The 288358-nt window shown below is 46.3% G+C and overlaps 1 protein-coding gene and 2 long non-coding RNA genes across 8 annotated transcripts; 2 read left to right on the forward strand and 1 right to left on the reverse strand.

Annotated features, from left to right (window-relative positions):
• The first annotated feature begins 53034 nt into the window (after positions 1–53034).
• Positions 53035–137467, forward strand: LOC138848641 (uncharacterized). The gene is made up of 4 exons (XR_011386698.1): positions 53035–54441; positions 131969–132055; positions 135935–136064; positions 136452–137467. It is a non-coding gene; the product is annotated as an uncharacterized lncRNA (long non-coding RNA).
• On the reverse strand, positions 92664–105760 carry LOC127489882 (uncharacterized). Its single transcript, XR_011386699.1, has 3 exons — positions 105491–105760; positions 94504–94708; positions 92664–92719 (listed from the first exon to the last, which is right to left on the reverse strand). It is a non-coding gene; the product is annotated as an uncharacterized lncRNA (long non-coding RNA).
• A 3730-nt stretch (positions 137468–141197) lies between the features above and the next one.
• On the forward strand, positions 141198–238383 carry CDC42EP3 (CDC42 effector protein 3). Of its 6 annotated transcripts, XM_008254532.4 has the most exons (4): positions 214248–214543; positions 215249–215447; positions 217363–217455; positions 236409–238383. In XM_008254532.4, exon 4 carries the CDS (start codon positions 236607–236609, stop codon positions 237369–237371), a length of 765 nt encoding a protein of 254 aa, XP_008252754.1. In that variant the 5' UTR covers positions 214248–214543; positions 215249–215447; positions 217363–217455; positions 236409–236606; the 3' UTR covers positions 237372–238383. The 6 variants fall into 6 exon arrangements, with proteins under 6 accessions (XP_051695580.1, XP_008252754.1, XP_008252756.1 ...); XM_008254534.4 differs by lacking the exon at positions 217363–217455; XM_008254533.4 differs by lacking the exon at positions 215249–215447.
• Positions 238384–288358: the final 49975 nt, after the last annotated feature.

Consider the following 288358-nt stretch of genomic DNA (forward strand, 5'->3'; position numbering starts at 1 on the left):
TAAGTATCTGTCTATTTATCCCAATCAGAGTCACCTCAACTCCTCTCTCTGCTGCACACTCCACATATAACCCACAGCTCCACCTTCAAAATACCCCCTGCATCTTACTTCTCACAACCTGATCTCCAGCAGCCCAGCCCTAGATGAGGTTACTGGGGTTTGAGTTCAGTTTGCCTTCTTGAAACTCCTGTTGGAGGTTGATCTCCATTGTGAGAGCTTAATGAGACAGGGAGGTGGGGAGAAAGCCAGAGATCCTCCCGGAAATACTAGTGCTATCATCACGAGACCTGTAGGAGACGGGTTGGGTTCTCCCGGCTCTGAAGATAAACAGACTCCTGCCTGGAGCAGGCTTTCTCTGGCTTAGGGGGCCAAGCCTGACCTAGATTGATCTAAAGATCATTATAGGCCGGTGCCGCGGCTCAATAGGCTAATCCTCCACCTAGCGGCGCCAGCACAGCGGGTTCTAGTCCCGGTCGGGGCGCCGGATTCTGTCCCGGATGCCCCTCTTCCAGGCCAGCCCTCTGCTGTGGCCCGGGAGTGCAGTGGAGGATGGCCCAAGTGCTTGGGCCCTGCACCCCATGGGAGACCAGGAGAAGCACCTGGCTCCTGCCATCGGATCAGTGTGGTGCACCGGCCGCAGCGCGCCAGCCGTGGCGGCCATTGGAGGGTGAACCAACGGCAAAAGGAAGACCTTTCTCTCTGTCTCTCTCACTATCCACTCTGCCTGTCAAAAAAAAAAAAATCATTATACACTCACTGTAATACATAATGACACACCTACCAGCCACCATGTTAGGAAATATGGGACCATATACCAAGTAAAAGCGGCCGTAGCTAGATTCCAGGAAATCTCCTTTATTGTCAGTAGCAACAGGAAACAAATTCAGATGCATACCAATCCATGCTACCTCACTCCCAGCCCATTGCAAATCTCTGACCTTTTGCTTCCGTTCTCATCCCCGCTACAAGCAATTCTCCGCACAGCAGCCAGGGTGATCTTTTTAATCACCAGGTCATGGCCCCTTTGCTCAGACCCAGCTGGGGGCTTCCTTCACATGTGGGATGAAATTCAAACAAAGGTCTCACAGCCCTCACAGGCTCTGGCTTCTGTTTCCCTCTCTGATTTCTACATCTGTCTCTGCTTTAGCCACAGTGGTGTTTGTGGTATAGGGCAGACAGTTTTAAATGTAGTCCTTTCCCCCTCTAAAGTCTGGACGATTTTAATTTATGAAATGAATGGACAATAGACGTATTAACAGGAAAAAAAGTAACAATTGTTATTACATACCCAAATACAGTATTCAGACACATATAGAAGTAGGTGGAAAGGAGGCCTGGTAGTTGACATTTCTGTAGAGCTAAACAAAGATTGAGTCTTGAGTGCAGAGAAAGGGAAGTGGGTAGCCACAGAAGGAGGTGGAAGCCAGAGTGTTGTCTTGTTATGCAGATAAAGTCTCCCAGGCAACAGTCACCTGTGGTCCCCATGGGCCACCAACCTCTTCCTCCTGTGTTTCCTTGGCAGAAGGGGGGCGGGGCATCAGGTGGAGAAGCCTCTGCCTCCCCTCAGCTGTTCACTTCACTGATGTGGACATCAATTTGTTTTGCAAAGGGTAAGCCTTTTAGGACCTAACCTGTATGTGCAGTGTCTCAAAATTATCATCTCAAAAATAAATGCATGTATTTGGGGTGATGGATTCTGAGGTCCCACACTGGCATGCCTCAAACCCTCAGTTTGTTACCATCTCGCCTTTCCACCTCTGTCTTCTCTCCGGACTTCTCTTTCCCTAGGTCTTTGTGTGGCTTCACATTGTTGATTTCTGTCATATCCTTAAGGAGCTTGCCTCTGACGCCAGATTTAAAATAGCTTCTCTCCCCCCCCCCCCCCCCCCGATCGCATGCTGTCATCTGGCTTCACCTTTGACACAGCTCTTGCTCCTACCTCTGTTAAGTTCTTGGGTGGAAACCTTATGAGAAACCCTGGCTAGTTTAAGTAGAAGAATTCATCAATAGACTGTGGTTTAGTTGCATCCGTTTCTGTAATTATGTGAATTTATGAACTTCAGTGAGTCTTGAGTGAGGCTACTGATGCCTAAAATAAGTAAATGAATTTGTATGCTGGGATCGCCCCAAACTAAAAAGTATGGCGCTTGCAATTGTGTTCTTTATGGATGTGAGGGTGTTGGCAAAGCCTTAATGTGCAGAAAGTAAAGGAATTACAGAGTGAAAAGCAAACACAGAAATACTTGGGGGCATGGGGAATTTGGGGGAAGGCTCAGCTATTCATAATCAAGAACAATGCACAAATGGTAGCAGTTGGCAAGAACTCCGCTGCCCCTACTGGCCCTGATTATGTCGCTAATGCCCCTGTCATGGACACTGGCTCTCTGTACCTGCTGCCACAGGTCCCTGGCACCTCTGTCTCACTGCAGCTGCTGCCATCAGCAGTGAGAATTTGCCCTAGGTCTGCTGTCCTTAAATCACTGGCTCCTAATCTTGTAGGCAGGGGTGAGTTCTAACCTTTTCCTAGGTCTCTGTCTCACACAAAGAATTCTAGATGCAGACATTTATCAAGTGCACAAGTGGTAACAGTGCTTATTCAAAATCTAAGAAAGTGAACATAGATGCACACGTGAGGGCTGCCCTACATGGAGAAATATCCTTTATGAGTGGCCAGAAGATTGCCCGAAGGGAGATTGGCACGGAGGGAAGAGATAGAGCATCGGAGTAGCACCTCCAGCTGTGGTCCACTGTGAAAGAGAAAGACCGCCCCCCCATTTATTAGCATCTCTTATGAAGTAGATGGTGGTACCTACACATGCATGACACCACCTGGGGATTTTATAATACCGCCATCAATTCCACATGGAGCTTAATACCTATCTTTCAAGGAACTGGTTGAAAAAGGTACATGCTGGGAAAGGGGGTGTTTTGATTGACAAGCAGAGGGATAGCATTACACTGGGGGCTTACAGGGACCTCCAGCTCACAAAGACCTAAACTAGCTACCAACTTACACCACATAACTCCGTGTGAGTTAGTGTATGAGTAGTTAAGCTACAGGCCTTGACGGACAGAACCACTATCCATTATTTTCGGTTTCTACATAGTGCGCCATGGCTCTGCATCCCTGCAAGATTCCATGAGGTAGGTAAACTTTTAGACATAGGCTTCAGGGCAACCAAAAAATGACGATAAGCAGCCACCATACCAGCTGGTTTTCTGTGAATCAGTCATGTGCTTATTTGCCTGCTGCCTATTTCTTCCACTGGAACGGACGCTCCATGAAGTCAGGAGCTTTGTCCTTTCCCTGCTGTAGCCCAGCAGCCAGAACAGTGGCTGTGCAGAGGAAATCCTTGACACATACTTGCTGAACAACTGTCAGACTGTGTTGATAGTGTTGGCGATTGCAAAGACTAAACAGTGTACTTCTTGTGACCAGTTCTCTGTGTTGGTAGCTGATGCTCCTGGTCTCTCTTTTGGCTTATTCACTCCCTCTCCTGATCCCTAAGGCAAAAGCCAGCCAATGCAGATGATGTGGCTTGCTAGGAAGAAAGCAGGCAGGTTGATGGAAGCCAGGTGCTCTGTACTGCAGAGACAGAGGAGGATCCCAGGGAGTTTCGGGGGGGGGGGGCGGTGCAAGCTCTCAGAGGTAAGGGGCCAGAGTGTAAGCAACTGAGGTTGCTAAGCATGAGAATGCCCCATATTGTCAGTAACTTCTTCAACTGAGGCCCTGGACAGTGCCTTGGATGGGCTGCCAGCCACCATCAGGCCCTCATCTCCCAGTTTCCCTCCCCTTGCTAACAGTTTCTTTGTAAATCAACCTCTTACTAAATTTAGCTCAGCAAATTGAGGGAGTGATGCAACCAGCCCCAATGGGTCCCCGATTCCAAGATGCACAAGGTCATTTTCCTCTTCTTTACAATAACAACTTGATTTTGGTCTTGTCTTAGGGGTTTCCATGGAAACCCCAGGCCCTGAACAAAAGGTCACTACCACCTGACTGGCTGAGGTCCAATTTGCCATCATCAAACATTCTCAAAAGAACACAGTATCACAGACTAATCAAAGGAGGGCTACAAGCATTGTGGACCAACCAGAGACCTGCACCCTAGCTGAACATGCCCCTTTGAACCCCAACTTCAATTTACAAGATCCCTGATCCTTAGCCCCTCAGAGAGCCCTGGAATAAGGGAGAGCTCCCAGCATCCTTCCTCTGTACTTTGAAAATAAATACCTACTACCTTCTACCAGCCAACACCAGTGATCAACTTGCTGGGCACTGGGCGAGCAGACCCAGGATTTGGGGTTTTACAGGGCTTCCTTGAGGAGAGCATGTGCAGTCCCAGGAATCAGGGCTGCTTTTTACTTTTTCTTAAAGATTTAATTATTTATTTGAGAGGAAGAGTTACAGACAGTGAGAGGGAGAGTCAGAGAGAAAGGTCTTCCATCTGTTGGTTCACTCCCCAAATGGCCTCAATGGCTGGCACTGTGCCCATCCGAAGCTAGGAGCCAGGTGCTTCCTCCAGGTCTCCCACGTGGGTGCAGGGACCCAAGGATTTGGGCCATCTTCTACTGCTTTCCCAGGCCATAGAAGAGAGCTGGACTGGAAGAGGAGCAGCCAGGACTAGAACCAATGCCCATATGGGATGCTGGCACCACAGGTGGAGGATTAACCTAGTGCGCCATGGCACCAGTCCCAGGGCTGCTTTTAACTGCTCTGTGCTCGCAGACTCAGGGAGCCCAGTGAAGGCGAGAAAGGAGGAAGGAATTGCACTGGCTGGAGAGCTGAGAGCTAGAGTGCAGTCAACAGAACACTGGCTGGAAAAAAGTCCCCATTCTCCCTCCTTAGCTTCCAGAAACCTTGTATTTGTGTAGGGTTGGTGGGAAGAGCAGGTGGAAGGCGTAAAAGCAACTCACAGTGGGTGTCCTGCTCATCCCTGCTCCTCCCACCCCCCACCAGGCCATACTTCAAATGCTCAGGGACTTCAGCATCTTGTTCTAACATTTGACCTTCAAGCATTTTGAACGTGCATGTGATTGGGGGTGGAAAGGGCTGGTTCTGCTATCAGAGCACAGCTCTAGGTGAGCTCCGGGTGAAGCCAAGCGTGTCCTAAAGGCTCAGGGTCATCTGCCCCAGCCACAGCCTTACCGTCCCAGAACAGGGACTGGGGCCACAGGGTTAATGCTTTGATAGGATGTGGGCCTCCTGGCCAGCTGGTTTTTCCATCCATTTTCCACACACCTGTCCAGCCTCTTTCCCTCCTCATCCTTCCACCACTCCCATGGAGCCATCCTGATATAGACACATCAGGGATTCACCCATCCCCCCCCCTGGCTAGCTCTGGGCTTCTGGGACCCCTGAGCCCAGCTGACCCCAGCATGGTGGGGGAGCAGGGACAGCTGGGTGTCTTCTAGGGGGTCTTTAAGAATGAGGACTTGGGCATGTAGAACTCTAGCCACTGAATGGGCTGAGGGCAGGAAATCAAATGCAAGATCTTTCTCATGAGGAAGAGAGAATAAATGATGAGCCACGTCTGGGCAGGGAAAGAGGAAGAAGCAGGAAAGGAGTGGGAGCAAAGACAGCAAAACAGGGAAAGGGACGCTTGAGGGTGAAGTAGACCGAATGCGGCACTAGGGAAAGGCTTAAGATATTCTATCTACAGATCCTATAGAACTTCTGAGACGAGGCACTGTTAGTGGGTTTAGCTGTGCTAAAAGATGACTAATTACAGTCATCTGCGGGAACCGGCGCTTAGCGCTTAGCGTTTCCAGCTAATCAGCCTGCAGGTTGGGAGTCTGTCAGCGTTTTCATGAGAATTCTATTTGACTGCAACACCTGCTCAGGGAGGCACCCTTTATTCTCGTGCAGCAAAGCTGTCTATTCGGGATGAAAAATGGTCCAGAAGGAATGCTTTCTAATAAAGGAAAACAAAACAAATGCCTATAAGTATACCATATAATTATATTTTCTTAATTGGTGTGAAGGTTGATAGAAGGCTGTCAGTAAACACTAAGAATATATATTTTTTGCTTTTGCAGCTTCTTATATCCCCATCCCCTATCCTTTCTACCATCACACACACACACACACACACACACACACACACACACAGTTGTTTTTTTAAAAAGGATATATTTATTTATTTGAGAGTCAGAACTATAGAGAGAAGGAGAGACAGAAAGAGCTTCCATCTGCTGTTTTACTCCCCAGACGGCTGCAGTGGCCAGGGCAAACCGTGGAGCCAGGAGTTTTATCCAGGTCTCCCGTGTGGGTGTCAGGGCCCAAACACTTGGTTCATCTTCCTTTGCTATTCCCAGGCTATTAGTAGGGGGCAGCCAGCATGTGGACCGGCACTTACATGGGATGTTGACATCTTGGGGGTGGCTTTACCTGCTAATCACAACACTGCCACCCTCCCTACAGTTTTTTGAACATGAGACCCATGACAGTTTCAGAAATTATGGCATCTCATGTGCAAATCTATCCATTATGGTGTTTTTCAAATGAACAAAAGATGATTTTTCCCCATTTTACTCTCTCTCTCAAACACACACACACACACACATTCAGAGAGAGAGAGAGAGAGAGTAAAAGGGAGAGGGAGAGAGAGACATGGATCTAAGTAGCTGTTACTTATGATGATGCCTAGGTCATTCAGGAAATCTATATCCTATCAAGCCGTGTAGGATTTGGATGAGAACAAAGAAGGCTACATTAAATCCAAGCAAAAATCCCTCGACTTTTAGCTTAGAAATGCCTGTTGTTCCTTGCACTATATTCCCAAGTTTGAAAAGTCGCTCCCAAATGCAATCTGTGGGTGCCAGTAAATGTGTAACCCCTCAAGCAGTTTGGAAAGAAGTGGGTCAATAAGGGCCCAACTCTCAACTCCAGAGCCTGCTGCCCTTGACTCTGTGCAACGGTGCTATCGTAGGGCAGCAAACCCGGGAATAGCATGTATGGAAAAGGAAAATAGATTTGAGTCACTTAGCTGCTGGGTAAATTCGTCAGCTTCCATGCAGTTAGCACGTGGCACTGACACAAGGAGATAGATCTTCATAGACTGAATGCAGATGAAGACGTCACAGGACAGGAGAGCTTCCCAACACAGCAGCAGGCCCCAGATAAGAACCAGACTTAGGGGTCAGAGTAGGAACACGTTCTGTTTAAACATGTTACTTACTGTTAAAAAAAAATGAGCAAAAAATTTTAAAAATCAGAAAATAAAATATAGGGGAAGACAATTTTAAAAATCGAATGCTTTCTCCTTAAAAATTATTATTTTGATGTCAAATTGTGATTTGGCTGTTAATGCTCACAATGATTTGGTCATTGGAGAAGAACAAAATAACAAACTTGGGAACCATCTATTGCAACACACATTTGGTATTTTTATTTGTTTTTTAAATGGACATCCATTTTTTTAAAAAAAATTTATTAGTTGATTTTCAAATGCAGAGAGACAGACATTTTTCCATCTTCTGATTTATTCCCCAAATGACTGCAATAGCCATGGCTGAACCAGGCAGAAGCCAGGAGACAGGAACTTATTCAGGGACTCCCAAATGAGCCGTCACCTGCTGCCTCCCAGGGTGCACATTCGCAGGCAGCTGGACTTGGGAGTTGAACTGGTATTTGAAAACAAGTACTCCAAATGGGATGCAGGTGTCCCAAGTGGAGTTGTAACCTTTATGCCAAATGCCCAACACCCTCTTTATATTATTGAATTCCCTCTGTGTGCTCCATCATCCACTCCCTAATGGTGATTTTTAAAGTCCTGTCTCATAGCATGATCATGAAAATGAAATGACAAATGAATGAAAAACACACTTGGCCAAGTGCTTGGCATATAGTAGCCTTTTAATTATATGGGTGTGTATTTCACGAACTCCCTACACCACACCACCAAATACTACCCATATTGCTGCTGCATTTTCATGCTGATGCCCCTTTCACATTAAATTCCCTCCCTGCTTCTCCTTGGCCTGATAAACTCTTGTAAGTTCATGTACAGATGTCATCCCTTGGTGGAGTTTTCTTTGACTCCATGAGAGAGTCAGCCCCTCCTCTGGCTGCCTCTCTGGTGACAAGAACTTGACTCAGCTACAATGATTTGCTTACAAAGTCACCTCCTCCATGACAAAGCCAATGAAGCTCTTCCACTGAACGTCCTTTTTCGTTGAGGGTTCTGCAAAGTCAGACGTGGTAACCAGAGCATCTCAACAAACGTCAGATGAGCGGATAAATGAAGTCATGGTGAAAAGGGAGAAGGCGGGCTGCCACCTACTTCACTGGAAAGTAAGGTCTGGCAAGCAGGTTCAGGCAGGGTGGTCAAGCTCCTTCCATGTGTGTGAAGACTTTCTGGCAATCATCCTGTTGCCAATGATACATGGTAAGGTTTGGCTGAACACATTAAAGTTCAAACTTCAAGCATTAACTATTGGAAAGCAAGTCTATGGAGAAATTCTCTGTAGGCTTAAGGAAAAAGCCTTTAAGAAAGTTGAGGATTATATAGTGAATAAGAGTTTTGATTTCACTGGGAATTTTTTTTTAAACCAAAAAGTGTTTTCTTTAAAGAGGAAGTTGACCAGTTGCCACCAGCAATCACTAATTAAAAAAAAAGTCATTTCTCTCTGAAATTCAGACAAAGCACCTTAGAAATGAGGGCTAATGGGGAAAAGCAAATTGTCTCTGCATGCAACTCTTTATATTTTTCAGTACAACGATGTTGTTGTTTTTTCATATTTGGTTATTTTTTCACAAAAGCCAGGGAAAGTTTCAAACCATTTAATGACCTAAATTTTTACTGTCAAATAAAAAAATCAGTGACTAGAGTCTCCAAGGAAAGCATTATTTGGTGAGTTACCTGGACCTTCAAAGCAAATACACAAAAATAGAGCGCCACAAGTGCTCCTTTGGGAACCCATGAACTGGCTGTGCGAATGTAGTTCAAGGTTCTTCTGGCCTCTCGCTGACGAGAGGTCATCCTGGCTCCCTGGACAATTTTCCATAGGTGGAAGTTGCAACTAGAACCCTCGACTGGCTCTCACCTTTGCCCTGCTGATGTTAGCAGCAAAGCCGCATTCAGAAGTCCACATGCAACATGAAACTTGGCTGGGCTCACTAAGGCCATGGAACCTTTTCAAGAACACAAAACAGAAGGTTATGACCTCGGTTACATGTAAAGAAAGACCTTCCTGCTTTAGATTATAAACTGGTTTGGATAGAAACCAGCTGATGTGTGGGCAATGGATGGGTTCAATGGCCTTTTCAACCCTTGTAATTATCTCTTTGCTAAAGTAAATGTTAGCTTAACCATTGGCATTTGATAAGTCACTCTGTGATACCCAAGAGAAAAAAAGATAAACTTCTAACATTATTTGAGTAGTTAATATGCATTTCTTATCACAGTACAAAGTCCCATTTTGTTAGATTTGGTGTATAAAAATACATTCACAAACATGTGCCATTAAGTTAAAATGACTGTGCATGTGTGCCAGTTGTGTTTCTCCGGTACATATGCATGTGGCTTTTAAAACAGGGGACACGTAGAGAACAAACGGTGCCTTTCCTTTGCACGTCTGAAGCTCAGGCAGGGATAAGGACCTAACAGCGAAACCCATGACTTAGAGATGAAATGATTCTGTAGGTGCCACAGGCCTTTGTTAAGACATGCCCCCCTCTCCATTACCATCCACAGCACCGCTTCTCAGGCCAGCAAAAATGATCTATTTCCAAATATAAGAAACATAGCATGTTCAATAAGGAGACGATCTGTCAACATCGCACATAAGTAAAATAATAACCAGAAGGGCTTTGTCACTTATAGCATTTAACTTCTTCTATTCTGCTAGAAACAGCCAGAGAGGATGGGGCAAGTGACAAGCAGTTCACACACAGAGATATGGGGACCCTAGGGACTCCTGCCAACATTACAGGATCTAAAATGGTCTTTTGGCAACCGAAAAAGGACTGGGTTCTGGGCCCTGAGGCAGCTGTGCACATCAGAGGAATGGGCCTCCGTCTAGGGCTTCAGCTAATTGTCACTGACACAGCAGCTCTGTTTTGAGGACAGCCAAATAACACTTGACAAAGACAGCAAGGGGAACAGCTCAGCCAAGCCCATAGCCACACACCGCTACTGGAAAACCCCAGAACATCTTATTTAGTCTCCTTAGCAAGAGAAATTATCAGTGTCTTCCTACCTCCTCCTTTCCAAAGAGGCACTGTCCACCTCCCTTTAGAGATTCTTCAAAAGCCAAGTAATGGAACTCCCACTCCGGACACCATCAGCTTGTGGATGAGCTGATCAAGACCAATTTATTTAACATGCAACAACTATTTCCCAAACCCTCACTACATGCAAAGTCCTCTGCTAAGGCTTAGAGAAAGGTTCATGGAGGAGGAATAAGAATCATCTTAAGAAGAACAGCTCAGTGAGGAAAAATAAAAATAACGATACTAAGTACTTCCGTGTGTTATGGCTTCCTACTACCTGCGAGGCCCCGTGGGGTGCACTTTACATGATTTTCTCATTAGGTCCTCAGAAGCTATCTTGTAAGGTGGATATTGGCCTTCCTACTTTACAAATGAAGAAGCTCAGCTTCAAGAAATCAAGGGATTTGGTGAAGCTGAGAATATCAAGGTTATGAATTGACTCAGTGCTTGATGGGGAGCTGTGAGGACAGCTGAGCAGTGGAGAGATCCAAGTATTAAAGAAGCACATGGAATAATGGTGAGGTCGACTAAGAGGTGGGGCTATGAGCTGGGAGATCAACCAACATTTAGTGTAAAAAATGAGGAAGGTTGATAAGCAAATCTAACAATACTCATATACACACATAGGTTTTAAGAAACTGTAGAGAAAAGCAAAGGGTTTGTAAGCATAAAGATTCAGACTAGTAGTCTCTTATGGGAAGGATAGGCAGAAAGGCCATAATTAGGGATGAAATATCAGGGACCTTAACTAATCATGTAAGTGCTCTATTCTCAAGTTGTATTATAGGCACATGGGTGATTATTTTCTTCTTTTCAGTTCATGATGCCTTTAGTGTCAGCAAATTCTTCACCACCCCAAGACAAAACCAAATACCATCAGTTTTATTCATTAAGGAATTTGATCCAAATGATTTGAAGTAGTGCATTTTGTGCTGCCCCTTGAAAATGAAAATATTCTAATGCCCCCGTGATTTAATGGTGGTGTCCTGGGTTGTTGCAGTGGATTCGTTCTGAGAGGAGGAACGTGGTGGGGGCAAGAGGCGCGGGGTCACCACAGAGACCCCAGGAGTCGGGTGAAAGTGGGCCAGAGGCAAGCAGCCTGACTCATTTATTTCAGTTGGTACAGCAGCTTATATAGCCAAGGTAGCCAATCCGGTCAAGGGGCGGTTTATGCCCTAACCAATCACAGCCTGTTGCCAGGCAGGCTCTGTTGCCAGGTGGTTTCCCAAGGGGTTTCTGAAACCACTCCTGAGTAACTGATGCTCACTTGCCAGCAGCCATCTTGGCATGGCCTTCTCATTCCACCACACTGTGTGTCTTAGTACACAGCACCATTTATGTTCATTTTTAGGAAATGTTTATATATTTATGCACATATGTAAGCACATATGTATAGTATACACTACATAATGTATATTCAAATATAATCAGAGCTTTTCAGTAGTGAGGCCAATGGAAACAGAGAGTGACTGAATGTGAGGAGGGAGGAAACAAAGGCCTCATCAGAGTGCTGAGGCAGAGTGCTCAGAAAAGGGGAAAGTCATTGGTAGGATCTAGCTGGAGACTTCCAGGAAAGTATAAGGGTAGTTTGGGACATAAAGAGCGTGTGGCAGCAGAAGGTATTCAGACTTCTCGAGGTGAGCATGGGGGACAAGCTTGCAGTACAAGAGACTTGGCCAGGAGGAGAGATATGGAGACCACCTGTGTAGAGCAGTGGGATTGGGTGTGAGGGATGACTACAGGACAGGGCATGAAAGAGGGTGAGCCAGTGCCACGGCTCACTAGGCTAATCCTCCGCCTGCGGCACCAGCACCCCGGGTTCTAGTCCCGGTCAGGGCACCAGATTCTGTCCCGGTTGCTCCTCTTCCAGTCCAGCTCTCTGCTGTGGCCTGGGAAGGCAGTGGAGGATGGCCCAGGTCCTTGGGCCCTGCACCCACATGGGAGACCAGGAGGAAGCACCTGGCTCCTGGCTTCGGATCCGCGCAGCGTGCCGGCCATAGTGGCCATTAGGGTTATGAACCAACAGAAGGAAGACCTTTCTCTCTGTCTCTCTTTCTCTCACTAACTCTGCCTGTCAAAAAAAAAAAAAAAAAAAAAAAAACCTACAAGTCTGCACAGGAGCATTGAGAGGAACAAAAGGAACCCATGATGCAGCTGTCAGAGAGAGAGAGAGAGAGAGAAAGGGGGAGGGGCAAAGAGCAAAGTGAGGACGAACTCAGAGAAACCATAGGAGATGGGGTTCCAGATAGAGAGTGCAGACTGGAAAGATTGTCAATGGGGGCAACACTGGACAGCCACAGAGAAGAAAGGTGGACAGAAGCTACTGGGATGGACAGTCATAGAGCTGTGAAGAAAGGGTCATGGGTTATTCTTGTCCTTTCAATAAATGTGAAGGTAAGGAGAAAGAGGACTTGCTTGAAAGGATCCAAGTGGTCAAAAGACTTTGTTCTATTTTGTAAGCAATTGAACACCAGTACTCACTCGCGGTTAGAGAGAATGAGACCAAAGGAGAGGAAAAGTTTAGTTTTTAACTTGTTTGCTCTTTCAGCCACTTATTTCTTTGTATTTACAGTTTGTGTTCAATGCAAATCAATTCCATAACATGAGAAGTTACTATGAATCGAAGCATAAATATGCAAACACATGTACAATCCAAAATAAATGAGCAGCATTTAAGTATGAAGCAAAAAGGAGTGTTCATTCACATACACAATAGCTTCAGATCTGTTCAGCTGGGTTGATCCCAGGTAGATCCCTAAAGATGGTAAAAATAAATCAATAAATAAACCCTTGGTAGCAAGACTCCTGTGGTCAGAGTTAGATATTAAACACCTAAGCGTCAGTGTGTGACCACGTGAACAAAAGACTTCAGGGAGTGGCTGGTTTTGAAAAAGACTTTGTGTATCAAGGGAGTTGTGACAGATTTATTGCAAACTAAAGCCAACTTTAGGCTTAGATCTATCAGATTCTAACTGTCTAAAAGTTCTGACTGATAATGGGAAATGTTCCAAATGTGGCTATCCTGATCCATCGTGGTTGGATTTTTTTTTTTTTAAGTATTTACAGAAAGCGTATAAAAGTTTTTGTGAATTGAATGCAAGTTAGCTTCCAGTCTTCACTTCCCAAATACTTGATTTACAGTTTTGGCTCCTTCACATATTTGCCTTTCTATTTTTAATTTCAAAAGTTCTCACTCCACTTTCAAAACAGACCCTTTGTTAAACTGTAAAATGTACTCAATATAGGTAGAAATGAAGCAGCATTTTGAAATTAGTTGAAGTAAATGCAGTTCCACCACCACCACCACCACCACCACCACCCACTTTTTTTTTTTCTAAAGATTTTATTTATTTGAGAGGTAGAGTTACAGACAGAGAGGAAGAGGGCTGTGGCTCCTAGGGGGGTAGCACATCCGGGAGCCTCCTCACTCCCACTCCTCAGTCCTTAGCCTTGGGCCATCAGCCCTCCCAGACTGACCATCAGACCTCTGTGACGCCTCCTGGCTTCTGCCACGCCAGCCCAGACGATGCCCCGCGGGCCCTCTCTGCTCTCCCTCCTGAGCTGCTGACCACAGATGGAACTTTTTATCCGCTGGTTCACTCCAAATGGCTAAAACGGCTGGAGCTGAGCCAATCCAAAGCCAGGAGCCAGGAGCTTCTTCCAGTTCTCTCACGTGGGTGCAGGGGCCCAAGCCTTTATACCATCTTCCACTGCTTTCTCAGGCCATAGCAGAGAGCTGGATCGGAAGAGGAGCAGCCGGGACTAGAACTGGGGCCTGTATGGGATGGTGGCAGCAGGCAGTGGCTTTACCTACTACACCATTGCTCCAGGCCCTGGACTCAGTCTCTTAACAGTAGAGATGTAGAAGAGAGAGTGAGACCTTGCGGAGACCAGACTGGCTGTTGTTGACTGAAGGGCATTGCCAGCTGCCCTAGCAGTGACATTGGTTGGACTTGGGGCAGTCAAAGGATTCCGGGAGGAGTTACTTGACACTGTTACAACAGTTGTTTGATTTCAATAAATCCGCCTGTGTAGGAGCAGTGCCAGAAGCAAGGCCCCAGTCCAAGCCTGGCACCGTCGCTCTGCCCGTGTCATCTGCATCAGTGCACAGTGCATCGCCTGGGATGCGGGGTACATGGGACCAGCAGGCTCCTGGTCAGAGCAGCTGAGGAGGGGAGGAAGACTTTGAGAGTTGCCTGAAAATCCACAAAAGGTGTTCAAAGGATGCCCAGCACGGGGAGGGCAGGGCTGGACGGGCCGCGTCTGGGGGCTTCAGGGAACACAGCCCGAGTCTTCCATCTGTGGTCAGCAGCTCAGGAGAGAAGAGCAGAGAGGGCTCGCGGGGCACCGTCTGGGCTGGCGTGGCAGAAGCCAGGAGGCATCACAGAGGTCTGATGGTCAGTCTGGGAGGGCTGATGGCCCAAGGCTAAGGACTGAGGAGTGGGAGTGAGGAGGCTCCCGGATGTGCTACCCACCTAGGAGCCACAGCCCTCAGTCCATTCCCTTTCTTCCCAGGCTCCCGGGTACCCCAGCTGTCAGGCAGTGTCCACCAATGGAAAGCGCTGCGGGGTGGAAGAAAGGGAGAATCAAAGTCACTACACATCTTCCTTTCTTCCCTTGGCACCGAGGGCAGTGGGTGTTTCCTTCTTGGCTCTGGGTCCTCCAGGGACCCTCCCTCCAGGGTCCCAGCTTCCGTGAAACAGCGCCTGTGCTGTGGCCACTCCACTTCCTCCCAATGTTCTCACTGTCCCAGCAGCGGTTCCGGGTTTCCATAGATGCTAATCTCTTAATAACCCCAGAACCGATTCCCTGGGTAGAGTCTCTTGTGCAGTTTCTGTCTTCTTGGGTGGACTTTCACTGATACATTAGAATAGAGTGAAATAAAGCAAATGCTCCCTCCTGATCACCTCCCTCCTCATTTTTGTGCTCAGAACAGTGGGGAACAGTATACAAGCATAGCTCCAATGGAGCCTACTAGGGGAGAATGCAGGTGTGGACACATTTCTACTGACTGGGAGGAGGAAGGGCCTTTGTTTAATCGGAACAGCTGACCCAGGACACAAAGGCAATGTGGACACAGAGGTAGGGCTGAGTCTGCGGTAATCCACGTGGCCCCTTGACCTCAAAGTAGCCAAGGTCTTGGTGTCCGAAATTCCTCCGATGCTGGTTTATTCTTCCTCTTTGAGTCAAGTTACTCAGCATCTTCAGGCGGATTCTATTGACATAGTATAAGCAACACAGGGAAGCCTCTCTATTCCACTGGAGGTGTTGGAGCGATTTTAGGGTATGGAACCATACTAGAGTGTAAGGTTGAATGGACAGAGAGGAAGGAGGAAGGCCTTCTAGGGATAAGGCCTTCTAGGGTGGAGGGTGGGCCTGGGCTTGCTGGAACAGACAGGTGCACCTCTCCCTGACTGGCCCTGTGTGAAACGGAGGGAGAGAAGGTTGGCTGGGTGGGCTGGAACCCGAGGGACACAGGCTGCCAGACTGTGGATCTGGGCTTTCCCTGCTAGGCCATGGGAAACAGAGTTCTAAGCAGAGCTAGAACACGTCCAGAGTGGTATGCTGGGAAAAACAAGGCCCTGAGCTGGTGACCCTATGGAGACCAGAGACAGGCAGACCGCTGGAGGGGCCGTGGCAGCAATCCAGGTGTGACGGGACGAGGATCTGGACTAGAACAGTGGCTGGCGATCAAGCCAAAAATGGATGTAAGAGGTCTGAGGATGGACGATTCCGTGGGATTAGGCTGATTGGATAGGGGGGTTATAGGAGATGGGTGAGATTCCTGCAAGGTTGGTCTGTTAGAAGTACTTCCAAATTGTGCTCTTTATTACTTAGTCCCAGATATTTATGGCTTCCCCAGTTATTACCTAACTCATTTACAATCTGGAAACTCCTATCCACTTTATCCATCATTATAGACTCACTCCTACTTCGCAAATGGGTGAGCTTAACTCTTTACAAACAAGGCTTTATATCATGATACCATGGAATTAAGTTTTCATAACCAAGGCTTCTGGAATCCTAGGATTCCCAAATCTGTTCCCGATCAAGAAGTATTAGGGAAACTCAGAACTGGTAACTAAGCCTTAGCTTAACCCACCCAGCTGGGGGGACAGACAGCGCTGCTCCTATGGACCAACCCAAGCCAGACAAAGCAACAGCTTAATTTGCTGCCAAATAGAGTCCTGCCTACTTTCTTTTCAGGTTCAAGTGATAAAGTGTTCGAATTTCAAGTACGAATTTAATAGACTACACTGTGGTATACACGTGCAGATGTGTCTGACAATAGGCAATACTTGTGTGTATATGAGAATGGAAGAGAATCATAGTTTGCCGCAATCTGTATGAAAAAGCAGAAATTCGACTGCGTTTGATAGTTGAATTTCTTCTGTGACTTAGGTCAGACTGCTGTGGTTTCATTGGTTGCTGCTACTCCTATCCAGGGAATCATCTCCTCATTAGCAATGATGCCTACATCCTCCAGGGCGGGTTTTTCTACTTTCAGAACATAGAGCAGTTAAAGACCTATGAGCGCAAGTGAACACTCAGACTGCAAAGGCTCCTTTAGCCATACTTATCCTTCAGTTATGGATGCTGAGCCTCAAGTCTGTGGAATGCCCTGGCCGTCCCATTCACAGATCCAGTTCTCAGCCACCTGCCTCAGCCCGTTAGTTCCCCCTCTCCCTGGCCTGCATCTTGGCACACAGATCGTTAACCTCCCTCTCCCAGTGTTGTCTTTCCCTAACACAGGGCTCCAGGCACAGTGTTCCCTTCCAGCTTTGACCTTGGGGCTACTGGATGACATTCTGATGCTTGCCTCTGGCAGCTACTCTTTGTATTTTCGCAAGTGATTAAATTTATTCTATATTAAAATGATAATAAGTTGGCCTCACCGTGATTTCAATGTGTACTTCTGATGAGGTCCTTATTTGGCTGCAATTTGTTCATGTAACAAATGTTTAATGAGCAGCTACTAAATAATCAAGTAATTGCTAAATGCTGACATACTCAAGTGAGCTCTGGAGGAGGCAGAATATTACAACACACAAATACGCATTAGCCACAAGAATCCTTATGGATTTAGACAGGATCTTCTGCCCCTGGAAGTTAGTATCCAATCCCCAAAGAAAACACTTAGAATTAAGCCAATAAAAGGAGTAGGCAGGCGCAGGTGTTGTGGCGCAGCTGGTTAAGCCCCCACTTGGGATGCCCATGACCAATATCAGAGCGCCAGGAATCAAATGCCATCTCTGCTTCCAAGACAACGTTTTGCTGACGAGCACCCTGCGAAGCAGCAGATGATGGCTCAAATGCTTGGGTCCCTCCCACTCACACTGGAGACCTGGATGGAGTCCCTGGCTCCTGGCTTTGGCCTGGCCCAGAGCTTGCTGTTGTTGGCATTCAGGGAGTGAGCCAGTGGACGGAAAAATCTCTCTGTCTCTCTTCCTCTCTCCCTCTCTCTGTCCTTCTTTCTCTTACCACCTCCTTCCTTTTCTGCCACTGTCTTTCAAATAAATAAAAAAATGGGTTTTATTTTCTATTTATTGAATATTATGGCTGGTGGTAGGAAAAAAAACATTGAAGAAGCAACAGACAAAAATTAAATGTGCTCTTCTTATAAGAAAAATACATTTCTCATCAAAATACTGACTCAGAAACCTTTTCCCCCATCAGAAAATAATTTGACACAAAGTGAATCCTTACAGAAATCACAGTGAGTTGACAACCTGGCTTAAAAAACAGCTATGTGACTTTTCTTCGTTTCATTACTGTATAACATAATACAAATTTAATTTTACTTTTTAAATATGATTTGGATTTGTTTTATCATAAGGAGTTTAGTTTATCTGAACTTCTTAAATGTTTTATATTAGTTTAGCAAAAACATAAGCCAAGATAATTTCCATGAGATAAAGAAAAACATAAAAGTTGTGCATACCCTAAATTATGATTGTCACAAGCCTTTCTATATCAATAGCGATTATGTTCCTTGATGTGTCAGCTTCAACATAATTCCCCATATCTTTAAATTACACACTTCTGTCTTAAAGTGTCTGATTGTTCCAGAATGTGAAAGAGGACCAGAAAGGACAGAAGTTGATGGAAATAGATATTAAATGTTTGCAGAAAGGGTGCTTGATTATACATTAATGAAAATAGTTAAGTCTACAAGAAAGTAAGAAAATGTTCATTTTGATTTTAATTTTTAAGTGTTCATTTTTTAAAATTTTTAGTTACTCTTTAACAGATTCAATGTGATTTATAGATACAGTTCTAAGAAAATATGATAATATTGGCAATAAATAATGAGTGAATAAGCTCTTTAAAAGGGAACAGGCGGCCAGCGCCTCGGCTCACTAGGCTAATCCTCCGCCTAGCGGCGCCGGCACACCGGGTTCTAGTCCCGGTCGGGACGCCGGATTCTGTCCCGGTTGCCCCTCTTCCAGGCCAGCTCTCTGCTGTGGCCAGGGAGTGCTGTGGAGGATGGCCCAGGTGCTTGGGCCCTGCACCCCATGGGAGACCAGGAAAAGCACCTGGCTCCTGGCTCTAGCCATCGGATCAGCGCGGTGCGCCGGCCGCGGCGGCCATTGGAGGGTGAACCAACGGCAAAGGAAGACCTTTCTCTCTCTGTCTCTCTCTCACTGTCCACTCTGCCTGTCAAAAAAAAAAAAAAAAAAAAAAGGAAAAAAGGAAAAAGGAAACAGGCAAGGGTAGTGTCAGCCGTTTGCTTTGGGGAGCAGGAATGATGTGTTCTTGTTTAGGACGTCCCTGAGTGACGAAGCAGTATCTGCGCAGTACGTAAGTGGATAATGCATACGGTGATCCACAAGCTCACCACCGGCAGCTGGTGCGGACATCCGGCTGATGAGGCTGGGCTGAGAAGCCGGTGCAGGAGCTGGGGGCGTGGTCCATCACCCTTCTGTGGGCGCGCACCTGCCTGAGAGCCACTTCCCCAGCCCTCAGAAAGGGCTTCCTTTCCCACTGTCCCCTGCTTTCCCCTGCCTCCTGGGCTCACTCTCAGTCTTTGCACCATTGTGCTGTCTGCTTTGATGAGCCCAGCAGTGGGCTGGGCATCAGGGAAGCTGCACAGGAAATGAAGTCCTGGCCTTCCTGGGCGGCCAGAAGTGAGGTTCCGGGTTCCGTCACTGCTGCGAGAGGAGAGGGAAGGTGGGAAGAGCGGCAGAGGACACGATGGGCAGAGGCAGAGGATGTTTGTGCTAAATGAGCCCTGTCGCTGCTGTCACTGAGGACGGAGCGGATAAATGGCCAGGAAACACCTTCTCTGTCTCAAATGGTACCAGTCAGAGGGGCACCATACCAGATGAGGGGCACCCAGCACATCCCAGTGCTGCCTTTTTATAGAACTTCTCAAAGGACATCCCCCCGAGGGAGGCTGGTAGAGGCTATTAGCCCCAGGCTGGGGCCCTAACCTGCACAGCTCAGAGCCTGGTATCTTGCTCTTCTGGGGGAGGGGGGCAGGGCAGCCACTGGAGAGGTTAGCTGAGGTGCCTGCTGTGTAAGCAGGGCTAGAGGTGGCCTCTCAGGAAGTTCAGAGCAGGACAACTGCTTCTGTCAGGGTTTGCTCTGTGGTGACTTCCAAATTAGGAAGCCCAGCTAGCCTGGAAACGCAGGAATGCAGAAGGCAAAAAAAAAAAAAAAAAAAAAAAAACCCTCCTGCCCTACAGAAGTACAGAAGGTACTGAGTTGATCTCATCCCACAGACTGGGAAGGAAGGCTCTCTCTGCCCAGCCCCCTGCCCACCCCCTCCTCAACGGCAACTGCATTTCTGCGCCCTCACACTCGCGGAGCTGACTCTGACAATGAGTGTATTTCTCTTTATGAAAAGCGTCAGGAAACAGCGTTTGCTACTTCATGACTTCCAGCTCCATCCGGAGTCTGCCGTAGATGATGATGCTCTTTGGCTTCTTACCAATGCCAATAAACAAATCATCCTGGCTTTGATTTCCCTTTGGTGTCAGGGACACAGGCCCAGACCACGCTGGCCAAGGACTATCATCTACGGCGGAACTTAAAATAAATAAATCTCTGGCTTATGATTCTGTTATTATTTGTTTTGTCTTAAAATGTGCACCTAGATATTTTAATATGGAGGCTCAAAGACAAACAGGAGTTGGTGCCTTGGCTTCAGCTTTGTGGGGGCTTTCAGTTTGCGGGGGGGAGGGTAGAAGAACAGCAAGGCAGGCCAACATGCCAGCTGTCCCAAGGCCTGATGAGGAAAGATGCGCTTTGCTGTATCAGAGGCCGCCAGGAAAATGTCTCAGGCCTCTCAACTCATGTTCTCTGCCCTGGCCCCTAAGCACCGGGACGATGTTTGCATAAGGCAGCGTCCCTGCGTCTCCATTCTCTGTGTCCTTGGGTCCCTGAGAAATGATGAATTGCTCCCCAAGGTCAGAAGTACAACCCATCAGGGGATTCAAAGCTGAGGTCAAGGGCACTGGGGATCCCTGCAGGTATCAGAGCAGTCACCTGCTTGGATTTGTGCCTGCAGAACAGAGACTGGATTGGGGGAGAGCAGAAGCGGCGGCAGGCAGACCAGATCAGGCAGGTGTTCGGCGCTGCAGCCAGAGAGCAGGCGAGGGCAAGTGGGCTCCTGGCAGCTGCCATGGGCGCTGACTCCATCCTGCCTGCCTCCAGCTGGTCTCCCAGGTGATGCACCGACTGCCAGGCGTGACTCCCATTGCTGGGACCACAGACAAATTCTCTCCTCCCCGATCTGGGCCCAGAGAGGGCTGAGGGTTTGCACCCAAGGAGGGGACAGAGAAAACAGGGCTGAGAGACCCAGAGAGCAGAGCAGTTCAGAGCAGTGCCCTCCGCTGTGGCTCTGCCTGCCCTTTGTAAGTCATCTCCTGGGCCGGTGGGTGGGGAGGCTCTTGCCACTTGTTTCTGGTTTCCAGGATGCCTTAATACACGTCTCTCTCATCTCAGGAAATGAGTTTGAAAGTTCACAGACTCAACATCCCCATGATGGCAGAGCAGCTCTTGCCATGTCTGAGAGAGAGCTGTTCTCTGATCCTCATGGCCAAGGTCACTGGCAGGGTCTCCTGGTAGATCCAGGCACTTCCTTGGCTGTGGCACCTTAACCAAGTCATGGAATTTGGAGTCTTTATGTGCAGCAGGTCTGTTTTCCTGTCTCAGACTCTGAGGGAGGAAACCTTTTTGCTCCTGCTGGCTTTGTCATCTGCCTCCCTGGGCCCAAGCCCTCTGATTTCCGGTCTGTGGCTCCCGCCCTCAGATAGACTGCCTATTACCCCACCCTGCTGTCTGACTGTGCAGCAGGGATGGTGCGCACTGTATGCAGCAGGTCAGAGCTGAAATGCCAGGGCAGAGGCGGGAGGCAGCTTTCCTGGCCCTCAGCTCTGCTGAGCCAGCTTTGAGCCAACATTTTCCTTCCTTCCTGTTACAAATAGTCTGTTTATCTGCAAGACTTGGACAGAAGAGAATTCATTTCCTTAATGAAGAACTAACTGGGTGACACATGAGCTATCAGCCTAGGGATCGAAGTGACACATTGACTCCAGGAGTCCCTGCTACCTGTGGGAGGCTTCTAATGTGAGCCTCAGGGCACACTTGTTGGCTCCTGCCTGTGAGCTGCCAACCCAGTAGCTCCAACAATAGGCATTGCTCTTGCCAAGAAAAGCTGGCTGGACTCCTAGAGGACAGCACCTGGCTGTGCCCACCTCTGGCAGGAGCCACGGGCGGGAAAGAGTTCTGCAACCCACCACAAGCCAACAGGCCCATGAGCACCCTGGAGTGTTCTCTGAGGTCCTGGGGCTTTTCCCTACCTAGGCTTGTGTCTTACCTGCTGGCTGAAGTAGGAGAAGACACGAATCCAGGTTGTTACAGTCAGAAGAGTGTTGAGAATGGGAGGGCGACATGGGCTGGAAATCACGACCCACGGAGAGTCAGGGGAGCTGGGACACTTGACGTGTGTGCGTGGAGAGCTTAAGTCTGTGCCTTGGTTACATGCGATTCTCTTACCTCTTTGGATTCACCAGGTAGTGGGCCGTAAAGCGGGCAGTAATCATTGCTTGTTTCTGCCTATTCACTTGCTCACTGAGCAGACCTTTATAGCACATTAATTCCATGCCCTGCCTTGGCCAAATGGTGGGGAAATGTAAAGGGAGGGACCTAATGCTCTCCCTCCTGGAGCTCACCTTGAGGCTTGGTGCATCAGAGTCCTAGATGCTTGCTGAGCTTTGCCCACACCGCAAAGCTTCTAGGCAACAAATTTCATGCAGCTAGGTAAGCCCTACCGTAGTATTGTCCCTATGACCTTTAGCCAGAGAAGAAGGGCTTCCCATAAGGTTCAATACGCAAGATGTTCACAGCAAGCTGCTTCTGAAGTCTTTTCCATGCAAGGCTAAGGAAACCACTCTCGTCCCTGTCACCACCACCTGTTACCTGTCATTTGATGCAGGAGAATCAGAAGGCCTAGGCTTGAGCCCTGTCAGTCTTCCAACCCTGGGCAGATCACTAGTGCTCTGTGCCTCAGTTTCATCAATGGGATAGAAAACATAACAACAGCAATAACCAAGAGACTAAAAATAAAATTATACGTTATAAAGGCAAGGTATTCATTGTTACTCGTATCATCATCCAGGAGAATCTTGCATAAACTTAGTACAGTGCTATAGGCTATTAAATTGTATACACTTTCTAGCTCTCCAATAAATGCCTCAGAGAGAATTAGCTTCTGACTGTCCTCAACCCAGAAGCTGCTCCGTAAATTCCCACAAAAGCCCCTGGCTGCTCCCATGATGACTGTGTTTCCTCTAACGAGTGTCCTGGCTTTAGTCCCTGCTATGGCAGACTCGGAGATGGAGTTTAGCAAGCAGGGTATTTTTTTTGGGGGGGGGGAGTTAGCTTTCTTTAACCAACACCTGTTGAAGGGAGGGGAAAGAAGCAGGAGTGGCCAGAGCGGGAGGTTGAGCCGCAGTGCAGTCCAGGATGGCCCCAGCTGACTGCATGGGCTCCGCAGCTGGAGGAATGCCAAGATGTGGAAGCCCTGCCATTATCTACTCTTTTGTAGTAGTAGTCATTGCTGTTGTATTTTGCCTCCAACTGGAGAAACTGAGGCATGGAGCAGGGATGACCTGTCTAATATCCAAAGAGATGGAGCCAGAAGTCAAAACCTAGGTCTCCAACATCCTGGGTGAGTAGGAGGTAGTAGGTGGGATGAACGAATAAAGAGGAATCTGTGACTACCACCAAGTGTCTTAATCCCTCATTTTCTCCAATCGTTTAGTCAATGAAGATATCATATGCTTGTTTTTCTGCAAGCACTGGTCATTAAGAAATGAATAAGTCTCCATCCCTTGTCCTCCAAGAACTCACACTTTCCAGATGTATGTTTTTGGCCAAGTTTATTTGGAGGCTCTATAAAATCCTTGAGTGCTCCTCACCCTTTAACAGGCCTATGGCTCTTCTGGGATCCGGTTCCCATGCAGATTCTGAGTCAGTAGGTGTGGGTGGCTCTGAGGGTCTTCGTCAGGAATGTGGTGTTCTTGGTACTTTGAGTAGCAAAGGTCTACTCTTTAGGGGAAGTCTCTACTTTGACCCCTTTAAGCCAATGCCTCCACAAGCTCTCTCCTTGGGCATGTCTCATGAACGCTTCTAAAGGGACCAGTGCCACAAGAAATGACTCCATCTGGTGAATGACCTTCTGCTTTCAGTCCTTCTGTGAAGCCGTCACCCAGCGCTGAGTAGGGCTTTTCTGAGCCCTTCCGGTAGTTTCTACAACCTGCTGTATGTCACCCTCTCTACTTTGATTGTCAGGAGAGGTGGCCATGTGGTTTTCCATCTGTGAGTGGTGTTTAACTGTGGAGGGCTGTAGTTGCTCGTGTGAACCCTGACTAATGGCAGCAACTGGACATGAACTGACTATGAATTTGCATTGGCGGATTGGAGCCAGAGAACCTCCCAATGGAATCCATTCATTCTCCTGGGACAAGATTCATAGGAAAATTTCCCAGATTAGTGCACAGCTCTTTTCTGATGCTAATGAGGTAACTACCCACCATAATATTTAGAAGCAATTTCTTTGTTCTTTTTTTTTTTTCAGTTCAGTAGTTATTGCTGATGCTGCTAGTTATAGTTTGTGTACATGCAAGTTCTTTTCCACCCGTGTAGGTGTCCAATGTGTCGCTGCTCTCAGGTTTGCTGTATCTCCTGGCTCATTGAAGCTGATATCTGGGAGGAAACATGATGAAGGGGAATGGTTGATGCTAATTCATAGGTCGCTTTTGCTTTTGTCTCAATAAGGAAATGGACTGCTATAGTAACACATTTTTTGGGTTTTATCTCATGGGGAAAGCAGAAAATTGCCTTACGTGTACAGCTCCACCCAATAATTACTCACAGAGTGCCAGGTATTGAAGCTTACCATTTCTGTGGTTTATATTAATGGCTGCTGTAAGTTAAAAAAAAAGGTAAAATATATTTCACTTTCTCTGCCAAAGCAAGCAAACAGCAGCAGGAAGGACCAACCTAAGAAGATAATTTATCTCGGATTCTTTAAATAGAGGAAATGAGCTTTCACATTCATAGCCCAGAACCTTAAGAAATAAGACTTCATAAATGTAAGGAGCACAGATTTAAGGATTCTGGACACCAAAGGGGCCAAAGGAGAGAGGGGTCTGGCCTCAGGGAGTGCAGTGTGGGCAGGACATAGATAAGGAAAATCCAACAAATAAGTCAATTAAATAAGTTCATGTCCTGATTATGTCTATAAAGGAAATAACAGGAAATCTGCTGAAGAATAACATGGGCACCACCTACTTTGAACAGGATGGCTAGCATACACCTCCCTGAGAAAGTGACATTTAGGCTGAGACCCGTAGGATGATAAAGAACAAGAAGGGCATGTTCCTTCTCTTGCAACTTACTTAGTGTGCATGCAAAGGGTGGATTAGATAATTTACTACTTTCCTGGCCAAGCCAATTTTCCACCTACATCTCAGTGCCAGAGAACTAACATTTAAGGGCTTTGGGCTGGAGCTTTCTTAACCCTAAATGCTGTGAGAGGGGGTCACCTCATTTTCAGAGGAGGAAAACAGTTCAGGAGGTTAAGAAGCTTGACTAGCTTGTACAGACAGTGAGGAATGCCATGTCAGGAAAACTTAAGCATTGACTGCTTTTGTTTTTCCAAATAGCTAATTCCAGTCCTCCCCACCCACCCCAACCCCTTCACATTGGTCACCATGGACCCACCAGTTGGGGACGGTTGAATGTAAAATATCTCAATGTGGCTCAGCAATTCATAGTCTGATTTAGTTGTTACATTTTTGGTCTTCTCTCTCTTTCTTCTATTTGTAGGTCCTGCAGCACTGGTGTTGGTGCCTGGGGGTGGGAGATCAGGGAAGAAGTGACCTGTGGGTTTTCCTATTTATTAGCAGTGACCAGTTGTCTTAGTTCAGTCCCTTCTTCTTGTGGTTGAACCAAGAAAGATGTGCTGTCTTTGGGCTGTCCTCTGGGTTCACGAATTGATTCTTTGACCAGTGGCGGGAGAGAAGGGATCTGGCTGAAGAATATTTCCAACCTCATTGCATCTGTGAAGTCCACTCCTCAATCTATCCCACCATGATTTTTGGGTAAATCCGAGAGATCAAGATGGTCCAAGTCCCAGCTGCTCTCTGCTCTATCTTCTTGGCTGACCGATGTTGGGAAGGTTCCCACACTGGGTGGAAGTTGAGCTGTCTCTACAGCCATCCTCTCTCCCCTTCTCTCTTTCTCCTCCACTTTCTCCCACACACCTGCACCATCAGGTTCCTCTTCTGGTTCAATGGCTTAGTGCTAACCTAGACCAGTCCCAGACTATGATTGGAGGGTGAGAGGTGAGTGAATGAGTGAGCGTGTGTGTATGTATGTGTATGCATGTATGTGTGTGTGTGTGTGTGTGTGTTATGGGAGGCAAATAAGGAACCCCTGATTGCAAGGGAAGGAAGAGAGAGCCACCCAACATGAGCTTTCTATTCTTTCTCTAGCCTCCTTACTAAAGATGGAAGGGACATTATTATAAAGGTTCTGTTGACTCACTTCACCTTAGAAGCCCCGTGGTAAGGTATAGCACCTCTGTTTTCAGCTGTGAGCTCTCTGTCTAGTTTCACACTGGGTTGAGTTGGCTGGGGGTTCCCAACCTATCCCTCACAATCTCATGTTCCCCATAAGTAGATGGCCAAGCTAGAATTCAAACCCATACCCATGTAGCTCAAAAGTGCGTGCTCTCTTCTCTTCATGGTGCTACTTCCATTGTATATCATGTATGTATGGTTCTGTCTGCATGTCTGCGTACCTCCTGCAATTGGCATGTTAAATCCAATCACCAGCATGGTGATGTTAGAAGGCAGAGCTTTGGGGAAGGGACTAAGACGTGAGGGCTCTGCCTTCATAATTGAGATTAATGCCCCTATAAAAGAAGCCCTGGGGCAGGCATTTAGCTTAGCAATAAAGACACTGGTTAAGATGCCCATGTCCCACAACAGAGTACCTGGGTCTGATGCCCTTCTCTGACCTCTGACTTCTGACTGAGCTTCCTGCTAATGCAGACCCTGGAAGGCAGTAGTGACGGCTTAAGTGATTGGGTTCCTGCAACCCACATTGGAGACCTGGACTGTGGTGTTCCCTGCTCCAAGCTTTGGCCCCAGACCATCTTAGCCTGTTTCAGGCATTTGGGAGAGAACCAGTAAATGGAAGCGCTCTCTTTCTCTCCCCCCCCCCCCTCTCTCCTCCTTTGTTTATGTTAAATAAAAAAATTTAAAAGAAACCCTACAGAATTACTTTGTTTCTTCCACAATGTGAGGACACAAGGAGAAGGCATCAGTGAGCAAGGAAACACACTTTTCTGACACTAAATTTACTGGTGCCTTGATCTTGGTATTCTCCGTCTTTGGAAGAGAGAGAAATAAATTTCTGTTGTTTATAAGCTATCTAGTCTATGGTATTTTTAATAGCGGGCTGAATGAATCATATTTTATAGTTCAAGCATGTTTTGTTAAAAAATTCTTAAGCCAAGAGAGAATAAAAGTATGTGTGCTGTGGAGGCATAGGGTTAGGATATGTTCTTGAACAAAATCTAGCTGGAAGAAACAAAATGGAGCAGACTGGAAGAAGCTGAAATTAAAATCTCAACATTTCTAAGCCCCCTTCCCATCACGTGCTTTGCCTGGGGACTTTGTGCTGATCAGCACTTCCTCTTCCAGTGGGTGCATGTCCTGGCTGCAACCTGTTTGTCTTGGCCTCACCAGATGGGGGATGGCTCCAATGTACATGTTCTTCTCATGTGCCTATGAAGCTCATGCTTGCAGCAAGAGAACAGAGACCTATACCAGACTGCAGCAAGAATGGGTCTGTCAGGGTATTGAGCAGACTGTGTATAACATACAGCACTCAAACCACCATACCAGTCATAATGGAGAGCCTGATTTTAAGAGCAGGACTGGGAAGGAAAAGTGAGGAAGGATGGAGACAGTGGCTGGGTGCAGAGGCTACCAACAAGGGCGAGGCCATCTAAAGGGGCTTTTTCTGTCCTCTTTCCATTGAAGAGTCATTGGATTGCTCTCCGCATCTTGGCATTAACTATTTTTCCATTCAGGACACCCTATTCTCTATTATCTGCATCTGAATAATGCACCCAGATTGCTTATGAATTCTGCTTAAGACTGTTTAAACTGAGTGGCTGCCTATGACTAAACCAGTCGACTAATGAGAATAAGGTCTGTTATCTGAGTAAAGATATCTTTTTTTAATAAAGATATCTTGAATCCAGGTGTAATCTGAGGTTATATCTCATATTGCATTTTAAAGCATTCTGGCTTTAAATTGCCAGGAAGTTCCGAGGCCCACTTCATCCTTCTCGAATGAGATTGGGTTTTTAGTCCATGGTCATTTAACTCAATTAGTTCAAAGAATCTTTCCAAATTACATTGTTTTATTTCTGTTCTTTTCTCACTTATTCCTTATGGCCCTTCAGGGACAGTGGTGTATAACAGAACTTTTCTGTTGCCAAGGGCAAAGACAGCTTCATGTGACACCTCTGTGCTCAGAAGACAAGGAAATAAGGTTTTTTTTTTTTTTTTTTTTTTTTTTTTTTTTTTTTTTTTTGACAGGCAGAGTGGACAGTGAGAGAGAGAGACAGAGAGAAAGGTCTTCCTTTGCCGTTGGTTCACCCTCCAATGGCCGCCGCGGCCGCGCTGCGGCCGGCGCACCGCGCTGATCCGATGGCAGGAGCCAGGAGCTAGGTGCTTTTCCTGGTCTCCCATGGGGTGCAGGGCCCAAGCACCTGGGCCATCCTCCACTGCACTCCCTGGCCACAGCAGAGGGCTGGCCTGGAAGAGGGGCAACCGGGACAGAATCCGGCGCCCCGACCGGGACTAGAACCCGGTGTGCCGGCGCCGCAAGGCGGAGGATTAGCCTACTGAGCCACGGCGCCGGCAGATTGGGTTTTTAGTCCATGGTCATTTAACTCAATTAGTTCAAAGAATCTTTCCAAATTACATTGTTTTATTTCTGTTCTTTTCTCACTTATTCCTTATGGCCCTTCAGGGACAGTGGTGTATAACAGAACTTTTCTGTTGCCAAGGGCAAAGACAGCTTCATGTGACACCTCTGTGCTCAGAAGACAAGGAAATAAGGTTTTTTTTTTTTTTTTTTTTTTTTTTTTTTTTTTTTTTTTTTTTGGACAGGCAGAATGGACAGTGAGAGAGAGAGACAGAGAGAAAGGTCTTCCTTTGCCATTGGTTCACCTTCCAATGGCTGCCACCGCCTGCGCGCTGCGGCCGGTGCTCCGCGCTAATCCAATGGCAGGAGCTAGGTGCTTATCCTGGTCTCCCATGGGGTGCAGGGCCCAAGCACTTGGGCCATCCTCCACTGCACTCCCTGGCCACAGCAGAGAGCTGGCCTGGAAGAGGGGCAACCAGGACAGAATCCGGTGCCCCGACCGGGACTAGAACCTGGTGTGCCGGCGCCGCTAGGCGGAGGATCTGCCTAGTGAGCCACGGCGCCGGCCTGGAAATAAGGTCTTACCTGTCGCTCCCCCTCTTCATGGAGGAGCAACACAGGACCCTGCCTAGGTTTCCTTATCCGAGTCACGGCACCATTATGTCGCTCCCCCTCTTCATGGAGGAACGACACAAGACCCTGCGTTGTTCTTTCGTCTGCTCGGCCCTTCCCGGGTTTGCTGCTGGTTCTTCCCGGGTTGGCTACCGTCCCTTCCACCTCCGTGGAAGGGCGGTTCCCCCTGCCACTTTCCCCACTTCCACGGGGGAGCGGCACACTGCCGGCCGGCTCTCTCGGGGGCTGCTCAGGTGTTCCCCTTAGATGTTCCCCTTAGATGTTCCTGGTGCATGTTGTCTCTCTCCTCCTTTATAGTCCTCTTCCACCAATCCCAACTCTGCTACCCACACGCCGAGTACGCTGCTCTCCTCCAATCAGGAGCAGGTCCTGCTGCTTATTGGTTGAACTGGAGGCAGCTGTGTAGAAGCTGTTTCCTCCTCTCCCAGCGCCATATTGTGGGAGAGCAGATGCATAGAATAAGCCTTAATTCCAGTAACTTAGTCTAGTCCGAGTTGCTCCCAGTTGCTCCCCACATTACCAGGCCAGATCAGAGCACAAGTGACTCAAGAAAAGATCAAGATTTGTCATGATTGAGTTAACTTTTCTAGGATAACAATGATGCTAATGATGATGGTGATGATGAAGGTAAATGACAAGATTCAGAACTTATTAAGAGCGGGACACAATGCTAAGTGTTTTGTATGCTGAGTAAAATTTAAACATTTAAGGTTGAAGCAGTCATCATGAGACAGATGAACTAAGGGCAAAAGCATGGAAAAGGCAAGCCCAGGCCATGTGGGTAGAATGTAGAGTATTTTAAATAGAAGAGGAGGCAAAGAGGTGGAAAAGGTAGCTAAAACGTGTTGTAGATGATCTTTGTCCTGTAGGTGATAAGACAATGAGTCCCATGAAAGGGTTTTGAGTGATTTCCATAGTTATTCCCACTACCCTGGTAGAGTTTGCTGTTTCTCCTCTTGTGCCCATTGTACTCTGTACTGATCTTGCAGAAGCATCTGTAGCCTGTACATGTTTCCAAGGACTAAATGCTTTTTTGCTTGATTGTAAGCCTCCTTGAGAGCAAACTCAAGGAGAATAATACTTCTACGTGTATTGAAAGAGTCATCATGGATGTTAACACAAATTAAGCTATAGTGGATAAGATGGGCCAAGAGGGAGGCTGCCCAAAGACCAAGAGACCAGCAGTGAGGCAGCCTGTGGAAGTGGAAGCATGAACTGATTATGGGGATCAAAGAGTTAAATCTACAACCTGATGCAATCAAATTACTAGAGAACACTGGGGAAACTCTACAATACATTGGCATAGGCAAAGAATTCTTGGAAATGACCCCAGAAGCATGGGAAATCATTGCCAAAATTGACAAATGGGATTACACCTAGCTGAGAAACTTCTGCACTGCAAAAGAAACACTCAGCAAAGTGAAGAGGCAACCAATGGGAGAAAATATTTGCAAACTATGCAACTGATAAAGGGTTAGCACCCAGAATCTATAAAGAGCTCAAGAAGTTCAACAACAACAAAACAAACAACCCAATTAAGAAATGGGCAAAGGACCTGGACAGGGTATTTTTCAAGAGAGGAAATTCAAATGGCCAACTGACACTAGAGAAAATACTCAGGATCACTCGCCATCAGGGAAATGCAAATCAAAACCACAATGAGGTTTCACCTCACTCAGGTTAGAATGGCTCTCACACAGAAATCAACACACAACAAATGCTGGTGAGAATGTGGGGAAAATGGTACCCAATCCACTGTTGGTAGGAATATAAACTGGTGCAGCCACTGTGGAAGACAGTATGGAGGTATGTCAGAAAGCTGAATATATATCTACCATATGACCCAGCCATCCCACTCTTGGGAATTTACTGAAACCAAAAGAAATCAGTATATGAAAGAGTTATCTGGACCACCATGTTTGTTACAGCACAATTCACAATAGCTAAGATATGGAATCAACCCAGATGTCCATCAACTGTTGACTGGGTAAAGAAATTATGGTATATATAGGAGCCGGTGCTGTGGCTCACTAGGCCAATCCTCCGCCTTGTGGCGCCAGCACACCAGGTTCTAGTCCCGGTCGGGGCGCTGGATTCTGTCCCGGTTGCCCCTCTTCCAGGCCAGCTCTCTGCTGTGGCCAGGGAGTGCAGTGGAGGATGGCCCAGGTGCTTGGGCCCTGCACCCCATGGGAGACCAGGAAAAGCACCTGGCTCCTCCTGCCATCGGATCAGTGTGGTGCACCGGCCGCAGCATGCTGGCCGCGGTGGCCATTGGAGGGTGAACCAACGGCAAAGGAAGACCTTTCTCTCTGTCTCTCTCTCTCACTGTCCACTCTGCCTGTCAAAAAATAAAAAAAAAAAAGAAATTATGGTATATAGACACTGTGGAATATTACTCAATACTCATCTGTAAAAAAAAAATTAAATTAAATCTTGTCATTTGCAGCAAAATGGATACAACCAGAAAGCATTATACTTAGTGAAATAAGCCAGTCCCAAAAAGACAGATATGTTTTCCCTAATGTGAGGTAACTAATACAGTACTAAAATGTCACGCATTGGAGTGAAAACAGACATTTTGAAATTCAATGATTGTTTATAGTCCTTGTCTCTTCCATTGAGGAACAGTTGTTTTTTTTTTTTTTTCTCCTTTTTCTTCATACTATTTGTTGAACTTGTTTACTTAGTGTAGGGTTAATTTTTTGATCATTAAGTAAACTGAAAATTATGTCTTTGTGAAAATTAAGAGTGGGAATAGGAGAGGGAGGAGGAAGGATTGGAGCATTAGCCAGAGGGAGGTTAAGGTGGGAAGTATCACTACGTTTCCAAATCTGTATATATGAAATACATGAAACTTGTATAACTTAAATAAATTATTTTTTTAAAAAATGAGAGTGCAGCCTGTGAGAGACAACTTGGAAGCTAATGTTGGTAAACACATCAACTGTGAATTGATCCGTGTTGGGAGTGAGATGGGATGAGGTCAAACCATTATAAAGAAGCTCCTAGGAAAAGTATTGTCAAGGTAGGCAGGAGGAATCCTACTCAAGGGGGTAGACATAACTACCCGGGAAGATGTGTATCTTGCTCAGCTGTTTCCTTGGCCTGGAATCCCCACTGGCTTCCACCATATGTAATCAATCATCACTATCATTCAGGACTATCTCAAATGCCTCTGCCTTCTCGATGATCATCTAGTGTTCATCACTAGGCATGCTCTCACCCTCCTTCCAACCCCTACAACATTTTACATCTCTCATTTGGCATATTAAAAAAAGAAAGGGGGGAGGCCAGCGCTGCGGCTCACTAGGCTAATCCTCCACCTAGCGGCGCCGGCACACCGGGTTCTAGTCCCGGTTGGGGCGCCGGATTCTGTCCCGGTTGCCCCTCTTCCAGGCCAGCTCTCTGCTGTGGCCAGGGAGTGCAGTGGAGGATGGCCCAAGTGCTTGGGCCCTGCACCAGCATGTGAGACCAGGAGAAGCACCTGGCTCCTGCCATTGGATCAGCGTGGTGCGCCGGCTGTGGCGGCCATTGGAGGGCGAACCAACAGCAAAGGAAGACCTTTCTCTCTGTCTCTCTGTCTCTCACTGTCCACTCTGCCTGTCCAAAAAAAAAAAAAAAAAAAAAAGGAAAAAAAAAAGAAAGCGGGGAAACTGAAACTAGAACAGCGAGCCTCTATGTTGATGCTTTAGCCAGTGTGGAGATGGATGGGAGTTGGTCAGGTCCTTTCCTGGCTCAGACTTGAATAGCAATGCAGGGACAGACAGCATTATGGATTTACACAAAGTGTCAAAGTGTCTGCACAAAGCTTGCCCTCTCCAAGAGCACCATTGAAAATTTGGACTAGAAAATCTTTTGCCAGTGGCTTAGGATGGTCACAGAGAAATCAATCTAGTGCTGCCCAGGCTCTGAGTGAACTAATGTATACTGTAGAAGGAAAATCCCAGACCTATAAGTTCAAGAAAAATTAATGGTTTAAATATATTCTACCCTCAAGGTCCAAGATCCCCAAAGCTAGAGCCATTAATGCTCATGGGGCACCTGTAGAAACATCAAGGCTGAAGGGGATTCTTGCAGAAAAAAGTCTCTCTAAGGTCAAACTCATGGTAAAATGCTGTGGAGTCTATGAGGTTAAAAGAGTCCACCATGAGTGAAAATAGGGAAACAAGGGAAATAGAAATTCTAGAAATAAAAGAAAATAATTCAATGGCCAAGTAAAACAGGAGATTAGAAACAGACAAAGAATGAATCAGAAAATTAAAAGACTTGAGGAGTTAATCCGAATTAACTTAGAGAAATAATTTGCCTAATAGGGGTTTTGAAAAAAAGTGAAGGAAAAGAAATGGGGGGGGGGGTTAATGTTAAAATAAATTAATGACTGGAAATTTCCACAATAGATAACATGAGTCCTAAGACATGAAGTAAAATGAGTCCTAAAGAGGATAAATGAAAGCAAATTTTCACCTAGATGCATCAGTAAAGAAAGAAAAGAGCTTAAAAGTACTCCTAGGTGGAGCCAGCATTGTGGCATAGTGGGTAAAAGCAACCATCTGCGACACCAGCATTCCATATGGGTGTGGGTTCATATCCTGGATGCTCCACTGTCAATGGCGTGAGAAAAGCAGCAGCAGGTGGCCCAAGTGCTTGAACCCTTGCAGCCATGCTGAAGACCTGGAAGAAGCTCCTCGCTCCTGACTTCAGCTTGGCCCAATGCTGGCTATTGTGGCCTTCTGGGGAGTGAGCCAGTGGATGGAGGATTCCTCTCTCTCCATAACTCTGACTTTCAAATAAATGAATAGATCTTTAAAAAAAATTGAGAATGTTTAAGTGAGCATTGTTGAAAGAACTATTAAAGGATATACTCCAGAGAAAAAAGAATGGGGTAAATAATGCAATTTTCCTGTTTTATTGTTTTCTATGTATTTTGTCTTTTGATATGTTTCAAAAGTAAAATAAAATTTTTAAATGGTCTATGTGTTTCTATGTCTGTCTAAAGAAGTACAGCTTCTTGATGCTTCCTACATCAAAGATGTTTATCAAAGAACTATGTCTTAGACTTGGGTTAATTCTAAAGATAGGTTTCTTACTTCACAGGACTGGTCTCAATCAAAAGGACTTGAAGTATTTTTTTAAAGGAAACAAAAAGAAGAAAAATAGAACCTGACATTGGGTTCCTAGAGAATGATTTTCTGGTTAAAGTTTTTGAGTCTCAAAGTTTTAGAAAGCTATGTTTCCAGCGGCTATCCCTGGCTTAAAATCAAAGACCATTACCAAAAAAAATTATTGAAATGCTCCACAAGCAGGTGAATCATCCAGTTAGAAAGCAGTCAAAGACTCCAGAGACATTGCTAATGTAGATGAATGAGTTGAAAAGAATGCTGAGCCTCTGGTTCATGTATTTTATTTCTCTGACTAGATGCTTCTCTGGGGGTAGAAGGAAAGGCTATTAAGAGATAGTAAAAGTTTGTAAACATATGAAATTAATGAAATATTCCTAAGGGAAATGTAAGAGAAGAATTTTTGAGTGGAAAATGGGAAAAGGGGGCTGTTAAAATGATGGATGCTGGAAAACTGATGTATAAGAACCTGCAAGGAATAAAAAGCACCAATAAAGAGAACAGTACTATACTGGGAGATGACATGTGGCAATAAAAGTCTGTATTTGGGAAGGGAGCTTCCCGAGAAGAGAGTCTGTAATTCTATCATTTGGCAAAGGTTGGAGCACTCTTTTGGGTTGCCAGGAAAGATGCTTAAATCACAATTTTTATAGTTTCCTTCAATTGAACTTCAGGAAAATGGCCAGATACACACAGTTGAGTATGGATCCAAACCTGACAGGCTGAGTTGTATGCTATATTGGGTCTCGAATACTCAGTTTGGCTCCTTCCTTCAGCTCTTGGGTCATCATTCAATCAGGGAAGATTCATTGAGCCTGACTCTGTGCCAGGCAGTGCGCAAGGTGTCCAGTGGTCCTGTCTCATTTCCCTGGTATCTCTTCCTCTTTGGAAATTTATCACAACACATCTCTCTCCTGAACCTTCCAATTCATCCATCCTTCTCTCTCAGCTGATGAACTTTCTCCTTGAGAAAATAGGAATAAACAGAAGAGAACTTTCGTAGGTCTCACCCACTCTATCTATATATCCCTAACCCTACCCTCCGGTTACATTGAATTACCTGGGCTTTTACCTGGGACCAAGGTAAGGCCTCTTCTCAGGTCACTGGATCCCTTCTCCTCTCATTGATCCAAATATATGACTCGAGATATTCCCCTAGTTTTTTTGCTCTGAACTAGGATAATTTCCAACACCATCCAGGCACCTCTATTCAGTTCCCTTTTCTTTGGAGAATAATCATAAATCACTTACAAATAGTTGTCTATACTTACAATTGCCAGTTCCTCTTCTCCCACTCTTCCTCAAAACCTTCTAATCAGGCTTTCATTCCCATAGTTCTACTAAAATAGTTCTTGCCAAATTACAGACAACTTCATGCTGCCAGGTTCAGTGTTAGTCCTCACTGTTGACACGGTTATCAATTCTTCCTTTTGGAAACAAGTTCTTCACTCAGCTCCAGCTCACCACTTCTCTTGGCTTTCCTTCCTGTATGAGTGAATTACCTTTCCAGTGTCTTTGCTTCATTGGGTTCCTCTTTTGCTGGAGTACCCAAGGGTTCAGCTACTAGCATGCCCCAGGACTCAGTCTCAGGCACTCTCCTCTATCTTTAGTCACCCCTAGGTTTTCTTACATGATCCCATGACTTTAAATATCACCTCTCTATCAATAATTTCCAAATTTATAAATCCAACCTGACCTTACTCTAGACTTCCTCTCATTTCCTGCTTGATTTCTCCACTTTAACATTCGATATAAATGTCAAACTTTTTATGTGTCCAGTACCAGCTCTTCATTCCCACCCCCACACCCAATCTGCTTCTGTTTCAGGGCTCCCCATCTCATTCACTGGCAGCTTCTTTCTATGAAACTTCTTTTAAACATTCATGGAAAATGGAATTTAAAATAGGAATTTATTTGCATGTAAAATACTTTTGAAACATACATATATTTTTTCATAATATGCATTTATACCTGTTATGAAAATAGTTTTTGAATCAAATAAACTCAGACCTCTTATTCCATTTTTCCTTAAACTTTTTAAAGTATCATCATATTAGTTGCTTTGGTTATTTTTACTTTCTCTTACCTCACCATCCACTTCCAATTTTTGATAAATTCTATTGACTCTACCTTATAAAATATATAATAAACATTATAACCTCTCGCCACTTCTGGTACTACTAACCCAGTCAGAATTGCCACCATCGCTTGTTTGGACTTCTAACTGGTACCCCCTGTGCACTTGCTCCTGTATAGTTGACTCTCCAAAGAAAACATCTCTCTAAAATAAATCTGAACACTTGCCTCTTTCCCTTTGAGCCTTCCATGACTTCCATCTCATTAGGTGAAGTAAGCCATTGCCAAGGTCCTGCATACTCGGGCACATCATGGACAAGCCACATCTCTGACCTCGTTTGCCACTCTCCCCTTCTCTCACTCCTATCCAGTCATGATGGCTTGAGTGTACTCCTATCTGTACTTTTTTTTTTTAAAAAAGATTTTATTATTTAATTGTTTGAGAGGTAGAGTTACAGACAGTGAGAGGGAGACAGACAGAAAGGTCTTCCATCTGCTGGTTCATGCCCCAAATGACTGCAATGGCCAGAGCTGGGCCAATCTGAAGCCAGGAGCTTCCTCTGGGTCTCCCATGTGGGTGCAGGGGCCCAAGCACCTGGGTCATCTTCTGCTGCTTTCCCAGGCCATAGCAGAGAGTTGGATCAGAAGAGGAGCAGCTGGGACTTGAACCGGTGCCCATATAGGGTGCTGATGCCAGAGGCAGAGGTTTAGCCCACTATGCCACATCACTGGCCTCCTACTTGAACTTTTGTTTTCTATGTTCTCTATGCCTGATTGCTCTTTCAAAGATACCTGAACTGCTGATTTCCAACCTTTCTTCAGGTGTTTACTTAACAATAATTCCATCCAAGATACTTCACCAACCACCCTGTTCAGAATGACTCTCAGTCCCTGTCACTCTCTGTTACTCACTTTCTTATATTCACATGACTTGGGAACACACATTTCTCTTTGAGTTTCAAGGTAGAGCTTATTCTAGATTAACTGAACATTTAAAAACCATTCAGTCTTTGTTGATTTGAGTTTCTGATAATTTTGGGTATAGTTAAAATAATATGTGCCTTTTTGCATCATTTACCTGTCCCCCCAGATCAGTGCAAACAAGATATGGGATGCAGGAGGATGTGATATAAAGTTACTGAATTAAGATTTAGGTCAGTTGGGTTCTAGTCTCAGGTCCACTCTTCAAGACTGTTCCTGTTGGCCTGCTGGTCTACCTTTGTGGGGTGAACTCTCCTCTCCTAATTCCTTCCACACACAGTGAGGCTACTCAATAGAGCGGCACTGGAAAATCAAAGGGATGGGGAACTGCTCTACATTAGCACCACTTATAAATTATCTCTGCTCCATTCTATCCAATAAACATATTCCAAACATTTATCATGTCCAAGATACTACGTTAAAGACAATATGAGTAGCTGGCATTGTGGTACAGCAGTTAAGCCACCTCTTGCAATTCTGGCTTCCCACATCAGAGTGCTGGCTTGAGTCCTGGATACTCTGTTTTTGATCCAGCTTCCCGAGAATGGCAGAGGAGGACAGCCCGTATGCTTGGGCCCCAGCCACCCACATGGGAGACCATGAAGAAATTCCTGTTCCTGGCTTCAGCCTGGCCTAGATCTGACTGTTACGGCTATTTGGGGAGTGAACCAGCAGATGGAAGATCTCTCTCTCTCTCTCTGTCACCCTGCCTTTCAGATAAGTAAACAATAAATCTTTTAAGAAAAAGTTAATATGAAATAAAAGGTTCTCCTTGCCCTGAATCTGTAGATAGTAGAGGAGAGAAGACCTAGCATGCTAGAATGAAAATAAATGTATTTTTAAAGATGACTTAGTGTAGTTGTATACTTTACCCTGGTCTTCAGTTGAGGAAACTAGGCTGAGGCTCAGAGAGGTGATGACTTATTCAAGAAGACTTGGTGAATAATAGTGGAGCTTTTCCAAGAAGTCAATAAACTTGATTACCTTAATGATAGAACACAGTTCATTTCCCCAACAATAGCCACTTGAAAAACCAAGTGCAGATTCCAAAACTGAACGTTTCCTTTATATTTTGGTAACCTTTTAGAGGTTGGGAGGCTTCATTAGGAGATGACCTTTATATTTGTGCAGTTTGAGAGTCTGTAAATACTAACGTGCAAAAGTAGTCAAGATTTAAATCCCTAAAGACGAATAGCCTGTCCATCTGTGTCCAAACATTGGACAGGATACATTGTGACTAATTTAAGTCAACAACTAAGACAAAGCCCATGACTGCCTCACCTACCCACCCCATAAGAAAAGAGGCAATGTGGGATATCGTAAAATTCCCAAAGGACATCTGAAATGATCCATAGAATGCACTCCTAGTTCCTGCCTGCATCAGCACAATCCGGCTTTGGTTTAATCTACAAAAACCTTATGCAAGAGAAAGCCATGGGGGTCTAGACACACCCAACCTAACTATGAACTGATTTCTCCCAGACAACCAGGGAAGCCTTTTAAGAGATTCAGTTCCCTGAACTTGACCTTGTTCAGTGACTTTGGCGCAAAAAAAGAAAATGACTACCAGATTGAAAGCAAGAGCTTGTATTCTTTGGCCAGACTCTGCTCAGCCTAGAAATAAGATAATGATGACTGGGGAGTGAGCACCCTTGGTTCCCAGCTGCAGTAAACAAGATGGAGCCACGTGGTGCAGTGGCGCTGCTGGAGGCCTTGCAAGTTTTCTCTTGTGAATGAAGTCATTGCAACACATTGGAAAATCTGCATATGTTTTAGCTAAAAGTAATTTGCCCTTCACCTATCAACTCCTTCCCTTCATAAATGTCTTCAGATAGAAGAATTATCATATTGATGCTCACAGCACTTTGTCAGGTAGGGTAGGCATCGGTGTTTTCATTTTAGATGAGAAAATGAACTCAGATGATGTTCAATGATTTGCCCAAGGTCCCACAGCTATTCCATCCGAGAGAAGGAGCCAGAACCGGGGTTGTTTCCTCTGAGTTGGGTAACTGGCTCTTACCAACCTCATAGAGGGGACCATGCCTGAGACCTGAGCACAGGCCCCAGTTACTCATCAGTGCCAAGATGAACAGATAGTGTGTGATGCATGGGCATATGTCACTCAGGTCAAAATCCTGCTTCCTGCCTGCCTGCCTGCCCTTAAATGTCCTAGCACCTTGTCCACCTACCCTTTGCTACCACCTGTTTTCCTTCATGGATCCCACAGGAGGAAAAGCCACAACACACACACACACACACACACCCTTTCTCTCCTCAACTCCCACCACTGAGAATCAGGCACAGTCTTTCTGTTTTATGGAGTTCACTGCTGCTGTGGTTTAATAATCAAGGGGGAAAATAAGGTAAATTAACAGAGTTAGAGATGCTTCTAGTTGCTAGAGAATTCAAACACAATGACAATCACTTTGCTGGAACTATAACTCTTAAGTGCTTTAGTAGGGCCTCACCTACTAGATGCTGGGTTGGTGCTACACAGCCTCAGTGTTGTTATATTTACTCGTGCCCATTTGGCTTCATTGAAACAGACCAAGTATCTGAAGCCAGGCTTTCCGACTCCTTGACTAATGCTCTGTGTCACCAGGTTGCAACGCTCAGAATAATCAGTGTGTGGAAAAGAGAGGTTGTGAACTTGGAGGTAGTTGTGGTTGTGGGATTAACACAAGTGAGACAAATGGCATCTTATCAGTTGTTCAGGCAGGGTCATCCAGCGCCAGCTCCTGAATGGGTGCTGGGAAGTGCAAGGCTAAGACTGAATGAACGTATTGCTTGTCTTATATGAGCAGAGAAGCTGCAGATGTGTTTGGCTGGAAGGAAAAGATCCATAGGAGAGGGGCAAGAGATCACTCACTTGTTCTGCCATTTTGCCAGTAGGGGACATAGTTTTTCTGTTTGGGTCCTGAGTGAAGGAGGACATAGTGAGAGAGGAAGATCTAGGAGCTCCAGAGGGGCTTGGGGGCTGGGAAGGGCAGAAAGGGCATTGTCCCTGGCTTTGGGCTATGCCCCTGACTACATCAATATTTTAGTCAAGAAGTCACTTGACCAAACCCCCTGCCTCCAAGCTATGCTCTCTTCCTTGCTCCAATGAGCAGTGCTCCATCAAATCCCATCTCTAACTGAGAGCCCCAGCAATGCCCAGGGAGTCTGTCTTGTGCCCCTCAGCTCCTTGCTGAAAAGTCTTTTCCCAAGACTCCCCTTGTCAGGGGGACGCCTTGCCCGCCCCCGGGCCCCTGGGCTGGCCATGTGCAGTCTGTCTTTGTCCTCCCATCGCTTCAGTGTGGTGCTTGGTCTTTGATGCAGGGGCTGACCCCGCGTGCTGTATCACTGCGAGCCGAGCACGGCCAGGGCAGTGACTTACAGCAGATGCTTCGTCTTCTGTTCTTTCTATTAGGGGTGTGATTTAGAAGCAGAATGTTTATAGAATGACCCAAGGAATTTCAACTGTCTCTGGAAAACTGTGTGGGAGTGAAACCCAATGGACACAGAATGATGCCTTCTGGGTTCCAGCCAAATGTTTGCACTTGTTTAAACAAGTCTCTGGGCTCACCTTCGACTGTTTATTGTAAACTCACCACTTCATCACAGACGCTGGCCCCCTGGGAAGGGAGTGGTGACAACTAAATGAGCATCTCATTTGTTTTTATGGAGAAAGCACTTAACAGGGATGATGTGCAAATTCCGTATTCAGTGACTTCTTGACCAAGCACCTTAAAAGGCTGTGTGGCTTCCCCCCTGCATCGTCCCTGGGAGGATAGGGGAGGATCCTGACAGGTGAATTGGATTGAAATGCTGAGGTACCAGGCAGAAGAGCAACTTCGTGTCAATGGGTAATAGCTTAAGGCAGGTCTGTGGAAGGTGGCTCCGCATGGTAGAAAGCTATAGGATTTGTTGTTCCTATTTCCTCATCTGAAAAAAAAAAATACTCGTCAGGGCTATTACAAAGATTAAATTATAAATGTGTGTAAAGAGAAGGGTAACAATTATTCCTGTTTTCAGTTGGTATAACACAATATCCGAGAAGGAGTACTTGTAAAGGGATCTATTTAGCACACAGATCTGGAAATTTGAGAGTCTGGCATCAGCATCTGTTGGCTCTGGTGGAGGCCCCTCTGGCTGTCACAACCTGGCAGAGGGCATTATGGTGGGAGTGGGTGAGAGGAGAGATCCCAGAGCAAGACAGGGCCAGGCCTGCTCTTCTGGAGCAACTCACTCTCAGGGGCTCACTAGGTCCCACAGGAACTGCCTTCATCCAAACCATCCAGGGCACATCCCCCTGTGAGTTTGCCACATCCTAGTAGGCTCCACTACTTAAAGCACCCACTGTCTCAACACCACCATACTAGGGACCAGGTTTCCATACACAAACTTTTGGGAGCCAAGCTCAATCCTATAGCAGTCATGGGTTTTGTGCGGGACTTTTGTTTGCTTGGTTCTTGTTTGCTTGCTTTGTTTTATGTTTTGCTTTGTGACAGATTTCTTGCCAACATTATGACCTCAGAAAGGAAGAGAGTGGCTTCTGCCTCAGGACAGAGAAAGGCAGCGCATGGACAGGAAGGAGAATGGAAACCTCAGAAAGAATTCTAAGAAGGCAGAGATTTTTACTACAGATGCAAGGGGGAAAAATGTTCAATTGTTTTCTGTCTGTGAGATTGTGGCAGCCAAGACTGAGTAGAGGAATACAGGGGAAAAGATGGAGAATTTTTGCAACTCAGGAGTAACCATGGAAACAGTAAAAGGTCTGTTTTACTCCAAAGAAGAACCTAACATTTGTGTTTACATGAGAAGTGTTGGAAAATATCCCTACCATCCTCAACTGATTGACTGTACCTTTAAAAGCTTAAAGGTTAAAACTAATTAAAAGCAAGCCAGTGACTCTTCCAAAAACGAAACAAAACAAAACCTGAAGGTAATCTAAAACAGAGATTCCCTGGGCAGAGATGGAGAAAATCCTATGTGGTTTCTGAAGAAGTCGTGTGTTAAACTTGACCTCTTAGGTGGGGAGCAGAAAAGGCAAGGTGGTTGCACAATGATCTGGGATAAACCATTGCTTTTCTTCACAAAGGAGGCCAGCTTCTAGGAATTCCTTGGTTTCCTGGGGCCTAGAGGAGATTCTAGCTGCCCCACGTGAAGCTGTAACATGGAGATAAACAGCCCCCACCATGGCTATGGGGTAGACCGTATCTAGGTATGGAGGAGGGAGGTCATCTTCTATAGTACCAATAAGCTCTATGGTGGATGTCAATGAAGCTCTAGTGAATGTCTAGCTGACTGTCCAAAGACCAGTAAACGCTGCATGGCAGAGCCAGAGTCAGATGGCACTGTACCCAATATCAGACCACTTGAAATGACCAGCAGGTGGAGCCAGCAGTCAACAGACAAGGAGTTCCATTGGCCATGGACTTTAGCCATGGACATCAGACAGGTGCACAGGATACAGACCTAGCCAACCACATGGAGTCAGTAACCCAGTTGGTGAACCTTCTCATCACCATGAGGACACACAGACTTCACTCTTCAGCCAGATGCCATCTTGGTTGGAGGCAGAACCTAAGGATTAAGTATTTTTCCAGAGAGATTTGTATTACTCTAAAGATCTAGATTTAGGAGACTATTTTGAATTCAGAGGTTCCTGTAAATGGAAAATTTTCTATCCCCTAACTCCCCACCACCCTCTAGCCCAGTAGAATAAGTACTTATCAGGATTTGTTGCATGGATTAGTTACAGAAAAATAAAGAGTTCCAACTGTCTTATAAGCTATTATATCCTAACCTGTGTCATCACAGACAGGAGATAGTGCATGTGAATTGTCTTAAACATGACAAAAATATCAAAACAGTGTAGAGCCCTGCGAAAGGAAAATTTCCTCATTCGTGATGTAGTAAATACCATTACACAGATTAGAAAGAAAGCTTGTACATATTTATTGTTCACAATTGATTCTACTTGTAACACAGAAAGAAATGAAAAATGAAAAGAGTTCATTATGTGTGTTAGCTTGTGTTTCCCACTGAACATATTTAAGATTTTTCCCCAATACCCCACAAGTATGAGAGGGATGAAAATATAGCAGTGTCCCTTTTCCAGTTTGATATCATCTGTGTTGCTTGTGATTCTTTTAAATAGATTTATTTGAAAGGCAGAGCAAGTGTGAGAACGAGGGTGAGAGGGACAGCTCCCATTCACTGGTTCTCTCCCCAGATGGCAGCAATAGCCAAGTCTGGGACGAGGCTGAAGCCAGCAGCAGAATTCCACGCAGGTCTCCTGCATGGGTGGCAGGAGCCCAAGCACTTGGGCCATCATCACTGCCTTCCCAGGTGTGTTAGCAGGGTGCTGGATCAGCAGCAGAGCAGCTGGGACTGAAACTCCAACCTGGGATGCTGGTGTCACAGGTGGCAGCTTAACCTGCTGCACCGTGAGGATACATGGTTCCTAGTTGTAATGTTTTCATCCTTCTCCCATCTAATGCTTCAGCCTTGGGGCTATTATCTTAGCCAACTGCAAATCATTTTTTGCTACTTCCTCTTTACCACTTTGCTTCAATTTTTTCCTAATTATTTTGTCATTCTTTTTATTTAATTGGTACAAATGCCCTTTGGGAGATGAATTATTACTTCTACTTTGCAGAGGAAGAAACAATGGATCAGCAGTTAAGAGAAGATATTCCTAAATATTTAATGCACATAAAAATGATGAGTTTGGTCTGAGCCACCATCCTTATTAAATGCATGATTCCTAAAGGGGGCCAGACTGCCACCACTACAATGCAACCTTTACAACTTAAAGGTTAAAACTAATTAAAAGCAAGCCAGTGGCTCTTCCAAAAATGAAACAAAACAAAACCTGAAGGTCATCTAAAACAGAGATTCCCTGGGCAGAGACGGAGAAAATCCTATGTGGTTTATGAAGAAGTCGTGTGTTAAACTTGACCTCTTAGGTGGGGAGATAGTGAAGCTGTGCCCTACCCTGGCCTCTCTGGTCATGGACCTCTGGGGATTAAGCTGAGATGGAGAAAGGAAATACGTCTGCCCATTCCACCTGCTCCCTTTGGAATTGTACCCAGAGAAGACTACCAACCAGGGCTAGGAAATGACCCGTTTTGAGATGACTGACTTTCCTATCCAAGTAACAAAAATATGCATGCAGTCCTTTCCCGAAAGAACCACAACCTTTTTTTCTGTAATCAAAGCTGAAGGTGAGAACTGGACTCAACACGAAACTGTCCGGGGTATGAAGCGAATCTCAACCCAGCAACGTGGCTTCGAAGGCGTCTGGGCGGGCCCAGGCTTTCTCCAGGTCTGAATTCCACCTCGGGGGTTGTGACAGCGATGGTGGCGATGGTGTGCTAACGTTTCCTTTATACCGTGCTTGTTCAGAGTTTTAAGTACATTAGTGCTAAGCTTTGCAATTCAAACCTATCTCCGTCACCTAGAAATCCATGACGTGGGAAGAAATGTGGGACTGATCCCTATCAGTCTGACGTGCCCAGGGCATGGCTCAACTCGTGGTTTACAAACACTGTTTTTTTCCAAATGAAATACTTCAGGGTGGCCAATCCATGCAGGAGCTGGAGGCAGACCCTAGCCAGAGCCCCACCCTCCCTCCTCCCTCTTCCGCCCATCCCACACACCCTTGTGACATCCTTTTGGAGCCTCAGAGGCTCCACAGAGTGTGGTCTGGAAATCACTGCATACAGAGAAAATATGAGCGAGCAAACCACACGTGAAGGACTGTTGCTGAGGGCTCCTTTAAGCGTCCTATTTATATTTGGGGGAATTCTGATTCATTAACCAAATAAAAACTCACCACTGTCTTTTCAAGGGCACTTTATCCCAGGCACACTGTGCACATGGAAAAGATTCACTGTGTCACCACAATGGCAGTTTTCTATCTTAGTAAACTCTGCCCTTTTGCTTTGGTTCTACTTACATATTCAAGTTAGGCACATCTTACTGATGCTCAAAACTGTGTTAGGTTTAATGAAAGTCATTGAAATATCTAAAAACATGTTTCTCAAGGAATTCTCAATATAGTTAGAATAAAAAGATATAAGTGTGTGTGTGTGTGTGTGTGATTTAAGACAAGTGAAGAGACCCTGCAGGACCATGTATGACTAAAGACCAAATCCATTGTCCGAGATGTGGTTGCTGTAGGGATTCAGTACTGAGATTGCCTTGCACCACAGTGGCAACCTAATTATGGTATCTAGAAGAAAAGATGGCAATTTTGCTTGCTTTGGCTTTGGTCATGTCTCACCTGATATGTGGACTTAGTTCTGGGCACGTAGGTTTAAGGGGCACATTGTCCAAGGAGAACAAGCTTTGAGATGAAAAAGAATATGGTCAGGCTCTCGCCACCCTTTCTCTTTGTTAACCTCTCTAGTGGGGCTGACACCAGGGGGTGCCATTGACACAGATAACTCTATGAAGCTGTCCCTCAGAAGGGTGGCAATGTAGGGACCCAGTCACTGTCATCCTAGAAAGGGATTTGATTTCTTCCATGTAGCTCCAAAAGGTAGATAAAAATAAAATGCCAGAAAGCTAGAATAGAGTGAGATTTGGGCTTCAAATAAGGAAACGCTTACAGTGGCAGGGGACAGAATGGGCAGCTCTTGATGTAGGTGCTTGGAGAGGGGTCCTGGAGAGAAAAGTCTATGCTTCTAAGGTTGATATTGATGATGGCAACCAGTGACTCGTGCGCTGCGCACGAGGGGACTGAGCTTGTGGTTTTCCCAAGTGTCCTGCTTTTACTCATCATGACAATCCTCACAGGTAGGACCTGTATTTACCTTTATTTTACAGATGAAGAAACCCACATTTGTACAAGTGGTGTTCCTTTCCCAGGGTCACACAGAGAACAAATAAGAGCCAGCATCTGAGCTCAAGTGCTTTTGATTCCAGAAGGCAAACTCCGGACCACAGTGCCACGTTGCCTGTTGATGGGAGTTCCAAGATCTCAGCTTCCTCAGTGTGTCCAGCTCTTCAATTGTAGCTAAACTTGACCAACAAATAAAATTCCACCTTGGCCTTATACATCAAAGGTGAGAGCGTTTCTTGCGGCAAGGGTAGGCAGGCTGGATTTGCCTTGCTCTCACGACTCACTGATGTCTGTATCTGGACACCAGGGATGAACCCACACACCTGGGCTCCAGATGGGGAGAGCTGTCCCACACATGGTATAAGCTCAAGATCCAATTCCATCACTTCAGGCTCCCAGCGCATGAGCACAAAGGCTCATCTGGATAGTTCAATTTTGTCATTTTCCAAATGCACACTCCGAAAATAACTCTTTAGGGAGGGAAGATGTGACCTTAAAGATACTGGTGGGGCTGCTGGGGGAAGCCTACTCAATGGCCGTTGTCACTTAGAAAACACAGAGACGAAAGGGAGAGGCACACCCCTGAGCTGTGTGCACCGACAGCTGCAGCTCTCCCATTGCTCATGCTGTGCCGGTGCAGGGAAGCCACGGCAGGACCTCGCTGAGGCTCTGTTAGTGCTAAAACAGATGTTCCTTCAGCACTCACATCTTAGGTGGCCACTGTCATGGGGTGGAAAAGGATAATCTAAACCTTCCCGTCCTTGCCAAAATAGACATGTGTAGGTCTTTGTTCTGCACGTCCCTGGAACACACTGACAGATTTCCAAGTGGTGGGAACCACCCGGCCGGTTCAGTCTTTGGACAGACTTTTGTTCTGCCCATTTCACCCCAGTTTCCTGGAACCCTGGCAGTGGGGCACCCATGGCTGGAGCTTGTGAGAGCCTCCTTTGTATGGAGAGTTTTCCCAGAGAAGGCCATCAAGGCAGGCAGCAAGAGACACCAGGCTGCAAGCCAATCACAGCAATGACAGGTATTGCCACAGCTGCCCGGGCTGTGAGAGGTTGCACCTCTGCAGGTCCGCTCACCTTGTCTGGCTCCAGCCCAGGGAGAAATGTGTTGAACGACTGCCCCTGGGCTGCAGGTAGCTCCACATGGCTGTGGCGGAGAATGGCGGAGAGCTGACCTGGTACTGGGTCAGACACTTGGGGCTTCCATTGCTCTTTGAGCTGATGCAGCCGATGGAGAAACAAGCTGGGAGTGGTGAAACTCGTCCTCCAAAGCAACCCACACCCGGGAACTAGGAATTTATATTCAAGTTTTTAAATATGGTTTCTCCACGAATTTGGGGCATTTGCAGCCGAGAGGGAAAAGGGGGATGAAATGGATCTGGAAAAGAGAGACTTGTGGGTTTAGAGTCGTATAGAGAGGCAAAGTGATACACAGAAAGCAAGGCGGGCTTGGAGTGAGGACGTTCAGACGCAGGGCCCTACCACTGCGCGTCTGTGACGCCCTAGGCAGATTGTCTTTTAGCTCTGAGACCTGGGTTTCCAACACTTCTTTCCACTGTGGGATTTAGCCCTAAGAGCTTTTGGCTATATAAACAGAATTCAGGGGTGGGTATTGCTGCACAGTGAGTTAAGTCACTGCTTGGGATGCCTGTATCCCATATTGGAGGGCTGGTTTGAGTCCCAGCTACTCCTGATTTGGCTCCCTGACAATGCTCCTGGGACTATTAGACAACGGCACAATTACTTGAGTTCTTGTCACTCAGATGGGTGATCCTGATCGAGTTCCTGGCTCCTGGCTTCAGTGTGTTGGCCCAGCCCCAACTTCTGTAGTCATTTGGGGAGTGAACCAATAGGATAGAAGACCTCTCCCTCCCTCTCCCTCTCTCTCTCTCTCTCTGTGTCTTTCAAAAAAAATAAATAAGTCTAAAAAAATCAGAATTCATCAAAGACTGTAATTGTTCCCATAATCAAGAACTATTGATTAAGTAAGCACCACTGTGTGATATCCTGAAAATAAGAGCAAGAAGGTATGGTCCTTACAGGCCAGGTAGGTGTGAGATGGATCAGTAAATAAGCCTGTAAGATATAAAGATTAAACTAACTCAGAATAGGAATGAATGCATAATATGAATATTAGAATTTCAGTGAGCTCACAAGAGCATTCCTAGTACTGTGCAGTGGGAGAGAGGGGTCAACAGAGCAGCATTTCCCACTGAAGAAACCTCGCTCATGATGTTATGATGGTAGCTTCTATTTGGATTCCTCAAGAACCTGTGCCAGGTGGGGACTCTCTGACCTGGAGCATAACCCAGGCATGCATGGCAGAGCTGTGGCCCATGCCCGTTGCAAGACATGACAGGGTATTGGGTCAAGCCGAAGAAAGTCTCCTGGAGTTAAGTCTACCGAGTGCTGAAGGTCATGGCTGCATCCCACACCCACTGGAGTGGGTTCCCGCTCATGGATGACCCTGGTGGCCCTGGAAAGACTAAGTAATGTTTAAGTCACTTAACCAACAGACTCCCAGACTTCATAAGGGGGAGTGGGGGGTGTATCTGGATTCAAGCCCAGGCCACTTGATTCCAGAGCCAACAGTCTTGACCACCATTCTACATGGCCTGTTCCAAGATGCTGCCAGTCTGAGCGGCAGGGATGGCCATTCCTGACAGAGGGGATGATCTATAGTTGTGGTCCTCAAGCGAGGCTGCATATTAGGCTCACCTGGGGAGCTCCGCTAAACCTGTCCTGGCCCAGGTTCGCCTCTAGAGTTCCCAGTTTTCTTTGGGAATCCATACCTTTTAGAAGCTCCCTCCAGGTGATTCTAAGGGGAGAGCATGAGTTGTTGAGTTCCATAATGAAAACCGTCAGACTCCAAATCTTCAAGCTCGAGTCTAGGGCTGCCTCCACGGTCTTACCCATGGTGGATCTGAGCTGCATGGGTCGTAGCTTGTGGAAGTGGACACAAATCAAATCCTCTAAGGTGGGTGGGGTCTCCAGACCTAGGAGAACTCTGGTTTTAGTGAAAATTCTCTGCCTGCCACAGCCCTCCATGGAACAAATTACCCTAAGGAACACCACCAGGAATTCATTCTGGCCTCCAATACTTGCAGGGATGTCTGTTGCAAGATAGATTTAACCATCCCCTGAAAGAGTGAGTACTCTCCCTCTTCTCTGGTTTCCAGGCATAGGGATTTCCCTACTTCCCCTTATTCATTGGCTCACTGCTAATGGCCCATGGGGTGCGATGAGTTCCCTTGTTGGTGACTAAGGGAAATAAACCCACACGTGTAGCCCAGGACCTTTCTCCTTTCCTTCCTATTGGGAGCCAGCTTCCCCTGGAACATTCACATTGGGCTCTGCTCTGTTGTGTGCCACTGGGTCCTTCAGTGAGATGGCCTATGTTTTCTAAAACTGCTCAGAAGTGTGGTGGTACTTCCTAATTCCAGGCCCAGAGCCAGCTATGCTGTAATACCTTGACCGTTCTTATGAACCAGTGCTATGTTGATCTCTCCTTGCTTTATTTCTTGTCCATCTCTTAATTTGTCCATATCTTAGATGGAGGAAAGAAAGGTATGTGTTTATTTTAAATTTATTTATTTATTTGAAAGTCAGAGTTACATAGAGAGAGAGAAGTAGAGAGAGAGAGAGAGAGAGAGAGAGAGAGGTCTTCCATCCACTGGCTCACTCTCCAATTGGCCACAATGGCCAGAGCTGTGCCTATCCAAAGCCAGGAGCCAGGAGCTTCTTCTTGGACCATCTTCTACTGCTTTCCCAGGCCATAGCAGAGAGCTGGATCAGAAGTGGAGCAGCCGGGACTCAAACTGGCACCCATATGGGATGCCAGTGCTGTAGGCGGCAGCTTTACCTGCTACGCCACAGCTCTGGACCCCAGAGGTATGTATTGTCTTCTTAAATAAATCCCACCAGTTCCCTTTAAAATATCATTTGTCCTTCGTTGTTTCTTCACATAACAAAAGAAACACAAATTCCCCAACTATACCCTTGCACAATTGTACTGCAATCTTTTTTTTTTTTTTTTTTTTTTTTTTTTTTTTTTTTTTTTTTTTGACAGGCAGAGTGGACAGTGAGAGAGAGAGACAGAGAGAAAGGTCTTCCTTTGCCGTTGGTTCACCCTCCAATGGCCGCCGCTGCAGCCGGCGCACCGCGCTGATCCTGGCAGGAGCCAGGAGCCAGGTGCTTTTCCTGGTCTCCCATGGGGTGCAGGGCCCAAGCACCTGGGCCATCCTCCACTGCACTCCCTGGCCATAGCAGAGAGCTGGCCTGGAAGAGGGGCAACCGGGACAGAATCCGGCGCCCCAACCGGGACTAGAACCCGGTGTGCCGGCGCCGCAAGGTGGAGGATTAGCCTATTGAGCCACGGCGCCGGCTCTGTACTGCAATCTTAACCATAATGTATTTGCTTTTTCTTGAAATAATAATCACCGAACAAAATCTAATTGATTTTATCCTATCTGCCTGCCTACATGGAAACCATTTGTAATCCACATGTTTCTATCCACAAGTGACAATCAGAATTTCAGGAAGCAATAGCTAGGGAGAGCTTTTTGGCCATTTCCCCAAGAGCCTCCAAGAACAGCACAGGCACGAGCAGCTTCAGCTGTCCCCACTGCCATGTCAAAAGTTTATGCTTTCTGTCCTCAGGAGAGGCCAAGAGGCTTTCAGGGTCTGTATGACATGAAAAGCTCATTAGAGCAGAGGGAACCAGGCCTTGTCATCTGACACGGACAAGGTGCCCCTCTCCTGGCGTACAGGGGTCTGGAGGAGGAGGAGGAGCAGATAACCTTCAGCCTAAATAAGTCATATCATCACGATTCTGGAATCTCTCTGAAGCAGGGCTGGTTACAGTGCGGAATTCCACAGGACACGTGTCTCTCTTGGACTGCATCCAAAGGAGCGTGTTATCAGAAGGCCCTCATTATAACACGGGCCAGTGTTGTCGGCAGGCTTCAGGGGAGCTGGTAAAAGGCTGACGCTAGTCAGTGTAATCACTACATGCTTGTTCGTGCCGTCAAGCCTCAGTTACATAAGAGTCAACAGTTTGTCACGCATTCACTCCTTGTTCTTTCATTGCCTGGCTGGGCTTCTAGCTTCTTCATCCAGCTGCTCTGGGTATCGGGCAAAGTGGGTGCCTCTTCTGGAAATGCCTTGTCCAGGGGGTTTCCCCGTGACCTGTTTGTGCTACCAGCGCCTTGTTCCACGCCATGCTCTTAGCTAATTGAAATTGCTGAGGGCATGAAATTTCTGCTAATGGACTGAGCTCTCCCAGAGGGCTCAGACACCAAACAATGTCACAGCAGGGAAAAGAGGAGCCCAGCTGTCCACTCAGGTGGCGAAGGGCCTCAGAATCCGCCTGTAGGCATTCCCTGGCTTTCAGTTGAAAAGCACCTTGGCCCCACCCACCAGGGCGAAGGATTTCCTGACAACTTGCAAAACTCCGAGCTGAACAGAAGGGAGAGAAGAGCACTGCTTGGGGACTTGGACTCCGGTAGGGTCACCTGAGTGTGGGTCGTTTCCCTATGGTATTGAACAAAGGCGAATGACGGAAGAGCCTTCCTATTGCTCCTCTGAGTTTGGCATTGTTTACTGTCTCTGCATTGTTCCAAATGGCACTTGGAGCTCTGGCAGTCTTTTTGTCCTCAAATCTTAGTGTTGTTGCAAGCTGAGTTTTCAGTTGTTTCCAACCACATGTGATGCAGTGAGTGGTGTGCCTGGGCTCCTCACTTACCACTGAAGAAAAAACACTCTTTAAATGACAATATTGATTTTTCACAGCTTGATGTTTTCTACACCTAAATTTCACTTCATAATCTGTTTGCAGGGCTGGTATCTGGTGCAGTGATTAAAACGTTAGTTGGGACACTTCTATCTTGTATGGGAATGACTGGGTTCAAGTCTGGGTTCCACTCCTGGTTCTAGCTTCCAGCTAATACACACCTTGGGAAGCAATAGGTGATGGCTCAAGTGGCTGGGTCCCTGCCACCCACATAGTAGACCTGGATTGAGTCCCTGGCTCCTGGCTTCAGCTTGGTTCCATTGTGACTGTTGTAGGTTTTTGGGGAGTGAAGCAGGGGATGGAAGATCTCTGTCTCTGCTTCTCTCTCTCTGCCTTTCAGATAAACACAGATAAATCATCTGTTTTCCTTCATCAAGAAAGAACTGTGGTGGAACTCCCAACACTGCCAGCATCGGGGTCATGACCTGCACCTGTATCTGGGCTCCTGTCAGGATTTCACAGTATGTAGAATAATTCAGCCACAGTGTTTCCATCTGTGGTTTGAAGGCGATGAGGTTTTACACTTACATTCAACATTTTGAAAATATTGATATGAATGGAAGGGGAGAGGGAGTGGGAAACGGGAGGGTTGCGGGTGGGAGGGACGTTATGGGGGGGAAGCCATTGTAATCCATAAGCTGTACTTTGGAAGTTTATATTCATTAAATAAAAGTTAAAAATAAATAAAAAAGAATATACAAATATTTGCAAAGTGCCACTCAACCCTCTTTTTCTTTAAGATTTTTTTAAAGATTTATTTAATTTATTTGAAAGAGAGTTACAGAGTGAGGTAGAGAGAGAGAGAGAGAGAGGTCTTCCATCCACTGGCTCACTCCCCAGATGGCTGCAATGGCCGGACCTGTGCCAATTTGAAGCCAGGAGCCAGGAGCTTCTTCTGGGTCTCCCACACGGTGCAGGGCCTAAGGACTTGGGTCATCTTCTACTGCTTTCCCAGGCCACAGCAGAGAGCTGGATCAGAAGTGGAGCAGCCAGGACTAGAACTGGCACCCATATGGGATGCCGGCGCTTCAGGCCAGGGCTTCAACCTGCTGCACCACAGCACCAGCCCCATCCACTCAGTCCTCTTTAAAACGCAGCCTGATTGGGCGTTGCTGGTTCCTTCTGTCGGTGGACGTGTGGGGTGGTGCAGACTTCCTGTGCTGACCTTCTGGAACACGAATAGAAGATCAACACTGAAAATGGAGCCGTTCAGCTCCGGGGTGGTGTGTGAAGAGCTCAGATAATCACAGGCATTTTGCAGGCACCTGTGAGAAGTAAGTTTTTGGTTCACCATCTGCTCAGCTATAGGGGATTAAATGGTGCTGCCTGCCCCCGCCCCAACACACGTGTTTCTGCAAATGCCGGGAACCTGGGGGTGTGAGCGTGTTAGGGAAAAGCACCTTTGCGGATATCCTTCATTAAGGATCTCTGAGATGAGAGCCTCCTGGGCTACCAGGTGGGTCCCAGTTTCCAACAAGTGTCTTGATAAGAGACAGGGGAGGAGAAAACACCAAAGGAGAAGACTGTTGAGGATGGAGGCGGAGAGCGGAGTGAGGCTGCTACCAGCCCCCGCAACGCCTGGAGACCCCAGAAGCCGGAAGAGGCGCGGAGGGATTCCTCCCGCCCTCCGCCCCCGAGCCTTTGGAGGGCGTACTACCGTGCCGACGCCTGGATGCTGGGTTTCTTCCTGGACTACAGAACTGTGAGAGCTATTTTCTGTTGCTTTAAACCACCCAGTTTTGGGCAATTTGTTATGGCAGCTGCAGGAAAACACACAGCACTTAGCACCCGAGTGACCTTGCTCAGTTATTTACGCTCCAATCGGTCCCCTCAAAGGAAAGCCCCCTGCCCAGGACTGTCCCCGGGGTGGGGGTGGCTGGCTCCCAGCAGGCCTGCGCCCTGCGCCTGCTCAGCAAGTGCTTCCACGACGGCCCTAGCAAGTGCAGCAGGGTCGGGTGTCTGCTAAGAAGAAATCACACCTGAGGTCGTGGTGAGCTCCAGATGCTTTAAATCTCAGACGGGCTCCAAGAGCATTTTGCTCGTGGGCATGGAGGCTGAGCCAGGCACAGCAGCTGACCAAAGTACCCGCGAAAACTGGTGGCAGGGCCAGCCCTAGTCAGGTTCCTCACTCTACGCGTGTTTGCGCTCATGACTAGACCTGGGTACCAAAGACATCAGAGATTAGAGCAAACAATTGCAGCTGCCGATGTCTTCCTGTCAGGCCCACGGCTTGGGCTGAGCATCTTCCAACCCGGAATTTGGTTGTCTTGGAAACCCGCAAGCGCCCTCCTGTGTTCCCAGAGGCACCCGGAGTGCACACCTGGTAGGTGAGTGAGCGGGTGACTTTGGCACTGGGCTGTGTACTTCTGAGCATGTTTCCCCAAAACAATGGCAACCGTAATCATTCCCCTCCAGGATAGTTGGGGAATGAGAACATTTGTGCTTATTACAGTGCGTGATGGAATCCGTGTTGGCTAATTATTCTTACTGTTGGTAGGATGAGCGCTCGCCATAACTGATTTGGTCCAACTGTTCATGAAAAGTGGCTCTCATGCTGATGAGCTACTGCACCACCAAGGTTATGAACGTGAACTCAGGAATCAAACTCAGGAATCAGACTTTCTGGGTTCGAAGCCTGGTTCTATTTTACAAACTGTGTGACATGAGATACTTTGATTCCTTATGCTTATTTTTAGTAGGAAAAGGGGTAAAATCCCCTTTCTTATCTATACGATCATCCATAAAATCGGGGCATCTGGTTGTCCTCCATCCGTAAAATCAAGATAGCTGTGTTATGTGCCGCATGGAGTTGTTCTGAAGAGTGAATTAACCGGCCCCCAGCTCATAGCACCATGTTTGGCACATACTTTGTGTTCAGTTAAGGGACGCTGGGATCTGACTGCCTGTATCTGAATTTTAGCTGAGCCTTTCCAAGGCAAGTGCTTGGTCGACTTTTTTTTTTTTTTTAACCCTCTCTGATCAATCTCCTGACCTATAAAATGGAATAACGACACACCGACCTCATAGAGGCATTGCATCTTATCTCATCCTCAGTGTCTCAGTGTCTGACATTTAGTAATATCACATGAACTGTCTTTATTATTTACTGTTAATGGTATGTCTACTGATGAGATGAGAAGAAGCAATGTTCCATGCCTGGCACAGGCTGGAGAACTTGTAAGCAAAGAGTGCTGGGTGTCTCCTTGAGTTCATCCCAAAGAACGTGGTGTTCCCACACGTGGGACATGAAGGCCAGGATTGGCTGTTTCCCAGTGGGGAGTTACTTAGTGGCTTCTGCTCTGTGGTGACTTATCTGTGGTGCCCCCCAGTTTTCAGTTGTCATGGTTGTTCCAAATCAGCCAAGAGTTGGGGGAATGTTGCATGATGGTAAGCCCAGGGCCACCCTGACCAAAGCTTCTCCAGTTCTGCAAACCCGGGTGGTAAGTGGGACAGAGCATACAGGTTTCCCTTACATCTAGGAGGTTGCAGGTGATGCATCCTATAATTCTGGCCATAAGAAAGAAGGCAGCAATAGCCAAGCCACCTTCCCAGGCAAAACGATGGCTCTCTCATTGAAAGGGGTTCAAAGCTGATTTGTTTTTTTTTAAAAGTGCTCATTTTTTTGTATTTGAAAGGGAAATCCGGAGGGGGGTAAAGGGGGAGAGGGGGCAGAGGGGGAGAGGGATTGGTGGGGAGAGGGGGGGATCTCCCCCACTTACTATTTCACTTCTCAGTTCTCAAATATCCACAATGACCAGGGTTGGCCCAAGCCAATGCCAGAGCCCAGGATTCCGCTGGGTCTCCCACATGAGTGGCAGGGATCCAAGACTTGAGCCTTCACCTGCTGCCCCCCAGGAAGGGTATTAGCAGGCAACTGGAATCCGAGTGGATCTAGGATTTGAACCCAGGCTGTCCAATAGGGGATGTGGGCACTCCAAGCAGAGTTTAACAGGCTACTCCAGATGCCTGTCCACCAGAAACTGAATTTGTTTCTTTCCTCTGCAACCACTACTTAATGCATGAGATTTCAGAAGACAGTAATTTAAAAGGCACGTTTACAGAGACACCATGAGATTGTATAAATAAAATGAAGTAATATCTGGAAAAGGTACACCAAAGGAAACTGAACCCCAAATGTCTAGCTTTGCAGTCTATACTCAGCCAAAACATCCATTGAATTAAAGCACAGACTACATAATTATGTATACAAAATGTCTTTAAAGTTCTTCCATAAATTTGGAGAAAAAAGTAGTTTGTTTAGAGCTGAAAAGGCAAAATTCCTGACTATGGGTTTATGGGCACTAGTACAAGGGGTGCCCAAATATACATTCTTTTTTTTTTTTAATTATAAATAAGAAAGAACAGATTCTACCCTAGCAACTTGCATTCCTTTGCAGCCCTCCAGACACAGAACAGAGTTCTTGGGAAAAGTGGAGGGATTAATTCCAGGCTTCTGATACTGACGTTATAGTCTGACCAAACATTGATTATGCTTAAATCCACCATATTTTTCCTTTGAAAACCACATGTTATTTAATATCTTGAAGGCCTTACATTGAGCTTGTTGGGAAAATTTCCCTGTGTTTTCAGGCCTTTATCATCATTTTAGTTTCTATTTAATTTTTCTCTTCAAATAAGAGAATCAAGTTGAATGGGCACTGACATGTAAGTCATCCATGGAATATAGAAATGCTGGAAATTTTGGCCTTCTCTGGGTGTTTGCCATTTTACCATGCATTGGAACAAAGCAGCTTCTAGATGGGGCCAGGTCTGTTCCCAGAGTATGTAGAAGGGGACAAGGTTTTGGTCTCTGCTGTAAGAGAGCCGATGGTTGCTATGAGCTATCAATGAACATGGCCAGCAAAGGGGAAGGAAGTAGCTTTGGAGAAAGAAGAGACTGTTGAGTAACTCGGGCCCCAAACTACGACAAAATTGATCAAAGTCATCCCGTGCCCAGCATCTTCTGTCATTGAGAGTAACATGGTCATTCTAGTGTTCCTTCCCTAAAGCTCTTAATGCTACTGCACTCTGATTATGAAACATGGAATTATATGGGGTGAATGAGGACAAGGTGGATTTGCCCTTGATTCTATAGCCCCAAGGGAGATTGTCAAAAAGTGATCAGCTTAATTGAGACCATAAGCATTGTGTCATTAAAGACACCATATAATTGCACTTTTAAAGTATATTCACAATCATCATTTCATAAATTTTCCCAATATCCCTTTGAGATAGTAGGGATTATTATTTCAGTTTTACCAATGAGGAGTCTCAGCATCAAATGTATGAAAACTACTTGAATTTACTAGTATGATAAAAAGTACACAATTTAAAAAACGCTAATTTTGACCAATATACTAACAAGGCCATATATACCATCAAGATTTTAAAGGTAGATAGTATCTTAGGTAAAGCTGCATTGAGAGGGAAATTTTCTTTTTGCTGGAGGGTGTACACATTAAGTCTTTCTGAAAAGCAATTTGCTGTGTATGTCATACACCTGAGAATTGTTCATATGTTGGACACAGTGATTTTTGTTTGCTTAGGTTTCCTTCTAAGGAATTTATGGACAAATTTCATAGGCAATGTTTAAGATTTATTTGAAAGGCAGAGTTACAGATATGCAGAAAGAGAGAGTAAAAGTTCTATCTGCTGATTCACTCCCCAAATGGCTGCAACAGCTGGAGCTGGGCTGATCTGGAGCCAGGAGCCAGGAGCTTCTTCTGGGTTTCTTACGCAGGGGCAGGTGCCCAAAAACTTGGGCCATCTTCTACTGCTTTCTCAGGCCATGGCAGAGAGCTGGATCGAAAGTGGATTCGAACTGGCACCCATGGGATGCCAGCACTGCAGGTGGTGGCTTTACCTGCTACACCACAGTGCCAGCCCCAGGCAATGGTGTTTTTTAACAATGTTTTTTATAATGGCGAGTGCTTGGAAATGATCTAACTAATAAACTATACAAAAATAGTTATGGGAAATCTACATTAGGAGTATTATGGAGACCTAAAAATGATGTTTTTGAAGAACTTTCAGTTTCATGAGGAGATGTTCAGAAGCAAATGTTAAATGAAAAAAGCAAGACGAAAGACTTATGTAGTGGCACGATTGCTATCATCTGAAGATGTGCATGTAAATCCATTCAAAGTAGCCTGGAAGGAAATAGACTTAGGGTCGTCTTAGGGTCTCACAGCTGCCGAGCAGAGGAGCCAACACCTAAGCCCAGTTTTTCTGAAATAATCCAATGTCTCCTTCCCCATACCATGATGTCTCTGAAAACATTCAGCTTGAGCAACACTTGGTTGCTTGTCTGAGTTCCTAGAAAACAAACCATTCATGGAACTATGCTAGAGTCCATTAGCACTTAGATTGGATTTATTTAAGGTTTCAAGTATGTTTAAGGCTATTGCTCAATCTCACAGTCCTGCAAGTTGCTGACACCACACCTTCATTTAGAACACTCAAGTATACTAAACTCCCTTCTGGGCCTCAATTTCCAAAATGAATCTCCTGTGCTAGATAGGAAATGCCATGAACACAGGAAACCGTAAAACCCAGTATAGAAGATACCTGGCAGGATTATTTTTCCCAGTAGTTGCCAAATTGAACTCAACATTAAAATTATCAGGATGATTTTTCTAAAAAGATTCAGATCCCACCCCAAAAGATTGTTTTAGTAAGTCTTGGGGGGAGTCCTGACCTCTGTATTTGTATAAGTACTCTGGGCATGATTGCATTTAAATCATTATAGCCAGAGGTAGACTGTGTCTGGTGAGATCCCTACATGCACAATGAATTACATACAGTGATTCCACTATTAAAGTTAGAAAAATTTTTCAAAATCCATGTTATGACATAAGTATATTGTCCCTGTGTCCTGTAATCACAGGGTTCACCTACTCAGTAGTTAATGGAAGAATCACTTTTCTCCCATTGCTGCTTCTATTGGTTATTTCTTACTATTTAACAAGTGATGCCCAAGACTTTGTGGTTTTGGAAAAATATTATCTCACAGTTTCTGTGGATCAATAGTCTGGACATAGCTTAAATGTGTACTTCTGGGTCAAGGTGTCTCTTGAGGTTGTAAGCAAGCTGTTTGGGCCAGGGCTGTCGCCTCATCTGAAGACCAGAGAGAGGGAAGAAGAGAAAGGAAATCTGCCTCCAGGCTCACTTATGGAGTTATTGGCAGGTCTCCATCCTTCTCACTGGCCTAACTCACAATATGGTGGCAGGTGACTTCCCACTAAATGAGTCATCAGAGAGAGAGAGAGAGACAATGAAAGCAGAAAGGCAAGAAAGTGAGTGAGCAAGAGAACACGCACCCAGGATGGAAGCTACAACCTTTGATTTGATTAATCTTGGAAGTGATACCCTATCACTTCTATTTTTTTTTCTTTTTTTTAACTTTTATTTAATGAATATAAATTTCCAAAGTACAGCTTATGGATTACAATGGCTTCCCCCCCCATAACGTCCCTCCCACCCACAACCCTCCCCTTTCCCACTCCCTCTCCCCTTCCATTCACATCAAGATTCATTTTCGATTCTCTTTATATACAGAAGATCAGTGTAGCATACATTAAGTAAAGATTTCAACAGTTTGCACCCACACAGAAACATAAAGTGAAAAATACTGTTTGAGTACTAGTTATAGCATTAAATCACAATGTACAGCACACTAAGGACAGAGATCCTACATGAGGAGTAAGTGCACAGTGACTCCTGTTGTTGACTTAACAAATTGACACTCTTGTTTATGGCCTCAGTAATCACCCTAGGCTCTTGTCATGAGCTACCAAGGCTATGGAAGCCCCCTGAGTTCACTGACTCTGATCATATTTAGACAAGGCCATGGTCAAAGTGGAAGTTCTCTCCTCCCTTCAGAGAAAGGTACCTCCTTCTTTGATGACCCGTTCTTTCCACTTGGATCTCACTCGCGGAGATCTTTCATTTAGGTTTTTTTTTTTCCCCCAGAGTGTCTTGGCTTTCCATGCCTGAAATACTCTCATGGGCTTTTCAGCCGGATCCGCATGCCTTAAGGGCTGATTCTGAGGCCAGAGTGCTGTTTAGGACATCTGCCATTCTATGGGTCTGCTGTGTATCTCACTTCCCATGTTGAATCATTCTCTCCCTTTTTCATTCTATCAGCTAGTATTTGAAGACACTATTCTTGTTTATATGATCCCTTTCGTTCTTAGTCCTATCATTATGATCAATTGTGAACAGAAATTGATCACTGGGACTAGTGAGATGGCATTGGTATATGCCACTTTGATGGGATTGAATTGGAATCCCCTGGTATGTTTCTAACTCTACCGTTTGAGGTAAGTCAGCTTGAACATGTCCCGAATTGCACATCTCTTCCCTCTCTTATTCCCACTCTTATATTTAACAGTGATCAATTTTCAGTTAAGTTTCAGCACTTAAGAATAATTGTATCACTTCTATTTTTTAGAAGTAAGTCTATTTCCGCACATAACAAGGTGAGAAAAATATACGAGGATGTGACTACTAAACCAGGGGTCACTGTGAGACATCTTGGAGGGTACTTGCCACAATCCTGGCAAACAGCAGAGACTAAATTCTTTATCGAACCTTCTTCACCCCTATTCTTCCAGTTCTCTTTGGTAAGTAGGCAGAGGTGGGGCTGAAGTCAATGCTGCTTACTGATGGTGGTTATGCCTACAGGCCCAAAGCAGAAGGAAAAATCAACCTGCAAGTTTAATGTGCCTGAATTTATTCATATGCAGTATGAGTATGGATGCTGCCTTAGGTATCAGTAGAAATATTCAATTAGTCAACAGGGCTCTCACTCTGTCTTGTTAGGAAGCAAACATTTCAAATGATCTTGAACTATTGTTTTCAACTCCTGGCTTTTCCGGGCCCTAACTTGTGAAATAATTAATATACAATTCTTCTAGAAAAGTCAATCAAACTTCAAGACCTAACCTCAAATGCAGCTTGCTTGGGGGCTTATACAACTACGTCATTCATCCTCTTTGGAAGAAGAAAGGAAACAAATGTTGAGTTTTTAAAAATGTCTTTATATTTTATATGTATGAGGGGACTTCAAGAAGTTTATGGAAAACAGAATTAAAAGATAAATTTCTTTTGGTGCCAAGACAATTTGAAATCCATGCATAGATTTTCATAATAAGCATTTTCCATGAACTTTTTCAAGTCCCTTATATGCTTGATTTTCAAAGTTTTTGCACCAAAATAAAACTGTCTTTTAATTTCACTTCTCACAAGCTTTCTGAAGTACCTTTGATATATGTACATATGTTAGCACATATATGCACGTGTGTATCTGTCTTCATATGTGTGTATATACATGCATATACACTGCATTTCACTGGGACCTTTTGAAGTCCATCATCAGCTTACCCCACCTTCTCCAGCTCAGCCATGGTAACAGAGACTTTCAAAAATGCAAATAAAGGTAGGCATCTAAATTCATCCAGTCTGTCCACTAGACTTACCATGTGATGCTAAATCCAACTTGCCATCTGGTTGCCAGGTGACCAGGGCTACAAGCATTTTCTAGCCTCTCATATGCTGTTGAGGTAGAGCCCCAAATAAAAGCAGCAAAAACAGCTGCACTGTGGCTGCCTTTACGATGGGTGTTTTCTGTCTTTTCCAGTAAAATCCCTAGTAAGGAGGGAGTTCCCTTTGTCATTTCAGCTGCCAAGACATTGCATGCTAATGAACTGTGAAAGGGAAGTCGTTAATGATATGAAATCCCTTTTTATGGCCAAGGCTGGGCCAAGGCTGCCAGGGTAGGGGTGTTGCTCCCTGACATACCCCTGGGAGGAGTTTTCAACAATGAGGACTGAGCTGACAGGCTGATCCAGAAGCAATGCCCAAGAACCAAGGCGACGTTGGCATGACTCCATAAACCATTATAACTTTCCTCTCCAACACCTCAAAATTTTAGATGGGAGCTTAAATACACTGGGCTCAGAGGAAAACTGAAGGAGAAATACTTTTGGCAGATCACTGAGGAAGACCAAAATTATATTCCCAGTGCACCTGTTCAAGTTATGGAAGTTCCCCTATTGAACTCCATGTCCACCCTCATTCAAGCCAGCTGATAGCCTTAAGGACTCGAACAAAGGGGTGGCCCTGGACAGTGTGGTGGGCTGGGAAGGCCCCTGCTTTGGAGCCAGAGAACCTGGTCCATGTCCTTCGTTACTTTTGGAAATCTAATCTTGTATAAAACACTAGAATGTTCTTACTTTCCTATCCATATCTATATGCTATCATTAATTACTTTGTATAGTGTTATGAAACAAGAAAAGTCATTTTCACAGAAACAAAGATTAAAATAATATTAGAATCTTTCTGTTACTAGAGATAAGATCCTTTTGCCCCTTTTTAGACACAAATGTCTTTGAAAAAGGGTAACACCGAATATGTAAGTGATAAGTCAATAAATTTCTTTCCCCCAGCCAATAGATACTTCAAAGTCTTCAAGGAATGTGAATGCTAAAGATAGAGGAGGAACTGGGAGAAACACAGATTCCATCTTCAAAGAACAGAGATGTGGTGGGGATCTGTTTGTTGGGAGAAGGGGATCCTTCTGAGAGGGGGGACTTGGTAGTGTCTGATATTTGAATTGTTAAGACACTATCTCCCACTGAACCCTGTATGTTCTTGTTTCCTGTTAACAAACACTTCCCTGTGGCTTTTGATTGTGCTTGGCACACAGCGGTTGCTCGATGAGTGTTACAGAACAAATGTCACATTTGGGAGACTTCACCCTTTTGCTCAAAGTCAGCTGACTAACCCAGGCTTTGGGGGGCACTTCTAAACACACTTCCTTCTCTGGCTCCTGGCTTCTTGTGATATGTCTGAGGTGGGTGCAAGTCTGCTTATCTCTGAGACATTCCAGTGCTGCCAGCAACTTCGGAAGTGTACCAGAAGCCCCAGACAAAGGCGTGTGGGATGTGGCCCTTTCTGTAGACACATCAATCCTACAAGCTGCAAGACTCCCGAAAGTCAAACAGCACGGATTCCGAGGGTGGCATGCAGGTATAGCGAAAGCCCCTGAGTCAGGTGGCCAGCCAGACAGAACAAGCATTACTGTCCCCTGGGGCCTAGAAGCCAACAGGCTCCCATGCCAGGGGCTGGCCTGACCTGACCCGGAGGGGGTTAGGCACAACCCTTCTGGCCTCCTTAGGTTTCAGTTTTCACAACTTCATCTTCTCTGACCAGTATTCTGATTTTTACCAAATTACACATTATAGGTTTTAGACGATCAGAGGGAAGACAGAGGCTTAGAAAAGCAACAACAAAAATAAACCCATCAAATAAACCCAAATGCGTGCAGAGACCTAGAGATGGAATCCAGGGGTCAAGCAAATCAGAAGGTGTCAAATTAGTGAAGAGTCAAGTTGGTCTTCACCTCATTAAAATGCAGCTATGGGCTCAGATGTGATGGATGTGTGTGGGCTTTTGGAAATCGTCTATAAGAATATGCAAACTGTAGCCTCACAAATGTCTGTCTGTGTGTGCGTGAATGGAGATTACTCTGTAAGCACAGAGAATCCACCAGGCAAGTTGGATGTAAAGTGAGGATCTCTTCGTACTTGTTTCCAACACCTCGATTGCATTCCTTACTTCCTGGGACAGTCATATAAAATACCCACACACCCTGCATGCACACACTTTCTCTCTCTCTCTCTTACACACACACATGCACACTTTGCCTTGCAAATAAATAATCTTTTAAAGAATTTCCATGCAGCCGGCGCCACGGCTCACTAGGATAATCCTCCGCCTTGCGGCGCCGGCACACCGGGTTCTAGTCCCGGTCGGGGCGCCGGATTCTGTCCCAGTTACCCCTCTTCCAGGCCAGCTCTCTGCTGTGGCCAGGGAGTGCAGTGGAGGATGGCCCAGGTGCTTGGGCCCTGCACCCCATGGGAGACCAGGAAAAAAAGCACTTGGCTCCTGGCTCCTGAAAAAAAAAAAATTGCCATGCTCTTTCCTTGCCCTCTCTGGATGTGCTGTAAGGTACAAAGCATCTTCCAGAAGCTCACGGGAAATGTGCATGGATTTCAAAATTATGTTTGCACCAAAAGAAATGCATCTTTTAATTCCATTTTTCTCACAAACTTTCTGAAACACCCCCATATGTCTATGTGTTTTCTCTAATTAGCTTCCAAGCTCATTAGAGCTTCAAATTTCAGCAAAATATGAAAGGTTTTTTTTTAAAGATTTATTTTATTTATTTGAAAGACAGAGTTACAGAGAAAGGTGGAGACAGAGATCTTCCATCTGCTGGGTCACTCCCCATATGGCCTCTACAGCCAGAGCTGTGCCCATCCAAAGCCAGGAGCCAGGAGCTTCTTCTGGGTCTCCCACGTGGGTGCAGGGGCCCAAGGACTTGGGCCATCTTTTACTGCTTTCTCAGGCCATAGCAGAGAGCTGGATCAGAAGTAGAGCAGCCAGGACTAGAACTGGTGCCATATGGGATGCAAGCACTTCAGGCCAGGGCTTTAACCCACTGCGCCACAGCGCTGGCCCCCAAAGATGAAACTTATTGGCTCTGCATGACACCCTTAGATTTCATTCATGTTAATTTTGTTCATCTTCCTTCACTTTTGATGGGGGGAGAGTAGGTAAAGGAAACAACTTTCTTATGTTCAGGACAGCAGATCACCTCCTGCAGTCCTGGCGAGCCTGGCTGTCCTTGCGGAAGGGTGCGCCCCCGCCTGTATGTGGACGAGCATCTGTACGTGTACTCGATTTCTTTTTCTCAACGCAGGGACCGTTTCTCACCTTGTTCTCTAACTTTGCAGCCAGATGGAGTACAGGGCTTTTATTGATTCTTGTGACCTGGAGTAGAGTTTCTCTTGGTGAGAGTGAAACATACTCAGGTCAGTCCCATGGAGCATGGAGCAAGCCGAGAAATGAGCCGTAAATTCAGACGTGCCCAAGCAGGGGCTGTAGTGGAATTTAATTCTTTGAGTGCAAGCCAAATGCTGCAGTAGGGCCTAAATTGGCTGTCCAGGGCAGATTTTTGGAACGTTTCCAAAGAAATATAACTTCTGTTACTCGCCAGCAAAAGGAACTACTGCTGTAGATGGCATAGGATTCAACTTACCTGGACAACTAGTTCTGAGGCCGGTAGCTTCGGAGTGGGAGGAGTATGAAATGGGAGAGATTTTCTACTCTATTCTTGGTCTTGATCATTGCTGAATGTATATATATGTAAGGGAAGGAAGAAATACTCTTCTGTTTTATTCAACTTTGCAAATGGTATTATTCTATAAAGCCAAAAAGTTTTCATTTTTAAAAGTCAATAGAAATCAGCAACTTTTGGGAGGAATTTGAACTTACGTTTCTGCTCTGTTAGGCAAACACAGCTGAGTAACATCCTCTCTTGTTGGAAGATTGGATTGGATGCCATTTTTTAAAAATATTTATTTATTTGAAAGTCAGACTTACACAGAGAAAAGGAGAGGCAAGAGAGAGAGAGAGAGAGAGAGAGAGGTCTTCCATCCACTGGTTCACTCCCCAATTGGCCATAACAGCTGGAGCTGCGTCGATCTGAAGCCAGGAGCTTATTCCAGGTCCCCCACGCTGGTGCAGGACCTGGGCCATCTTCCACTGCTTTCCCAGGCCATAGCAGAGAGCCGGATCGGAAGTGGAGCAGCCGGGACTCGAACCGTGGGTGCCATTCCTAGAGGCCGCTGTATTGAGTCATCGTGTTTCAGGGATGGGATTTGAGCTCGTGAAACAGTCTTTCTTACATAGCACCAGTGTGTTTCTTCTCTAGAAGGAGACCGCTGGCCATGCCGACCCCTGAGGCTATGAGGATGTCTTTGGCGCTTCTCTCGATTTCCAAAGGGATTAAATTCTGCAAGACGCTCTAACCTCCAAGTTCCACACGTGGAAAACAGCGGAGCCTGCAGAAGTCGCTCATTTTGAATATTTTTCTTTTAATTATTTTTTTGATGATATGAAAAGACTGCAGGCTGATGTTTGTTGTTGTTTAATGAAACTTCTGTGAAGAAAGTCAAGGTAGAATTTCCTCTCTGTATTTTGTTTGCTTCCTTTCTTCCCACTTCTCTTTGCTCATCTTGCCAAAACTAACGTTTCTCTATGGCTTTGGTATGCTTGATCCTTGAGCAGGACTTTTGATCTCTAAAGATTTAAAATTTGGAATAAGCATTGGTGGCCTTGCATTTGCAGAAAAAAGAAAAGGAAAAAAAACCTTCTTAATCTCCTTAATGTCTTGCTTTTTTGAACATGCCATCATTCAAAAGTGTGGTTTCCCAAATGTAACATCCAATTAATGAAGTCAAAACAGTATTGGGCAAATAACTAGTGAATTTGGACCAGTTTAGCTAGGTTATAGCAAGCTGTTGAGAAGTCATGCGTTCATCGTATGTGACTCTCAGAACTTTGTGTACAGAACTGGCTTAGGGTTCTGTCTAGGCCCCTGGAGAGGGGACAACTCTCACCCTTGATTCTCATTAGTATTAGTCTGGCAACTCTTAAGGAACTATTGTCATCTTCCCTTTTTCCTAATGCATTGTTCATTCTCCTGCATAGGAAAGGAGGTCTCATCTTCTGGTCACTGGACAGTATCTGAAACACAAAACCAGTAAGCCCAGTGCCTGGTTTGAGTCCTAGCTCTGGTTTCCAATTCTAGCTTCCTGCTAATGCAGACACCAGGAGGCACTGGTGTTGGCTCAGGTGGCTGGGTTCCTACCATCCACATGGGAGACTTGGATTGAGTTCTTGGCTCCTGGCCCCAGCCTGGCCCATCTCCAGTCGATACGAGCATTTTGGGAGTAAAGCAGCAGATTGGAGTTCCCTGAATTGCCTGCTCATTCTCTGTCTTTAAAGTAAAATATTTTTTTTAATTGGCAAAGGATCAGAATGGACATTTCTCCAAATATACAACTGGCTACTAAGCATGTAGAAAATATTCAGTATCATTAGCCATCAACAAGTGCAATTCAAAAGCAGATTGCAATGCTATTATGTACCCACCAAGATGGCTGTAATCAAAAGACAAATAGATAAGAAAAGCATTGGTGAGGATGTAGGAAAAGATGACTCCTCGTGCACTGATGTTGGAAATCTAGCATGGTGCATCCACTTTGGGAAAAATCTGGCAGTTCTACAAGAGGTTAAGCATAGAGTTACCCGCCACCCAGGAATTCAATGTTTAGGCACATACCCAAGAGAACGGAAAACAGAAGGCCACACACGACTTGTACAGTACTGTTCATAGAAGCATTGTTTGAAATAGACAAAAAGTGGAAACAATATAAATGCCTAGCAACTAATTAATAGATAAAAAAAGAGTGTGTAGCTATACAATGGAATATTATTTGGCCATAAGAAGGAATGAGGTTCTGATACATGCTACAACATAGATGAAACTTGAAAACAGTACACAAGATGAAAGAAAGCTGCTGTACAATTTCAGTGATAGGGAAAAATCCACGTAGCAGTTTCCTAGGGAGAACCTAACAAAGTACCACAGGCTGGGTGGCAGAGACAACAGAAATTTAATCTCTCACTGTTCTGAAGGCTGGCAATTGGACTTTAAGACATCAGCAGGGCTGGTATCATTCTTTTTTTTTAAAGTGCTTATTTACTGAATGTATTTTTCATAGGTACAACTGTAGGAATATAGTGGTTCTTCCCCCTATACCCACCCTCCCATCTCACCTCCTACTTCCTCTCCCATCCCCTCCTTCATTATGGTTCATTTTTAGTTTGATTTTATATACAGAGGACCAACTCTGTGAAGTGCAGATTTCAACAGGTTGCACCCCCACACACAAACATAGAGAACAGCTTGAGAAACAGTTTTGCAGTTAATTCTCATAGTACTACTCATTAAGGACGGAGGTCCTACATGAGGGCTAAGTGCACAGTGACTTCGGTTGTTCCTTTAGCAATTAACACTCCTATTTATGACATCAGTGATTACCTGCACCTCTAGCCATGTGCTGCCAAGGCTGTGAAAGCCTTGTGACCACAGAATCCATCGGTTTTTGGACTCGGCCATAAGCAAAGTGGAAGTTCTCTCCTCCCTTCAGACAAGAGTGCATCCTTCCTGATGGCCCATTCTTTCCTCTGGGATCTCACAGAGATCCTCCGTGTAGGATATTGTTTGCCACAGAGTCTTGGCTTTCCACGCCTGAAATGCTCTCACAGGCCTTTCAGCCAGAGCTGGTATCAGTCTAAGGTCTCCCTCCTGGGCTTGCGGATGCCAGCTTCTCCTTGTGTCTTCCCCCTGTGCCAGGGTCCTAATCTCTGCTGCTTTCATGGACGCAGTCATGTTGGCTCGCAGCCCATCCTAGTGATCTCATGTTTGCTTACTTACCCCTTTAACAGTCCTGTCTCCAAATATAGTCACATTCTACAGTAGTGGGAGTTAGAAGACCAATCTATGAATTTCAAGGGATGGGATTCAGCCTTTTGCAGTCTGCATCAGGCAAATTTAGAGAGACAGGAAACTGACAGATTGATGATTGCTTGGTGCTAGAGGCTGGTGGAAGGCTTGGGACATTGATGGCTATTTGGTCAGAAGTTTCTTTGTGGTAACAAAAATGTCCTAAAATTGATTATGGTAATGGTTGCAAGAATTCTGTGAATATTTAGGGTGAATTGTATGCTATGTGAATTCCATCTTAATAAAGCTGTTATGAAAGAAAAATGATAAGGACAGGAGTTCAAAGGTTTTAGATGGCCACAAAAGATGAATGCCTATGACAGGAAATTGGCACCATCAGCAGCAGAAAAATTCAAAGCAAAGCAGGCAATAACAACTCATAGTCTCCATGGATTAGTTTCCAAGGATCAGCCTAAGTTTAAATCACCTTGACATATACCCAACGGGAGCACTGGCATTGCTGTTGTTTTGCCATGATGCCAATGTTCTTCTGAAGTCCATGGGAACAGGAGTGCCCTGGCTGTGACCAACATCATCCTTTTGATGGCCAGGATGAATATGGCTGTAGTGTCGGGCACCCCTTACCTTGGCCAAAACTCTAAGTACATCAACATATTGTAGAGGAGAATCGTCGTCTTAGAGATACAGTTTTTTCAACCCTGAAATATTTTTATTTCCAAGTTGAATGTATTTCAAAAATGTTGAACTTAAAAGTCATCTCTGTAAGACCTAACAGAGCCTGCCTTGGGTATTTATTTTGCCTTTTATAGCATTAGCCCTTAATCCCCATTTGGCCCTGCTTCATTCCAGCACCTCCTCTTCTCCATCTCCATGTGGCTCTTCCTCAGATTCCAGTCGCTGGCTGCACTTGCTAACTGGCTTGCTTTGCTCTCTCTATAAATTTGTGAGGATTTACCTGCCAGAAGTATATTTCAGGGAGGTGGCACTTGGTGTAATGGTTAAGACACCACTTGGGACGCCCATGTCCCTTATTGGAGTGTCTGGGTTCAATTCCACCTTCCTGCTAATGCATATTGTGGCCTTGGAAGGCAGTAGTGATGGTCCTGCTAACCTCATGGGATACTTGTATTGAGTTCCAGGCTACTGACTCTGGCCTGGGCCACTCCCAGCTGTTGAAGGCATTTGAGCAGTGAACTGGCAGATAGGAGCTCTCTCTGTCTATGTGTATATATGTCTCTATCTCTTTGACTTTCAAATAAATATTTTTAGAAGTATTTTCTTTTTTTAAAAGATTTATTTATTTGAAAGGCAGAGTTAGAGGAGGAGGCAGAGAGGGAGAGAGAGGTCTTCCATCCACCAGTTCACTCCCTAAATGGGCGCAATGGCCGGAGCTGGGCTGATCCAAGGCTAGGAGCTGGGAGCTTCCTCCAGGTCTCCCAGGTGGGTGCAGGGGCCCAAGCACTTGGGCCATCTTCTACTGCTTTCCCAGGCCATAGCAGAGAGCTGGATTGGAAGTGGAGCAGCCGGGACTCAAATCGGCGCCCATATGGGATTCCAGCACTGCAGGTAACAGCTTTACCCGCTACACCACAACGCCGGCCCCAGAAATATATTCTGGAGAAAGCACCTCGTAATGGGTGGAGGTGGTGGAGAAGGTCAATGAAAGCCTCTTAGAGTAGAATATTTTGGACTTCAAGTCCTTAAAGATTGACAGGGAAGGAGAAAGAAAAGTGTTGAGAGAGGAAAGGACACTCCAGGCAGGATGAGCCTTATGAGCAGTCACAGGATGCTTGAAACAGCCTGGAGCCTAAGGCACCTGTGAGTGGTTTGGTTTGGCTTCAGTCTGGGCTACAAAGTGAGAAGGGGGTGAGAAATAAACATGGACAGGTAGGCTGGGCCAGGAGAAGTAAGTAGAGCCGGGGGCAGAGCCTGTCTAAGACAACTCCAGTATAACCTGCTATCACACTAAAACATTGCCAAATATCATTTGGGGACTGGCTTCTTTTGGTTCGTGTGGAAGTCAGCTGCGTTACTCTGGACAATGGGCTCATCTAGGAATTCTTTTGTGGAGCAGTGTAATGGAGTCGGCCCACATGAGCATTCACAGTGAGTGTCCAGGTAAGCTTCGAGTTGACACAGAAAAGGAAGAGGCAGTGTAATAGTCATGGCGTGGAAGGGAAGGGAACACCATCGTCCACCTTCCTCAGCATACGGCCTAGCTGGCCCCACCTCAGCCGACTTCGGGAGAAAGCAAATAGGATCAACAGAGGTAAACCAAAACTGGCTGTTAATGCTTCTGGCGACAGTTTTTAATGACACTTTCCCAAGCCTAGTGTATTTGTTCCTCTATCTGTCTGGATTCAGAGTGAGAGGTGCTGAGTGTCGAAGGCTCCAATCATGAAAGGATGCCTTTGCTTCCATTTGTGCGTGCATCCATCCACCAGGGCTATGAGTTCCTGTGTACTACGTGACAAAGTCCCTGCTCCTGACTTTTGATTGAGTACACACACACACACACACACACACATCTATAACAAAGTCTGCTCCTGACTTTTTATTGGAAGCGCACACACACACACACACACACACACCTATTTTGCAAAGGATAAGTGATTACCTAATAATGAAAATCAACCTTTCCCTTAAGCCCCAAGGGAGTATTTTTATATTAGGAAAACACTGAATGACAAGAACATCACCACCTCATCTGAGCATCCTGTCTTCTTAATTAACCTCCCTGTAGTCCAGTAAATGAAACCCTCCTTTTCTAATGGAAAGCCCACATTAATTTTTTGGGTGTCTGGAATAGCTTGTAATGACTATATACCTATTTATGTTATTCCAAACACTTCCTCTAACTCTAAGTGAAAAATGCCACACAGTTTTCCTCTCATACACCCAGCTTCAACTCAAATCACAATCTTCTATTCAGTCAAGAACCTACACATACTGGTATTTGCTGAGAAAACATCACTGTGTATCTTTGCCCATTTCAACTCCTACTATCTCTGAGTAAAGCAATCTTATGCCCATTGATTACTCCTATCACGTATATCATTGCACACCCTTGTCTGGGGGAAGTGGGGTGGAAGTCATTTTCCAAGTTCTGCTTTGAGAAGGGAGGAAACTCTGTGATTTTGCATGGGATGGGGTAGGGAAGGGTATGGCAGCCCCTTGAGTGACACATTTGGCAGAAGGCCCATACTCCTATCTCTCCTAGAATCTTAAGATGACAGACTAATTAGAGAAGAGGAGGAAGGAAAACTTTCTTATAAACGAAGACTTTTTTTTTGGAACCTCCCTATGTGTTTGGCCTCCTCCACCATGGTCCCATTGCCCTTTGTGCAGCCCTGTGTTTGCATTACTCACAGAACTTTGTCCATGCAGTCATGCGGTAAGCTGAGTAACAGCCCCCAAGAGGTCCATGGCTTCCTCTCCAGAACCTGCCAATGTTACCTGATATGGCAAAGGGCTCTTTGTAGATGGGGTCAACTAAGGTTCTTGACTTGAGATTAGCCTGGTGGGCCCAATGACATCACGGTGGTCCTGATAAGAGTGTCAAAGAAGAAGTCAGAGTCACATAAAGTCGGAGCTGTGATGATGGAAACAAGAGGTTGGAGTGATTTGAGGAACGAGTCATGGGCCAAGGAAGGCAGGTCTTCTGAAAAATCTACAGGAAGCAAGCAAATGGATTCTCCCATGGAGCCTCCCAAAGAGATCAACCCTGCTGACATCTTGATTTTTGCCCACTGAAACCAGTTTGAGGTATCTGGCTTCCAGGGCTATGAGAGAATACATTTGTGTTGGTTCAAGTCCCCAAGTTCATGGTAAGTTGCCATAATATTCCTAGGAAACTGAAATGCTCCACTTAGAGACATTTCTGCTTACTAGCCCATCACTTTGATTAGAGACCACAAGCTCATCTTTAAATCCTTAACACTGGGCACACTGTCAACTAGTTCTCCCAGGATGCAAGAAATAGACACATATTGCAGTCAACTCCAGTAAAGGATATTTATCATAATGATACATGAGAAAAGAAAAGAATTGGCAAAACTGTCCCAGCAGCTGCCCTGCCAAGCCTTGTGGCCACTAGAACATTCAAGGCAAACAGTATTAGTTTTGGTCATTGAGCAGCAAGGTCAGTAACGCAACAGCATCATTAATGGCCTTCTCTCCAATGTGTGGGTTTATTTCAGTGACTCAACTTCTTTTGCCACTGCTGTCACCAGTCACTCAATAGATTTTTCTATCATCCCAACTCCCCTAAGAGAAGAAGCTGGTCTCCTGCTCACCCTTCAGTGTGGAATGCCCTCTGAGGGCAAAACTGTCTCACTAAACCATTCTGTGATGCTGGTCAACTTTTAAATGGCTATCTGGGGGTTGGATGCTAATCCCTGGTTCAAGCAACTGTGATCAGGATCACAGGGTCATGTTACTAAAAATGCCAACCTGCATATGTATGACTGAGCACAAGATGGCCATAGACTTGGCATCAGATACAGCTCAGATATTTCAGGCTTTGAAAGCCAAGACACTGTGGCAAAAAAAAAAAAAAAAAAAAAAAAAAAAAAATGCCCTACATGAAGGATCTCTGTGAGTGAGACCCCAGTGGAAAGAAGTGGGCATCAAAGATGGATGTACTTTTGTCTGAAGGGAGGAGAGAACTTCCAAATTGCTTATGGCTTTGTCTAAATACTGATGGATTTCGTGGATTCAAAAGGCTTCCATAGCCTAGGTAGGTCATGTCAAGAGCCTCGGGTGATCACTGACATCATACATAAGAGTGTTAGTTGTTAAATTAACAACAGGAGTCACTGTGCACTAACTTCCCATGTGGTACTTCTGTCCTCAAAGAGTTGTATTATGAGAATTAACTGTAAAACTTGTCAGTTCTTTGTGTGTGTGTCCAAATTGTTTAAATCTTAGTATAGAGTTGGTCTTCTGTGTATAAAGTTAATTGAAAATGAATCTTAATGGAGAATGGGACAGGGAATGGGACAGGGAGGAGTAGGTGGGGTGGGTATGGAGGGAAAAATCACTATATTCCTAAAGTTCTTATGACATTTGTACGCATTAAATAAGTCTTCTTGGGGAAAAAATAAAATTAAAAATAAAAAGAGCTCAGAGACAATGCTTTAATCTACTGGTGGATCATCAGTTCTCAACAAATGTTTAAGGGAAAGTGCCCTGTTGGGGGGTAAAAATAAAGGAAAGACATGATTCCTGCATCCAAAGACTTGGTGACTTAACAGTAAAAGAAAAATACACATGGAACCATTAGTGACAGGACATCATTATTTTCAATAGTCACACATCCCATATAATAAAATGTCCTTTGCTAGCTAGAATTGAAGAAAATTATATTAGTGCCATCTTTTCCTTATGCCTAGTGAGAAATTCTGGCATGTGCCACTTTCTTGATATGTTCCTTTTGGATACTTCAGAGGTTTAGCTTCCAAAAGATGATAAAGTAGTTAGGTTTGCTAAGGTTGTGAGAATAACAGAGTAATCTAAGGCTTCCCTGAATCCCCTTACAACCTTTCCCTGCCACTGTAGTTGTGGGAAAACCTAGCGCTTAGGGAGAAGCAATTGAAACGTGGTACCTCGTATATTCACCTGTTATAAGAAACTTCATATGGTATGAAAAACAGCCATGCTGTGTTGCTAGAGATGCTATCAGTGGAGCCCAGTTGGGAGTCTTTGAAGAGATACAAGCACCCACAGTGAGGCCTGTGTAATTTCAGAAATTGGGAGAAGAAATCTCAGTAGAGAGTAGAAGTTCCCTTGCCTTTTCCCTGCCAAGGGAACCAGCTCTCTCCTCCCTCCCTCCCTTCCTGGGAGTGTCAGGCGCTGGGGAGGAGAGCTGGAGGCATCCTGAGAATGTCTGACCCAGCCAAGCAGAGTCGCAGGCCTGCAGCCAGACCAGCCTTGTAGGGAGAAAGAGGATCCCCAGGGGAAAATGGGAGAAGTAGAGGCATTAAAAGGAGAGAGGGGTCAAAAGGCAGAGTCCTGAGGGAGAGAAGGAGGAGGGGACACACCCCCAGGAGACACCCTCGGGTGGTCTGGGGCTAGATCGCACCTTCTGTACAGTGTTGAGGAACAGACGAGCCAGCCCTGCACCACCACGTTGGGTTTTGTCTCCTTGGGTGAGTGCAGCTCTGAGAGTAAGACAAAAGACCTTCGGTGGAAACTGATTTCGTTCTTCATCCAGATCCAGGGTGCTCTTGGTTTGTGGGGAAAAGAAAGATGAGGATGAGGGTAATTCTAATCTCCCATGGCCAGTAGGCAGGCCTGGGTTCTTTCTTTGATGGTTGTGAGATGGTACAAGACAGACTGAGGGAGCAGGATTGCAAAGCAGAACCTGCAAAGCAGGAGTCAGTGGCTCCACATCACCAAATCAAAAATGTGCGAAATGGGGGTAGTGCTGTGGTGTAGCAGTTAAAAGTCACCACCTTCAACACCAGCTTCCCAAATGGGCCCCAGTTAGAGATCCAGCTGCTCCACTTCCAGTCCATCTCCCTGCTGATGGCCTGGGAAAAGCAGCAGAAGATGACCCAAGTGTTTTGGCCCCTGAACCCACATGCGAGACTTGGAAAAAACTCCTGGCTTTGGCCTGGCCCAGCCCTGGCTGTTGTAGCCATCTGGGGAGTGAACCAGGGGATGGCAGATCCCTCTCTGTCTCTCCTTCTCTCTGTAACTGACATTCTAGATAAATAAACCTTTTAAAAAATGCATGAAATGTTTGGACGGAAGAACAGGCAGGGAAGATACCTCTGGCTAAGCTATTACAGAACGAACTGAACACATAAACATTTTAACTCTCCATGGCCAAGGAGTTCCAGAAACATTTCTGGGGAGCAGAGGCTGGAAAATGGATATCAGTTCTCCCAAATTGGATATGCGTAATGTATTGTTGTCTTCATTTGGTGTCCTGCCTCTCCTGGCTTACCTTAATGAGCATAACCTTATTTACAGTGAATTTTAAAGATTCATGCATGATCTCTGCTCCCCCAATCCTATATTACTCATAAGGTTACATGTTCCTCAGCTGGAAACTCCCCTACCTTTAAGGTTTTCACAAAATCTCAGAGGGTCACAATCAAAATCTAATTCAAGAGGTCTTCAAAAAATTTCATGGAAATTTCTGTATTATGAGTAAACTATGGATTTGAAAAAACGTCCGGTACTAAGATAAGCTTGCACTTGCATTTCATTTTTCCATGAATCTTTTGAGGCACCCTATGTCAGATTGTGCGGCACTGCCACTAGCTGACAGTAGGGTAGAGAGGTTGTGGATGTTATGGGAGTGTCACGCTCATGGTGGCATCATGTATCGATTGCTTGCTGCTTACCCCTCACTTCCCTCTACTTTTTGTTTCATGAATCCCTCCAGCAAAGGGTTGGTGAGGTGTTTCTGTCTGCCCTCTTCAGGTGTGGGATCTGGCTTTGCAAATGAGTTGCTGAAAGTTCCATAGCTAGTAAGGAACAGAGAAGAGATGTGAACAGAAACCAATCTAAATCCAAAGCTCATCAATGCTGCCTTCTTATGGGAAGGTTGTGAGGGTGGGGTGGGGGAGAAGGCTTGTGGTTGTCCTGGAAGGATGAGTAAGAATTGGAGGCGAGAAAGAGAAAGGAGAAGAGGAGAGATTGGAGCTGAGGTTGGGCCTGAGGGGTAAGGGCATGGACGGAGAGTCAGGGAGACGGATGCGCTGGAGACTGCAGTTCATGCTAGCTCTCCGCAGGAGCTGAGGCTGGGGAGGGAGGTGAGGCCAGATGGGGTAGTCCTCACAGTGCAGGCTGTGGGGTTAGCTCGTGACTCCCATGGGAGAGGGAGGTCTTGGGCATGCTCATCTTAGTCGGTGTGATGCAGCCAATTCTTCTCATTGAACAATCTTTAGGCAATTTCTGAAGTTATTGTTTTTGGTGACAGTGACTTTGGCAGGACACGAGGATGCCTGAGCACAGGAGAGTTTAAGAAATCGAGAGCATGTGGTGGTTCTGTGGATGATATTTGCAAGGCTACAAGAAAGTATTTCAGCAAACTTAATTACTCATATAAGCAGGTTCTTCTCATTTGTTTCTCCTGGGACAGTGTCAGGCCATTCAAATACAGAAAGAGGGAACAGGGAATGGCACGTGAATGCTTCCACTCCTGCAGAAACCTGTATCTTGGGTTCCACTGGGGAAATGGTAACCAGTGTTGCAATGAAGTTCAGTGGGTCTGGCCTAAGCTTGGGCCTCTGAGCTGCTTAGGGCTTCTGTTCCTACCCCAGTCATCTCAACTTTTGGAGAGGGGAACCTCCTGAGTAGAATTCTGATTGGGAGTCCTTGTTCCAGAGAGCATTTAGGCAGGGGAGTAGAACCTGGTGGAGCTTATCGAGTGCCTCTGTGCCAGATACCTTTATGAATGGCTACAGCATTAGATTCCTTCTATACTACTTCTCTATAACAGGCTTGGAAACAGGTGAAGAGTGAGCACTGAAGGTCACTGAGCTAGAGACTCAGGAAGAAGGATTTGAACTTGGCTATTCCTAATTGCAAGTCCAGTGCTCTTCCATCCTGAACACTCTGGATTGCAGATTAAAACAAACTGGCACTAAACAGAAAAGCCACAAAGGGGAGGAAGAAGAAATACCATCATAAGATAAAAGGGAATATGGCCGGCGCCGTGGCTCACTAGGCTAATCCTCCGCCTTGTGGCGCCGGCACACCGGGTTCTAGTCCCGGTCGGGGCGCCGGATTCTGTCCTGGTTGCCCCTCTTCCAGGCCAGCTCTCTGCTGTGGCCAGGGAGTGCAGTGGAGGATGGCCCAAGTGCTTGGGCCCTGCACCCCATGGGAGACCAGGAAAAGCACCTGGCTCCTGGCTTTGGATCAGCGCGATTGGAGGGTGAACCAATGGCAAAAGGAAGACCTTTCTCTCTGTCTGTCTCTCACTGTCCACTCTGCCTGTTAAAAATAAATAAATAACATTAAAAAGGGGAATAAAAGAGGCATGTGTTTGGTGCCCAATTTCTGTATCAGAGTGCATCATTCAACTTCTGGCTACTCTGTTTATGATGCAACTTCCTGTTAATGCACACTAAGGGAGGCACCAAGTAATGGCTCAAGTACTGCCACTCACTTGGAAGACCCTGACTGAGTTCCAGGCTCCTAGCGCTGACCTGGCCCAGCCCCTGCTTTTGTGAGCATTTGAGGAGTGAGCCAGTAGAAGAAAGATCTCTCTCCATCCCTCTGTGTCTCTGCCTTTCAAATAAAAGAGAAGTTAAGAAAAAAATGAAAGAGAATAAAAAAAAAACAAAGAAAGAAGTTTGCCTTGGTGTTCAGATGCATGCTTAGGTTTGAACCTGCTATGTGTGACCCTCAGTGGACTGGCCAACACAGAGCAGGGGTGGTGAGTGTGTTGCTCTCATTAATAATTTGAGTTTTCCAAAAAGAATAACTCTCTCTCTCTCTCTCTCTCTCTTCCCCCTCCCTCCCTCTCTCCACCCCACCTCTCCCTAACCGCTGCCTTTTTGAGAAAAAAGTGAACCTGAAGGCGTCCTCATTATGTTATGAGTTTGCTAGGCAGCCGCAAAGGCCTTAATCCTGGGAGATTTATGGCAGTGACTTCACTGTGAAAACAAAGCTATTTTCCTTGACCTGTCAGGGGGTAACAATTAGAAGAAGAATGTGAGGTTTACTTCTGATGAAGCAAGTGCTTCACGATAAAGCATCTCTTACCAATGGGGTGATTTGTAGCGAAACTATGAAGACTGTGGGATAAAGAGAAAAAAAATAAAGAAAACAGAACAGAATTCCTGTTACCCTACTTCAGAACAGGATAACAAAGGGTAGGCCTTGGGAATAATATGATACGGTTTTGTATATTTTTTCTGCATTAAGATGCAGATCATTCTACACTTAGAAGTTGGTTTGTATTAATTCATGTTGGGTGGATCTATTTTTCCCTGTTGATAGAAAAACATCTCACAATATGCACAACAGGTCTTCAGAGAATGCCATCGATTCCTGAGCCACTGCCGATGATTGCATTCTAATAGGGATGGTACAAGGACTAGTATTAATCCCAGTCCATGCCTGTCAATAAAATGGGAGTTCCAGCCCTTAGGTTAGGTGGGTATAGGTGGGTATAATGGCTTCAAGCAGTCTTAAGGCAAGACAACATAAGGGCAGTAGAGATAATAACAGTCACCAAGCTAAAGACTGAACAATTAGGCAGTCTGGAAGTGGTAGGGCTCAGGGTAGTAGTCAAGGTCAAGGCCAAAATCAGACTCAAATCAATCTAAAGCCACCACGATCAGAGCTATTAGAGGGACCCAGAGATGGTTATAGAAAAGGAGTGCCCCATGGCAGTGAGTGGATTTTTCACCACCTGGCATTGTCTGTCACTTTGGGGGAGGCATATTTAATACAGTGTTCCATTTCCCAGTACCTACTGCACATCTTTATCCTCGGGCAATATGTGTCAAGTGTTGGTTGAACATGTGAATTATTTTATGTCTTTTAAATTCTTGGGCATCAGATCTGTGCAACCAAAAAGAAGCCCAATGGGAAAAGTAGTCTCCTAAGCTTTTGAGGTAGTGAAATGTCTGAGCCCATGTGCTTTCCATGTGTATAGCTGAAATCCTCCTGGCTTCCTTCCCCTGAATTGAATGAGAGTTTGGTGAGGGAGGTGTTTCATTTTCTAAAACTGAATTGGTTGGGGCAGACATTTGGTGCAGCACTTAAGATGCCAGTTGTAATGCATACATCCAGTATCAGACTTCCTTGGTTCAAGTCCTGGCTCTGCCTCCTATTCCAGCTTCCTACTAATGTGCACTCCAGAGGCAGCAGAAGGCTCACAGCTCATGTGGCTGGGTCCCTGCCACCCAGGTAGGAGATCCAGGCTGGGCTCCCGGTTTTGGATTGGTCCAGCCCCTGCTCTTGTGGGCATTTGAGGATTAAACCAGCAAATAGGTTGCTCTCTGTGTCTCCAATAATAGACAAACAACCTAACAAACAAAGTGATAACTAAATAAACATATCTTTAAAACTAGTTTGAATCCCAGCATGGTCTGAATTTGGTAACTGACACTTTGGTCTCCTGCATACCTGAGAACTTTCAGCGTTGGAGACTGTATATTAGTCTTTCATCACTGTAACAAACACCTGAGAGGAGCAGCATAGGAAGGAAGGCTTATTTTGGCTGGTGGGTTTTGAGGTTCACAGTCCAATATCAAGCGGTCTTATTAGTCTGGTGTTTGATGAGGGTGGTGGCTAGTGGAACATATGCAGAGAAAGGATTGCACAGTGAACCTGGGGGCAAAGAGACAGGGAGCTGGGCTTGAATGCCAACCCTCTCATGAGAACTACCTTCCAAGGACAAGCCTCCGATGATCCAAAGACTTCCCCTGGGTCTACTGCATAGACACCATAATTATATCAAGCCTCCTCTCTTAATCCATCAGTCATTAACATTGATCTGTTAACTTTTGTTTTTAAAAGACAGAGTTACAGAAAGTGTTACAGAAGACAGATTCAGAGACAGAGAGATCTTCCACCTGCTGGTTCACTTCTCAAATAGCTGCAATCCAAAGCCAGGAACCAGGAGCTTCTTCTGGGTCTCCCAGGCAAGTGCAGGAGCCCAAGCACTTGGGCCATCTTCTACTGCTTTTCCCATGCCATAACAGAGAGCTGGATTGGAAGTGGAGTAGCCAGGTCTTGAACCAGCGCCCATGTAGGATGCTGGCACTGAAGGCAGCACTCTATCTGCTATGCCACAGTGCCGGCCCCAATCCATTAACTTTTAACATTATACTTTGAGATTTAAGCATCTGCCTGAGTTGGGGAATCGAATTATATTCAAACCATAACAGATTGTTTCTACTAATCAGTTGCCAAACTGTTCCAATCCATTGTGGAAGCTCTGTTGAACAACATGTGATACATTTGTATGAAGTAGTTTGACACCAAGGGTAAAGCAAATGTTTAAATCATTTAATATTTCCTTCTTGTAAGCTTCTATAATCATTCACATACATTTCCTTTAGTCCTTATCACCCATTTGTTTAAGTTCATACTATTACTGTGAACTCTGTGGAGAGGCCAAGCGTGGCAGCTGTTAGTAGAATGTCCGTAAACACTGTGATGGTGAATTTAAGGAATGCATTAATGAGTTTCTAATGTGAAACTGGATAGAAAACTAGACCGTTCAAATTTTAGTCAGCTCAGTGTATTCTCTTCTTGAAAGACAGTATTTTGCAATACTTTGCCCACATCCATTACATTTTGGCCTAAAGCATGAATGCAGAATGTCTTGGCATTTTGTTGCTTTATGGCGATTCTCATTCTATTGTGACAGCCGTGCTGTTAACAACTTCTCTCCAGAAGGAACTTGCTGTTCAACTATGCAAAGTGCAGTCAGTGGGCAGCCTGTATCTGCAATGCCTTCAGATTCCATCGTGAACATTGGAACCACTTTCACAGTCTGCTGCAGCCCCCAGGCAGTGACTGACAGGTCGGGGGCGGGGACCGACACTAGGGTGTGCCCAGCTACCCAATGTGCAATTGCTCTAACAAACATCCTTCATTCAGGAGTTTCTCAGCCTGGGCTACGACTTTCCTTGCACGTTTTTGTTTCCATCGCAGGAATCAGGTAGTTGTCATTGTCAGAACTTCCTCTGCCCCGAGCTGCTTTCTTCCTTTTTATCTTTCGCAGACATTACTCCCAATAAATCTCTTACACCCCTATCTCCCATCTCCAAATCTGTTTCCCAGAGGACCTGAACTAACACACTTACACAATACCTCATCAGATGTGTTTTCTTCCTTAAGACACGATGGAGAGTTTTTATTAGCTTGTATGCAAAGCGCTTTCCATCTCCACTGTAGCCTTATTGAAATCCTTCCCAAAGAAAGCCATTTATCATGACAACAAAGCCTATTCCAAATTGTGCTTTGGATCCTCATGTTTTGCATGCAAAAATGCCCTCTCTTGGGGGTGGATAAACTAGTAAATGAGGCCTTCACAACCAGCACCCCCCACACTGGCTGTCTGGCAAGTCTTTGCAGCTTGGCTCAGGGCCTAGAGGAAACCTGAGCTCCCTCTCCCTCTCCCTCCCCCTCCCCTCTCTGGGCGTGGGGAGGGGCACTGAGCAGGCTTGAGGTGGTAATGAGAGCACCTGTGTTTAAGTGGGGTTTATGAGGGTTCCTGGATGGGGCCCTTGAGAAGCCTAGCGCTTTCCCTTGGCATTTTGCAGTTTGGGCATGAGATAGATGAAATCTTGGAATGAGGTTATCATAAGCTTTTTGTTTTGTCAAAGAACCAGCTACTGCTTCAAGTCTTAGGTTCCTCACATCTCTTGTTTGTTTCTGCCTTGCTAGGGACCCTGCTTTCCTGTGGTTCCTGGAAGCCCCCCACCCCCACCCCCGGTAGCCAACAGGGAGACTGGTGGTAGAGAAGAGAAAGATGTAGCCAAGAAAACCAAACAACCTGAGTCCTATTATTTCTCCACTTGCTGCTGGCAGTTTCCGTTCTTGATGGCTGTTGGAAGCCCTCTCCCTAGGAGGAGGCGTATCAGGTGGATGACATACTTTTCCTCTTAAACCCAATCCTATGCCTCAAAATTGGGTGCTGAAAACATTGGTTTCTTCAGCTGTGATTTCATGTAGAAAAAAAGAAAACATTATAGAGCACACACTCAAGTGTGCTTTGATTTAAGGCAGTAATAAGATGGCTCGTGCATAATTTCAAGGAGCTGAATATAAGATGTCGACACAGTTGACAGCCTCCTCCAGGGAGCCTTCCCTGACCTTTCTTTGGCTGCAACCACTCCAATCATTCATCAGCTCCACAGGCCCTTGGGCGTGTGTCTGTGTAACTCCAGTTGGTTTTGTATATTTTTCTGCTCTGTCTGGGAGTTGGCAAGAGCTGGAGGAGTTACAGAGTAACCTATAACGGAAGACAGGAAGCTGCTCTCATACAGAAAAGGGATATCTTATGCAGGCATTAGGCTCCAAAGTCAGAATGTAGAAGGGAATCAAGTGTTGTCAACATCACCTTTGAAAATTCCAACATGAGAAGTGAGTGGGAGCTGAGGCAATAGGGGTGGGGCACAGCCTCAAATCCCTGGTCTCCCTCTCACCACTAGACGTAAACAGCCTTACAAATAGAGTAGCAGAGAGAACTGTCTATACTATTTAATAATTTTTATTTGTAATTTTATCAAAGTTAAACCAATTACAGGTTATTTTTATTAAACTATTCCACCAGGTTGGCTACCAATAGTATCTGTGCCCTCACCCTCCTTTCTGTCTTCTCAGTGGCCATGGTTTTCAAGTGAAATAACTGATTCTCCATAAATGCTTGTATTGCTACTTGGGATTTTCACTTTTAGGTATCATCTATTGACTTCCTCCCATGGAAAATACAGGATTTAATTCTCTTCATTTCTCACCTATTCCCATCCTCCTCCACCACCACCCTTCTAGTTTAAATTTCTCCCATTGCAGTTATATATAATTTTGATTATATCAGTATTCAGTGGTGGCATTTTTATGACTGTGTGAATTGTATTCACAGCTGAGTCATGTAGGGGAACTTACGTGGGGAACTTATTTGGCTTTCCTGAGCAATTTTATTAGAATTTATTTTTGTTTAATTTTATTTTTTTTTAAAAAAGATTCATTTTAGTTATTTGAAAGGCAGAGTAACAGTAGTGGTAGTTGGCAGCAAAGTGTGCAGAGGAAGGATCACATGGCAAGCCACAGAGCAGAGACACAGAGGTTGGGCCCAAACTCGGGCTTTTATAGCGATTCTCTTGTGAGAACTTCCTTCTGAAGATACATCCTCAATGACTGGACCCCATATTCTAAAGATTCTGCTACCTCCCAATAGTGCTACACTGTGGACTAAGCCTTTAATGTGAGGCCTTTTGGAGAACATCCAAACCCTAGCACTGGATCACAGATGTCCTGGCTTGTGCTTCCATATCATTTTGGGGATATCTCTGACCTTTCTCCTTGTTGGATCTCCTCTTTGCTGTGCACTATGTCGTCTCTTCTCTGGCCTAGTCCACCCATTACGGTGAGCTGTATCTTATAGAAGCTTTCTGTAAAAGCATGGATAGGAAGCACATTTTTTGAGATTCTGTAGATCTGAAAATATCCTTGTTTTATCCTCACACTTTACTGATAGTGTCTGGGTATAGAATTGTAGGTTTTTCTTTCAGAACTTTGAAGGTACTGCTTCATTGCTCTGACTTCTAACACCACAACTGAAGAGGATGATGTCATTCAGATTCCTGTTCCTTGTAAGTGTATTTTCTCTATGAAAACCTGTAGGATCTTATCTTTTCCACAGTATTCTGAAATTTCATAATAACTTGTGTCAGTGTGGATCTATGTTTATTCATTGGACTGGGTACTTGGTGGGTCCTCTGGACATGAGAACTCATATCTTTAAATTTTGGAAAATTTTCTTGAATTATTTCTTTGTTGATTTTATCTCCTTAATTTGGTCTACTATAATTTTTGAGGTCCACTATTGTTTGCATATTGGACTCTTTAATCTACTTTTGGTAAATTCTCTTTTTTTCCTCTATTTGCTCTGCTTGCTGCCAGATTTCTTAATTTCTCTCTCTCAATGCCTCTTTTGCTTTTTTCATTTTTGCCATCATATTTTTAAGTCCTCTGTGCTCTTTTTCCCCTCTAATTCTTTTAAATGAAACATTCTTATTTCTTATCTCCTAGAGATATTGACAGAGATTTCTAGGTTTTTTTTTTTTTTTCATTCATCACCATCATGAGAACACATTTTTCTCAAGGTACATGGAACATTCTCCAGCATAGATCATATGTTAGACCACAAAACAAGTCTTAACACATTTAAGAAGACTGAAATAGTGTCACATATTTTTCTAACCAAAGTGGTGTAAAACTAGCAATCAACAACAGGGGGAACTTTGAAAGTATACATATTCCCGAACAACCAATGAATCTGAAAGAAATCAAGGAGTAGGCATCATGGCGTGGCAGATTAAAGCACTGTTTGGGATGTTCATCTCCCATAGTGTGCTTCCTGGAATCAAGTCCCACCTCCACTTCCCACCCAGCTTCTTGCTAATGCACCTAGGAAGCGGCAATACTCGGGTCCCTGCAAGCCACGTGGGAAACCTATATGGAGTTCCTCTAGCCCCAGCTGTTGTGGACGTTTAGGTGTGAGCCAGTAGATGGAAGATATTCTCATATTTTCTCTCTCTCTCTCTCTCTCTCCCCCCCTTTCAAATAAACAAATAAAACTTTTATTAAAAAAGAACACACAAAAAGAAAAATTTTAAAATATCTTGAGGGACTGGCATTGCGGCACCACAGCTTAAACTGCTGGTTGCAACACTGGCATCCAATATTGGAGTGCCTATTTGAGTCCTGGTTGCTCCGCTTCCAGTCCAGTTCCCTGCTAATGTGCCAGGGAAGGCATAGGAAGATGGTCCAAATACTTGAACCCCTGCAACCCACATGGGAGGCCCAAATGGAGTTCTGGGCTCCTGGCTTCAGCCTGACCCAGTGCTGGCCGTTGTGGCCACTTGGAGAGTGAACCAGCAGATGAGAATCTCTTTTTTTGTTTCTCCTTCTGTTGCTCTACTTTTCAAATAAGTAATCTTTTTAAAAAATAATATCTTGAGATAATATGAAGACTTGCATGATGCAGCAATAGCAATTCTAAAATTAAAGTTCATATCAATAAAAACTAAAAAAATAGGGAGAGGAAGCCATTTGGTGCAATGATTAAGATGCCACTTTAGATGCCTGCTTTCCGTATTGGAGTGCCTTCCAGTTTCAGCTTCCTGCTAAAGTGCACCCTGCTAAAGGCAGTGGATGATGACCCAAGTAGCAGGGTCTCTGCCACCTGTGTGGGACACCCAGATTAAGTTCTAGGCCTTGGCTTTGGCCTGACCTAGCCCTGGCTTTTTTGGGGACATTTGAAGAGACATTTGGAAGATCTCTCTCTGTCTCCCCACCTCTGCCTTTCTGTCTTACACATAAATACAAATAAGATAAATAAAATGCTAAAAAAAAAGAAATACTGCATGTAAACACCCTAAGGAACTACAAAAACAAGCACAAACTAAGCCCTAAGTTAATAGAAGGAAGGAAATAAAGATCAGAGCAGAAATAAATGAAAGAAAGAGTAGAAAAACAATTGGAAAGATCAAACAGGACTACAAGTTGATTTTTTGAAAGGATTTATTTATTTGAAAGAGTTGCAGAGAGGCAGAGGCGGAGAGGAGCAAGCGAGCAAGCGAGCAGAGGTCTTCCATCCACTGGTTCACTCCCCAGATGGCCGCAAGAGCAAGAGCTGTGCTGATCTGAAGCCAGGAGCCAGGAGCTTCTTCTGGGTCTCCCACGTGGGTGCAGGGGCCCAAGGACTTCGACCATCTTCCACTGCTTTCTCAGGCCATAGCTGACAGCTGGATTGGAAGTGGAGTAGCTGGGACTGGAACCGGCATCCATATGGGATGCCGGCACCGCAGGCAGCACCTTTACCTGATACATCACACTGCCAGCCCCTACAAGTTGGCTTTTTTTTTAAATATAAGCAAAATTGACAACTGTTAGAATCACTAAGAAAAGAGGGAATATTCAAATAAATAAAACCAAAGTGAAAGATGAGATATTACAATTGATACCATAGAAATACAAAGAATCTAGTTATATACTGAGTTGAATAATTTGAAAAATAAAACAATAGAAATGACTGATAAAGCCAAGATTTGGTTTTTGAAAATGAAAAAAAAAAAAAAAAGACTACCTTTGACTAGACTAACCAAGGGAAGAAAACAGAATGCTTATATAAATAAAAGTGAAGTGAAAAATGAAACATTCTAATTAACACCATAGAAATACAAAGAATCTCCAGAGTCTTCTATGGATAGCTAATTCCAACAATTTTGGTATCCTAAAAGAAACAGCTAAATCCCTAGAAATGTAAAACCAACCAAGACTGGATTATGAAAAAACAGAAAACCTGAACAGAGCAATAATTAGCAAGGAAATTGAATCCATAATAAAAAAAATCTTCTATCAAAAAAAGCTCAGCATCTGATGGCTACAAGGAAGAGGACAGAATTCTTCAAAAACTCATTTTACAGGAGAGATTTATCCTGATACCAAAGCAAAATAGGGCCACTGCAAGAAAACAAAATTACAGACAAAATCCTTAATGATTATGCAAAAATTCTCAACAAAATATATGCAAAGTGAATTCAACAGTATAATAAAAGATCCCACCATGAACAGGCGGCATTTAAGCTTGGGATGCTAAGATGGTTCAATATATACAAGTCAATCAATGTGATGTACCACATTAACAGAATAAAAACCAAAAATCATATGATCATCTCAGTAAATGCAGAAAATGTATTGACAAAATGCAGCATCTTTTTATAATAAAAACTTTTGCCAAATTAGGTACAGAAAGAATATACCTCAACACAAAAAAGGTCAAGTTTCACAAGCATACATCCTCACTGGTGAAAACCTAAAAACTTTTCCTCTAAGATAAGGAAAAAGACCAGGATGTCCACTCTTATCATATCCATTCAATATAATACCACAAGTCCTAGCCAAAGCAATTTTATAAGAAAAAAAAAAAAGGCATCCAAATCAGAAAACAAAAACTTACATTTTCTCTATTTGCCAATGGTATTATTTTATATAAACTCTAAAGATTCCACCAAAGCCTGTGATAAATGAATTCAATTGAATTGCATGTCACAAAATCGATATACAAATATCAATAGTATTTCTATCATATTAGAGGCTGTCCTCATGGGTTTGATCTATTTGTTCACATTTAAGGCACCAAAAATCTGATCGTAAGCTTCAAAACAGAGATGGCTTTTGCCTAATATAAGTTTCTTTGTAGGGTGATGAAGCTGAAATCCCCAATGTCATTATTATGAAGTGTTTCCTCTTGAGCTGGTCAGGTTTCCCAGAGGAGGTGTCCAGCCTACTGCCTGGCGGGTGAAGTCCTGGATCAGTGTCCTGGTAGTTGATTTTCCAATCAACTGGAAATTGGGTTCTCTTTGCTTTTCCAGTGCTTCCCAAGGAATCCATATTCTTTTTTTTTTTTTTAACTTTTATTTAAGGAATATAAATTTCCAAAGTACGGCTTATGGATTACAATGGCTTCCCCCCCATAACGTCCCTCCCACCCGCAACCCTCCCCTTTCCCACTCCCTCTCCCCTTCCATTCACATGAGGATTCATTTTCGATTCTCTTTATATACAGAAGATCAGTTTAGCATACATTTAGTAAAGATTTCAACAGTTTGCTCCCACACAGAAACAAAGTGAAAAATAATAGATGATTTTTTAAATGATAATCCATATTCTCAGGTTCACTGTCACTTCCCACATGATTTCTGCATATTGCTGCCATTTTGTCTCTGTTTTTTAAAGTTTTTTTTTCTTTTTTTTTTCTTTTTTCTTTTTTTTTTTGACAGAGTGGACAGTGAGAGAGACAGAGAGAAAGGTCTTCCTTTTGCCATTGGTTCACTCTCCAATGGCTGCCGTGGCCAGCGCCCTGTGGCCGGCGCACCGCGCTGATCCGAAGGCAGGAACCAGGTGCTTCTCCTGGTCTCCCATGGGGTGCAGGGCCCAAGCACTTGGGCCATCCTCCACTGCACTCCCTGGCTACAGCAGAGAGCTGGCCTGGAAGAAGGGCAACCGGGACAGAATCTTTTTTAAAGATTTTATTTATTTATTTGAGAGGTAGAGTTATAAACAGTGAGAGAGAGACAGAGAGAAAGGTCTTCCTTCCGTTGGTTCACTCCCCAAATGGCCACAATGGCCAGAGCTGCACTGATCTGGAGCCAGGAGCTTCTTCCCAGTCTCCCATGTGGTTGCAGGAGCCCAAGGACTTGGGCCATCTTTTGCTGCTTTCCCAGGCAACAGCACAGAGCTAGATTGGAAGAGGGGCAGTCAGAACTAGAACCGGCGCCCATATGGGATGCCGGTGCTGCAGGAGGAGAATTAACCTACTGCGCCAGAGCACAGGCCCTTGTCTCTTCTTTAAACTCTTTATACCTTTAAAAAATCCAGGAGTTTGAGAGAGTGTAAAAATTAGTGCACACATTCAACCTACCATCTTAACCAGACTGTGCAGTTTTAGTATCTTTTCTGTTCATTTTTGTCGTACTGAAAAAATGGATTTATATGTTATATACTCATATGCTTTGGTTTTCTAGGGCTCATTTGTTAAGTTCCCTTCAGTTTATAATTATTCCACTTTTTTTTACTGTGACCTAGACCTAGTATGGTAAAACTGCTATTCCTGATACTTTAGTATGAGAGAACAGGTTTGGAGAGGCTGAATCCTATCCAATTTCTATGAGTTGGTCAGTACCTGAAGAGACTCAAAAATCAGGTTTTCTGACTCCAGGCTTGATGTTTCTTTTGTCATTTGCCTTGACATTTTTGTGAACCCATCCTATAGGTAAAACTAATCAACCTGCCAGGTACCCTTTTTCAGTAGTATATGGTTCTGCTAGGAGGTTCTCTGAAACTTGCAATCCTTTAATATATCTTATCACAGGTGCTGGTACTGCCACCTTCAGCTATATGGCACATATCTGATTTCCCTTCTTCAGGTAGATCTTGAACTATTTATATTCAGCTTCTATCCATGTTTTATAAGGATAAAAAGGAGTGGGGTTGTAAAGATGAAGGCTCTCTGAAGCTACAATGTTGGATGAATGTGGAAATTAGCGTTGGTGATGCAGGTAGGTGTTGGTGAGATACTAGAATTCTTAAGGATGGCAGTGACTGATGTGAGGTTAGTATATGACAGCAATGAGGTAGAATAGGGAGTACATGGTGAATCTGAGTAGCATGAACCACAAAGGAGGAAGAGAATTTATGTCTGAGTATATGGTAGACATGCAAAGAGAAGACTGGAGAATGTTGGCCCTACCTCCTGCCCTCTAGGAAAATAATCCAGAGATCAGACTATGAGGTGGATAAAACATTAGATTTATAAATTGAAGACATGGAAGAGATCACTATAAGGGAATGGTATTTAATTAAGACAAAGTGGGAAGAATTGGGATGAAAGTTAGTGAAAAGAAGAGTTGAGGGAAAAGTAAGCTCAGAGCAATTCAAGGATGCATGAGACCTTGAGTCAAATAGAAAACGTGTACTTCCTCCCCCTGACCACTACAGAAGCCGTTGAGGACGACACCAAGGCAGCGGGAGCCTTGGTTTGGTCTCCCTTCTTCCAGTGGATGTTCTCCTGTGGGGCAAGCCTGCAGCGTGCCTGTCCTCACCTGTAGCATGTCCTGACTTGCCAGCTTGGCCCACAGGGCTCTTTAACTGACAAAGGCAATGGGTGAAATATTTGGTCTGAAGCCAAAGCAAATAGCAGCTGAGAGACACACAACAGTTGGTGTCTGGCTCAGATGGCTCTGGCGCCTTCCTAGACAAAGCCCTCACCCCCAAAGTCTGCGTGGCTCAATAAAAGCTACAACCAACTTGTGCTCTGAGGCTCACTAGCCACTTCCACTTACTGCATTTCATTCCATCCCCCCAACTATGCTGGTGGTTAAGTTTTATGATCCCCATTTTGAAGATGAGGAAACTCTCAGCGCCATCCCTGATAATGGGGGGACACTGACTAAGTCACTAACTCTCCCTGAACCTCAGCTGTCTTAGTAATAGAGTGTAGGTAAGACTCATCACAGGGTGTTCTGAAAGTCCAGTAGGACTGTGTGTGCACAGTGCTTGCACACAGTTGACACTGCATAAGTGTTTTTTCTATATCCCCATGTAAATGACTTATCCCAGCCCTTTCATGAAAGGAATAATTTGTAAGTATGACGCTTCAGTGAATGTGATCAATTATAAGGATGGCCCCAGCAATTTCTTCCATCCCTACATGCATGCTGCTTTGCAGTGAGAGTTGGCCTTCTCTTCCAGTGACAGGCATGGTCTGCTTCCTCTACCCTTTGAGTCTGGGCTGACTTTCATCAACAGAATGAAGCAGAAGTGACACTGGTCCTTGAGAATTTACTCTCAACTTCTTGATGCCCTGTGAGTCCCATTTAAGGAACCCAGGCTGGTCTCCTTGATGATGAATGGCCACATGTGGAGGGTTCTCAGTCACTCAAGCCATTCCAGCCATCTGAGGCTGCTTAGGACCAGCCGGCCCTTCCTCTACCCATCACCAGTCAACTAACTACAACAAACTTGACCCCAGGTGAGACCTGCAGAGGGGGTACCCAGCTGGATCTTGACCAAAATTACAGAACGATGAAAACTCTGTGGCTGTTTCTTTTGGCTACTAAATTTTAGGTTATATTGTTGGTTGGGGATAGATAACTGATATATGACTATGATTAAATGGTAGTAATATGCTTAGATATTAAGATTGTTTCCCAAAGGGAATAGGAAGAGTACTTATGGTATCATCCCTCCCCTTTAAGCTTTGGTTGATTCTACATTATCTAGGGGGTCATTTTGACTAAAGATAAAATTGTGAACTGAATTTGTGAAAACCTAGTGCTCTCATAGGTGGCATTCTTGGGAGAAATAGATATGACATCCAGGGCACTCAAAGTTCGTAGTCTCATTAATGGCCACCTCATCTTTATCAATAAAGGTAAGACTATAGATGTCTCATAGAGACACCTGGGAGTATTTCATCATCATGCCAGGATTCCAAAGTCAAATTTGGAACCAAGTCTCCTAGTCCTTAACCCCCACAAATCCCTCTGGTCAGGTGGTGTCATCACCTGATCAGCTGTCAGACCTCTAAGTTGTTCTGGAGGAAGTAATGCTCAGAAGAGAGATGCAGAGCCAGGGAGAGCAGAAACAAGGCATTCCTGTGTAGCCTGATCTGGTGCCCCTAAACCAGGCCTGGTCTGTGTCAGCTGGAACATTTTAGAGGGATTTGGGTCTGAAGGGGCCAAGGTGCCCCTTAGCTCCCTCACAACCCAAGCAAAACTCCTGAAGCAGACTGTTCTCTGAGCAGGGAGGTCCCTGGTGTACCCTTTCAGGACACTTAGTGACCCCTTTCTGGAGTTGCTCATGGACTGGGAAGAAGGTTGAAGGGACATCGTGCACTGAATACCCGACCAGATTTTCTCAGCAGGCAAAAAAAAAAAAAAAAAAAAAAAAAAAAAAAAAAAAACCCGACTTAGAGAAGTCAATCCACAGGCAAAATGGGGAAATGCCAGTGAACATCAACACACACTGGCTGCAGTTTGTGGCACAGATCCTAAACTTCCTCCCTTCCTTCCTTCTCGGGCTCAGTCCCAGGGCCACCACCACTAAGGTCCTAGGATCCATTTGAGTGAAGCCTCTCCTACTGTCCCCTCTTGTCCTCTGGCCAGTGACAGGCATGGAGCAAAGGACTTGGGGCAGCAGACATGGACTCTGGCTTCTGAGCTCTGCTTTCTCTGCATAATTCCTACATGCCTGAGTATGGAGACAAGAAAGGGAGAATCTGCCAGCTGGGGCCATCATTGCTTAATTCTGGATGTGGAGAGCAGTGGCACGCGGCCATCCATTCCCCCATCACTCTGCCAGTAGCATTTGTGCAGACTCCACGCGTGCTCAGGAGGAAAGCCCAGGCTGCTGAGAGGACACGAGTGAGGAGGTCTGGCCCGATGAGGACCTATTGCATGGACGTAGGCAGGTTAGGTAACTGGACGCTTTTGAGTCCTGTCTCAATTTGCAATCTGCTTTCAAAAGTACTTTTGAATTATTCCTCCCAAACATATAACATTCTGATTACTATTTTTAAAATGAAGATACTGAGACCCCGAGAGGCAAAGTGATTTTCCCAAAGTTACACAGCAAATGGAACCAGAATCTGCTGCCTGTGAGCCTTTGGCTTTTCTCATCACCCTTTGTGTACTAACATCTCCGAGCCTGCATTCCACCGTCGGTCAAATAATGGCAATTTTACCAGGCAGTTACTCTGTGTGAGGTAAAGCATATTACCTGTGCTATCTTGTTTCATCCTTAAAATCACCTATGGGCAGGGACTATTTTTATCCCCCGTTTTACAGGTGAGAGAACTGGGGCTCAGACAGACTACAAGCCTATGTAGGTCAGAGCCTGTGCTAATAGCCCCCCCCCCACCGTGTAGACCCCATCTACCCCATGATTGATTTTACTCACCCTCCTGCACCACAGGTGTCACTGAATATACAATTAGATGGCAGATATGAAAACGCCTTCTGAAAGTTAAACACGTGTGGCATTCATATAAGGAAAAATTTAAAATCTCTACTCTCACAGATCTTATACAATAGCTAAGCCCCTAAAGAAACTCCAATAAATGGACACAACCCAAATCTTCAGTGCCCTAAAGTAGCAAAGACAGCTATCCACATATAAAGAAGCTGCAGGGGGAGGGGATGGAGGTCAGAAGCACCAGTCCTGGAGGACTTCTTGAAAGAGGTGAGTTTGTGCAATGATGCTGGCACAGAATATAGCAAAGAGGAGGCCTCCCAGGCAGAAGCTCAGAAAGTGCTACCCTACCCAGGGAATGGTCCGTGAGAGTCCAGGCAGAGACGGAGATTCTGAAAGTAGCGAGTACAAGGGCATGATGCTCTTAAAGCCAAAAGAGAGAGGGTGAGAGGGAGAGAGGGAGGGAGAGAAGGAGGGAGGAAGGGAGGAGGGAGGGAGAGAGGAAGGGAGAAAGTGAGGAGAGAGGAGAGAGAGAGAGCGCCCACCTTCTGCCACGTCACACACAATAGCTTCCACAGTAACTCTAACAGATACTGAAAAGCGTCTTCCGAGCTCTGTTTGCTGCCCTGGTCCCCCGTGGAATCACAGTCCACATGCTGATGCTGGCACAGATGCCTGCTCTCACTTGTGGGCCTCTTCCCTGGACTTCTATGTCTCTGTTTGTCCTGTGTGTTTGGTAAGTGGCTCATGCCTATAAAGGAAATGCGCCAGCCACAGCCTGTCATTGTGGTCCTGCGCTCGCCCTGCTCCCGGGATGCGTGAGCCTGGGCTTTTAATTTGCCGTGACAGGAGATAATTGCTGCTTGAGCTTCCACCTCTGAAAATAACCCCGGGTGGTGCTTGCCGGCTGGGAATCCGCAGAGGCAAGCTCATCACTGGGGCCTGTGCCAGCGAGACTTCGGCCAGGGCCAGAGTGACTGGTCTCAGTGTCCCGCAGCCCTTTCCCTTTCTGGATTTCAAAACATGCAATCAGTGTTTTCCTTAAGAGCTCAAGATAGCAAAGTGAAGAAAGTTCAGGGAGACTTTTGATAATGTATGCAGGAATTCTAGAACTCTGACATCTCGGGCTCTGGGGATACTGAACTCTGTACTCTGGTCTAGTCCCTGCTAACTGCTGCACTGTGGTTCAAGGCATCGTGTTCTACCCACTGGGACTATAAGCTCTTGTTTCCTCCTCCTTTTATAAAATATGACATCCTTCATGGAAGTAATTGGAGCAAGGTCCCACCAGGCCAAGCATTCTGGATTAGAAATCAAGGCATGGGTGTCTGGACAATGGCTAAGACGCTTCTTGTGTATGAAATGAGGTAGCTGGAGATGACCTTCTAGAATTCCTTTCTGGGATCCCATAGGTTTGTCTCCCCACAGTTGATCTGAGCACAAGGGGTGGCGGAGTCAGAACAGGTCAAGTTCAGATGTTCAGGAGCTGTGTGTTTTCGCTACACCTTGGAACTGATACAGAGAACTCGAGAGGCAGGGACACTCGCAGTGGCAGAGAAGAATGACGTCACTGGGATGCTGCCCCGCTTCTGCTCTGTGCCCTCTAGAAGGCCAAAGGTGCCCTCTGCTCTAGGCCTCTATGTTCATTTCAAGACCCAGATGACACTAAGTCCCTCCCCTTTTCTAGTTTCCCCATCTATAAAATGAGGTGCTGTGAGGTTTAAGACAGGATAAGCGTGGTGGGCATTTGGGCAGTTCACTGAAAATCTGCACCCTGCTCCTCTGGGGCACATGGTAGCACGTTTCTCTAGCCGCTTGAACTTAGGCTTACCCACGTGACTTGCTTTGGCCAGTGAGGCGGCAGCAGAAGGGTTCAGTGTTGCTCTCTGCAGAAGCCTTGACCAGGCAGGGCAGGACACTGCTGCGTCTCCTCTTTCCATGACAAGCAGAATGCAGTTCATGGTGGCAGCTCTGTTACTCCAAGTCATTGGGTGAGAAAAGCTGGAGTGGAGTCCCAGGCCACTTGCACTGGGCATCTAATGAGACAGAGAAGTAAACTTATTACGAGCTCCTAAGGTTTGAGGGTTGTTTGTTCCATAGCACAAACTAGCCTGCCCTCAATACAAGACATGAAGTGCTTAGCACAGTCCCAAGAATATAATAACCTCATAGCAAATGATAATTTTTATCTTGATTCGTAGGACAAAGGGCTGCGACCTTTCTGAGGCCACCTTTCACAGGCGACCACACTGGCACAGTTCTGAGCAAATCCTTGTACCCCCTTTTACAGTGTCAGGGGAGAGTTCAAAGTCATCAGGGACAATCAGAACTCGAGGAAATACTGTGCCCAAGAAAAGTCAAGTCCTCCCCAGAACAAGAGAGAGACAGCAGTGGAGAGCTACCCCTCGCTCAATACACAGAGTCATCACTGTGTGCTCCAGTTTTTTTTACCAACCAGAAAACAGGGAGCAGAGCAACTGGTGTGGTTGCCCCTACTCTCTGTGAGGTTACTTCTGAGGCATAAACCTAAGGCTCAGAAGAACCGATAACAGATGGCTATGTATTTGATTCCAATGACTGACATTAATTACCTGGTGCGGATACCAAAATCATGGCTCGTTCTGATAGATGCCATGGGAATATTTTTCCTATTAAGTTCAGTAAGTTATGAAACTATAGAAACCTCAGTTACATTTGTGTTTCAGGAGTCTTTGCTCATTCTTCACAAGGCAGTCTCTAGTGACAAGGGAGTCTGCTACATGTAGAGAAGAGGTAGTGTAGTTAGAAGTTACTAGTATGGTCTTGGATGGCCCCAAGTTTGCATCCCGATTCCTTCACTTAAATATAAGGTGATGTGTGTTTAATAACCCAGAACTGCTTGATCACAGGGTGGAGTCACTACATAGTAAGCCTCATTTCAGACTCTTCCTGTAGATTGGTTGGTAATTTTTAACATTTATATTATCGTTTTAGTCATTTATTCAAAAAATATTTGCTTCAAATTTTCTCAGCGCCACTACCTCATTTATTCTTCCTGGTAACCCTATGAGATCAGTCGTATGGCTCTCCTTTCATGAGTAATTAAATCGAGGCACAGAGACAACACATAGTTCAAGACCACAGACTAGTTAAATGGAAGAGTTAGGCTTTAAACCCAAATCTTAGGTAGGGAAGTTCCCAAGAAATGAATCTTGCGAGTAAATTCCAAAATTTGATTGCTCCTAGGAAAGGGGAATAGAATGTTGTAATACCGCCCAGCCCACTCTGAAGCCCAGTGGCTTTGAACTTGATAGGGATATGCACTATAGGAAAGTATGCTGGCCAGGCGTGTGAGTCATCTCCTAAAGATAAAGACCATGTGTGCAGAGAGCGTGTGCTTAAGTAAGTGAAATGCAGCTCAGTAAAGAACGTCTGTCTCCCTTGGAAGCCAGGCAGGCCCAACATGGCAGCTGAGGACCAGTACCCTTTGCCCTCTGGCCACAAGGGCTCCGGAAGAAGGATGTGGACCTGGGGGACTTGGGCCTCTACACCAGCCACTCAACACAAGTCTAAAGTTTTCCAGTACGTGAAACACCCTCGCAGGCATCCTACCTTCTCCTACCTTCACTACGTGTTCATGTGATTCTATCTCAGAGAAAAATCATGGTTGAAAGAAGACTTGGCTCAATAGGTCTTTCTTTTACTCCCTTCCTTTTTAAGGCTGGGTGCATTTACCACATTTTCTTCATCCATTCATCCATATGTGGACACCTAGGTTATTTCTGTATCATGGCTGTTGTGAATAATACTGCAATAAATATGGACGTGCAAGAATCTCTGACATTCTGATTCCCTTCCCTTTGGATGCGTACTCAACAGTAGAATGGATGAATCATATAGACTACTCAGTTCCAAGTTACTGAAGAATGTTTCTTATTTCATTGGAATAAGCAAGCCAGGCACATAAAGACGAGTACTGTATGTTCTCATTCATTTGTGGAAGCTAGAAAAGCTGATCTTGTAGAAGCAGAGAATAAAACAGTGGATTCAGAGGATGGGAAAGGTAAGGGAGACAAGGGGAAAGAGGTTAGAGATTGGTTATAAAAATACAATTAGAGGGACTGACACAGTGGCGTGGCAGGCTAAGCCTCCGCCTGCAATGCCGGCATCCCACATGGGTGCTGTTTCCAGTACCAGCTGCTCCACTTCTAATCCAGCTCCCTGCTAACATGCCTGGGAAAGTAGTGTAGGATGGCCCAAGTCCTTGAGCCCCAGCACCCACGTGAGAGACCCAGAAGAGGCTCCTGGCTCTTGGCTTCAGCCTGGCCCAGCCCCAGTCATTGCAGCCATTTGGAGAGTGAACCAGTGGGTGGAAGTCCCCTCCCTCTGTCTCTCCCTCTCTCTGTCTGTAACTCTCAAATAAATAAATCTTTAAAAGACTGTAGTTAGATAGGATGAACAAGTTCTGTAGCATAGTATGGTGACTCTAGTTAACAATAATCTATTGTAGATTTCAAGCTAGCTAGATGAAGTGAGCTTGAAGACTTCACACATAAAGAAATGATAAGAAATTGGAAGTGTTAATTACTCTGATTTTATCCTTACACACTATATACACATGCTGAAATAGCATAGCATATCCCATAAATATCAGTTGAATATATTTCATAAGTTACAATTAAAAATTTAAAAAATTTCCCTTAAAGGAGACGCATTTCGGGGCTCCAGACATTAAGAATGCATGCAAAGAGTTCTTGAAGTCTCCAGTATTTCCCGGACCCAGCGGATATAAGAACGGAGATGTTTTAGGAATTTTCTTGAATTCAGTTTTGAAGTGTTGCTGCGAATGCCAAGCTGGAGCTTCATTGTTGTCATTCATTCATTCATTCATTCAAGCAGTAATGCTTGAGCGCCCTCCAGACTGTGGTTAGGCTCTGCCAGGGAGGCAAAGATGCACTTCCTGTCCCACGGGAGCTTGCAATCTGGTAGGGGAGAGAAATGCCGCCCAGGGGGCTGTATTAAGGGCCTGTCCCAGAGCGCTAGCTGTCCAGTGGGGGACCCCAGAGTCGGAGGCGGTGTACATTTTTCCTGTTTGCTCTATGACCTTGGGCCTCACTGGTTCGCTGTTACAAATGACACCTGCAGACTGAGCACCTGCATCTCAGTACCTCTGACCCTTGCTTCGTGGTGTTAAAGGCTTCTGGCAGTGCCGTCAGAGCCTCTTTCCGGGACTCTGGGAGTCTCAGGAGCTAATCTTGAGTGTGCCCAGGCACAAATGTGTGCATCCTCTTATGGAGCCCTGGGACACACCCAGCTTCCCAGGCACTCGGGCCCCTGCACCTCCCTGGTCTCCAACAGGTGCCGCCTGTGTGTTGGGCACAGCAGTTGGAAGACTGTCCTTCTGCCTGGCTCTCACAAGGTCCCTCACTGGCACAGTCCGTCAGCCTCTCACTCAACTTTTGGAAGCCTCAAGGTGTTGTCCCCATAGAGGAAAAAGACCCAAGGCTGGGTCCTTAACCCCATCTTTCTCTCGACTCAGCCCACTCAGGCAAGTACAGTCTTCCTTTATGCAGGATGAGAGGCCCCATGCACATCACTTCCATCAAACACTACGTGGGACTAGAGAAGTGATCTCCCTTAGAGTGAGGCTGTCACTCATCACCCATGTGGGGACCTTTGGCAAGTGACAAGTGCGAGCCCGATGAGACTCTGGAACAACAGGAATTACCCAAGATTGTCCCAGAAAAGTTGAGAGCCGTGGCAATTCCTGTCCCCCAGCACATCCGGGTCTGCTAGCGCCGCCACACCTTCCACGAGTCAGTGTTTTACTCATGCTGTGTTTACATTTACTGGTCAAAAAGTACAAAAAAAACACGGTAGCCAAATTTTGGTTGCCCTCCTAGAACTAGAAGACAAGCGCCCATGGACTTAAATGAAGGAGTTAGTTTACGAGTTTGAACTTCCACCTAACGGATTCAACCACTCTGTAGTCTGGAGGCTCCAGTCTAGGAAATAGCTGTCGACAGCCTTGTAGGTGGTGGCGTTGTTTGGGGCAAAGTAAGAAAATCTTTAGTCAAGAACGTGTTGGCCCTCGCGTGGACTGATTTGCCACTGTCCATTAAAGGGACCTCATTTAAGACTTGAGTGATTAGTTTCCTGTGATTTCCAAGTAAGACGCCAGTATTCGTAGAAGACATTTGTCTTCAGACCGGCGTAGCACTCTTCCCCTTGAGCAACCAAGTTTTCTCTATGAAGACAGTTGTTTAAAGCTCAGCCCAGCACTTCCGGACTTTGTCGTGCTTGTACGGACAGGGAAATCAGTCACCGGTTTAAATGGACTAATCAAGACCTATGGGTTGCTGTCTGCACTAATATCCACTTTCCCCGCGATCAAAGCCACGTGGCTGCGGAGCCAGGCTTCCAGCTGCTTGTCTTGCCTCCTTTTCTGATCAGAGAGATTTGTCACTTGACTGCCACAATCAGATCGGGGTCTTTTTACTGCAGCTATGTGCTACCAGACTGTTGAGTACAGAATGATATAACAGTTTGAGTTTGTGCTCGGTTCGCCTTATAAACAAACAACCCTGTGAGTTTTTTTTTTTTTCTTTTTAAATCCTCTTCTATGAGAAAAGACTTCCGTATGTGACTCTGTGAAATGGGAAGAGGTGCTATTTAGGAAACCCAAAGGCCTCATTTTGTCTCGCCTCCCATCAACCCAGAGGTAGACAAACTGGTGATCAAGGAGCTGTCTCTGGGCCGATATACAAAGGCGCCCAGTGAGTGACATCTCCGCACCATGCATGCGGGGCTACGGGGATCCTTCAACACCATTTTTTTTTTTTTTTGACAGGCAGAGTGGACAGTGAGAGAGACAGACAGAAAGGTCTTCCTTTGCCGTTGGTTCACCCCCAATGGCCGCCGCAGCCGGCGCACCACGCTGATCCGAAGCCAGGAGCCAGGTGCTTCTCCTGGTCTCCCAAGGGGTGCAGGGCCCAAGTACTTGGGCCATCCTCCACTGCACTCCCTGGCCACAGCAGAGAGCTGGCCTGGAAGAGGGGCAACCGGGACAGAATCCGGCGCCCCGACCGGGACTAGAACCCAGTGTGCCGGTGCCGCAAGGTGGAGGATTAGCCAAGTGAGCCGCGGCGCCAGCCTCAACACCATTTTTGAGAGGAGGGGGTTCTGGTGTGGCAGCTCCTCTTGGGCCCTACATTAACGGGAAGAGCACCTTCAGCCCTTCCACAGACAGAAAATCCTCTAGAGTGAGGCCCACGTGCAAGCGTACCTGCCAGCTCCCCACTCACCTCAAAGGACAAACTGTCCCATCCTAAGCATTTGAGCCTCTTTCTGTGCTGCCCCCCACCCCTCCACCCCCAGACAAATGTCCCTCCTGGTGTGGTCCTGGGGCTCGCCATGGGGAAGCAGCTGTCTGCTGGCGGGGGTGCAGACCAGCATTCACAGTTGCTGTGAGTGCAGAAGCCTCCAGCTGCTTGGTGCTGCTCCTCCCCAGGTCCCCCTGCTGCCCCACGCGATCTGGGGATGTCATTCGCCCTTGCACTGAGGACAGCCTGCCTTTGCCTTTGCTCACGGTCTGACCGGGCCTGCCTGGCCTCGGCGGGGTAGTGCCCTCCCCATAGTGAGTTTGCAGCATCTGCTCTGCCGGGTCATCTAGTGGATTCCAGGAGGCTTGCCGGTTCCTACCAGCAGCCTGGTGAGCAGTTGATGGGTGACTGAATGCAGATGTGTGGGCTTCCAGCTCTGCTTCCCCAGGGTCCTCGTCTCAGACCGGGAGGTCAGCAGGGGGGAGTTGAGCCCCTCTGCCCCAGTCTGAAGACTCTGGCGGGGGGCGGGGAGACCAGAAGCAGGGGAACAAGAGCTGAGACTTCCTCTGGGAGTTTCCTGTGATGCTGCTGCCACAGGGCCAGGGCGAGACCCCCTTGGGACGAAGGAGGGAGCAGCATTTATTTCCTCCCCAGCCCTGGCTAGGTACCGCCGACTCGGCACTGCTCTGCTCTGCTCAGTCTTTGCGCAGTCTGGGACACATCGGGGACATAAAAACCATAAGGAGTTAGTGCTTCCCTGCCTCTCCAGGCCCCCAGTGTGGACCCCCAAGCACCTGACACTGCAGGGCCATCTTCCGGGAGGCTGAGGCGTTTCTAGCTGTGACGCCAACCCACCCAGGTGGTGGGATGCTGTGGCAGCGTTTCCATTCTACACATCCATGGCCACTGTTGGCCAGAAGAGAAACCCCATATGGTCACGAGCTGTGTTTAGCTATTAGAAATAAAAAACGCAGCCAGTACTCAGAAGCTAATTCCCTGCCCCTAGACACGTGGGCTCTGCTTGGGGAAGCAAGTCTCCACCACGTCCAGAGGATCCATAGTCAAATGCTTATAGGGGAGAATCTGTTACAGAAGCTCCAAAGTGGTCAGAAAATACCTCCAACCTGCCTCGGGGGTGGGGGTAGGGCTCATTGCAATCCTCAAGGCTGGCTGTGCGCCAGCTGTGCACACTCCTGCTTGCGTGAGCTCAGGCCAGCACAAGGGGCTGTGGGCAGCAAACACGTGCTGCTGTGGTTTGGATGTGGCTTGTCCCCTGCAAAACTCATGTTGAGATGTGGCCCCAGTGTAACAGTGTGGAGACCAGGTGAGGTCGGTAGGAAGTGACTGAATCATGAAGAGGGATTGGTCCCTTGCTCCTGGGAGCAAGCTGTCACTCTTGGAGCACATGACTTGTTATTGTAGAGAGGTTGTTATAAAACAAGTCCAGCGTCCTTGGTTTTCTTTCTTTTTTTTTTTTTTTAAAAAAAAGATTTTATTTATTTTATTTGAAAGGTAGTTATAGACAGTGAGAGGGAGAGACAGAGAGAAAGGTCTTCCTTCCGTTGGTTCATTCTCCAAATGGCCACAATGGCCGGAACTGCACCAATCTGAAGCCAGGAGCCAAGCGCCTCCTCCCAGTCTCCCACATGGGTGCAGGAGCCCAAGCACTTGGGCCATCCTCCACTGCTCTCCCAGGCCACAGCAGAGAGCTGAACTGGAAGTGGAGCAACCGGGACTGGAACCGGCACCCATATGGGATGCCACGGTGCTGGCCCCAGCCTCCTCGGTTTTTCTTGCTCCCCTCTCACTGTGTGATTTGTCTCCATTTGTACCTGTACGCCCTCCCATTTCCCCAGCACAGGAGACCCTCACAAGAAGCCAAGCAGATGCTGGTGCCAAGTTCTTGGAGTCCAGAACTATCAGCCAGAATAAGCCTCTCTCCTTCGTAAGTCACTCAGGCCCAGGTTTTCTGTAAGAGCAATAGAAAATGGACTAAGACCCCTGGCAAGGGCCACATTGAGGGCAAAAAGAGGAGGCTTGATCTAGCCTCAGTACTGAAGAAATACCTACTTTTCAGGGCAGGTATTCGGTGCCACTTGGGATGCCCATACCTCATGTTGGAGTACCTGGCTTTGTGTCCCAGCTCCTTTTCTGATTCCAGCTTCCTGATAACGTATACCCTGGGAGGCACCAGCTGATGGCCCAGGGACTCGGGTCCCTGCTATCCATATGGGAGACCTGGATGGAGTTCCAGACTCCTATAGCCTGGCCCTCTCTGGTTGTTGTGGGCATTTGGGAGCAAATCAGTAGATAGAAGATCTCTCTTTGTTTGTCAGTCTGTAACTGTCTCTACCTTTCAAATAAATAAAATTAAAATTCAATCACATTTTTTAAAAAACCCACCTCTTTGGGGGGTAGATTTACATATTTACATTTCTTTTAATATTCTATTAATATAAAGAGCACAGATTTCATGTATCTAATAGGAACCCTTCTAAGAAGAAAACCATATTTACTCCTCCTTTCCTTCCCTCAATCCCCTCCTTCTTTTCATTCTTTTTTTGTTTTAATTTTTGCCAAAACATAATTATGGTCCACTCTATAATCACAGGCTTAATGTAACAATAACCATAATATTCAACAAGTAAAAAGTAGGAAGAACACAGTTCTACAGGAGTATGAACAAGGGCTAAACGCAACAATCAAATCACAAGATGCCCATTCCATTCCTATCCATTTGTTTGTATTCTATATTGACTACTACATATCAGAGTAAACATGATATTTGCTTTCCAGGGACTGGCTTATTTCACTAAGTATAATGATTTCCAGTTGCATCCATTTTGTTGCAAAAGACAGGAATTCATTTTTTTTATTGGTGAATAGTATTATCCAGTCATTAGCTGATGAACATCTGGGTTGATTCCAGACCTTAGCTATTTGGAAGTAAACTGCAAAACATTTGGGAGCGTGACTCTCTTATATGCTCATTTCATTTAATTTCAGCAAATTCCTAGGAGTGGGATAGCTGGGTCAAATGGTAGCTCTATTTTCACATTTCTGAGGATTCTCCATACTGTCTTCCACAATGGTTGTGCTAACTTACATTCCCACCAGCAGTGGATTAGGGTAAGCTTTTTTCCCTTACATCCTTGCCAGCATTTACTGGTTTTGATTTTTGGATGATAGTCATTCTATCTGGGGTGGGGTAAAATCTCACTGTTTTTGATTTATATTTCCATGATGGCTAGTGCTCCTGAGCATTTTTTCATGTTTCTGTTGGCCATTTGAATTTCATCCTTTGAAAAATGTCTGTTCATGTCCTTTGTCCATTTCTTAACTGGATTTTTTTTTGTTAAGTTTCTCGAGTTCTTTTAGACTCTGGATGTTAACTCTTTATCAACTGCATAGTTTGCAAATATGTTATCCCATCTGTCAGTTGCCTTTTCACATTGTTGAGTGTTTCTTCTGCAGTGCAGATGCTTCTTAGCTTGATGTAATCCCATTTGTCTAGTTTTGCTTTGATTTCCTATGCTTCTGAGGTCTTTTCCAAGACGTTTTTGCCTATGCCGATATCTTGAAGAATTTCCCCAATGTTTTCCTCTAGCAATTTGATAGTATCAGGTGGTATATTTAAATCCTTGATCCATCTTGAGTTGATTTTTTATAAGGTAGAGTCTTGTTTCATACTTCTGCATACACAGATCCAATTTTCCAGCAGCATTTGTTGAATAGACTGTCCTTTCTCTGGATGTTGATTTTAGCTCATTTGTCAAAGATTATTTGGTTGTAGGGCATGGCTTCTCCAGCTCCTCTGCTCAGGTTGGCCACAGGGCATCTCCAGGGACCCTTACTAGCATCCTCCAGCCATGGCATTTGCCACGCACTGGCGTTTCCTACACTCCTCACTATACTGACTGCATCTCTGAAGGCTGCTAGGAGCCCACTGACCAGGCCTCCAAGGATGTGAGTCAGCAAACTGGTGTCCTTAAGAAGAGGGTGTTTGGCTCAACTTGGGAGTTTTTCTTAGGAAAGACACGAGCTTCTCCAAAACACTCCCATCTTTGGTCCTTCCAGTGTCCCTTCTTCAGCGGCAACCCCTGGGCAGCAGCCTTGTAGTTACTCATCCGTGGTGGCACCGGCACAACTATGTAAGAATCACTGGAAGTTTGTTAAAATTTCAGATTCCTGAACTCCACACCAGACTTTCACTGGGTGGAGGGTGGGAAGTAGGGTACAGCAATCTGCATTCAAATGTGCTTTCTGGGTGCTTCCCAGACACTGCTAGCACTAGGAAGCACTAAAAATTAATAAGTGTACAAACTTCAAAATGCATCGAAAATCTCCCTTTCTTTGTGACCTTTGTAAAAGTAACTTTACCACTTGGCGACCCTTAACTTCCTGATAGCTTTAAAAGAAGTAGTTCCTTCATTTCTTAAAACTACTCCCCACTCTGGGTTCTTTGAGCATCCCAGGCCAAAAAGAATCTGAGATTGTCTCCAGCACAATGTGGGCTGCAAACTGCCTTCGTAGGCATTCCAGACTCCCACGGATGGACAGACGGATGGACATAGCTTCCAGCATGTTCCTGAACTGCTGGAGACGTGAGCTTTCACCCAGGACTCACAAGATCCCCAAAATTCTAGACATGGCCTTCCTGGGCTACGAGGCGCTTCCTGAGGAGAAGGGAAAACCTGACGCATATTGTGGAGGCAATCCCTGGAAAGGACTAAGGCCCCCTATTGTGTCAAGGGAGAAAGGAGTCTGGAAACAACCTAGAGTGAAGGCAGAGCAGGCGCTGCCAACAAGACAATTAGGTAACAAGAAAGCTGCATTTGTTGCCAGTGCAGAGGCAGGAAATCATTCATTTTCCTACAACTAATCTCTTTGTTTACCTTATTCCCCCTCCTCCCCAGGACTGCCTCAGAAAACGTCTGCTTTTAGGCTTGGGTTTTTCACTCCTTGGCCAATTTGGTCCTATTGAGTCTCAGACCAGGGAACCTGTAAGCCAAAGCCATTTTTGTGAGTCACAGGGAGAGTGAAGGCTGGGATGCACCTGCCCTGTCTCCCAGGACTGTCCTTGTCCACGGCTGGCTGGGGCCTGGGTAGGGGAGGCGGCTGGCCTAGATATCTCGCAGCAAGCGGGGCAGGGGGGAGGGGTATGTCTAGCTTCACCCTATATCTCCAGCTGTTAGCACAATGCTTGACGAATATTAAATAGCCAATGATCCATAGGTAAGGGATACGGAATTCCCAGGATGAGCAAGGCAAAGGTGTCTGTCACCATCTCTGTACACACTGATGGAGAGAAAAAAAAAAGGGCGGGGAGGAGGAGGAGGCAGAGAGGAAGGAAGGGGGGAGGAGAATGACTTGGAGGATGGTCCCCTCCCCCATCATCACACAGCGGGGATTTCAGACCCCTCTGCGGCCCCTTCTGCCCATTGCTGATTGGCAGCATCCAGAGGTGAGAAGAGGCCAGGCTAAGAGCTGTAGGCCCGGGAGGCCACCGGCACTCACGTTGCTCCTCGCACACGGCCTCTGGTCCCTGGAGGTCCGGCTCCTGGGGAAGCGGTGAAGTCCGGCACTTTCCGTGCCTCTTGTCTCTTTAACACCGAGAACCCCGCGGTGTGCCCTCCGGCTTCCGCACGCTGTGGCAGGACCCGGCGTGGGCAGACTCCGCCTCTTCCCAGCATTCTCAGCCAGGGGTGCGGAGAGAAGTCCCCAGGGCCAGTGTCCACAGGGCAACCAGGCCCTCCCAGTGCCCTTCCTCCCTGACCGTCTGGATGGTCACAGCTGCATGGCCCAGCAGAGGCCGTCTGTGATGTAGAGGGCGCGTCTTGAATAACATGCAGTTTTCTGCCTTAACAGAAGAAAATCCCTCTTCTTGTGGCCCAAGTGAAAATAAAACTGGGTTTCCAAAGCCCCGCGCAAAAAGCCCCCATTATCTCACAGGCTGCTAACTGTACACTCTGCGCCACACTCAATAAAAGGCTCATGTAACTGTCTTTGAAATTAACAGCCACCTCTGTGCTTTTCACGTTATTAAAGACGTCGGCATGGTGGAGAGACTGTAAACTTTCTATACTGGTGATTAGTCAGCGAGACCACAGCCCACCAAATACCCCCCGAGCGCTCCTGACAAAGAAGTCCTTGTGACCCGAGCGCCAATTTCTCTCTTGTCTGTTCATTCTAATTCCACTCAATTACTCCTGAGCAAGCTGCTTTATTCCTGTCAACTCCTGTTATTTACTGGGGCCTGTCAAGGGGACTGAAGTGGAGGCTGATATTATGTAGGATGCTTGGAGACTCGTTAAAACATTTTAAAACAATCACCTATTGTGATATTCACGGCTCCATGTGGGGTAGCCCTGCCTGGGCCACTTGGAGCCTGGACCACTTTTATTTATTTGCTGTTAAAAGTTTCCGGTTAGAATGGCTTTCCTTGCTACAAAAACTTTGGGCCCGGGGACTCAGGGCCTGGTCAGGGTTCCTGGAGATTTCTGGGCAAGGATCTGAAAGTAAATGGATTACGAGTGCTTGGGGAGGGGACAGCAGTGTCTCTCCCGGGCGTGTTGAGGAGGGATGGGGATCAGCTCCGGGCAGCCAGAGAGCTTTGCGGCTATCACAAGGGACGGCGTGCCTAGGAGACCATGGCTAAGGGCGGTTCTCCTGTGAGGATGGACAGATCTGCTGTGTCACTTTTAGTCCGCCCTTCTTTGTACAAAAAAACAGAACAATTTGTATGCACAAGGCAGCAGGCTGGCTTTCCTGAGGTCCTCAAGCAAATAACTTTCCTCATTAGAGGAAGAGTGCATTTAATGGATGCACCCAGCGTCAGGTGCCGGTGGGCAGTGCAGCCGGGTCTCTGGGTCAGGGAGGAACCCGAGTGGCCTGATCCCTCCACTCACCCTCTCAGCTTCCTCCTGCTCCGCACTGTCATCCTCTATCCTCCCCTTGCTGGGGCTCCTGCCCCTGCTTCCACACACGGAGGTCCTCAGCCCAGACAGCCCTGAGGTTGGAGCATGATTCCTGCTCTAGGTCCCTCAGACTCCAACAGGAAAGCTGTGTTCAGAGCATTCTTGAGGTCCACACTCCAAGACCAGTGGGAGAATCGAGGCCTTCTTTCCTCGATCATTCTAGGATGCTCTTTGCAGGCCTGGGCTCAGAGCAATACCTAGCACCCGGCCAAGTGCATACACTTACAGCATGGTGTTGCATGAAGGCCTCTGCACACATCTTCTCTCTCAAGTGGTCATCTGCGGGCAGCACAGGGAGGCTGGAAGTCTACACCCATGTGCTGTCAGGCTGGGTGCAGCTAGGCCAGCACTTCCCACTTCCTGTTCCTAAGGCGGTGAGATGCTAACCTATACCCTAAGAGCTGATGGTATCCAGTCAGACCAGCCTGGGAAACACTGCCCCTCTGTCACCTGCTCCCAGATTGCCTTCCCACTACTATGGGTTTAGAATGTGCTAGACTTAGCCTAATGCACCTCTGAGATCCCACCTAACTCCTGAAAGTCTCACGTGCAGTGGGTAGAAAAATGTAAATGTAGAAAACAAATTATGAAAGGAATTTTTAGAACACGTTCATTTTCCATTGTGGCTAGCTATAATAATTACCTGGGGAAAATCTGTAAAAAAGAAAAGCCCTCAGACTGGGACCATGGTTCCGTTCCCTGAGACTCAGGCGGGCCCCGGTATCTGCATTTCCAACAAGGCTCTGGGCAGCATTGAGATGTGGCAGGCCTCCTGGCCGAGAAGTCGGGAGCGAGTTGGGAGCTGGTTGGGAGCTGTTCCTGCAGGAAGTGAAATGAGGAAAGAGCCGAAGCGGGTTTTTAACATGCACACTTCTGTTCAGAGGACGTGGCCCTTGGGCAATTGCGCCTCGTATGCTTTCAGAAGATGCTTCAGAAATCAACAATTTAGGACACAGTGAAACCGAATTTGTTTTGTTTTATTTTCAACCTCAGACTGGCCCTCAAACCACATCCCTAGGGTAAACATCTTCTAGCTTGATTGATGGGGGTCGCTGGCAGCCCTAATTGTTGCCTGGAACCAGATGGAGGGCAGTGCTGGCTTCCCACTCCAGGAGCTGGGGACCTGAGAGACCAAGGGCCCTTGTGGGAGGTGGCCTCCTCCGTGTCCCCAGCCTGCGTGCACGGCTGCTCTAGGCTCTCCCAGGGCATCTGTGCTTTGAGGCGGATGGGCCAGACCAGGGAGGACAACGGAGGGGACAGGAGGTCAGGAGGAGCCTCAGGCCAGCCCCGCAGGCCAACGAGCCGCATCCGCACAAGCAGGCCGGATGTCTGGACAAGGAAGCCACCGCAGCTCCCCGGGGACTGCTCCTCGCTTGCACGCACACGCAGGAGAGCAGCTCCACTGCCTGACCACAGAGCAAGTGCTGCTGCTGACGGGGGTGTCTGGTCCTCCTCAGGGTACACAGCCAAAAGTGATTAATCTTATGTGTGACTGAAGCCCAGAAATAAGTCTTACTCCTTCTACTCCCTCTCACATAGTCGACAATCCAGACAAGCGCGATGACTCCCTGCTGTTTCGAAAGCCCCGCTTCTCCTCCTGGGTGCTTTTGCTCCTGTTTTTCCTCCCCAGCCCTGTCTGCTGGACTCCTACACATACTTCAAGGTCTATGCATAATAGCACTTCCACTGCTCTCCCCATTAGGTGCAGTGCTATCTCTCCCCTTGGAACAGCCTGGCCCTACCTCTTGCACCTATCATCTGGCATTTCTCTTATGCAGCCCTGTTTCATGCCCTTTGATTGTAAACACTTGGGGTGTAGAGGCCTCAGCAGGTTCCAGCGCTGTGCTTTGCAGCAGTTCTCTATGGGATGGGAGCTGCTTCCAGGCTGGCAGGAGCTGTAAAGCCCTGTGGCCTCCCTGGCTGGTGATGGGCAAGCTCTCTGCTCCCTTTTCATGTTCGCTACACTCGGCCACACACAAGCAGGTGGCATGGCTTTGAAAAAGGGCTTGACCTCCTGAGCCCAGTGTCTTAGCATCTTGATTCTTTTGAGTACAAGCCCAAATGTGGGGAGAAATGATGCCCCAGTCTGTGGCACATTTGGGATCCTACTCTGAAAAAATAAAAGGAAAGGAAATTTACTCTACTGGTAGTAGAACTTGAGTGTACATTTGGTCCACGTTTTGCATCAGAGGGTAATTGCCTGATGGACATGATTGCTCATTAATCACAATGTACCACATTATTTCTCATCCTCATATAGAGTTTTTTGTTTATAAATCTTCTATCCTTAAAAATGAGCGTATCCTGAGAACACCACCAGTAACTGATACCACGGTAGGAAGGATCCAGGTTTTGGCATCAGAGAGATTGATTTGAAGTTTGGTTTAATCATGTCATAACCAGGCACCGAGAGGGTCCATTTTATCTGTCAACTTGCCTGGGCCAGAGGGTGCCCAGATATGTGGTCAAGCATTATTCTTGGGTTTCTGGATGAGATTGACATTTAAGTGTACACATTGTCCTATTTAATGTAGGTGAGCTTTTTTTTTTTTTAAAGGATGTATTTATTTGAAAAGCAGAGAGAGAGAGAGATATCAATCTTCTATCTGCTGGTATACTTCCAAATGGCTGCAATAGTTAGGGCTGGGCCAGGCAGAAGCCAGGATCCAGGAACTCCATCCTGGTCTCCCACATAGGTGGTGGAGACCCAAGTACTTGGACCATCTTCTGTTTCCCAGGCGTGTTAGCAGGAAGCTGCATCAGAAACGGAGCAGCCAGGACTCAAGCAGGTCATCCCATATGAGATGCTGGCATAGCAAGCAACAGCTTACCTGGCTGTTCCACAGTGCCAGTGCCAGTGTAGGTGGACTATCCAACCAGTTGAAGGCCTGAATGGAACAGACAGACTGACCATCTTCCAAGCACCAGAGATGTTCCCTGCTGACAGCCTTCAATCTGCAATATTGGCTTTTTCCTGATTGGGGACTTGAACTGAAACATCCATCCCCCAACCCCCGGGTCTTGAACCCACAGCCCGTAGGCTAGAACTATGCCATCAGTTCCACTCAGTCCCCAGATTTCCCACTTCCAAATTCCTTGTATGTATATAAAAAACTACTTATCTCCAGATGTTTCTCTGGAGAACACTAATGAATATAAACGGTCTTGAAAATATGCATTATGGGCCGCGCCATGGCTCGATAGGCTAATCCTCCACCTGTGGCGCCAGCACACCAGGTTCTAGTCCCAGTCGGGGTGCCGGATTCTGTCCCGGTCGCTCCTCTTCCAGTCCAGCTCTCTGCTGTGGCCCAGGTTCTTGGGCCCTGCACCCACATGGACACCAGGAGAAACACCTGGCTCCTGGCTTCAGATCAGCGTGGTGCGCCAGCGCGCTGGCCACAGCGGCCATTGGGGGGTGAACCAATGGAAAAGGAAGACCTTTTCTCTCTTTCTCTCATTGTCCACTCTGCCTGTCAAAAAAAATATGCATTATCTTTTAATTCCATTTTCTACAACCCTCTCCGAAGCTCCCTCACACCAGCATCTTGGGCAGGTTGCTGTACCTCTTTGAGCTACAGTCCTCTCATTGATCACATTTGCATGGTAACGCCAACCACTGTGAAAGTTAAACATACTAACCATACAACTTCCTGCCATGTTACCTGAACAAGGTCCACCCCTGCTTTCTCTCCTGCTCCTTGATTCTTTTTAAAATACATAGATGCTCTAAGGTTTCTGCAACCACGTTTTCTGAACCAAAAATGGAGGGGACATGGTTCTGGGAGGAGCAAATGAATATGTAAAAGTAAGGCTCTCTGAGGAAATCCAAGTGTATAGTCACTATATCAAGGGTATTTATTCATTTATGCATTTCAATAATGCAAAAATAAAGGCTCATCCAATGTAATTCTTGCTAAGTATCAAAGTCAATGACTCAACTGTCATTTCCATTTGGGCTATGGAGACAGCAGATGAGGGGGCATGAAGACCACCCTGCTGCAGGGCCCTGCCATAGGAGGCACTTTCTCTACTCTATTACCCCAAACCTGCACATCTGCATGCTCCCAAAGGACGTTGATGCTTCATCTGTCCACCTGCTGACCCTCCATCGTGGTGTCCCATTTTCCAGGGTGCTGTCATGTCATCCCAACTTCTCTGCAGTGTTTGAGGGCATTCGAGCCCAACAACAAGTAAGCTCTGCTGTTTGGTCTATAACCAGAGACTCAAATTAAGAAAAACAACTGAGTTTACACTGGCTGGGAGTGTTTCCAGTAGCCGGAAATTCTCATTGCTGGGAACTCGGGGAAACAGTCTCAATATAGCATTTTATAGATCCTACAGCAGGGCCTGAGTTAATTGAAAAGGACCAGCCAGGCTGGGCAGAGAGAAAGCCTGTCATGACCAAATCTCTTTTTAACTGAATGGCTGTTTTTGACTTGGGATGTTACAATTGTTTTCATTATTAATGATGAGGAGGAGTTTTTCCCTTCCAAAGTTTCAGAGAAAAAAAAAATACATCTTCAAATTACTTTGCAGGCAAGCCACTGAGCACGTGTGGCTCCTCTTCCAAAACCCAACCCCAAAAGCTGACATCGGGGTTCTGAAACAGACTGCCTGCAGACACACCTTAAAGAAATGGCCATGGTTCTGGGGCCTAGGGAACCCAACCTTGAGGGTTCAATCCCTTAAACATGTTGCATTCTGAATACAGTTTTGATGGTTGTTAGCAAAAGTGGATTTCACACAGCAGCTGTGTCTTTGATGCTGTGTTTGACCCCATCCTGCACCGCCCAGAGATAGGCATCGTGTGTAATTATGCTGAGCCTTTGCCACATGGTGGAATAAACTCAGCACCTTCCCACTGGGGACATTTATGTGATACAGTGGACTGGATGAGGCCCGAGAAAGAATAGTTGTGGTGTACGCTCCATCCTAAGTGCTGCTTCCCTCTCCTTGACCTACCCTTTGTGGGAAGCCAAGAATGCTAAGTATTTCTTGTAGCTCTGCCCAGGCCTTCACTGTATTTATACTCCCCCTCCTCCACGCCCCAGCCCCAGCCCCAGCCCCAGCCCCAGCCCTCTCTCTTCCTGCAGCAGCTCGGGCCCTCTTCTCCAGGCTGTTGAAGGGACTGTGTTTTTCTCTGAGATGATACATCACAGGTATTTCAAATACACAGAGACAAAAGTATAACATGATGTGTGTCGGAGAGTAAGCCGTGCTCCGGCAGGGACAATGGGCAATCCCTACATCATGGAGTTGTCTGAAATCCCATACCAACCTTTCTAGGCTAGAGATAAAGCAACTTTTTCAGAAAGTGAAATAAGATAGCATCAGTCAAACACAGACTAAATGGACAAGTGGCACAAGATTGATGGAGAACATTTTTAACGAACATATGGACCACTTTGTACATTTGTTCCCCGAAGGGCAGAATTAAACCTTTAGGGCAAGTCTTTCATTTTTTGGTTTCTTTTCTAATTCTAGAATCTCCTCTAACCACATTGGGAAGGCAAGTGGAAGTGCAACGTCTTCTGTAGTGACTGCTGCCCATTTATGAGCACATTCTCTTCAACAAGTCTGTTTGGCCCCCAGAATACACCATCAAAATCATTTCCAGACAGTGCAGCCCTGTAGGTAGAGCCTCGGGAAAGCAATAAATGTTTTCAAGTGGAAGCGGACAGTAATCACAAGCCTCTTAAAGAGAAAATACTGGCGTCCTGATGACCTCTCCTCCTGCTGGTGTGGCCACGCATCCCAGATTGGCTGCAGCAGGCTCCACGCACACCTGTTGATCTGGCATGATTACCATTAGTGTGCTCTTTCAAAAGTGGCTTGTTGGGGTCCTAGGTTGTCGGGCCATCCTGCCTTTCACCACACGTACCGTTTCTGCCGTTGGGCTTGGCTCGCTGGAGGGGAGGGGTGACATCCTGAACACACAGCCAGGTGACGCAAGGACCTCAGGTCACCATGCTGCTCAGCCTTCGGGGCAGGTCCTAAGCTTGGGACTACGTTGTGGTCTCCACACGGCAAGTGAGACTTTTATCCTTGGCCTTGAATTTCAGACACTAGGCTTTGGAGTAGAAGGCAGAGCAGATGTCCAGGTGGGTCTTTTCTTTCCTGACTCGAGTCCACATTTGCATCAGCCTTGATCCACGAATAACTGCAGAGTGGAACAGTGACCCTGCTGGCTTCCTTGCCAGAATGAGTGGAACATATTTTTGGTAGAAAAACAACATCCAACACATCTTTATCAGCAAATGTCAAAAAAATATGTTAGCGAGTTTGGCTATGACATTACTGCTTACCCAATCAAGCTATTTAAATGATTTGCAATTCTATGTAAGTAGGTGGTAGGAGAAATTTGGACACTGAGGGAGGGGAGCACAGGAGGCATTGATTCATGATCATATCCTTAATTCTTGGCTCAAGGCATGCAGTAAATATTTGCCTAATGAGTACATGGCTAATTGCAACCAGTTGGGAAGAGTTTTGTCTACTCTGAACAATTTTTTTTAATACTTTTGAGAATTTAGCTTATCCTTAACAAAAACCTGTAGTAACACATGGTCAAAGCATGAACTGAATACTTGTCTAATGAATATAGGGATAATTGCATTGGTGGGGGAGATTTTTGTCCACTCGACAATTATTTTAATACATTTGAGAATTTAGCTTATCTTTAACAAAAAAGTCATAGTAACATATGCTCAGAGCATGTACTAAATATTTGCCTAATGAATATATGGATAATTGCCTTGGTGGGGGAGATTTTTGTTCACTCAACAATTATTTTTAATACATCTGAGAGCTTAGCTTAACTTTAACAAGCAAATCATGGTGACACACACTTTTTTGAGACACTTTTCCTGAAAAGATAGTATTTTGGAGTGTTTCATTTTACTCCTTAGGCAAAGCTGATTTAGGATTCTCACAGTGTACTTTTAAAAATCATTATTTTAAAAACTCCGTTCAATGTTTGTTATTTTAAATTTTAACTGGACTTAATCGTCAATGGATTTTGAAGTGACCTGACATATTGCAAAGGGCTTCTTCAGCTTTCAAGGTAACCACGACACTGATAAACACAAGGCAGATGCAGGGAATATAATTAAGACTTGGCTGCCAAGTCCCACTCTCTTGAATTTGGAGTGATATTGCACAGAAGAGATGGTTTTAGTTAAGCTCTAGGTCTAAAATTAAAAAAATCATTAGTAAATTAATTGTCATCGCTAGCCACATACATTTGCATGTACCATGATACCAACTAGTGTAGGATATAAGAACACTGAAGATTTAAAAGTCTGGTGTTGGTTCTAATGTGGTTGCTTTCCTCGCTTTGTATGACTGTTCTAACAGACTGATGGTTAAACAGCATAATACTTAGAATGGAAAATATCAATAGATTTTAAAAATATTTCTGACGTCTGTAATTTACTTCTTAACAAAGGGCATAAACTAATTCAAGCAAGGATTGATGACAATGAGAGTACCCACAGGCTGGGGCAGTTGACAAGAAGATCGTAGCTGTTCACTAAACAGTTTTTGAACAGTATCTTCCGTATCTTCTTTGCTGAATGCTTTATCACTTATTATCGCCTGTGTTCAAAGGATGCCTCCAAGTAGTGCTGTGGAATTCAAGACCGGCTCTGTTTGCACAGAGCTGCTGCTGCTGACCTGCTTCCTGTCAGCTCCTCCCTTTCCTTTTACTAATTAACATTCTTGACATCCGACTTCACCGTAGTATATTAGAGGCTTCAGACATGACTTTTGCCAGTAAATATAATATTCTTGGTGTGACTTCTTGCTCTTTTGTAAGAATGAAAACTAAGGAAAACGCCGTTCATTTTGTCAGGGACAAGTTTCTAAGAGCTTAGTTGCTTTCCACCCAGTTGTGCTAGAATCCATCAGGAAATTCCTCTGTAACAAACCTGAGATGAAATTATCCTGCTCTTTTTTTAAAAAATAGCTGCACTTTGCAGCCAATGGAATGCATCAGCATTCTTTACTTCTACCTCTATGGAGTGTTTTGCCATGTGAGCCGTGGTAGGAGGATCATTTCGTCATGGCACCAGAATGGATGTAAAGAAAAGTGTAACTGATAAAATGCAGGAAACTGCTGTTTCCACTTAGACCAAACTGTCTCTCACTTGAGCCATCACAGATAGTAGCCTTAGGTGACTTTCCAATACATGTTATGTATTTGCCACATTTGGTAGTCTGGAGACATAACATCATGCTGTCATTCCTTAATTAGTCCTCTGATTAAAGTAAACAAAGTCTTACACTGGAAATGTCTTAACTACTTAAGAAGCATATAAACTTTTGCTATATAGAATACAAAACTGATTTGATCCCTAACAGACCAAACATTATCAAAATATTAATAAAAAGACTATGTTGCAGATGTTGGACATTGCATCAGCAAATTTCTTTCCCAGAATACCCTGGGAACTATGAACCAGACTCAGAATACACCTAACAGTTATTGGGCATTTTATAACTCTCTCTCTCATGCATCTCACAAAAGAATAATAGGTTTTACATTTCAAAACCAAGTCTGATAAAAATCCCTTTTATTTACATAATTGAATACAATTTCATGCTCTTTTCTAACTGTATTTTGAAATAATTTAGAAGGTTGCAAAGTAGCATGAAGTTCCCTTTCACCCTTCACTCAGCTTCCCCATTAGCATCTTACAGAACCACAGCACGATGAGGACATCAGCTCATTAACATTTGTCTGATAGTGACAGCCAGTCAGGATCTTGTTCACATTTCAGCCATGTTTCCGCTAATGTCCATTCTCTGATCCCAAAGCCAATCTGAGATCCTACACTGCTCACATGTGCTCTCATCCTGCCTCCATCCTTTCCTGAGTACTTTCTTTACTGTCATACTCAGTTTAAAAGAAGGATTTAACTGTTCTTTGTAAAGGTGATGCATACTCATTACAATAAATTCAAGCAACATAGAAAACTACAAAGGACAATGTAAAATTATACAAAATCTTGCAACCATGAAAGAATATTATTTGGAGAAAATTACTCATGACAGCTTTCTATACATATATACAGCTTAAACAATTGATAGCATTTGGATAAAATGGAACCCATTTTTAATCAAAAATATTTAATAAATCATTTAAATAAAAAGCATTCGATGTAACTTTAACAGAAGTGGAAGAATTGCACTTCTGTGATTCAATTAACCTGGGGTTGAAAACATTAAACAAAAAAAATCATGTGCAGACTTTTTTTCTTGTTATTCCCTAAACAATACAGCCTAACACTATTTACCCAGCATGTACATTGCATTAGATATTATCAGCAGTCTAGAGATGATTCAGACTACTGATATGCAGGAACATATGCAAAGATTGTATGCAAGTACTACACCATTTTATATACAGATTTGAGGATCTGCAGATTTGGTAGCCCCTGGAGCCTGGAATGAATTACATGAGATTACCAAGAGACAACGTTAATTGTATGTGCTGAATGCCAGCTAACCACGTCTTTACATAACACACATTATTTCCTAAATTCTCTAAGGGCAAGGGAAAGATGATGAAAAAACATATTCACTAGTTACCTTTTGTTACCTAATACACCACCCAGAACATCGCAGCTAGACACAACACCGTCTGCCATTGCTCTTCTGTGGGGTGGTTCTGCTGACCTCAAGGGAGTGGGTCAGGACATGGCAGCTCCAGGGCTGCCTCACTCACACGTTGGCTTTATCTTGGCAGGATCGAGGTGGGAGGCCCTGGCCACGTGATTGCTCATGCTCCAGCAGGATAGCCCAGGCTTATTCACGGAATGGTGGTGGGATCGCAAGAGAAAGTGGAAGTCTGCAGGGTCATTTCAGGCTTAGGACCAGGGCTGCCACGTCACTGCTACCACACACTGTTCGTCACAATATACTACAAGAACGGCCTAGATGGGGCCAGCTCTGTGGTGTAGTAGGCTAAGCCTCTGCCTATGAAACCAGCATCCCATATGGACACCGATTTGCATCCCAGCTGTTTAACTTCTGATCCAGCTCTCTGCTAATGGCCTGGGAAAGCAGCGAAAAATGGCCCAAGGGCTTGGGCCCTTGAACCTATATGAGAGACCTGGAAGAAGATCCTGGATCAGCCCAGCTCCAGTTGTGGTCATTTGGAGAGTGAACCAGCAGATGGAAGATCTGTGTGTGTCTGTGTGTGTCTCCCTGTCTCTATAACTCTGCCTGCCTCTCAAATAAATAAAGAAATCTTTAACAACAACAACAACAACAAACCAACCTAGATTTATCAGTAACCTTATCAGTCTTGTTTTTTTTAAATTTATTTGAAAGAGTTACAGAGGTGAGGCAGCAGAGAGAGACAGAGAGGTCTTCCATCCACTAGTTCACTCCCCAATTGACCACAACAGCCAGAGCTGGGCCAATCCAAAGGCAGGAGCCAGGGGCTTCTTCCGGGTCTCCCACATGGGTGCAGGAGCCCAAGGATTTGGGCTATCTTCTGCTTTCCCATGCCAGAGAACTGGATGGGAAGTGGAGCAACCAGGACTCAACCAGTGCCGGCAAGACTACAGGTGGCTTTACCCTGTATGCCACAGCGCTGGCCCTGTACCCCTATTATTCCTTACCTACAATGCCACAATGCAAGCCCCTAAGCCCTAATTCTTAAATATTGATGTTGATCATTCAAATACTCAAGTTTTCATTAAAGCATTATTCTTTCAGTCTGAAGATTATTTGGGGATTGTTTTTCCTATTAAATTTTTTAACATATTTTGTGTTTCCTTTTCCTTTGTTTTTTTTGAAAATGCCAATTAGGTGTTTGTGGGACATTCTTTACCTGTGACTCAAGTCTTTCTTCCTTATAACCATTTTTTTAATTATTATTAAACAGCTGCTCCTTATGATGAGGTTACATCCCAGTAAACCCATTGCAAGGTGAAATAGTGTAAGTTGCAAATGTGTTGAATCCACTTAACCTATCCAATGTCATAGCTCAACAGCACAGCACACTGTAGGATGCCCAGTGTTAACCTTTGTGATCTTTGGGAGCTATATTCACTGCCACTCTCCAGGACCATGAGAGAGAATCTCCCCGTGTATCACTAGTGCAGGAAAAGATAAAAAGTCAAAGTTTGAGCAACAGTTTCTACTGAATGCCTATTACTCTCACACCATCACGTAGTCAAAAAACCGTAAGTGAAGTCATCTGCAGTCAGGGACCAGATGTGTAAACCTAGACTGTCTCTCCAGACAGTAAGTCACATGAGAGAGAATTCTTTTGGTCACTAGCAATGACTTTTCACACTCCATTATGTAGTCCTCCTTTACTTTTTTTATAGGAATACTTAGCAAGTTTAATCTATGTCTTGTTTTCTCTACCATCTCCAGCTTAGACGGTGGTAACCTCCCTAAGGACAGATGTTGCCATCTTAGGAACTGCTAACTCATCAACATCTAGAAGTGAACCTGGCACTTGAGGGGCGTTCACCAAATACTTGTTGAGTGAATGAATGAAAGTCCTACCCTTTTAAAGTCAGGCTTATTCTAATTTTAGTCGCTTTTGGTATAGCTTTCTTCTTGATAACATTTTTCACTTACACTTAGATCCTATCTTTTTTTAAAGATTTATTTTATTTATTTGAAAGGCAGAGAGAGAGAGAGAGAGAGAGAATGAACTTCCATCTGCTGGTTCATTTGCCAAATGGCCACAACATCCAGGGCTAGGCCAGGCTGAAGCCAGGAGTCAGTAGCTTCTCCCAGGTCTCCCACATGGGAGGAAATTTTCCCAGGTGTATTAGCAGGGAGCTGGATTGGAAGCGGAGCAGCTGGGATTCTGGTGCTGCAAGTGATAGCTTAGCCCACTACACCACAGCACCAGCCCCACCTATTTTTTTTTTTTTTTTTTTTTTTTTAGATTATGGAGACCTCCTTGCCTGGACTTTTTTTCTTGCCTCTGTGTTCTTGGATAAGTCTCCTTATGGTTCTTTACTTCCCTCACTTCACATTCCTTTTGCTATGATTTGACTATGGTTTGTCTCCTCTGAAACTCATGTTGGAGTTTCATCCCCATGGTGAGGTCTTCAGAGGGTGGAAACTTAATGCAGTAATGGTGTTCGAGGTGGGGCCTCGAGAGGTGATTAGGGCTAGACAAGGTCATCAGGGAGGAGCCTACAGGATTGAATTGTGGTGGCTTTGTAAGAAAGGGGGGGATGGTAATCGCAGGACACAGACACTCCCTGCCACTCACCGTTGATTCTCTACACTGCCTTTGGTTTCTGCCAGTAAGAAGGCCATCAACAGATGCAGCATACTTGACCTTCAACCAGCAATGAGCCAAAATAAACCCTTTAACGTTCCTAGTCCGTGGTATTGTATTATCAGCGACAGTAGACAGACTAAGACACCATTGTGTCTTAACTTCTCTCTCTTTGCAAAGTAGATCTGTGGGGGTGGTTCCTTATGGTTATTTTATTCACTTTATATACCTGTTGAAAAAATAGTCAGTGGACACAGGAGGAGGAGGGAAGGTTCATAAAGTCAAACAGAAGGTGTTGTCTCCCTTCACCTCTCTGTTACCTCTCTATAACCAAATGTGTTATTGTCCTTAACCAGGGGCCATATATCACCACTCCATCCATGGCCTTGAAGAGGCTGGTAATTTGGAAACTGCTGTTTCCCTCAACATTCTTTTTTTTTTTTTTTTTTTTTTTTTTTTTTGACAGGCAGAGTGGACAGTGAGAGAGAGACAAAGAGAAAGGTCTTCCTTTGCTGTTGGTTCACCCTCCAATGGCCGCCGCGGCTGGCGTGCTGTAGCCGGCGCACCGCGCTGATCCGATGGCAGGAACCAGATACACTCCCATGGGGTGCAGGACCCAGGGACTTGGGCCATCCTCCACTGCACTCCCAGGCCACAGCAGAGAGCTGGACTGGAAGAGGGGCAACCGGGACAGAATCCGGCGCCCCAACCGGGACTAGAACCCGGTGTGCCGGCGCCGCAAGGTGGAGGATTAGCCTAGTGAGCCGCGGCACCGGCCTCCCTCAACATTCTTCATCTGGCTTCACTCCACTCGCCTCTGCAGAGGAGGGAATAAATGGAGGATGAAAACTGTGTCTCCCCGGCTCCTCCTCTTCACTACTTGCTGTGTGCTCTGGGGTCAACCTGGGTCTCCATGGGCAGAGTCCTGTTGCTCCACAGCCCTCTATCTCTCAGATCTTGCATGGTGACTTGTTGATGGGCAATTCAGGGTGGGCCCCCTTGCCTTGGGGAAGTGTCCATCTTGCCCAAGGTCTGAGGATATGTTTAGTTCTTGGTGTTCTTCCTCATTTTTGGCCCAGATTTCACAGCGTTTGGCAGGCTGACCACATACTCTGTGGTTTGAGATTGCAGTCATATCTTGACTTAATTGACAACCAATACTCGTTCCTCTATTTTTGGTTCCTTTGGAGAACTTCTACAGACCATGATCTTGAACCTGAACACATCTTGTGCTCTTTCGGTTGCATTCTGCAAGTCTGGACTACACAGTGTAGGAGAGATTGGTAACTCCGTAAAGTTTATCCACATTTTTGCTACATAATTTTGAGGCCATTACTTTTCTTCCCCATTACTTTTTCCCTGCCTTCAAATCTCCAGTGGCTTACTTTTGCTTTGTTTGGCCTCCTAATGTAACTTCAATATTTGCTTTTCCCCTTTGTAGCAAGAACTTTCCTAGTCCTTTATCTCCTTAGCTTCTCTGTTTGCTCCAAAGTTTCCTGGCCTCAAACAAATGGTTAGTTGATAATAAAGACCACCTCTCCGGTAATCACACATATTGCTTCTATTTGCTACTTTATGCCAGTAAGACTGCTAAAGCCTGTCCATCTCATTTAATTCCACCAATAACCCAACAATGTTGCTATGATTATCTACAGTTTATGTATAAGGATGCAAAGAGTAGCCTTTTCCTAAAACTGACTCTAGAACCATGCTCAGAGATGCCACTGCTTATTCAACAAAATGTTTTTGTTGGGGCAGTTGAGTTTTTGTGATGTCAGAAGTGGACATGGGGATAGGTGAAGGAGAACATTGTTGCTTTGCTACTGGAAGGAAAAGGTGAGAGAAATGAAAGGAAAGGGAATCAGGTTATAGGCTCTCCCTGAGAAAGAACCGGGCACACTCCTGGGGCTGCTGCACGTGAAGTGTCAGCCCTGTCACTGCCTGCACAGACTGGATGTGCCACCCGCTCTGGCCTCCCTCCCTGCATCTTCATCCCCTCCATCATCATCAGTATTTTCATTATATCCAGGCTGAGGCACTCGCTGTCCACCAGACGCTGTTCTAAGAGATTCATGTGCATTTAGAAAGATATTGGCTCTCTGAGGTCTATAATGCTTAAGAAATTTGCTTGAAGAGACACAGGTAAGAGTACCGAGCCTGGATTAGAATGCAGGCTGTGGAGTGCTGCACACATCAGGTGGTTATTGAAAACAGTGCAAATCTATTGACATAGACCAGTTTTTTTATTTTTATGTAGTTTTTCCTAAAACTATTTAATCAGTACAAATTTCATAAATACAACTTTAGGAATATAGTGATCTTAACATCATACCCACCCTCCCACTCCCACCCCCATTCCTACCCCACCTCCTCCTCCTACTCCCATTCTCAGACCCATTCTCCATTAAGAAATACAAAACTGTTCCTTGACAGTCAAGACAAGGGCTGTTCAAGTCATTGATTCTCAAAGTGTCAGTTTCACTTATACATATTTCCTTTTAGGTGCGCTATTAGTTGTCAGAGATCAAAGAGAACATATGGTATTTGTCCCTTTGGGACTGGCTTATTTCACTAAGTATGATGTTTTCCAGATTCATCCATTTTGTTGCAAATGACTGGATTTAATTTTTTTTTACTGCTGTGTAGTATTTCATAGAGTACATATCCCAAAATTTCTTTATTCACTATTCAGTTGATGGGTATTTAGGTTGATTCCATGTCTTAGCTATTGTGAATTGAGCTTCAATAAACTCAGTTGAGCTGCAGATAACTCTTTTGTTTACTGATTCCATTTTCTTGGGTAAATTCCCAGGAGTGGGATGACTGGCTTGTATGGTAGGTCTATATTCAGACTTCTGAGGTACCTCCAAACTGATTTCCATAGTGGTTTTACCAGGTTACATTGACACCAACAGTGGATTAGGGTACCTTTTTCTCCACATCCTCACTAGCATTTATTTGTTGATTTCTGTGTGAAAGCCATTCTAATCGGGGTGAGGTGAAACCTCATTGTGGTTTTGAGTTGCATTTCCCTGATGGCTAATGATCCTGAGCATTTTTGCATGTGTCAGTTGATCATTTGGGTTTCCTCTTTTCAAAAATGTTTAACTCCTTGGCCCATTTCTTAACGGGGTTGTTTGTTTTGTTATGGAATTTCGTGATCTCTTTACATGTTCTGGTTATTAATCCTTTATCAGTTGCATTGTTTGCAAATAATTTCTCCCATTCTGTTGGCTGACTCTTCACTTTGCTGAGTGTTTCTTTTGCAGTACAGAAGCTTCTCAATTTTATGTAATCCATTCTGTTAATTTTGGCTTTGATTGCCTGTGCCTCTGGGATCTTTTCCAAGAACTTTTTGCCTGTGCCAAGGTCTTGCAGGGGTTCCCCAATGTTCTTTGGTAATTTGATGGTATCAGGTTGTAGATTTAGATCTTTAATCAATTTTGAATGGATTTTCGTGTAAGGTACAGGTCCTGCTTCATACTTCTGCATGTGGAAATCCAGTTTTCCCAGCACCATTTGTTCAAGAGACTGTTCTTGCTCCAGGGATTTGTTTTAGTTCCTTGATCAAATGTAAGCTGGTTGTAGATGCTTGCATTGATTTTGGGTGTTTCTAATCTGTTCCATTGGTCTGTATCTGTTTTTTCACCAGTACCAGGCTGTTTTGATTATAACTGCCCTGTAGTATGTCTTGAAATCTGGTATTATGATGCCTCTGGGTTTGTTTTTGTTGTATAATATCATTTTAGCTCTTCGAGGTCTCCTGTGCCTCCATATGAGTTTCAGCATCATGTTTTCTAGATCTGAGAAGAATGTCTTTGGTATTTTGATTGGTATTGCATTGAATCTGTAGATTGCTTTTGGAAGAATGGACATTTTGATGATGTTGATTCTTCCAATCCATGAACATGGAAGATTTTTCCATTTTTTTTGTCTGTCCTATTTCTTTCTTTAATGTTTTGTAATTCTCATCGTAGAGATCTTTGACATCCCTGGTTAAGTTTGGTCAAAGGTATTTGATTTTGTTTTTTGTAGCTATTGTGAATGGGATTGATCTTAGAGGTTCTTTTTCAGCCATGGCAATGTCTGTGTATATAAAGGCTGTTCTTTCTTGTGTATTGATTTTGTATCCTGATGCTTTACCAAACTCTTCTATGAGTTCGAATAGTCTCTTGGTGTAGTCTTTTGGATCCCCTATATATAGAATCATGTCATCTGCAAATAGGGATAGTTTGACTTCCTCATTCCCAATTTGTATCCCTTTGATTCCTTTTTCTTGCTTAATGGCTCTGACTATATATTGAATAGCAACAGCAAGGATATAGGCCAATTTTTGAAGAGTTCCTTTGTGAAAAGCAATCTGTCAGAAGAATTCATGTTTCCAAGGCATTTGCTAATGGAAAAGAGAAATCTCTCAGAGAGAGCCTTAAAATCCTTCTCACTGACACTTTGAAAAAACAGGTGATTCTGCTGCAGGACCTGTAATTGATGCCACTTGCAGAAATGAAAGAAGGTGAATTAACAAAGGAAACTGAAATAGCTGCTCCAGCCTGAGTCCTTCTGCCCTTCTTTGCAAACCCCTGAAGGCAGTCTTGGACAGCTTAGCAGCTGTCTGTATCACTCAAGGATTGTCTCTGAGCCCACAGGGCGGAGTGATGGAAACATCACTACCCAGAGAAGCAAACTGATTTCCATCCATTGAGAGTGTAAGAAAGTGCAGCCCAGCGCAGAGGCAGCTGGCTCAGCCTACGGCAATGTGCTGTTACCTCCTCCCATCCACATGTGAGAAGGAGAAAGTTTAGCCTCATTACTTCCACATTACACAACTTCCTCTGGAGGAATCCTAGTCCTCTTTCCAGATTCTTCAGGCTTGCCTGCCGGGCCACAGGTCGGAGCCACCAGTGGGCAAAAGCTACTCGTCAGTCCTTGCAAAAGACTTGGCCATCCGTTGACCAGAGCCGAAATGCTCCTAAAGAGAAAGAGGAGCTTCCTTTCATGCTAGGTTTCCTGTATGTATTTCTACTTGTGCAAAGTATCAGCAGCGACACTAGACACACAGAGAGGGCTGCAGGGCCTTTTTCTATTCGCTCTGAGGAGCTGCAGTCACCACGCCTGAGTCTTTGCCAAGTTGAGACCGTACAGCATTCTTTAAACTTCCTTTCCCTTGTCTTATCGATATCATCTGTCTGTGGAATGCGCCAGTAAATTAGTGAGGCTTTGGAATGCCACATGCCCAGAGAATTCCTAGGGAAAAATATGGTCATAAAAATAAAATCACACTATTTTTTTTAAAAAAAAGGCAACAACAGAAACAAAAACATAAATTAAAGCAATAAAACACATCTATTGGGAATGACTGTGGTAAGACGGAGAGCCCTTTCCACATGCCAAACTGAAATGTTCTATTAAGATTTAAGCAATCCTGTTTACAGCAGATATAAATTAAATTAACTGTGAGGCCATAAAATATAGCAGCTGTTCTCCATCTCTTCTGAGGCTGGAGCAAGAGGAAAAGGCGAGGCAGAGGTGGGGAGACTTCTTGGCAGGGAGACCTGTAATGATACTGACGGAGACATTGGGGAAAGGTGGAAGTGTTGAGGACCTGTCTCCTCGGATACGCACTTACTACAAAGTCAGTGGGTTTTCAACGCACCTGGAAGTTCTTTTGGCTTGACCAAGGTTTTAAAAGACCCTGCATTTCTCTGTCCATTGAGCTATTCTACTCACAATAAAAGGAGCTACAAAGCATCCCAAGGATACAAATGCGCACCTAAGATGATTGTGAAAACTACTTAGCAACTGTTAGTCCAAAGTGACCATGAACATCTATTCCTGGGCTGCAGGAGTTTGATTTAAGGCCAAGGGGTTGAGAGAATTAAGAGATGGCTGACCCCTTAGTCCACAAGCCCATGATTAGAACCTAAGCTAACCAGACACCCACAATGCTTGCATTGCTCTTGTCTTTACTTGCTGGCCTGTCTTCCTAAAGTGCTGGATTTGTGAGAGGGTATTCCAGAGAGAATGTCCTGCCCACCACCCCCATGCCATCACCGGCTGTCCCCAGCCCCCACCCCACTCACCTCCCCAACCCCCCAGATCTGGAGGCAACCAATGAAAGTACAGATAACAAGGAGGAAAACAGAGGTGATTTTGAAAACATAGCAGGAATTCAAAGACATTCTAGAAACTGTATTGAATTCTGCTTGTCTGATGAAATTTGATTCATCAGAATGCCCTAGCCATTTTTGTGTTTTTGGTCAATTCAAATGTCCTGAATTGATCAACGTTCCAGAAATAATAAATTTCTCAAAGTTATGAAAGCATCTTCAACTTAACAAAATTGTCTGAGGCATTTTTTTTCTCTTTTTTTATTTGGTTAGCTGCTTTATTTTGTTTTAGTACTGAATATGTCTAAAACAGTGCTTTTTTTTAAAAAAAATGGTTTTAAAGATTTATTTGTTTATTTGAAAGGCAGAGTTACAGAGAGGCAGAGGCAGAGAGAGAGAGAGAGGTCTTCCATCTGCTGGTTCACTTCTCAGAAGTCTACAACATCCGGAGTTGCACCAATTCAAAACCAGGAGCCAGGAGTTTACTCTGGGTCTCCCACACAGGTGCAGGGGCCCAAGGTTTTGGGCCATCTTCCAGTGTTTCCCAGGCCATAGTGGAGAGCTGAATTGAAAGTGGAACAGCCAGAACTCAAACTGGCGTCCATAGGGGATGCTGGCACTGAAGGCAGTGGCTTTACCCACTATGCCCCAGCACTGGCTCTAAAAAAATATTTAGTTATTTATTTGAAAGAGATTCAGAGAGGTGAGACAGAGAGATATCTTCCATCTACTGGTTCACTCCCCAGATGACCACAATAGCCAGAACTGGGCCGTGCCAAAGTCAGGAGCTTCTTTCAGATCTCCTACATAGGTGGCAGGGGCCCAAACACTTGAGCCATCTCCCGCTGCTTTGCCCAGGCCATTAGCAGGGAGCTGGATCAGAAGTGAAGTAACTGGGACACAAACTGGTGCCCATACAGGATGCCAGCACTGCAGGCAGCAGCTGTACCCATTACATAACAATGTTGGAGCCTAAAACAATGAGGGGGGAGTGTGTGTGTGTGTGTCCAGCAATAAAGATTATATACCATGGGACCAGTGCTGTAGCATAGCAGGTAAAGCCACCTCCTGAAGTGCCAGCTCTAGTTTGAGTCCTGGTTACTCCACTTCTGATCCAGCTTCCTCCTGGTACACTTAGGAAGGCAGTGGAGTATGGCCCAAGTGCTTGGGTCCCTGAATCAATGTGGGAGACTGGAGGGGGCCCCTGGCTCCTGGCTTCAGTTGGCCCAGCCTGGTCCTAGGGTCCATCTGGGGAGTGAACCAGCAGATGGAAGATCTCTCTCTCTCTCTCTCTCTCTCTCTCTCTCTCTAACTCTGCCTTTCAAATAAATAAATTTAAAAAAAGAAAACACTATCACCAAGAAGGATTTATCCCAAGGATTTAAGGATAGTTTAACAGGGAAAAAATTAATCCATGTTATACACTAAATCAATAAAATAAGGAGATCTCAGTAGATGCAGAAAGAGCCTTTGACAAAACTGAACATACCTTCATGGTCAATGCACTCAACAAATTAGGACTAGAACAGACAGTTCTAAGCCTGGTAAAGGAAATCTACAACAGAGTCCACAGCTACATTCTCTGTAATGGTGAAAGGTTGAAAGCCTTTTCTCTAATATCAAGAACAAAACAAGGAGAGCCACTCTTGGCATTTCTATTCAACTTCATACAGAAAGTTCTGGTCCCAGCAATTAGTCCAGGAAAAGGAATAAAAAGCACATAGCCAGAGAATAGTTGGTGTTGCAATCTTGAGTCTGAAAACGAGGCCAGCAGGCCCACAGGCAAAATGCAGTCAAGATTTCAGCATTGCCATATTGAATAGAATTTCTTCTGCTTCTATAAACCTCCACATTTTTTTTCTCTCAATGCTATCAATTGATTGGATGAAAGTCACCCACACTACCAAGGGTAATCTCTTTTACTTAAAGTCAGTTTAGTGCAGATGTTAATCATAAATGCCAAATACCTTCACAGCAACATCTAGGCTAATACTTGACCAAATGACTGGGCACTGCAACCTAGCCAAGTTGACACTCAAAGCCAACTGTCACAACAAAGGTGCCGAGTCAGTTCAATGGAGAGAGAACAGTCTTTTCAACAAATGGTGCTGGGACAGTAACCAGATACAAAAATCTGAAGTTGGACCCCTATCTGACACCACATATAAAACTTAATGAAATATAAACCCAAATGTAGGAGCTAAAAATCTTACAAGAAAATAAGATGTAAACTTTTATCTTGGACTAGGAAATGGTTGATTAGGCATCAAGAATATAAGCAGCAAAGGAAAAAGTAATAAATTACTTTAAAATGAAAACTTTGTGTTGCAAAAAATATTACCAAGAAAATTAAAAATGCAACCACAGAATGGGAGAAATACTTGCAAATCATGTGTCTTACAAGGGACTTACATACAGAGTATGTAAAATTACTATTACAATTCAATACTATAAAGACCAATAACCCTATTTTTAAAATGGACAAAAGATTCCTCAAAAGATGATATACAAATGCTCAATAAATACATGAAAAATGCCAAACATCATTATTCCTCAAGAAAATGCAAATAAAAACCATTCCAACCCAAACCAAAATGCCTGTAATCAAAAAAAAAAGACTATAACAAATATTGACAAGGATGTGGAGAAACTGAATCATTCATATATCATTAGAGAGAACGCAAAATGCTGTGTCTAGTTTAGAAAACAGCTATGCAGTTCCCCAGTAGGTTAAACATAGTTACTACATGACTTAGCCATTCTACTCCTAAGTCTAGTTCCAAAAGAATTGCAAGCATATGTCCAACAGAAAAGCTTGGACATGAACAACATAATATTTTTACCATTAACAGTAAAAAAGTGAAAAAAAATGCAATGTCCATCAGCTAATCAATAAACAAAATGTTTCCTACCTGAACCTGCTGTATTTGGCCAGAGAAAAGAATGTCATTTGGAAACAAGAGATAAAGTACTGATACGTGCTACAACATATATGAACCTTGAAAACATTATGCTAATTGGAAGAAGTCAGTCACAAGGCCACAAGGCCACATGATTCCACTTATATCAGGTGTCTGGAATAGGCAAATCCATAGAGACAACAGATCCACAGTTGTCAGGTGCTAGACAAAGGAGAAATGAGGAGTGAATGTGCAGATTTCTTTCTGGAGGGATAAAAATGTCCTGAACTCATTTAGCCGCAATGTTTCCACAATTATGTGAATATATAAACAAATACTACATTGTTTAAAAAGATGAAAACGGTATATGAACCATATCTCAATATAGCTGTTATTATTAAAATTTTATTAAAAAGGTAATCTATGTTTTTGGAGAAAAATTAGAAAGCAAAAAATATTTGTGAAAACCTACTTATAATCCTCCAAATCCTGTGGTTTCTTTACAGACCTTCATTCATTCATTTATGTCTCTCTGTAGGTTGGCAAAAGTACATTCAGACTCTCTGGGACAGCCTGTGGCATACTCTTTTTAGTTTAATATATTATGGGTATCCTTCCATGTCACTAAATATTCATGATAGCCTTTAAAATGGAAGAATAGCATTCCTTTGCATCACTGTGTGAAGCCCAGTATTTCAGGATTCGTTCTCCTTCTCTATCTTTTCTGCTGGGTCCAACCAAGATATCTTTCCAAGAACATTCTGTTTTATTACCTTCTTCCTTATTTCTTTATCACGCAGTGTGACTTCAGTTGAGTTAGCTTGTTTATTTACTACCATAATATTTATATCTGTATTTATGCTTTTTTAGAGTTTCTTAAACATTTGGATTCTTTTATTTTCTTTTATGCCTTAGCAACATTTAACATAAGATTTTAACAAATTGTTAAGTGTAGCAAACATCGGTACCACATTGCATAGAGCTTTTTCATCTTGCCTGATTAAAACTTGCTAATTGGTAACATCCTATTTCTCCCACCCACAACTTCTGCTAACCACCATTCAACTCTGATTCTATGAGCCTGACTATTTTAGATATCTTATAAATGTGGAATCAGGCAAAGTCCTCAGGGTTTATCAGTGTTGTCCCATATGGCAGATTTCCCTCCTGTTTTTTAAGGCTGATTTATATGCCGGTATAAGTATTTGCCACATATTCTTCCGTTGGGAGTCAGGTTGTTTCTCCATCATTTTTGTTGTGAATAATGCTGTCCTGACAATAGGACTGCTATCACCTTTTTCAGAGCTTCATTTTGAATGGCTATCAAGAACAAGTAAGATGTGTGAATGGTAGGGACTGCCCTCAAAGTAGTGTACAGTCTGTTAGGAAGATGTGGGAGAATCAAATTCACATAACCTGAACATGTACATCATTTGTTGGTGCTAACTTCGGTGACTTCAACTATTGCCCTTGACCTCGCTGGATTCACCTGCCTGTCATTGGCAAATGCAGCAATAAATGGCTTCAGCGATGTTGACTTGTTAGTCACAGTCTGTATTTCTGAGAAGGGAGAGAGAAGGCATTTTGTGGGGGAGAGCTGGAAGTCTTAACGCAGGGAAGCATTTGAGGTATGTCCTGAATTTGTAGTAGGATGCTATTGGCAGTGATGGAAGAAGCAGTCTCTTTGGACCAGAAGGACAACCTGAGCAAACCCCAGCTGAGAGAGCCAGTGGCGTTTTGGAGAACCTCTGAGATGCTCAGTAGGAATAAGGAAAGAGGGTGTTAGACGGGGTCAGGTGCCATCACAGAACCAGCAGATTCGCAACACTTGCTATTGTGTGTGTGTATAAAAGAAAACTGATGCAGTAACTCACCCTTAAGTCTGAGAACATGGGAATGTGTTAGGATTTCAAAATCTCTATCCCCACCCCAGACCTGACTTCATTCCCACAAGACCCTCAGGGGACCCACGTACACACTGAAGGTGGAGAAGCAGGAGTGCCTAAGACTTTAAAAGCCAACGTGGAATCTGCATATTTGATTCAACAGTCGTTAGAAAGTAGAGTACAAGCATGAATTTCTTTTCATATAGTGAATTCTTTGTTTCCCCTAATTTTAACTCCTGTCGACTATTCACTTCTCAAATGTACACAAAGCCAGTGCCAGGTTGAAGTCGGGAGCCAGGAACTCCATCCGGGTTTCCCACATGGGTGGCAGGGACCCACTGACTTGAGCCACCACAGATATCTTCCCAGACAGCTGGCAACAGAAGCTGGAGAAGGACTTCAAACCCAGCCGCTCCAAAGTGGACTGCGGATGCCCAGCCTGCACAACATGAACCTTTGTCAGCTTTGTTCACTGCAGTGTCTCAAGTATTGAGGATAGTACTTTGCACAGAATAGGTACTCAATAAGCGTTTGTTGAATGAATAACTGAATGAGTTTAGGCTTTTAAACAGGTGAGGGATTGGAGCTGTGTAGAATTTCCCATTCTGTACTTTACCCGGGCGTCTAGTGTCCCCAGGTGAGCAGCTGCTCATGAGGACTGCAGCACGCAGAATTACCCTGAGCTTCGTGAGATCGTGTTAGCTCCCACAGAGACAGGGACCTTGGAGCAATCACGTCAGAATCTCTTGTTGGGGCTCCTCGCCACAGTGGTCAAAGCTCCAGGGCGAGTCTAAATGTACCAGCAAATATGAGGACCATGCCTGGAGCAGTGCCTCTCCATCTAGAAGGTGTCCTGGCTTATGCCTATTTGCCCATTCACAATTCCCAGAACTTTATCTCCAACGGCCAGGAAAATGAAGGTTCTCTGTTGGCCTCATGTGTCTTTCTGTTTGATAATTAACGGTTCATTCATTTTCTCAACTGATCTTGAACACCTGCTACGTGCCGGTGACTGAGCTGCAGCACAAGGTCCTCAAAGGACTCTCATGGACACTGAAGCTTGGAAAGCGGATGGAGAAGACCAGAGCACGCTCCCTGCTGTCAGGAATGCACAGAGTCGCAGGGCAGGCAAACGAGCAGTTCTCGCTGGTGTGAGTGCCGGTGATAACTCGCCGCCTGTGAGAACCATGCCCACAGCTGAGTTCCGTTGCTGCCATATTTTCTCCTCTCTGCGATCTTCAGCATCTCTAGAGGTCATATCCTTAAGCAGCTTGCTGTGTCTTTTTGTTCCTTTCTACTGCAAATTAGATCGTTTCTGTGTCATAAATTCTCAGATGGATTGCAGATTGTAGATAGAACTACTCACTTGAGCATTTGGGAGCATTTGCATTGCTTTATGCCATTTCTAGTCATCTTTGTGTTTAACATGAATGAAAAAAAAATTCACTTGCTTCTTTCCTAAGAGGGCTGTGGAGGCTTTCAAAGGACGCCATTGGTGCGGGTCGGAAATGGGACTTTGCTGACTCTGGGCACACAACTCTTTTGGCAAAGCCCACCGAGAGTCCCTAGACCTGCGGGGGACCTTGCAGTTGGCCTACAGGGCATTTTCTGTTGCTAGAGAAATGATTACCTAGATTTTATTGGAGGACTGTGTTATTGAATGTTTTTCCAACTTTCCTCACTGCAAATCGGTCAAATATCCTCTTGGGTACAGAACCAATCTCCTGTTTGTGAATTTCTTTGCTCATTTGTGCTTCCTTTCATTGATTCAATAAACACTATAGAGAATCGGCCCTGTGCCATGCTCTGTGCTGGCACTAGAGAAGCAAGCCTATAAATCAAACACAATCTCTGTCTCATTGGCAGGAGAACAAGGAGGAGCAGGAAGAGGAGGGCTGTTCTAAGGACTCTGTATGGATAACCCCATTAATCCTCCCAGCAACCCATCATTAGGTAATTTGTCAGATTCACTATGCAGATGGAAAAACATAGATTAAGTTATTTGCTTAAGGTCATGTCAATGGTAAGGACTGACTCTGAGTCCATGTGCTCTAACTGTAAAGTGGTTGCTGAACTAACGTACAGCATTCTGTACTAAAACGTGAAGAGTTTTCAACATGGTCATGGAGATATCATAAAACACTATGCATGGATTTCAAAAATTTTTGTAACAAAATAAAGTTGCCTTTTTTATAAACTTTTATTTAGCAAATATAAATTTCCAAAGTATATTTTATGGATTACAATGGCTTCCCCTCCATAACTTCCTTCCCACCTGTAACCCTCCCAACTCTCGCTCCCTCTCCCATTCCATTCACATCAAAATTCATTTTCAATTATCTTATATACAAGAAGATCAATTTAGTATATATTAAGTAAAGATTTCAAAAGTTTGCACCCACACAGAACATAAAGTGTAAAATACTGTTTGAGTACTAGTTATAGCATTAATTCACATTGGACAACACATTAAGGACAGGGATCCCACATGAGGAGTAAGTGCACAGTGACTCCTGTTGTTGACTTAACAATTTGACACTCTTGTTTATGGCATCAGTAATCTCTCTACGCTCTAGTCATGAGTTGCCAAGGCTATGGAAGCTTTTCGAGTGCGCCAACTTTGATCTTATTTAGACAAGGTCATAGTCAAAGTGGAAGTTCTCTCCTCCCTTCAGAGAAAGGTACCTCCTTCTTTGATGGCCCATTCTTTCTACTGGGATTTCACTCGCAGAGATCTTTCATTTAGGTTTGTTTGTTTTTTGCCAGAGTGTCTTGGCTTTCCATGCCTAAAATACTCTCATGGGCTCTTCAGCCAGATCCAAATGTCTTAAGGGCTGATTCTGGGGCCAGAGTGCTATTTAGGACATCTGCCATTCTATGAGTCTGCTGTGTATCCCACTTCCCATGTTGGAGCATTCTCTCCCTTTTTTATTCTATCAGCTAGTATTAGCAGACACTAGTCTTGTTTATGCGATCCCTTTGATTCTTAGACTTATCAGTATGATCAATTATGAACTGAAATTGATCACTTTGACTAGTGAGATGGGATTGAATTGGAATCCCCTGGCATGTTCTAACTCTACCATTTGGGGCAAGTCAGCTTGAGCATGTCTTTTAAGTCCATATCCCATGGATTTTTTGAAGTCTTTTCATATGAGTTCTTTAAAAAAAAAATCTATTCTACTTATTTGAAAGGTATAGTTACAGAGTGAAACAGAAGGAGAGATCTTCAAACTGCTGGTTCACTCCCCCCAAATGGCCACAACGGCTGGGGCTAGAAGAGAACAAAGCCAGGAGTCAGGAGCTAGGTCTCCCACATGGGTGCAAGGGCCCAAGCACTTGGGCCATCCTCCATTGCTTTCCCAGGTACATTATCAGGGAGCTGGATCAGAAGTGGAGCAGCTGGAACTCAAAGCAGAGCCCAGATTAGATTCCAGCATTTACCCACTACACCACAATGCCACCTCCATATGAGTTCTTTTTTTTTTTTTCTTTTTTGACAGGCAGAGTGGACAGTGAGAGAGAGAGGGACAGAGAGAAAAGTCTTCCTTTGCCGTTGGTTCACCCTCCAATGGCCGCCACAGCCGGCGCACTGCGACCGGCGCATCACGCTGATCCAAAGCCAGGAGCCAGGTGCTTCTCCTGGTCTCCCATGCTGGTGCAGGGCCCAAGCACCTGGGCCATCCTCCACTGCATTCCCTGGCCATAGCAGAGAGCTGGCCTGGAAGAGGGGCAACCGGGACAGAATCCGGCACCCTGACTGGGACTAGAACCCGGTGTGCTGGCACCACAAGGCAGAGGATTAGCCTATTGAGCCACGGCGACGGCCCCATATGAGTTCTTAAAGCACCTATAAAATGAACTATGAGAAGCAATGGAAGGCACTGGGAGAGGAGGGGTCAATTAGGAGGGGGTGTGGACACATTCTTTATCTACCTCTCATGTCCCATTCTCCCTTTGTCCTTGCTGACTCACATGAGAGACCTCCTTTGTACCAAAGTGGAGAGGTACAAATGCTGGCTGTCCATCCTTGAGAACTGGGGTCCTATCTCCATGTCCTATCCCTTGGGCATGCTGTGTGTGGAAGTGCCTGAGGCCACCAAGATCATTGTGTAGGTTCTGCTTCGTGTGTGTGTGTTGTTCCTACAAAAGGAAATCAAAATCCACAGGCAGTTATTTTGGGGATGCTTGATAAATGGCCTTGTTCAATTCAGTACCTGCAGGACTCCAGGTAGGACTTGGAAGAAGAGGGGAGGCCAGAGGATCAGTTGCTGGCCCATTTCTGTGGGGCTACTGCCCTCCCCACCAATATCCAGCCATCTACAGGAAACCCTCAAGCCAGGCCCATAAGCATTGGGGTTAGCCTATTTGCTGGGTTCAGCTCCTGGTTTGTTTGTTATGCCAGCATAACCATTGGTCTCTCCCTTTTCATTCTTGAAAGTATCTCTGTTTACATGAGAAAGCACCCAGTGTGGGTAGTAGAGTGTCCTGGAATGCCTGAGTCAGAATCCTACCTCTGTTAGTTATTAGCTCTGTGACCTGGGCAAACTGCCTACATTCTCCCTACACAAATTTCTCCATCTGTGAACTGGGATGCTAATAATAGAACCTACTTCATAGGATCATTATGAGGATTAAAAGAGCTAATGCATATAAAATTCTTTGAATGGTACTTGGTGGAAAAGGACCATGTGTTAACTATTGATATCGATTTGCATTGACTATTTTAAAGATCTGTTGACTGATTTTATTTTCTAAGTGCTTTATGATAGCCACTCCTCCTCCTAAGAGTTCTGTGAGTTAGGTAAGAAATATACATTTTCTTTCTTCAGTTTACAGCCTGGGAAACTGACACTCTGAAAGGGTCAATGATGTGCTGACCATCAAACAGCCAATAAATGGCAGGAAAATCCAGGAATTCCAATGCACACTGGTCCCAGTCAACTTCCAAGTGCATGCAATAAAGAATTCTGCGGCCGGCGCCGCAGCTCACTAGACTAATCCTCCGCCTTGTGGCGCCGGCACACTGGGTTCTAGTCCCGGTCAGGGTGCCGGATTCTGTCCCGGTTGCCCCTCTTCCAGGCCAGCTCTCTGCTGTGGCCAGGGAGTGCAGTGGAGGATGGCCCAAGTGCTTGGGCCCTGCACCCCATGGGAGTCCAGGAGAAGTACCTGGCTCCTGCCATCGGATCAGCGCGGTGCACTGGCCACAGCGCGGCGGCCATTGGAGGGTGAACCAACGGCAAAAGGAAGACCTTTCTCTCTGTCTCTCTCTCTCTCTCACTGTCCACTCTGCCTGTCAAAAAAAAATAAAAATAAAAAGAATTCCGCTGCTTGAGAGTTGTTTTAGCCTAAATCAGCATTTTTCGCTGGTGGATTAGAACAGGTTGGTGTTGACGATTCAGTGGGCCTACATCATTCCAGGCAGACCTCGAGAATTGCTTCCACTTTTACTTGTAAACAATCAGCAAAGATAACTTTGACAGGACTCACCTTCTTACTAGAATGGCTAGGAGTGTCCACAGAGATGCTGAGAATCCCTGGGGAGGGTGGCGGGAGACTGGGGGAGTGGGGCACCAGGGAAAATCCTTGGGATGTGGTCTTCTGTCCATGCACTGCTCAGTACCCACCCACTTCCTCATGGGCAGTTCACCTTGTGTTTATCCTCAGTCTCACAGCACGTAAGTACACCAGGATGAATGATTTGCTAAGGACAGGAAACACAAGGCACGCTCGCATTGAAACCACGTTCAGTAAGAGCATAAAAGTAATATTCATTTTTCATATTTGCCTCTTGGTGCTATTTACCAGATGTAATTGTGTTCATCTCTTCAGACTTCTCATGAAGAAGCCAATGTTGAAAAAGGAAACTATACATACTATGTTGAAAATGAAGAGTATATTCAGCTTCTAACCCTCAGTACCTTTGAGAGTGATCCTATTTGGAGACAGGGTCTTTAAAGAGGTAATTAAGTTAAAGGGAGGTCATCAGAGGGGGTCCTCATTCAATGACTCAAATCCTCATAGGAAGAGGAAATTTGGGGCTGCCGTTGTGGTGTAGTGGGTAAAGCCACCGCCTGTGATGCTGGCATCCCATATGGCTACCAGTTCGAGGACCAACTGCTCCACTTGCAATCCAAGTTCCTACTGATGTACACAGGAAAGCAGCAGAAGATGGAGCAAGTTCTTGTGACCCTACCACCCATGAAGGAGATCTACATACACAAGATCCTGGCTCCGGGCTTCAGCCTGGCCCAGCCCCAGCCGTTGCGGCCATTTGGGGGGTGAATCAGCAGATAGAAGACTTCTCTGTCTCCATCTCTCCCTCTCTCTCTGTAACTCTGTATTTCAGATAAATAAATCTTTAAAAAAGAAAAGAGGACATTTGGACCCAGATGGACATAGAGGGAAGGCCATGAGAGGATGCAAGCGGAAGACAACATCCATAAACCAGGGAGAGAAGCCTCAGAAGAACCCAACCGGGTAGGCAACTTCATCTCAGATTTTTAAGGCTCTTTGTAAGGATAGCCCTGACGAACTCAGACAACGCTGTTAAGGGAAGGGGCCCCTTGACCCACGTTTCTAATGCATGCCCTCACTGATCCCCAGCAACTCTAATGGATGTTCCTACTGTCCCCTGCTCGTGCAACTCAGAAAACCAAGGCATAAAAAGGAGCATAATTTGCTCAGTGTCACGCAGACAGCAAATGACTGTCCCAGGCTGGAGCTGAGTCAGGACGTCTGATTCCCCAGAGGGTGCTGTTAGCCAGGAGTGAGTCTGCTCACAGTACCCACGTGTCTTTTGCTGACATGTATGCACAAAGCCTAGCCTGAAACACTTCTCTGCTCTTCCCATTTAGAGGCAAAATGCAAATATTTTTAAAGGAAATTAGTGTGCATAAGAATAATAAAAATAATTATATTCCAAGCACGTCAGGGAAGTATTTTGATGTCAAAAAACAAAGTTAAATTTCAACCCCAGTTTTAATATGCACTTATGACTCGAATCATGTTTTCTTAAGCAAGCCTCAATTTAAAAAAAAAAAAAAAAAGAGTAAAACTAAATGAATTTAGGCCGGCGCCGTGGCTCACTTGGCTAATCCTCCACCTGCGGCGCCGGCACCCCAGGTTCTAGTCCCGGTTGGGGCGCCAGATCCTGTCCCGGTTGCTCCTCTTCCAGTCCAGCTCTCTGCTGTGGCCCAGGAAGGCAGTGGAGGATGGCCCAAGTGCTTGGGCCCTGCACCCACATGGGAGACCAGGAAGAGGCACCTGGCTCCTGGCTTCGGATCGGCGCAGCGCACCAGCTGTAGCGGCCATTTGGAGAGTGAACCAACAGAAAAGGAAGACCTTTCTCTCTGTCTCTCTCTCTCTCTCTCTCACTGTCTAACTCTACCTGTCAAAAAAAAAAAAAAAAAAAACTAAATGAGTTTAAAGAAGTGTGTATATATATATATGTAATTATAAGAGTAGCTTCAAATAAGTGTTATGAAAGAAATTTTCATGTTATATTTCTATCAAGTTACAAAGTTTTATACATTGTATTATATCATATACAAATAAAATTCATTAACACATTCACTTATTCCACTTATAGTTACTGAGCTTTAACTATGTTCCAGGCAGGAGATTAGACCCTGGGGATAAAAAATAAAGGGACATGGGTCTTGCCTTCGTGGAGTTCACAGTTCACAAACAATAAATGTAGGTTGTGAAAATGCCCAGCAGGTGGGAAGGCAGGGTAGCGGTTACCTGTGGGGTAACTTCCTCCAGGTGTGGTGGGGGGGAAAAGCCTTTCAGACAACTAAGTGAAGATCTAAAGGAAGAGATGGGGCCGAACTGAACCCAAGAGCTTTTCGGGGAGGAAATCAGTGGTTCTGAGCCAGTAAAGAAGAGGAAAGAGCAGTAGTAGAAGAGTTGCTGAGGTGGCCAGGGCCCCGTTATGCAGGGCCTCAGGGCTATGGTGCAGTGCTCAGTTCCGTGGAAAGCCACGAGAGGGAAATGGGAGGGTGACAAGTGATGGGATCCGACCCATCTGAGAAAGCAGTTCTGCTGCTGTCTAGAGCTGGGTTGCAGGGAGCAAAGCTCTCGTGGAGCTTGTAGGAGACTCTTACAAGGCACGTGTTAGGCCTAGAGGTTAAGACACTGGTTAAGACACTTCTTCCCACATCTGAGTACCTGAATTTGATCCCAGCTCTGGCTCCTGACTTCAGGTTCCTGCCAGTGTAGATGGTGAGATACAGAAATTGTGGCTCAAGTAATTGGGTTCGTGCTATCCATATGAGACCTGGCTCCTGGCTTCAGCCCATCAGCTGTTGTGGACATCTGGGGAGTGAACTGGTGGATGGTAGTCCTGTCTGTCTCTCTAGCTCAAAAAGTATACATAAGGGGAAAAAAAAATCAGTTTTCAGAGTTGTAGACATAGAGTGAGGTATTTCATCCACTGGCTCACTCTCCACCCCCACCCCCCACATGGTTACAATGGCCAGGGCTGGGCCAGGCCAAAGCCAGAAGCCAGGAGCCAGGAGCTCCCTATGGGTTTCCCCAGGCCACTAGCAGGGAGCTGGATTGAAAGTGGAACAGCTGGGACTCAGACCAGTGCCCAGATGGGATGCCAGCTTTGCAGGTGGTAGCTTTACCCTCTGGGCCACAGTGCTGGCCCCTAGGGCAACAATGTCTTTCTAAATTTACTCAGATCTGAATTATTTGTCAGTGAGCAGTTACGTATAAAGGGTTCTGGCCCACCTGGGGCTGTCCACTCTGACTGAGAAGACCACTCTGTATGTCCCAATGTGCCCCTCAGTGCCAGAACTTTCCTCGGCTCAGAGCGACTGTCTCACGCAGAAGGTTAGTATTCTGCCACTAGAACACCTCACCAAGTGTCCAGAGAATGCGTGGCCAAACTGGATGCTGGCTCATTTCTTACATATTGCCTTAGGGGGCTGGACAGCAAGTTCTGCCTTAGCCCTGGGCCAGCCTCCCCATGTTAGTCTCCAAAAAGTCCACACACCCCAGGTGGATCGGCCAGCTCTCCTCGGCAGGCCTCGCTGGGATGCTGAAGCCTGTGGCTTCTCTGCACAGGGACCTTGTACCTGAACGTTCTCTGATGGCCAGCCCAGGCCTCTCTAACACTGCAGCCCATTCTCCCAGTACAAGATAGGCTGTACTTGGCTGGAATCTAATCTGGAAGTGTTTAATCCGTTTGCAGTACAGGGCCAGCTACTTGATTTAAGAGGAGAGAGGACCACTTTTCTTTCTCTTCAAGAGAAACTTCAGACTTGATAGCCATCAATGCCTGAGTATCTGCATCACGTTTAATAACAGTTTTCACGGAGGAGACTCTGGGAAGAACATTGGACAAGTCAGAGAAAAGAGAAGAAGGGGAAACAGGAGGGGAGGAGAGGCTCTTACGGTGTCAAATCAGAAACCTCACTTGCTCTGCAAGAAATTCAGCGAATGAGTGTCTTGTCAAGTTAGTGTGGCGAACACAAGCACAACTAAGACAGCGCAAAGCATCCCCAAACGCTTCGGTGTGGGATTTGATGAGCATTTCAGGCTCTTTGCCCAATGCTTGGGGTTTGGCCCAGTCCTGGTTCATGGTTGGGAAGTTTTCCTGTCCAAATGCTCCTATTTTTATTCCACCTCCATGCGGTTAATATCCGGCTGATTCGTTCATCCCAAATTCTGCATCTGATACTCGTCAGGTATCCTCAGTGTCTGGCTATGCCCATTCCCTCTCATGTGGTTGCTGGAAATGTCAGAGCATTATCTCCATGCCTGGCTTCCAAAGCAGGTGCCCACCCCGCCTCTTTGTCCAGCGTTCTCTGTGACAAGGGTGGAGTGGAGACCATGCCATGTGTGGCGCAGCAGAAAGGTTGGGGACTTGGTTTTCAGGGGCAAAGCTTCAGGGAGCAGCGGGTGCTGTCTGCACGGTTTTGGAAGGGATGGCCTGTGCAGAGAGATTCAACTTCCTTTCTGTGGGCCCAGAGGGGTGGAACTAGGACCAGAGGAATAGGTGGGCTCATATGAGATGGATTTCCTCATTTCAAAGTGGCCAGGAAAAAAAGAGAACTTTTCTTCACCAAAGTGGTGGATTTACAATGTTCACTACTAATTTTTGGAGACAGGAAAGTGAATTAATAAAGGTACTCCATAGTTGGATCCAAAGAGCACAGAGAGCCCTTTTTAAGTGTTTGGTACTATATACCAGCACTCAGCACTCGGCACAATGCCTGGTATATATGAGAAGTACCTAGTGATTATTTGCTCAATGAGTGTACAGTTAATTGGATTAAAAATAAACTGACAGGGGCCAGCACTGTGGTGCAGCAGGTTAATGCCCTGGCCTGAAATGCCAACATCCCATATGGACACCGGTTCTAGTCCCGGCTGCAGAACCAGGATGCCAGCCAGCTCCGTCTGACCCAGGGCCTGTGCTCCTGCCACAACATCACTGACAAGGGAGTGCAACATGTGGCAGTCCCTGCTTAGCCAGTTTCACTTTCTGTGGTTTCAGTTACCTGCTGTTGATCAAGGCATGAAAATATGCAATGGAAACCCCCAGAAAGAAAGAATTCCAAAGTTGAAATTGCACACTGCTCTGGGCAGCATGATCAATTCTCCTGCCTTGCTGTTTTGCTCTACCTGGGGGTGTGAATCATCCTGTCAGGCAATGTAGTCACCATGTATATGCTACCTGCCCCTTAGTCATCTAGTAGCCACCTTGATAAATATCAAATTTATTACTGCAATATCATAGGACTTATGTTCAAATAACCTGTAATTTACTTAATAATGACTCCAAGAGTAGTGATGCTGGCAGCTTTATTACAGCATATTGTTATTATTTCTCTATGTTTTATTAGGTATTGTCATTTATTGTCCCTAATTTATAAATTAAGATGCACCATGTGTTTGTGTAGGAAAAAACCTAGTCTACATAGGGTTCAGTACTATCTGTGTTTCAGTTGGGTCTTGGAATGTACTCAGCTTGCATAAGGGATGTCAGCTGTGTTTTTCTTTTTCAAGGTTATTTGCACTTATTGCTTCTTCGGCAAAGATGCAAAGATTCCAATCCAGCCTTGACCTGAAGCAAATTTTACACCCTGAAACTGTCAGCCACAGGTAAGAAAACTGAAGGAGCCAGGGGAGAGGTGCCTTCAGAGCAGGAGCACTGTGGGCCTGGTTTCTAAGCAGCTCTGTTGGAGATCTGAACCCATTTCCACCCACATCAGAAGGTGGGTTTGCATCATTTGGATAGCTTTGTGTGTCTGTGATGCAAGTCCAAAATTACTGCAAATGCTACTTTACAAATTAATAGTAATTCCCCTGTGGTTGAAAGATGGGCTGTCGTCCAGACCCATGGCTCAGAGGGCCACTTACTAGCAGTGTGGTTGTGGCCAGCAGCACAGGTGCCGCATGGGCAGTGGAATCCGGGTCCCAGCTGCCTTGAAGAGTTGTCGTAGAACCCAGTGAAGAGCAGCACAGGGAGATGCTTATCTGTAAAGCCTGGTTGTATGAGTAAAGTTAGTCGTCATGATTTGTTCAATACTTTTCTATGAGAATTAAAACACCTTTGGCTTGAAATTAGAAAAAAATCATAAGTTGAATAGACTGGATAATCTTGCATTCTTCTTTAAAAAGACTTTATATGCAATATTATATGTTAGCATTACATATAATGTTCATGTGAAAATGGGAATTTCACACTGTGTCTCAGTACTTCTACCTGAGCTTGAAGTCAGCATCCAGAAGTAAGAATTGGCTCCTTCATCCATTGGTTCTAACTAGATTGTGCATCTTAAAATGGTCAACCCCTTGTTCTAGCAACTAGAAAAAGAATATCTACAGCAGCTTCCACTTATTCTTGGGTCGTCGATGCTGTGTGGGATCTTTATGTTTTGCTTATGAATGTGGCTCCAGAATTACACCAAGTTCAACCCAATTAGAGCTCCCACCACCCAGAAGGCAAGGAGGAGAGAGGAATAGAGAAACGTGTTGAGGCCAATCCTATATTCTCCTTCGTCCCAATAAGCAATACAGTACCTAAGTGCAAGTTTCCCTGAGGTTAGTTGGAACAAGTTTCAGTGAGATTAGTTGGAACCTGTGGAGCTGGGGGTGGGGGAGGGGTGCAAATCTTTGAAGACTGGGCAGAATGGGGCAGAGTGGGGCACCTCATTGGAATATTTGGAGAGTGGGAGAGGTGGCCTTGGTGGCCTGGGAGCACCACTGGGGTCACTGGGGCTCAGCAAAGCACTGACGGGGAAGTGACAGCTTTTGGCTTCATAATCATTTCACAGAGACATGGGCTGAGAAGCTAAGCTGGTTAACTCCTGTTTCATAATTATCTGGCAGTGGTTTGAGAACCAATAAACTCAAATAGTTCCACCTGCTCATAAAGCAAACAGTACAGCTGGTCAACATCAACTGCCTAAGATCTTTAGACTACATAATTAATTTAAAGATATTCAATGGGCCAGCACTGTGGCATAGAAGGTTAAGCCTCCGCCTTCAGTGCCAGCATCCAGTATGGGTGCCTGTTTGAGACCTGGCTGCTCCACTTCCAATTCAGCCCCCTGCTAATGTGCCTGGGATAGCAGTGGAGGATGGCCCAAGTCCTGGGGCTCCTGCACCCACATGGGAGACCCGGAAGCTACTCCTGGCTCCTAGTTTTATCTTAGGCCAACCCCAGCTGTTGCAGTCATTGGGGAGTAAACCAGTGCATGGAAGACCTCTCCCTCTCCCCTCTCCCCTCTCCCCTCCCCCTCCTCTTCCCTCCCCCTCCTCTTCCCTCCCCCTCCTCTCCTCTCCCCTCCCCCTCCTCTCCCTTCTCCCCTCCCCTCTCCCCTCTCCCTTCTCCCCTCCTCTCCCCTCTCCTCTCCCCTCCTCTCCCCTCTCCCCTTCCCCTCCCCCTACTCTCCCTTCTCCCCTCCTCTCCCCTCTCCCCTCCTCTCCCTTCTCCCCTCCTCTCACCTCTCCCCTCCTCTCACCTGTCCCCTCCTCTCCCTTCTCCCCTCTCCCCTCCTCTCCCCTCTCCCCTCTTCTCCCCTCTCCCCTCCTCTCACCTCTCCCCTCCTCTCCCTTCTCCCCTCTTCCCTCCTCTCACCTCTCCCCTCCTCTCCCTTCTCCCCTCTCCCCTCCTCTCCCTTCTTCCCTCTCCCCTCCTCTCCCTTCTCCCCTCCTCTCCCCTCTCCCCTCTCCCTCTCTCTCTCCCCTTCTATCTGTATTTCTGTCTTTCAAATAAATAAATAAATATTTTTAATAAAGATACTGAAACCAGCATAAAAAATTAAATATAATAAGCTCTGGCCACTAAGTCTCAAGATATGTCCATTTGCTCTGTTGTCATAGAGCTACCATTTATATTGAATTTCTACTTCTTTAATATGAAGGGTACATTGTAGGCACTCAGAAATGCCCAGACAGCATCTTTTACTTTGAAATTCTAACTTATTTTTGGCCATAATATTTTGTTTTCTCATTATGCATGAAAACGGTGACTAGCTTTGGGATTATTTAAGGTTGCTGTTTTGGGGACCCCTTTGACACTCAGCACTAGTCACATCCTTGGTGAAATGTTGACTGAATGACTTAGCAATGTCAATGACCCTGTCATGAATACCTTGTTTGTCTGTTGGTCTATGACGTAATGGAGGTTTAAGGAGAGTCTCTGATTGGGAGTCCCACTTCCTGTTTCTGGGTCTTGACAGCCAAGAAATGCCCCGGAGGTAAAGCAGGACAATGGACGCAGAAAGGGCTGACACCAAGGTGCAGAAATCTTGTCTTCTCTCCAACTAGGAGCATCCGCAGAGCTGAGCAAGGCGATCAGAAGCCCCGCAGCCCACCTCGCAGAGGCTGGCACTTCAGGGGCCAGAAGCAGGAGGACTTTGTGTCTGAGGGCTCAGGGGAAGCTCTGTAGCTGCTCACCTTGTGACCGAGGGCCTGTCCTCTCTATCCCCCTCACCTCTCAGCCCATTTCACCTGCTGCCCCCTGCAGTTCCCCTGCCTGGGCACTCCGCTCACCTGGAGCCTGGGCTGCTCCACCCTGCTAATTCCTACACACAGCACCATAAACAGCTGTGGCTGTGCCCCTGGGGCTCCTGGTGACCAGGAAAGCTGCTGCAGAGGATAGTGAAGGGTCAGGAAGCATTGACTGGCTCAATGGCAGCGTCTTCTGAGTCCCTGGTGGTGCTTCAAAGAGTGTTGGCCACATTTGGGATGGAAGAAAGTCGAAGAGGAAGAGGAGAGAGATAGTGTCTGCTTATCAGTGTGCATTACCGATGATGGAGAGAAGACAAATTGTGACCCCATCTGACTTTCATACTTCCTGAAGGATACACACAGCCGCAAGCCACTCCTACCAGCACCATCACAGTTCACACATACTGAGTACTTCTTATGTGCTGGACAATATTCTAAGCACTTATACATTTAAATCCTCCTAACAACCCTATGAAGAAGGGACTGTCAACCCCACGTTACGTACAAGGATAGGGAGACAAAGAAAGTGCAGGTCAATTGCCCAGCTGTAGAAGATCCAGGATCCCAAACCCGTGCCTCCCTGGCTTTAGAGGTCACGGTTCCCCTGCTATGTTATGTTGCTTCTCATAAAATACAAATAGATTCTCAGGACCTGATTTTAGGCTTTCATCCATTTTTACAAAACATTTCCTTATTTACTGCAATATCTAATAGAACGGAGACTTCCATTTTCACTATTATTATTCCATTGTTTTGGCCATTGTAGATGTGATGTCAATCCATGTTTGAAATAGAATCTCTATATTTGGAAGGAATGACCAGAAAGGTCTCTTTGGTTGCACAAATATGAAACATGTGCTCTTGTTTTTCTTGGAAAATAGTGAAGTTATCAAAAACCCGGATGTAAATGCTACAGCCTCGCTTATTAAGTTCTATTTTGTAATATAAATGGAATGCATTTTTAGGATGACTGCATCCTTACGGAATTAGAGACGTTTTTTCCCCCTTAATATGGATGGGAGCTATGTGGTTGGGACAGCACACAAAATGTTATTTAAATCTGGGTGACCCAGTGTTTGGAGGGCACAGCTCGCTGTCTGGGTAGGAGTGGGAGGTCCCCCTTAAGGAAATGGATGCCCCTGCTGCGGATCGTTCTGTGGGAGCAGGAGGTCAGGACTGTGAGATGGGCACAGGCCAGGAGACGTGCAGTGAGGCCAAGACGCTGGAGCCAAGGCAGGGAAGGAGGGTGGGCAAGGGAAGGTCAGGGGTCAGGAACCTCTGGAGGCCTGACTGCTGTGCTTTCTGGCATTAACTGGGTGACTCCCAGTTTCTTGTGCTACCTCTCTGCTTCCAGTTCCGCTGCAGGGCTGGTTCTAGCTGTGCTTTGGACATTTGCAGAACGTGGCCAGGCTGAGTTAGGAGCCACATTGAGTGACCAGTGGTCTGAGAGGGAGGCCTGGGGGCAAGGACGGGGACACATCAGCGTGCCTCCAGGCATGCCCCATAGGAGGAAGGGCATCGCTCTCATTTGAGAGAAAGAGGCCCAGGCTTTGGTAGTTTGGATATGAAAGGGTATTTAGTCACACATTAAAGAAGCCTGAGGTTAGTCTGGTTTGTGTTGAAGCAATCTACGTTGCTAAACAATAGCGGAAAACCAGCTAATGCTTCATTTCACCAATCAAGTATTTCTCAAACTTAAGGAACAAACAAACCTTTTATAGAGCATTATCATGGATTCTCAATGTCACAATTTATGGTACTATTACAAAATAAATAAAAACATAAATCTAGGTTTAAAAACAGTCCTTATCCCTATTCTTACAAACCAACCACCTCCAAGTTAACACAAACAAAATTATAAAAGCACACTACCTTGTTAACAATAGCAATTTACTGTGACTGACAATGAGTTTAAGACGAGAAAGTAGGGGCTGAGGTTGTGGCACAGTGGGTTAAGCCAGCACTTGTGAGACTGGCATCCCATGCAGGTGCCAGTTTGAGTCCTGGCTGCTGCACTTCTGATTAGCTCCCTGTTAATGTACCTGGGAAAGCAGTGGAGGACGGCCTAAGTGCTTGGGCCCCTGCCACCCATATGGGAGACCCAGATGGAATTCCAGGATCCTGGCTTCAGCCTGGCCCAGCCCCAGCCATTGCAGCCATTTGGGGAATCAACCAGCAGATGGAAGACCTCTCTCTCTCACTGTCTGCCTCTCCTTCTCTCTCTGTAACTCTACCTTTCAAATAAATAAATAAATCCTTTAAAAAATTGAAATAAAAAAATAAGAATTCCAAAGCTTTGCTTTCTAGTTCAGCATAAATAGACCTCAAATTTAGCAATAATAAAAAATTCTGTCAGTGAGCCAACTGCAAATGCCCGTTTTGACGATCTTCCTTCCACTAGATAACCAAATAAAGCCGCCTTATATCCACAAAGATGAGGCTACCTTTGTGGAATTTTTGGAACCTGCATTCATGGGAAGCTAATACAACTTACTACAGTGTGAATAAGAAACAGACCATTTTCGGTGGAGCACTTCCTCCCCCACTTACCGCAAGCTGACCTGAACAGAGACAGTGTGTAACATACCTGCTCACTCCCTGTGCGAATGTACTACTCAGAGCCCAGCACTTGCTGGTCCTTTCCTATGCGCAAGTTCAATTCTCCCACCCCCATTTTTTTTTCACTGCAGAATCTTTATTCAAACGATGTGCCCTGGATCCAATAGGAACAGAAAATAACATTGCAAGGGCAGCAGTATTTCATGATCATGTGCTCATTCAGATGAACACATAGAGATTTGATTTTTTAAAAAGATTATCATCAAAGCAATAAGCACTCAAATAAATTCCTGAACAGAAGATAAACGTCTTCAGGGATCCATCCCAAGGCTCCTGGCTGCTCCTGCCTGAGGGCAGAAACTGAATGCTGGTAACAGGTAGGAGCAGGGCTGCTCTGGCTTTGCCAGCATGTGTCTGGGTGACCGCCAGCCCCTCTCAGATGCCACCGATCCTGAGCCCACAGCACCACACATCTCTGTCTAGCTCTTCCACTCCGGAAGGCAACAGTCCTGGCGTCTGGGTTGTTCCCACCTGCAAAGACAGCCTCCCCTGGGATCCTGGGCTCCATCCCCAGCTCCACTTCCGATCCAGCTCCCAGCTAATGCACCTGGGAAAGCAGTGGAAAGAAGCCCAAGTGCGTGGGGCCCTGCCACCCATATTGGAGACCCGGATGGAGTTCCGGGCTCCTGGTGTCAGTCTGGCCCAGCTCTAGCCATTGTGGCCATTTGTGGAGTGAATCAGCCGATGAAAATTCTCTCACTTGCTCACTTGCTCTTTCAGTAACTCTGCCTTTCAAATAAATAAAATAAATCTTTAAAAAAAAAAAAAAGGCCACAGTCCTCTGCCGTAACCATCCAAGGCCAGGATCCAGACAAGGACCTCCCCTGTAACCCAGAACACATAGTAACCGCTCAGACTCCCCAGCCCTAAGCTTCTCTTGCTTTGCTCCTGCTTACAGAAACCACAGTAGAGGCTTCTGTCGGTGCCATGCTCTTCCCTTGTCCCCTCTGCCTCCCTCCAGCCCCTGGTGCTTCCCCGTGTGGCCCTAAGTGGTGTGGTGCACCTGTGTCTTGGGAACACTAAGTAACAAATGAAATCGTCAGCGGCAACCATCTACTGCTCTATTGGCCTCACCACACCCAAATAACACCAAGACCCCAACTGCACTCAAAAAACAGTTTGGAGCCTGCTATGAATGGGGAGAAGCATGAGACGCTCCTGAGTAAAGGGGCCTTGATTGGACTCTTTAAATCTCCAAGCCTAGCATGCTATTTAGAATCATTGTGGCTTCCATAGGTCTACAAAGGTCAATGGGAAAGGGCCCTAACATACTGTAGCCTTACTACTGCTGAGCAAAACAAAATAAAATAAAAACAAACGTAACAAGGAAATGAAGATTTCACCTTATCAGGGTAGAAGGTTGGGTCAGTGGGATGTGCAGCTACCTCCACAGTCTCCCACAGGAACAACCCCTTCCTCTTCCTCTCTTCCCACCCCCACGCAAATAGAATAACAAAGTTTAGAACAGGCCGGTGCCACGGCTCAAGAGGCTAATCCTCCACCTAGCAGTGCCGGCACACCAGGTTCTAGTCCCGGTTGGGGCACCGGATTCTGTTCCGGTTGCCCCTCTTCCAGGCCAGCTCTCTGCTGTGGCCCGGGAGGGCAGTGGAGGATGGCCCAAGTGCTTGGGCCCTGCACCCCATGGGAGACCAGGAGAAGCACCTGGCTCCTGCCTTCGGATCAGTGTGGTGCATAGGCTGCAGCGCGCCAGCCGTGGCGGCCATTGGAGGGTGAACCAACAGCAAAAGGAAGACCTTTCTCTCTCTCTCTCTCTCTCTCACTATCCACTCTGCCTGTCAAAAACAACAACAGCAACAACAACAAAAAACAACAAAACCAAAAGATAAGTAATTGGGCTTTAAGTACATAATCGGATGAATCCCATGTCATGTTAAGTTCTTCCTTCCCTAACCGGGTTGTCACAGACAGGGCTGTGCTGGTTTTAAAATGTGCCCTCAGGGACAGGTGTTTGGCACAGTGGTTAAAATGACAATTGGGACACCCACGGCCCATATTGGAGTGCTTGGATTTGAGGCCTGGTTTCTCTGCTTCTGATTGATTTCCTGCTAAGGCCCACCCTGGGAGGCAGCAGATGATGGCTCCCACATCCGGTTCTCTGCCATCCATGTGGGAGACCCAGATTGTGTTCTGGGCTCCTGGTTTCAGCCTGGTCCAGTCCTGGCTGTTCCAGGCATTTGAAGAGTAGATCAATAGATGCAAGATCTCTCTCTCTCTCTCTCTCTCTCTCTCTCTCTCTCTGTTGTCTCGTACCCTTTGTCTCTTCCTTCTAATAAAGTGAAAATAAATAATTAATAAAAAACATTAAATGAAGCATGTCCTCGAATTCTTCAAGACTCTCACGTTAAGGGGTCTGTCTCCTGCCTTGTATTTTGTTCTTTCTTTGTGTGATTGATTGGTCAGCTTTGACTGGCTGTCAGGCATTGTGAGTTTATCTGGTGCTGGATAGTTCTGAATTCCTGTAAATACTGTTGGGCTTTGTTCTGGGACACAGCTGAGTTATTTGAAAGCCATTAGATCCTTTGCAATCTTGCTTTCCCTATGTGTTGGGTGGAGGCAGGATAACAGGTAGTCTAGCGATAACCGTGCCTCACTGCTGAGGCAAGACGCTTCTGAATAATCTCTCGAGTGCCCTGTGAAGCAACAAGTTGTGCAGTCTGGCTGGCAGAAACAGGCGCTGCTCCCGGCCTGGTGGGTGTGAGCACAGCTGCTCCTGTCCTGTCAGCCGCTCTGCCCCAGCTGCCTTGCAGGAGCCGCTTCATCCATAGGCGCTGACAGATACTCCTACTCTCCGGGCTGGGAAGGCCCTCCCGTCTCCCTTGTTCTCCCTTGGTGGAGCTTTCTCCTCTCCAGCACTTGGCTCCATGACCTCGAGTCTCCCCAGAGTCTCAATTCAGGGCCTCCGTGGAGTTTTTCCTAGGTCCCCCTCCCCGGGCTGACAGCTGGGACACGGGTGTGACTTCATTTTGCTTGTTATCCATCTCTCAAAGATCACTATCCCTTATCCAGTGTTCCCTGTCTTGAAAGATGGAGTTTTGTCGAATTTGTCCATCTTTTAAAAGTTTTTTTTTTTTTTTTTTTGACAGGCAGAGTGGACAGTGAGAGAGAGAGAGAGAGACAGAGAGAAAGGTCTTCCTTTTGCTGTTGTTCACCCTCCAATGGCCACTGTGACCGGCGCACTGCGCTGTTCCGATGGCAGGAGCCAGGTACTTATCCTGGTCTCCCATGGGGTGCAGGGCCCAAGCACTTGGGCCATCCTCCACTGCACTCCCTGGCCACAGCAGAGAGCTGGCCTGGAAGAGGGGCAACCGGGACAGAATCCGGCGCCCCGACCGGGACTAGAACCCGGTGTGCCGGCGCCGCAAGGCGGAGGATTAGCCTAGTGAGCCGCGGTGCCGGCCAAAAGTTGTTTTGATCAAGCGATATCAGTCCCTCTGACTCCGTCTTGTCTGGAAGTAGAATTTCCTAGACTGCTGTGAAAAGTGCTTATGTCAATCTGTACCCCTAGCCACACTGTGAGCTGCCATTGTACTGCATCCCTGCCAAACCTTGCTTGTCCTTTATTTTCAGACTTTCTAAATTGTTTAGGGACTAAACTAGCCCACACAGTGGATCTAATGCACTGTTCCTCCCAGTTTGACCCAAAATTGACACAGAGAGGATGACATTTAATCTAAAGGGATGAATTTCAGGCAAGATGGTACTAGACGGGGACATAGGTCAGGACCATGGTGATGTTTCCATTAGAGTATCTCAGTTTGTTTGGTTTAAGTAAAGCAAAGTTGCTAACTCTTTGAAACTAATAGTTCTGTAACATGGAGGTAAAGCTTAATGCTTTGTATAAATCCCAGAAATTTGCCTGCATTTAATTGCCTGAATGGAGAGTACTCTAAAGATTCCTGAACTAAAATTTTCTACTTAAAGCCTGGAAGAAGAGGCGTGCATCGTGGGCCAGCAGGTTAAGCCCCATGCACCCAACCTACCCGAGGGACTCCACGTGGCACATTGCAGTGCCTAGGATCAAGTCCCACATTTGACCACAGCCCAGGTCCCTGCCCTTGCACCAGGGAAGCCGCAGGTGATGGCTTAAGTATCAAGTTCCTGCCACCCACGTTGGAGAGCAAATGGGATCCCAGGCTCCTGACTTTGGCCAGGCCAAGCCTCAGACATTGCAGACATTTGGGGAGTGAAGCAGGGACTAGAAGAAATCTCTCTCTCTCTCTCTCTTTCTCTTTCCCTCTCCCGCTCCCTCTCTCTCCTCCCCCACTTTTGTTATTTTGCATTTTAAAGAAATAAATCTAGGGGCCTGCACCATGGCTCACTTGGCTAATCCTCCACCTGCGGCGCTGGCATCCCATATGGGTACCGGTTCTAGTCCCAGCTGCTCCTCTTCCAGTCCAGCTCTCTGCTGTGGCCCAGGAGTACAGTGGAGGATGGCCCAAGTGCTTGGGCCCTGCACCCGCATGGGAGACCAGGAGGAAGCACCTGGCTCCTGGCTTCAGATCAGCGCGCCAGCTGTAGTGGCCATTTGGGGAGTGAACCAACAGAAGGAAAACCTGTCTCTCTGTCTCTCTCTCTCTCACTGTCTATAACTCTACCTGTAAAAAAAAAAAAAAAAAGTTTGTAGATTTTTTTTAGATTTTTTTTATACAAACGAAATCTCACACACACAAAAAAAAACTAAAAAAGAAAGACTGTTTGGCATTATATACCACTGACTGCTCTGTGTTCCCTTTGCACCATGACTTGGAGAGAGAAGCAGTGAAATTCTTTAGCTCCACCCATCCACCTGGCCTTCATCAGCTTTTACAAATGCCCAACCCTGCATATAAGCATTTTGATTCAAAAAATGAAAAAGCAAAGCTTTGGTAATGAGGATACTCCTTAAACTATAAAAAATGCCTCTAGAACTCTCTTCTGAAATTCAGTTTTTAGTATTGCTACACCCATGGTCCCTATTCTGAAATAACATTTGTTTTGTGGCTGCTGGCAGAAGGGATGAAATGGTCCAAAATCTGCATTCCACAGTTCTCCCCAACAGACCAAAATAGCGTCCTTGTCCACGCTAGGGTGGCCCAGTGAGGGTGTCCAGCGCAGCCCACTAGCAGAGGGGGAACGGAGACCGGGGAACACCTTAGTGCCAGAATATACTCCTCATAGTTTCACAACTGTTTCCTCTAAGGGAAAAAAACAAAAGTGCTTTATGCCACGCTTTTGCTTGGTCTAACTCAAACAGTGCACTTTGGGGGGAAATGAGAGGAGAGAAATGGCAGCCTTGTTTGTGGAGAGAAAAATGTCTTCCTTCCTTGTGAAAGGGAGTTCCAGGAGTCCAGGGATGAAAAGCCACCGAATGTTTTCCATCAGAGAAGTTTTGGAAGCTGCAAAGCTCGAACTGCCAACACGTCTTCCACTATGAAGCTTTATTTTGAAGTTTTGGAGATAGTTTTGAAAGAATGATCATTTGTACTTTTGACATCCTCCTTAAGAAACATTTGCAACAGAAAGACAGGGTTCAAGTTTGGCTGACAATGTTGGAGTGTAGTCTCCCACTCACCGCTGATCAGATGTGAGGAGTGAAGGAGGGACAGGGCTCAAGGCCTTCATTCAGACAATCAGTTTGCCCTCGTTAGTACCAGACTTGCTTCTGAGCAACTTTCCCATACCCCAGCGAGGGCAAGATCTTAACTCCTCACACAGCGAGAAGGAGTTAGTCCTAGTCTTTCACAGCACAGTAGGGCGACTGCAGTTCACCACCACACATCTTGTACTTCACGAGGAACTCGAGGGAGAGGAGCCAAAAGCCCCCGGGCACACTGAAAGGACAAGGAAGTGGAAATGTCGATTATGCTGACGTGGCCAGTGCACCCCGTATACACGTGTTGGAATACCACGTGTACCCCATGAATGCGTACGCTGCAATCGCGACATGTGCGTGAGGGTATTTTTAAATCCTTTAATCATGGCATTTCCTTTCTTCTTGAGAATTTGACACATTCCTGACTTAGCTGCCAAGTGCTCTATTAGGGTGAAATGACTCAGAATCTAATAGAAACACCCTTGTCAAATGCACACGGGGGCTCCCGCAGCACAGCCCCTGGAGGGAAACTTCAAGGCACCCTTCCCTGCCCCTCACAGTCAGTCAACCAGTCTTAGAGACCTCTCTGAATGCGTCCCCACAGGGAGATGCTTCCACAAGCCCCCCATAGGTCCCCCTGCTTGCTGGGTCTTTTCCTTCCCGACCTCATAGTGCTGCCAGGTCAGCCTTCAGAAACACAAATGGCACTGACTCACTCTGGGTCTGCAGCTTGCCTTTCGGGTGGCCCTCTAGGGGGCGCAGCAGGGGCTGGGCTCCCTCCCTTCACGTCCCAGCAGCCGCTCCTATCCAGCCCTGGCTGAAGACTTTCCTTGAAAAGAAAGCATGCTGACTTAAAAGACTATCAAGAGTGAGCATCTATCCTCGCCCTAAAGATACTGCCATCGGATACCCACATCCTGTTTCAGAGTACCTGGGTTCCAGCTCTGGCCTTGGCTCCTGATTCCAGCTTCCTGTCAGTGCAAACCCCGAGAGGTAACTGATGGTCCAGGGTTGCATCCCTGGCCGCGGGCCCAGCTCCAGCTATTGCAAGCATTTGGGGAGGGAACTACAAGTGGGAGCTCTCTGTCTGTCTGTCTGACCCTCCCTCTGTCTCTTTATGTCTCAAGTAAATAAATTAAAGTAAATCAAACCTACAAACTACTGGTCACAAGATAAAACCCTAATCCTTCATCATGGCATAGAAGCCCCCCACCCCACCCCACCCCACCCTCAACAGCCCCACCCTATTCAGGAGCCTCTTCTGCCATTTCTTCTGCTAACTTCTGCTCCAAGCCTTCCAAACTCTCTGATACACCAGAGTACATGTGTCCCTTTTAGGGGCTACCTTTCTGATTCCCCCCCAACCAACACTGAGGACACAGCTCATTTGTTACTTTCTTAGTGAACTTTCCTTACCTTCCCTGGTGAATTATTTTTCAATCTCTGCTCCCCTAGTATTAAAATCCCACTTTCGGGGCCAGCGCCGTGGCTGACTTGGTTAATCCTCCACCTGCAGCGCTGGCATCCCATACGGGTGCCGGATTCTGTCCCAGTTGCTCCTCTTCCAGTCCAGCTCTCTGCTGTGGCCCAGGAGGACAGTGGAGGATGGCCCAAGTGCTTGGGCCCTGCACCTGCAAGGGAGACCAGGGGGAAGCACCTGGCTCCTGGCTTCGGATCGGCACAGTGCTGGCCATGGTGGTCATTTGGGGAGTGAACCAACGGAAGGGAGACCTTTCTCTCTGTATCTCTCTCTCTCTCTCACTGTCTATAACTCTACCTGTCAAATAAATAAATAAATAAATTTTTTAAATCCCACTTTAGTCATTGCCGTCTTCTACACTGCATGATCACTTTACCTTTCTCTCTGAGCTGTCTTACTGATCTTCACATCACTGACATTGAGCACTAGTTTTTTGCACACAATAGACAATCTCAAGTTAACACCCTCATGTTGAGTATCACCAGATCTCTTCCTCCTCACTTCTTAATGCTTGTGCGTAAGATCTTAACAGCTCGTCATATAAATCCATCACCAAATAAACAGTCAAAAACTCAGCTTCCGATACACCAGAAAAACAAAGGACGTGTGCAAAAGGGGACGAAGGCAAGCATTCCTGCAGGAAACGAAGCGCCACAGCTGGGTAGCTGAATCCAAGCTGACTGTTTGGACTTTGCAAAGGTCTGCCACTTGTACACGTTTGGAACCTTCCAGCAGTTTGTCAGCACCAGCGGGAACTGGTTTTGGAGGATGAGACTAAATGTTTCCCCTTATTTATGTACGATGAGCCTCATTAATTCACAATAAGGGGCCATGAATAATAACTTGTGAATTGCTGAAATTCCATATTACAAAATGTGCACACTCATAAGGTACAAATTAAATTGTTAGTAACTTAAAATTTTAGTCTTTCAGGTAAACTGTGTTATCTACCATTAAGTCCATTACAAACATTATTTTTCAGAGATAGGCCAAAGGTAAACCTCATGACATTTCTTCAGATGATCACAATTCTCAACTAGGATCATATGAATTAACGACATTGAAACACAATTGTCATATTTCAGCAAATATGCACTAGTGCATTGTATTCTCAAGACTGGAATGAAGAACTGGACTGGGAAGGGGCCATTCTCTACTCACTTCATGTTTCCAAATTATTTCCATGATGAATTTTGCCAATTTTCCATGGCTCACAAAACTCCAGGCTGGCTTGAGTTCCCTGCTTCCTTCTTTGGCAAGAGTGTACCAAACCTTTTCAAGAGATGTGTTCTTACTTAGAGGAAGAGGAAATATCATAGCCAAACCATTTTACATGCACCAGATGCCAAGCAGCGAACAAAAGCAGCTCCACTTTTCCAAGACTTGATATCTTAACTATAGCCACTTGAGAAAAGACTCGGTCCCCAGAATGGCCAAGTTAAATTAGGCAGAATTAGGACTAAATTGACCTCTGTGTTTAGTGTTCCTAAATCTGCATGAAGAAGTTTTGAATCAAAGAAAATAAATTAAAAAATGGGTACTACTGGTTTCTGTCCAGTAGATCTGTGTGTTTTGGAGAAGAAATTTGTGGCTCACTGTTGCTGTGAAGACTTTTTTTTTTCCCCAAGGCAGGTTGAATCTGTGGCTGCTTGTAGAGGTGGAGCCAAGAACATTCTGGAATTCTGGAAGACAGTCCCTTAGGAGACCACCCACTTGGAATCCCATCCTGTAAGCAAGGGAAAAGAGGGACGTGGTCTCCTATAGGTGTCTTGGGAGCCACCAGACCTCTGAGTGTTTCTCAAGGAGGGGAATACAGGAGCCGCTCTGCCACTTGTGTTATTGCATGCTCATCACAGGTGCAAAGATTGGAACTGCAACGCTTGACAGCTTGGTAGCTTCGTGGAATTTCTGGCCCTGAGTAGGAGACAGTTATGGCTGCTAAGGTCTAATAAGTGTGAGAGAGAGAGTGGTATTGCAGAGAGGGTTGGTTTTCTAGCAGCTTCAGTTAGTAGGATTTAGAAAATGCCTTTTGGCTGTAGCTGATACCAGCTCTCCTGTTTGAGAACTATCTTCAGGCAGCAGCAGGATTTCACCAGGCCTGATATTCTTGCTCAACAGCCCAGTCTGAAACATATGCTTCTTCCCCCTTGACTGCAGTTGATAGCACCAGCAACAAACCCTTGATCATCCGGGTCCCACCACAGAAATCGCATTCTATCTTTTAGGAATTTGGATTTATAAACTTCCAATTAACGTAAGCTGCTCCTTACAAAAAGATGTGGGAAACACCAGTATTCTGGAGCAGGGGGTGTGTGTGTGTGTTGTTTGGAGGTTTGGAAAAGGGGTTGAATCTTCTAACTGATGCAAGGGAGAAGAACAGAGTGAACAGAGAGAAGTAGCAGCAGGAGATAGAAGGCCCTACCGAGACCCCTAATGACTTTTCCCTTCCTGGCTGGCTGTGTTCCGGCTGCATTTCCTTTCTCGGGTTCCATGAGACACCTCCCCCCTTAAAACAAAAGCTGTTGCCCAAACTAAATTGGTGGTGGTTCATAGCAACCTAACAGTCTTAGCAAAGACACTACATAAAATAGTCACCTCTGGTAAAATTGACCTTGCTTCTAGCAACATCTGCCCTCTTTTTCAGCTGATGCATGGCTCAGATAGGTTTATGTGTAATCCTAGCTGGGCTTCATATTAACAATTCATTTTTAAGGCCCTTTAAGAACGATTAGATGAGCTGTATTAGCCAGCCTCTTATTTCTCTCCATGGTCAAGTTGTTTAAATCCAACTTGTGTGCTGCTTGCTGCCTTTTCAGTCTTCTTCATGCTGATTTCCATCTAAGTGGATTTGGAGAATAAATGACAACCAGCCACTCTCTGAATAATAACGTTCAGTGTTAGACGTAGAAAGAGGCAGGCATTTCAAGCTTACTTACTTGGTTCAACTCTCTCATTGACAAATGAGGAGTCTGAAGACTAATAGAGGTTTATGTGATTTGCCCAGGGTCACATGTCTACTTGTGAAAGGACAGGGAATAACATAAGCTACAAATTACCCCAAAGCCAGCTTTCACCCTAGAGAAATGCTAAAAGCAAAGCCCATAATTTCTTATGTCATTAATTTTAACTTTCTAGTTATATGATCTGGAGAGTGTCTAACTCTGGGACATTTTTACACGTGAAACTCTTGGCAAATAATTAAGTGGTTCCTCTGTTTAATTACTGACTCAGTAGTATATAGGAAAATCATTCGGCTTTTAAGACAAACTTGACAATTTTGTACGTATTAGAATAAAAGTAACCTTCTGAATTTTGAGTTTACAGAGCTCATTAAAGAAGAAATATAATCAAGATGTCAGTGGAATTTCAGAGAAGTATGCCTCATGAAATTAAGATTGTTCTAAACGAAACAAACGAAGTAAAAGGATAAAAGTGAAAATGGAATTAAAGGATTTTTGTCTCACTGCAAAAAAAAATTTGAAATCCATGGATAGTTTTTTCATAATACACATTTTCATAAACTTTTTAAAGACCCCTTGTACTCAACTATGTGTTAATGATGTGCTTATGAGTCATAACCAAGTCAATTTTTGGAGTGAGTGACAGGTGGAAATGGCTCTTACTATTACTAGTTAGTATGATGTAGGTTTCAGAGACAACACAGACGCCCATTTGTGAGGTGACCCAATACTGCTAAGTTTATGATGCTTCTTTAACAATTTGGGCAATCAAATACATTATTTTTTTCAAAGAAATAGACTGGCTCATGTGAACTCAATTAAAATCCCCTTCCTTTCAAATCAGTATAGATTATTTAAGATCCTTTTTATCAGAGGGAAATTTTAAAAGAGTAAAACAGTGATATTTAGGGTACTAGGCTGTGTGGAAAATAGAAAAGCAACAGCTCTCTCTCTCTCTCTCTCTGTCTCTTGATCTTTCTCTCTTGCCCTCTCTCTTAACTCTCCTCTCTTTCCTTCTTCACCTCTTCCCTCCATTCTGTCAAGTTTCCCCCTTTGCCTTAAAAAAAAAAAAAGCAACAGGGTTATTGAGGTGGCAGTATATGTATATATGTGTAGGTTAAGCTGCGCCTTCAGGGTTGATGCCTTCCCATAAGAGACAAGTACATTGCGGGGGGGGGGGGGGGGCGCTTGACCTTAGCTCTGATACAATAGAGAAAAAATGAAATTTCTAGCATGAAGAGAAAAAAACATTCCAGTTAAGAGCCATGATGGTTGGAAAGGTAGAGAGCAAGAGACAGAAAAAGAGAAGGAAACAAAAAAAAAGAAAAAAAAAGAAAAAGAGAAGGGAGTAAGAGCAATAGACCAATGTAAAAACCTTGTTCATTCCAAATCTGCAGAGAATTTGCAATCAAATCTCTAGATATTTGCCTTGCTTCTCTAGTGCCCTGTGTGCAAGATACTCTGAAAGCCTAAAGTGTGTGTGTATATATATGTATCATGAAACTACAAAATGTCCTTAAGCAAAGCCACCCGATAAATAAGGTAATACTCTAAAATACAGAATGTTTACACAACATAGAATGGGCTCACGTCCATCATATACCAGGATTGTATGTGTTAAACACACTAGACTCTGGTCTTCAACAAGATTTTTGTCCATTTGACATTACTTTCCAAATGGGAAATAGGAAATGAATACAAGTCAAAACACCACGAAGCTTTCCTTTGAGTAGCTTTTCTCTCAAGGAATTTGGGTAAAGTGATCATCAGTGGCATCAGTGGTGCCATGGCAGTCAGTGCGCAGCGAGAGAACCCTCCAAGCTCCTGCTGAACTCCAGTGTTCCTCTTTCTCTGGGATGGTGGCCTCATACAAAGTCATCAGCTCTTCCACCTGCCACAGTCAAGATGCACTACTTGCAGGTTAGAGAATAAGCCACACTCTCTCTCCCCTCCTGTCCATGTGTCTGCCTTTCCTCCCAGCCCCCGCCATGAGCACAACCCAACCCTATGCGCACACAAGCACATACCCGTACCTGTAGACTGCCTATCCTTAAGACTATTTCTCAGCGGCCTCCTCAGGACCTTCAAGCCCGAGTTGGAAGCCCCATATAGATTTGCATTAGTTCTTTTTTATTTTTTTAAAAATTTATTTATTTGAAAGTCAGAGTTACACAGAGGAGAGGCAGAGAGAGAGAGAGAGAGAGAAAGGTCTTCCATCTGATGGTTCACTCCCCAATTGGCCACAACAGCCGGAGCTGTGCCAAATCGAAGCCAGGAGCCAGGATCTTCTTCCAGGTTTCCCATGTGGGTACAGGGGCCCAAGGACTTGGGCCATCCTCTACTGCTTTCCCAAGCCACAGCAGAGAGCTGGATGGGAAGTGGAGCAGCGGAGTCTCGAACTGGCACCCATATGGGATGCTGGCGCTTCAGGCCAGGGTGTTAACCCACTGCACCACAGCACCGGCCCCTGCACTAGTTCTAATCTAACACATCCCTCAGCTCTTGTTCATGTATAAACAGCCACTAAATCTCAGGGCAGTACATTAGACATTTACTTCTTGCTCACTCACCTGGGACAGCCCTTGCTCCACTCATGGTGTTGCATAAGCCTAAGAACTCAAAGCTCACCCATCAAACCCATTTCTGGCCTCTGCTTATATCTGGTCAAGTAAGCCACAGGGCCAATCCCAGAACCAAGGGCAGGGAAGTACATTCCACCCATGATGAGGTCATGGAAAAGCTGGATGTATAATAGCACTACTTCAGAGAATGAGAAACTGAGGCCAATTTCAGTCTTCCCTACCTATATTAACAGCACCTTTGATGATATATTATTGTAACCTGCATGAGGTATCTGTTTAAACCATTGCCCTCGTATAAACAAGGACTATGCATTTTCATATTTTTATTTCAAATTTTATATATAATTCGCACTTGAAAACAGTTGGAATGAATTAATGAATTGGAGACAGTATTATACCTGGCTCTGGCCCTAGTCCTTCATGATGTCCCACCATGTGCCTACTGGATGTTGTCACCATGACAGCAAAATTGGTGTGGATGAGATCTGACCCCACTACAGAGGGAGGGAGAAAGGACCCACACTGCAAATCACTTGACCTACTTAGTTCATGTGCCTGGTTGCCACCAGCAGTCTCTCCCAAAGGAGCTGTCATTGTTACTAACCTGGTTGGGTGCTGGGATCCCACAGGATCCTAAGCTGACGTGGTAGGGGTTCTTGAGCACATTTTTATAAAGTATTTCAGAATCCTATCTACTGCTCAGTAATTTGATTTAGAGCAAGCAGAGGAAATGGAACACATTTCTAAGCAAATACTTCCCTGATTACTTACACATGCAAATTCATGAACTAAGTTTAGATGTGTAAGTAAGCATCTAGCTATTTTTGAACACACACTCAGGCCAAATCAGATGCCTGAAGGAGGCACATGGCTGGTTTATTTCTGTGTATTTCCTTGCATCCTCAACTCTGGGCTCTCACCTTAAAAAAATGCATTCGCCCAGAGATCTCCATGACCCAGTTGTGGGCCTGACGAATAAAAGGAATCAAGATTCAGGGCATGCCAATTTTTGTGATTTATTGCTCATCAGAAAGCTGCTTCTCTGGGCAGAGAACTTCATGGTGATGACCCCTCTTAGCAAGCAGGAGATGAGTTTGAGTAGGCTCCATTCTCACAGCTGTCACTCTTAAAATGATTAACAATAAGCTGGCCAAAGCTAAAAGGGTGATCCATATGAAAATGTTTGTGTCATGCGATTTTATGCCAAATGACACTTTCAGATGCCCATTTTGCACATGCAAAGCAGACAAGTAGTTTGGAAAGTTTGTGTTCATTGTTACTTTGTAAGCAAATGGCACCCCACTTTGTTCACCCCCTAATCACGGAGGCCAACTATTCGATGTTCTTTTTGCATTTGCTAAAAGCTTCACTTGCTTAAGAATTTCTTCACAGAGCATTTACTTAACAAAGCTTTGACTTCAAGCAAGCATTGTGACCAAGAGCTTCTAGATGAATGGCTTGCTGGTACATGTGCCCCTCTATGGGCAATAATGGCCCACTTTGCCCTGATTTCCTGCCATCAACACTCTGGAGAAAAACCTCTCTGGCAAGCTGCACTGGGGCGCTCAGAAAATGCCTGGTACTAGTTTCTTTTTCCCCTCTCTCTCCTACTTCTCCCCACAAGCCTTCCAATGCTGTTAATTCCAGAATCTTGTTCTCTGCTACCTGGAAAAAGAGCTCCTCGGTTTCTAAGGGGCCATGCTATATGTATGGGGTCCTCCAAAAATTCCATTTGGGGGACCAGCATTGTGGTACAGCAGGTTAAACTGACAGTTGCAATGCTGGCATTCCATATCAGAACACTGATGCAAGTTCCAGTGCTCTGCTTCTGATCCAGCTCCCTGCTAATGCACCGAGGGAAGCAGCTGGGAGATAGCTCAAGTACGCGGCCCCTGCCACCCTCATGGGAGACCAGGATGGAGTTCCAGGCTCCTGGCTTCCACTTGGCCCAGGACCAACCATTACGGCCATTCGGGGAGTGAACCAATGAATGCAAGATCTCTCTCTCTCTCTCTCTGTCTCTCTCTGTCTCTGTCTCTGTGTGTGTGTGTGTGTCCCTCTACCCACCAAATAAATAATCTTTTTTTTTTAAATTCCATTTGGTCAGAACATAGCACATGCCAGATACTCTGTTTAAAACATGAATGAGTTTGCCTGTCAGGAACGATTCTATTAACTCTACAAACTGAACTGATCTCTAATTTCCTGATGAGGTGAAGCAACTTTTCCAAGTCCCAAATAAATAAAAGAACTGAGATTCAAACTCAGGTCTATCTGATTACAAATTCAAGACTCTTAACCAGTTCACACAAGCCGCCTCCTCAATCCCCATGGATACTTACAGGAGCTGAGCAAGTCCCCAGTCTAGTTTTGAATCAAAATAATACCCATTAATGAGGCTTTCTTTGTAGGACACGTGATCTCTTCACTGTGAAATATTACTTCATCTGAAAAAGCAGTGAACTCAGTTTGATTGGGATATTGGTTTTTTTTTTTTAAAAAGATTTATTTATTTATTTATTTGAAAGTCAAAGTTACACAGAGAGAAGAGGCAGAGAGAGAGAAAGAAAATGAGAGGTCTTCTATCCACAGATTCACTCCCTAACTGACCACAATGGGCAGAGCTGTGCTGATCTGAAGCCAGGAGCCAGGAGCTTCTTCCAGGTCTCCCATGCAGGTGCAGGGGCCCAAGGACTTGGGTCATCTTCTACTGTTTTCCCAGGCCATAGCAGAGAACCAGATCATAAGTGGAGCAGCCAGGTCTCGAACTGGCACCCATATGGGATGCCAGCACTGGAGGCAATGGCTTTACCCACCACGCCACAGTGCCAGCCCCAGGATATTGTTGGGATATTGTTTTCTGAATGTATGCTTCTGACTATCCAAAACAAAGATTGCAAATCCCTCCTTGATTCTACTTTCCCTCCTAGGTAAAAATAGTGTTAGTATGCTGAAATCTTACAAATTCGCATCTGCTGCATTTTAACAGGCATAAGCAAGCAATGGGAGAACCTGAGTTCATAATCCTCACAAGACACTGCACAAGCTGTTCAAAAACATCAAGCAGTACGTTAAGCCTTGGGAGAGTTATCCTAGTGGGTTGAGAATGACTCCACAGCAGAAAAACAAAGGACCCACAACTTTTCCATACATGATCTTGCTTCAGACAAGAAAGCTCTGTGCTAAGTTTGCAGTGGACACCTCTTTGTGTCCATTATGGCCTCATAGCTCATATCAGGATTCTCTTGGGTTCCCAAGATGGTAGAAAAGTGACTAGGAGAGCTGGCCATATACCACTGAGTTCCGAGTAAGAAAGAAGAGGGAGTATGGAGAGGGCTCTCCCAAAAGCCTCTGGAATCTGAGACCCTGCCCATGTATTTTGTACCCTACCTTTGTCAGGTGACAAATACGTTACATCCATCACCTTGGCAAAGGGAGATGAGTGTGGCTTCAGGAAGGATCCAGAAGACACATTAAGGATGACTTCATTCCCTTTTGTCAAAGCATTGCTTTTCCACTTGTCTCCAGAATTCAGAAGTTGAAAACAGGCCCATGTGGGTGACTGTTCTTAGGGCCCCCTAGGCCTAGCTCCAAACACTTTTTACAGAAACAACCTTTCCTTTCTTGTGGACAAGAAGTGGCTACAACACTTCTAGAGTGAGCAGTTGCATGGCTAGGTTAGGACCATTTGCCTTTTCCAAGGCACACAAAGGCTGCCCGTTCCCACAGAACAGTGTGAGCAGCACAGACTGATACCCAGGGCGCTGCAGCTGAAATGAATTTAAGGAATTAAAGAAGGGACCGTAGTCCAAATTGGCTGTCCCACTGCTGCTGTTTGGGTTTTATTACTTTTTTTTTGGAAAATAAATATTTTGCTACTTTAAACTTTTAAACTTATCATTTAAACACAAATGTTCTGTGCTTCCAAATGCCATGTGTCTAGAAAATTGGCAGCTGCCAGCTAAATGAGATTATGCCAAGGTCCTACCTTACAGTGAAATAGGATGGTGCAGCTGTTGTCACAACTTGGACCCAAAATATGCAGCATCAGCACGTCTTGGTCTTTCGGTTCCCCCTCCATAGACACTGCTTGCTCTGGGATGCTGGGACACTCCTCATTACAACATTTCCTTCAGGGACATTCCAAGTGATGAAGGAAGTGCCCAGCTAGCCTTCCCCACCGGCACTCTCAGGACTCTCTGGGGGCACCAGAGTACAAGGGAGGATTGGCCAGACCACCATCATGCTTATTTCTTACTCACATGCCCTTCTAATTAATTTAACTTTTCAGAAATATGCATAAGAAGAGGAAGGACATTGGGGAGAAAAAAGCCTTCTATGGAACATTATATTTCATTAATTTTCATTCTGAAAAATAAAATCCTGCACTGTTTTCTAAGGCCAAATTTCAAATGACAGCTCCAGCATGAAGTCCTTACCAATATTCAATTGCCAATTCACTGTACCAAGAGTCAATACACCAGGGGCACTTCTCGGGCCTTTTAAGGGTACTTCAGGCACAGAACTCCTCACATTGTTTCTGATCCTGTGAGTTTTTAATGACAGATCTGCTCTAGGCTGATTGGCAGTGACTAAGTCCTGTTCAATTCTGTCTGTGTCGTGCACCCTGCATGATGCTGAACTGGTTGGACCGATGAAAAAATTGTTTTCAGAGATGCTGAAATGCACTACTTCCCTGGTTCTGAAACGTTCAGGCATCAGAGTCACTCAGAGGACTTGCTACTCCCAGGTGGCTGAGTCCCCCACCCCCAATCCCTCAGTGCCTGATACAGTAGGAACAGGGTAGAGCTAGATACCTTCCATTGCTAGCAAGCTCCCAGGTGGCTTTGGTGCTGCCTGTCCACAAATTATATTTCATGAGGAAGAAAATTAATTTTATTCACATTTTAATATCTCTACTGTCATCAATGTCTTAAATTTGTTAACAGATCAGTTTAATAGACAGCTTTTTTGCTTCGATAGTAGTATGTAAAATAAAGGTTTTTTTTCTTTTTTTTTTTTTTTTGACAGGCAGAGTGGACAGTGAGAGAGAGAGACAGAGAGAAAGGTCTTCCTTTTGCCGTTGGTTCACCCTCCAATGGCCGCCGGGGCCAGCGCGCTGTGGCCAGGGCACCATGCTGATCCCATGGCAGGAGCCAGGTACTTCTCCTGGTCTCCCATGGGGTGCAGGGCCCAGGTGCTTGGGCCATCCTCCACTGCACTCCCTGGCCACAGCAGAGAGCTGGCCTGGAAGAGGGGCAACCGGGACAGAATCCGGCGCCCCGACCGGGACTAGAACCCGGTGTGCCGGCGCCGCAAGGTGGAGGATTAGCCTAGTGAGCCGCGGCGCCGGCTAAAATAAAGGTTTTACAACCGATAGTATCTTAGATTAAGTGAAATATCATCATCTTACCCCTTTCCTGAGCTCAGAACCAACTGGGAAATAGATACAGGAGTCAGGCTGGAAACCTCACACACCAGCATGCCCAGTGAGAATGCTATGGGCAGACTGCGGTTCAGCCATTGGGCAGGCTCATCCACTGGGATACAGATAGACCATATAACAGGCTTTCTTGAACACCTGCCACCTCCACAAGACCACCCATCTACCCTGCTCTGCTTACTCCAGAGCCAGAAACAAATAAGGGCTCCCTTATTTGTCCCAGAAACAAGAGGACACAGGAGCAGATGTGCCACAAGTGCCCCGATGCAAGGGGATGCAAGATTATCTCACTAATCTTGACTCCTCAACATAAGCACACAAGATATGGAAACTATATCTTTACAGGTACCTAAGAATGGCAGAATCGGCTGATAGTACCCCAGTAATATTGCTTTTTTGCTTAGAAAGCATTGTAAAAGCTGTTTAATTTATAAATTATTTCAATTAGTACTTTCTGAATGCTTGCAATGTACAAGGTACTGTAGTCTTTTCTAGGGTAGTCTATAAGATCATATCAGATGAACCTTTAGTTAATCATGTACCATGATCTCCTTTAAACTATATATATATATTATATATATATATATATATATATATATATATATATATATTTGAAATGAGAGAGAGAGTGAAAGAGCACTCTTCCATCTACTGATTCACTCCCCAAATGCCCAAAACATCCAGAGTCAGGCTAGGCCAAAGCCAGTAACCAGGAATACCATTCAGTTCTCCCACATGGATGGCAAGAACCCCAGTAAGGGGGCCGTGATCTGCTGCTATTCAGGTGCTTTAGCAAGAAGCTGGAACGGAAGCATGGAGAGGCTAAGACTTGAGCCAGGCACTCTGATATGGGATGTAGTCATCCCAAGTGGAGGCTTAACCAGCTATACCACAACCCCCACCCATATTCTCTTAACATACTCTCCTTTAAACAATCCTTCATTGTTGTACTGTGTTCAAGGAACAGACCTCTTTACTTACTTGGATGGTGGTGTTATAGCTAAGGAAGCAGTCAGGAAACAGCCAATCCAGTTAAGAAATGGGCAAAGGACCTCAATAGACAATTAAAAGAAGAAACACAAATGGCCAACAAATACATGGAAAAATGCTCAACATCACTAGCCATCAGGGAAATGTGAATCAAAACCACAATGAGCGATCAGGTCACCCCTGTCGGGATGGCTAAAATCAAAACACAGAGAATAACAAATGCTGGCAAGAATGTGGAGAAAAGGGAACACTTATATACTGTTGGTAGGAATTTAAGTTAGTGCAGCCACTGGGGAAAACAGTATGGAGATTTCTTTAAAAGCTAGAAATAGACTTGCTTATATGATCCAACAATCCCACTTCTGGGTATATACTTAAAAGACATGAACATGTTGCATCAAAGAGATACCTGTGCCACCATGTTTATAGCAGCAGTATTCATAACAGCCAACATTTGGGATCAACCAAGGTGTCTATCATCAGATGAAAGGAGAAAGAACTATGATCTATATACACAGTGGAGTATACTTCAGCTGTAACAGAATGAAATTCACATCAAAATGGATGCATCTGAAGGATATCATGTTAAGTGAAAGAAACTGGACACAGACAAACGCTGGGTGTTCTCCCTTATATGTGGGAGCTAAACTCTAAGAAAAAAAAAAAAGGAAAAAGAAACCAAAATAAAGAAGGAAATACCTGTGTGCATCGGTATTGCTGCAAATATCATTTTGTAAAACTATCTTATACCTTTATCCAAACAATAGTTAAGAATGTTATACTATAAAAAAAATAGAATGTTATACTACCATAGTTTTAATGCTCCGTGATTACTTGAAAATTTACTATATATGGGTGAACTGGTCATTTTTTCCATTCAATTATTATTTATAACTATTGTCTGTATTCCTAGTAAACGAGGGCCTTCTTTGCTTTTTACTTCTTAAACTTATTTGGTGAAGCATTAAGCCTTTTTACTGTAATGTAAATTTAAATACTGCTATTTCAAAAACAAAAACAAGAAAAAAAGGGAGAGGAAGGAAGGGTAGAAGACGGGGGAGGGATGGACTGGGGAGGGAGAGGAAGGGAATATTATCATGATAGAATTGTATCTATGAATTGTATTGAATTTGTTAAAAACTATATTTTTAGGCTGGTGCCGCAGCTCACTAGGCTAATCCTCCACCTAGTGGCGCCGGCACACCGGGTTCTAGTCCCGGTCGGGGCGCCGGATTCTGTCCCAGTTGCCCCTCTTCCAGGCCAGTTCTCTGCCGTGGCCAGGGAGTGCAGTGGAGGATGGCCCAGGTGCTTGGGCCCTGCACCCCATGGGAGACCAGGAAAAGCACCTGGCTCCTGGCTCCTGGCTCCTGCCATCGGATCAGCGCGGTGCGCCGGCCGCAGAGCGCCGGCCGCAGTGGCCATTGGAGGGTGAACCAACAGCAAAGGAAGACCTTTCTCTCTGTCTCTCTCACTGTCCACTCTGCCTGTCAAAAAAAAAAAAAAAAACTAATTATATTTTTAAAAAATAAACTAAGAAAAACAAAAAAAAATGAGACAGTTAGGAATCAGAGAAACAGCTTGGAGGAAATACACACCCTTCCCCTTCCCCAGGGTTGCCTCCCAAAACTCCTCCCCTGTCTGACAACCTGAAATCATTATTGTAACAAAGCCACTGCCCAAAATTGGTGTGAAGATATCCAACATGGCTGTTGACCTCATACCCGCGATGACTTGTAGCCTATTATAGTATCTTTATGTAAAATGACCTTGGCTGACACTCCCACTCCCATGATGCACCTAACACCATGACAGTTCCAAGAATTCTAACATGGGCAGAAAAGGAGCAGCCACCAAATTCCTAGAAGATTCTGTTCAGAGCACCACCCTCTATGCCTCCAAATCACACAAAGGAAAGACCTCAAAACTCATGGGGCACAGCCTGCTTCAGAGTGTGCCCACACCGTCTATCTCCTTCCAAACTCATCATCGTAGGTGGGCAAGGAGGGCAGGAAACTGGTGAAGAGAAAGACGGAAAAGCAGATGGGCCAGAAAGGAAAGTAACAGCAGCTCCCAGGGAAACACAGTTGTGTTTCTCGCACTGGCACCCTGAAACGTTAAGGCTATTGCCATTTGCCGTTGTGTTTTAGTTACCGTTACCCTGTTACAAGGGGTCATCCATCGAGGGGAGGATTGGCTTTTCCAGATTTGGGTACTTGTCACTTCTTGCAGACCTTGGTTCTTTGTTTGAAGGGCGTCGTTTAAAGCAGGCTATGCCTCTTCTCACCACCACTGTGCTGTGCGCTCTGCAGCTGGGTGTGTGGGTGTCACCTGTGAGCTCCCCTTGCCCAGCAGTTGGCTCCTCAAGCCTTGGCTGTGTCCACAGCTTCAAAGGATGCGCTGCTCCATAGCAGACTCCTCTGTGGTGCGTGTGCTTCCGTGGTGTGTCGTGATCTCTGTGGGAGGCAACTCTGTCACTGTGGTCTGCTATCAGAGCAGAGGCTGCCCTGTTTTATAACAGGAAATGAGGAGATGCTTGGGCAGGAGGGCCGTGCAAGTGCAAGGAGCACCACGCCCTGACAGAGAGAAGTCTTGTTACAGCAGCTGCTTGGAAGTGGTTTTCCATCTCTGCACAAGGCGCTGTTGCCTGCAGGAGCCGAGCCAGAGCATCGTAAGCCCTGACACCTGTGTGCATTCATGCCTGGAAGGATCTGTTAGTTGGCAGTTGGGTGAGAGCAACAGAAAGAAACAGTAGGAAATGCTTCAACCTCCAACATGAAATGAAAACCACAAATTATTCCATTAAAGCTAGGCATGATTTTTTAAAAACAAAATCTAATAAAAATAAATCATTTGTGGCTCTGAGTATTTCTTCCCACTTCTCATCCCTAAGAATTGATGACATACAAAGAAATATGGCCATGTTGGCCTGTTCTTGGGATGCCCAAGTCCCACTTTTCCCTTCTGCCTTCCCAGGCACATTAGCAGGGAGCTGGATCCAGAGTGGAGCAGCTGGGACTTGAACCAGTGCTTATTCCAGATGCCAGCTTCCCAGACAGTAGTGGCTTAACCTGCTGCACCAGGACACCAGGCCTAACACTGTTCCCTTCTGAATCCCCACACTAATTTACATCTTTGTATGAGGGCCTTTATCACAATTTACAAAACATCCTGGTCTCACTTTGTAAGCAGAGGTGTGAGCTTGGACTAAAGTTCAGAGTTTCGGTCAATCACATTGGTGAGGAATTTTGCTGCCTTCTCATGTGCCCTGTGCAGTGCTTCTCTCAGTTACAGGGTCAAGGTTAAAGGGCCAAGGGAACCAGCTTCCCATTTCATGTGCGAGAACTGAACTACAGCTTTCTCTCCTGCTCTGGCCGGGCACTCCCCATTCCAGCCTGCTGCACCCTGATACCTTCTAGACACGCTGCACAAACAAGAGCCACAACACACTGCCTGGACCATGGGTGCACGGGGGATTACTGGTAACCATGCTCAGGGGCTATGAGAACTTTAAACAGAAACATGAAGAAGACATGGAAGGATCACAGGAGGCTGATGATGGAAGAGGAACACTAGAGACAAGTTGGAGAAGCAGCTGATCTCTAGCAGATTTACATGACCAGAAATGATTAAACAGGAAAACAACAAAATGAAGAACAACAGATAAGATAAATGCTTGGGTAAATGTAAAAGGATCTTTTCTTTTTTAAAGTGATATACATTGGGGCCGGTGCTGTGGCTCACTTGGTTAATCCTCCGCCTGAGGCGCCGGCATCCCATATGGGCGCCGGGTTTCTGATTCTGGTTGCTCCTCTTCCAGTCCAGCTCTCTGCTGTGGCCCGGGAGGGCAGTGGAGGATGGCCTGGGTGCTTGGGCGCCTGCACCTGCATGGGAGAGCAAGAAGAGGCTCCTGGCTCCTGGCTTCGGATCAGCACAGCGCCGGCTGTGGCAGCCATTTGGGGGGTGAACCAACGGAAGGAAGACCTTTCTCTCTGTCTCTCTCTGTCTCACTCTCTGTCTATAACTCTACCTATCAAATTAAAAAAAAAAGATATATATTTATCACTTAAAATATATTAAGTATATCACTTAAAATATAAATATATTGACATGACATATAGGTATATAGACATATACATGGATGCACATACATGAGAGAACCTCAAAAACATAATGGAAATGTACATTAGCTTTTAAAAATTTGTTTATTTAATTATTTGAGAGAGAAAGAGAGGGCATACTCCCATTCTCTGGTTCACAAGCCAAGTCTCTCCTGTGTGTGACGGGAACCCAACAACCCAACAGCCATCACTGCTGCCTCCCGGGATCCACATACTAAGAAGCTGGAATCAGGAGCTGAAGCTGAGGACCAAACCCAGGTACCCCAATGTGGGGCATAGGTATTCTAACCAGCATCATAACTGCTAGGCCAAATGCCTGCCCCACACATTAGCTTTTTTTTTTTTTTAATTTTATTTTTTTTTAAATCAAACGTCTCTGACCAGTTTCTTTTAAGATTTATTTATATATTTGAAAGTCAGAGTTACACAGAGAAGGAAAGGGGGAGGGAGGGAAAGAGAGAGAGAGAGAAAGGCAGAGAGAGGGAGGAAGAGAGAGAGAGAGACCTTCCATCCAATGGTTCACTCCCCAATTGGTTGCAACAGCCGAAGCTGCACCGATCTGAAGCCAGGAGCCAGGAGCTTCTTCCAGGTCTCCCACGCGGGTGCAGGGGCCCAAGGACTTGGGTCGTCTTCCACTGCTTTCCCAGGCCACAGCAGAGAGCTGGATGGAAAGGGAGCAGCGAGGTCTTGAACTGGGGCCCATATAGGATGCCGGTGGTTCAGGCCAGGGCCTTAACCCACTGCATCACAGCTCCGGCCCCAACACATTAGCTTTAAATTCCACTTTCCATGAACTGTGTGAAATACCTTGTATGTAATTCAAACATTATTGAAAGATGAGAAGACGTTCTGGTGCAGCAGGTAAAGCCATTGCCTACGATGCCAGCAACCCATGTGAATGCTGTTTTGAGTCCTGGCTGCTCCGCTTCTGATCCAGCTCTCTATTAATGCACCTGGGAAATCAGCAGAAGATGGCCCAAGTGCTTGGGCCCCTGCCACACACATGGAAGACCTGGATGGAGCTCCTGGCTCCTGGCTTCAACCTGGGCTAGCCAAACTGCTTCAGTCATTTGTAGCATGAACCAGCAGATAGAAGATTCCCCCCACCCTCTCTTTCTCTGTGACTATGCCTTTCAAAATAAATAAATCTTTTTAAAAAAAGATGATTGATAAAAACAAAAGTAATAATAATGTATTATGGAATTTATAGCATATGTAGTGGTAAAATATAAGAAAAACATAGCATGAAGAATGGGAAAGCTAAATGAAATTGTGCAATTGGAAGTTCTTACATTGATTATGAAGTAGTATACTTTTTTTTTTTTTTTTTTTTTTTTTGGACAGGCAGAGTGGACAGTGAGAGAGACAGAAAGGTCTTCCTTTTCCATTGGTTCACCCCGCAATGGCTGCTATAGCCGGCACACCGTGCTGATCTGAAGCCAGGAGCCAGGTGCTTCTCCTGGTTTCCCATGCAGGTGCAGGGCCCAAGCACTTGGGCCATCCTCCACTGCACTCCCGGGCCACAGCTGAGAGCTGGCCTGGAAGAGGGGCAACCGCGTCAAAATCCAGCGCCCTGACCGGGACTAGAACCCAGGGTGCCGGCGCCGCTAGGTGGAGGATTAGCCTATTGAGCCACGGTGCCAGCCTGATTATGAAGTAGTATACTATTGAAGGGACATCATGATAATTTAAAGATATAGGGGCAGGCGCTGTGACATAGTGGGTAAAGCCACCACCTGCAGTGCTGGCATCCCACATGGGTGCTGGTTTGAGACTTGGCTGCTCCACTTCTGATCCAGCTCTCTGCTATGGCCTGGGAAAGCAGAAGATGGCTCAAGTCCTTGGGCCCCTGCACCCACATGGGAGGCCAGAGGAAGCTCCTGGCTCCTGGCTTTGGATCTGTGTAGCTCTGGCTGTTGCAGCCATCTGGGGAGTGAACCAGCAGATGGAAGACCTCTGTTTCTCTCTCTCTGCTTCTCCTCTCTCTGTGTAACTCTGACTTTCAAATAAATAAACAAATCTTTTAATATATATATATGTATATACACTGTAATAAGTAAAACAACTCCAAAAAGTCACACAAGGAAGTAGGGCTTATAGGTTAATAGAGGAAATGAAATGGGATTTGGAAAAATGAGTGATTCACCTAAAAGAAAGCAGAAAAATAAGAATAAATGAAAGAAAATGGAGAGAAAAAATAGCTTCAAAATATGTAAATCAACACCAGATAGAATTAATGGGAAAATGTAAGTTTACAATCATGGTTAAATATTTTGAAATCACTTTCTCAGTTATTGATAGAAGGAGGTGAGAGAAAACAATAAAATGTTAAAAAGTTTGATTGAAACTCATTTAAGTGATATTTACTGAACACTAGTCCCAACAACAGCAGAATACACATTCTTTTTAACTGCACAGACCATCAACCAAGGTCAATGGAACATGCTGAGTCATAAAACAAGACTCCTTAAAATTAAAAAGACCAAAATCATGTAAAGTACATTTTATGACCATTTTGGTAAAACATATGAAAAAACTCTAAATATTTGAAAATTAAATAACATTTAAATAACTTATAGTCAAAGGAAAATTTGTAGAGGAAATTTGAAATATTTTGAACTAAATTACAACAGACATAATTTATCAACATTTGTAGATATAGCTAAAGAAATACTTAGAGGAAAATTCATAGATTTAAATTAATTTGAACAAAAAAAAAGATATAGGACCAATTATCAAAGTCTCCACACTAAGAAGCTAGAAAAAAATAACAATTAAAACTCAAAGTAGGAAAAGGAAAAATACTGAAAGTGAAAATATCAATTGACAAAATGGAAAACTGATATATAGTAGAGGAATTCATCAATGTCAAAAGTTTAAAAAGAAAATGAAACCCCAGGTAAAAGTGATCCAGTGAAACAGAGAAATCCATTCCCAAGATTAGGAAAGAATAAAGGGGCATCTGTATACATCCTACAGGTAAGAAAAGATAGCTAGGGAGTATCTTGAACAACTTGCTGTCAATAGACTAAATAATTTAGATGAAATACAAAGTAATTTGAGAAACATAACTTATCAAAATAGATCACAGAACTATAAAAAGATAAATAAATATTCCTATGTTAATTTAAGTAATAGGATTCGTTATCAAAAACATTTTTATGAAGAAAATTTGCATTACAGGTGATTTCACTGATGAAATCTATAATTGTTTAGGGAAAAACAAGCACCAATTCAACACAAGTGCCTTCAATAATAAAAGGGGAGGGATAATTCTGACTGTCTTATGAAACTAGCGTGATCCCAATACCAAATACTGACAGTGACATTATAACAAATATCAATGTTACTTATGAGTGCAGATGAAACATCTTTAACAAAATATTAACAAAACTAATCCCTAAAATATTTCAAAAGGAAATATGTTGTGACAAAAGAGGTCTCCAAGAAATGTAAGATTGGTTTCCTCTTTTAAAATTAGTTGATGACATTGAAGAGTTAAGAGAGGAAACTATAAGAACATCTCAGCAAATGCATAAAAAGCCCTAGACAAATCAGTGTCCACTTGCGATAAAAACTCTTGACTAAATAAGAAATAGAAAGAACTTCCTCAAAATGATATTTTCAAATATCTTTGAAAACCGGCAGCTAAACTTAGTGTTTTTTTTTTCCTTCGAACATTAAGAAAAAGGCAAGGATTCTACTTTCTTCATATCTAGTCAACATCTGCTTTTTGTTTTTTAAAATTTATTTATTTGAAAGGCTGAATGACAGAAGAAGAGAGAGAGATCTTCCATCTGCTGGTTCACTCCTCAATGGCCAGGGCTGGGCCAGGCTGAAACCAGGAGACTGGAACTCCTTCCAGGTCTCCAGTGTGAACGGCAGGGGCCAAGTTCTTGGGCTATCTGCTGCTACTGCTGGCGCTGGAAGATGGCAGATGAAATCGCTGTGCCACAATCCTGACCCCTCTTGTCAACACCTTATGGGAAGTTCTAGTCAATACAATAAGGCAAGAAAAAGAAACACAGACAAAAGAAAGAAAATTAATTTGCATAAAAAAATAAGGAATGGGCATTTAGCTTTGAAGTTAAGACACCAGATAAGACACCCCCATCCCACACCAGAGTTTCTGGATTCATTTCCCAGCTTCAGTGCCTGATTCCAGTCTCCTCCTGCCGCAGACCCCGAGAGGCAGTGGTGATGGCTCAAGTGGGTTTATGCCACCCACAAGGGCCATGGTTCCTGTTCTGTGTCCCGGCTGCTCCACTTCCAATCCAGCTCCCTGCTAGTGCTCTGGGAAAGCAGCAGAGGATGGCTCAAGTGTTTGGGCCCCTGCACCTGGTACGTGGTAAACCCAAAAGAAGCTCCTGGCTCCTGGCCCATCTCTGGATTGGCCCACCTCTGGCCGTTGCAGCCATCTGGGAGTGAACCAGCAGACAGAAGGCCTTTCCCTCTGTCTCTCCCTCCGTCAGTAACTCTATCTCTCAAAATAAACAGATGGAATTAAAAAAAAAAAAACTGATTCCAAAACTGAACATAATACTACTGTAATGAAGACACTATAGTATTGCCATGAGGATATGCAAACATTTCAATAACATGGAATCCAAACATAGACCCACACATAGAGACTCAATCTGTTTTTTAAAGACTTTATCTGATTAGAACAGTTTTAGGTTTGCATAAAAATTACAGCCAGTTGAGTTTTTTTTTTTTTTTTTTTTTTTTTTTTTTTTTTTTTTTTTTTTTTTGACAGGCAGAGTGGACAGTGAGAGAGAGAGACAGAGAGAGAAAGGTCTTCCTTTGCCGCTGGTTCACCCTCCAATGGCCGCCGCTGCAGCCGGCGCACCGCGCTGATCCTGGCAGGAGCCAGGAGCCAGGTGCTTTTCCTGGTCTCCCATGGGGTGCAGGGCCCAAGCACCTGGGCCATCCTCCACTGCACTCCCTGGCCATAGCAGAGAGCTGGCCTGGAAGAGGGGCAACCGGGACAGAATCCGGCGCCCCAACCGGGACTAGAACCCGGTGTGCCGGCGCCGCAAGGTGGAGGATTAGCCTATTGAGCCATGGCGCCGGCCCGCCAGTTGAGTTTTGATTAAATGTGACAAGAGAGTTCAATGAAGAAAGAAAAATTCATGAACAAATGGTGCTGGAGCCACTGGATAGTCATACCAAACAAAAATAAACTTGACTCTTATCTCACCCCCTACAAGAAGACAGAGATGAATCATAGAGCAAAATATAACTTAGAGCAAGAAAATTTCTGCTAGAAAGCATAAAATAACTTTTACGACTTTGGGTAGAAAATATTTCATAGAAAGAATACAAAAAAGCACCAACAATTAGATTTCCTTAAAATAAGTCTTTTCATATGAAAAGATACCGTAAAGGAAATGAATCAGTGAGCTGGTACATCCATCTGTAAAGGGTTTATTCACAGTATATATAAAGGACTCCTCTAAAGCAATTGTAGCAAGACAGTCTAATTTTTTTTTTTTAACAAGCAGAGGTTAGAGCAGTCATTTTACAAAAGAAGATACTACTATTGGTAATAAATACAGGCCAGTCTTTTATTAGTCATCAAAGATATGCAAATTAAAACCACAATGAGATATCATTTTATATCTATTAAAATTGCTAAAAATATAAAGTTCCAATACCAAAAGTTACTAGAGATATAGAGAACCTGAACATTGATGGTAGGAAATGAAATGGTATAACCACCTAAGAAAAATAGTTTTTCAGATTCTTATAAAATGAACCTTTCTATCTATTCTACAACCCAGAAATCTCATCCTCAATATTTCTCAAAATAAATGAAAACAAATGTCCACAGATACTCTTAGAAGAATATTCAGAGAAACTTTAGCACCCCAAAGAGCCCAAATCTTCATCAATAGGCAAATTAAACATCTTGTGGAATACTAACCAGAACTAAAAATAAAAGATTACTGATGATGCAACAACATGGAAAGCATTTGAGACTTCTAGGTTAAGTGAAAGAGGACAGACAAAAAATGTATATTATCTCACCTAGATGAAGTTCATAAAATAATCTGTGCAGTATTAATCTGTAGTTGGAAATGTATGAAGTGCGATTACATCTTGCATAGTGTTGTCAATTGGCATGATGTTTTCAACTATAAAAGTCATTGAACTGAGTAATTATTTTTGATGGGCTGTGTAGAAATCATACCTCAGTTTCTTTTTTTTTCTTTTAAAGATTTATTCATTTACTTCAAAAGCAGAGTTATAGAGAGGCAGAGGCAGAGAGATAAAGAAAAGTCCTCCATCTGCTGGTTCACTCGCCAACTGGCTGCAATGGCCGGAGCTGGGCCCATACGAAGCCAGGAGCTTCTTCCAGGTCTCCCACATGGGTGCAGGGGCCCAAGCACTTGGGCCATCTTCTACTGCTTTCCCAGGCCACAGCAGAGAGCTGGATTGGAAGTGGAGCAGCCGGGACTCAAACCGGCGCCCATATGGGCTGCCAGCACTACAGGTGGTGGCTTTACCCACTATGCCACAGTGCTGGGCCCCATACCTCAGTTTCTAAAATGCAATGATATCTGGTAGATAACACAAAGCATTTATCCATAATTTCATATCTGCCAAGCTCCATGCTAATCTCTGGAAGTGTCAAGCTCTGTAAGACATGATCCCAGCACCAAAGAATACACGGCTTCTAGGGGATTCTAAAAGGATGGAGCAAGTAGGGTTAATGCAGCTATAGTCCAGAGCTATATATAGGAACACAGAGAGATGAGCAATATGTTAGAGATTAGGATAATGGCCTCTTGTCTGACCATAGGGGCTGAATCATCACTTGGGGGAGAGAATGGAATTTTGCCTTTTATTTTTGGGTTTTGGTACTTGGTGTAATATTTTAGCAGGTGTAAGAACTCTAAATAGCAGTTACCCAAATGTTTAGGATAAAGTCCTTTGCATGATGGGAGACTGGAGAGACTTTCTCATGTCACAGACAAGCAGAAAAGTGCCAAACCCTTCCTGAGGAACAGGCGGCGAGGGAAGCAGGCCTTGCAAGCCAGGGTCTGTGTGCCACGCTGCAGAGTTGTGCACAAAACAACCCAGAGGATGTGGCTCCCTGGACACACCCCTGGGGTTATGACAGCCCTGCCAAAGAATGCCGGGCCCCAACAAATAAGGCTTGAGAGCTGCCAGCTAAGAGCCCTCCAGGAAAACCACAGCCAGCAATTGTGCACTTGCAACGTCTTGTGAGAGCCTCTTGCTGCCTCCATGTTTGGCTCCCTTAAGCTCCCACCATGTCCCAGGTCTGCTCAAAAGAAGCAGTGGGACCAGGTGTGGTTTGTTTGCTGATGGCAGAACAAGACACCTGCCTGCAAGTCGCCAAGGATAGCCCCAGGAGGAGCCTTCCTCTGAGTGCCTGCAGAGTCTCCCTTGGATGCCCCAGCTCCTGCAGGACTGAGACCGTGCTCCCAACAGAAGGGCCACCCAGAGAGAGGGGTTCCTGGGAGAAGCTCCAACAGGGCCCTGTAACCGCAACTGTACCAACTTCCTGTGGATGCTCTAAGAAGTTACCACAAACTGAGTGGCTTAAAAAAACGCACAAACTTATTACCCTCCGGCCTTGAAGCCAGAAACCTAGGATGAGTCCACAGCAGAGGAGAATTCCAGGGAGGTGCGGTGGGGACACCAGGGACAATCTAAATTCTTCATTTTTGAAGTCTGCATTGAACCCATCACCAATCATTTAAGCAACAGAAAAGTCTAGAAATATTACAGTAGAAGGCACAAAATTGGGGTCTGAAAAATAGAAGAACATCACATCATGGTTAAAAATAAAGTAAAATAAAATAGAAATCAGAATCCCATGGTGCAAAAGCACATGAAGATTTTTTTAAAATAATATTATCAGGACACCGTCATTCTTGATTTTTTTTCAGTGAAAATTATTTTTAAATATATTAATGTGTGGATTAAATCAGAATAATTAAATTTATGGGAGACAGAATCTCTTAGAGACAATCCTTGAATGACAAATTGTTGTTGATCACTGTGTGTGAGAGTCTTTGTCTCCATTGTACGTAATAGTTTGTTGATGACAAGAATGAAATCTGGAAGCCCGCATTGAGGTGTAGCAGGTTAAGCCACTGTCTGCAATGCTGGCATCCCATATGAGCTCAAGTTCAAATCTGAGCTGCTCCACTTGCAGTCCAGCTCCCTGCTAACCATGCTTGGGAAGCCAATGGAAGGAAGATGGCCCAAGTGCTTAGGCCCCTGACACCCACATGGGAGACCCGGATGGAATTCCAGACTCCTGGTTTTGGCCTGGCTCAGTGAATGGAAGATCTCTTGATTTCTCTCTCATTCTCTCTCCCTCTCTCCCTCTCTCCCTCTCTCCCTCTCTCCCTTCTCTTTCCTTCTCCTCTCTCTCTGTCTTGCAAATAAATAAATAGATATTTTTTAAAAGAAGATGAAGCCTGGTCCTGATTTTTATATGTGTCTGTCACTGTAAAACCATATGCTTTGGGAATTCTGGGTCAGTTCTCATTACTGCCTCCTCAGTAAATGGCTCATGAGTCTTTACTGATAAACATGGCCACAACAAAATCTAGATCATTAAAATAACTGTGAATGAACTCGGGCAAAGGTAATGCAGTAGGGGCAGGGACATGAACCTGATTTAAGACCCATCTGTTCACCCTGAGGGCCTCCTGGTGGTCAGCCAGGGACCTCCTGCCCCCACTGTCCCCGCGGTGTCCCACTGAGACCGAACTTCTTTCCACCTTCCCCAGCAAGGACACACCGTAGAGAACTACCACGGATTCATCTGGAAAATAGGAGAAAATGTTCTTGCTGGAATACAGATGATCATAACTGAGCGACAGGTTCTTTGAACTTAAATAATACTTAAATGCCTGAAATAGGTTTAGTTAACAGAGCGGCAGGTGATAAATGGACATTTCTGAAGATTTTAAAGAGCATGTCTGGGTAGTTTCAAGATTGCCAGAGGCTGTAAATCCTCAAAATTTATTATGTTTACTTGAACCTTTTTAAATTGATCTCCTGACATCTACTTTTGCACCCCTCCAACCTGTGTTCTCTGTAGCACTCAGAATTATTCAGTGTGAAACTCAACAGTCAGTTCTCTCCCCTCCTCCTGCTTTTGTCTACCTTTGTCTCTGCCTCTCTCTGTGTCACATACACAAGCACTCATGGGTGTGTGCACTAACACGCACATCCTCCTGTTTAAAACCCTCTGTGTCTCTTTAATCTTTCAGCATTAAACACTGAAATCCCTAACATGGCCGGTCTGTGTTGCCTGTTCTTTGACACACAACCAGGCCCGTCTCTGCAATCTTGCATCTCATCATTATTCCTCTTACTCACCACGGTCTGATCACAAGGTCCTCTGGGGCCCATCAGAGTCCTAGGCTTCTCCCCACATCAGGATCCTTGGCTGTGCTCAACCCCTGCCTGGAATGCGCCCCCACCCATACTCCCTGGGTGTACACACCCCTATATGCACCGTCCCACTACTTACTCTGCCTCCTCCTCTCTCAGATCCCACTTCAAGTCCACACTTCCTCAGGGACTCCTTCCATGCCCTTCTGACCTGAGCTGAGCCCCCTGAGGCTTGTTCACCTAAGCCGGTGGTCCGTGGGGCCTGGCACGTGGAAGGCATTCCACTAGTACTTGTAGCACACGTACAGTCAGCAAATGGAGGTGGTCATGGATCCAGATTTAGCCCTAGCACAAGTCAAATATGGAGGGAGGGAATGCGGTTTTTAGCCAAGAGAGTGAATTGGGGAGTGGCTGGAGGGTGAAGATCGCCATTCAGTAACCAGGGAAGAAGCTAGAGGAAGTCCAAGGCAGACTTAGACTAGTGGATGAGAAAGAGGTTATCTGAGGTGAAAATCACTGTGAACTGGGAATGACCCAAACACCAGGCAGGCAGGGGCAAGGGGAGTTGCTTGTCACTGTCAGCTTGATAGTTTCGTGTGGAAGGCAAGTGAAGAGGGGACAGCAGCAACCAATGCAAGCTTGCGGACGTTTTTTCAAATCTTGTGATGACGTCAAAGAGTTTTAACAAAGGTGCATTCAATCCAGTAAAAAAAAATCTGTTCCAAACAGGGAGTAATCATAAGTAATACAAGTTATGTGGGTGAGATTTGCAAGAAATATCTGCCACTAAGGTTGAAAGTCTTCAGTCTGTACTTTGATATGGAAAATGTTCCATTGACTTCTGGAAAAGTTATCTATGAATTATATAGAAACACATATGAATAGATAATAGTAATAGGATGTACAAGATGCTTTAGTTTTTTGTCTTACCATTGTCTGAGCCTTTTACAATTAGTTTACATTTTCATGGGTGACTTTCATAATTCAAAAATTAATAAAGAAAATATGCCTCAGGGCAGGCATTTGCCCTGGTGGTTAAGCCCCTCATGTGGGAGAGCCTGGGTTCCAGTGCCGGCTATGGCTCCTGACTCAAGCTTTTTGCCGATCCAGAGCCTGGGAGGCAGCAAGTATTTGGGTCCTTGCCACTCCACCCCAGGCCAGATTCCTACCCCAGACTTGAGCCCTGCCTAGCCCTGGCCCACCCCAACTGTTGTAGGCATTTGGGAAGTGAACCAATGGGTAGGAACTCTCTCTGTCCATCTATTTCTCTCTCTCTGGCTCTTGAACATCCTTTTTGTTAAAGCCTCTACAAAGGAATCAACAATGTTCACCTTAGGTGTTGACAATACTGTGTTAGCATTCATACCGAGTCATTCACCGAGATCACACAACAGAAACGACTTCCAGAGCCCTTTTAAATGCCCAAAATGTTTACTCCTGTTACCACACAGTGCCCTGCCTTTGTTCCAGGCAAGGCCAGGCTAGGCTCTGGAAACCACTTCATGATCCCCGTTTGAAAAATGAAGAAACGGGCAGGTAGCAGCTGGGTGGCCAGCCCGGCCAGGAGTCAGGGCACAGTAGAGTTTGCACAGTAGGGACTCGGGCCTTCCAGGACTTTCCCCTGCATTGTCCATGCCTTTTTGTCCTTGTTCCCAGTGTGGCTGGGAATTCTTAGCATTTTGAAGCTGAAATAAAGAAAAAGTCTTCGCAACGTTCGATTGCTCATAAAAAATACTTCATTGTAAACTGTCCTAGAACGTCTGAATAATGCTGCATAAATGATTTAAGGATTTTCCATTATTGCAGAAGTGGAAAATTTACTGCTTTCATTTAAAACCCTAGCACTCTCTGAAGAAAAGTTGCAGTAGCTGAATATCTGTATTACACACGCGCTCTCAGAGCGAATGCCTTGGAAAGAAAGCCCTGTTGGGTGCACACAGTAGTGCCCAGGGTAAGGCCTTTCTTGAATCAGAGATATAAGGTGCAAAAGCGCATTTACTCCTGAACAGCCTCTGGAAGTTACCTGTCTCTTAAATACAGACACGCGCCCAGGTGTCTATCTACAGGTTCCTCCTGGGGCCTCAGTGGGTCGAGACACTCCCTGTGCTAGTTTCTCTGCAAACAGCCACTACTTCCCTGAGGTCCGTCTTCCCTCCCCTTGAGTCAAGCTGGCTCGGGGACTTGTTTTGATCCATAGAATGTACCAAAAGGGATACCTTTCAGTTCCCGACCCCTGCCCATGCGAGCTCACAGCTCTAACATTACTCCCAGCCACCACTTGAGAAACAGACCAGAGTATCCAATGACAGGAGGCCCCAGAGGATGAGAGAGCTCTCAGCAGGGTGCAGCCTTGTGAGTGACCCCAGCCGACATCACGTGTGGCCAAAGGACCGTCTGGTTGAGCTGGATAAGCCCATTGGATTGTGGAAAATAGTAAATCATTTCTGATTCAAGCATCTAAGGTTGGGAGTGATTTGTTACAGCAGGAGAAAACCTCCCCTCTCTTTGCACTCTCAGCCCCTTCCCCAGTCAATGTGTCTCCACCCATCACAGTGCTCCTTCTCTACGCCATCACTTCTGTTGGAGGAAATGAGAACATTCTTTGAATAAATCTTCATTCAACAATATTCTCGAGTCCTCCCGCTGAGCTGGGTGGGCACTGTGCGAGGCTCTGGAATACAGGGGCCAACAAAACACAGCCCTGCTCTGTGTGGCCTACAGGTTGATGGAGAGCACATCCAAATCCTAACCTTTCTCACCCATAATGCCGCCCTCCCATCCACGACCCCACAGTTCTTGGCGTAGGTTGACCCTAATGTGCATTCTCAGAGCCACACAGGTAAGCAGTAGACAGGTTTTTCTTTGAGCTGTATACATTTAAGCTCATTCAAAGTGACACATTTTACCTCTGCCTAATATGGCGGTATATTGTCATCAGGAACCTAATATATGAAAATTAAATCTTACAAAAGAGATAAAGGGACAATTACCTACTTTATTTTTTAATTATCCACTTTATAAACCTACATTTTCATTTATCTTTATATTACCTATTACCTAATTAATAAAGACACTGTGCTACCTGGAAAGCATTCTGACTGTAAATCAGGAAGCCTAACCATAGGCGCTAACTGCGGTCCTCAGAATTGTCACTTAAGCGGCTCATGTGACTTTTCTGTTTCTTTATTAAAAGGGAAAGGGAGTTTAACTGAATGATTACTAAGGTTCTTTCCATGATTACATATGGGTTTAAAGAAATAGGTAGGAGAGGCCGGTGCCGCGGCTCACTAGGCTAATCCTCCGCCTTGTGGCGCCAGCACACCGGGTTCTAGTCCTGGTTGGGGCGCCGGATTCTGTCCCGGTTGCCCCTCTTCCAGGCCAGCTCTCTGGCTCCTGCCATCGGATCAGCGTGGTGCACCGGCCGCAGCGGCCACTGGAGGGTGAACCAACGGCAAAAGGAAGACCTTTCTCTCTGTCTCTCTCTCACTGTCCACTCTGCCTGTCAAAAAAAAAAAAAAAAAAAAAAAAAAAAAAAAAAAAGAAAGAAAAAAAGAAAAAGAAAAGAAACAGGTAGGAGAAAGGTAGAAAATACTACCATAAAGTATTAGACTCTGTGGCCAAATTGAATTTAAATTTCAATGCTAAGCCTCCCTGGAATGAAACTGAATCCAGGGCCCAGGCAGGGACTGGAAATTGGGGTGTGAAGCTTGGGACTGGGACTGGGACTGGGGGAGGAGTCTTAACTGCAAGGGACGGAGAACTGGGGTGCCTTCGACTGACTGTCCTCTTATGCATATTGTCATAATCCGCCAGTCAGGGAAATGTGACCGTCTCAATTTCCAAGACCTGAACACAATGGACACATCAGATTAAGGAGTTTGGACTTTCTGCACAGATTTCTCCCTGTACTACCATGGAAGTCATGGCGGTGTGTCGAATAGGCAAGAGTGACCCTCAAATCGGAGTGTCTGCTCCATCCCTGACCCTTTCCATGTAGCCAGCACCGCATGGCTTTGTTCCAGTCTTGCTACCCTACCAAGGCATCTGAATCCAGCCTCCATCCTGCAAGCTGTCACTACCGCTCTTGTCCTCTGCATTTTGGAGGTTCATCTGGATACCTTTCTCTAGCTCACTGGCCCCTGTTTCTTCCTATTCATTTACTCTTGCACGTGACTTGACATCGGCATTCTAGAAGGTTTACATAAGAAGATGGTTTATTTAATTGAGGGGGCCCCCCAGCACCCTCACAATCAAGGCTCTTTGACAGGAGAGAATGGTTCAAATACATAACCTGGGTGGTGGCAGAATAAACCCATCCAGAGAAGGCAAATGGAGGTCCCTGTTTTTTTTTAAAGTCTGTGAGTTTTTTACTATAAGCTCAGAAATCGTGGAGGGAAGAGTGAAGATGGGACAAACCAATCCAAGAAGGCAAGGATTTGCTGCTCACGCAGAACCCTCGTTTTGAGGTCTAGGTTAGAACCTCCAGCAGAGGCTGAAGCCTGCAGATGGGGGGTTAGAGAAACCTGACACCAGATGGCAGCGCGCCTGGGTTTCAGGAACAGGAAATCCTGCCCTAGAGGTGGAGACAATAAAGCAAAAACTCAGCCACAATGGAATTAGCCTTCAAACATACATAGCTTGTAAGCTTCCAAATCACTTTTGCATGCACTGTTTCCTTTGTCTTGGGGATACATGGGAAGCTGTCATTACTCCCACTGGGCAGATAAAGAGGAAGCCAGACTGTTGAAGGCTTTGAAACACAGCGAACAGGTTCTGAGACTCTGCCCGAGGAGGCCACAGAAGGTCAAGGTGGGAGGTTGGGTGTGGCGGTCTATCATGGAAGTTTAAGAAGATTCACCTCTTTAAAGCCTGATGCCTTGGGTCTCCCTAACTCATTCCTGTGGTGAGCCTTTTAGTGAGTCAAATGCTTAGCAGCGATGTCCCTATCAGTAGCTCCCAGGAAACAATCAGCAGGCTTCCAAAGGCCTTAGAAGGTGGATTGTAGGAGAAAAAAGGCACCTCTTCTAGAACATATTTCGTGCCTGCAAATAACTTCACATTCCTTTCTGAGTATCAAAGTAGGAGTTAGTTAATTTATGTCATTCTTAGCATTTATTTTTTGAGTGTTTTTTTTTTTTTTTTTTTTGGACAGGCAGAGTGGACAGTGAGAGAGAGAGACAGAGAGAAAGGTCTTCCTTTGCCGTTGGTTCACCCTCCAATGGCCGCCACGGCTGGCGCGCTGCGGCCGGTGCACCGCGCTGATCCGTTGGCAGGAGCCAGGTGCTTCTCCTGGACTCCCATGGGGTGCAGGGCCCAAGCACTTGGGCCATCCTCCACTGCACTCCCGGGCCATAGCAGAGAGCTGGCCTGGAAGAGGGGCAACCGGGACAGAATCCGGCGCCCCGACCGGGACTAGAACCCGGCGTGCCAGCACCGCAAGGCAGAGGATTAGCCTAGTGAGCCGTGGCGCCGGCCTTGAGTGTTTTTTAACCTTTCTCATTTCACCCCTTTTGTCTCCATTACCAATGTAGAAGAAAATTTCAAATTTTCTGATGTATTATATGCATATATTTTCAGATAAAATTGTGTGGTCAGTTTGGGTTCCACTCACCACGTGGCTTGTAGAGTTTAAGGGGCTTGTTAGCTAGAAGTCACCATTGTCACAAGAAGCTAAATATCACCACCCATATGAACCTCCCTTTGACAAGAGCTGCCTAGTGCCAAACCCAGACCCTGCTTCACCTGAAATCCCAAATTCTGTGGCCTGGCTGGAGTCCTGAATCCTGGCTGACCCTCTTAAGCCCAAAAGCTATGTCACCCATGGCCACATTCTGCCAATCTCTCCTGCTAACTGGTTCTCTAACCTATTCTTCTCTTGTGTTTGGTTAGAGCTCAGGGCAAGGCCTCAGTCACCTCATTTAGGTTATCAGATGCTTTTCATGCTTGTAATTTACTCAAGAAATCCTTCTTTCACCTGGCTGCCCAAGGGGTGGCCCCGACATAGAGTTTACCATGTCATTTTTCTTTCTTTTTTTAAAAAAAGATTTATTTATTTATTTATTTGAAAGGCAGATTTACAGAGAGACAGAGGCAGAGAGAGAGAGAGAAAGAGAGAGAGAGAAAGGGAGAGAGAGAGATGTCTTCCATCCACTGATTCAGTCCCCAAAATGGCTGCAATGGCCAGAGCTGGGCCCATCTGCAACCAGGAGCCAGGAGCTTCTTCCGGGTCTCCCACATGATGCAGGGGCCCAAGGCCTTGGATCATCTTCTGCTGTTTTCCCAGGCCATAGTAGAGAGCTGGATCAGAAGTGCAGCAGCCAGGACTCGAACTGGCGCCCATATGGGATGCTGGCACTGCAGGCAGCAGCTTTACCTGCTGTGCCACAGCGCCAGCCCATCCATGTTATTTTTCTTTCTGTAGAGGTCCAGGGACTCTCAAACTCTGGCTGAACTCCCTCCCAGGAGTTACCTACCTCTCCATTTTCTCTGTCTCCCAAATTTCCACCTCCCTTTTTTACACTTTGATAATACTAAACAAGTTGTCCTTCTCTGCATTTATCACGCTGAAACCCCACTATGGCTTTATCCTTGCAATTCCTCTTGCCTGAAAAGCTCTTCTCCACACTACCCCACTGTTCAGCTGGTCTTTTCTTCCATACTAAGCTTTGATTGCTGTCATCCTATCTAGGAATCATTACCTGAACTATCATGTCAAGCTCTGTGACACTTCCTGGGCTCTCAGCATCCTCCTCTTGACTTGCGTCAATCACATGCATAGATAGATAGATAGATGATAGATAGATAGATAGATAGATGATAGATAGATAGATGATAGATAGATAGATGATAGATAGATAGATCTTTCCTCTGTATCTATTGTCCTCAAGGTCAGAGACCTAGTAGTTTACAGTTTTTTACAATTCCATCTGTGAGGCTAGCAAAGTGACAGAAACATATTAGGTGCTGAATAAATATTTAATGCACCAAAATAATTTCCACTGAAAATGGATTTTCCAAGCCCTAGTGGCCTTCATGCATGCCGGCATTCATTTATTCTTACTCATTCAGCAATAGAACAACTACTAAATATTTATATCCTATTTATCAAGCTTTCGTGGCCTCTCCGCTGTTTAGATATGCAGTGACTTCTTGAAATGCCTCAAATTCAGAAGTACCTCTCATGTGAACTATAGCATCTGGCTTCTGCAAAGTTACTGACAGTGACTATCTGGGAAGAGGCAAAAATAGGGCAGCTCATGTTCTAATGGCATTTACAATCTCATTGACTATACACATTTGCAATGTTTGGCAACACGTAGCTTTCTTTTTCATCTTTCAGCAAATGTAAATTAATAAAACACAAACTGAATACCTTAATGTCTCAAGAACTCAGACAGGAAAGATAAAATGGTTCTAACAGGGAATTTAATCAGAACTGGTTGCAGAAGGTAAGGTGTGCCTCTACTGGAGAGACTCAGTGAAGAGGAAAGACTTCAGAAGAAAGAAAATAGCACTCAGATTCAAGAAAAGACATGAACAAAAGAAAAGTAGATAAAAACTCTCTCGAGAAAAACAGCGAGCCCATTTGGCTGACCGAACCACAGGACCTGTGCCTGGATAGGAGAACAGGTAGTTAGCATAAAAGACCTGCACAGACGAAATCCACGGGGCTGAAATAAAGCTGTGAACCTCCCCTCTCCCCTTTCCCTGGGGGAGCAGGTTTGCTTGAACCTTCCTGAGACGTGGTAGTAATTATGTCTTGTTGGTAAAAAGAACAAAGTCCCCTAGAATGCAAAGCAAACAGTGAATCCTTAAGTGTAACTACAGTGAAGGAGACAAGTAGCAACCAAGAAATTTGCCTTTATTTCTGGTAACTTACTCTGTAATATTAGGTAGATGTGGGAGAAATGGATAGCCCCCTAAACCTTAAGCCTTTGAAAGCCAGGATTCAGGTTTAATATGCAAATATTTCTACAATGCAATGTATTCATGGCTGGAAACCAAGCCTGCAGTTATGCACAGAAATATAACAAGAATTGTGGAACTCACTAGGAATCATGGGACCAAAGGAACGACGTAGTGGTGGCTTCCTTGTATCTTCTCTTTTACCTCCTATATCCCAGACTTGGTCAGAAATTCCAGAAATACTGACGGGCACAGACAAAAAATACCCAAAACAAACTTGTTTTTCTTATTTAGAAAGCACCAAGAAAGCAAAAGGCCTAGAAAGACAGAAATTTAAAATACAATTTCATTTATAATTGATCGAAATAATGAATACTTTGGGGTAAATATAACAAAGCATGCAAAGCACTTGTATGCTAAAAACTGCAGAACATTGACAAAAGATATCAAATAATATCTTAATAATTGGAGAGGCACACTGTGTTCACAGACTGGGAGACTCAACATAGTAAAGATGTCAGTCCTCCCCAAGATTTAACAAAATTTCTATCAAAATCCCAAAAAGTACTTGTGTGGATATAGACAAGTTTCTTCTAAAAATGATTTTGAAAAAGACAAATAAAATGGAAATGGTTTTCCCAATGTCAAGCTATGTAATCGGGGTATGGCATGAAGAGAGTGAGAGACCAATGGAAGAGAATGGAGAATTCAATGAGAAGCACACCCACACAAATGTGCCCAACTAATTTTTGACAAAGGTTAAAACAATTTATTGGAAAAAGAATAGCCTTTTCATAAGAAGCGCTAGAACAACTGAACAGCTATAGAAAAAAAAAAAAAACCTTTACATAAACTCATAGCCTACATAAAAGTTAACTGCAAATGGGTCATAGACTCAACTGTCAAATATAAAACTGTAAAATGCTTATTTAAAAAATAAGAAATCTATAGAACCTAGGGCTAGGAGAAGAACTTTCAGACTTGCCTCCAAAAGTACAGTTCATAAAAGAAAAAAAGTGACTAATTGGACTTCACCTGTGGGGAGCAACTCGGACTAGACTAAGTTACTGGAATTAAGACTTATTCTATGCATCTGCTCTCCCACAATATGGCGCCGGGAGAGAAGAAAACAGCTTCTACACAGCTGCCTCCAGTTCAGCCAATAAACTGTAGGACTTGCTCCTGATTGGAGGAAAGCAGCGAACTCGGCGTGTGGGCAGCCGAGTTGGGATTGGCAGAGGAGGATTATAAAGGAGGAGAGAGACGGCATGCACCAGGAACATCTAAGGGGAACATCTAAGGGGAACATCTAAGGGGAACACCTGTGCAGCCCCCGAGAGAGCCGGCCGGCGGTGTGCCGCTCCCCTGCGGAAGTGGGGAATGTGGCAGGGGGAACCGCCCTTCCACGGAGGTGGAAGGGACAGTAGCCAACCCGGGAGGGGCCAGCAGCAAACCCGGGGAGGGCCGAGCAGACGAAAGAACAGCGCAGGGTCCTGTGTCGTTCCTCCACGAAGACGGGGAGCGACATCACCCAAATTCAAAATGTTTGATTTGAAAAAAAAAAAAAATGAAACAACTGTTGAGAGGATGAAAAGGCGAAGTACAGAGTGGGAGAAAATATTTGCCAACCACATACATAAAAATGTAGTAGAATCTGGAATATATAAAGGACTCTAAAAAGTGAAAAAAAAATCCAATTAGAAAATGGGCAAAAACCTGCAGAGCCGTCTCACGGCCAAGGACGTACCAATGGCAGCTCAGTGCATGCAGATGCTCGGCATCCTTAGACATTTGGGAGGCGTGAGCCAAGACCACAATGGGCTATCACCTCACACCTTTCAGATCAGTGAAAATTAAAGAATAACACCACCACCAAATGCCAGCAAAGATGTGGAAGAACTGAATGAAAATAGATACAGCCACACTGGAAAGCAATTTGGCAGGCTTTTCTTAAAAAAAAAAAAAAAAAAAAACTAAACATGCCATCATCATATAACCTATACTCCTGGACACCTATCCTATAAAAATAAGGATCTGTGTTTATACAAATCCTGAACACAAATATGTATTAAAGCTTTGTTCATCATGACCAAAAAATGGAAACAGCCCAGATATCTTCAAGGAGTGAATCGATCCATGGGCACCATTGCTGTGGAATATTACTCAGCAGGAACAAGAATGAGCTAGTGATACACACACGTGCCTTGGATGAATCCCCAGAGAAGTACACTGCGTGCCCTGCCTTCATATTTTATGGCTCCATGTATTGAACATTCTTACAAGGAAAATACAATATAAATGGAGAAGAGATTGGTGATTCCAGGAACTAAGGGGAAAAGTAGGGAGACATATATTGTGTTAGAGTTTTGCAAGATGTTACCACGGGAGGAAAGTGAGAAAATTGTAACAGAATCTCTGTATATTATTTCATACAACTGCATGTGAGTCTACAATAATTTCAGAATAAAAGGTTTAATTAACAAGAGTATACACAAAGATCAAGAACCCTCCCAATAATAAGAATAATAAAAACAGATTAAGGCCGGCGCCGCGGCTCAATAGGCTAATCCTCCGCCTGTGGCACCAGCACCCGGGTTCTAGTCCCGGTTGGGGCACCAGAGTCTGTCCTGGTTGCTCCTCTTCCAGGCCAGCTCTCTGCTGTGGCCCGGGAGTGCAGTGGAGGATGGCCCAAGGGTTTGGGCCCTGCACCCCATGGAAAACCAGGAGAAGCACCTGGCTCCTGGCTTTGGATCAGCGCAGCGCGCCGGCTGCAGCGGCCATTGTGAGGGTGAACCAACGGAAAAAGGAAGACCTTTCTCTCTGTCTCTCTCTCACTGTCCACTCTGCCTGTCAAAAATAAATAAATAAATAAAAAGTAAAAACATTAAAAAACAAAACCCTTTCAAGACATGGCATGTAGCCAAACTGAGCGTAAAGCAAAAGCCTGCGATGGCCAGGCGTTGGTCTGTTGCATTCAGCTGTGATGGTGCCCTTGGTGTGCAGAGTGTCAGATACTATGATCTAGAAGCTGAAAATGTTAACACATGAGAAACACATGAACCATGATTCGGGTCTCATTCTTCTATTTACCAGTCATAGATAACCTAATTTGTATTACTGAAACATGTTGATACAAGATAGCTCATTTCTTTAAACCGAGTGAATGTGTTGACATTATGTAGGTCATCAATTAATATTGGGGGGTGGAGGGAGTGACTAGAATGAATAAGTAAAGGCAGCAAAGCCAGAGATGGGGTATGCAGCTGAAAATGCAAACTTGTACTTGAAGAATAGTCACCTAGATTCTGACTATGCGACAAGCGTATTCACCCTGCTTCTGACTATATGGCAAAGTACACACAGCTGAGACAAAATACATCACACGTAAAAATTACCTATGTTTTTGTTAAAGTCTAATTAGCAGTAATGAAGACCTGAATGGAGTAAATCTGTAGGATGCTGAGCAAGAAAGAATTAGAGAATTGAAATACAAGTAAGGCCAAAGTCCCAGTTTTTCCCTCTCACCAAGCCTCCTGCCTAATTCCGTGATGTGCCAGGAACTGTTGCCAAACCCTTGTTTCAATTGTGCAGCAACAATACTATCTCCAGCTTGGTTTCCTTTGCCCACATCCCAAACCAGGAACTCCCACTTCTTCAGCTATCCCATCTCCAAAGTAAATCTTTAGAGACTCCCCACAGCTACTGAAAAATTCCTCCGCTGAATGTAACACCTTTCACAGCAAACCCTTCAACATGTTCTCTAGATAATTAGTTTCATAAAATACTGCTTTCCTTCTGGAACATTCTGTCAACAGCCACAAGTTGCCTAGTAATAGCTGAAATAAAGAACAGGTGTTTCTCTTGCCAACATTCTTACCACAAGATTATCCTAATAGAAGTTTAATTAACAGGAAGCAAGACACAATAAATAGGATAGTAAATGGCCAATAGAAACAGCATTCCCAGTCCTGCCAAAAACCCGACATCTTTATGTGTGCGCTTTTTCCACCTCACTCTGGTGATTGATGAGGCAGAAAGACTTCCTGGCTTGGCTTCCCCGCTGGCTTCTGTTAGGGTCCTCTCAGGGGTCCCTCCCGGCCCTTACCTATTCCCTGCCTCTTCAACCCCTCTGGAATGGAGGTAGAGCATTCTTGAGACGGCCTCAGCCACATATGTGCGTGGCTGTGCCGGACACTGAGAAATCGGCCCTTCCAACGTCTTATTGGAAGGGCAGGTGGAAAAACTCACGTTCTTTGATTTCTGTGATCCGGGTGGACACTCAGCCCACTAAAGATCACCCCCGTTCCTATCTGCTCTCGTAGTTCAGTGCCGAGGCCTGCCTCTCTCAGCTCCACCTCATCCCTCTAGCTCACCACTCAGATGTCCTGGGCACCAGCCCCTTCCTGGAACTCTGCTGCTGTCTCTGACCTCAGCAGGAAGTGACAGTGCCCTCCACTGCCACATTCCTTTATTCGCCTGGTTCTACTCCACCAGTAACACAAGGCTGTTGGGCTTGACAAAGGCTTAGAAGTAGAAGTCCTCATGATGTTTAATATTAAAAATGACCCAGAACATCACGGTTCCCAGGATCTATGAGAAAAACTGAAGAGCAAGTTAAATCTTTCGCATAGATCCCTCAGGGTCTGCTAGGACATAGCCTTGCTCCTCGTCCCTCGCCAGAAATGAAGAACATTCCGAAATGAAATCCAGCGTGTTGTAAATTTCAGCCTTCCTGGGGACACTTTATCCCCTTACTTAAGGGGTCTGGTCTCGTCCTAACCTACGATCTCCCACTCCCCGATAGGACAAGCAGTGAAGCTAACAGCTCCTAACAGCATCTCCTCCAAAGACTGAGTTGTTCATTCTGGGACAGCACTAGGGACCTTTAGCGCCACCCCTCCCCCCACCAACACACACACACACACACACACCCCGTTTTCAGAAAAAGTGTAGTTGAAATTCCTCCATAAAGAAGAGAACTGCTTCCCTCAAATGCACATAATCTACAGAACTTGCCCTCAGGTCACAGTGGGAATAGCATTTATAAATTATTGGTAAAGAGACGTCAGTCCTCCTCCCCTATTCTCCTGTTTCCAGACCCTGCCCAGGCTTTCCCCTATGTCAACGACCAACCAACAAAAGACCCCTAAATCACGACTCTTCGTTTTAGACCAAATCATCTTCTGGTCATGACTTCCCCACTCTGGTCTGGGTAAGAGGGCAAAGACTACAATAAAGACACCTGCTCCCCCAGAGCCACGTGTTTCTTCTTGCAGGATTGCTTTGTTCCTACCTTGCTGGGTGCAGCAGTCTGCTTCCCACTACTTTAGCTAAAATACCCGAGAGGAGCTTCTTTAAGAAAAGGTTGATCTCAGTGAACGGTTTGGAAACTACAGCGCAGGCTCAGGCAGCGCCATAGTCTGGCATCTGTGGAGGCACAGTGACCACGTGGTGGGGCAGGAAAGAGGAAAGAGGACCTAGGCTGAACTTGAATGGAAATTATCAAAACTCTGGAAAAAACCATCCTTCGAGGATGCAGCCACAATGACCCAAAGACCTCCCACCCTCAGAGGTCATGATCAGGTCAGGTCTCAACCAACCAACTACAACATTAAGACAGCAAAACAGCTGCATGAGTTTTGGGGTGACAGACCCTACTGGGCAGGACGTGTTCCGGAGCTTCCCTGCAAGCTCCCCTTCCTGTCTGTCCTCAGACCTCCTGTTTCTCCCGGGTGGTACCCTGACCTGGCGGTGAGATTCCGGGCGGGGCTCACCTGGCAGCCCGTTGCTTATGCCTTGGATTCTGTTACAAACGTTTTGCAGGTATAGCATTTCCTGGAAGATATTTGTCTAAAACCAGCCTTCCTCCACCCAAAGCCATCCAAATCATCTACCAAATCATCTTCTGCCTCTTGCATGTAAATCCTTAACCTTCACTGCACTGTTGCCACCTTCACTGTTAGGGATTAGACACTGTTGTCTTCAGTCCCTTTGTCAGTTCCCAGTTCCTTGTCAGATTTCACGTCTCATCCTCAGCTCACTCAGATCCTACCGATTTTTAACCTCTCCTTTCCTCCAACTCCTGCTTGCACCTCTCTGGTTTCCATGGTGCCTCTATTCCTGCCATTTCTGCTCCACATCTACACTTCTTTTAAAAAGATGCCAACAAAACAATAAACAAAAACAAAAAACACAACTGACTTCTCTCAAGAAAGCTTCTCCTCACTTGACAAATCCGCTTTCTATGCTTTGAAAGTTCAGGGAAATTTCCCTCAAATTTCAAGCGGGTGGAATCGACAGTGATAATATATACATGACTTCAGCAACTTTATGAATTAGAAATGTATTCCAGCTGCATAATTAAACAGCTTTTGTGGGCTAGCCCAAGAATCTAACCACCGTTTATAGCACTGTCTGTTTGGAAAATGAGTCCTCCGTTCCAAATAACCACAAAAGAACTTTTGGAACGTGACTTGTTCACGCCCGGCCTCTGTAGACATTGCTGTAATTTCTCACCCACATGTGACCTTCATCTGATGTAGGAAGCAGCAGCTTTTCTGTTTCAAAGACCTGGATTGATCCAGAAGAAATTTATCGCTGCACACAGAGGGAGTCCACTTGCTGAGGCTAACAATAACACATTTATATCCTATACAGTTTTGTCTTTTACTGCATCCAATATTCAAAATGGCCCTTAAGATTTTCAGAGGAGCTGGCTTTGAGGCCTGGTGTGGCTACTTATTAAACATATACCTGGCCAAGTCACTTGATCCCTCTGAGCCTGCTTCTTGCACAGCAACGCAATATTGGTAGTTACAACAACAACATTACTCACCTGGGGCAGGCATTGTGGCACAGCAGATTAAGCTGTTGTTTCAGACACCCACATCCCGTATTGGAGTGCCTGCTTGGAGTCCCAGCTACTCCATGTTTCCAAGCCAGCCCCTGGCTAAGGCACTAGGTCCCGTGGAAGACCCAGATGGGTATCTTGGCTCCTGGCTTCGGCCTGGCCCAGCCCTGACTGTTGCAGGCATTTGGAGAGTGACCTAGAGATGGAAGATCTCTCTATATCTGTTCCTCCCTTTCTCTATCCTTCCTATTAAATTATAATACTTTTTGGCAAGGCGTGGCAACAAGACAAATTGGGGATGGGGTGGAGCTACTGGGACTGGTGAGGACCGGGGTAACCACAGAAATTCAGATAAGCAGGCAGAACATAGCAACCAAGGCGACTGAGCAGCATCAAGACATCGAGTAGGCATACACCAGGTTAGAGGGCAGAAGTGACAGGATGGCCTCACTCGAGGTCAGAGCCTGTGAACAAAACTGAGTGGGTGCTATTTGGAATCCCAGTCCTCCAAGGAGGTCTTTATCAATATCAAGCTCCATTCCTTGGGGAGAAAACCTAGTCATAAAAATTAAAGAAACAGACTCAAGAATGGGACCTCAAGGGAAGGCAGTGCTGTGAGGTGAGGGGGACGGAGGACACTTGGAAACAGGTGGTAAACCATAGTGGTGGCGGTGGTGACACCGTAATTCCAGACCAATAAAGGATTCTGCCCTGGGACTCCGTATCCCAGTCATAAAGAAGCTTGGACTGTGACATTTAAGCTTACACACTATCAGGACAAAATGTATGTTGTAGGAATTCACATGAAGTCAGCAGGCCTGGCATTGTGGTGCAGTAGCTTAAGTAGCCACTTGTGAGGCCATTATCCCATACTGGAGTGCCAGTTCGAGTTCCCACTTGCTCCATTTCTAATGCAGCTACTGCACCTGGGAAAGCAGTGGAAAATGACCCAGGTACTTGGGGCCCTGTCACTCACATGGAAGACCAAGGTGGAGTTCCTGGCTCCTGATTTCAGTTAGCCTAGACCTGGCTCTTTTGGCCATTTGCAGAATAAATCAGCAGATGGACGCTCTCTCTCTGTCTCCCTTCTTTCTCTCTCTCTGTGTTGATCTATCTTTCAAATAAATAAATACTTTATTTATTTATTTATTTATTTTTTATTTTTTGACAGGCAGAGTGGACAGTGAGAGAGAGAGACAGAGAGAAAGGTCTTCCTTTTGCTGTTGGTTCACCCTCCAATGGCCGCCACAGCCGGTGCGCTGTGGCCGGCGCACCGCGCTGATCTGTTGGCAGGAGCCAGGTACTTATCCTGGTCTCCCATGGGGTGCAGGGCCCAAGCACTTGGGCCATCCTCCACTGCACTCCCTGGCCACAGCAGAGAGCTGGCCTGGAAGAGGGGCAACCGGGACAGAATCCGGCACCCCGACCGGGACTAGAACCCGGTGTGCCGGCACCGCAAGGCGGAGGATTAGCCTAGTGAGCCGCGGCGCTGGCCTAGATAAATATTTTTTAAAAAATCAGCAGAGGGTGGTTTGACAAAAAAAGGAAAGAAGAAAGAGTGAGAGAGAAAGAAGGAAGGAAGGTAGGAAAGAAAGATGAGAAAAGAGAAGGAAGGAGGGAGGGAGGGAGGGAGGGAGGGAGGGAAGGAAGGAAGGAAGGAAGGAAGGAAGGAAGGAAGGAAGGAAGGAAGGAAGGAAGGAAGGAAAAGAAAAATAAGTGAAAAGAAAAATAAATGAAAAGAAAAGAAAAGGAAAGAGAGAGGGAGGGAGGGAGGGAGGGAGGGAGGGAAGAAGGAAGGAAGGAAGAAAACAGTTTAGAATTAAGGTCAACTTTCCAGATAGCTCAGTTGGTTGGGGCTCTATTCCCAAATGAGTGATGGCATTCCCTGCCTCATGGCCACTGGCCTCTTTTTGTTCCTGCAGTTACCCTGCCTGTGCCGAATGTCAGGGAACCAGAGGCATAGGTGAATCAGCATGGTGACAGGTGCCCAACAGGTGTCTGATGAGTGCAGACACACAGACTTGCATAAATGAGTGTGGCAGCCTTCTGTACCAAGGAAAGTCATAAAACGCCAAGTGCAGCATCTCGTCCTGGGTCATTAAGCCTGAAGACAGCCCTATCTGCACTTCAGAAGTTCCAGTGCAGCCGTCTGGGAGCATCCTAACAGCTCTGCAGGAAAACACGAACGATGGCCGTTGAGAAATCAGTGTCAACAACAAATACAGAGTTCCTGTCTGAGGTCAGGTAGAACCCGTAAACAATCAAAATGTCTTCGGCAGAGAAAGCTAATCACCTCATCAAACCTTTATAGCCATTTGAAATTCATGGACCTCTTTCTTAGTCCTGACAAATCTTTCTCGATGCACTGAAGGGGAGCGTAACGTAAAATGGAGTCCCAGGTGTCGCGTTCTTGGCTTCCTGGTGATCGCATGAGGCATGCGGACTAGCCTGCCCTTGAGCCCTGCAGAATCTGAAGCTATGTGTGACCCTCAGTGAGCCCCACCCACGTCGAGGAGAGGCCGGGGGACCTGTGCTCCCAGCTCTCATCCCCAGCAGAGGGCCCTCCGCATTTCCTAATTAGGTTAGGTTCAGCGTTCACGGGACGGTGATGGATGAGATACTGAAGTGTAATCACAACTGATATTATTCACGTCCCAGGAATGTGCAGCCTGGGCTGCTCTGCCAGCTCCAGCTGAAAACAATGGTGCGGTTGACAAGTCACCTTTTTACATTTCAGAGTCTGATCCAGATTTAATCTTTCTGTTTGGTCATGAATGCAGAACAGGTATCGAGAGAGAGAGAGGGAAGAAACAAACACGCTGTAAATTCCTGTTAGAGTGTGCAGAAACGGGGCCAGCTGGAGCAGCCTGTGCATCTGCCTTGAGATGTGTGGTTGCCTGGAGGCCCGAATAACCACAGTAAGGGTAATTATCTTCATCAACAGTTGTTGTGCCAGGCATTGTGCTAAAACAAAAGATGAAAATAAATGGCCTGTTCCGAAATGGTTTGCAATCAGGTGCAAAAGTAGGGCAAAACATGCCAGCAACTGATGCAAGTCAGAGGCAACTCACAGCCATCATGGAGGGATAAACAAAGTTTCTGTGATTCTCCAGCACAGGGGGCCATTAACTCTAAGGGGAGGACCCTCCTAAAGGCAATTCTGAAAGATGAGTAAGAGAGTGTGAATGAAGGCGGGGGCGTGTGCATTCCAAGGGGTCATCAATGGACCGAGCCTATGGGCAAGGAACTATAATCACAGAGGAAGGCACGTGGCCCTGTGGACAGGACCCCAGGGAACATCACTTTTGCTAAGCCACCAAGTGTACGGAGGTGATCAGATGCAGGGCAGGGGAAGGGTATTCTAGAAACGGGCAGGACTGCTCGTCTAGAGGTGAAAGAACGTGGTGCTTTGGGATACCCCGGTCATTTGGTGTATTTAGAACCCGGGGGGAATAGGCGACAAAGCTGGAGAAGTGGGCAGGGCCAGGGCAGAGCAGAATGGTTAGGTTCTCAGCTAAGTCCTTTGCACTTTATCCTGGTGGCAATGAGCAGCCACCCGAAGCGGTACTACCCAGCTGCCGTGGTGACTAATTGGATCTGTGGAGAAGGGTACACCTGAAGGATAAGAGTGAGAGGCGACGAGAGCCTCAACTCAAGCCATAACTGACAGAAACAGCCCCATGTTGGTCCCATCGGTTCTCCTAAGCAGAAGAAGAGAATGGAATATTCTCCTATAGACTCAGTAATATTCTTTTCCACTCATCATTCTCTACTATGCAAATTCTGTCTCCTCTATTCCTAGTTCTTGAGGCAACATCAGAAAGATCGGTGTTTAATTTATTGCTGTGTTGTCCACACTTTCTGGTAAAGATCTTACACACATCAGCCATTCTGTAAATATATTTTGAATAAACAGAAAGCACGGAATCTCTGTGTGCTGGCTGGGGGTGGATGGGTGGATGAGCAGGTGCACAGTTAGTATTTAAAGTAAAGGAAAGCCTGCTGACTGCCTTCTTGTGCAGAGGTTACATTCTCTGTCATCCTACACATCCACAAGACACATGGCCTACCAGAGACCTTGGGAGGAGGTTTCAAAGCGTGTCTGCTGCCCCTGTGCTTGGAGATGGTGAGCACGAGAGTCTACAGTTTCTAGATTTCAACATAGCTCGCCAGACATTTGAAAGTGATTGACTGGCAAGATCCTTTTGTAACTGTAATAGTACCACTTTAATGTAGCTCTACCAATATGTGGTGATGCTATTTTGTTTTACTAACAAGCTCTGAAAGTGATCTGAGCTCATGAGTCAGTCACCCACAAGAGTGGACAGCATACTGGCCAGCACCAGGGCCAACATGCACAGGAACTTCTTGTCGAAGCGTTGAGATACCCATTCATTTACTTGATGCCCTGGATTCTCCAAAGTCATCCATTTCCAAGTATGTTCCAAAGCCAGCAATATTTCCTATACTAAGACTATTTTGCAATAGAAACTGGCTGATTTATTGTTTAACTTTTTCTTGGAACTTTCACACTCTCATTTCAACAATGCAAATCACATGATAACCTTTATTATCAATATGGAAAATAATATAGACTCATACTTTTAAAAAAAAGATTGATGGATTTGAGAGAGATCTTCCAACCACCAGTTCACTCCTCAAATGGTTGCAATGGTTGGCAATGAGCCAGGCTAAAACCAGGAGCCAGGGACTCCATCCTGGTCTCCCACATGGCTGTCATAGGCCCTAATACTTGGGCCATTCCCTACGACCTTCCTAGGCGCATTAACAGGAATCAGGAAGTGGAACAGCCAGGATTTGAACTCACACGCCTATGGGCGCTCCAACATGGGATGTTGGCATCACAGGTGGCAGCTTGTACACACATAAGCTTTTGGTCTTGCTCATTTCATTTTTTACTTCCTTTTATGTTCTTTATTTATGACTTATTTGAGATTTTCAGCTCTTCCTTTATGATGAATTAAAATTTAGCCATTTTATTATTAAAAAGGTTACAGTTCAGGAGTAGCTGTTTGGCCTAGCTGTTAAGACACCTGTTTCCCACATTGGAGTATCTGAGTTTCTTCTCACAGGGAGGCAACAACAATGGCTCAAATAATTGGGTTCCTGCCACTCATGCAGGAGATCAGGATTGAATTCCTGGCTCCTGGTTCCTGGTTTCATTCGGGCTCCCTCTCCATTTCCTGGGCATTGCAGGAATTTGGGGAGTGAATCAGTGGATGGGAGTTCTCCCAATATCTATCCATCTATCTATATATCTCTGTCTCACGGCCTCTAAAATAAATATATTTTAAAGATTTATTTATTTGAAAGCCAGAGTTATAGAGAGGCAGAGGCAGGGAGAGATTTCTTCCAGCTGCTGGTTCACTCCACTATCCAGCAGACTTGGATAGTTTTGGGAGGGGACCGTCCCTTCTAACTTCAGCAAAGTCCCAAATGTTAAAGCCCCAGAATAAGAAGACATGTGTGCTACACTCTTCCTTGTCTAGGTTTTATTATTGGATCTTTTTTTTTTTTTTTTGGACAGGCAGAGTTAGAGAGACAGAGAGAAAGGTCTCCCTTCCGTTGGTTCACCCCATAATGGCCGCTACAGCCAGCGCGCTGTGCTGATCCGAAGCCAGGAGCCAGGTGCTTCTCCTGGTCTCCCATGCAGGTGCAGGGCCCAAGCACCTGGGCCATCCTCCACTGCCTTGCCGGGCCACAGCAGAAAGCTGGACTGGAAGAAGAGCAACCGGGACAGAATCGGCGCCCCAACCGGGACTAGAACCCGGAGTACCGGCGCCGCAGGCAGAGGATTAGCCAAGTGAGCTGCAGCGCCGGCCACTGGGTCTGTTTTCACTGGGGCTCCCTGACACCGTGCTCGGGCTCTTTCCCATGGGCCCCTGCTCCTGAGGCCTGAGCCCTGGAAGCCTTTCCAGATATGCCGAGCAACATTTCCATCTTCACGTCCTTGTGAGGTGTGATTGCCTTTGGTCTTGATGGCTCCCACACACCTGTTTTGTACTTCACGCTTCATGAAGCGTGACAAGTGCACCTGTTGTGTGACCCCAGGTGACCGCCCCCTCCGGAGGCGGAGGAGCCGTCACTTACTTTTACTGCCATGTGACACTTTTCAGATCTCTCTATTTGCCCGAGAATCCAAATGCTTAGAGATCGCCCTTAATCCACATGTCAGCCTGTACTGTGCTCTGTTTTCCTTCTTTTCCCAGCTTTCCTTTCTCCTAAGCCACCCCTGAGGTTGCATTCATTCTATACATGTTTGTTGCACGCAGGCTCTGTGATGGGAATTGTGCCAGTCCTGGAGACATAGAAATGAAAACCCTGTGCTGTAGGAATTATAGGTGCAAGCATACATTGTGTGGTTTAATAATGTGTTGATCGGTCCTAAGAACTGTTTCACTTAATCTTCACATCACTCTCACGATGAGCTCTGCGATAACCCCCGCCACCACCCCTGTTCTTGACAGCTAAGAATGAAGGCTTAGGGACCCAAGACCACACAGCTAGAGGGTGGAGGGCTGGGATCTGAACCCAGGTGCCCCACTCCAGAGCAAATGCTGATCACCCGGATGCCACCACCCTCTCACAGATAAACTCAGAGAGGTTTCTCTGCCCAACCCCTGCAGGAGTGAGCCTCCTTTTTCAAACAGAGGCCAGAGTACTTAGCCAAACAGAAGAAATGTCTACACCAGGTGCCTCTGCTTCTAGCTAACTGGGTGTTCTGGGGAAAATCACCAGCTTCGTTTAGGCTCCTGCTTGTCTGCTGTAACGTGGGAGGGCAGGACTTGACAGCCACTAAGACGGCACTCAGCTCTGACGTTCTCTTACTGACTGGGCACATCTGCTCCTCTGCTTTGCCAAGGAGTTTTGCTTTCAGGTTGAGATAAATAGAAGAGGAGCTAGGAAAGGCAAGGTGCTCACGCGGTGATCAGAAGCATCTCAGAATCTTTTTAGCTGGTGTCAAAATATGTCTTTTAGTGCTGCAAACTCAGTGGACTGAAAGCACTGTGTGCTGGCCCCAGAGCTAAAGCAGAAGTCAGCCAGGGAGTTTAGAGATCAGCTCTCATCAACTTAGAAATACGCAGGAGACAAACACCTGCTAGAACCAAACCACCGACCCCAAAGCTGGCCGAATTCACAAGGACAACCCTTGGGGCCCAGTCCATCCTTGCACACTCACAGAGCCCTCTCTACTGGCTAGGCTGGGGCCAACCATAGCCTGGTGAAATGGCCCAGACCACCAGCCAACCTGGGCTCCTCCTTGATGTTGGACACAGGTCACACTTTCCAGTCTGCACATTCTTCACACTGCTCTCACTGTTGAGGTCACCTCCTTCCTGCCTTCGCATTTCTATGCGTCTCCTAGGGTTGCTGTAACAAAACACCACTGGGAGTTTCTTAAGGCTGGGTGGGTTAAACCAGAGCAATGTATTTCTTCATAGTTCTGAAGGCTGGAATTCCAACATCAGGGTGGCAGCAGTGTTGGTTTCTCCTAAGGCCTCTCTCTTGTGAATGGCAGCCTTCTCACTGTGTTCTCACATTGGTAGAAATGGCTTAATGGTGTATTTTCATAAAAACTTAGCCATGATATCAGGCCTCAGTAGCACATAAGATAAAGTTGCAGAAACCACAAAGTAGGTTAACCACTGAGTTGGCTGACAATTCTGGCCCTCTGATGGGTTTTATCCCAACCCTCAGACATTTTTTTTTAAGATTTATTTTATTTATTTGATAGACAGAGTTACAGAGAGAGGTAGAGACAGAGAGAGGTCTTCCATCCACTGGTTCACTCCCCAGTTGGCTGCAATGGCTGGAACTGCGCCGATCCGAAGCCAGGGGTCTCCCACATGGGTGCAGGGGCCCAAGGACTTGGGCCATCTTCAACTGTTATCCCAGGCCATAGCAGAGAGCTGGATTGGAAGAGAAGCAGCCAGGACTAGAACTAGCGCCCGTGTGGGGTGCTGGCACTTCAGGCCAGGGCTTTAACCTGCTGCGCCACAGCACCGGCCCCTACCCTCAGACATTTAAAGCTCTCCAGTAGGTACTCCAGACCATGTCCCAGGTGAAACCTGTTCTACCAGGGACCCTCAGAAGAATGCTCTGCTGTGGTCTCTCAAGGATCCCTATTTTCGTTAGAGTCCATTCTTTTAGGGGAGAGGATGTGAGGAGTTAGATGGCCTCATAGGCAGTTAGGTGAGGCCCCTATTGGAATGAGACAGGGAGAGTCCCTTTAAGAGTGGACAAGATGCTTGCTTCTCACCAACTTCCTTTAGCAAGACAAAAGTACCAATCCCACCCCGCTGAGCTCCTAGCTGTATCACGAGAGTAGAAAGTCTAGGTTACCTATCCCTCCCCTTCCGCGGGCTTGTTTGGTGTTATCATGGGCAGCCCAGACAGGGTTACCACAGGGCCCCGGCCGTGCCAGTTCCCGGGATCAGAATGAAGTGCCCTCGTGGATGTGACCTCACCACCAGCCCTCCCACATCCCTTCTCTCATCTGCCCGGCAACAGGCCTGGGTACCCCTTCTCTATTACCCCTCCCCGCCCTAGGCGCCATATTGGGCAGAGCACAGGGAGCGAATGAAGCGTTCCTTTCAGCCTCTGTCAGACTTCTGAGTCCCGCCTTTGCTGGGTAGGTGGTCTCGGCTGGGCTTGTTCCCCGCACCATGCGCAACATGCACCCCAGAAACCAGGGCTCTGGGGTGACAAGGGTCAGCAGGAAGTCACTTGGGGTGTACCAGTCTCCTCTTCTTAGGACACCAGTCAGACTGGACAAGGGCCTGCTGCTATGACCTAAGGTAACCTAACTACTTCTCTAAAGGCTCTGTTACCAAACACAGTCATTCTGAGATCATGGGAATGAGAACGTCAGTGTTGGCACTCAGGGGAAAGGGCACACAGTTGAGTACCTACTAAGGCTGAAATACCTCCCCCCATCCTTGTAAGTGCTCCTCCAGTGCATTTATCCCTCAGGCAATTTAACCAGCCGGAATTTCTCCTTCCTTATCATCACAGTGCTCCCGGCTACCATTCAACAAAGGCCCTCATCAAATGCAAATTCCTGAATTGAACAATTTTTATAAACAATGTCTTATATTTTTATATTCTTCAATAGCAGCTAGCTTGGTGCTTTATACAGAATAAAAATGCAACAAATAGAGATTGTAGGTTAAGCCTCTGCCTGTGACGCCAGTATCCCGTATGGGCATTGGTTCAAGTCCTGGCTGCTATACTTCTGATCCAACTCTCTGCTATGGCCTAGGAAAGCAGTAGGATATGGCCCAAGTGCTTGGGCCCCTGCACCCATGTGGGAGACCTGGAGGAAGCTCCTGGCTCCTGGCTTCAGTCTGGCCCAGCTCTGGCCATTGCTTTTGGGGAGTGAACATTTGGGGAGTGAGTGAACCAGCAGATGGAAGACTTCTCTCTCTTTCTCTCCCTCTCTCTGTCTGTAACTCTGTCTCTCGAATGAATAAATAATTTTTTTAAAAAATGCAACAAGTATTCACTAAGTTAATGAATAAAAATTGTGGCACATTCAAACAATGGAGTAGCATTCAGTTATGCTAAAAAGAAGGAAATGAGTTATGAAGTCACGAGAAGACAGAGGAACTTTTAATGCATCTTGCTACGTGAAAAAAAAATGTTAATCTGAGAAGACTACAAACTACATGATTCCAACTTTTGGAAGAAGGCAAAACTATGGAAATAGTATAAAGATTAGTGGTTGTCCAGGGCTGGGAGGGAGGGAGGGATGAACAGGCAAAGCGCAGAGGATTCCCAGCACAGTGAAACCATCTGGCTGACACTATAATGATGAATGCATGCCGTTATATGTTTGCCAGAACATAAGACTGTACAACAGCAAGCCTGAAGCCTCCTGTAAACCATGACTTTGAGGAACAGTGATGTGTCAGTGTCGCTTCGTCAGTTGTAACAGAGGTAGGTACTCCTCTGGTGGGAGGTTTTATAGTGGGGGAGGCGGTGTGATGTAGGAACAGGAAGTCTGTGGGAACTCTCTTCTTTCTACTCAGTTCTGCTATGCGCTTAACTTGCTTTAAAAAATGAAATCTGTTTAAGAGGAGAAAACTCAATGAATATAGTTTTTACCTGAATTCTCTGCACAACCCTCCCATTTTTGAAAATCTTGATATAATAATCACATCTTTGGATCTTCCATAAGCCCTGCTTCCCTTTTTAGCTAACTAGGTCATTAGCCTGACAATGGATGAAAAAGCAATTAAGGAAGAGAATGATGTCTGAGACTTGGTCATTCCTCCATTGTAATCCTAATACTTAGGGATTTCAGGAAACATGAGCCTCATAGTAGGCAGCACACCTCCCAATCAATGTGTGAAGCTTATTAGTGATACTCCAAGGTGGTATAGATCTGATTAGCCAGAGTGCTCCATTAAAGAACTGGGCTTCCAGGGCATTGATTCTATGGTTCCAGAATGCATCCTCTCACTCAAGTCTGCCCTCCTTGGAAACAAACACAGTATTCTTCAAGGGTAGCACTATTTGCCCATCATTGACCACAGTGTGGGCTTCAGGGGTCCATTGCTAAAAAAATAAATGTCTGAATCAATTGTGGATGATGTTGCTGGCCAGTGACAAGTAACAGAGAAACCAGGGCTCTGGGATGAGAAAGGGTCAGGAGGAAGTCACTTGTGGTGGAACAGAGAAGTGGAAGAGGGAGACTGGGGAAAAGGAGGCCAGAGAGGAACCTCAGATTCTTCATCACTTTGCCTGAAGCTCACAGGTGCTATGAAACTCACACGTCAAGTGCTGGATCCTCGTGACACCCTCTATGGAGGCTGTTGTCCTGGTTGTAAGGACCTGTAGCACATAGAGGCGCACTCACACCACATGGGAAGTCCAGGAATCACCCATACTAATCAGGCCATCCTGATGACTCTTAACAGATGTAATCACTCCACTTACTGATCATCTCATCATGACTTCTATTGTGTTTCTGGGAGTCTATCTCTCATCATGACTTCTATTGTGTTTCTTGGAGTCTATCTTGCACAACCTAAGCAACTTAGACAACATTTATCTCTCACAGTTCTAGAAGCTAGGAAGCCCAAGATCAATGCCAAGATCAGTCTGTAAAAGCTTTCTTCCTGGTTTTGCTGGTTTATAGGGGACCATCTTCTTACTGTGTCTTCTCCTAGTGGAAGGAGCAAGAGAGCTCTCTGGGGTCTCTGGTGTAAGGGCATTAATTCCATCCATGAGGGCTCCATCCTAGTGATCTAATCACTTCCAAAGGCCCCACCCCCTAATATCATGGCATCAAGGCTTAGGATTTAAACAAATGAACTCTAAGAGGACAGAAATAGTCCATTACAAAGCTCATGAGGGTCAGGAAGGAGTTTCAGGAACCCCTTGGCGATAAGGTAGAGGGTTTCAAAGGAAGGGCTCCCCACTAGAGCTCAGCCTGAGCCACTGCGCTTGCACCTGCAACATACCCTGGGGTCTTACAATTCTATTCTAAAAGAGAAAAACTTTTAAATCACTGAAGTATGATGAAATACAAGTTTTATTGGGCCATGCATCCCAGGTAATCCAGGTGGTCCTACTTTCAAAACACATTTTCCCTTGCCAGTTAACATATCAGAATATGTGTCCCTATTTGACATTTAGAAAATAAGGAATTTGATAACATTTATCATATATTGTCTTGTATTATAGCTACTTGTGTGTCTGTTTTATCATTTTAAATTTAATGGCTTAAGTATTAAAAATATATTAATTTTTGAATCCCTTAAATACCTGTCACACTGCCTGACACTCTGGTGTTCAACAAATACCAGTTGGATGAAAATAAGAATGTTAGGCCATGGTCATTAGCAAGCCGATTTATGTGGCAGGTGCTAAGGTTTACCATATAATGGAATGCACATGCATAATTATTATGTTTGCTTTCGAGACATACTAACAATTAGAAACAATTTAGAGATAAGACTTTCCAAACCAAAACGGAAGTCCTAGCCCATTCTTAGGAACAAATAGTTTAATATATGGCCACAGAGGAGACAACTCCCTTTGAAGAAGCTCACATTCGGTGTTCACTGGTGTATGTCTCACGGCTGTTCTGGGCTAAGATGCAGTACACAGAATGGCCAAATGTTGCCTGTGGTATGGGTACCTAGCCTGAATAATATGTCCCGGTGCTCTGATAAGTGACTTGACAAGTCAGGGGCACCTGGAGGTCCCAGGAGGGTTCAGATGGAGGATTTTGAGAATCCAGTTTCCATGAGTACTCAAACAGGTCAAGATGAGGAAAACACAGGTCAGCATTGTTGAACAAGTGCCTTTGCACAAGGTGGGAGCCCGATAAATGTGTGTGGCTTGTGTGAAATGATTCCTCTCCTCCCGTTTCAACCCTTTCAGTCAGTGGCTGGGTACTTCACAGAACTGTTAAGGCCATGCCCTTACCAAACTCTTACTCTTCTTGAAGAAAACATAGCAATCATTGTTTGCAGAGAGCTGATGAGCAAGTGAAAATCTAACCAACAGATTTCAGAGCGTCCATTGACCACTCTAGGTAAGAGGGCCATGCTCCAGAGCTGACAAAGGAGCCTGGCTCCGAGCCTCAGCCAGTTTGGGGACCCAAGAAGAGGAGGAGGCCAAGTCAAATGTGACTTACAAATATCTCTTGGGATGTCCTTTGCCATATAAATGGTAATCAGGGGTGTCCTCTATTGCACATTCCCTGGTTCTCTTTATGGGAGTTCAGATTAAGTGACCCATAATCAACCCTCAGAAGGTAGACTGCCCTTGTGTACAGGACTTCTGGTGACATTGGGCTACAAGGAGGGTGAGTCACGTGGCAGGGACCAGGGAGGTGTGGGGGATGTTTGTGGGTATCTGTCCTTCCAGGCGTGTGTGTGAATGCAGAAGCGATGGATTTGCTACCAGGTATACAGATGAAGAAGACTCAGAGAATCAATCTAGAAAAATCTAGAAACAGTCAGTTATTACCATCTGTGTGACTGAGGAAGTCACAACCTTTCTCTAGTTCATTCATTAAATCTTTATTTTATTCAACAAATATTTATCATGTGCCATGCACCTGTATTGAGCATAGGGATCCATTCATTGATTCACTCTTCTTTTTTTAAAAAAAAGATTTATTTATTTATTTATTTGAGAGGCAGAGTTACTGGAGGGAGGGGCAATAGAGAGGTCTTCCATCTGCTGGTTCACTCTCCAAATGGCTGCAATGGCCAGAGCTCAGCAGATCCAAAGCCAGGAGCCAGGAGCTTCTTCCAGGTCTCCCATGTGGGTGCAGGGTCCCAAGCATTTGGGTCATCTTCCATTGCTTTCCCAGCCCATTAGCAGGGAGCTGGATCAGAAGTGCAGTAGTAGCCAGGACTTGAACCGGCACCCATACGGGATACTGGTGCCACAGGTGGAGGCTTAACCTACTATGCCACAGTGCCAGCCCCTTTTTATTCACTCTTTAAATAGATATTTAAGTCCCTATGATGTGCCAAGCGCTGATCAATGGTTAGATACAACAGTGATTAAAATAGGCAATGCTTCTGCCCTCAAGGGACTTATATTCTAGTGGCGTGGAGCAGAGGAGAGTATAAACAAGTATAAGATCACTAGTTGCGTGTTCAGTGCTATTGCTATGGGAAACAGCATAAAAGGTGACCTCGGTTCTTGTAGAAGAAGAATTCATGTAGAAGAATTTCTGTGCGGACAGGACAGTGAGCAAAGCGAGATTTACTGAAATCAGAAACCTCCTGGTGCAGCATCAGGAAGAGGCTCCAAGAGAGGAAGACCTGAGAAACTGATCAAAGGGGGTCTTTTAAGCCCAATTCAGGGGAGGAAGAGACTAACAGCTAGCAATCATCCAAAGGTGGGGACAAACCCCATCAGTGGGCTGGAATTGTAACCCTGGCTAACCCTGTCTAGCCTGCTCATGATAAAACCAAAAAACCATCAGAAGGGTGGGATCGGTAACTTAGACTTTCTAGTCTCCTGATAGAATCAGACACTCAGAGGGGTGCAGTCACTACTTCCTTGTTATTCCCTGATAAAACTAGAAACTCAAGGCAGCATCTGGACAGAAGCAAGCATCTTGTCCACTCTGAAAGAGACTTCCCCCTTTTCTCATTCCAACAGGCACCTGACCTGACTATTAACCCCTCTAGCTCCTCAAACTACAAAGAAACATAAAGGGGGGGAGACAGCCAAAAAGGACCATGGGTGACGCTTTATAGAGAATGGTTGCAGGCCTCCTGGAGCTAGAAGTTAAGCAGAAACTTGAAGTGAAGAGGGAAATAACTGGAGATGGAGCACAGCACAGAAAGCGTAATAGGAATTAACCAATTCTACCCTCTCAGAAAAGCTGGGGGGGTGGGGGTGGGGGGAATGACTCATTATACCCAAAAGCTCTTTAAGTGGCCTCAAATCCCTTTTGAAAAGAGAAAAAGCATAAATCAGCCAGAAAGGCCTTGCTCACCCAACATGGACAGAACAACCTAAAATGAGGATGAAATGAGATGAATGTAAAAGGATTTCAAAAAGCCTAGAGGCTCTGTAAGTAATGGTATTTATCAGTCACTGGTTTCCACTAACAATCAGGATCAAGTTTTCATCTATATTTGAAGGCCTTATCTACAAATTAAATTGGTGCTGGCATGAGTTCAAGAGCTAATACAAATACCAAAAAAAAAAACAACTCTGATTTGGTGGTGATGGGTGAATGACTACTTAAAGATGTTCAGAACTAGATGCTAGGCTCGCAGTCTGCATGCTACCATAGTCGCACGGTATATACCATTTCCTGTTGCATTTGATTAGGCGAAACTGAAATCTACCCACGACATGACCTGAATTTCTTTATTTATAAGGAAATCACAGGTTAGGAAGTGCCTTAGCCTTTGGCAATTAGTCAACCAAATTCATTAGTACAAGTTAACATATATTTCCAGGGCTGGTAAAATTTTAGTTGGGTAGCAGGGAGGAGAATCCTCAGGCTATACGGAACTTCTCACTCAAAATGTCCCAGGCTTCCAGCGTCTCCTACATTTTTCTTAGATCTAACTTAGGGGGATAATCGAGAACATACACACAGGGATTCCGCCTGAACGTGGCATTTTGGAGGAAAACCCCAGCTGAGTACACACGAATAGGGTTCAGCTTCGCCAGAATAGTTATGCATGATACATGGGCGGGAAGGACACTTTCTGTAAAGCCTTACTTTAAAATGTTTGAATTTGCGAACTTAAAATGTTCCATGTGTTTAGTGTTTCTTGTTCAGTTCGACTACAGAGAAGCGGTGGGCAGTTCTACCCCAGCATATGTGTGGTATATTTCAGGAATGTTTAATATACTATTCCGTAGCTCTGGCATTTGTAAACAAGGCTTTGTACACTCATTACTGGTTGTAGTTTAGGGGTCATTTATTCAATAAACACATACTGAGTACCTACTATGTACTAGGCATTTTTATATATATATATGAGAGATAGGACAGCAAAGAAAGACATATAACAAGTCAAAAACAGGTGTGTAAGTAAATAGACTATAATGCCAGGTAAGGAAGAAACTAGGCTTCCTGCTTTACTGGGGGGGGAGGAAATGTGGGTGGGGCTTCCTGTTCTTGGAGGGCCTCTCCCTCATAGTCTCATTTACATAAAGTCCTTAATGAATAGTGAGGAGGAATCTTTTGGTGATTTGGGGAAGAAGTGCCCCAGGCCCTGTTAGATGGAGCCCTGAGACAGCTGGGCAGCTGATATGGCCTGGGCAGAGCCAGTGAGAAGGGAGAGTACCACCTGGGACTGGCCAGGGTAGCCAGGTTCCCTAATACCTAGTGACAGTTATAACCTCAATTTTTCCTCCAGGGCAGGAATGATAAGCCAAACAAGACACAGAGAGCTCGCTAATGAATCAGTTTATTGCAATGCACAGAGAAGCAGAGAAAGCAAATGAAATATATTTAAAAAAATAGGCACAAAAATAGCTAACAAAGAAAAAACAAGTACAAGAATTCTAGTAACAAACTAAACAGCAGGCATCCACAGAGAAAACTGTCCCAGCTAGACTGCGAGATGGGCCCTTCAAGTGGACCCCACATGGGAACAGATTGCCACCAAGGTGCCAACAATGCAGCCAAGGACTTTCCAAGCCAACGTGGCCTCTGCGGATCGATTGCTTCTCGCTGATGCCTCTTCAGAGTGAATATTTACTGAGAACAGTCACGGTGAGGTGCATGCGGAATGCCAGTCTGAATGCACTGGGACTTACCAACCCAGAAGGTGGATTATCTTGCCTTCCAGATGTCAACCTCGCAGGAAAAGTCTAGAGCCCAACTTGCCTCATTTGCCTATCAGCTCACAGTTGTCAACCTGTGAGGTGACGATCAGGCAGCTGCTGGGTTCAGACAGAACCTCTGTGACAAGGGAAGGCTCCAAATGGAATTGGCCTTAATTAAAATATCTGTTTAATTAGATTCATAGGAATTCTTACACAGCAAAACACACGAGAGAGCCAGTAAGAGGAAAGGCGTCTCACATAAAACGCAGGTCACAGGGTGGGCCGATCACTAGTCCACGGCGGCCCAGCTTCAGCTTCTGGAAGGTCAAGGCAGCATAATAAATTGCAAGGAGCGTCTGTTATCAAGCCATAATCTCCCATTCTGTCTCCTGTGAACACATCTGCTGTTTGTGTCCTGGGCCCATTTACCTAGATATCGCACCATCCTGCAATGCCTCTTATCCCTCCCCCTATCCAATCTCTCTCTATTTCAAGGCTTCATATCAGCCCTGCCACCTACAAAAACCCTCCCCAAATTCTAAGTCCATCTTAGTGCTGAAACTGTGGGTGAGAGAGTTTGTAATGCTTGATGGTCTTCCAACAAGAGTGTTCATACACCCTGTGAGCTCCTACGAGGAGTGTGTGGGGCAGGCGTTTGGCACAGGGGGTAAGGTGCCAGGAGGGACACTGCATTCCATGCTGGAGTGCTGGCTTCAGGTCTTGACTCCACTTCAGACTCCAGCCTCCTGTGGATGCGCACCCCGGGGGGCAGCAGGTGGAGACTCAGCTGCTTGGGTCATTGCCATCCACTTGAGAGACCCAGATGGAATTAGCGGCTCCTGGCTTCAGGGTGGCCCAGTCCTGGTTGTTGCATGCATTTGGGAAGTGAACCAATGGATGGACAATCTCTTTCTCTCTCTGTGTCTCTCGGCCATGAAAATAATTTTTTATTAAGGAGTTATTTTATTTTATTTGAAGGGCAGAGTTACAGAGAGAGAAGGAAAGAGAGACAGGTCTTCCATCTGCTGGTTCACTCCTTAAATGGCCACAATGGCCAGAGCAGGACCAGGCTGAAGCCAGGAGCAAGGAGCTTCATCTTGGTCTCCCACGTGGGTGCAGGGGCCCAAGGACTTGGGTCATCCTTTGCTGCCTTCCCAGGGCACATCAATAAGGAGCTGCATCGGAAGTGGAGCAGCCAGAACTTGAACCAGCACCCATATGGGATGCCAGCATCGCAGGTGGTAGCTTAACTGTTACACCATGAAATCAGTACTGAAAATTTTTTTAAAAGTGAGTTTGTGACCTAAAATGGCAAAGAGCCACCTCTTTTGGACAGTGCTTCTCAAACATTCAGTGTACACATGAACCATCTACATTTTATTTAAAATGAAATTCCAATTCAATAGCTTGGTGTTGCTGATCTTGGAGTGCACGGCATCAGAGGCCAGTCTGCCCTTCCTGTGTATGCTGGCAGGCTGCTCTCTGCCCTGTAAGCACACTGCGGGTTTCTGGACAGCAAGACCACTGCCCATGTTACCTCGCTCCTCTCTCAAATAGGGACAAATAAAGAAAAAAAATACACTGTTGGGCCTAACAGGTGTTCTACAATACTGCTCCCAATGAGAGCATAACTAACAGTCACTAACAACTAAAAACTAACTTTACTAAGAGTTTTTCAAGGCCAAACAGAACAAAATCTCAAAACCCCAAAACTCCCCACCCCCAAATAAAGCCTGTCCTTTCTCTTCTAGTAGTAAGTTCCCTAACACTGAAATTTAAATATATCATGCATAAAGTTCATCATGGTTAGAACAAGAAGTGCGTTCGTTTGAAGGGATAATTCACTATAAAAGGCCATTTTTTTTTTCCCTCACTGGAGATGTTCAGTGCAAGTAAATAATGTGGACATTAAAGAAGCCAGGATAAACCAAATCCCTGCCACGAGGCACTTGAAGGTGTAGATTCTGGATAAACTGTTTACCTTGCGGCGATGTTGTAATTTTTAAAAAATGCCAGAAGGGGAAAGTTCTAGAAGATGAGTCCGAGTGTAGAAAAGTGAAAATGGGATTTCAGCATAAACATAGTCCCTCGCCCAACCTGCTGCCCTGAAGTTGCACAAGTTGTAAAAGGAGTTATTTATTTAGTCCTGTGGCAGATGAGGCTCACAATGGGTAAATGAAAAAAAAAAATTGCAAGACATATGTGTAAGGAATGTTTTTATGTGTGCAAAAGGAATTTTTCATGTGATATTGTATAAATATATACACGTACTATTTGTACTTATAAAAATACCATATGTAATGAGAGCAAGGCATACATATTTATAAAAATACCTTTATCTAAGTAAGGCAGTAACGTTTAATGTTTCTTCAGTACATTCATATGTAACACATGTACATGAGTGCCAAAGGGAACATATATTTTGAAATATGAACCCCAAGTAAAATTCTCAGGAATGTGGGGTAGAATTAGGTATTGGCCCAAAGAAACCGGAGCAGCCGGCATTCGAAGACAGGAATGGACGCTGGGTCTCTTATCTTCGGAGACTGTTTGTGCTTGTCAAGTTTCTAACATCGCTTCCCCAGAATTCGGTATTTGACTTCCAACCTCGTGGCCATGTGACCTGCCAACTCGCATTTTCTCTGAGGCTGTTCACACTCCGCCCAAGGACTCCGCTTTGCAGAGCCGTGGCGACCGCTTCCTCTCCTGCGTCACCATCTCCTTAGCCGCGGCTGACAATGCAGCTTAGCGCGCGCAGACCCGGGTAGGGGGCGACGCAGCGAGGGCCTCAGGCGCACACCTTCCAGGAAAGCCAGGCCCTCCTGGAGGGTCCCTGCTTTGTGCCAGGATTTCCATACAACCTGACAGTCCCCGAGCAGTGGCTCAGCCCGCCAGGTCCTACTCCCCGGGGTCCCAGCCCCCTCCCCAGGCCTCCGCGGCCGGAAAACGCCGCCCTTTCCTGTCTCCCACTTCTTCCCCGGACAGACGGCTCGAGGAGCAGGAGACGGCGAGCGATTAGGAAAATTAACCTTAATTAGCCGGGTTCACGGTCGGCCGCGGGCGGAGGGGCGGGGCGCGTCGCGGCCGGGGCCCGCATGACCGGCGGGCGCAGGTGCCGCCACGGGCGGAATTTTACACTCCCGGCCCGGCAGCTGCGCCACCTGCGCCCGCTCGGGCGTCTGGGGCCGCCGCCACCCGCTGGCTCCGGCTTCCAGCAAATCTCTTCGCCAGAGCCGAAGGAGAGGAAACGCCTCCCCCTGGACAGGAAAAACCTGCAGCGTCGGCGGTTCTCCGCGTGCCACTTTGCTCAAGCCGGGGGGACCCCGGCGTCTCCAGGGCGCCAAATCCGCTCTCCGGGTTTTGGTGGCAGCTTCTTGGGGGAGCGAGCTAGAAACTGACAGAATGCGACCCTCCCCTTCTCCATCCCCATCCTCCCCCACCCAGAGCCCGGGCTGCCGGTGGCCGGGCAGCGGAGCCTCGGCGCGGTCAGGTGGTCCGGCTTGGCCGTGGCCTCGCACCACGAGGGTCGGCTGCTGGGCACGCGGAGAGGTGGGCGCACGCGGCTCCGCGCGGGTGCCAGTGCCATTGTCTCGCGCACCGGCCGGCTGCACCCCCGGGTTCCCCTTGGAGCCGAGCGTCCCGCGATCTTTCTTTGTGAGGACTTTTCTTTCTTTCCTCCCTCCGAGCGAGCGCAGCCGCATCTCTCGGGAGCGGCGCTAGGGAGTTCACGGCGAGCGCCCATTGTCCCAGGGCCCGGCGACCCCGCAGCCGGGGATCACGCGCGCGCGCGCCCGCCCTCCCGCGCGCTCCCCCACCCTCGGCCTCGGCCCCTACCCCTACCCCCCGGCCCGGGCACAGGTACCGCGGCGGGCAGGGTCCGCGCGGCCGCCTGCGCCCTCGGCCCCGCCCCGGCCCGCCCCCCGCGCCGCCGGCCCCGCCCCGCGCCGCCCCGCCCGCTGCAGGTTCAGTCCCCGCGTCCGGCGGCGGCGCGCTCAGTCTCGCTCGCACCTTCCGAGGCGGCCTAGGCGCCGGCGGGTGGGCAGGGCCCTGGCTGGGGGCGAGGGGCAGCCCCGAGAGACCTGGCTGTGGACCTGGAGCGCCCTCACGCCGGCTCCGAAAGGATAACGTAGTGAGCAGGCGCCGCGCCTCCGGCTGGATCTGCGCGCACGAGCGGGCGCGGCGGACGCCCGCGGGAGGCGTCGGTGCGGGGCGCCCGGCCCCGAGGCAGCGGCTGGGATCCGCGGCGGTTGCTGGTAAGTCGGTACCAGTCTAGGGCCTCTCGTGCCCTACCTGTCTGTGGGTCTGTCCTGCCCGGGGCCGCCGGCGCGTGCGCCGGTGTTGGATTTAGAGACCCGGCGGGAGCGGGCACCCCGAGCGAGGGCCTCGCCTTCCCAGCGGGTGGCCCGAGGAACCCAGGGGAGGTACTGCGAACCGGGAGCGGGGGTCGGTTGGCATGGCCGGGGGACGCAGGGCGCTCCATCTCCCTGAGGGTGGGGCCGCGCGGCCGCGCTGCACCCTGCGAGCTGTTGACAGAAGCCTTCTGGGCGCGCGGTGCCGTTCTGCATTCGAGCGCGAGCCGCACGGGGCTGCCGCGCCCCCCTCGTGGTGGGCCGAGCCCAGGGCCCCCGGGGAGCGCCCGGAGCCGCTCCGCCGCGGCGCTGCCGGCCGCGTGCGCCCTGCGCCCCGCGACCCTGACCGGGGACCTTGTAGCTCAGGCTCCAACCTGCCGAGCTGGCCGTTCTGATTTCGTGCTGCAGCGTTTACAAGATCCTCGTCTCTCCCCTCCCCACCTCCACCTTGAACTAAGTGTGTGGACGTATCCGACAGTGAGGACGAATGGATCTGGCCGGGCTCTTTTTTTGTTGTTGTTAAGAATGATCGTCCTCCACCCCCGCCCCCTCGATTTGGGGAGGCATGTGTTTCATCTTATAAATAGAAAGTAGCATATTTTTTGGCAGGACCGCCTTTATGCTGTACAGTCCAGGAGAGGTCAGTTTAAAAATAAATACGCACTTGAATGTTACGGTACCGAGAGCCAGGCTGTGGCTGGGACAAGCTGCCTGAACAGCAGCATCAAAGCCCGGAGCGCAGCTGTGTTGAAAGGAGTAAAAGCCCCAGAGTGCCGCCCAGGCTGACAGTGGAGTAATTACATTTTGGGTAAGGAAGGGGAAAAAGTGAATTAAACGGAGGGAGGGCGGGAATGGGGATGTCCGGAGGAGACTGCAGCCCCGTCTTTGGGGGGAGTGGGTGCTGACGGTGTGTGAAGCCAAGGCTGGGGGACTCTGGTGGGTGGGGACTGATGAATGTGTTAGGGAGGGAGGGATTCCCTCCCCACCCCCGACTCAGCCCTGACAGCATCCTGGAGGTTCTTGGGGTGCCCCCTTTTAAGAAGGAGCAAGAATTGGGGGGAGGGGCAGCAGATGTTCATGCTTTACTAGTTTTCTCTAAACAGCAGAGGGAGAGTAAAGCTGACCAGGAAGCCACAGTGATGTCCTGGGGGAGTCCTAAGTGTATTTAAACAACACCTGGAATGTCCTAACTTAGAAAAGAGCTTACATCTACCAGGGAGTGCCGCTTGTTTTCTGGATAGTTCCAGAAAGCTTCTCTTTGATAGCACCTGTAATTTGTATGAGCTCTTATGGGCAGTTAAGAATAAGCTACACAGGTGTGTGTGTGTGTGTGTGTGCACGCATGTGTGCACTACAACCCCTTTTCAGAATAGGGTTAAGCACTCAGGAATAAGTTGGGGGCGGTTGTGAAATGTTAAGCAGTATCACGTGTGAAAGAAACGAGAAAAAGGCCACTGATACATTCAAGGAGTGGATGAAAGGTCTTGGTGAAGACACTCAGAAGAATGCAGGCTTCCCGGTAGGCCGCACCCCTTGAGTGGGGTGCCAGCAGTCCTTGGTTCACAGCTAAGAACCTGGGAGGAGGCACCCTGACAGTTCGTGTTCCAGCGGTGTCTGCGGGAGAGTGAGGGGATGGGTCCCAGGACTAGAGACCTGAAATAAGACCAGCTCCCTCTTCCTCCAGCTGAGTGCAGCAGTTCTGTTTCGTATCTCAGCAGAATGTGGAGAGGCAGCTAGAGTAATAAGCATTGCACATTTTTTTTTTTTGCTCTTTATTGCAAATTTAAATGTGGTGCAAACGCCTAAATGCAAAGCCAGGACAGTAGGTGCAGAAGGGCTCCCACAGGCCAGTTTGCCTTGTATGTCTGTCCTCCAGCTTCCCCTTTAAATGTGCTGTTTTGTCTCATGTCCAACATAGTCACAAAAACTGCTCCTTTCCACTTAGAAAATTCTGGTATTCAGCAGCATTGAGGCTAGCATAGCTTTAACCTGTATCACCTCCGGAGGTTCAGCCCGTTAGCTACAGCTTCATCCAGAGGGTAGAATACAGTTCATAACTCGGAAAACCTCCAGGAAGACCACTTCGATTTCTTTCTTTTCTTGTATTTTTTTTTTTAAGTTATTGAGGCTGTTGGCTTCAGTCTGATTTCATTCAAGCCCAGCCTAATTTCTTTCTAACCGAAATGCTGTGGACCTATTTTTCTTCTAAGAACTAAAGGTCTATTTTTAAATGCGGCATGTTTGCCAGGCATCAAGTACAGCTGTTTGAAACAAGTCGATTCATCCAGCCACAAACTCTCCTTTCCCGAGTGTGGAAGCCCAGGAATTCTCCTAATAGCTTCACCTCGTTGCTTACTTTGGATGTTCAAAGTACTTGCTATATGGACCTCATCCTAGGTGCCAATAAATTGTGCCACTCAGCCTCTTGCTTTAATTAATTCCTTTATTTCTAGCAACCATTCCGTGAAAGAGGAACTGTTAATATACCCATTTTACAGGTCTAGAGACTGAGGGCAGATTAGTTCTATTACTTGTCCTAAGTTAGACGATAAGGAATGTGAACATGTAGTTTAACAGAACAGTGTGGGCATGCACTAGTGGCTGGAGCTACAGGACGATTAGGGGCGCTTTAGGGGGCTAGAAGAACCATGATGTTGAGAAAGCTTGCTGAGTCCCAGGGCCTGGGCACCTGTGCTAACTCTGGTCCCTTAATCATTGGGCAGGTCACTTAGCCCGGGCGCCTTCCTGGGGATGCTGATGTAACACCGAGGATGGAAGGCGCCCAGAGCCGCAGCGCAGGGAAGAGTGCTGGCCAGGTACATGTTTGCATGGTCCGCTCATTGAATATTCATAGCTCTGCTTTGATGGAGATAGGCGAGTTGCTCTTGTGTTCCAGATCAGAACACAGGCTCCGGGAGATGTAGTAAGCTGGCCAAGGTCACAGTGCCAAGTGAGTAGCAGAATCAGGGTTTTAACTCAAGTCTGTGTGTGACCGTTTCCTAGATACCACCCCCCCACCGCCACATCCCTGGGCAAGGACGGAGGGCCAGGGGAACTATGACACCTGGTTCTCGCTGTGGCTTTTGACTCCCAGCAAGGAACTCACTTCATCTCCTGCCCGATATCTCATAGCCCCCCACCCACAGGATAAATGGCAGTCACTGCCAGCCTGGGGAGTGCACGTGCATCCTTGTGTTACGGATAGTGCTTTCCATACTGGATCACTGCTAGTGTTTAATTTACACCACAAACGAAGAGATTGAGCAGGTGGAAACGTGGGGGCCTCTGGAACGAGGAAGAAAGTCACGCCGCAGCAGGCATGAAGTGGAGCTCCCGGTGCACAGTGTCCTCGATGCAGCTGGCACAGGGCAGGGGACGTGGGGTCTGGTCCCCATGTCTGGATGGGCATCACGTCTACAGTGCCACATTCCTTTGGTCCTGGCGCATGTGCGGTAGACACAGCCACCGGTGCTGAGGGAAGGGCAGAGCCAGGAGCACGCGGGGCGGGAGGCGCTGGGCTCTGCTCATGCGGAAGTTGGGGTCTGTCACAGTTCATGCTTGCCCTGCACGCTGTTAGATAAGCTTCCTGGGCAAGAGAGGGAGAGCAAGGGAGCGAGCGAGCGAGCGGGGAGGCCTGGAGACCACGGACAACCCTGGGCGCTGCTGGCCTCGCTGCCTTGTGGTTGGCCATTGCTGGAAATACCTGCCCTGACCTCAAAACTTAGGGTGACAGCCTTGGAGCTGTCCATCCCCATTTGGAGTCTTTCTTTCCTGCCCCTCACCCTTTAATAGACACAAAATAAAACACCCTACAAACCAGAATAAGTAAGCTGTCGGTTCTCCAGCAATAGTCAGGCACGTTTCTTTCCTTTAAACAGAAAAGAAAAAAAAAAAGCCTTGCCTTGGCCTCAGTAGTCTGCAAACCAAATTAATCCTTCAGTTTTTTTTTTTTTTTTTAAGATTTATTTATTTATTTGAAAGGCAGAGTTACAGAGAAGCAGAGAGTGAGAGAGAGAGGTCCTCCATTTGCTGGTTCACTCCCCAGATGGCTGCAACAGCAGGAGCAGGGCTGATTCGAATCCAGTAGTCAGGATCTTCTTCCAAGTCTCCCACATGCATGCAGGGGCCCAAGGACTTGGGCCATCTTCTGCTTTCCCAGGCCACAGCAGAGAGCTGGATCAGAAGTGAAGCAGCCGGGTCTCTAACCAGTGCCCACGTGAGATGCCGGCACTGCAGGCTGCGGCTTTACCCATTGCACCACAGCGCCGAACTGATCCTCCAGTTTTATAATGTGAAGCATGCCAGTGACATTAAAAAGGTGCCACTTTCTAAATAGCAAAGCAAGCTGTGTGAAAGCCCATGAGTTCCGAGCTAGTGTCTACTTGGCCCTTACTGCTGGCCTAAGTCGTGAATTCATGGTAGAATCCTACGATCCCAGGTTGAAAATTACAAGCAGGAAGATTGTCAGTGACTTGGGAATGAGTTGTGTGTGTGAGAAATGTTAGCCTCCTCGCCCTTAGTTCTTCAGAACGGGGTCATTCACCTGCCACTAGCCGGTAGGGCGGCACCTGGGGCACAGTGAGCCCTGGACGGGGGTCGGGAAGGAGTCTGATGAAGGTGCGTTTCGGTAGGACTTTGCAGAGCATCAGCTGTGTCTGGTGTGTGTGCACCTCCAACAAGGAGGCAGTGTCCGGAGTTTCTCACGTGGCGCTGCACACACAGTCTGGAAAATGTTGAGCCATGGGCAGAAGCCACACGCCCCAGTACGCCTGGCAGAGCTGCAGGAGCCCGTGGGCGGCCGGGAGAACACGGGCCCGTGGGGATGGAGCAGTGAAGACACAGCTTCTGAGAGGCAGCGAGCGCCCATTGGTCTGCTGTTGGATGGGAGTCAGTGGGAAGATGGGGACGGACTAGAGGTGGGAGAACGAGGGTCTGGTCTCGGCTCTGACCTCTCAGTCTTTCTCGTGTCTGACGCGAGGCACCTGGCTCTAGATCTCAGATTCTGTCTGGGACGCGGTGAGCTGGGATGAGAGACACCTAGTAGCCAAGCCATCTTGCTGATGGCACTTTGGGACCATGAGGCAGCCAGAGCAGACACAGAGGGCAGGGAACTTCCAAGGCAGCTTACACGTGTGGGAATCCGTCACGTTCAGGTGACAACTTGAGATCATATTTGTAGATACCTCGCGCCCATGATGGACTGCTGTCGTGCGTTTACTTGAGAAAGACCCGTTCTGTTCAAATACATCATCATCATTTAGGCTACACATCGTTTTAAAACAAGCAGAGGCCTTTGGGGGTGAAATGTGGCTTTGCCATTTCGGAATGTGTTTGGTTTCTTTTCTTTTTTATTTATTTTTCTGGAAAACTTTCTTGCCAAGGGTCAGTTCCGACCTAAAACATTGATGTTAGCACAGCAGGAGCCCAGGCGGTGAGCCTGTTCCAAGGTGACTGGCTCCCCTTCCCCAGGCCCCTGTCCTGCCCTTGTCTCAGAGCCTGGGGGCAGGGGAGGCAGTGCTGGTCTCTGGCTCCTGGAATTCTGCCTCCTCTTCCTCATTTGAAGTGTTGCCATAGTGCCTATGCCTTCTACCATAACCATTATTAAATGTTACTAATTTTGTTACTCAGGAGGCAATGGGACAGAAAGCGCCCATCTATTGCTTCATTCCCCAGATGCCACAGTGGCTGGGGCTGGGCCACGCTGGAACTCAATCCTGATCTCTTGTGGGTGGCAGGGCAGGGACCTGAGTATGGGGGCCTCACTGCTCTCTCCCAGGGTGCTAATTATTAGCAAGGAGCTGGATTCAGGAGCAGAGCCAGGGCTTGCACCCAGGCATTCCAGGATAGGATGTGGGCATCCAGTGGCTTCTTAACCATTAGGCCAGACGTGACTGCATTTTAAGTGCTCATTTGTTCACCCTGTAGCTGCCTAATTCGACTCTCAGCTCCTTGAAGTGAACCTAGTGTATCTCACCATATATCTTTTACAATAGGACTTACTGAGGAAGTGCTACCTAAGTCTCAGGGCGGATCTCCCAAGGTTACTGTGGAAACTGGTCCAGCCTCCCCCCACCCCCATCTTCTCAGGTCTTCTGGCTGGACCATGGCAACCTGCACCAAAGCGTTCTTGTGTCCAAGAGAGCACAGGAGAAGAGTTGTTGCACCTGCTGAGGCTGCCCTAGACCTCTCACTGGCCATGACCGTGCAAGCCACTTATTTATTAGTGGATGTATTGATCATCTGGGCCCACCTTCGAGTGCACCACCACTGTGACCTTAACTTCCTAAAACATGGCCTGGCGCTTCAGAGATGTTTGTTATTGAATAAATGGAGGGGCTTGGTGACGCACCTGGAAGCCAGCTTCTCACTGGGAGCCACCCAGCTCCCTGTGTGTCTGTCATCGCAGCAAGCTGGACACGTTTCTTTCTTTCAGGTGGCCTTACTGTGAAGCGTCTTGGCCCCGTGAAGTCTAGTGGAAGCCGTTGCTGAGGGGTAGATTTTGCTCCAGGTCCCTTGGGGGTCGGGGATGGACTGGGGAGGGTAGGAGTGCTTCTCCTGCCGGCCTGGCGAGCACGCTGCAGACGGATCCCTGGTGCTGCGCTGCAGTAAGACAGGCTTCTTTCGTATTCCAGTTTTGTCTTTTGTTTTTCTTTTCCCTCTCAGAATGGGGAGTTAGGCTGTTGGCACCAAGACATTTGGGAGTTTTTCATGCTCCATTGAAAACAGTCAGGTGGTGGGGCTGGCACCGTGGCTCACTTGGCGCCTACAGCGCCAGCATCCCATATGGGCGCTGGGTTCTAGTCCCGGTTGCTCCTCTTCCAGGCCAGCTCTCTGCTGTGGCCCGGGAGTGCAGTGGAGGATGGCCCAAGTGCTTGGGCCCTGCACCCCATGGGAGACCAGGAGAAGCACCTGGCTCCTGCCTTCGGATCGGCGCAGCACTAGCCATAGCAGCCATTTGGGGAGTGAACCAATAGAAGGAAGACCTTTCTCTCTGTCTCTCTGTCTCTCACTGTCTGTAACTCTACCTGTCAAATAAAAAAAAAAAGTCAGGTGGCAAGATCCCAAGAGTGCAAAGAGTTCCCCACTGTGCGCTTGCAGCCCCTCTGACTCCTCCCGCAGCTCTGGTTGTTGGAGCAATGGGCAGTACTAGTCACCCCTGGCACTGATTTGGGCTCATTGCTCACCAGGGCCTTGCCAAGCACTTTCTGTTCTATGCTCCCAAGATGACGCCTACCGGTGCTGTTGCCACTTTACAGATGAGCAAACTGAGGCTCCCAGAGGGACTCGCTGGCATTGCTTGGAACCCTTAACTCCAGGGAGGGTGAGAAGGAATGATGACATTTGTGTAAGCTGGTAAAAAGATGTTTGATTGTAAAGATAGCCTTGTATTAAAAATGAGACCTTCCTCCCTTGAAATTCCCTAGAAGCTAGATGTTCCTGCAAGTAATGTTAGAATTACGGACGCTGGCGTTTCACAGTCGGAGGGGAGCTTATCTCAACCCCATTCGCATTCTGGCATGAAACAGGCCCTAAGAATTTAAGCGACACTGAGCATGACGGCTCGCTCGGTGCAGTGCGCTTTTGAACATGTTTTTGTAGGCAAGGGAAAAAAAGAAAACTGTAAGCCCCATACACGAGCAGATGCTAACGTAATTTTTTTGGCTGGAGAGGAGAGGGCTTGGCCTTTCTTTCCAGTCCCCCTTCCATTTGCCACTGTTCCAGGGATGCCTTCCTAGAGCCCTGAGGGTTCCAGGGCAAGCAGAACACGGGGTCAAGACCCACGGTCCTAACATACTGTGTGCCTTTAATACTGAATGTACACAGATGGGGCGCACTAGGCCATGTGTGCTGTCACCGGGGTGTGTGTGGAGCTGACCTGTACACACAGGGGATCTGCACCCTCTCCCAGGGCAGGGATGCCCATCGCCCTCCCTTCCAGCCCCCAATGGAAAACTTCCTGGCTTGGGCCTCTCTCTTGCACCCGTTCTGCACTGGGCGCTCGCTGCTGCGGGCTTCGTCCTCATCAAGCCCTCACAGCCTACCTGGGAACCTTAAATCACATGCCTGGTTCATTACCTGGGACCCGCAGGTGGCTCCTTCCCCTCACCTGGCGGCTCCTGGCGTGTTTAAAGAAGACACCCAAGTCCCCTGCGAGTGCTCCCTCCCCTCCCACAGCCCGCAGCTGGGGCGCCATGGGAGCTACCTGCCCTTCCCCTGTGGGCACGGGCTTCCCGGAGCCCCTTTGAAGATGGGATTCCCAGACAGGGTCCGAGCTAAGCAGGACGTAGGAAGGCCTCCTGCTGGTGGGGTCCATCCTCTCTCTCTCCCTCAGACGCCCGCACCCTTCAGCCATCTGCTCACACTGTTGGCTCCCAGTAAGAGGATGGGGAGCTGAGTGCCTGGGTCCATTTTTATAGGAGCTGTGGGCCAGATCCTGCCCTGGTCGGCACTTGGGGGATTAAGTAAGTCATGCTAACCCAAACGCCAGGCTTCATACGCTTCCCTGATTCCATTTACTCCTGTGGATTTCATCCTGCCCGCCTTGACTTTGCCTGTGTAGTTTTGGTCCCCAGTTTGCCCGTGGCACTTAGTCTGGGTTTCATGTCACCCACAGATTTGATGAGAGCGTGTGCTGTGTCTTTCAGGTCAGGGGGGCCTATCCAGAGGCTTTTACTGCTTTGCTAACCTCAGCGGGTGACGCATGGTCTCCCCAAGCCGCTGCCCGTCACAGAGGTCCAGACGCAGTGAGGCACCCCGTGCTCGTGGAACATGCAGTTCCTAAGTGCGCAAAATCAAAATTTTACTGAAGAGAGACGTGACAAAAAATCACTGATCATTGTCTCTTTTCTGAATTCAAGTCAGCGGCTTATGTGCCTTTTTTTTTTTTTTTTTTTTGAACTGGGTGCATAGTTTTCCAAATGTTCTAGAACGTGGGTCCACGATCAAAAGGAGGAAAGTGTTAGCAGGACCTTAGGGTGTTTTTAGTCCTCAGGCCCTGGGAGACTGGACTCCCATGCATTGCTCCGCTCGGGCTTCCGCTTGCCTTGGCCGGGTGTCTTGTGCCTGCCCCCGGCTGCCTCCGGATCCTGCAGCTCCCAGTGCCGCCAGTTCAAGGCCCTGTCCCTCAAGACAGAAGCAAAAAGTTTCAGCTTGCTATTCCATAAAAACTTAACATGAACCTTGAATGGCATTCAGTAGATTTTTTTTCCTCAGATATCATAAGGTACAGTGGATCACCAGAGACTCTGTTAGAGAAAAATGTTAGGTTGCTTTGTGTTTTCACCAGGGCTATAAGAAATCCCGCTTAGGTATTAAAATGCCACCTTTATCTGCCTGGTGACAGTCACGGGGGGTCCTGGTGACACCGCACCTGGAGATGGTTATACAGGTGCCTGTCGGGAACTGCCCTCCATCTGGCTGGGAGTGGGAATCCCTCTGGGGCAAGCACGAACCATTTCGACCCCATCTGCCGCCATTTTACTGGTGACTGGTACAGAAAACTCTGAGGGAGGAGATAGAAGTGGCTATCTTGGCCATTAGGGTTGCATTTCAGTAGGCATCCTGGATGTCCATGTGGAATAAAGATGGTGCCGTGTGTTTGCATAACCCGCTCGTGGAAGAGTTGCATGTTCAGCCCTTCTGACCACCAGTGAGTTAACCATATTTGAGATTATCAGTGTCCATTTTACTTGGGCAAGAATGGGCACCCAGGTATGCCAGGGGTGTTCTACCACCTCCCCACGCCCCCCAGACCTGAAAGAGCAGTGTGATGGCTGCTCTACTGGCCCAGGCCGTACGCGTGGTTGGGTGTGGTTTCTTCGGTAGGCAGTTTGGCAGTTTTTTTCCCAAGCATCTTTGCCAGTTACACACTGATGTTCAAAAGCACCTTTTGGTGTAGGATGTTCATTGTAGCGTCTGGAGGTCTCCTTCTACCTTTTAGGCCACATAAGCCAGGTTTCCCCTTAATTTCTATCCTTTTAGGAGGAGAGGTCAGGAGAGCAGGCTCTTTTTTTTTTTTTTTCTCCACAGCCTCATTCTTTGAGTTTGACTTAAATATAACCAGCAGGTCTGAATTTGGGGAACTGTGTTGTCGGATTTTCCCTGAGACACTGTTTGCGTCCTGCAGTCACGGATAGGAGTGGTTTCCCTTTCATGCAGCATGTCCTCAAATATTTGCACTAATCCCAAAGATCTGTTCCATCCTGTAGAAGCGCTCTGGCTGTGTGCATACACTGGTAGATTCTTGCCCTTCGTGGACAAAGGAGGGTTAAGATGTCTCACAGATGGAAAAAACAAGAAAGCCTCTACCACGAGGAAATGTTCAGTGTGAAATGGTTGGCTTGTTTTCTCGTAGGAGTCATAGGAAGACTCCGTCTCACCTTTTCAGGACAGGCAGGGTTGAAGAGGGAGAGAGTTGCAGCCGTCTCTTCCAAGCTTTCTCACTTGTTCATTCAACAAACATTTATTCAGTACCTACCCTGAGTCAGGCCAGCTAGGTGGTCACCTTGTGGGGAGACTGTCCAGCAAGCAGTGAGGCCAGTATGACTGAGAGTTCATAGGTTTGAGGCATCCATGGGGTGCTTTGGGGAGCTTAAGAGGCCTTGGGGAGGTGGCAGGAAATGGGCTTCAGGTTTGGGCAGGTTTCCCAGATTGCGGGGTGGGGTGGGGCTTACAAGCTGTCTAAGTGGAGAGGGACAAGGTTTCAGGTAGAATCTAGGTGACTGCATTTGGTGTGGATGGGAGGAGGGAGGCAGGTAGGGACAGAGAAAGACGGGGCAGGCCAGAAGCAAGGCTAAGGCAGTGAGGGTGGACAGGCAGACTCCCAGACTCCATGCGAGGTCGATGGGACTTGCTGTGGAAAATGAGGCAGGAGGAGGTGCTGGGGTGTCAACCGGGTCTTGGATTTGGATGGATTCCTGCCGGTCACCCAGAGAATGACGGGAGGCAGATGACTTGGCCAGGCAGGGGGGGAGAAAGAGGGCAGAATCCGTCTGGGACAGATTGAACGGGAGTGTCTGAAGCAGGGAGCCACATGGAGAAGACGACAGGGAGGGAGAGGAGCGCTTCTCAAACTGTCTGGAGAGAACCGCCAACTCTGTTCATGTCAGTGTCCCTCGCGCAGTGGTGCAGCTGTGCGCGGTGAGCACCCGGTGTGAGCCACGCACGACCCCCAGGCAGGTTGACAGGGCATGACTGCCTGAGCTCTCAGCTGCAAAAGCACCTGTCACATCCTTGGTCGCTAAGGCGATGCCAGAGTCCCTGGGAGCTTTTCTCTTCCATTCTTTGACCTGCATTGCCGTGGACTGGCCCGGGTTCCTGGGCGCACTTCGAGTTGCGCAGGTCTAGACTTCCGTAGGTAGGTGAGGGCGGAGGATGCTGTTCGGAAGCTAGCGTGAGGGGTGGTTGTTGAAGCCACGTTCAGGGCGCCTGCGGAGGAGGGTGGGGGACACATGGCAACTGCCCCTGTAAGACAGGCTTCCAACTTGTTCTGGAAGGGCTCGGTAGTATTTTAGACTCTCAGACCACATACAGTCTCTATCACGCTGTTCAGCTCGGAGCTTGTGGTGCAGAAGCAGCTCTGCTGGGGTTTTTCAACCTCAGTACTACCGAAACATGAGGCCGGGGGATTCTTTATCTGGGGGAGGTTGTGGTGTGTGTCGCAGGTTATTCAGGAGCATCTCTGGCCTGGACTTGCCAGGTGCCATAGCACACACATGGCCTCCCCATCACCGTGGGAGTCAAACACACTGCCAGGCATTGCCGCTGGCATCTGGAGGGTGAAGTCCACTTACCTGCAGAGGTCCATCACAAAACCCGGATGCAGGAAGATAGCAAATCGCATCGTGTCAGTCCCAGGCGGGCCCAGCTCAGCCGCACCGAGGCCGGATGGCGTGAGGTGAGTTAGAGGAGACTCTGCTAGGCAGGAAGCGACTCGAAAGCAGGTCTCGGGATGTGAGGAGCAGCGGTTGACCGTGCGAAGGTGGGAGGTCGGCCGTTCCACGCCAGGGACACAGGGCGCTGGGCTTCCGGACGCTGGGAGGGAAGTGGAATGTCAACAGGGAGGAGGGGAACTATTGTCCCTGGTGAGAGCGGTGTGGTTGTACAGCGCCCATGCACGTGCTTCCTCTGGGGAAAGAATTCGCGGCACTTAGCCCTGTTGTCTAAGAACAGGAAGTTTGTTTTCCTCCCCTCGGAGGCTCGGAGGCTTCATTATTTTAACATTTTAATTTTTTTGTCATTGACCAAAAGGTCAACACATGTTTTACTTACTCATTTTTTTGAGACCCTTTCTGACAATAGCAAATATGTTAAAGTGCTCGTGAATCAGAGCTGGAGGGGCTGGTGTCTCGGGTCCCTTATTCGTTCCTGGTTTCTGACAAGGTCAGGCTGGGGTCCCTGCCCTCTGGCTGGGGTGGGGATCTTGTGCATCGTTTCCTCTGGATGCAGTCGGTCTTCAGGTTGGCAGGGCCAGCAGTACCGCGGGGGCTGAGAGCCTTACCCCTCCGCATTTTGGCTGCTGTGCCTGACACGGGGGCTTCGTGCGCCCAGCCAGCACGCACGTGTCAGGGACCTTTGCGGGTGTAAGTTCCTGGGAGCACCAGGCCCTAATCTGTCACTTGCTGCAGGGCCCCTGCAGACTTGGGCCGAGGTTCCGGGAGCCAGCCAGTGCACCTCTCACGGCGGGAGGCCTAGCAGGGGTCATGGGTGCAACACCTGACAACTTCAGGCTTGCTGTGTGCCTTGTGTGGTGAGAGGCAGAAAGATGAATGAGACCCAGCTCATGCTCACAGAAGAGCTCTCAGCCGCCTAGAAAGAGTTCATTCATTCATTCATTCAGCAAATGTGAGGGGGCTTCAAAAAGTTGGTGGAAACGTCGAGCAATCCCTTCTTTGTTTTTTCCTCATATGCATAAAGATTTATTTATTTGAAAGAGGGAAAGACAGAGAGCTCTTGCATCCTCTGCTTCACTCCCTAAACGGTTGCAACAGCCAGGGCTGGGACAGGCCAGAGCCAGGAGCTCCTTCTGGGTCTCCCACACGCGTGCAGGGGCCCAACGACTTGGGCCATTTTCTGCCCCTTTCCCAGGCACATTAGCAGGGAGCTGGACTGGGAGTGGAGAAGTCGGGACTCAGCCAGTGCCCATATGGGATGGCAGCATGGCATGGGGTAGCGTTACCAGCTGTGCCACAGCGCCGGCCTCTATGGACGTTCTATGACAGGCATGCACAGGGAGTCTGCCGTGGCGGGGCTGAGAACAGAATGGCCAGCGCTGCCTTCCGCATGCCCCCAGTACTGCTGTGACGCAGGAGGGACATGCGTCAGCTCACCTTGGAGGAGTGCGGAGAGCCCTGGCACGGAGGAAGAAGAGCATGAAAACCCCGTATCTGTTGCTCCACTCCCATCAGAACAGGAGGGCCAAAGGACCTAAATTTGAAGACAAAGGACTAGGAACTTGGCTGCCTGGAGTTGTAGGGGTGAAATCACTATGATTTGAATTCTGGCACCTGTCAGCTTGTTATTTCGGCTCACTGGAGGTTACTGCTGCCAGCACGGGAGTTTCATGTAGAACACTTGCTGCCTTAAATAGGAAGCTTTTTTCTTTCTTTAATATTTTTCGATGACACATGACTGTACATATGCAAGGGAGATAGCAGTTGTTTCACAAGCAGCGAAGCAGCAGCACAGGTTCCGTGCTTCTGAGCAGAACTGAGAATGAATCTCCTGGCTCAGTATGGCTGCAAACCTAAGGGCCACGTTTCCCTCCCCTGTTGATAATGGCCTTCGAGCATCGCAGAGCAGGCTGGGTCCACTAACTGTGAAAGTATGCGAGCAGCTCACGGCCAGAGCCTCCTTGGACTCCTGCCTACCTATCTAGAGAGCCTGTCTGAGCGCTTGTGACGAGCCCCGAGGCTGTCCCCTGTACAGCTAGCAACGACAGCTGGACGAGGCATGACAGAACCTGCCCTCCGTCTGCCTTGTTGTGACTGTCAGGGATCAGTGGCCATTCTGGGCCCTCCCCATTCACTTGTTTTTAGAGAGAAAAAGGCCCTAATGGCCTGTCTTCAGAAGAGCAGCCTTGGTGCTGTTTCTGTCATCCGATCTCGGCTCCTAAAAGATCTTTCACGTGGTACAATTAGATCCCATAAACGTGAGGAGTGAACGCTAATGAGCAGTGAGGCGCCCGCATGCTGTCTGTGGATCTTGTACCACCAGGGCTGTAAAAGGAACGGGAATTAAGCTCCAGCTATTCCTAAACCGAGGAGTCCGTTTATAAATAGCTGAAGGTGAGGCGGATCAGACCTTCTGCGTGGGTTACAGACTGCAGCCTGCTGGTTCCCTCCAGGTTCACGTACTTCACTGAACCCAGCGAGTGGGGCTTCCCAGTCTTGCATCACAGAGCCAGGTCCTCAGTAGCGACCTGGGGGAGAGCATGTGAGTCCAGAAATAGAACGGCTGTCTTATCTTCTCAGATGGCTGGAGCGAAACGCTAAAAATATGAAAAGAATCCCTCCCACCCTGGTCCCCAGCACGGTTGGGCTCTGGTTGCATGGATCTTTGTCTCAGATTTTCATTTAGGTTCCGTGTTGAGATTTCAATGCTGTGATCTTTTCCCCTCCTTGAATTGAAAACCTCCTTGTCTGACTTGGAGAAGTCTTCCTGCAGAGGTCTGCAAAAGCATGGGCACGGCCACCCACGTCGGCCTCATCTTTGAGTGTTTCTCATTGCAAAGGCTGGCCGGTCATTTAGAAGGCTGAAAGGGGAACACGAACGGGACCATAAGGACATTAGCAGTGACAGTGTTCCCATACAGCAGACTGGAAAGAGCAAGACCGCCCCCCCCCCCGCCCCCAATCAGGGAGGCTCTCCTGGGGCTCCTCCCCCTCCCCAGGGCAACCCAGGCCACCTCTCCAGAAACCTGGATCTCTTTCCTTGTAGTTTCTGCTTGGGAGCCCTTGGGCCTCCCAGAACAAGTTAATAATAATCCCTTTCCCATCACAATTAAACGATTCCTCCAGATCCCTGAAGATTAGTTTTCTGTAAGCTGCTCTGTTCCTTCGGCTTCTCACTGGTTACCTTACTCTGAGCGTGTAGGAACATGTCCCTGATAGCCTTTATCCCTGCTAAAGGATGGTGTCAGGGGTCACACACCGTGTTCTCAGAGCTTAGCACAGTGGGGTTACTGCCTTCTCCTGGCTGGCAGCAGAGGGCAAGACCCGAAACAAGGAGGGCTGGGGCTGGGGCAGCGCTGGCGTCCTTGGACGAGTCGGGGGCCTCCCTAGAACTGCTGGTTCAGGTATGGACTAAGTTACTGTTTTGGCTTGGGGTGTGGACGGTGCTGGGAGGAAGGGCACACAGATAGCTGCCGAGGCCAAGTGAAAGTGATCAGAAGCTGGGATGTCCTCGCGGGGGTGTCGGGCCCAGGCTGCCTGCAAGCAGGAGGGCAAAGGCCACCGAGGGCTCTGACAGTAGCACCCCCTCCCCTGACTGCCCCCGTTTTTATATGTGTGTGTTTGAAATTAACATTGCAGCCTGCAAGAAATTCTTGTACCCTTTCTGCACACTAAGAATTAATCTAAAAACAATTAGTAGACAAACCAAGCATTCCTTTCTTAAAATAAACAGAATTTGTTTTAATCCCAACCTCTTTGTTCTTCTCAGAGCCCTGTGAGTTGCCAGTACAGTCAGCTCTGAGTGATTCAGGAACTGAGTTTTCTGTCTGTCTGGTGTAACCTCTTGCTTTTTCCCGCCTCCTGGCTCTGCCCTGTTTTGGTATTCTCTGCCTCACTCTGCCCAAAAGATAAGGAAATTAGCAGAGGGCTACACCGGGTGTTTTAGTTTTTCCTCCATTACTGTGGGGATTATTTCTGTTACTGTCACTTACGCTGGCATCAATCAGAACGAGGGAGCCGAGTGCCTTTTTATCAGATCCCGGCTTTCCCTTCCTCAGCTCCTCTGGGGTCTCGAGGCTCTGGGTTTCCCAACACCTGCGAGTGGGAGCGTCCACTCGCAGCTGGACTCCACCCACCTCGGTCTGCGGGGCTCCTGCTCATCTTGAGAAAGGCGCCAGGTGCCGACAGGAGAACTTGGACCCTTTGTGGGCAAAGGTTTCCAGTGCCCAGCAAGGCTGCAGCATTTTTTTCAAACAAATGTAATTTCCCAGGGGAATATTATCTCTGATGTCATCTAAGGTGGCTGGAAGAGGAACAAGCTGTGATCCAGGAACCAAGTGAAAGGGCTCAGCAGTCTCGGGGGTGGGTGGGGGAGGTGTCCAGACTTTAGGGTCAAAGGGAGGGTTTTTGAGGAGGAGCTACACAGAGGGACCTGTTTGCCTTTTGCGGATCTGGAGAGGCGTGGTGACCAGGCCCTGGCTAGCTCACGCTGCCGGGGGAGTCCTGAAGGCTACACAGAGCAGTAGATGCTCTTCCCATGGCTCGTGGAGCGCCCAGGTGCCCAGTTGCAGGCCAGTCTTTCACTCCTAGCTCCTCCCCTTTCTCTCCTCCCACCAGGCACAGGACAAAGCCCTTGGTGGCCCCACGACTCTTGCTCCATTTTTTGCTCTGCTTCCGCGTTGGTCAGCCGCCGGCAGTCTGAGAGACCAAGGAGGGTCCGGGTTTTGGGTCGTGGTATGCAGCAGGACCGTGAGGTCCTAAAATATCTTCGGTGTCACCACCCGCCTCCCAGACCAGGAGCTGCACACTGCCTGCCCTCCCTCCCTCCCTCCCTCCCTGGGGCGCCCCTCCTCCCAGCTATTACCCAGCACCCTGTGCGCTCCTGCCGCAGTCCTTTCCATTCTGCAAGTTACACACCAAGGCTGCCCCTCCCGCAGAGAACACACACTGACGCGGGAGTATGTATTTATGTCCATTTTGCCAAAACCGAGGCGAGGCGAGGCCCCTTTGGGAGGTCTTCCTGTCCACACACCACCATCCTGGACTTTGCTCTTGAACCACGTTTTGCTCTAGAAATGGCGGCGTTGTGCTCAGTAACTCACAGGACCAAAGTACCAGGCAAAATGTTGGCGCTCATAAAAAGCATTCGGAGCCCTGTGTATTTGTTAATTAGGCGTGCTTCTAAAGGTTTTATAGACTTGCAGTCCCAGTCAACTATGCTGCCACACTTGTGCAACTCTCTCTTCTATACTGAAGATGGGTATCTTTGGCATGCTGTCCATTGAGCATTTTAAAAGTTGTTCTCTCCTCTTAGAGACCTGTATAGCATTTGTTTGTATGGGTACACCTTAATTCATTCACCCAGTCTTTACTAGGTGGACAACTGCGTCGTTTCCAACTGTTGGCCAATATAAATTGCTGGTTTCAACAACTTTGTGCAGTATTTCCCATATGCATGGGTTGGATAGATTTTTAAGATTTTTATTTATTTGAAAAACACAGGTAGATAGAGAAAGAGGTCTTCCATCCACTGGTTCACTCCCCAAATGGTCACAACGGCCAGAACTGAACCAATCCGGAGCTGAGAGCTTCCTCCGGTCTCCCACACAGGTACAGGAGCCCAAGCACTTGGGCCAAGCCATCAGCAGGCAGCTAGATTGGAAGTGGAGCAGCTGGGACTCAAACTGGTGCCCATATAGGATGCCGGTGCTGCAGGCCTGGGCTTTAACCTGCTGAGCCACAGTGCTGGGCCCTGGATATTTCTCTTGAAGTGGAATCTGGGGACAAAGAGCTAGTTCTGATTATTTCTATACTGCCTTCCATCATCAGTGTACACAGGACCTATTGCCCACCCTCACCAACCCAGAGCATTGAAACTTTTTTTTTTTTTTTTTTTTTAAAGAAATGTAGAGTTACAGAGAGATCTTCTATCTGCTGGTTCATTTCCCAAATAGCCACAAAGACTGGGGCTGGGCCAGGCTGAAGCCAAGAGCTTCTTGCTGGTCTCTCACATGGGTGCAGGGGCCTAAGGACTTGGGCCATCTTCCACTGCTTTCCCAGGCCATCAGCAGGGAGCTGGATTGGAAGTGGAACAGCCGAGACTTTAACTGGTGCCCATATGGGATACCAGTGCCACAGGCATCAGCCTTACCCACTATGCCACAGCTCTGGCCCCACACAGCTGTGTCTTAAACAGGCTTTGTAATGTGCCCCCTTTACTAATGGAGGGCTGACAATTCCCAGGGCCAGTGCTAACTCCAGAGCCCAGCCATCAGGCTGAGTGCTTGGTAGCTGTGCAGCCTTGGCAGAGGGACTCCACCTCTGTGCCCTCAGCAGTGACTTGTTCCTGGAGTGGGGATGTTCAGGCATTAACAGTAGCAGCCTCATGGGTTCTTGGGGGGGTGGGGGAGGTTGGAACAGTGCCCAGCAACACCAAAAGCTCTCAGTATTTACGGTCGTGTTAAGTGCTGCTGGCTCCCAGGAGACACGCATACCCTCTCCAGAACCAAATACATTTTGCCCTGAAGGAACCACCCCATCGCTTTCTGCACCAGCGGTAGCGGAGAAGAGCGAGCAGTGGGGTAGCAGGTGCAGCGGAGAAGTTGTCACCTGGCATGCCTGCGTCTCGTGCTGGAGTACCTGGTTTGAGTCCTGGCTCCTCCACTTCTGATTCCAGTTTCTTGCCAGAATGCTGCAGCCTGGCAGGCAGCAAGGTGATGGCTCATGAACTTGAGTCTCTGCCACCCACATGGGAGACCTGGAGGGAGCTTCTGGCTTTGGCCTGGCCCAGCCCTGGCTGTTGGCAGGCATTTGGGACAGTGAACCACAGGATGGAAGGTCTCTCTGGCCTTTGAAATAAAAGGGGGAAAAATTGTTTAAATGTCAGCCTGGACAGGGGAAACTGATAGCACTGCTTGGACATCCATTGGTTGATGAGCCCAGAATACTCCGGAAGCAGAGGGGAAGTAGCATTGCCTCTGGTGGGATCAAGCATGCGCAGGAGCTGGAGCAAGAGAGATCACAGATAAGACAGAGGGAAGGGGTCAGCTTCCAGATACTTCCAACACCACCAGCATCCACCCCTTACAAGCTCCAAGACTGACGTTTTTGCTCCCCGACCCCCTTTTTGAAACAGTATATGTGCAAGTTCTCAGAACTGACACAAAGTAGGAATTCAGTCAGTGTTGCTGTGTGAAAGTCCTAGGATCCTACATTGTTGTCATGGAGTAAATGCTGCGTAAATATTTACAGAAAGAAAAAATGCTTTGAAGACGTCCTTTCCAGTCTTCCCACCCTCCCCACGTCACCCCTCCCCCACTCTTTCTGCACTTTATCTTTTGCCGCTTCCCTCCAGCATTTGTCTCCAGCCACTGACCTAAAACCCAGCTTCCCCCAGGCCAGCCCTGCGGGGACTTGTTGCCTGCGGTGCCCAGCCAGGAGGACTGGGAGTACAGAAGCGCTTCCTCCCCCTCCTCCACACTGTCCCAGATCCTTGTTCAATGAAAGGGAAGCTGTGAGTGATGCCCATGGAGGGGCACAGCCCTGCTCCCTGGCTGAAGCTCTGGGCGATTCTCTTTCACTAGTTTGGGCCACCCTGCTCTGGGTCCCGGCCTTGCATAACCCTGGCTGCGCCAGCTGACCACAGGCAGCCCTCGCAGGCCCTGGAACAACACACTGCCACGGCAGCTGCCTTCCTGGCCGTGCAACCCAGGGCAGCTGTTCCTCCTGCGGCCTCAGTGCCCCGGCCACTCCTGCCGGCAGCACCGGGGGCCCTGGGCTGGGACCGTGTGCTGTGCACTTCCATCAGAAGGGAGTTCTGTGGAAACACCGGAAGCTGCAACCTGTGTTCTTGCCTCAAGACCCAAATTAGAGCTCCATAAACTTAGGGGAATCCGGCCCCATGAGCCTGTCATGTTTGGCATCTTCCTTGTCTGCCCACTCTGAGGGGGGAGCAAACCTCCACCCCACACACCGCAAGCCAGCCCATTGCCCCAGGTGCCTGAACAGTAGGTGGACACGTGACCCCGCCAGCCCCTTCCCAGTGAATTGTTACCTTGCCAGTGGCTGGCTGAGCACAGCTCTTGTCACCTGTCACTGGCAGATGAATTTAAAACTCTTGCTGAAAGGAAAGAAAGATGAGGGAGAAGCCGAGGAGGGGCTCCTGCTGCTACAGAGCCCAGGCGGCGCTCTCCACCCCATCAGGCCCTCCGTGGGCTTGTTCGTAGACTCTGTGGCCAGGCAGACAGGGGAGGTCACCGCGGAGCCACTAGGGGCGTTCTCGCAGTGGGAAGGTCTCCGCTGCTCCCTGGCAGTAGATGCTGATGGGGTTGAAAGATTATTTTCAGGAGATAAGAGTTTCTCCTCAGTGAAACAAGGGCTGCTTCCAGCTCTTGTGATCTCGGCATACGATGCGGGGTTACTTTAGAGGGTCTTCAGAAAAATGGAATTGGAAAGTGAGTTTATTTTGATCCAAAAGTCTCGTTATCTGTGTGTTTTTTTTTCATAGTATGTATTTTCCCTGAGTTGTGTGAAGACCCCACGTACGTGCAGGGGGGTGTCAATCTTCTACACTGGGAGCAAATTCCCACACCCCTCGGAGCGGTGACAACACCCATCTATGAGCTCCCAGTTCCTGTGTGGCAGGAATCCAGGCCCAGTGTCTCGCTGGGCTGTGACTCAGGTGGGGGCCAGGACAGCGGTATTCTCGGGGTTGGGGGGGGTAGCCCCTCCCAGGCTCCCTCGTGGCACAGCTGGAATTCATCTCCCGAGGCCCCCTCCCGGCGCCACAGCTTAGGCTTCCAGAGCCAGCAAGTAAAGTCTCACCCTCGCCGGCTCAGGAACCACACCATCGGTGACCAGTCACCTTTGCTGTGTCCTCTTGGTTAGAAGCGAGTCACTGAATCCACTTGCAAAGCCATTAACATCGGGAGCCAGATTGCAGGGGGCCACCCCAGAACGTGCAGAAGACCCAACCTGTTAAGATCAGCACGCCTTTCCTTTGAAATGAAGCAGTTTGTTCTCCTTCCATCCCAGAATACCTCCATAGCCTGTAACCCTTTGTATTCTTGGCTACTACTGGATCCCAACACCAGCTCTTCTGTTTACTGATATGTTAATGACACCAGGTATTTTTTTTTTTTACTCCAGCCTCTCTGTTCTCTCATTTGTAAAAATTCATTTTCCTACCTTTTATTCTTTTAAGATTTATTTATTTGAAAGAGAGATCTTCCATCTGCCTGTTCACTCCCCAGATAGCCACAACAACCAGGGCTGGGCCAGGTTGAAGCCAGCAGCTTGGAACTCCATCCAGGTCTCCCATGTGGGTGGCAGGGGCCCAAGCACTTGGGCTACCAGTAATCAGCGGGATCAGAAGTGGTGCAGATGGGACATAAGGGGTTACAGGCGTTGGTCTAACCCACTACGCCAACACACGGCCCCTCTCCTAAGATTTTATTGGACACTAGCATCTAATAGTCACTGGAAATTTCCTTATAGGACTAATAAAAACGCTATCTGTCTTGATGGTGTGCACAGCAGAGCAAAAGAGAAAATATATTTGAAAACAAATCAAGTTGATTCTAAGCTGAAATCACTCTGGTCACCGGCTGAAAGCAGGTCTTAGAGGAAGATGACAAAAATCCAACCTGTCCAGAAGTGGTGGTGTCACTGGCTTGGGGCTCTTCCGTCTCTCTCTCCTATTGCTTTTCTGTTGTCCCTTAAAACTAAGCTTGGCAAAACCGTTATTAAGCCGAGTTTGTACCCTGCTTGGGGACGGGGGGACAGTAAGACGAAGTGGAGCCGTAGGTGGGCACCGGCCCTGCCGTCGTGGGTGGGCCCTGAGCGTCACGCGTTGTAACCCGCTCCCATTCCTTCTCCAGGTTTCTCCTCGCTCCGGAGGGCGCTGGATGATGTAACCGGAGCGACTGGCAGACCCCACCGCATTCCCCGAGGCTGCTGGAGTAAAATGATGTGACGCTTCCACCCACGAGGCTCTCTTCCGAAACACACAACAGCGGAGACGAAAGCAGGCCTCCCCCATCCCACCGCGTGCTAAGCAGGCACCCCCAGATCCCACGATGCCAGCCAAGACCCCGATTTACCTGAAAGCTGCCAACAACAAGAAGGGGAAGAAGCTGAAGCTGAGGGACATCTTGTCCCCCGACATGATCAGCCCCCCGCTTGGGGACTTCCGCCACACCATTCACATCGGCAAGGAGGGCCAGCACGACGTCTTCGGGGACATCTCCTTTCTTCAGGGCAACTACGAGCTGCTGCCCGGCCACCAGGAGAAGGCGCGCCTGGGCCAGCTGCCGGGGCACAACGAGTTCTTCCGGGCCAACAGCACGTCGGACTCGGTGTTCACGGAGACGCCCTCGCCCGTGCTCAAAAACGCCATCTCCCTGCCGACCATCGGAGGCTCCCAGGCCCTCATGCTGCCCTTGCTGTCACCGGTGACGTTCAGCTCCAAACAGGAGGCCTTCGGGCCGGCCAAGCTGCCCCGGCTCAGCTGCGCACCTGTGGCCGAGGAGAAGGCGGCGGAGGACGGCGGCGTGCTGGGGCACGGCGCGCTGCGCCAGGGGGACGCGTCGTGGGCGTCCAGCGGCTCGGCGTCGCAGTCCAGCCAGGGCAGGGACAGCCACTCCTCCAGCCTGTCGGAACAGTACCCCGAGTGGCCGGCCGAGGACCTGTTCGAGCAGCCCGCGCCCTGCGAGCTCGCCCAGGGAAAGGCTAAGTCCGAGGAGTCCCTGCCTGACCTGACGGGCTCGCTGCTCTCCCTGCAGCTCGACCTCGGGCCCTCGCTCCTGGATGAGGTGCTCAACGTCATGGACAAAAATAAGTAGCGGCACAGCCAGTTCTCGTCCTTGTGGGGTAACAGGTAGCCGCACCAATACCACCACGGAGACCAGAGCGCCCGCTGCGGAACAGGAGAGCGCCCGCGGCCGTGTTTGCCGCTGGGGGATGGGTTTTCTAAAGTAACGTTCCTACAAAGTATTTTTTTACCTGTTATGCTCTTCCTGTTGGCAAAAACAATGGGGGGGCGGGGGGGAGGAAGAGGACAAGCAAACCTGGCCGAAAGAGGAAATGAGGAGTCGGGGCGCCTTTTCAGCTGCGTGCTGGTGTTCAGCTCCGTTGCTTCTTGGCAGACACAGGAGGAGTCTGGTTTGGCCAGGGCTGATACTAACTACGAAGGGCTGGTCCAGTCATCCTGAGACTCCGACATTTCCCGAGCAAGAGGAAGTCGGAATTTATTTAACACTTAAGCCTGTTTTTGTTTTTTTCTAGACTCTTTTCTATATCACATTGGTTTGGGCTCAGCCTGGCAAATTCTCCAGTGTTAAACGTTTTTGTCTGTTTTCACATCTGAACAACTTTATAGGCTTTTGGGAGATTCTCTTGTACTTCTTATATATATATATCCCTATATATTATTATATCTGTATTGCAAACTGTTGACCATCAGCTACATGTTGGTAAGACGTAAGCAAAGTATGACTGTAACTAAGTTATTTTTAAAGTTAAAATATATTTTTATGTGCCTTTGGCTTTTTATTGCAGAGTCTACATTTTATAGAGGATACATCCAGTGTTGCCCTCTGACCTGTCTCCCTTGGGGTTCCATTGTAAGCCGTGCATGTGTCTGTCTGGGGAAGTATCTTCATACCTAGCTTTATTTTCCCCCTCTGTGTGTTATCATACGAAAGTGTAAAGGCACAGGTTACTCATAATGCTTCTGCAGAGACTCTGGGCTACACCATGCAATGTTATTTGGAAATATAAGTATTTTAGTACAGTACATACTTGCATTACATAGGTACTTCATACAACACAATAAAGAGTAAATGTTAAAATTGAGCTTGCCTGTTTATAGCAATGAACATGAGATAAGAATGTTTCTCTGAATGTAGCTAGAAAAATTACATCAGTATATGCAACCCTTTAGAATAAGGTAGAAAATGCTTTCTATCTACCTTATTCTGATTACTTCTCAAAGTTTGAGAGTCTAGAAACAGGGCCTCTCGACTTTAGGAGAAATGAGCATGTGATGTCCGAATCTGTTTATCCACACTGGTACCGGTCTCTCAGTGCTTGGATCTGGGGGGCCCCTTCCTTTAACCCCTGCTTCTGCAGACTGGAACCCTTCATGTCTGCACGGCGAGTGCTTGTGTGGACAAGCCCTGCTGTGCATGGTCGAGACTGAGTAGAGGAAGGCAGGAGAGAGCGCCCCACCTCCATTGCCCCAAGGACGTTGGTTGATGAAACAGGAAGGGGAAGTTCGTGAACAGATTCCTGTGCCTTTACCAAGCACTCCTTACCCCTCAGAGGAAGATACCTGACAGTAACTTCCGGCTCTTTCTCCTGGAAGTGTATTCTCGAAGTAGCCTCCCTTCTCAACTACTTGAGTGATTCTTTCCCTAAGTTTGGAGCTGTCGCAATTCTGTCATCACCTGAAATCGCCTTTGACCTGCAGGTGGAATGCACTTGGGATGACTAAGGAGGAGGAGAAGCGAGTTCCTTTAGAACACTGTGTGCTTTCCTTCATCTCCCAATTGCTTGAGTGCCTATCTCATGACTTTCTAGTGTTCTTTTCCTGTTGGGCCACACCCTGCACACAGGTTACAGCTTCAGATGGAGACTTCCAGCATCGTGTAAGTCTTGCTAATGAGGAAGAGGCCAGTGTAACTTGTACCCTGTAGCCGATTTTGCCAGACTCTTCCAACATCGTTATTATTGATCATATTCAGTCTCCCATTTCAGCCTTCATTTGTAGGATGGCCTCCGGGAAGAGATTAAACTAACTGGTGAGATGAGTAGTGTGCCCGTGTGTCTTCTCTGCTGCCTTGCTGGGAAGTCTAGGAGACTGCTCCAGCAGGCCTGAGTTTGATACAGCTGACAGAATCAAGCATCCTGTGTGTGTCTACTTTCTCTGGTCCCTTTCATACATATCCTGTCCTGTTAGGTTAAGTGTAACTGAGAGGACAACAAGCATGCCCTTATTAGAAAGCTCACACGATTTTGTTGAATTGGTTCTCCAGTGGCAGCCCTCCTAGTGCCTGTCCCTTCTGCATGGATCAGGTACACAGCTGGAGGTGGCTTGACGTGCACCTGTTGAGAGCCTAATTGATGTTCTCAGCCCTGAGCAGTTACACACAGAACCTAATTTATCCTCACCTTGTTTAAAGGTTAAGGAACCCAAGATGCACTTAAATTTGAAAAGTCAGACAGTTCACCTGTGGTGTAGCAGATGGAAAAGAGCCCGTGCAGATTGTGAGCTTGAAGGTTCACGTAGGCAAGTTTCTTGTCGGTGATCTTTTACTGGGCAATGAGACCTAATAGGACAAGCTATATTATTTATTTTATTTTTTTTATTTTTTTATTTTTTTTGACAGAGTGGACAGTGAGAGAGAGAGACAGAGAGAAAGGTCTTCCTTTGCCGTTGGTTCACCCTCCAATGGCCGCCGCGGCCGGCGCGCTGCGGCCGGCGCACCGCGCTGATCCGATGGCAGGAGCCAGGAGTCAGGTGCTTCTCCTGGTCTCCCATGGGGTGCAGGGCCCAAGCACCTGGGCCATCCTCCACTGCACTCCCTGGCCACAGCAGAGAGCTGGCCTGGAAGAGGGGCAACCGGGACAGAATCCGGTGCCCCGACCGGGACTAGAACCCGGTGTGCCGGCGCCGCTAGCGGAGGATTAGCCTAGTGAGCCGCGGCGCCGGCCTATATTATTTCTGCCTAAAGTTATCTGTTCAGAAAGATAACATATCAGGGTGCTTTGCTCTTCACAAATACGCAGTTTTCCATTATCACACTTCAGTGAGCCCAAACCACTGTCAACAGGCATGGACAGAAGACTGCACTGGCTTAATAGAAAGTCGGGTCTCCAGAATCACAGTCTAGTTCTTGTATTACCGCAAGCTACCGTTTTTTACCCCCTAGACTCCCCACAAACACTTAAGGTCATGGGGTAGAGAAAATCCTCATGTCCATTCGTTAAGCTGATAAGTGCTTAGAACAAACAAAAGAAAATTATACATTAGGCAGTGGTTCTAATCTTCCTAATAGGGACCCTTCAGAGACTGGGTAATTTTACTGTGAAACACATAAGCACAATAGAGTCTCTCCTTTGAAAATTACGTTATCAGCTTGGTCCCAAATTTAGTAGTTCTAATAACAAAATTCTCTGTTTTTAGGAACAGTCCACCAGATTAAGAAAAAACAACCAACCATTCCTATTAAACAGTTCAGTAGTCCATGCACATAAGGTTCTTGGATGTTGCCCCGGGTTGCCACTCACACTGGTGGGCCAGATCCAGCAAGATAGAAGTTTTTGGATGCCAAATTAACCCAGATGGGTAGCCTCCTGGCTTGTTCATTTACAGAGGGTTCAGAGCTACTCACATGTTAACTTACTAGTGCTGGCTAAACAACATGTTTATTTTCTAAAGAAGATGGTCTCTGGTGGATTTTCAACACACTTGTTTCATCTGACAACACCTGGAACATCCCATGCCTTATTCTGACGGCACACCATTTCATCTAGCAAGCTTTCCGTCTGAGAATGTTTCATTGTCAACCTTCTTAGATCAAGTAGGTTTGAATATTTGTGTTGTCAGGGAGTCATGATTCTGTGGTAAAATGCTACAAAGAATGTCATGTGGAAAAATGGGAACTATGCTTATTTTTGTGAAATGATGTATAATGCAATGAAATTGTTTTACAACTACTGTGCTGCATTTAATTATATTCCATTTTTAATTTAAAAAATATGATAGTGATGTCATTTCCATTGGCTTCCAAGGGAAGTCAATCATCGTTATCCTTTGAAGATCAGCCAGATTTCTTCCATGGAAAGCAGATTGACACGGGTGAGAGATAAAAACAGCTGCCCGAATCAAAGCCATCATACAGAATTGAGTTACTATTCCAGAAACTTGCCACATGCCCAGAGATGTCTGCCACACATCAAAATTAGCACAGCTGAATACGTGAAATGGGGATTATGCTCACCATAAAATTATTACTGGATATGCCACAAAGCCTATGTGTGGTTCATTGCCGAAGGATCACTGGGACGAAAGAGCTGTGAATTTTAGGGAGGGATGATGAGCTGGAGCAGCTTCGTGGGACAGAAGGACCCAAAAGGGACCTCAGAGGACAGATGAAATTTCCTTAGGGAGAAGGGAAAGTCATGAATAACTCAATCTACTCCCATCCTGCCAGTCTACTCTAAACAATCTAGGAACAGGATTGCCTGGAAGACTGGACTCACTGCTGAGGACACTCCTAGTGGAAGAAGAGGATTCTGGAACCAGACTGCTGAACAGGTGGTTCCCAGGATGAAACACTTTTATAAAGTTAAGCACCATCCTGGGACAGCCCCTGCCCAAGTCCATGGTGCCTGTTCTGTGACCTGCAGGCCAGAGGGAGCACTGGACTAGTAAGGCTGATGTGCCGGGTCCTGGGAGAGCTGTTTAGGTGCGGGACGAGGGGCTCAGTGTCTCCCGAAGCAGCCTCAGAGGAAACAAGTTCATTAGAGTACGGGCAGCTGGCCCACCCGCAGCACCCCAGGGACCTCCTCCTCACAGCCTGTATTTTCTCACTAGCTATCTGCAGGATTAGGAGAGGAAGGTTCTCAGGAGACAGAAAGAGGAGTCCAAATGTCACGGAAGAGTCTCCACTGAGAATTTCTTCCTCTTGGGTCCTTGGAACCTGAGGGGGCCAGAGGTTCTCGTTTATTGGTTAAGAAAACCAACTCCAGAGGAGAAACATACCTTCCCTGAAGCTCTATCAAACCTCAAGTATGGCCCAAAACAGGCCCAGGGAGTGGCACAAAGTCTTGGACTTTAGAGTACCTGGCCCTTCCCAGGGTGATTTCTGGACTGCCTACCCTTCAGATGAGACCACATTCACTCCCAGAGTGAGCCTTGACCCTACAGGGTGCATCAGGAAAATGGTCACACGTAACAAGGCCCCCAGCTCTGACAGCACAAATACCCACCATAAACAGTGACAAGTTCCCTCCATTAGCATTTGGATCTTGAAAATCCCAACAAGGAAATCCTATCAGGAACTGCTTCCTTAGAAACTTCCATCTGTAACTAAAGTCACAGCCAAGGTGCATTGAGACTTAAAGGAACATTGACCTCGGATCCATGCCCAGCCTTGTCTGTAAGTGAAATGCAGGGTCACCTGAGTGACCCTGGGAAGATGGTCCAGCTCCAGTTTCTCCTCAGCTGCCCCAAGGCTGGGAAATCTACCATTGGAGGTGACATCCTTCAGGCATCACCTTAGATGCCAGAAGTGATGGCGCCTGAAAACCACCAACACGGCACTCAGCAGGTGCACACGTCTCAAGTGACAGGACCGGGCCAGGGGAAAACAAGAAGCGTGAAGGTAGGGTTCACTCTAAGAAATAAACGGGTAGTGGGAGAAGCTTTTGACTCCACAGCCAAGACTGAGCTGCCTCTGTCCCGCATCCGTGCTGGCGAGTCCTAGCTCCTCCGCTTGCAATTCAGCTTCCTGAGAAGCAGAGGGGATAGCTCACATGTTTGGATCCTTGCCACCCACGTGGGAGATTCAGATTGGGTCCTGGGCTCCAGGCTTTGGCCTAGTCCAACCCTGGTGGTTGTGAGTATTTGTGGGAGTGAACCAACAGACGGAGGATCTCTGTCTCTATGCCTTTCGAGTGGAGTGAAAATGAATAATTTTAAAAGAGGATAATGAAGAGATAGGAAAATCTCTTCACCAAATTCTATTACCAAACGTAGCCTTCACCAGAGGGGATAATAAAGTTTATTGTTGGCTGGTCTCCCTGGTCCTAGAGGAGTACATACAGCCATTGCAATTAAATCGAGTTTGGAATCAACCACATTCAAAAGTACAGAAGATTAACATAAAACTCAATCACTGACATGACTCCACCCACCCCACAAACCACAAAACTTCAAGGCATTGTGCCTTTGACACAAATGTTGATGTTTCTAAGTCACTGATCTCATCTCCTTCCCCTCCCCTAACAACACCATCTTAGTGATATGATTTCCTTAAGTATCCTGAAGACTCCCTTTATATTAGTTTTTTTTCCCTGCATTTTAAGGTAAGCCATGAGCAATGCCCCAGAAACAGAGTCCAGAAAGCCTGATACAACATTAAAAATTACTAAATTTTTCAATGTAAGCAGTAATGTTCAGACATAACTGTAAAGTGGAGCATAGACATTGAAAATTAGTAATTATCTTGCAATCCCTACTCGTATTGGGGACAATGAACTTGGAATGAGACTAGATACAAGAAGCAAAACATTCACAGTGCACTGGCAGATTTCTCACCATAAATGGCAAGAAGGAAGAACAGACGAGCACAATCTTAGATATTAGATTAGCATGCAATAAAGTTCTCCCAACACAGTATCAGACCCAGGCTCTTCTGACCAAATAAAGCGCTGTGTGTGAAGCTTCACTCTGCAGTAATCCCCCTCTTGCAAAAAAAAAAAAAAAAAAAAATGCTGGGTTCAGTGTTGATCAACATAGCTCATTTTCAGCACAGCTGGCTCTCTGGACTTCATAAATGCATGGCCTGTTCATCAGGTACCTTAGGTCATCAAGAGGAAAACAGTAAGTGCCATGACAGAACGCAGCGGAGAAGCAGCCCCAGGTGTGAGAGTCCAAGGGAAGCAGGGCCTTCCTACCAAAGCCCACAGTGCGGGAGATTGGTTTAACCAGAAGAAACCAAGTGTTGAAGTGAAATGGCTTCCAGGAGTGGGGAACCCACCCTTCTAACCAGCCATGAAGTCGGAATGCACAGGGGAGTGTTCTTCTCTTCCTACCCTTGAGCTTCCAAAGAGCCACCCCTGGGGAGACTCCTCAGCTCCCCAGCCCTTCCCTGTGTCTCAGCAATGGCCACAGGAGGGGCCTGGACTGTGCTGTGGAGGCTTCGATCTTGCTCGGACACACCCAGGAAAGACACCTGTGTGTCTCTTGCCCTTCCAACAAAAGCTCTCAAGTTGATTCTATTAAAATTCCAAATGATGATATATGAATAATAGATCTATGATGGGCTAAATAATGGTCCTCAAAGATGCTAGGTCCTAATCCCTGAACCTGCAATTATTATTATTATTACTATTATTGGAAAATGGGATCTTAAAGACATGGGTAATTAATGGTTCGTGCGATGGGAGTTAGTCTGGAACATGCAGTGGGCTCCACATGCAACCTCACTTATCCAGAGAAGCAAAGGGAAATGCAGTCCACACAAGGGGAGGTGGTGCGACCACAGAGGCAGGACTGGAGTGATGCACCCACTAGTTAAGGAATGTCGGCCACCCCAAAGGATGCAAGAGGCTAGGAACAGATTTTCCCTGGAGCCCCTGGGAGAGTTCAGCCTTGCTAACAGCAATTTCAGTCCAGTAATCCTGATTTTGAGCTTCTGGCCTCTAGAACTATGAGATAATAAATTTGTTATTTTAAGCCACCAAGCTTGTAGTAATTATTAAAGCAGTCATAGGTAGCCAGTGCAAGCACTGGAGAGAATACAGAAAAATGGAAAATGTTAGGGACGGACACTGGTATGGATGGAATTCTGTTCTAAAATTCGTATTTTGAAGCCCTAACCCTGAATGTGACTATATTTGGAGTGAGGACTTCTAGAGAAGTAGTTGAGGCTGAATGAGGTCATAAGGATGAGACCCAAATTGGATAAGGTTCATGTCCTTATATTTTTAATGCTTGTTTATTCATCTTCATTTATTTGAAAGGCAGAGCAACAGAGAAAGAGAGACCTCCCATTCACTAATTCTTTTCCCAAATGCCAATGCTAGGAGCCAGGAACTCCATCCAAGTTTCCCACGTGGGTGACAGGGACTGAATTACACAAGTCTTCACCCGCTGCCTCCATGGGTGCACATTATCAGGAAGCTGGGTCTGAAGCAGAGGCAAGACTCGATCCCAGGCGCTCTGATGTTGGGCACTAGTTCCAAGTAGGAGCTTAACCCGGTGCACCACGACACCCACCCCAGGACTCAGGTCCTCATAAGAGGAGGAAGAGACACTAGGAGGGCATGTACACAGAAGAAAGGTCATGTGCTGGTACAGCGAGAAGGTGGCTGCCTGTGATCCAGAGAGAGATGCCGCAGGAGGAACTACCAGGCAGGCACCTTGATCCTGGACTTGTAGCCTCTAGAATGATGAGAAAATAAATTTGTTGTTTAAGCAGCCTCAATGGTGTCCTGTTACCATGGCAGCGCAGCCAACTAACACACACAGTCAATGAATAAGTACTCCCTCAAAGGAGTACTCCCTGGAATTGTGGGCAGAAGAGTTTACACACTTACTTAGGGATGCTCTGGCTTGGGGGAAGGGGAGAAGATTCTAGAAGACAGGAGCAAAATCCAGACATGCACTAACATTTCTAGAAAGTATCTCTTCCTCTGAGCAAGCAAGAGAAAATTACTTTCACTGCCGTGTAGTCGGAGGGGGTAACCCTGTGTTTCATAAGACACAGGTGCAGGGGCTGGCGCCGTGGCCCAGGGGGTAAAACTGCTGCCTGCAGAGCCAGCATCCCATAAGGGTGCCGGTTCGAGACCCGGCTGCTCCACTTCCAATCCAGCCTGGGAAAGCAGTAGAAGATGGCCCAAGTGCTTGGGCCCCTGCACCTGCGTGGGAGACCTGGAAGAAGCTCCTGGCTCCTGGCTTCAGATTGGCGCAGCTCCAGCTGTTGTGGCCAATTGGAGAGTGAACCAGTGGATGGAAGACCCCTCCCTCCCTCTCTTCCTCCCTCCCTCTCTTCTTCTGTGTAATTCCAACTTTCAAATAAATAAATCTTAAAAAAAAAAAAAAAAAAGGATACAGGTGCAATGCCTGAGGCCATGGGCCAAGCACAGCCACTTCAAGAGGGTCACTCATTCAGTGCTGATTGCTGCTGGTGTGACCTCCGTCAAGTGCAGTAGGTGGGCAGCCTTGGGGACGATGGAGGGAAAGGAAACATGCTTTGAGGCTTGTTTCCAGCCCCAGGCAGCCTTTGACAGGGGCTGGGGCCAACTGCACCCCTGCCATCCAGATCACAACGAGAAGGGAGCAGGAAAGACGCAGCAGTGCCCAGTGTGACAGGAGGAGGAGCAGGACTGAGCCCGCCTCCGCATCTCGCGCCTGAGGGGCTTCTGGGAAGAACATGCTTGTCTCTCCCCTGAAAACCAGACAGAGCCCGGCCTCAAGCCAGTGAGCCCCTTCCCCAACTTCAAGAGGGGCGTTTCCGGCCCGTCCACACTTCCTTGCCTGACAGCCACTGAAGCCACTGCCTCTGGAGCCACCGCCACCGCTCCACCGAGGCCGCACTCCGCAGTCGCCAGGGAACGGAAGCCGCCCTCCCCAGCCCACCCTGCGCCTTCGCAGCAGCTCCCGACTGCCGGGCACTGCTTCTCCTCCCGTTCCCTTCGCTCCGTTTCTCCTTCTGCACAGATATGAATCCTGCCTGGTTCCTCTTCCTCTGCCTGCCCATCGCCCCCTGCCCCCCAGGGCCGCCCTCCCCCTTCGCTGGCTCCCCCTGTTGGTGACATCCGCTTGCAGGGCTTCCACTGCCAGCTGCTCACTGGTGACTCCCCAGTCTTACCTCCTGTCCAAACTCAACTCCCGGCCTTCAGAACCGCAGATCCAGCTGAGCCCTGGATTGTCCTGTAGGAATCCCAAAGCCCCCGAGTCCTAAAATGAGCTCACCATATGCAATGACCTGCTCCCACCTCCTTCCTCCATCCGGTGAGTGACACTGCAGCCCAGCCAGCTGCTGGGGACGAACACCCGGCAGGTGACTCCTCTTGCCGCCCAGCCCTCTCCTTCTGCCTCCTGCGTATTTCTAATACCCAACCTCTGACTGCCGTACCTCGAATGCCGCCTTTTCTCAGGTTCTCATCATTCCTTTTTGCAATTACAGCTCTATTTCTATTTTCTTGTCTCCTGTGTGACCTCTGCCAATGTTTTATTTTGTTGTGGTAGGTTATAAAAATATTTTTAAGATAATTTACTAAATAACACTTTACATTTCTCTAAAGAGTCATCTACACATAAGTTCTCAGGGTAACAACCTTCAGACACTTCCCTTTACCATAGAAAGCCCAAATTCCTAAGAAGGCACACGGGGCCCTCAATGAACTATGTTTGTGGCAGAACCTGGGCATAAAACCCAAACTTTATGAATCAAAATCTGAAGCTTACCCTCCCCAACACCCCAATTCATAACTCAAGGAGCTGGGATGAGATCTGATCTGCGCTGCTGAGGACGAAGTGGGCGGAAGAGAGGCGACAGACACCTGGGGCTCATCATCTAGCACTCCTTCCCCGGATGTTCAGTTCTCCCCAAATTTCCATCACTTCACACTCCACGCTCCCTAGCAGTAAATGTGTCTGCAGTCTCCTTAGGATTGAAAAACAGCATCTTCTTTCTGCCCCGTTTTAGAAAACCAAGCAGAGTTGAGGAGAGAGGAACCCAGAAAGTGGCCTCAACTGTTCTGGGTGGGTTCAGGGGTGGCTAAGGTCCATTCAGCTCCCGCAGGGCTGGTCCATGCGCAAGACCTGGAACAAGCACTGAGGGAAGGCATCAGCGCTAGGGTGAGTCGCTTTCCCGACATGCTCCTCGGGGCATACTGTGGGAGCAGGGAGCAGGTGTGGATAGGACCTTGTCTGTTGCGTCTGTCTTCTCATTGTAGACATGGCTGACCAGCAGGTCTTTCAACTGCCACCACTAAGTAGGCATGAAACTTTGGGCTACCCAATGTGGTACTAGCTCTCCTAGAAAGTGCTGCGTAGCCCTGATTGTCATGTGGTCTGATCTCATCGCAGCACAAGTGGAGAAACAAACAAGCAAACCATGAGGTAGCAACAAAGAGTAATGAAAGCCCATTTTTATACTTATGTCCTTCTCTCAAAGAACTCCAAAAGAAATCCAGCTCATGCTCCTTAGCTCTGCCAGAATTTTCCTGGAGGATGTAGAAAGAAAGAAAGGAGGAGGAGGAGGAGGAGGGGTCCTGATTTCTTACACATTCGTTCATTTTATCTAATATTTTGTTTGATCAGCTTGTCGATAATCACAGGAAAGGCCTTTTTTTGTTTTAAAGATTTATTTATTTATTTGAAAGTCAAAGTTACACAGAGAGAGAAAAAGAGGGAGAGAGAGGTCTTCCATCTGCCGGTTCACTCCCCAGTTGGCCGCAACAGCTGGAGCTGTGCCGATCCGAAGCCAGGAACTTTTTCCAGGTCTCCAATGCAGGTGCAGGGGCCCAAGATCTTGGGCCATCCTCTACTGCTTTCCCAGGCCATAGCAGAGAGCTGGATCAGAATTGGAGCAGCCAGGACTCAAACCGGTGCACATACGGAATGCCAGCGCTTCAGGCCAGGGCGTTAACCCACTGCGCCACAGTGCCGGCCCCCAAGTCCTAGTTCCTTCTGACAATATTGTTAAGAGCCTGTGATTGCAGCCCAGTCCACTCTAAGTTACAATGCTGACTGCAGTTCTCCCAGGTAGCGGTGGTTAGGAGACTCAGTTCAAACCCGCCAGAACTCCTCCAGGTCCCTCCCCTTCTGTCTGCAAGCTCTACATTAAGCCTCATCCCCATCACTGGCCCCTGTACATCGGCGGTAGCTGAACTCCCCCAGATCTAGACATCGCAATCTTAAATTCTTTGCATGAGCATCTCCTTTGTTCCCCACTGACATCAGAAATGTCATCTCCTGGGGCCGGTGCTGTGGCTCACTTAGTTGGTTAATCCTCCACCTGCGGTGCTGGCATCCCATATGGGCACTGGGTTCTAGTCCCGGTTGCTCCTCTTCCAGTCCAGCTCTCTGCTGTGGCCCTGGAGTGCAGTGGAGGATGGCCCAAGTGCTTGGGCCCTGCACCCGCATGGGAGACCAGGAGGAAGCACCTGGCTCCTGGCTTCGGATTATGCAGCACGCCGGCCGGGGCGGCCATTTGGGGGGTGAACCAACAGAAGGAAGACCTTTCTGTCTCTCTCACTGTCTGTAACTCTGTCAAATTAAAAAAAAAAAAAAGTCACCTCCTCCATGAAGCCTGTGCCAGCACCCCACTGCCATGAGTCTCTGCTTTTTGGCCCCATCCCACATTGCACAGACCCCCATTCTGTGAGTCTCCCACAGGGCTATAACCAAAGTCCATCCAGTGATGAGACAAACAGTCCTCCAACCTGACTCCCAGCCTGGCACGGGAGCTGTATTTGAATGAAGGAGAGGATGAAAGAAGGAATAAAGGAGTAAAAAGTAAAGACTAAAATGCATACCCACCAAAAACGTATTTTTTAATTATCCACAAGACATGGCTTCTCAGGAGTCTTAACTAGACACAAGAAATGTCATTAACTCTGAAACAATTTTTGGGGACAAGGGAAGGTAGGTCTTACGCATTTCTCCAATGTAGTAAAAGAATAGACTAGTGGGACAGCAATCTTTCTAAGAAATGTGTACCTTCAGACGTCTCCATGGATCACAATTGCTTTTCATTACCTTATAAAAGAAACTAGCCCTATAGAAACATTTTTATTGTTTGCTACAATAAGAAACAGCCATTACAGCAAGCTTTGAAAGTGTTGTTGGCTTAAAGGACAAGAATGTGATTTGGATCCTGTAAGCACTTGGAGTCCTGAGCAAGCCTAAACAAACATTTTCATCAGTGTTAGTACTCTAAGATGTTTTTAATCTGCCACTTAAGAGACAAGTTAATGTACAAGTTGGCAAAAATAAAAAAAAAAAAAAGTCACCTTTACCAGACATTATCTAAATGCGCTACAGCAAACGCATTTCAGATTCCCAGCCCTGCTGTGCATGAATAAGATAGAGTCAGCAGCAACTGATGTTGTACCCTAATTAGTGTCATTGGCTATTTCTAGGATAGATAATTGTGTCACAAATAAAGACACATAAATCAGCTACAAAAACAAAGGGAACAATTTGTAACACTGGACCGCAGTACCTCCTGGTGTAAAGCAAAAATTCATCCTAGCCTAGCTAAATATTTTTAAACGATATAAAATGATTTCCATCCATAGCTTTCTATAGCCAAAATGTAGACACGTGGCCATGAATAACACACAGCACCCAATTATCTCATCCTGCACTGCAGCTGTCACAAGTCACAGGACACTTGATCCGAGGCAAGCAAAGATCTAAAGAGCCATGTTCTAACCACAGACCCTCAAACGTGCACCACAGGGCATCAAGAATTCCCCCTGTGCCATGCGGGGCATCTCGATACTCTCAGCGTACTGTAACACGACTGCACACAAAACCCAAGAGTGAAGGCAGGGCGTCTTGGATTCCCTTTCCTGTACCAAACACTGGACCTTCTATTTCACAAGGTTTATATTTTCTGAAGCAAGAAACAAATTCTATGTAAACATCACGCCTGTACATTAAAACAAAAGACTCTGAGTTGTGTGTGTGTGTGTGTGTGTGTGTGTATGTGTATGGGGTGGTGTATATCTGTAGAGCTGTGTGTATGTGGGAGCGGTAGAAGGAGAATGACTGATAGACTAGGACAGGCAGATGATCAAAGAGGCACACAGACCGTTGCTGCGGCTCACTAGGCTAATCCTCCGCCTAGCGGCGCCGGCACACCGGGTTCTAGTCCCGGTCAGGGCGCCGGATTCTGTCCCGGTTGCCCCTCTTCCAGGCCAGCTCTCTGCTGTGGCCCAGGAAGGCAGTGGAGGATGGCCCAAGTCCTTGGGCCCTGCACCCCATGTGAGACCAGCAGAAGCACCTGGCTCCCGGCTTTGGATCAGCGTGATGCACCGGCCGCAGCGCGCCAGCCGTGGCGGCCATTGGAGGGTGAACCAATGGCAAAAGGAAGACCTTTCTCTCTGTCTCTCTCTCTCACTATCCACTCTGCCTGTCAAAAAAAAAAAAAAAAAAAAAGGCACACGAAGTGTTAGCCAAATTACCTGCTTGAAAAGAAGCAGGGTGGTGGCCGGCACTGTGGCGCAGTAGGTTGATCCTCCACCTGGGGTGCCAGCATCCTATATGGGCGCCAGTTCTAGTCTTGGCTGCTCTGCTTCTGACCCAGCTCTCTGCTGTGGCCTGGGAAAGCAGGAGAAGATGGCCCAGGTCCTCGGGTCCCTGTACTTATGTGGGAGACCTGGAAGAAGCTCCTGGCTTCGGATCGGCTCAGCTCTGGCTGTGCGGCCACTTGGAGAGTGAACCAGCAGATGGAAGACCTCTCTCTTTTTCTGTGTTTCTCCCTCTCACTGTCTGTAACTCTACCTCTCAAATAAATGAAATTAAAAAAAAAAAAAAAGAAAGAACAAGAAAAAGCAAGGGGATACCTAGTCTTACAAAGCAGAAGTTGATGTTTGAAAAGAAATAGCGATATAACAGAAGAAGCCACATGGGAGTGCACACAACTGAAGACAAAGAGGAGAAACTACAAGTGAAAACAAGGAGACACCAGGCAGGGCCTTCCCCTGGGTGTGTGTCCCTGGCAAGTAGGCTCTTGCAGTATTTTTTGTCTATATAAACAGTCCAATTTTTTTTAATGCCTTACAAAATTTATGGGCCAGTATGAGACATAAATGATTTTTCAGTGTAGATAAACAATGGGTAAAGAAGAATTTTTGTCTTTGTCTTTTGTCCAATTGATGTTAAGTGAAGATTGTAGGTAGTGTCTGGGCTCCACTGCTTCCTGTGCAGGTGCCGGAGCTGTCTCTGTCTCTTTGTTGTCAGATGTGTTAATTTCTCATTTCTCGGAGGAACAAAAGATATCACTGCTATTATTATTCACATCGTGGCTCTGCAGAATTTTGTGACTCCTCAGAATGTTTGTACTGTAACAACAGAGACGCCCTTGCCTCTGCATTTTCCTAATACTATTTACGTAATGTGGGTTATGTCATCACTCATGATGCTGAACCATCCACCCCGCCACCCGTGAGTCCCAGCTCCCAATGACTCCTCTGGGGTTGCGTCTGTGCTTTGTAGATGGCAACCACAAAGGCAAGTGTTTCCCAGAGTACTCGGGAAAATATGCATGTTAACTCATTTTCTGATCACGTAGGTTCACTGTTTGAAACTTCACAGCATAAGCAGAGACCCGTACATTTTTCCAACTGTATCATCTCTTGCATATTCCTTAGGGTGATCACCGCATTCCTAAAATGTTATTTCTTTCCACATAGACAGCACCTTCCCACACCACCGCCAGTGGGGAGGGCTGGGGAAGAGCCATGAGTGAAAAAAGGAGTGGTCCCACTTGTGTCAGGAATGTCTGTCTCATCAACGCAGCTTACACATGGAGGCCAGTGTCAGCATCTTGATTAGAGGCAAGAGAGAGCACCAATCAGAGGGTCTACTGGCATGGCAGAGTCAAGTCTCAAAAGCTCTCCGAAAAGAATCACACAGCCACTTCTGCAGGGCAATCTGGGGAGGGAGTTTGACCATCCTGGCACCAGCAATGGGAAGTGTACATGGGAGAGGGTGTGTAATGCTACCTTCGCTTCCCTGGGGTGCTATATTCTGGAAGTTGCTGTATATTAGAGCATGGGGGAGTGGGAGCTGGTGCATGGAACCCACACGCAACTCAAGCCCAGGGATTGGCAGCGGGCCATAGGTACCCAGAGCTCTGAACTCACAGGTTCTATGTGAATGAGAAGGATCAAACCCAGGGCATCTGCACTTACATGGTGGCTCAATCTCACATCCTAAGGAGCAATAACTTTTCAGGCCACCCTTCTGGAATTGGGGGCCAGGCCCAGAGCCCCAGGATGATCCCATACATGAGTCGTGGATCTCCTAGGAGCATCTGGTCAACCCTACATGAAGAATGGAGAGTAGAGATCAAAGGGGACCTCAAAGGGTAGAAACAGGTGACACTGGCATCCCATATGGGCACCAGTTTGTATCCTGGCTGCCCCACTGCCAATCCAGCTTCCTGGTATTGGCCTGGGAAAGCAACAGAGGATGGCCCAACTGCTTGGGCCCCTGCACCCATGTGGGAGACCCGGAGGAAGCTCCTGGCTCCTGGCTTCAGATTGGCCCAGCTCTGGTGGTTGTGGCTATCTGGGTAGTGAACCAGTGGATGGAAGACCTCTCTCTCTCTCTCTGTAACTCTGCCTTTCAAATAAATAAATCTTTCAAAAGGGGGTGGTGGTGGTGGGTAGAAACAGGGGACCCTGTCCCAGTTCAGGACACTCTACCGAGAAGGCACTGCCACCCCAGTTGTTTCCAGGCCACTCCTCAGCAAGCGGCAGGGTCCAAGGTCCCAGAGCTGCCCTGATGTCGAGGATGACCAGTGACACCTTTGCCAGCTGGAAACATTGTGAAGGAATCTGAGCCACGGGACAGGTGAGCAAAACATCCACTGCACAGCTACTATAACCGCGGGAGTCTGAGCTGAACCCAAGAGTCAGACTCCGGGATCAGCATCCTCCACTAGGAAACCATGTCAGAAATGCTCAACTTGATATTCAGACACACCTGGGTTTGTGATCGCCAGTCTGTGACCATGAGATATAGCAAGGAGAATATCGACTTCATAGCATTGTTTTGCAGGGGTCAACTCCTTCTGTAAAAGGCCAGATGACAAATTCTTCAGGCTCTGCAGTCTATAGAGTCTCCGTCAGCCTCTACAGAATCAGTTCTACTGTATAAGGTAGACACAGACAATCACACATGAACGAGTATTGCTGGATCCCAAGAAAATTCTCAAAAACACCCAAGAGTGAGTTTGACCCTCAGGAGTTAGTTTGCCAGCTACTTACTTTGAGAATTAATTCAGATAATACCAATAAAGTTTTTATGGTAGTTACTTGTACTTGGTAAACATTCAGTACATGTTAGCTGCTATTTTTATACCAAAACATGACTACATTTTAAACTTGTTGGTTTAAGGTTCTAGTGTGCCTACTATTCTTTTTAATTTCATTATTTTATAACTGTATATCCTTAAGTTAAAATAACATGTGAATAAATGTTTCATTACTTGAAACCTTCCTCTTCACTGTCATTTTTCAAAACCTCTTTTTAAGACTTGTTTTCCACTGAAAACTGTCATCATCTTTAAAATGCGAGGGTCAAAAGGTCCTAATGTCTTTTGGTGTAGTTTTGTTGTTTATTTAAAATGTCTGCATTCTTTCATACTTTTATTTCAATAATACAAGAAGTCTTCCTGGATAATTTGTATAATGAAAAAACTATATATGGATTCCAAAAATTTTACACCCAAATAACTCATTTCTAAATTTCATTTTCCAGGAACTTTTGAAGTTCCCTCATATAAAACAGTAGGAACTTTGGATGCCACAAGTCAATTTTTTCAAGACTACATCACCTTTCTGTAACACATAATCACGTTGTCATCATTTGTGATTTCCGTAGTATCATTTATTTGGAATCACCGCAGCACCCTTCTTTTGTCAGCATTTGCTGGCTTTGGGAGATGATCCCTTGCGTCCTGTTCCTGTGGTTTAGAGCAACCATTGCCAATGTCAACCGGTCGTGATTGTGAACACCATGAGCTGTGAGGGTTGGTTGCTTCTGCTGATCTGGTTTCCAGCTGTCGGGAACCTGTTTGTCAGACAGAATGGAACCAACAAGTATGAAACAGCAGAGGCCAGGAATACAGGGATAAAAGCTCATGGTGGTGGAGTCCACTCCCCAATCATCTCTACCATCCAGCCACACCACGGTGCTCCCGCGTTGTTGGTTATGAGACACAGGAATTCCCCTTTCGCCTAGGCAAGTTTCAGTTGAGCCTGCACTCTGACATCAGCCCTGGGTGGTGTGAATCACTCTCACTTGGCTTATCCCAAGGGAAAATCCATCTGCCACTCACCAGCTGTGTGGTTTGGGCATCATGCTAAGTAATTGAAGAGAATAGAGCTCACTCAAGGGCAGAACTCAGTTCAGTGATTTACCCTTCTCTCATTAGGAGGACCAGGTGGACCTAACTCTGTCAAAAAGAGACTTTAAATGACTAGGCATGCTTTTCACATTTGTCTTTGATAACTACTACAATCAAGAAGATTGTTCCCAATCAGGGCACAAAGCATAAAGGAAAATTCTAAGCAGATATCACTGGTATAAGGTTAAATACAAAGATAGCAGACAGACAGACGATAGATATCTTGATCAATCATCTTATAGCAACTGGGCTGTACTTGGGCCACAACCTGATAAACCCTAATAAAAAAGAAATAACATAACTCTTATTTAAAAAAATAACACTTGTACCTCTTGCCTGATTTCTAGGGATTCATCACAGGGCTGTTTGGTAGTCGGACAGCAGACAGGACGACACATTTGGCACCATGTTCCCAGGTTTCACCTGCAACCCCCTGGGCAGGTTGCTGGCTTTTAGAAATCACTCCATTAGGTGTCCTCGGGGGTGGGAAGAATCAACTACCCCCATATGCTTCCATCTGCTGTGCAGACAGCAGGTGTGAGGGAATGAGCAAGGCCTTTTCGAGTCATACGGATTTAAGCCCTGTGCCAAGCTTGTACTGCCTCAGTTTCCTCCTCTGGAAATTGAGATGGTGAGATCATCAGCTTTACAACAATCAACAGGATAACACATGCAAAAGAAAATACATAAAATGCTCTTCCCCAGTGAAGAGGCACTTTATTAATTTGCTAACCCTTCAAGGACACCAGTCCTTTACCAGTAGCTGTGTAAATTAAATCAATTTGCTTCTTTTGGGATTAGCCTGAGTACATGGACATTCTAAAGTGTTAGGATAAGGATTCTTTTGGGAGGTGGGGTACAACAAAAGGGAGGAGAATTTGATGGCATCTGAAGAAAGACAAAATTGGACACTGAGAAAGTAGGACAAAGGGATCCATCAGTGGCAAGGATGAGGGGACTGTGGAGCAGGGCCCCCGGAGGAATAGAGTAGAAAAGGAAGTTGGAAACCACCAAGCAACAAGCACTGGACTCCTGGCTCTCCAAAAATCCATTATTGTCACTTTTCCCTTGTAGCCCAAAGGAAGGCAAGAACCCCCATCACACCTCATAACAACCAGTGCACCTGCAGCAAGGGAGCGTGAGCCGAGAGTCCAGGGTCTTCTCTGGCTGAGCCCGTCGCACCATTCTACCTGACTCGGAAAAGTAGCAGGCATGCTCAGGGCCAGCTGTGGGGTGCCATGCTGCAGAACAGATGCTGCAGTTGAGGGGGTTCTGAGATGCACTGTCCTACCTCTCCACCAGGACGTGCCATTGGAGGACAAAGAAACAGAGAGCCGACCCCTAAGTCCATAAGAACTAACAAGTGTGATTCCCATGGCAGCTTGCTTGCACAGCTGTAGGGATGCTTCTCACTTCTCCCTTACCCACACACTGGCCAGCCTTAGCACTCAAAGACAACTGCTTCATAAAGAGCGTGACAAATCACCACCAGAAATTCTTTCCAGAAATGATCTGAGAACATCCTTCCTCTCAAGACTCCTTTGCCCAACCTCCTAATATTCTTGTGTCAGAGATGGAGAATTTGCAGCTGACAAAACTCTGCTTTCCACAATCTTCCACCTCGCCACTGCCTATTCATTAGCTCTGCTTTGTCAGCTGGCCTCGCACACAGGGCCTGAATGTTTAGTCTGCAGTTTGCATAACCATTCTGCTGCTTCATAATTACGCTCCGGAATGACTTCGTTCCTGGGGCACTTCCATGAATATGTGCTTCTCATTTCCTTAGAGTAGCACATTATCGGGTCTGGATTCATAATGCCTTGATGAGGGGTTGAAGAGAACCTTTATACGATACAGGTCCTTTAATCAAGTCCCCACTTTTACACCTGCTTCTCAGGCGCATGCCTCCTAGGGAAGGTACTGCCGAAGAGAAGCCTTCTGGTTTCCAGTATCTACGTGGAAGAGAAAAAGGAGTTCCCACACCCGGAGGCAGATGTCACCACTCCATTTTCCAAACCCCTGTGACCAAGTTGGCAGAGTATTGAGCCCTGAGGAGTCCCCATCGTGGCCTTGCACACTCACCTGCTACGCTTAGTCTTCCATTAGACTCAGCCTCGCAGGAGCCAGGAAGGACAGGCCAACCCAGTGGGAGGGGACTCTGAGCTTCAGGGAAAAGTAGGACAGTAAAGAGGCCCAAGTTGGCTCAGAGTGAAAGGGGTGCGAGGGTTCCAGAGGTAGATACCATATCAGCAGTTCTCTCCAGGTACATGGAGAAGCTGTCATCCCCAACAGTCAAAGCCCTGGGCTTTCCAGCACAGTGGTGATTCCTAGCCCTCACTCTGATCTATTCATCATCTCGAAACTTCGTTCCAGCCAGTAGGGCTTCCTCGTCTCACTCTCGTGCACACGGTTGTTTCTCCACCACTGCCTGCCTGGAATGATCCCGCCCATGCCCCCTGCCTGCCCAGAATGTGCTCAATCTCAAATCTACCCCTCCAGAGAGATTTCTTTTCCTGCCAGCCCCAAACAATATCTTGCCTCTCTGAGACATTTCCGTACTTTGCATTTGTAAGTTTACCCTGCTCCCTCCTCTGCCTCCCTTTCCTTGTTATCTGCAAGTATCTTCGCATTTCCATGATTACTGAACTTGGCATTGTTGATATATTTTCTGTATAGATGTAAGCTCTTTGAAGGCAAGATCTTGACTTCCTGGCTTCCCATCTCTCATCAACAACAACACTCAAGACAAGTCTTCCTTTGATTTCATTCATGTGCCGGATCACACCCAGAATCTACAGATTCCTCACCTTCCTGGCAAAAGCCAGAATAAGAACCATTGGACCTGCGATTCAGCCCGTTTAGTTCATTTGTTAATTGACACCATGATTTCAGAGTCGCATTTGTTTTCTTGCTCCTGCATTCTAATAGTATGCCTGGGGCTAGAACATGTATACCAACTATCATGACCACTACCACCACCGCCGCCACCCACCTGCCTTTTTTTTTTTTGCTAGACTGAGGGCCAGCCGGCTCTCTATTCTGTGAAAAGGTGAATTAGTCATGGCTACTGAAAAAAAGAGGCTACATTCAAAGTAAATATTGGTGCATGAGATTGCTTTTCACTCAAAATATGAACACTCACTGAATTTGTAAATATTTACTATGACTTAGGGCAAAAAATATTAGCTTTCTAAGCTATCTTGCTGCCAAAATATTACTTTCTCACATGCCTACCCAAAGTTCTGGCCTGTGGCTGGCAACACACCCTCTCTACTTTAAGTTAACCTCAGAGCAAAGATCAAGTTTCAGTGTGCTTGTTTGGTGAGACAGGAGAGAGAGGGAAGGGAGGACGAGATGGGAGAGAAGATTTGAAAAAGCAAAACAGGCAACATAGCTAATGACAAAAGCACTGTTTCCAGTGGTATCTGATGACAAGGCTCTGAGTTAAGCGAAACAGCCACCTACCAAGTGTAAGTGCTTTACAAAGAATGAACCCGGGCAAGGATGACTAACTCACCAGACACTAGTGCCACAGCCGAACAGGCTGTGCTGTGCTCCAGGGCACATGGGAACATCCACCATCCCCACCACAGTTCGGGGCCATGTGACAGTCTTACATCTTCATTCTCAGAGCCTCCCTGGATGATCAGTGCCAGAACTCCGTTCTCACGGAGGCCACATCTCGTCTCCCTACATTCTCCACTCTACTCCCCCCTTTCCCTCCATCCCCTGTCTTGTGACCCTACGCAATCTATTTCCGTGGTAAATCAACCTAGGTTAAGAATGGAGCACTCTTGAGCTCCACAAAGAAATGCACCAACACAAAGCCATGAGAAACGCCCTCACCTTTATTGCAGGTGCTATGTAGAGTGGGGAGAGCAAGGGCAACCGCACAGCCAGTTTACGACATCACGCACTTCTGCACTCCCTGATGGCCCTTCCTCGGCCACCCGACCTGTGAATTCCTCTCTGCTCCTCGCCCTGCAGAGCCCAGCCTCTTGATGCAGGCACTGCCAGCACAAGGCTCTTCTCCGAGACGGAACCAGGAGTTCCCTTGCCTACCCCTTAACCAACTGGAGGGTGGTTTTGCAGACACCTAAGTGGTCTCCGTGAGATGGGATTTCGGCTGTTGGGAAGACTTTGGTGGGGCATGATCTGTTAGACTGTCTAGACTCTTCAGCCCATGCCTCCACTTGGTGACTTCAAGGAAACAGTCTCTAGAGTGAGGCAAGAGGCCAGTGCCAGAGGCAGTTAGGAGTGAGATTTCCTCTGCAGCACTCCCTTCTCCAAGCCCCTCCTCTGTCCTGTGACTTCCTGCTGTGCCTCACATTTTCCAAATCAGGGAAGTTTTCCGTTATTATTTCACTAAAAAGGCCTTCTAATCCCTCTTCTCTTTCCACACCTTCAGGAACTCCCAGAACCCATATGTTGGGTCATGTGTTAGTATCCTGTAGATTCCCAACAGTGTTTTTTAGTTTTCTAATTTCTTGTTTTTTGTCTGACTGTATAATTTGCTGTGATTTGTCTTCTAAGTTGGATATTCTTTCTCTGCTTCACCAATTCTGTTGTTACAGCTTTCCTCTGCACTTTTTTTATTTGTTCTATTGAATTCTTCATTTCCAAGATTTCATTTTGCTTTAAGATCAACTTTGTGGGAGAAATTTTCTTTCATGTTATGCACAGATCTTAGTTTGTACATTTGCTTCCACTTACTTCTATGTAATCTTACGATCAATTTTTTGAATTCCATTTCTTGCATTTCTTCACACTCTTCATTTTCACAATCTAGTTTTGAAGCATTGTATTTTTGGGGAGCATCATGTTGTGTTCCTTATTCTTGTTTCTAGGATTGGTGTGTTTATTATTTGGCATTTGTGGAGATACTCGTTGGCTTCCTGTTTTTTTGCTGTGGAGGTTTTTATCTTTAGACTATGTCTGTATGGAGTAGTAGAGCATCTGCTTTCAGAGAATACCTAAAGTGTGTGGTGGGTGTGGCCAGGGAACTCTGTTCAGTGCTCCAGGGTGAGGGGAGTATTAAGGTGAAACCCAGGTTGGCCATGGTAAATCTTTAAAAAAAAAGGGGGGGGGAGTTTTTCTGTTCTGTTGGCGTAGACTCATTTCCTCTCCTCAGAGGAGACAAGTGCCTGGGTGCTAGCTGCAATGGGTACACTATTCGTCTGCACTTCCACAGGACCACACAAAGCATCTGTGCAGTCCTCAGTGTAAGCAGATTACCCAGCAATGTCCCTCACCAGGGAACCAGGAGCCTCCCAAGTGACTGCCCAAAATCCAAGCCACACCCTGAGCCTTCCCACGCAGCCTCAGTGCTTTCATAGTCCTGGCACACAAGCCTTCCACAGTCACAAGCACCCTCCCCACCCCCCCCCCCCATCAGTTCTCCTCACCAGAGAGAAATCTCCACTCAGCTAAGGTTGCTGGGCATGGACATGAGCTAGGGCAGCTGTTAACATGTGTCCAAAATGGCTCCTGCTCTCTGTCAGCTTATTAGAGGATGCCTGTGCAGTGTGATCAGGGAGAGAGAAACATGCCCCCTCCCTTTTTTCTTCCTCTGGTTTGGCAGGTGCACTATCCCCCACAATGCTCCAAGCCAGATTCCCTCCAGACTTTTCCTGCAGGTTTATTGCCAGTGGCTTGGGCTGCTGCAGTCTGGTCTCACCTCTCCAAAGCTGGTGCAGAGGCTCTCGGATTTTGGAGTCCTGATTTGTGTGTGCCTACCCCCTCCACATAGGTCTGCTGTGTCTAATTTGCATGGAATTTTCTCTGCTGTTTTCTTCCCAACTCCTCCCTGAGATTGCCCTCTCTCCACTTTTTTTTAATCTGCTTCTAGAGTGGTCAGCTCCCTCCCTACTCTGCCATCTTAATCCAATCTACCTTCACATTTCAGACCTCCAATTGCCTCACATCTCCAGGTACAACTTTCCCTTTTTCCACCTTCTCTATCAGCAAACGCTCCTTTTCACATACCTTCCAGGCTCCATCTTACTATGAGATAAATTAAACCCATTATTTTCTGAAAAACAATTTCTCTTTCCTTCTCCTAGTAGGATAATAAAAGAGCTAGAAACTTGTAAAAGGAGATGCTTCCTGGCTGGATTAGAGGCAAGGGTTCCTATGATAGCTAAAGAGATACAGTCTGACTCCTTCCCTCCCTGTCTGGTTCCTCTATTTTCAGCTCCTGGCCTGGCCTTAATTCTTTTAAGAGCTGTTGGATGTGAGGAAGGACCAGCCATAAAATTTGTAGGGCTCAGCGGAAAACGAAAATGTAGGGTGGGACTACTTCTTCAAAAATTATTAGCAATTTTAAGACAGCAACAACAGAGCATTAAGCCAAGCACAGGGCCCTTCTGAGCATGGTGCCCTTGGGACTACAGAGGTCACATGGCCTGAAGTTGGCCCTGATATGAGAAGTCACGGGAATTGCAGCCATTTACATGAAGTGTGTGCCATTTATGGCCAATTACCACGCAGCACAATGACAATTGTGAGTTTCATAATATGAAAGTGAAAATATGTAATCATTTCATAAATACTGCTTTGTAATACTACAATGCAAGGCATTGTTTTTACTAGCTGTAGGATTTACTTTGTTGAATAGCATATTGATTACAGAACCAAGAGACCCTGTGGCCATGCCGTCTACACACAAATTTTAATTTGAAGAGGCTGTAGACTCAAAATGGCATTCCCTTAAACATCAACAATGTCCAGCAATAGTGGATGCAGGACAAACAAGCTGATAAACTCTACTGTGGCTTACATTAAGAGGGCCTTTGGATTTTATAGACCAATGAAATTTCCAAGCCATTTAGGAGAGGAACATGAAATTGACACATTTTCATTTTGTTACATAACACCAAATATCAGGATTCATTTTTGAAAAGACATTTATGACAAAAAGAAAAAACGTATGATTTTAAAGCAGACCATTCTTTAAGTGAATACAGAGTATTATCGACAACTCACACCAGTTTTTCCTCACTCAGCTAGAGACAGGTGAAAACACTTTCTGACAGAATGGTGAGCAACCTTGACATTCAGGGATCAGTAGTGCAGGGTGCAGTGGCCACCGGAATGTTTATAACAAGGATTGGAATATTATTTCGCTTTCACTTGGGTGGTTCCCTCAGACACAGAACCAATTTTCTGCTTTGGAGGTGCCATTCATTCTGGTATTGTCAACCCCAAGCCAGCTTCCTTTCCCGCTGTTCCCCAGTTTCATTCCTTACAGATTTCATTAAACCTGGACCAAACCCCAACTCCGTATCTTTGGACCTTCAGATCCCCTCTCATGTCCTGAGAATACCTGTGCCTTGGATCTATCTTTGTCTCTCTGCTCCAGTATTCACGTGGAATGTGGCTGGTTCAAGGCCATTCGTTGTTTCCAAAACAACAAAAATCCATTCAGTTCAAGCACTGTACAAGTTAGTCAACTTTATTCAAATTTGTTGGGGCTTCAGCTCTCTCCATTCTCTCCTTCCTCATCTTTTATCTCCCTGAAACAACAGATAAATCCCCTTCCTCTCACAGCACAGTTCTGTCCCCAAATCCATGACTTGAGAGTTAAGCATTACCATAGTAGGACTTCTAAACTAATAGGATTCCCTTCCTAAAGGACTCCTGGTGGATTTAACATTTGCCCCACTCATTATATATCATTAACTAATTCCATATACTCATTAAAATTTTCCCTGGTTGCATCAGCTTTCACTGATCTGCTCATCTGAATTCATGTGCTGCTAAGGATCTGTACCACATCAGATAATCCTTTGTTCTGTGTCTTTTGCTGGTACTTTGTCCATTTGTCTTGCCCCTCAATTAGTTTTAATGTATTTTTGAATTAGGACAGTAATACTCATGCCTCTAATTATTCAGCAAGCAAGCCCTTGGATGTCTACCATGTGCTGACCACACTTAAGACGGATGTCAGCATCTGCTTTTGAGAGCCCATCGCCCAGGAAGGGGCAGAAGCAGATACAAGGGTCATTTGAAAAGTTCATGAGATGGGGTTGGCGCCATGGCATAGCAGGTAAAGCCACCACCCGTGGTGCCAGCATCCCATATGGGCACTGGTTCAAATCCTGACTGCTCCACTTCTGATCGAGCTCCCTGCTAACGGCCTGGGAAAGTAGCAGAAGATGGCCCAAGCACCCATGTGGGAGACCTGGAAGAAGCTGCTGGCTCCTGGCTTCAAATCAACCCAGCTCTTGCTAATGCAGCTATCTGGGGAGTGAACCAGTAGATGGAAAACCTCTCTTTCTCGCTCTCTTTCTCGCTCTCTTTCTCTGTCTCTCTCTCTAACTCTGCCCTTCAAATAAATAAATCTTTAAAAAAGGAAAAGTCATGGGGAAATGGAATTAAAAGTTAAGTTCATTTTAGTGCAAAAAAATTCAAAATCCATGCACAGTTTTCTAATCATCCACATTTTCCATAAACTTGGTGAGGATTCCTTGTAGGCATAATTTCAAAAGTGTTTGCCTCAAAATATACTTACCTTTTAATTCCATTTTCCATTTTTTTATGTATGTTCATATTTAAACAACATTCTGTGAAAAGTGCTCTAGTATGGACCAGTGTTATGGTATAGCAAAGAAAGTAACTGCCTGCAATACCAATATCCCATATGGGTGCTGGTTCAAGTCCCAGCTGCTCCACTTATGATCCAATTCCCTGCTAAAGGCCTGGGATAAGCAGCAGAAGGAAGGGCGTTCCCAATAGGGAGACTAACATGTGCTGACACGGAGACAGGAAAGGGCAAGTGATATAACAAAAAATGTAAACGTTCAGCATGACTAGGGCATGGAGCTTCTAGAGTGGTTGGGAAAGGAGTTCAGAGATTGTTATACAAATTATATGTAAACCTTCTGAATTTCTCATAGCTCCTAGCCTACTGCTGGGTTTATATCCTGTGCCTAATAACTGGTAAAGGACTTCACCATCTTCAAAGAACTTTTACACTTACGATCTTTGGTTTTAAGAAATCACTTGATAGATTAGCGATATCTGTAGATGATAAAATGGAGAGCTGGAGAATTTTAATGATGAGTTTCAATTCACCCAGCTAAGTAATACCAGGTGGGTGATCCAACAAGCTCTTTTAATTCTAAATCCCAACCTCTTTCTAGCATCTAGATCGTCAGTGGTAGGCCATGGTTACCACTGTCACAAAGCCTTACAGAGTGAGATACGGTGCAAATTAATGGAAAGAAAATAAGTTGCTAAGCCAGAATATCCAAATTCAAATCAAGTATGACCTGTCTGACCTTAAGAAAGTGACAATCTCGGAACCTCTGCTCTGTCCATCACTGTCAACCTTCTTCACAGAACATTGAGATGAAATCATACAATCCCTCCATAAATTACCAAACCCTTTTAAATGATTATTCAATAGACACAAGAAACTTTAATTACACATTACCTTTCAAAAAATAAATACAGACTTACTTTCAATTGTACCAGATATTTTTATTTTGTTCCAAATAGTCTGCTGTGCCCTTAAAGCTACTCATTCTTCCTTATTTTTCCTGGACTTGACTGGACGGACTCAGCCTTATTCCTAAGATGAATTATAAACTCGCTTACATATGAATCATTTGCTGTCCTCATCTCACACCACAAGGTCTATTTTTGGGGGGTGGGGAGGGAGAATTGATGGCGATTACAAGCTTCTGTAAGAATTTGTTATTCACTCAGATAAAATGGCTTCTTTCTCTCTGGGCTGCTCTGTGAAAGAAATTGATTAAAAAACACTGTATTCCAGGATCTTTGTATCATTAAACTACTGCCACTGGGGTGGGGGAGAGGACATAGGGAAATGCCATGGAAATGTCAGTTGGATCTGTCAGCACCCACCCCGCTCTGGTACAGGCCATTAGTCAGCTTTCCCTCCAAGTGTCCACACTCAGGAAAACCCAGAAATCAACTCAAAACTTAAAACTACCTCAAAACCCAAAACAATGACAAAGTGATGAGATAGCCATAGCAGTGAAAAGAAACTACAGACCACCCCCCCCCCCAACACACCAAAAATCACTGGGTCTAATCTTCATCCATCCATCCTTGTAATCCCTTCACTAAACAACTAAACTCTTCAATTAATGCCATCCAGCATGGGGGGGAAAATCATAACTCTTTCAGCCTGCATTTTCCACTGAGCCAGCCACCCCTCCCCCAGGGTGTTTTTTTTTTTTTTCCTTCCCTGAGGTTAATAGTGAAAGCTCTGTTTGTTTCACAATGCATTAATTCTTGCTGCTTGCAAGAAATTATTTTTGGAGGTATCATATTTTAACGTAAGTTTCCATGAATCTTTCCACATGATTCCCTTGCTTTTAAGCAGTGCCCTCCCAGCCAGCTTCACTCAACAATGCCCACGCTTCATCCACTCTCAGACCCGGGACAGGCCAAACACTGTGCTCCCGCCCGGACCACAGCCCCGAGTGCTGCTGGGAAGGAAGAGCCTTTGCAGCCGTGGTGGTTTCGGTTGGCAGAGGCATCTGAACAGAGTCGCTGCACTTTTCATGCTCGTGAAGGGATTTTCCAAAAATCTGAGCTATGTTTTGACATCTGCATTATTACAGGGTATAGCTACTTCCACTCCTGTTCTTTCTCCAGCTCTCTGCTTCCCAAATGGTGTGGGGGAGAACTTTTTTGAAAACATAGCCAGAGGAGAGGCTGGCTCTTTTTGCCAAGGATTAAAACAAGGGTCTGATTAAAAGAAAAGTCACATTATATTCGTTCATATTTTGATGAGTGTTAATTATACCCAATTTTGTTTACTGTGTCCTCCACTCAAAATGCCTAAATTAGAAAGGGTGACTGCCTTGAGGCAGGAAGACTCGCAAACAGTGCTCTCCTGCTGAATTCCATGTTTCATGTCTACATTAACAATACATTCTTTCTCTTTTTCTTTTCATTTTCTATATAGCACACATTTATTTATTTGAGTTAGAGAGAGAGAGATGCATCCATCCTCTGGTTTACCCTCCAAATGGCCACAATGGCTGGGATTGGGCCAGAAGCCTGGAACTCCATCCTGGTCTCCCATGTGGGTAGCAGGGGCCCAAGTACACCACTTTCTGCTGCTTTCCCAGGCACATTAGCAGGGGGCTGGATCGGGAGTGGAGCAGCAGGGACTTGAACCAGTGTTTCCATGGGGTGCTAGCATTGCAGGCGCAGCTTAACCCACTGTGCCACAAGCTGTCCTCCTATCACTTTCTGTATACCAACCATACAAGATCACCCTTGTACTGGGACCTTGGAAACACAGAATGACAGTGTTTGCATAGCCCATGTCATTTTATCAGTCTCAGAACTTCAGCTTCTCTTCCTGTTAAATGAGGATAATGCCACCAGGCTGATAGATTGGATTACTATGAAGATTAAAGAGAGAAATGCTATGAGACCTATAAGACACTGACGGACAAGTGAAAAGGACATCATTACCATTACTGTTTTCACTGGTGTGTTGGACTGTTACATTGTAGCTCCCCTCTCCACCTCCCTCCTCCCTGCACCATACTGCTTAGGATTTACCTCCCGATAACCTCCCTTCCTGCACTGGGTGGGAGCTTAATCGCCGGACTTGACTTGGCTAATGAGACTGCAGCAAATGTGATCCAAGCAGAGCCCTGATAAGCACTTGCAAAATGAACTTTGCAAGCTCCTTCATGGACCCCAGCTGCCATGCTGTGAGGAAGCCCTGGCTAACCCGGGGATGGACGAGGCCATGTGGAAACGCCTGGCGGATGATGCAGAGAGAGGCCATGTGGAGGAGGACCGAGGTACCCCAGTTGAACCCCCATTCAATGCAGCAACACCACAGAGAGCAGAACTGCCCACAGGTATGTGGGAGCTAACATGTCATTGTTGATAGCAAACACGTAGAATGGAAAAAACCAAATGCATAGAAGATACGTTTTACTCAACCGACAATCATTAAGAACAAGAGGGAGAGGCGTTGTGGCAGAGCAGCTTAAGCAACGATTGCAACCCTGGCATCCTCTAGCAGAGTGCCACTTTGAATCCCTGCTACTAAGTTTCTGGCCCTGTTCCCTGCTAATAGGCCTGGGAAGGCAGAAGATGGCCCAAGTTCTTGGTCCCCTGTTACCCATGACTTGGAGACCAGGATGGAGTTCCTGGCTTCTGGCTTCAGCCTGGCCCAGACCTGGCTGTTAAGGCCATTTGGAGAGTGAACCAGCAGGTGGGATATCTCTGTGTGTCATTCTGCCTTAAGAATTAAATCTTATGGGAAAAAATGAAGAGGAAGAACCCTGGAGTCAGAGCAGCTGTGGGTTGAATCAATTATAAACTGTGTGACTGTGGAACGTGGATTCCAAGTCTCCGCTGTGTCATCTGTGTATGGAAACAAGAGTAGCTGCTTCTGAGAGCTGTTGTGAGGGCTAGACAAGATAATCCATCTAACCCTTTCAGCTCAGTGCTTGACACGTGCCTTGCATTTAAAAAGTATAAGCAATATTATCATTGCTTTCATTGAGGTAGAACTAGAGGCATAACATAGTTGTTCAAACACTAGGATGTCTTGTTAATAACAAGTGGGCAGGAGACACTGCCCAGTGATCTGACCCTAAGGACACACTGAGCAGCCAAAGCAGCCAGGCACTGACATCCACACTGTGTCTGCTGCATCAGCCAAGTTAACCGCCCACAACTGTGGATGGTCTCTTTCCTTGACTTTAAAGAAAACAGTGTCTTTGAGTTTTCACAGGTGCTTTAGATTTACCCACTGGAGGCTGTGCAACCACCTGTCCTTGTTTTTCTTTCACAACAGGGAAAAAGAGGTAACGCTAACCCCAGCAAACCTGATTTCACTCCAGGAATTCGACCCAGGAGAGAAAGAACACCATGGCTTTTTACCAGTAACGAGAAGAGTTCATCAGTGCAAATGCATGGGGATGAGGCTTGGGAGATTTAACTCACCACGCTCCAGGAGGGTGGTCAGTCCGTCTCAGTCCTAACCCACAGCCAGGATTTTACTAAAAGCCAACCATTCCTGGAACCACCAAGCCAACAGGAAGGGGAGTTGAGCGTCTGGGTGAAGAGCGAGGCCTCTAGCAAATGCAGCCCAGGCACATTAGAAGGTACCTGAAAGATTCTTTTAAAGGAAATCGGGCTTGAGCTGGGGGAGGCAGAAAGACCCATAATCCTGCACGTCTTTAGAGGGAAGCATAGTATTACCCTTGCCGGCTGCACAAGCCCGCTGATAAGACAGACTGAACGCTTTCCAGACAAATACACTGTTTTCCGAGTGATCTGGAAACTTTTGTACGGGATTGGTGAAATGGGTTTTCCCAGAATCCTAGGACTGGGAGGATTACTGAGTTGATATCCACTGCCCTGACTGTCTTGCTTGGAATGCTGAGCTGCTTGAGAACATAACTGTGGCCGATTCCTACCTCTGCAAATTCTCCCTCATCTTATGGGCTCTTGGCAGGCAGACCTTGTGTCTCTTTGAGGCAGTTCCTCCCTCCTCCTGTCCAGGCAGTGCTTCTGTCCTGCCCTGGCTCCAGCTTCCCTGCCAACCCCTCCTTACATCCGCATAGCCGCTCACATGCACTTCACGTCCGAGTCAATTTCCTTGGATGTGGATTGACAAAGTCACCGAAACCCTCTCAATCCAGCAAGTGAAAGAGGCAGGGAACGGGCTGAGTGAGAGCAAGAGTGACTGAAAGGCTGCCGCCCCAAAGAGGCAGCAACCCATAGAGCAGGATAGGATGATGTGAGTGTGTAGACGAGGGCAAAGGCCTGAGGGAGCCCAGAGGTGAAAGTAGCCAGCCATCACCGAGGGAACAGGAATGGGATAGAGAGAAGCTGTCATAGGCCGAGCAGGGCAAGGCCCACATTTCTGCCTACCTCCTCCTCCAAGCCCCTGGAAGCATCTACTAGGTAAAGTCGCTGGCAGTTCCATACCCTGGCATTCACAGCTGCCCACCAACTCTCTACTATCAACGGTAGGAAGATGTTAACTGAGTTCCCCACTGATTCAAAAGCCAGCCCACTGCTATGATTCCTAGATGTGGAACTCATCATAAGAATATCAGTGTGGGTCATTTAAAGGTGATCCCACCAGGAACCCTTTCTGGCAGGGGTATGGTGAGCACAGCAGAAAAAGCTAGAAGTTGTAGGTGAAGAGACCCAGCAAGAAACTCTCTTAAGGAGCCACGATCAACAGCCCAGTGCGAGACTACATGACATCACCAAGTGAGAACTTTCTCAGTCTGTCCTCTATCTCTTCCCCTTCTCCAGGTATGGGTCACCCAAGGCAGCTCAGTAAGTTAAGAAGGGAATCGTGAAAGTCCTCCCTAGGAAGCAGAGGCAGGCACGCCTCCTTCACCTGCAAGTCTCCAGGATACAGCTGACCTGGGCAGGGGATGACAGACCTTCCACTCAGGTCGCACTATCCTCTGAGCCTGGACAAGTCTATTGCAAATAAGATGTGTTACTATGGCTGGGTGTAACCAGAGAACTTGTTCACAATTATCTAAGAAGGATCGAAAAGAGGAGGACATCTATGTGAGATTTCATCCAAAGGTGGGGCATCCCATATGGGTACCATTTCAAGTCCCGACTGATCTACTTCCGATCCAGCTCTCTGCTAATGGCCTGGGAAAGCAGTAGAGGATGGCCCAAGTGCTTGTGGCCCTGCACTTATGTGGGAGACCCAGAAGAAGCTCCTGGCTTTGGATCAACCCAGCTCCAGCCATTGCAGCCATCTAGGAAGTGAACCAGCGAACGGAAGATTCTCTGTCTCTGCCTCTCTGTAACTCTTTCAAATGATTAATAAATCTTTAAAAAAACAAAAACAAAGGTGGAGGTTAAGAGAAACAAGATGGGACTTGCAGCAACAGTCATGAAGAAAATAGGACTTCACGATTACACCAAACCACATTCCACCTGCTCAGTACCTTGGCTGGGAACTCACCGGGTCCAAGCAAGGTCTGGTTATCAGGATCAGATTCAGCTGGGGAGGAGGAAGAGGAAGTCAGCTCAGGCAGAAAGATCAGGCTGGCCAAGCCGGAAGATTCTGTGGTTGCCAGGCTGAGGTCGGCTCTTTCTCACCTGCTTCACCTCCGAGCCCCCATTTCTCCCTGATCCACCTGCTGACTGCATCCAGCCTAGCAGCCCCCTTGCATTGCTAACCACCCACAGGGCCTGAGGCCAGAGGGTTCCTCGCTTTTTTTCAACAAAGAGAACCCATCCTTCTAAGGAAATGGTTGGAATTTGAGAGACCCAGTTTCCTGCCTTACTGACTCCTATTCAGAATCAGTACAAAGAAACAAACATGGCGGTCGGACAGATGGAGACCAGAGCATCACTTTTACTACTGATAAAGCTGCTGGAGACTGTGGCTTACATGTGAGGATCACATGCGTATGCCAGCACCATAAGCCAAAATTAGGTGGACTGGCGGCCGCACTGGCCAGCCCCTAAGTGTCCCTGGCTGGTGTCTGCCCTGAGAAAACTACTGCAGAGATCAGAATGAGTGGCCTCCGAGACAGGTCCCAAACCAGAGCGACAAGGTCATGGCTGAGCCCGTCCTTCTCAGGTATCTCTCCCAAGTCCTCCCATCAGATACATCACTCTTCTTCCTCCTCTTCGGGAGGAGATGTAGAAGGGGAAGAGGCATTGAAACCACAAAGTCCTCCTACAGATAAACAAGACGGGTAGTGACTTCATGTGCACTTGCGGCTGCCTCATGAGTCTTGCTGTTCAGCTGATCGGAGGTGATGACCCAGACACCCCAAGCCCAGCACCCCACAGCACAGCCTGAGCCAGTTCAGGAAGCTGCAACTGTGCATCTTTGCGGAACACTTCCTCGTGTCTCCTGGTCCCAGCTCTTTGCTCAGAACGTGCTGCTGCTCTGACTCGCTGACACTGTGGAAGATCTCACGGCTCCGGCTTGACACCCAGCTCCTTGAGTCTGTGGGAGCACCTGCTACGCCGTGCCTCCTGTGCACAGACCAGCTCTGCATGGTCAGAAGGCATCTCCTTGCCTGGGGCCTGTGTCCTTCCTGGCCCTCCGTGGGGAAGCTGTGTGGCCAGCCCTCTTCCTCTGCCTCAGAAACACGGATCGCCTGCAGCACTCAGCCCTGCCGCTGGTCCCATCGTGACTGCAGGCCTCCTCTGGGACCTAACGCCAGCCAGTTGTACCTTGCTTTAGCACTGGCCCCACTACTAGCCATTCGCCTACTTGCTTGGCCATTACGGTTTCTGGGAGAGATGCAAAATGAATGATGTGTACCAACTAGGGAGGAAGAACAGAGGGAAGAGCTGTGTGGATGTCTCTTACTGTGCACTTACTTCCAGGTGCCTTTACATCCGTGACTGTTAACTTTGGTAGGGGAGCAGATGAGGAGAGCAAATTCTTTGGGTAAACTAATGAAAGCTAGAGCCACTCTCTCTCCAAAAAACATGTGTGTGTGCATATATACATGATGTGTGTGTATAAATGTGCAGATATTTGTATATGTGAGACCTATCATATTAAATATATTAAGTGTATGTATTACATGCAGTTATACATGCCAAAGTATTACATATATGTGTTACATATATCCATTATACAAACATTACATACTAGACACTATACATCTAGTGCTATATACTATATATGGAGTATAGACTCCTTTGAGGTCTATATTTATATATATATATGCACATATGTATCCCAGAATAAGAATTCCTGCTTTAAATCATACAAGTTTTAGAAGTATATGGGACATTTTGTTTGCTACAAAAGAGGAACTTCAATGGAGCTAAAAACATTTTTCTTTTAATAAACTGCTGTCCTATTTTAAAAGTTGAAGTAAATAAAGAGAATCATTGTCAGGTAATAAAAGCCTTGGAGAACTGCATCAGCCACAGAATTGTTACTGTAATTAAACTCCTTTATTTGAGTGTGAACTCCCAGGAAGTCAAGATAAAGAGAGAAACATCAGGAAAATATTGAGAACTACAGGATAACTTTTCTAAGAGCCAGCAGGATAAAGAGATATGTAAGACTTGATGCCCTCCTTTTTAGCAGGAAAGACTCATTTTCATTTAACAAATGTTAGAGGCTGCAGCAAGAGCAGCGGGTGGCATGCTGTAGACGGAGGCTGGGTTCTGCAGGAGACAGAGTACCGTGCGACACAGAAGGAGCTTCTGTTTTTGGCATTGCTTACAGGGAAGCACATCTAAGATTCAGGGAAATTATTAAAATCGGAGTTTGGGAACAATTCAGTGTGCAAGGTGAGGGGTGCCCTATAAGTCTTTCTTTTGATTAATGATGTGGTTTCAGGAAGAGCCCCTAGTCTCTTGAGCCTTCTGGATGACAACCGAATGTGAATTTTTCTCAAGAAGTGTTTCCTGCGGGGACAAAGGTATCACCGCAGCCAAGTGTACTCTTTAGGAGAGCCAATCCCAGAAGGGCTGCTGGATTTTTACATTTCCCTCAGGATCCCCTAACATCCCACTTCATTCCAGCCGGACCCTTCCATTCTTCAAGGGACCCCTTGGGAATGCACTTTTTAATAAGAGTGGCTCCTTCCACTCATTCTGTGAGATTTAGCCACGGCTCAGAAGAGACCATTTCTCTCCACCTTCTCTGGAAGCCATGAAACCCCTGGCCAGCTCTCCCTGCCATCTGAGGTAGCCAGCTTCCCTTTCCCACTGACGAACAGAAAGCAAGCCCTACCGATTGTACAGCCATCAGTCTCTCATGCTTTTCCCCACGGAAGAGCACCCTCCCGGAAGTGCCCCTCTGGGAAGGCGGGTCTTTCCGGCGGAAACTCCTGCGGGTAGGAGTGGAGGGTCAACCTTCTTGCCATGTGTCAGAGTGCCCTCCAGGAAATCACAGGAAACAGCGCCCAGTTTTCTGCTGCTGTAACAAATAGCACTGACTGGTTATAGCCACAGTTTCCTCAACTGCTGATTCAACAAGCCCCAGATGGAAGACACTCGGGAAAAATTTGTATTTGTACAGAACATGTGTGGATTTTTCCTTGTCATTAGTCCCTAAACAATAACAGTATAACAAATATTTTCACAGCATTTACATTGTGTTAGGTATTGTAAGTCATCTAGAGATGACTTAAAGTATACAGGCGGATGTGGGTAGGTTATCTGCCAATACTGTGACATTTTATATGAAGAACTTGAGCATCTGAGGGTGTGGGTATCTGCAGGGGTGCTGGGACCACGCCCCACAGAGACTCGGGGATGACTGATGCCCAGAGGATGCCCTCAGAACAGCAGGCACGCATGTTTATTTAACAAGCACTCCACAGTACTTACCATATGCCTGGCCCGGTTCAGATGTTTACCTCTTTTAACAACCCTCTCAGGGGACTATGAGTAACTCCATTCAGTAGGAGAGGACATTAAGGCAGAGTAAAGGTAGCTGACTTGCCCAGGTTGCTCTCTAAATAACAGAGGTAACATCTGAATCCAGAGAGAACCTAATTCCAGGGTCCACATCTTTTCTCTCCTTTTCAAATGAGTAACAATTGAAAAAAGACAAAAGATTGAGAGAGACAGACAGACCTCACTTTGGTGCATTCTCCAAACGTCCTCAACAACCAGGGCTGGGTCAGACAGGAGCCAGGAGCTCAATCTGGATCTCCCATGTGGGAGGTGAGGACCCAAGTACTTGAGCCATCACCTGCTACTTCGCAGGATGTACATTAGGAGGAAACTTAAACGGAAGGCAGAGCTGGGACTTGAACCTGATAAGGTATGCAGGTGTCCCAAGCCATGGCTTAACTGTTGTGCCAAACACCTGCCCCCAGGGACGAGCCCTTATTCTCTATCCTGCTGGATCTTGAGCTTCAGCATGTGAGTCGCCCCTGGAGGACTGGTTAAAACCAGAATGCTTGGCCTTATCCCTGGAAATTCTGGTTCAGTGCGTGTGGGTTGAGAGCCTGATAATTTGCATTGCTAACAAGTTCCCAGGTGATGCTGATGCTGCTGGTTCCAGAACCATCGGCTGAAAGCCTTCTGGGCTCTCACTGGCACCCTCTGCTTAAAGTGGTCTTGGCAAAGCCTGAGCATCAGATTTTTTTTTCATCTTCTCCAAAATGATGCTAATGTGCAGCTCGTATGACAATCCCAGTTCTGCCTGAATCTGCTGGTTCTCTGTCTTGGCGACACTCTGAAGTCACCTGGGGGATTTTCAAATCTACCAATCCCTGGGGACCTTGCCTTAAGTATTCTGATTGAATGGGTACTGACTTTAAAAGATCCTGGGCTTGAGATTTTGTTGTTTTGTTTTTAAGATTTGTTTATTTGAAAGAGTTACAGAGAAGCAGAGATAGATCTTCCATCTGCTGGCTCACCCCCAAAATGGCTGCAATGGCTGGAGCTGAGTAGATCTGATGCCAGAAGCTTCCTCTGGGTCTCCCATGCAGGTGCAGGGGCCCTAGCACCTGGGCCATCTTCCACTGTTTTCTCAGGCCACAGCAGAGAGCTGAATCAGAAGTGGAGCAGCCAGAACTCCAACCAGTGCCCACAGGCAGTGGCCTTACCTGCTACGCCACAGCACTGGCCCCAAGGACATGAGGTTTTTCAAGATCCTACAAGTGGTTCTAATGTGTGGCAACCACTTGAAGATCACTGCTCTTTGGAAGTCTTTCATTTATAGGAGCCAGCAGCTTTCTGATGATCAGTTGTCTGGGTCCTCAGGGTACTCCGTGTGCCTCATTAAAGCATGATGGTAAAGTTCACCCAGGCAAGAGACCAGCTGTTGCTGCTGCGTAACCAGCTGCCTTGCAGGAAACGCTTTTGCTTAGAGCACAGAGTTTTATATTTTTATTTAACCAAGTCAATTGCCTCCCTAAAGAGCCAAGTGCACTATTCCTGACTCAGATAACAACTTGATTTTGGCACACAGTTGAAATTCTCTATAATTGTATTCTCCCAAATTTGGAGTGGTTTGAATTACAAAAGGATTCTCTGTTTCATGAAGGAATTCCTGGCAAGTTTTCTTGAAAGTGCACTTGAAAACAGTATCTAATTATAAATTAAGATCTGGGCCTCCACAACGATGAGACCATTAGTCTACAGCCCCTGACATTTGGCAGAGCATCTTTCAAGATGAGGGTCTGTTCTCGCTCCGAGACCTGACCAATCCTGCTGTTTCTGAGTTCCTTTGTCAACCCTGCTGTCCATAAATCTGTGGTGAGCGATGAGACACTCCGACATCACTGAGCTGTCTGGGGGGCCCTCTGTTACCCAAACAGACATGGACAAAACTAAGAGAGCGAGTCATGAACTTCACTCATCAGATGATGCTAGCAGAGATCAATTCACTTGCGTGTTGTCTTGAACTCGTGGCGATTTTTTTCCCCGCACAGAGCTGAAGTAGATGACTTGGGAGAAGATTTTACAGATGACAACAGGGTGTCCCTCATATCGCTAGGGCCTGCATTAAGTTCCTATCGCCTGCTCCTCCCTTCCCCCTTATCTACCCTTCTGCTTGCGGTGTTCAGCATTTGGATTGGTGCTCAGCATTCCGAGAGGACATGGAACTCGGAGATCCAGAGCTTTGGAGTGCGGAGCTGGGGAACAGCAGCACTTAGATTGCAACGGCACTGAAGCCAGATTATGACTCTGTAGGCCTGCCTGGGAATTTACCCGTGGCCTAACACATTGTTGTCCAAAGAAAGTACATTTTGATTCTAAATGGAAACAATAACCTAGCAGTGAAGGTACAGGAAGGAGGAGAAATTAGAGAAACAGTCAGAAGGTAAAAATAGAATTTAGTGGTTGCTTAAACACAGGCAGTGGAGGAGGAATTAAAGAGAACACCCAGATTCCTAGTTTGGATAACCGGGTTAATTATGAAATAATGAAGCCTCAAACTGAGAGAATACAAGATAAGGAAGAGCTCAGGGGTGTGTGTGTGTGTGTGTGTGTGTGTGTGTGTGAGAGAGAGAGAGAGAGAGAGAGAGAGAGAGAGAGAGAGAGAGAGAGAAAGGGAATGGCGATAGGGCCAAGTTTATGCAGAGAAAGGCAGAACGTCAAGGTAAGCCAGGCAGCCGGTCAGTGACACTTAGCATTTCTCATCAGTGGAGGTTCCTATTGCACAGTGGTCTCTTCGCACAGTCTAGACAGAATAAAAGGGACAGAACACAAGCTGCCTCTGGCCCCTCCTCTGTCTCTTGGTTGCTGACTTCTACCTGGACACCTGCTTTCCTGAGTAATGCAGTTTCCACCTCACCCTTAGTCAATGTTTGCAAGGACTTTGGGCCCCCGTACCACCCCTGTGGGCACCTGGTGTCCTGGTCTCCTCCCTCTTCTCTGCACGATTCTGATTCCACCACCACCCTAACCATTTCCTGCCTCCCAGTGTTCAGCTGCCCTCTGCTCTCCCAGTACCCTCTAATGCCACAATCCATGACGCAGGATGGCAGGAGCTTCCAGGATAGTTGACACATTGGCCAATAACTCAGATTACAAAATAAATTTTAAAACCCAAATCATTGCTTCAAACATCTGTTAAAATTTCAAGGTCACATTGGAAAATAAAACTTTCTTTCAAACATAAACTTTAAAGTTTTAGAATAAAAACAGCCAAGCTATTTCCCAGAACAGGAAGGACTGTTTTTCAGAAGTTGAAAAGCTGACCAGAATTTCAAACACAGCAACCATGCATTTCCAACATCAATGCTCCTTGTCCAAAAAGACAATATTGTCCACCAAAGTGGTTTATCACTGATCCCATCAGAATCAACTGAATGGCGTTTGTTATTCGCATGCCCCCTCTTCTAATGTTCTTTTATTCTCTTAAGTTTTCTCTCTCAGGTTCTCACCTTCTCATGTCTCTTCCCAGGTTCTTCCCTTTATTGACTATGATATGGAATTTACAATAAAATAGGTTGTAGGTCTTCAGTATAATTTTTGCTGTAACTTGTCTTAGCCTTAGGGTTGCGGATTAAAACTGAGTCACGATTATTTCCCTTCCTAATATCTACAAAATCAGGGAAAAGACTTTTTAATTAAAAAAAAAATACTGCTGGTGTGGAGTGGGAATTAAACTTCAAAAGGTAAATAAAATACAGAGGATAGATTGTGAGATGAAACAGAGAGGTTGCACAGCTTTGCTTATACGCCTGCCCAAGCCCCCAGAAGTTGACTGACTGAGTTGATGAAATCAAGCTAGGGAAGAAACACCCCCACCCATGTTATTATCTTGTTTCAAATGAGAAATTGAGGGAAGTAAAACTGGTGAGGAGTCAAAGAGGGACCAGATGTACAGAAAACAAAGCTCCATGCCTGTGCAGTCCAAGGGCCTAAAGCAAAGTAGAATATGCCTCAAGTACATCTTGACAAGGGACCATTAAGAAAGTTCCAGAACAATGAACAGGACCCAAGACATTTAACTGGAGGTAACACAGCTGGCCTCTCTCCTTCTGTTGTCCTCTCTTGGTTTACAGAGAAGTGAGTAGAACACAATGATATTCAGTTGCCAACTATACCTTCGAAGAGCAAACAAAATTATCATATTTGCCATGGGCGGCGGAAATCAAGAAGTAACCCTCAGTGCATCACATAGAATATCTCGCAGAACCACTGAATCATGAACAAGAAAACCAGAAAAGGTACAGCAATTATATGGGCTTTATATGCTAAAGGAAGGAAGGAAGGAAAGGTGTAAAACTAAACATTCAGACAACATCAGAGGAAAGCTGCTTCAGAGTATAGAATAAGTTGATAATTACATGGTCTAGATAAAACAAAGATGCCTGGTGATAACAACACCCTATCAAGATGGAAAAAGTGATTAAGTTCCCAAACAACACCAACAAAAATTAATTCATATTTAGAAACACTAAGAAATAATTGTTGTTATAAGTCATATTACTAACGTCGAAGAAAGATGAATTAATTAGGATGAATACAGTTTTAAAAGAAACAAGTGCATTCAGAGATGAAGTGGTAGATATGGAAGACAATTATGTTCCAACATAAGGATAATTGGTGTCATTGAATCAACAAACCCAATGAATAAACAGAAAATAGTTAAGCACATAATGCAGAAGAGCTTTCTTGAGATAAAGGGTTAAAAATGAGCATACAGCTCTTTTTTCCTCTATTTTCCAGAAAACTGGGTACAGAACACTACACTGAGCATAATTTATTATATTAACACTAAACGGTGAAGAAATAAACCCTCAAATAATCAGGAAAGTAAATTACGTATGCTGGTGTAAAACTCAAGCTTCTTTATTACAGCAGCAAATGCCAAAGAGAATGGAGCAGTGTTCACAGCATCCTGAAGAAAAGGAGTGGCCCTGTATCATTGCATCCAGCCAAGATGCCCTTGACTAGAATGGCGATGGGTGCGCTTTCTGAAACATGACAGACTTCAGGAAACACGGCACTCATAAGCATTTCTTGGGGAAAAACATTGAAATACAAGTAAAACAAAGAACACAGAATTAAAAACATCCAAGTTTTAAAGAGCTGTAAGCATTCAATCCATTTAAATATTAATACTGAAGCAGCTAAATTAAACTAAGACAATTGGTTACAGAAAATGTAGATATCCTACTTCAAAATAGCATTAAAATACTAATAAAAAATCAGAGCCCAAAGGGAGAAAGTATGAGAATGTTTCTGAAGACTGAAATAAGTAGTTTAAAAATTATTCTAATTATTGTGTTTTAAATTTTTTAATCTGACAGCAAATTTTGAAGAAATGATGTGTCTTTTAGAAATAATAAGGAAACAATTCTTTCATCTTCCTTTTCCTTTGAATTTAAGTAAAATCATTTTTCATTACAATACCTTCTATAATAATGTTCCACCTTAATAAAACTTTCTAATTGATCTCTGTGTGTGTGTGTGTATATATATGCATTAAATATATACTCAAACTATATTTATTAATAATGATATTTTTCTGTGTGGTAGGATTTGAGAAGAACTTTTCCATTTTTCTCATATTTTTCTGCTTTTAAATTTGCTATGAGCATAATGAGAACACCTTCTTACAAAAGCAGCATATCTTAAAGTCACAAGAATATAACAAGATGATAAATATTCATAATGGGAAGTGAAAATACAGATGTTGCTATATTACCTACATACATGTTTTGGTCAAATAAAAAAATATAGTGATAAACTAACTTCAAGGGTTTTTTTTTTTTATTGTTTTTGGGGAAGGCAGTTTTTCTACACGGTTTTATAGGTTTTGATATAAAAAGTATTTCCCAGGCCGGCGCCGTGGCTCACTTGGCTAATCCTCCGTCTGTGGCACCAGCACCCTGGGTTCTAGACCCGGTTGGGGCACCGGATTCTGTCCCGGTTGCCCCTCTTCCAGGCCAGCTCTCTGCTGTGGCCCGGGAAGGCAGTGGAGGATGGCCCAAGTGCTTGGGCCCTGCACCCCATGGGAGACCAGGAGAAGCACCTGGCTCCTGGCTTCAGATCAGCGCAGCGCACTGGCCGTGGCTGTCATTTGGGGAGTGAACCAACGGAAGGAAGGAAGAGCTTTCTGTCTCTCTCTCATGTCCAACTCTGCCTGTCAAAAAAAAAAAAAAAAAAAGTATTTCCCCTGCCTAGAGTAGAAAGGGATTCATTTAGAAGGGAAGAAAAAGCAACATCTGAAAACTGCCGATTGATTTAGTAGGGCTCCTTTGCTTACGTTAGTAGGAAGGGAAAAAAAGGGCTCTGTCTCTGATGTCTGGGAGAATATCATTTTACTATAAACTAAATTGTAGTTGGGCACATAAAACAAAGAAATTCTTCTAGTGAACTGGTACAGTATATAATGAACATCTCCCAGATTCTTTGTCACAGTATAGGTTAGAATTCTGTGCTATAAATCCAGTCCCCTTCCATAAAAGGAAGCTGTTCATAGGCACACACACACACACACACACACACACAAACCTGCCATGACCTGTGTAAGAGAAATACCCATCACGAATGAAGCCGAAGCTGTCACCAATATAATATATTATAAACTTCTCTTTTAAAGCATGGCAAAAAAAATTTTAAAAAGCCAAGGGATGGGAATACTTGGCAGCAGACATTAGCTCATGTACCTGTATGTGATGTCTCAAAGCCGACTCAGAGCAGTGCTTCTTTATAGATTGAAACTGTGAATTCACACACACAACATGTGCCATAAATCTGATGAAATTGAAAGCTCATGGTTCACTAGGCTAATTCTCCGCCTGCGGCGCCGGCACACCGGGTTCTAGTCCCGGTCGGGGCGCCAGATTCTGTCCCGGTTACCCCTCTTCCAGGCCAGCTCTCTGCTGTGGCCAGAGAGTGCAGTGGAGGATGGCCCAAGTGCTTGGGCCCTGCACCCCATGGGAGACCAGGAGAAGCACCTGGCTCCTGCCATCGGATCAGCGTGGTGTGCCGGCTGCAGCGGCCATTGGAGGGTGAACCAACGGCAAAAGGAAGACCTTTCTCTTTGTCTCTCTCTCTCTCACTGTCCACTCTGCCTGAAAAGAAAGAAAGAAAGAAAGAAAGGAAGGAAGGAAGGAAGGAAGGAAGGAAGGAAGGAAGGAAGGAAGGAAGGAAGGAATTGAAAGCTCACATATATACTTTGTACCATCATCGCTGACCTTCGGATTTGCATTTCCATCATTTTGTAGTATTGCATTAGTTAGGGTTTTATATCATGTTGGAACAATTGAAGAAAGCAGTGGAGGGAGGAACGTGTGGGTGGGTTTAGCGGTTAGATAAAAAATAATTGTTTCTCAAAGCTTTGCTTGGTGCCAAACATAGCAATCAAGAGTATTGAACAATCTGAGATCTCTCTTCAAAAACTTCAAAATTCCAGCAAATTGTTCATCGCATCCTTAAAGGAATCCAGGAATGCAGCTTGGGATCCAAACAGCCCCTGCATGCTTCTTTGAAAGGTGAACCACCATGTTCTTCCACCTAATCCGGAGCTTTCAGTGCTCCCTATCCTGCAGTCACAGCTCCCACACAGTGCTCCCTTTACTGCAGTGACAGCTACCACACAGTGCTCCCTTTCCTAGGTCACAGCTCCCACACAGTGCTCCCTTTGCTGCAGTGACAGCTACCACACAGTGCTCCCTTTCCTAGGTCACAGCTCCCTCACAGTGCTCCCTATCCTACAGTCACAGCTCCCACACAGTGCTCCCTTTCCTGCAGCCACAGCTCCCACACAGTGCTCCCTATCCTGCAGTCACAGCTCCCTCACAGTGCTCCCTTTCCTGTAGTCACAGCTCCCACACAGTGCTCCCTTTCCTGCATAGTCACAGCTCCCACACAGTGCTCCCTATCCTACAGTCACAGCTCCCACACAGTGCTCCCTTTCCTGCAGCCACAGCTCCCTCACAGTGCTCCCTATCCTGCAGTCACAGCTCCCTCACAGTGCTCCCTTTCCTGTAGTCACAGCTCCCACACAGTGCTCCCTTTCCTGCATAGTCACAGCTCCCTCACAGTGCTCCCTATCCTACAGTCACAGCTCCCACACAGTGCTCCCTTTCCTGCAGCCACAGCTCCCTCACAGTGCTCCCTTTCCTGCATAGTCACAGCTCCCACACAGTGCTCCCTTTCCTGCAGTCACAGCTCCCACACAGTGCTCCCTTTCCTGCAGTCACAGCTCCCACACAGTGCTCCCTTTCCTGCAGTCACAGCTCCCTCACAGTGCTCCCTTTACTGTAGTCACAGCTCCCACACAGTGCTCCCTTTCCTGCATAGTCACAGCTCCCACACAGTGCTCCCTTTCCTGCATAGTCACAGCTCTCCTACGCAGACAGGGAGACTGGATAGCAAAGACTCTCATGCTAAAGCCTCACAGGAATTCTGCAGGAAGCAATTGAACCACCACAAAAATGTCCTTGGGACTCTCCCTTTCTGGGCCAGGCTGACCTGAGGTGTTCTCTAATCTCCCTGAATATTTCCAGCTGGGTAACTGAATCTGTATTCATTTTAATGCCCCCTGTACCTTGTTTTCAAGGTGGGAATTGCTTTGGCTTTCAGTTCCATTCCTTTCAAAAATGAAGCTAAAAGGAAGTCTTATGCAGGGAAAACTTCATAGACACCTGAACAAATTTAAAGCTCAGATATTCATTTGTGAAAATCAAAAGGAGGTTCCCTTTAACAAACAGCCCAAGGACAGAGTCTTGAGTGGAACCCATTATTTTTGTTCTAAACTCCCCGTATTATACATGCACAGATATAACATACCTTTGGCAAAGCACCCTGCTGGGCTCCATATATATACCCATATGGTTGTTTTAGGGTAAATAAAAAAATAACTTTCTCCCTAGATCCCAGAGGAAATATCAAATGTCCCTAAAGGCTTCCAGACCAAAGCAGAACTCAAGCCCAGAGCCAGGGTTGGGCAGTAAGAGGAGAAGCATTTGGGGTTTTCAGTAGGTGTCTGCAAACTTCTCCTGCCAAGGCTTGTGGGTAAATATTTTAGGCTGCGAGGGCCGTAAGGTCTCTGCAACTGGTACTCAAGCCTCATTGTCCCTTGGAAACATTCCAGGGCAAGTGTATGAGCATGGCCAGAGCTCAGTAGACCTATGGACACTGAAATCGGAAATCTGAATTTCCTACCATTTCTTTCACACATCATGACATTCTTTTTATCTAGCCACCTCGACATTTAAAAATGATTCTTGGGGTTGGCGTGGTGGCATAGCAGATTAAGCTGCTGCCTGCACGCCGGCATCCCATATGGGCACCTATTTGTGACCCAGCTGTTCCACTTCCAATTCAACTCCCTGCTAATGTGCTTGGGAAAGCAACAGGAAAATGGTCCAAGTTCTTGGGCCCCTGCACCCACATGGGCGACCCAGAATAAACTCCTGGCTTCAGCCTTGTTCAGCCTTGGCCATTGCAGCCACCTGGGAAGTGAACCAGAAGAAGGTAGATCTATTTCTGTCTCTCCCTTTTTCTATAACTCTGCCTTTCAAATAAAATAAGCAAATCCTAAAAAATAAATTCTTAACTGGTGGGGGTTAGGAAAACCAGAGGTGGGCTGGATTTGGCCTGTGGGCCAGAGATTATCAATCCTGCTCAAGAGGACACTTGAGTAAGTCCTCCCTCCTACAAGGTGTTCCGATTCCTCTCAGCTACCTCAAGCAACCCTCACTGCAATCTGTGACATTTACATCATCGTCACATAATGGTGGAGGAAGCTGAGGTTCAGGGGAGAACGGAACAATGATTTATTTAATAAATATTTGAGTCATTTCTAATATGGGCTTGTATTAGGCCCCAGGGACATGGCAATGGACAAGGCATGGTTTCTAACAGCCCAGAGTCTCCTGGGACGAACCAGACTGGTACAGTGCTTACAGCACAGTGTATAGGCTAACAAGAGACATACAGAAGTATCTTACTTCAGTTTGGGGAGGTCCAGGAAAGCATTCCGGGTGAAGTGACATGCCACTCAGATGAGAAAGAAACAGGGAAGTGAGAAGAGGGGGTCCAGCTGGAAGGCATGGCAGGAGCAAAGGCACGGCAGGACAGGGACTTCACAGCCCGCAGTAGGTTTGCGTCACAGACCACCGACCATCAGGCATGGGCTGGACAAGAGCAAAGGAAATGTCACCCCGGAAAGGTGAACAGTGACCATCTCCTGTCACGTTAAAGGGGGTGGCTTCACCCTGAGAACAATGTGAACAGAAGGACTTGTGCTTCAGAAAGAACACTCTGGCTAAATAGTGGGAACTGGATCAGAAGAAAGCAAGCCCACCCCTTCATTTCTCAACCAAAGTGACCCTTTATAAATAATATGATATGCTTAGGCTCACTGGGCCTGTGAGTTCAAACACCAGGTCTGCAACTCCACACGTAGTACCCTCTGTCCACTTGATTGCAGGCACTTTCACACATACCCATGCTCCTGTTGATGGGGAATGGTATTTAGACACCAGAATCTAGGCACAAGTTGTCTCCATTGCAATAGAGATACCATTACTTCTAGGGCCTTCTACTGACAACATTAGGGAGATCATCACAATGCCACATTCCCCTTGCATTGAGCTCATATTAGATGAATAATGACCTATTGTCAGTCACAGCCTGAAAATGCCAAGTTCTCTGCCAAAGGAGATAAAGAAAAGGAGGAGGAATGTTTGAGAGAAAGAGAAAGAGAGAGAGAGAGAGAGAGAGAGAGAGAGAGAGAAGCCACTGGTGTTGCCAGTTAAAATAGGTAAACTAAGTAGAAATGTAGTGAGCCCAGTGACTTGTAGTGGGTTGGAGGGGAGAGTTTTATAACAAGGTGAATCACGTCATCTTTTATAGAGAGAGGACAGCTAGGATGGGACTCTACGTAGATTGAGTAGATAATCATTATAATTGATGGAGACTACAATTTTGGATTTTTTGGAACTCAGCGCTCAAGGGACTTGAATATAACAGTTTTTAAAAGACACTTTAGCCGCGGCTCACTAGGCTAATCCTCCGCCTTGCGGTGTCGGCACACCCAGTTCTAGTCCCGGTCCGGGCGCCGGATTCTGTCCCGGTTGCCCCTCTTCCAGGCCAGCTCTCTGCTGTGGCCAGCGAGTGCAGTGGAGGTTGGCCCAAGTGCTTGGGCCCTGCACCCCATGGGAGACCAGGAGAAGCACCTGGCTCCTGCCATCGGATCAGCATGATGCACCGGCCGCAGCGGCCATTGGAGGGTGAACCAACGGCAAAAGGAAGACCTTTCTCTCTGTCTCTCTCTCACTGTCCACTCTGCCTGTCCAAAAAAAAAAAAAAAAAAAAAAGGAATGGATGAATCCAATCTCTGGATTATAAAGAGAAGGCCTCTGAAGCTGTGGCGTTACACCAACGGGGGTTGGAGACCTGTCTCTGGAATCGGGCAAACCTAGCTTTCTCCCTGCCAACCACTTGCTGTTTATTTTGATATGACTTTAGGAAAATGACAAAAACTCTCTAATTTCAGTCACTTCATCTAAACCTCTTCGATTTGTTATATTTAAATGAAAATAATGGATTTTAAGTAATTTAGTTCAGTACTTGGTATATGGAACATGCCCTATAAATGATCTTTATAATATTACCAATTATAACAAAACTTTGCAATCGTGATCATAAGCATTTACAAAGCACTGTTACTACTATTGTTAATATTGCTATCTACTCAAGGTTACACAAACTAAACAGAGAAGCTGATCGGATACAGCCTTTTTAAAATATTTTATTTTATTTAATGAACATAAATTTCCAAATACAGCTTATGGATTACAACAGCTCCCCACCCCATAACTTCCCTCCCACCCACAACACTTCCCCTCTCCCACTCCCTCTCCCCTTCCATTCACATTAAGATTAATTTTCAATTATCTTTATATACAGAAGATCAATTTAGCATATATTAAGTAAAGATTTCAACAGTTTGCACCCACACAGAAACACAAAGTGTAAAATACCTTTTGAGTACTAGTTATAGCATTAATTAAACACCTAAGAGTAATTGTGTATTAATTACAGAGTTCAACCAATAGTTTTAAGTAGAACATAAAAAATACTAAAAGGATAAAGTATTAAGTTCTTTTTTTCTTTCTTTGTTATATAGTTATATTTTTATTTAATAAATGTGAATTTACAAAGTGCAACTTTTGTATTGTTGTGGCTTCCCCCCCAACCTCCCTCCCTCCCGTGGCCCTCCCCTCTCCCACTCCCTCTCCCATCCTGCCCTTCATCGAGTTTCATTTTCAATTACCTTCATATACTGAAGATCAACTTAGTATATACTAAGCAAGGATTTCAACAGGCTGCACTCACACAACCGTACAAGGTATAGGGTATTGTTCGACTAGTAGTGTTGTTTTTAAGTTTCATAATAGAACACATTAAGGACAGAGATCCTACGTGGAGGGCAAGTACCCAGTGACTCCCGTTGTTGATTTAGCAATTGGCACTCTTATTTATGACGTCAGCAATCACCCGAGACTCTTGCTATGAGCTGTCTAGGCTATGGAAGCCCCTTGAGTTCACCGACTCTGAACTTGTTTAGTCAAGACCGTATCACAGTGGAGGTTCCTTCCTCCCTTCAGAGAAAGACGCCTCTCTCCTTGATGGCCTGTTCCTTCTGCTGGGGTCTTGTTCACCAGGATCTTTCATTTAGATTGTTTTTTGCCATCGTGTCATGGCTTTCCATGCCTGTGAGACTCTCATGGACCTTTTAGCCAGATCCAAATGTCCCAAGGGTTGATTCTGAGGCAGGAGTGCTGCCATTCTATGAGTCTGCTGTGTGTCCTCGGATACAGCCTTATACCTTCTATCTTCACTCTTCCATACTTTGTATTTCTTTTGAAGAGCCCCACTATTTTTTTTAATTGAAACCATTGTGAACCCTGATTTCTACCATGATGTCATTAAAAACACAATGAGAAGCAAGCACAGGACATAACCATATGTTTTGACCTGAAATAAATGAAAATAATTTCTAAAAAGTCAAACTGTGGGTGTGAAACAAGCAAATTCTTTTTTTTTTTTTTTTTTTTTTTTTTTTTTTGACAGGCAGAGTGGACAGTGAGAGAGAGAGACAGACAGAAAGGTCTTCCTTTGCCGTTGGTTCACTCTCCAATGGCCGCCGCGGCCAGCGCGCTGCGGCCGGTGCACCGCGCTGATCCGATGGCAGGAGCCAGGGGCCAGGTGCTTTTCCTGGTCTCCCATGGGGTGCAGGCCCAAGCACCTGGGCCATCCTCCACTGCACTCCCGGGCCACAGCAGAGAGCTGGCCTGGAAGAGGGGCAACCAGGACAGAATCCGGCACCCTGACCGGGACTAGAACCCGGTGTGCCGGCGCCGCTAGGCGGAGGATTAGCCCAGTGAGCCGCGGCGCCAGCGAAACAAGCAAATTCTGTCTTTTTCTCTCATTGATGTGATTTTCCCAGGCAGCTCCGTTTACAGGTGCAGCAGGAAAGCTAACATATGGAATTGGTCTTCAGCAAGCATCAGTCCCCAACCTTCACCAACATCTGCTTTCCCCCTCCCTCCATCAAGAAAGCTTGGACGCCTTCCTTACTGTTTGAACTCATTGCATCCTAATCACGCCTTGAGTGTCTACAGGTGCTATTGTGCCGGAGGTCGACTGTGAACTATCTTGTCCCATTCTGGAATTTGCATCTGGAAAAGATGAAACTCAGGAGGAGGCCAATTATTCACCCAAAGGTAGAGTTTCATGTCCATTTGTGTGTTTGGATGGTTCCAATTTGCCACTCACCTGAAAATAATTTTATTCTCTGGACCCAGAGAGGCAGAATATGAGGAGGGTGGGAGTGGTATGAACATGCTGTTCACAGTAAATGAGCAGATGATTTTTGTGATAGGCTAAAGTGTTCTTTAGGGGCTTAATGATTTTTTTAAAATCCCTTTGAAAACTTGACCTGACCTCCAGAAGAGTTTCAGAAATTGTTTTCTGGTCTATAGTTCAGGCAGGCTCCTGCCAGCCTCCCCTGTTGTGACATTTTGGGTCAACTGCTTCTATATAACCAATTCTCACATTTAACATGTGAAACCGGAAGAGAGTAACTTTGCTCCATTCTGAAAACTAAGCCTACCCCTTAAGAAAGGATTTATGCTTCTGACTCAACACCCTCTAGCACTTAGAAGCAACACCACAAAAAGGAAAAAGAATGAAAACATCAGCAAGTCAATTTCCCTTTCTGCATAGATCTGCAAGCTGAGATAGTTCTCATGTCTGCTAGGGGCTTCCGGCTGCGACAAGTTCTATCAGAGTGCTGCCCAAGGTTCTCAAACTGAACCAGATTAACCTAACTGTTGCCAGGTACATTTGGATTTTAAGAGATAAAGGAAATCTCACAGCACCCTAGCATCATTCTGTGGCTCTTGGGATTATCTATGGTGTAAGGGCAAGCATAGGGTAATCAGGCATCTGAAATGGAACTCGCCATTTCTTGCCTTTCTAAGCTCTCTTACTAGGAGGATTCGTGGGTGCGGTCGCCATTGGCAGGTGCTGCT

This window comes from Oryctolagus cuniculus, chromosome 2 (assembly GCF_964237555.1).
Source record: "Oryctolagus cuniculus chromosome 2, mOryCun1.1, whole genome shotgun sequence".
NCBI classification, from domain to species: domain Eukaryota; kingdom Metazoa; phylum Chordata; class Mammalia; order Lagomorpha; family Leporidae; genus Oryctolagus; species Oryctolagus cuniculus.

Bases quoted from the DNA above. Each gene is read 5' to 3' on its own strand.
- CDC42EP3 (XM_051839620.2), top strand. From the start codon at position 236,607: ATGCCAGCCAAGACCCCGATTTACCTGAAAGCTGCCAACAACAAGAAG.